General features: G+C 38.9%; 14 protein-coding genes, 1 long non-coding RNA gene and 1 pseudogene across 19 annotated transcripts; 9 read left to right on the top strand and 7 right to left on the bottom strand.

The window, feature by feature from the left end:
- Positions 1–19419: 19419 nt before the first annotated feature.
- LOC139934997 (uncharacterized) lies at positions 19420–39194 on the top strand. The gene is made up of 17 exons (XM_071929438.1): positions 19420–19555; positions 20487–20645; positions 21866–21912; positions 22235–23269; positions 24103–24182; positions 25114–25171; positions 26876–26896; positions 28981–29067; positions 30450–30570; positions 31057–31124; positions 31822–31914; positions 32343–32417; positions 33490–33517; positions 33945–34006; positions 35079–35188; positions 36608–36695; positions 37276–39194. Exons 2-17 carry the CDS (start codon positions 20495–20497, stop codon positions 37465–37467), a joined length of 2316 nt encoding a protein of 771 aa, XP_071785539.1. The 5' UTR covers positions 19420–19555; positions 20487–20494; the 3' UTR covers positions 37468–39194.
- Positions 39195–41710: 2516 nt separating this feature from the next.
- LOC139934747 (DENN domain-containing protein 11-like) lies at positions 41711–70217 on the top strand. The gene is made up of 8 exons (XM_071929139.1): positions 41711–42071; positions 52696–52795; positions 60726–60884; positions 61449–61629; positions 64294–64432; positions 67141–67266; positions 67942–68161; positions 69371–70217. The coding sequence occupies exons 1-8, from the start codon at positions 41810–41812 to the stop codon at positions 69567–69569; spliced, it is 1386 nt and encodes a 461-aa protein (XP_071785240.1). The 5' UTR covers positions 41711–41809; the 3' UTR covers positions 69570–70217.
- Positions 70218–73871: 3654 nt separating this feature from the next.
- Positions 73872–81834, bottom strand: LOC139934748 (large ribosomal subunit protein mL38-like). Its single transcript, XM_071929140.1, has 8 exons — positions 81696–81834; positions 80553–80690; positions 79569–79777; positions 78962–79034; positions 78452–78497; positions 77447–77605; positions 76474–76610; positions 73872–75906 (listed from the first exon to the last, which is right to left on the bottom strand). Exons 1-8 carry the CDS (start codon positions 81832–81834, stop codon positions 75734–75736), a joined length of 1074 nt encoding a protein of 357 aa, XP_071785241.1. The 3' UTR covers positions 73872–75733.
- Positions 81835–81903: 69 nt separating this feature from the next.
- LOC139934977 (uncharacterized) lies at positions 81904–86431 on the top strand. Its single transcript, XR_011785746.1, has 3 exons — positions 81904–82295; positions 84243–84296; positions 85461–86431. It is a non-coding gene; the product is annotated as an uncharacterized lncRNA (long non-coding RNA).
- Positions 86432–86720: 289 nt separating this feature from the next.
- LOC139934976 (centrosomal protein of 76 kDa-like) lies at positions 86721–102692 on the bottom strand. The gene is made up of 14 exons (XM_071929410.1): positions 102557–102692; positions 100838–101002; positions 100089–100371; positions 98496–98720; positions 97938–98123; positions 97239–97336; positions 96197–96325; positions 94860–95051; positions 93893–94056; positions 90898–91018; positions 90416–90520; positions 89858–89965; positions 88608–88825; positions 86721–88185 (listed from the first exon to the last, which is right to left on the bottom strand). The coding sequence occupies exons 2-14, from the start codon at positions 100910–100912 to the stop codon at positions 88047–88049; spliced, it is 2043 nt and encodes a 680-aa protein (XP_071785511.1). The 5' UTR covers positions 100913–101002; positions 102557–102692; the 3' UTR covers positions 86721–88046.
- Positions 102693–104356: 1664 nt separating this feature from the next.
- Positions 104357–151111, bottom strand: LOC139934497 (rifampicin phosphotransferase-like). Its single transcript, XM_071928751.1, has 41 exons — positions 150620–151111; positions 149403–149665; positions 148275–148343; positions 146670–146783; positions 145779–145888; positions 145228–145283; positions 144926–144978; positions 144064–144197; positions 142670–142817; positions 141718–141785; positions 140907–141043; positions 138960–139016; positions 137408–137496; positions 135887–136014; positions 135173–135243; positions 134109–134173; positions 133344–133414; positions 132208–132284; positions 131662–131779; positions 128521–128621; positions 128309–128380; positions 127573–127679; positions 126799–126868; positions 125441–125533; positions 123464–123530; positions 122905–122981; positions 121521–121649; positions 120443–120527; positions 116970–117052; positions 115624–115782; positions 114219–114278; positions 113343–113446; positions 112262–112328; positions 111945–112016; positions 111359–111450; positions 110259–110337; positions 109988–110033; positions 109288–109364; positions 108807–108909; positions 107753–107827; positions 104357–107058 (listed from the first exon to the last, which is right to left on the bottom strand). The coding sequence occupies exons 1-41, from the start codon at positions 150890–150892 to the stop codon at positions 106955–106957; spliced, it is 4023 nt and encodes a 1340-aa protein (XP_071784852.1). The 5' UTR covers positions 150893–151111; the 3' UTR covers positions 104357–106954.
- A 785-nt stretch (positions 151112–151896) lies between these two features.
- On the top strand, positions 151897–159472 carry LOC139935016 (histamine N-methyltransferase-like). Of its 4 annotated transcripts, none has more exons than XM_071929461.1 (4): positions 151897–152052; positions 156629–156859; positions 157590–157910; positions 158310–159472. In XM_071929461.1, exons 2-4 carry the CDS (start codon positions 156670–156672, stop codon positions 158672–158674), a joined length of 876 nt encoding a protein of 291 aa, XP_071785562.1. In that variant the 5' UTR covers positions 151897–152052; positions 156629–156669; the 3' UTR covers positions 158675–159472. The 4 variants fall into 4 exon arrangements, with proteins under 4 accessions (XP_071785562.1, XP_071785560.1, XP_071785559.1 ...); XM_071929459.1 differs by lacking the exon at positions 151897–152052 and adding an exon at positions 155071–155149; XM_071929458.1 differs by lacking the exon at positions 151897–152052 and adding an exon at positions 155078–155149 and having other exon boundaries at positions 156633–156859.
- A 4541-nt stretch (positions 159473–164013) lies between these two features.
- LOC139934968 (histamine N-methyltransferase-like) lies at positions 164014–167202 on the top strand. The gene is made up of 3 exons (XM_071929403.1): positions 164014–164239; positions 165110–165430; positions 165926–167202. The coding sequence occupies exons 1-3, from the start codon at positions 164050–164052 to the stop codon at positions 166282–166284; spliced, it is 870 nt and encodes a 289-aa protein (XP_071785504.1). The 5' UTR covers positions 164014–164049; the 3' UTR covers positions 166285–167202.
- Positions 167203–175759: 8557 nt separating this feature from the next.
- LOC139934757 (histamine N-methyltransferase B-like) lies at positions 175760–182024 on the top strand. Its single transcript, XM_071929158.1, has 4 exons — positions 175760–175941; positions 178085–178317; positions 179070–179390; positions 180704–182024. The coding sequence occupies exons 2-4, from the start codon at positions 178113–178115 to the stop codon at positions 181060–181062; spliced, it is 885 nt and encodes a 294-aa protein (XP_071785259.1). The 5' UTR covers positions 175760–175941; positions 178085–178112; the 3' UTR covers positions 181063–182024.
- A 4525-nt stretch (positions 182025–186549) lies between these two features.
- On the bottom strand, positions 186550–197563 carry LOC139935305 (histamine N-methyltransferase-like). The gene is made up of 4 exons (XM_071929830.1): positions 197342–197563; positions 192878–193115; positions 191800–192120; positions 186550–190761 (listed from the first exon to the last, which is right to left on the bottom strand). Exons 2-4 carry the CDS (start codon positions 193080–193082, stop codon positions 190400–190402), a joined length of 888 nt encoding a protein of 295 aa, XP_071785931.1. The 5' UTR covers positions 193083–193115; positions 197342–197563; the 3' UTR covers positions 186550–190399.
- Positions 197564–204244: 6681 nt separating this feature from the next.
- On the top strand, positions 204245–222083 carry LOC139934847 (histamine N-methyltransferase-like). Its single transcript, XM_071929255.1, has 4 exons — positions 204245–204309; positions 212000–212234; positions 214394–214714; positions 217090–222083. Exons 2-4 carry the CDS (start codon positions 212033–212035, stop codon positions 217431–217433), a joined length of 867 nt encoding a protein of 288 aa, XP_071785356.1. The 5' UTR covers positions 204245–204309; positions 212000–212032; the 3' UTR covers positions 217434–222083.
- Positions 222084–222134: 51 nt separating this feature from the next.
- Positions 222135–228351, bottom strand: LOC139934846 (alpha-(1,3)-fucosyltransferase 7-like). Its single transcript, XM_071929253.1, has 3 exons — positions 228261–228351; positions 226914–226983; positions 222135–223514 (listed from the first exon to the last, which is right to left on the bottom strand). The coding sequence occupies exons 2-3, from the start codon at positions 226923–226925 to the stop codon at positions 222135–222137; spliced, it is 1392 nt and encodes a 463-aa protein (XP_071785354.1). The 5' UTR covers positions 226926–226983; positions 228261–228351.
- Positions 228352–229701: 1350 nt separating this feature from the next.
- On the top strand, positions 229702–234647 carry LOC139934809 (histamine N-methyltransferase-like). 2 transcript variants are annotated; one of them, XM_071929211.1, is made up of 4 exons: positions 229702–229965; positions 230335–230770; positions 231750–232070; positions 233203–234647. In XM_071929211.1, the coding sequence occupies exons 2-4, from the start codon at positions 230566–230568 to the stop codon at positions 233559–233561; spliced, it is 885 nt and encodes a 294-aa protein (XP_071785312.1). In that variant the 5' UTR covers positions 229702–229965; positions 230335–230565; the 3' UTR covers positions 233562–234647. The 2 variants fall into 2 exon arrangements, with proteins under 2 accessions (XP_071785312.1, XP_071785311.1); XM_071929210.1 differs by having other exon boundaries at positions 229702–230770.
- A 2922-nt stretch (positions 234648–237569) lies between these two features.
- On the top strand, positions 237570–241774 carry LOC139935158 (histamine N-methyltransferase-like; annotated as a pseudogene).
- Positions 241775–253623: 11849 nt separating this feature from the next.
- LOC139934851 (acyl-coenzyme A thioesterase 8-like) lies at positions 253624–262326 on the bottom strand. Its single transcript, XM_071929258.1, has 6 exons — positions 262142–262326; positions 259157–259296; positions 257557–257785; positions 256244–256395; positions 254952–255143; positions 253624–254524 (listed from the first exon to the last, which is right to left on the bottom strand). The coding sequence occupies exons 1-6, from the start codon at positions 262231–262233 to the stop codon at positions 254406–254408; spliced, it is 924 nt and encodes a 307-aa protein (XP_071785359.1). The 5' UTR covers positions 262234–262326; the 3' UTR covers positions 253624–254405.
- Positions 262327–267528: 5202 nt separating this feature from the next.
- On the bottom strand, positions 267529–277293 carry LOC139934496 (monocarboxylate transporter 13-like). Its single transcript, XM_071928750.1, has 6 exons — positions 277107–277293; positions 276602–276670; positions 272686–273053; positions 271099–271327; positions 269448–269591; positions 267529–268062 (listed from the first exon to the last, which is right to left on the bottom strand). The coding sequence occupies exons 1-6, from the start codon at positions 277279–277281 to the stop codon at positions 267878–267880; spliced, it is 1170 nt and encodes a 389-aa protein (XP_071784851.1). The 5' UTR covers positions 277282–277293; the 3' UTR covers positions 267529–267877.
- Positions 277294–288358: the final 11065 nt, after the last annotated feature.

Raw genomic sequence — 288358 nt, 5'->3', positions numbered from 1 at the left:
TTATCAGCCATTATCACGTTGCCCCCCTCTGGTAAACCAGCTCTCTCTATAGGAAACAATTACCCCCTTCACTAAACACGCCTCTTATACCAAGATGACTGATGGAGCACACCGGGCGTCTATCATCGGAGCAAACCAACATGTTCAAGTTTCCTACTCACCCCCCCTTTGCGCCCTTCTTCTTGGCTCTTCCCCCCCCCCCACCCCCAGGATGGAAGTTGGCATTAGAGCCGTGAAATCCCTGCTCCGCCTAAAAAACTGACTCCCAATGCGTCTACAATTCCCAAAGTTGGGTATGCGAGTTGATAACTTTGCAGCCCTTTTGAAATGCGTTGTGCACCTCAGGATAAAGTGTTGCCAGATTTCAAAAGTATTCCGAACTATTTATAGAGAATAACTTTTTAAAGTTTGTTCATCATTTTTAAGAAATGCTTTTACATGAGTCTTGACGATGTGAGTAATGGCTGCTTATTTCAACTTAACTGGTGTCAGAAAAGATGCCCTTTTTTTCCTGAACTAAAGAAGTAGTTCCAATTATTAGTAACCAAATATTGGGAGAGAAAAGGGTTGGGGTTGTTGCTTAAGTAAAAGCAAACAGAAACAAACAAACACACAAACAAATTTGTACATAAACAACAAACACTGCACTTTACAGTTGATACATTTGAACTGCCAAATGCCTCATTTAAAAAAACTTGTCAAAGTACTTTAGGGTAGCCCATAATTCGAAAATGTCTCACATTGCAAGTTTGAGCTTGTCACTTCCCCCAATCTGCCAACGATCTCGATCCATTTAATTCAATAATATGCCAATGTATCATTTTGGAAATACAATCTACGCCAGCTCGACAGACTTCCATTCTAACTCAGATTGAATTTCCTCGTTGAGGTGTCGCTACCCCCTCTGTGTCCCCTCCTGGCCCCCCTTCTCACCCCTCTCTCCATGGCTTCAATCTACGGATCCCTTCCTGCGATGAGAGACGTCGAATGTTTGGCTCGCTGCTGGTTTTGATTGATTTACTTAGGGTTTTAATGTTGACTGACATATCCTTTAACAGCTCGCGGAGATAACGTCTCTCTGTGTTGTGGGTTTGCCTGAGCAATGAGGTAATCATGTTACGTGTTTACTGAGGTGTACATTGGTTGCAATTTATTACCCTCAAAAAAGTTCATAACACCCCACACATATTGTACTTGTTTTGGACATGTTTACAAGAATCAAATCCGCACTGACTTTACTCTTTAAATATTTTGTTGGTAAGCAAACATTTTTGTGCCTAAGAAACTAATGTGCTTACTGCTGCTCCATGAAATTTGGACCTGTTAGCCTTTTTGTTTTTAAGATGTATTTAGCATTTTTACCATTAGAAAAGTGTTGACACCTCGCAAATCTTGTACTTGTTTTGTACAAGTTTACAGGAATCAAATCTGCACTGACAAAACACAATGTCCACGTTGAAGGCTCAGGATTGTTTTCTGGGGCTTCGCGAGGGATCATTAACTTTCATTTAATGAGATGTATCGAAGATGATTGACTACTTTAAATATTTATTCATATATACAATTATTTATTTACTTATCTGTCAATTTCTATACAACTTAATTTAAAAGCAGCGGGCCCGCTATTTGACACAGGTGATCCTTTAGGGGGGCCGTAAATCCTTTGATTGCTCCTAAAGGGGTAGTTAAACAAACTTTACATCGTATGTCAGTACGGAGTATTGCAGCCCCCCTTTAAATCAGTAAGATTTAGCCCAAGTGTTGTACCCAGTGTTGTGAAAATATGTAGCCAAAAGAAATTTGGATGGGACTCAAAGTAAACTAGATTGCACGTTGAAGGCTTAGGATTATTTTCTGGTGCTTCGCTAGGGATCATGACAAGATTAGTTTGTGATGGTGGTTGCGGAAATTGCTATACAGGGTGCTCAAGATTGATTTGACTTTGAAGATGGGAGGATGGTATCTCTTATAGAATGTTTAGAGGAAGTGTTTAAAGGGTCTGGGTACTTTTTATAGGTCACAAATCACAAATTTCCACAGATTTACATTTAACTTACACAGTTTGAAGAAAATGATGGTAGAAAGTTTCCCTTTAAATAATACTAGCTGAGGTACTGTAGTTTTTGAGAAATGAGTAAAACAAGTCTCAAAAATAATTTTTGTTTCTAGATGAACATTATTTTAGCATGTAAAACATATTTTTGTGACACTGTTTTACTCATATCTCAAAAACTACAGCACCCCAGCAAGTAACATTTTAAGGTAAGCTTTCTATTATCATTATCTTCAAACGGTGTAAGTTTAACATAAATCTGTGGACATTGTGTTTTGTGTTACAAAAAGTACCCAATTCCTTTAAGGGATGGCATATCATTAGTAATGACCTCATTTTGAATCAATCAATTAAATCTTGCTTAAGCTGAGTTGATGGTTAACCTCCGTGCTGCATTCGTTGATCGTGCAAAGATGTTTCCCCTTGACAACAGAAGAGGGAATAACAGACCTTCAAGATATATTGGTTGATCATTGTACATTTCATTGCTGCAGTAGTTAGGGGGCCTCACCAAGTTTTAGCTTAGCAAAACTAAAAAAACAGGAAACCAGTTACAAGATGGTACGAGTGGGAGTGGGTTTTTGGCTTGGTAACCACATTCCGGTTAGCAAAATTATTTTTGCCTTAGCAACTTTTTTTTGCATTTACAGCTGCTCTATGAAAATGGGCCCTACCGAATATTTAAAAGATGTCTTTAACAGGAATGGTTAACCAAGTTTCTTTGCTAAGCAAAAACAAAAAACTTACATTGGGCTGGTAGCCTTTATAAAAACACGACATTTACCTGTAATCTAAATGAGGCTGGTAATACCTAAAAAGACAATTGGCTGGTATAACCTGAGTGAATTTTACTATTAGCCTGTTTCTGCTAAAACTTTTTTTTATGGTTTAAAAAGTGTTAAACCTAAACAGCTCCATGGTTAAACTAAGTTTTGAAAAAACAATCTATAACTTTAAGCCCAAGTACAAACATCACATCAAGAGAACATTGTGTGAGAAGTAAAAGAAGCTGACGTCATTAACATTTCAGTGATCCCCCCTCTGCCCTCCATGACAACCCGCGTTCCCCTTCCTCTACTGTAAACCCATACATCCCAAAACCATTAAGCAGTACCCCCCAAATAACTAGTGCGACTTGGGGCCTCAAATTGGGCCCAGGTGGGCTGGACTAACTCCCTGCAATGCCAACTCATGGTTTCTTGTTTGTTTTTTGTCAATCAGTTCGGTTGAATGGTGTTCACATGATGGAAACCACAATATATTTTAGTAGATGTCTTAAACGTTCATCAGAGAAGCGTTGCACATGTAAGATAACAATGATGAATCACGGTAAATGGAGTCTAATTTTCACATCTGAGGGTAATTTTCTGGTCTTTCATTGATCTCGTTTCCACATAGAAAGATGTGTCTTTTCAAATATCAAGGCAAAACAACATTGACAACAATTTGTAAAGTCATCATCATAATAATGCTACTAATAATGATAACATAATGATAGAGCGCCTTATGTGAGGGCTTCACATATAATAACAGAGGCAAAAACAAATAAACAGTGGAAGAAAAACTAAATACCATTTACAAGAGACAAGTCAGTAACATTCAAAGGTAAAAACACTCAAAGCCTAAAAATATAAGTACTTGATTTTTTTGTTTAACTCAGCCAAGAGACTACTACAGTAGCTACAAAAACAACAGTAAAGTTGTGTAAGCCAAAGTAGTTGACTGCAACACTAATACAACTTGCCTAGTTATGAACTTACGTCAAATAATAAGAAACACAAGTCAAAGTCAGCAACCTTGTATCATACGGGAAGAAGGCAATGACCAAGCACCATATTCCATGGTCGTTACCAGGGATGAAAGTACCCACAACTTCAACCCATGGTAGACAAAAGATTGGAAACACCAATGTAGCTTTAGATACTGGGCCCAACTTTTTAGAGCTGCTTATAAATAAGCACAAAAGAAGTAGCTAAGCACATCAATGTAATATGCTTACCAGATTAAGGTTCCCAGCCAAAATACCATTCACGTGTACAATTTGTGGTTGGTCCTGCTCATTTCTGCTTAGCAGGGAATTGTTCAGCAACATTTTCTGCATACGCCCAGGAGACTACCATACAAACACACCCACTTATGAGCATCAACGACTAAAAAACACAAGTTCAAAGTCAACAACCTTATACACCATGCCAGACATGTTACCCTCCAATCAGCCCTTGTGTATAGCACAGGAAAGGTATGTACCCAACTGTCCACCATATGTGCTACACCCATGTCTCCTGTTTTCATTTTGCGTCACTTGCTGATTCCACGGCCATCCATTTTCCCCTTTTTTTTTTATCTTGCCTCTGACAACTTTTTCACAGTTTCCGTTGTTGGGGGGCAATGTTTTGTCAGAATGTCACATCAGAGCCTAAACGTTCACCATACGCCTTACATGATGTTGTCCGCTGGGGATTCGCATTTATTATTTTTCTGATGTTTTCGTTATAGTACCCTCTAAGGTCGATCTATATTAATTTTACCAGCACATTTTTGTTTTTGTTTTTCTACAAGAAAGAAACCCCAGGCTAACACTTATCAAGACATGCTCTACTAAATCAACCTGTTTAAGGTTTCAACTCTTAATCTTTGTTTTCCCCCCTGAGTAAATCATAGGCGTACATCCCAGGGAGGCAGGGGGGCAACTGCCCTACTGTACTCGAGCAAAACATTGAGGGAAAAACTCATGAACAGCAAGATGAAAAACAAAATGGAATGAAAGGAAAGTACTGGTTTACCTAGTATTTCAAATTGTACCTCTGTTTTTGTCTGGTGTAATATTTTGGGCACATCAACCCCTCTGCACCTCTACCAAAAAGAGACCCAACACACCACCCATGTACACATATTCTATTCATTAATTTTGGTTTTTACCCATACACCGATGTGTGTTAGCACTGTATACTCAGTACTTTCCCGAGTCCTGTGAAAAAATATCACAGGCATGTTACTCGGGTGGGATTCGAACCCACGACCTTTGCAATTCTAGAGCAGTGTCTTACCAACTAGACTACTGAGGTTGCCTGGTAGCTAGAGGCAGTTCGAATCCTATGTTTTGGCAGCGGGTACCGCAACGATATAATAGATACTATTATATATTCTATTCTATTCCATATTCTATTTGTAACATCCCTCTGGAGACCTCTTATGTTCTCTATAGTTATAAGAACCTTACATAGACTTTGTATACAAAATTCCTTGTGGGGCACCCGGATCTTTATAATTCCCCTATGAAGACCATTTGTTTTCCCATTTCTGTTTTGTTCTCCGTCTCCAGAAGGAGGTGAATATGAAATAGTCTTTGAGAAATGTTTTTTTAATTTCACACAAAGGCTTTGTTAAAGGGTTTTTGTTTTTCAAAAGTAGACATGGAAAGACCTATACATTATACATGATCCACCCCTTTACAAAAGAACCCCCTACACCCATGTACATGGATAAATGGTTTTAGCACAAAAGAATTGTGGAAGGGTTTTTGTTTTTCAAAAATAGACATGGAAAGACCTAGAGGCATGTCGCTTGCCACCACCGCGAAGTTCAGAACGCTCTTAACTTAAAGTATAAACCGTACTGTAGATACACTATACATGATCCACCCCTTTACAAAAGAGTCCCCTACACCCATGTACATGGATAAAAGGTTTTAACACAAAAGCATTGTGGAAGGGTTTTTGTTTTTTCAAAAGTAGACATGGAAAGACCTAAAGGCATGCCGCTTGCCACTACCATGAAGTTCAAAAAAGCCTACCTTCAAGTATGCTGCTATAGATACATAATACATACATAAGGTAGGATCGTCCCAAGTTGACATGAGATAATTGTTCACCTTCCTGTGTGCAATGAGGTTTACAGTCAGAGGAAAAGGAGGGAGGGGAGGGGAGGGGATGGGAGGGGGAAATAAGGGAAATGGGAAGGGGACAACAACTGACCTAACATACAAGCTGAGGGTCATGCATCATGAGCCACTTTGTGAGATTGATACGATTATACACTCTTCTTCTTCTACCTCTTCTGCTGAAATCCTGTCTTGTGGTTCAAAGTGAATTAATTACTTGTGGTCTGGGGTTTCTTTGCGTGTCTATTGCGTGCGTGCTTGTGTGTGTATGTGAGCAGAGAACGATGTCTGATATGAACATCATGCTCTCTTTAATGCAAAACATTCACATTTTGTGAGTTGGGCAAAAGTTTCCCGCCAAAACATTCGTGCAGAAAATTGTCTAGCGTTGCATTATTTTTGCAACAACAATATGGCACAATTTTAAACAACTGTTATTCGTAATGTTTGATGGAAACACCAATTAGAGTGTTTTAATTTATGGGGGCACCGAATAAATATAGGGTTTATAACGAGGGTATTTCTGTGAAGCTGTAGAGATGTTTTTCTTTTTAACTTTTATCATTGTTGTATAATTCCCAAGATCTCATACTTTCTAAATCTGAGATTCAGATGAAATAATATCACAGGATGCTACCATAATGTGACCAATTTCATAAAGCCTGTAAGCACAAAACTTTGCTAAGCACAGAAAAGTGTTGTTTAACATAAACAAGTAACCAGCCAAAATTACATTAAGTTTACATTGTTTTGACTTGTGCCTGACTAAATTTTTGGTTATCAAAGACATTTGCCAAGCAGTATTTTCTGTCGAATAGCTTCACTGGTGAAATTGGGCCCAGTCTTCGAACCATATAAGCTTTCAGATAGAAATTACACAATTTGTTTTGTCTGGGGTTGTAAAAGATAAATGTTGGGTAGAGACAATAAATAACCATTATAAGAAACAGTCATGGAGATGAACAAATTTCACAGGACGAAATAATTTCTCAGGATACTTTGAACCAAGTAAGCTTTTGGATAGAAATTACACAACTAATTTTTTTCGGGGGTCATAAAAAGATAAATGTTGGGCAGGAGACAATAACCATAACAGTCGTGGAGATATTTTCTGTATAAATCACCATCAGTCGCTGCCACATTACATTTCACCTTGCCATGAGCTGATATCAACCAATTCAAGTGCACTGTCTGTCAGCGTGTGTCAATGCACTGCATTCAATGCAATGTTGAAGAGTTTAATGCCCTTTTAGGTCACTACTCGTACTCATGAAATGACTTTGGTGACATGAACATTGACAACATTGTGCACAAATGTTACTGGGGAGGCAACCTAATTAGTTTGGAAAGTTTGGTGAATCGGTTTCGTAGATTGCTGTTTCTGCCTGGGGGACTGGTATTTTCATCGGTTTGAAATCAATCATTTGTGATGGGTTTTTTTTCTTTTCTATATTCTGCAGACCGATGTGTGTAAAGCAGTATACTGGAACTCTCTCTACCACTTAATCTTAGATCTTGTCATTTTGCCACAAAGTTCAAATCCCTTCTCAAAACTTATTCTATGTCACAGGTTTTCAAGGACTAACTTTGTTGTTTCTGTTTTTGTGTCCGATTATGCTCGGTACTTTCCTAAGTCATGTGAAAGCAAATCCATAGGCATGTTACTCGGATGGGATTCGAACCCACAATCTTCTGCCATTTTTGACAAGCTCAGAAACTTGAGCTGAAAATATCACACGATCTGTCTTTCTTATATTTGAGGATCTTGCAAAAATATTAAACTTTCGGGAAACTTGTATCTTTTGTTTTTGAAGCAGTGGTTTCTCTTCTTTTCTTTTCTTCTCCTGTAAAAGCATGCAATCGCACAATTATAATTTGCGGAAGATTTACTTGGTTTGGGAGCTAATCTTCAACCAATATTGTTCTGGTAGGGGACTATTGATATTGTCGTTTGGTTGATGGGGTTCCAGTTACAGGTACTTTTTATTCAAGATTGTTCAGTGGTTTGTCTCGAGTTCCAGATTTGTGGTTTTCATTCAGATGCTAATGTGAAGATATTTTGTTTTCCTGTTATAGTCAAAAGTGTGTTGGACTCTTCAGGGGATTAAATGAAACTCTTCTTAACTTCGTCTTTCTTTCAAGGTTCACCTCTTCCTTGTCTTTCTTCTGTGGTTATTGACCCAGATTACCTGACGCCATCTTAATCTGGTACGCACAATGTTGCTGTGCTTAGCTACTTTTTGTACTTCAGCAGCTCTATAAAATCTGTGCCAGTGTGAATTGGGTCAAATCTATAACCTGTTCTTTTACCATTTCTACTAAACACTGGTAGCGTTTGACTACCCCTGGTTTCCTGTTGCCCCCCCCCCCCCATCTCTCTGTGCAATTGTGCTTGTCTTACCTGCTCACTCCTCTCAAACTCAACACATCTTAAATTTTGTCAAAAAACATTAACTCAAAAAAGGCTGACCCTGGTTCCTCAATAGATCCACGGTTCTTCTCAGAACCACCTGTTGTAGCTCCCAAAAGAGAGAATTTATCCATTGGTATCAAGAAAATTCGTTGTCAGGTTTAAATGTGTTGCATTATTTATTTATAAAGCAGCTGTAAAAACAGTAGAATACAAGTAATTATTATAATTAACCCATTCAATTGGCTACCTGAACCAACATCAGATGTATATTTAAGATAAGACTTATAGAGCCATTATACACTTTCGGTTAAAAAAAAAAACAGTTCACAGATTTACAAATAACTTACAGGGTTTACAGAAGGTAATGGTGAAAGGCTTCCCTTAAAATATTATTCCATGAAATGCTTCACTTTTTGAGAAAACATTAAAACAATATCAATTCTCGATAGCGAGAATTACAAATTTATTTTGAACACACGTCATGACACGGGGAAACGTGCGGAAACTTCCTGTTATTTTCTCCCGACTCCGATGACCGATTGAGCCTAAACTTTCACAGGTTTGTTATTTTATATAGAAGTTGTGTTACACGAAGTGTGGACCTTGGAAAATACTGTTTACCGAAAGTGTCCAATGGCTTTAAAGCTATGGATGGTGGAATGCTGTAATATTATATAAGTATGGTTTGTGGTGACACCATGTAAATATCTCTTTTGTGATAAGTGGTGGCTGAGCAGAACACACCAGCTCTTCTCAGAGCCACCACTACTCGCAAAAGAGATGTTTACATGGGCCAATTTCATAGAGCTGCTTAAGCAAAAAAATTGCTCAATAACGAAAATAGCTTGCTTATTTTACACATGTTCACTGGCCAAAGTGTCATGCCATATACATTGCTTGTGACCGGTATTTAGCTGTTGTTTACTTAGCATAACAATTGAGTGGAGTCTTGGCCGGTAATCTGATTTTACTAAGCAATGATCTTTTTTGCTTAAGCAAAGATTTGTGCTGAAGCAGCTCTATGAAATTGGGCCCAGGTGTCATCGCAAATCTTGGATGTTTATTTAGTTTTATTTATCAAAATCCAACATTTAATTGTGGAATGTTATCTTGCCTCCCATGCCAGCACTTTTTAAAAGTTTACTTGGGCTATCCTTCTCCACTTTCTCTTCAAAGTAACCTGTAGTGCTGTCCACACGACAGCAATTAATCTGGGATCCCTTGCTTAAATTTAGCATGGTTGTAAAATAGAGCAAGATTTTGACAAGATTTTGCAAGAGACCACTGGACAGTAAAATTGTCTTTTAACCTGAGGTACATTTTGTAAAAATTTAACAACCATGCTACAATTCAGCAAGGGACCCTTGCTAAAATTGCTCTCATGTGAAAAGGGCTAAAGAGAGCCGAATAAAAGTGCTTTCTTATCTTAAAGTAGGTCAAGCAGCTCACTCGGGAATCCCCTCCTTAAGGAGAACAAGGCCCTCCTCTACTGCACCCCCATAGGTACCGACAAGTATGATGACGCTGATTGATAATTCTCAAAATACCCTGCTATATTTTTGAAGGTCAATTCACTCGAGTCTCCCATAACCATTAAAGTGTTTATTCCTTTTGGCGCTTAAAAAACGCTTGTTTTCAGTTAAAAAGTTATCAAACATGCATGGCTGTTTCACCGTCCTGTTTGAGGGGGATGAGAAGAAAAATACATAGGGCTCCCGGTGCCCCGGTGCCCCAATGGACAGCCCCTCCAAACAACCCCTCCAAACTGATGATATTTTTCCTATACTTTGCAGAAGTCTGTTGAGGGTTGGTGGAAGTGATAGAGTCCGATCAAAAAGAAAGAAAAAAAAAACACTTCAATTGGATAAAGAAATAAGTGATGTATAGTATAAGGATGTTTGAGATTATTTTAGTGTGACTTGAAGGAATTGTTTTCATCCTTAAGGAGGAGTTTTAAATATTACACCTGACGTCTATTATTTGAGAGGAGTTTTTTTTGACTCTTTTTCTCAGTCAGCGGGGCAATTTCCAGGGGAGGTCAACTGATGGCCACTTTGGTAGCCTTTAGTTTTGATAGTGATCATACACCTTTTTCCAACCCTAGGTCTAGGCTCCTTCTTGGGGCTCTGTTTGATGTTTGAAACACTGTGGAAGATGTACACTGCTCCAAAACTGAAAGCTGGAGCCTAAAGCCTCGTTCTCTATTTCTGCGAATGCGATTGCGATACAAATGGCACTTTTCACTGCAAAGTTTTTGCAGAAATCAAGCACATTTCAACTGATAAGATTTATTTGTTGCAAATTTGTGTCGACAAAATGCGTAACGCATTCGCTGGAAGTTTGAGCCGAGCTAATGCCAAAGTTTAGAAAAAAAGGTCCGAGTCAAGCTTTACATTTACAAATGTATCACTCAGCCATGCGCAAACCATGGCTACATTCTTTTGAGCGGTGTGTACTGTCATGAGCAACATAATGAAAACCAATGATCGACTAATACTGAGCTTTCTGTAAATCCGGGCTCAATTTCATGGCTCTGCTTACCGCCTAATTCTGTACTTGTGATCACCATTCTGCACTGACTGTGCAAGTGTCAAGTTTCTGCGCTAGCTGTGTAAGCGAGAAATGGCTAGAAGCTTAGAGTGTGCATGCCCACAAGCAAAAGTTCCCTTTTCACTGGTGACTTACGCTGAGCATAAGCACAGAATTCCCTTCTTCTATAAGCACGGATTCTTTGTGTACAGTAAGCAGAGCCATAAAATTGGGCCCTGATCTAGTCGTAATGTAACAGTTCTCCATACAACTCTTTTTTCAGCAAAATTTCAAGCGTGCAGAAACCAGAAAATGATTAGCAAAGACTTGTTGTATCTCTGCTGTGTTTTTTTTATAACTGTGTTCTTGTATAGGTTGGATGGAGGTCCTTGCTCTGTGGTTGAACCATGAAGAGCCATGCACATCAACTACATACTACCTGTTTCTTTAGGTCAAAAAGAATGCAAAGAATTCTCAAATGTATAAAAACAAAGACTATTGTAATCATTATTACATGTATGTAATATAGTCCTACAGAAACTGAGTTCAATCCATAGAGTTATATATAAGAACTAGAGGGCGCACTGGTGATGCTTTTTGCACAAACGCGACAGAACCACGAGAAAACACGCGCACCATTCTGCACGCGCGTTGAATATGAAGCACACGTTGGAGTTTGTGTTTATTGAACACTGGCGCGATCCTGTTTTGTCAACTTACAAAGTGGCCGCACAAACACACGCTAAGCAATGCCTGTTTGTTCAACTTAGAAAATGGCCACCTGCGCGCATGCTGGGGCGCGTATATAAGCCAGTGCACCCTCTAGTTCTTATATATAACTCTATGGTTCAATCTTTCATACTGTGTCCCGAAATATTGTCACTATTCCCATCCTATTACTATTGTATAACAGTGTAATCTTGTATGAAAGTGATGACTGAAAGTTTGACATAGACAAAATTATTGTTAGTGGGTTTTAAATGTATTTTTGAGTTTAAACAATAGTCTTGGCCCAAGACGTCAGTGATCGATAGTGGATAGTTTACTACTATGCTCAGTTGTAAATTGCTATATAAGCGTGTCTCCTACATCTTAGGCCAAGACTACTGAATCAATAGAGTACAAATTATGTCAATGGGGGGGGGAAAAGACTTGAGTTTGTCTCATACAGCAATCTGTTGCTCAATTGGTGTCTACACAAAAGTGTACCTATTATTGCAAATGAGAAGTTATTGAAAAGCAGAGGAGTGGATTTAACCATCTTTTCCAAAATCGAGTGATGAAGTATTTTAAACTAGACTGATTCTGCTTGTGGTTTTAACTGCAACAAAACTGAAGAGAACGGTATACTACTAATTTGTTTTTTAACCCTACACAAATGGATTTGACTAGCAAAATCACATTTACAACTTGAGAGTAATTTTATGTCTTTTTCTTCAAATATCAAGTAATGGGTGACTTTTTGGATACTAGGTGGCAGCAAACTAACCAGATATTTTCATCATTTTTGCATGCTCAAAGCTATGCTAACAATAGAAACCTTTCTGGTAATGTACATCTGCTGCCATCTACCGTTCCAAAGACTCCCATCCAATAGTCTATGGGTGCGTTCATTTAGCTTCCCTGGGTCGACCCCGGTGTGTGGCGGTTTTTTTCACCAGGACGAACGTGGGTAATTATCTGCACACGTTCGTCCTGGAAAAACAAAAACGCCACACACCGGGGTCGACCCAGGGAAGCTAAACGAATGCACCCAATATAAACTATCGACCTAGTCTTAACCATAGGGAAATGATTGGGTAAATTTATATACACTTTTGGGTGAACACAGAAACAGTTACTAGTATAGGATTTGAACTGTCGACCTCCAGATTTACATGCAAGTGCTTAAAGGAACACGTTGCCTTGGATCGGACGAGTTGGTCTATAAAAAGCGCTTGTAACCGTTTGTTATAAAATGCATATGATTGGATAGATGTTTTAAAAGTAGAATACAATGATCCACACAAATTTGCCTCAAAAATGCACGGTTTTCATTTTACTTTGCGAACTAACATGGTCGGCCATTTATGGGAGTCAAAAATTTGACTCCCATAAATGGCCGACCGTGTTAGTCGCCGAGGTAAAAGGAAAACCGTGCAATTTCGAGGCATGTTTGTGTGGATCATTGTATTCTACTCTTAAAACATCTTTCTAACCATATGCATTTTATAACAAACGGTTACAAACGCTTTTCACAAGACCAACTCGACCAATCCAAGGCAACGTGTTCCTTTAACCTTCTGAGCTGTCTCTAGCTAAATAAAGAGATTATCAAACAGGAAGACTGCCATCATGGGACTAGTCAGCTCCCGTTGGTAGACCACCAGCTGGTGGTCGCAGTTTCAAATCCAGTTCCAGTCAATTTCTCTTTATTCACCTAAACTTGGTTAGGTACTGTATCTGTAAATCTTTTTAGTCTTTAAAGGGAAGGTACACGTTTGGTAAATACTCAAAACAAATATTAACTTAAAAACTGACTTGGTAAGAAGCATTGGAGAGCTGTTGATAGTATAAAACATTGTGGGAAACGACTCCCTCTGAAGTACCGTAGTTTTTGAGAAAGAAGTAATTTCTCACTCAAATATTAAAAGAGAAGTCTTTTATTCCTATATGAAAGCACACAAATTTGTCCAACAAGGGTGTTTTTTCTTTTAGCATTTTCTCGCAACTTTGATGGCTGATTGAGCCCAAACTTTCACAGGCTTGTTATTTTATGCTTATGAAGGGATACACCAAGTGAGAAGACTGGTCTTTGACAATTACCAAACGTGTGCCTTTAAAGCACTGTTTATCTGTAAATAAACCCAAATTGTGAAGAACAGTGCTTGTAATTAATTAAGTGCTTATACAAAACCAAACTGCTACCCACTAGACATTTTTTGTAACTCTTATTTCGTGTTTGTGCTTTTTGCACATTGAAATCAAAATTCATATTGGTAATAGTTGTTTATATTATTTATTAGGTGTTATAATACATTAATATCTGAAATCCAGTCCATCCAAAAGTGGAAGGCTTTAGAATTTGACATTAAAACCATGTGATTTTTAAAATTAAAGTTTGAACTGTTTTTGAACCGCGGATGTCTGGTTCGTATAGATGAATCAAGGTGTTTATGTTGCATTTGGCAAATTTTGGAAGCCATTTTGGATGTTTTTTCAGTCAGTTTGAGATTATTATACATATAAATATATATATATAGCCCTATAATATAATTATGAAATGGCAATAAAGTGAACTATCAGCTTATTGTGTTTTTTAAGAAACACTTAAAAATTACAAAAAAATAATACCTTTAAAAAAAATACACAGTATTGTTGTTTTGTGGTATAACATATTTATCATCAGATGTAAATAGATTGTGAATAATTACTGTTATTGGTTATTTGCAACAAACTCATACTGCATTGATGCAGCTTTGATAAGTTTGTGGGGGTTTTTAAAACAAAAAATCATACTTCAAATTATTAATACAAATATTGCTTTTTCCTTTTTGATCATCAGCTGTGCCCGTGTACGATGTAAAGTAATTAAACTGTGATGATTAAAACCCAAGTTGGTAAACTACATTAAACGCTTGTGATATGTCACATTGAAATAATGATGTCTAAGATGTTTTTATTTATTTATACGTATGTTGTCTGCAACATCAATAAAATGATAGTGGATGGTGGAGTGGGGGTAATGCTTGTTATGTATCCTAGGGAAATATTTCAGTGAAGCATTGTGCCAGGTGATAACACATTCACCATCCGCCCACATATAGTTATAAGCAGGACAGTTCTTTTCAGAACTGAGAAAGTCTCCCGATTACCCGAACAATCTACCTCGGCAGAAGCAAGACAGTTCTCTAAGAACAAACTCTACTTGGCAAGTAGAGCTTGGCAAAATAGGTTCGTGGTTTGTCTGATCAGTCATATAGGCCTACATGAAGCAAACCCGTGAACAATACCCCCCCCCCCCCCCCCAAAAAAAAAAAAAAATAAATAAATAAATAAATTGAATAACTTTCCGTATGGCGCCACCACTTTTTCACTCATTTTTACAAAAAGGGATATCTCATTGGAGGTAAATTAGATACTATACTATTTCATATCGATTGAAAAAGTGGTGGCGCCATACGGAAACCTTTCCATAATTTTGCTAGAAAAGCTACACATTTTGAGAGAATGAGTAAAAAAATGTTTTTGATTACAGTGAAATAAGTTTGGTATGGTTTTACCATGAAGATAGAAATACCTCCATGGTTTTACGATTCAAGCTTTAAAACAAAATGGCTGCCCACCATATACAATGGGGTGGCCTGTTGCAGTTTGCATAATAGAAACAGTATTAGTCTCGGCATTGTCAATCATTGTGTTCGAAAGTCTTTTAAGATTTGACCCTGACGACTCAACTCAGACGTTACATCACACCGCCTTGACGATTATTCATTTATCAACGTGGCTGGCATGATCTCGAGTGCTTGGAATTCTCCAGATTGAACTCCCGTGTCATTCGTGCATGTTTTCTTTATCATCATCAGCCGAAAGTTTGAGAGTGGGTAATGTTAACATTTTTTTCACAAAGCCTGCCGCTAACTGTCAATCTGATAAAAAAAATAATTGCGCGTGCAACGATGGGCAAAACCCGTAAGCGCATGATTTCCTCTCAGTTTTGGCTTATGGCTTTTCGCTTATTGCATAGAGAAGACACATCATGGAGTCTTCACCGCAGCTTTTACATCCATAGTGGACTTTGCTGAATACCAGTGTAGATGTGTTTTATGGAGGGTCCTCATGATGTAACAGAATTTACAGAGTGAAAACTAGAGTCGTACACAAGGTATCTCTATAGGGGTGGGAACAAAAGAAATAATGTTAAATCCGCACCATGAACTCACTGAGAAATAATTCTTATTGAATGAGGGGTCGGTGAACTGGTTTGACATTGATTGATCAAGTTGGACAGCCCGGGACAACCTGCCACTTCGGTGACACAATCCAGAAATCAAAAGCAATTCCTGTGTTGGACGGTTCCATTTATGGGAAGGTCCGATTACATAGTCGCCGAGGCTCTTAGACTTTATTTCAAGTCTGAGATAGCAGTTATTCTTCTGCATTAGCCACATGGATTAGCTATCACATGCACAACTGAGGTTAGTCTAACAAGAGGGCGCTATTTCAGGAACTAATTTATTTTGGTAGGAATGTATCGCAGACTTGGAACCGAGTCTAAGAATCTCTCTGTGCTGCGGCGGCTCGGCTATGAAACTGTCGCGGCTCGGCTTTGGCAATAATGATGGGGAAAGCTTTTCTTTTATTCAACTAGCTGATGTGTTGATCATTCTGTATGTGCTAATGCCATCAGTGGAGTGAGAAGTCTCTGATTACATTTGTTTCTCCTGCTCACGGTGGGATGAGAAGCCTTCACAAAGGCTTGAATTGAGACAAGAACACCTTGCAAGTGTTAACATTGTTTCGAATCACTTTAAAGGAACACGTTGCCTTGGATTGAACGAGTTGGTCTCTATAAAAAGCGTTTGAAACCGTTTGTTATGAAATGCATATGGTTAGAAAGATAAAAGTGGAATATAATGATCCACACAAGTATCACTCAAAATTGCACGGTTTTCATTTTACGTCGCGAACTAACACGGTCGGCCATTTATAGGAGTCAAAAATTTGACTCCCGTAAATGGCCGACCCTTAATCGACGTGGTAAAAAGAAAACCACGCAATTTGGAGGCATATTTGTGTAGATCATTGTATTCTACTTTTACAACATCTTTCTAACCATGTCGATTTTATAACAAACGGTTATAGAACGCTTTTCAAAGACCAACTCGACCGATCCAAGGCAACGTGCACTGGACACCTTTGGCATTTTGCCAAAGACCAGTATTCTCCCTTGGTTTATCCATAGAGGAAGGTCTCTGTCCTTCCTCTATGGTTTATCCATGCATATGTTGGGATTTCTTTATAACTATTATTACATTATGCAAAAAATAACGACCCTGTGAAAATGTTGACGTCGATTGGTCATTGAAAATGCAGATGATAACTTCATATGGAAGAAAGAACACCAATAAATGTGTGCTTTCAGATGCATAAGCCGCTTTAAGTCTTTAATTATTTGTGTGAGAAATTACCTCTTTCACAATAATTACGTTACTTCAAAGGGAGCCGTTTCTCACAAAACAGCTCATCCATTGTTTGTACCCTAAGTTTTTATGCTTATCATCAAAATAATGATTAATTATACCAATAGTGTCTAGTGCCTTTAAGAAAGCGAGTCCCAGTGGGCTATGATGATGTGGGTATGGTATTTGTTGGGAAATCAAGTGTGGATTGAAGTTGTCTCGTCAATTTTGTTTATGATGAGTGTCAGGTTTATCTTTAGGAGTTCATCGAACCTTATTGAACTTTCGGAAATAACATTCGTCTATTTATAGGGAGTTCGAATTGTTGTTCGGAACGTATGGCCGATCGTTGCGTTTTTGGTTGTTGTTTACTTGACTCTTGTTTTGTATTTTAACATGAATTTGGTTATTTTGGTTCTCTCGATAAAAGTTAAAGATGCTATGTCAGATTTTTGATCCCAAACAATAAAAAAAAAAGAAGATTTTTTGAGTGAATTTCAAAGAGTATCACCCACTATAACGAAAAAAAGTTTAACTTTAACTTTTAATTGTCAAGAACCATGACAAAAATTTAAAACGTTTCTTATAAAACACATAAGAATTGGTCACGTGATGTATTGTCGGGATCCCGACAAAAACTAATTTTGAGCACTCAATTACACTGCTACTAATAATTGGCGGACTTTTTCAAGCAATGGCTCAAATGAAAGCTTGTAATTTTTTCTCGACCCCCATCAAAATACCTATTGAATTTTAAATTAAAATTTTTGGGTCAAATCGGCCAAAAATCTGACATAGCATCTTTAATCGGTGCATGGAGCCAGAAATGAAACCTATAGCCACTTTTATTTATAGGCATATTTTATGAACTCAACCAAATTAAGTATTGTTTAATTTATTACCCTATTTCTGACTCACAGGTTTTAGATGGGTTGCTTTTTATATCACATCCTGTGCTTTGCTGTATTTTTCCACTCTTTCACTGTTTCGACCACGGGTTTTGAATGTGTGAATATTTTAAGGTTTTGTTCAGAGGATCGACCACACGATGGTAAACAATATTTACTTTTTGGCCCATCTCGGTAAAAACCTTTTCTTATGCCTGTTTCTACTTTTTCCCCTTTCCCCCTCGACTTTGTGGACATTAAATTGGGTGATGTTGAAAGTATTTTCTTTGCACTTCGTTTTCAAATAATCAAGTGGTATAAGAGTCATGTCGGCCAACTCTCCGAATTTTTTCAAGATATAAAAGTTTAACCCTTACGAAACCCCCTTAATTTTGCTACCTATACTTGAACTAGTGATTATCAATAATTGCCTTATTGTATTTTTTTAGTACATTATTTGTGTGGTATCTAGACAATAACCCCCCTCCCCCTCCCCCGCCCCCACAACCCCTCCATTCTGTAGTACAAAGTTTGTAAACTTTTGCACCACTCTCTGCTGCCTCCGCTTCTGGCTGGCTAACTGGGCCCCTGTCTTCATCCGCAAGGATCGAGTCTCAAAGTCAGGCTAGCTCCCCATCCGACAAGTGCCATAATGCTACTCTCAAACTTGGAAAAGTATGCTAGCGAATGTGCTTACGAACGAAAATATTGAACAATCGCTCAAACTTCGCAACATTCGCCACGAATTCACTACGTTCACAAGTCATTCTCCACCTCCTTACGAACATTAGTCACTTTACGCTGCTCTCACACGGCAAATATTATGCTATCGGAAGGAAATAATTGACAATTGCTCAAACTTCGCAACATTCGCCGTGTCTCCGTAAGCGTTGGTAACAATTTGAAAAGTTCATAAATTAAGTTCCCCACCTCCTTACGAAGATCGCTCAATTTACAAACCGGTTTTTAAATTTCAGCGATTGTTGTGAAGACGGTCATTCGGCGTGATTTTCGTAAGCATTGGTAACGTTGGTGAAGCGTGCGTAAGCGTTTACAACGTTCGTAAAGGCATTGGCAAGCGTTTGTAAGCATTCGTAATAATATTCGTAAGATATTGGTAAGGAGAGGGCCGACCGAGGACGATCGAGGGGTGAGACCAAGTGAAAATACTCACTATCCAACCGCCAGTTTGGACGAATTCAACGCGAAATTCAAATATTTATGTTCGCAAGAACATTCGCCACTCTGTGTGAGGGGTAATACGAAGTGCTTCCGTACATTCAGCGAATGTTGTGAAGACGGTAATTCGCCATCGTTTTGCGTAAGCATTTTTGGTAGCCATTGGTAAGCCATTGGTACTGTTGGTAAAGCGTGCGTATATGCGTAAGATATTGGTAAGGAGAGGTTTAAGGACGAACATATTCACTATCAAATCGCAACTTTTGGGCGAATTCATCGCGAATTTCAAACATTCATATTCGCAAAAGAGATGTGATCAGTGCCACAAATCGATGACAGAGATTAGACGTCACAAGAGGGCGCCATACTTGATGAGTGAAATAAAAGAGACTCGATGTTGCAGTTGGATCGTGTGCTGCATGCTGTATGGCCCAGTCAGCTAGAATAAGTCAGGTAAAACATGTTAATAATAATACAAGATTTATTATTCTGCTAATGGTAGGGTATCGATACATCTAGGCTGGGGTGGGGAGGTCATACAGATCATACAAATTGCGATACATTTAGGATAGAACACCATGGTGATGCTGGCCGGGTGATGGTTTGGGGAAGGGGGGGCGTGGCTACGCAGGTTTTCCGTTGATTTGAATAGGCCTGTCACTAATGCATCAAATTTAGAAATTCAGAGAGCTATCACGTTCTGTTTGGTACCTATACTTGATAAATAATGTAGTATCTAGGGATTGTATATCATGAAAAAAAGTATCGGGGCCCAGTTTAAAATAATAAAATTAAAATGGCGGAAAAAATGGGATAAATTCGCCAAAATCCCTGTCATTCTGTTCAAACAATAGCTGATCATGGCTACTTCATGCCTCGGCAGCCGATGAAAAGCATTTTAATCCCTCGACAGAACTATGACAACTTGCATTGAAGCTGAAAACTATGTTTTGGATTGGCCAATTTTCTAAATTAGATTCATTAGCGCGGCCCTAAATTTGCCTACCAAAATGCAATGGTAGTTTAAAACATCACTTTAGGGCCTACTTGTAATTCGTTTTTTTGTGAAAAAATGATGTATTGGCTAATTTCAAGCGGGAGTAACTCAGCAATGCAACATTCCCCAAAGCTTAGACATATGCCAAATTACTGCTGCTGGTTCTTTCCAGTCAATTCTTGAAATTGTCAACATCTGACTCATTTTCACGTAGCGGGTCACAAATGTGAAATGTGAACCATAAATGGTTTGATTTTCGCAATTGAAATAAAGATATGGTAAGTAACTTGGGAGATTTTAAAATCAAGGACACGTACTGTCTGAGACTGAAAGTTACTAATTAAATCCTGTATATTTTTTCCCCATAAATTTCTATTTAATTTTCAGTGTGAAGAATGGACAGGACCAGCAATAAAGTGTGCCACTTGAAATGTACAGATGCAGGGGCCACACATCAACCTGTTGTATTGACCAATCAGGAAGCAGTGATCCTTGGGCGATGTCCAATCACGGGGATTTCGGACAAGAAACTCTCACGCCAACAAGGTATTTCTTTGCATGTTATACACCTATCAATTGTAAGACGCACTACTTGACCCCCGGGGAGGGTGCGTCAAGTCTGCGTCTTTACTCTAAAAAAAGTGACAGTGGGTACGTCAAAATCTAATAGTCGTCAGTCAAAAAATCTTTAAGAGGTGCGTCGAGGTAAGTCATGTTCCGTCGATGTCCATTTCAACATGTATTTTAATTTTGTTTATTTGGTGGAGAATCAAATAATGAAGCCACCTTCCCCTCCCTGCCTTCATATGATGTTGGTCTTTGCAAACATTCCAACCTTTCAATGCCACAAACTGTGTGTTGCTCGATTTAATTAGCCGCGATCGTGATTGCGATCGTTTATTTTGCAGGAAAACACGCATCCGCTGTCGCTCATCTGTCGAGCGCAATCAACAAATTTGCGCAACAATTTTTTGCGCAATTTATAACTTGCGCCATGCAGAACAGGCAGTTCCAATTGTGTATCGGGCAATTTGAAGATTGCGCACCATCATGTACACACGTGCGTGCTGTGCTTTGAATTGTGGGTATTCGGGCCCCTCTCTGTTTTCTGTGCGTTTTAATAGCTAGTGCGCTGGGAACCACTCGTCTCGAAAATCAAGCGGTACAACCTCGAACACCTCAAATCGTGCATGCACTTGCAAAACCGCAAAACTCGCTCTCGTAGGTGTAAGGTTTAATTACTTGGTATTCACTGCGCCTGCGTAGTTTAAAAGAGATTTTATGTACGTAGGTAATGTCCGTCCGTGGTGCGTCGCTTTCCGCGATTGGTTAGTCAAAAAAATCGTTCGGAGAACCGTCCAAATCTGCAACAAGTGTGTCAATTTTTTGACTCAGGGTGGGTCTTTGGACACGCAAATCCGACTCACATGTGGACAGTGACGCACCCACCCCGGGGGTCAAGTAGTGCGTCTTATAATTGATAGGTGTATTAACCTTGTTAAAATTTTGTTAATCTACTTACGAAACACAATCAGACATCAAGGACACAACCCTTCAATCCTTTCAGTGTGAGTTTTACTATTTGCGCCTGCAGCAAGCAAGCCGCAATGCATCTTGAGAATTAAAAGTTAGTCGTGACTAGTGTCAAAGACTATTTGAGGCTTGACTAGTCGAGTAGTAAATTCCTCAAGTCACTCAGGCTTATCATGTCGGGTCATATTCTATTCAAGATTTAAAAACCAGATTTCATGTGTGATTTGTTGTAGTGGAAGTGATGGCAAATGTTGAGGAGGGTGTTTTACATCTTAAACAGGTAAGAAAACAGACACATTGACTTTATTAACCCAAATCAACTGACATTATTACAATAATTGGCCAAACGGAAAATATACCAATTAATTGCTCTGAGGAGGATGCTTACAAAAGAAGGGGATTCTTCGCTTTTGTCCAGCGAATCTCTGCTTGTACGCATGCTTTGTTACACCTAGTGCAGAAAATTAGTTCTAGCACAGTGAGAAGAGAATTGAAATTACTTGCGCACATCTTGGCGGTAAGACGAGCCATAAAAGGGGCCCAAAGTTCTCGAGCATCTGCACAAATTGTTACATTTTTTTTATATTTTTTCTTGGTGCCAGCTTAGTTCGAGTCCATCTGTAGTCGCTGGCAAGCCCCTGCAAAAGGGCGAAGAAGTGGTACTTACGCAAGGAGACAATTTCCAGCTGATGGGCAAAAAGTACGGGTACCAGGTCTCGTTCCCAGACTCCGCTCTTACAGATTCAGCGGCTGAATCTGCATCGGGTGGGAGTGGAGCCACTCTAAATGAGAGATCCAATCGCAAGCAGTCCAAGGGGAGAATTACAGATTTTCTCCAGAGGGCGACAAACAAAAGACCGCTATCGGGAGATGACCAGGACGATGAAGTGACCAGTCCTGCTAAAAAGCTTAAAGTTGATCATCCCCAAAAGGTAACAACAAAGAGAGAAAAACACACAGGAGTCAGTGACAGTGAAGATGATGAAGATGTGTCGACACCCAAAGGTAAAACAACGGCCGTCTCAACTAAAAGTGTCTTGAAGAAAAGAACGTATCAGGAGGCAATGAGTGACAGTGACGGGGAGGAAAGTACTCGCAAAACTACAAGTGAAACCTCCGTCGCCAATTCTACCATACCTTCAAAGACAAGAACACCTCAGAAGGATGATCAAAGAGCAGATAATGAAGGAAATAAGACGAAGAAGAAACCTGATAAAAAGATCCTGCAAACAGTGAACAGAACAAAAAATTACAACGGAGCAGTGAGTGATAGCGATGATGAGGGACAATCAAACGTTGTTGAGAAAGTTGGAGGAAGCTCTGGCGATGAAGCACAAACTAAAAAGACGGCATCAGGGAAGAACTATAAAGCAGCGATCAGCGATAGCGAAGATGATGATGATGATGATGATGATGAACATCTCTCGTCCGTCAAGTCCAGGCTCGCTGCTCTACAACAGAACTACAAGCAGAAGCAGATCAGCAAAGATCCACCGAGTGACAAAGCGACTAAGAAGGAAACGGGTGTGTCTGGCGAGGCAGGGAGCCAGCGAGGTAAGCCAGCGGCTGATTCAACGTGGGCGGAGCATGGCAAGTTAGTCTTGTATACCAGCAAAGGAGTGAGAGCAAGCAATAAGGTTGGTGCTTCTTTAACAGATGTCATTTCTCTGTGTTTTTCATTCCCCCCCCACAACCAAAAAAATCAATGAATACAAAATATTTGTTTCAATTTGTGTATAATGAAGACATGAAGATAGAACCAGCCGTCGATTTCACAAAGAGTTAGGACTCGTCTTATCTCGAGTTAGGACGAGTTACTTGTCCTAACTTAGGATTAATCTTAAGGTCTGCATGCTACAGTGCAGGGTTGGGACTCGTCCTAAGTCATAAGATTAATCCTAAGTTAGGAAGAGTTTTGTGAAATCGACGGCAGGGTGTTTAAAACTAATGACTCTGGACACTATTGGTAATTGTCAAAGACCAGTCTTCTCACTTGCTGTATCTCAACATATATGCATAAAATAACAAACCTGTGAAAATTTAAGCTCAATTGGTTGTCGGAGTTGCGAGATAATAATGAAAGAAAAAACACCCCTGTCACACGAAGTTGTGTGCTTTCGTATGCTTGATTTCTACTGAGACCTCAAATTCTAAATTTGAGGTCTCTAAATCAAATTCTTTGAAAACTACTTCTTTCTCGAAAACGACTTCACTTCAGAGGGAGCCATTTCTCACAATGTTTTATACTATCAACCTCTCCCCATTACTTGTTACCAAGTAAGGTTTTATGCAAATAAATATTTTGAGTAACTACCAAAAGTGTCCACTGCCTATAAAAGCAGGCTTCGGGGTCGCAAGCTTTCACGCCTTACACTCAACATTTTGTCAACAGCCTAACACATCCCTGTCTATTAATCAGTAACAGCGATGACATTCAAAAATGAAACGGACAAATTTATTTTGTTTTCAGATTGCTGGATTTGACCTGGATGGAACTATTATTACAACAAAATCTGGAAAGGTTTTTGCAAGAGATGCTGATGACTGGAGGTAGGGAACGTTTTAATTTTTGTAATGTGTACATTCTAGTTTTAAAGTAAAGGCTTGGTCACACAGGCCTCAATAATGAAAACGACAACGAGAATGATAACAATGATTGCCTCGATTGGTTGAATGAGCCTGGGCGTATTCTGAATGGAGGATTTCAACCAATAGAAAGCGTTCTCTTTGCGTCATGATCGTTATTTTTTTCGTTATCGCTACAGTGTGACTTGGCCTTAAGGTTTTTGTTGACATCATGTAAAAATCTGTGCGTATAAAGATGTACGTATTCACTTTTTTTTTTCACGCAACACTGAATGCCAAGGCAAGTTTATGACTTTATTACACATCCAACGTGTGTGCGACTAACGCCCAACACAGAACAGATCAACCACAGGACTAATTGTAATTTCCCTTATATTTGGATATTTTGGAGTTACACTTCCAGAGGTTACGATTGAGCAAGGCATGCTGGGAAAAGATGGCGCGGCGAGATGGATCAACCCTGGGAACGAGGTTGGCTCTGACGGTTTTCTGGAGCACACTGACTGAAACATTGAGCAGTACAAACAAGCTCTTCTCAGAGCCATTACTACTCACGCATAAGAGGTTTCTTACATGGTGTCACCGCAAACCTTACTTACATTTTCGTCCATTCACTGATGAGTCATTTTGTTTACATCTTTTTCGAAAGCCACCGGAAGGAATTCATTTTGACTTTCCACATTTTCTGAAAAGTGACAATATGTCGCCCCACTCCACCAGACAGAATAACCTCTACTGGTATTTTGTTGTGAAATAAATATCTTCTTTCAATATTTCTGTCAAGGAAGGTGTTTTTAAAAACTGAAAACATTTTATCTAGTCACCCGGGTCAGGTGATTTCCAGCTTTGTGCGATCTTTCTTACATAGTAAGATAAATTTACTTTAAATTTTCAGGATTATTTACCCTGAAGTACCAGGAAAGCTGAAGAAACTTCATTCTGAAGGATACAAAGTAAGTTCCATGAAAAATCAGTTTTCCTAATTTTCTGTCCATTGAAACGCAATGTCATATATGAGACAAAAATCCATGAGAAGTTATTTAAAGTTGCCTAGAAGTGGTATTTTGTCAAAATAATGCTTTTGTCACTAAAATATGTGTTTTGATGAGTGGAATATGAATAAACGATTAACTAAGGTTTTAAAGAATTAGTTTCCATGTTATTTACAAATTTGAAAATAAGCCCGACCTGAGGGGGTGTGTTCTCGACGTCAATCGAGGCGCAATGAATCGCATACAGTGCCGACACAACATAGTGTCGCTTGGCGCAAGCTAAAAACATGCCCTCAAAGTTGAAACAATACCTGATTTTTCACGTTAGGCAAATGCTCCAATAGGTTTGTTACGACTTCCCTCTAGCTGGAAAAATTGTTGGGATGGCGTCATGTTTTAGAAAAGAACTTTTCTCTTCATGTCAAAATGTGTAGTGTATTCCGGATTCTCGAAGCACGACGGCTCAAAGTGTTTGCTGCACAGCGCTGGAAAATACTTGCAAACTGACCCTATCTTTAGTTGTTTTGCGGCATCCAGCAGCAATACACCTGGTCGACATGGCCGGAAAAATGCAAGAAATAAACCTTTTTCAAAACCTACAAACTCACGACTAGGACTTGAATGTACTTGCATGTACGTGTGTTCGATGTTCGATCGAGTCAAAGTCTGTCTCAATTGACGTCACAAAAGGGGTAGGCGGAGTCACCCTCACACAATTTTTTTATATTTTATTATCATATAAATCGTGAAAAACAATTACTCAAACAATTATTTCATTGTTGTTCAGAAACATATACTTACATGTAGATACATATACTGTGTGAAGAAAACAAAATAATATTTCCAGGTGACTTTAAAGGCAGTGGACACTGTTGGTAATTGTCAAAGACTAGCCTTCACAGTTGGTGTATCTCAACATATGCATAAAATAACTAACCTGTGAAAATTTGATCTCAATCTGTCATCAAAGTTGTGAGATAATAATGAAAGAAGAAAACACCCTAGTAACACGAAGTTGTGCGTTTAGATGGTTGATTCGAGACCTCAAGTTCTAAATCTGAGGTCTCGAAATCAAATTCGTTGAAAATTACTTCTTTCTCAAAAACTACGGCACTCAGAGGGAGCCGTTTCTCACAAAGTTTTATACTACCAACCTCTCCCCATTACTCATCACCAAGAAAGGTTTTATGCTAATAATTGTTTTGAGTTATAACTACCAATAGTGTCCACTGCCTTTAAAGGTAGGGTCGTACATTGGTTTGTATACCCCAAATTAACAGCCATGACAACTTTCTTGCTTTTGAAGCACTACAGCTGTTGACAAAATTATTTTAAGAAAGGATTCCCTTTCAGTAATATGGTTTTGACAATTCCATCCTCCACCCCCAACCCCCCCCCCCTCCCCGAAAACAAAAAACACAAAAAACTTTCACCTCACTAAGGGTGGATTGATTCAATATTCATGAAAAAATCAACATGAAAATTCTGCGATCGTTTATTCTGCTGAAACTTACACATTTGACTTTGATTATCAAGTTTTGTGCTTGACCGTTCCCTAGCTCCTGTTTTAAAGCAACTGCAAAGTTGCCTATCTGCATGTAGCTCTGCAATAGAATTGGTTTATATTTAATTCTTTTTATCTTTATCTTTATTTATCCATTTCAGATAGTGCTTTTTACCAATCAGGTGAGTGAGAAATAAGTGTAAAAAAACTGGTATACTAATAAAAAAAGACTAATTTAATTATTTAAAATGCTCCAGATTGCACAGTAGAACTTTGGCAGCCAAACATAAACATCTAGTAAAAAACATTCAGAGAACCTCTTTTTAAAATTGTACGATCTTCAGCCAATCTTGGGTCTAGAATACCCCACAGTTTTTTAAAAAAACATGAGGAAAACTCCAGCATGTTACAAAACCAAAATTTTGTATTTACTTCTCATGCATAGGTTTTGAACAGCCATACCATTCAGGGCTCAAATTTAGGAGAAAAATCTACAAGACTGATTTACAAAATTCTCCATGCTCAAGCTCCCTTGTATCTTGTTAATTTGATTCACTTACAATATGGTATTTCTGATGCACACAGCCATCGACTCCGCTCCTCATCAGACTTGACCCGGCTCTCCATTCCTAGATCCAAAAGCAAAGCCGGGGACACAGCCTTCGCGGTTGCTGCTTGTGGAATGCGCTGCCAGCGAATCTGAGAGGGGCTGCATCGTTGGCTGTGTTGTAAGACATTTTTATTTCCAGAACCGTCCTAATTTGCTCCTCTTTTTGTTTCTCTTTTGTGCCTGTCGTTGGTCTGGTTTTGTTTTTGTTCTTATGTTGCCCTCCCTTTGTTAATGTTAGGCACTCTGTTCTTTGTATAGCGCCGTATAAATGCTTTGTATTATTATTATTATTATTACTACTAAGACCACAGGGCTTGTTGCTCAAAATATTTACTGGACGAGAATTGTTTGTACATGATTAGAATCAAAATCAGAAAGAAAAAAATCTGAGTCATGACAACATGCATTTAAACGCACTAAGACATCTGTATAGAAGATTTAATCTCAATCGTCTTTGTGGGTATTAAGTATAATACTTCATTCATAAATACCTCGGACAGTTTCGCTATTCCTATTGGTGGAGAGCGCGTCACGTGGGTGTGTATAAACCCTTGTTTATGACCGGTAAAAAATGTTGAAACATGGGCGTGACACGTGAGCCTTGCACCTGTGCTCTTAAGACAGTTTCTTCATTCCTATTGGTCGAGAGCAACAGCGGGGACAGCTGTGCCACATCACGCGATTCGCGCGACGTGCGCGACGCGCACAGCATTCACTTATAAGGAGTTGTTTACCCGAGGAAGGCGGAGGTCTCTGCCATTTCATAGCTGGAGGGGTGTTGTATTAAAAGAAATCATTGAACAATTATAATTTTTGCATTTATTTTACTCTTTGACCAAAAGTGTTGATGTTTTTTGACCGAAAAGGTATTTATGAATGGGAATCAAAGTGTGTTGAATCGGTTTTCAACTAGTGGTTTAAACCTGCCGAGGCCTGGTTCTTGATAATTTACCTCGGCTTCGTCTCCGTAAAGTTATAAAGAACCATGCCTCTACCCCACATTCCCTTATTACTCACGAGTTAAAATATATGTTCTCATTTTAACATGATTTGTTTCTTTTCAAGTAGGCCTATTACACAATTATCAGGTATTGTTACTTTATCGAAAAAAAACAAGACCATCGCACATGTTGTCTGGTCATTAGTTTACTGGCCTGACATTAAAACCACATGCCTTGGGCCTGTGGTCCAATTTAAACTGTTTTATTTGTTTGTAATAACTAAAACCATCCCGTTGTCGTGGCTGAGTGGTTAAGAGCACCGAATTCAAACTCTGCCGTTTCTGATCAGCAGAGTGTGGGTTCGAATCCCTAGCCGTGACACTTGTGTCCTTAAGCACCATTGGCTCATCCTTCGGATGGGACGTAAAGCCGTTGGTCCCATGTGTTGTGTAACGCATGTAAAAGAACCCAGTGCACTTATCGAAAAGAGAAGGGGCACGCCCCGGTGTTCCTGGCTGTGGCTGCTGTATGCGCAGTAGCACCTTGTAAACCCTTATAAGGTGCTAAATAATTGGGTCTCAGAATTCATCACTGTAATAACCTATCTTTCTGGAAGTTTGTATATACTCAGCGCCTTGAGTACCTTGTTTGGTAGATACGTGCGCTATATAAGACTTCGATATTATATTATTATTATTATTATTATTAAACACAGCTTGGAATCGGTAAAGGGAAGTTGAAACTGACTAACTTCAAACGGAAGGTTCTTGGAGTTCAGAGTAAGATTGGGGTCCCTCTCCAGGTAAGACTTGCTAGATTTCTGAGATAGATTCCTCTACTCGACCTCTACTCACACCCCCCCCAAAATACCTGCCAAAACCAGCCCCCATTGAACTCAATCAATACTGATTGAAATCGAGGTGTGGGTGCGAATCCTGGCTGTGACACTTGTTTCCTTGAGCAAGATGCTTCACTAAAGGTGTTTCTCTTCACCTAAGGGTTAAAGAGCCAATAAAGGATGATCTCAATATGTCAACTTTTACCCTTTTTATGACCAAATAGACATCGCAGATACCGGTTAATAACCATTTTACTCTCAAAATTTGCATTTAGTAATAAATAACTCGAGTAAAAAATGCACCCGGCTATGGGCTTTTTCAGCCGGGAGTCAAAAACGGCTTATCTATTATAATGACCCTGGACGCAAGTGACCATTTTCCCCTATTGGTTTTGAACACAGTTCTCCAGCTTTCGCATTTCCACACCAAATAGCTACCACTGACGTCACGATTCCTTTGTCGTGCGGGCTTGTTTGACCCCATGTTTTTCAGAAATTTGGCTTGGAGCGTTCTGGAGAAAAAAACATTTTTACCATGTTTAACGTGAGGTAAGAGACTCGTTATAATTTTTATGTTTCTTGGATGGACTGGATGCAGCTGTTAGAAAACTTTATTGGCTGTGTAAATAACGGGTACCTGTGTAGAGGTTGATATTTTGTTTTAAGAAGCCTCTGGAGCGCAATGGCAGGGCTGTATAGCACTCCCCAGGGAGCTGAGAAAGATTAAAGGATTATTCATAAATACCTCAGACAGTTTCGCTATTCCTATTGGTGGAGAGCGCATCACGTGGGTGTGTATAAACCTTTGTTTATGACTGGTAAAAAGTGTTAATTCATGAGCGTGACACGCGACCTTGCACCTGTTCTTAAAAGACAGTTTCTTCATTCCTATTGGTCGAGAGCAAAGGCTGAAACAGTTGTGCCGCATCACGCGATACTTGCGACGCGCACAGCATTCCCTTATAAGGAGTTGTTTCAGAAGGGCGGCAGAGGGCTTTACCATTTCATAGCTGGAGGGGTGTTGTGCTGAAAGAATCATTTGAAAATTATAATTTTTGCATTTATTTAACTCTTTGACCAAAAAGTGATTATGTTTTTGACTGAAAAGGTGTTTATGAATGGGAATCAAAGTGTGCTGAATCGGTTTTTAACTAGTGGTTTAAACCCGCCGAGGCCTGGTTCTGTATAATTTACCTCGACTTCATCTCGGTAAAATTATCAAGAACCAGGCCTTGTTGGGATTAAACCACTAGTTGAAAACCTCTTCACCACACATTGATTCCCTTACAATGACCAGCTATATGACATTGAGCCCTGAATTTGACTTTGGTCTCTTTCTTTAACAGGCTTTTATTGCCACCAGTGGAGGGATGTTTCGCAAACCAGTCACCGGCATGTGGACCCGACTCTGTGACCAAAGTAATGATGGAATCAAGATACACAAAGATTCTAGTTTTTATGTTGGAGGTAAACGTTGGATAAAATCTTATTTTAACAATAATAAATAATAAAACTGCATTTATATGGCGCTTAATTGAGAGTGTAGTGTTGTTTGCGTTATCGGTGCCCATGCAAAAACATTTGTAATATGTTTGCATGATGAACTGTGTTTTAGGTTGCACAATTAATGTCTGACGTCCAAAACCATACACCCAAAAATGTATACTGCCATGAAACTTTGGGTGCGTTCCAGTGAGCCCCTGACAAGAGCTAAACGAACGATCACTCACTGTTCTCGTAGTGACGTCATGTACCTGGGGCCAGCCCCCAAGTGACCAACTCCACAAGTAGGCACTTGGGGCTGTCCCGGGTGAGCCCCTGGAATGACGTCAAAGCTATTTGAACGCTCCATTATTCCAGTTTATATTTAGTAGCTTCTTACAGGTAAGATTTGAAACATGGAGCTCTGAATCTGTTTGATTCTTTGATTCTGATTGTGTGATTGATTTACAGATGCTGCGGGTCGACCTGTTGATTGGGTACCAGGGAAGAAGAAAGATTTTTCTTGCAGTGATCGATTGGTAAGGATAAGAGATTTCGGAGGGGTTTGGAAGATTGTAAAATTACTTCCATCTGCCTTTTGAATGCAATCAAAGATGCAGTCTTCACAATGGCTGGATAGCCAGTTAGGATCAAGTTATCGAATTGCGTTAAGGCCATTGGACACTTTTTGGTTTTCCCGTTATTTTCTACCGACTCGGATGGCGGGTTGAGCCTTAATTTTCACATGTTTGTTATTTTATATATAAGTTGTAATACACGAAGTGTGGGGCTTTGGACTGTTTACCTAAAGTGTCCAAAGCTTTAAGTGTAATTTGAATTCTGAGGGAACAGACACCTACATGTAATTCCATCATTTTTCTTTTCTGTTCAATCACAGCCAAATCATGTTGGTAAGTCATTGCGACGCATGCCAAAGCTATTTGTTCAAGCTAGACCAAACCCATTTTACAAAATATTTTTTTGTGGGACTAATTCAAACATTTTAGAACTATTGACCCAGCCTTTAGGAAAATTGCATCTTCTGTGTGGCTTTCTAACATTTCCCAGAATTCTCCCTGGTGCTTTGTTTCCTTGGAATTGGCTTGGACTCAAAAGTTTGAAAAATTCTCATGTAAAGAAAACAAATTTTTAATCTGTGTTTTAAATAAAAAAAAAAAAAGTTAAACTATATTTCTCTTCTTGTTTCCCCCTCTCTCTCTCACTTCTTTGTCACAGTTTGCATTGAATCTTGGTCTAACATTCCATACACCAGAGGAGTTCTTTATGGGACGGAAGAAAAACAAATTCAATCTGCCTGAATTTGACCCGGTATGTAATTGTTACAAAATTCTGCTCAAGGTGGACATTGTTACATTTTAAATATTTGTTTAGAGAGGGGCTCCTTTGAATACAGTCAACCCTCAATATCAATAACAATATTAATATTATGCAGTTCTTGTATAGTGCGTTATACAATAGAGTTTCAATATGCGCTTCCTTTATTAAAAAGATTTAAATTTAGATCTATATTGCTCTAGCGTGGTGCATGTACAGTCTGACATTGTTGGGAAGAGAGTTCTCTAGTTTTGGTGAAGCATATTGCAAGGAACATTGACCCTAGAACTTTGTGTGGACTAAATTCACTGTAAGAAGACCCTTCGAACTTGAACATACATAACAATTCAGGCATGCTATTTGAAATACCACGCCTGAAAGCTTGTGTATCTTTGCTATTCTAATGTTTTGTTGCGTTGTAGAGGAAGCTATCATCAACTGGTCCCCTGCTGACGCCATCTTCTGCTCAGATTCCAGCGCAGGGACATTCACAGGAGGTGAGGAACCAGTGACTTTTTCCAGGGCGATTGTAAAGGGGGAGCCAATCTTACATTAGAGGGCATTTGGGTGTTTTCCTTCACTTCTGTCCCCTTTGGTTTTCAAAGTCTTTTAGATTTTGTTTTAAAATCATTGCCAGAATTTCACATTAGTGTTGGTTGTTTTCAATATGTTATCAAAAAGTCTGGTTTTGACAGCTAACCAGGTCCTAATTTTATAATGGTGTAGCAGAAAATTACCAAAAGTGTCCAATGTCTTTAACAGCGTTATGAAATTAGCCACTTATTTATTCACTTGTGATAAATCTTGACCGTACCATTTTGGGAGTTGGGTAACCCTGGCGGCCTTACACTTTCGTATTCTACTATAGTGACATCCTGGATATCAGGGTCCATTTCTTGGGCAGAAAATTTTCAAAGCTTCATAACTCAAATCTTACCTGCAAGAAACAACTAATTCCAACAGATTCACATTCCATGGCAGCATATTTTTTTCTGCAGTCGGTTTTGATCGTCATATATTCTTCACAAATCCATCATTTTCATGAAATAATGCAGCTCCCAATGTTAAGAAATTCAAATTTTTGTTCGTACTCTCACAGTCTGCCGTGTGTACGCAAGACGCACGACACGCAAATCTTGCGTTGCGTTTGCGTGTTAAACGCTGTGCAGTCAAGATACGGTGACCCAGAATTCATGCGTCTTGCATCTTGCGTCTTGCACGCGAATGTATACGCGTACGCACGGCAGCAGACAATTTTGTTAGCGTTGGGAGCTGCATTATTTCACGAAAATGACGGATTTGTGAAGAATATATGACGACCAAAACCCACCGCAGAAAAATGTAAGCCGCCATGGAATGTGAACCTATTGAAATTAGTGGCTTGTTGCAGGTAAGATTTGAGTTATGAAGCTTTGAAAATTTTCCGCCCCAGAAACGGGTCTTAACAGTTAGGACTCTGTATCTACTGGTGTACAGAGAAAGAGTCATATATAGGGCTAGGAGTTGGGGTGCTATGTTTAAACGACTGATTGATCCTTTGCTTGGCATTTATTCTTTTCATTATTTCAGGTCATTGTACTGTCAGGATTTCCAGCTTGTAAGTATTCAACTTTGAATTATGGCACCAATAAAAATATCCTCATTCTTTTGGCTTCTATTTTTTATTTTGTGTTATTCTGAACGATTACAAAACTAATGTCTGGAAAGGTCTTGAAACAAGACCCCCACAATGAGTCTAGAAAGTTGAGGCCTGGAAACAGGCAAGACCTCCACAAGTTGGGTATTGAGACCTTCAAAACACAACGTCACATACTTGTGACTGGTCCCTGCTCATTTCTTCTAAGCAGAAAAGTGAAAATATAAAATTTTGCAATTTGCACAGATACTCGTCACAATCCAAGATATTTTTTATTTGAAGTAGAGAAACGTTATTAGTGAATCTAATTTTTTCTCGGCCATTATTTTAGAAACTTTTACAACGTGAAGTTTGCTACTGTATTTATTGTGACTTCCCTTTCATACAGCCGGCAAAAGTAGCTTCGTCAAGAAGCATCTACTGCCCCACAAATATGTCCACATCAACAGGGTGAGTACAAGCATTTGAGTGTAAGAGGGGAGAAGGGGAAATAATAATAACAAAGACATTTGTAAAGCGATTAATGCGCATAAATGAAGTTTGCAAGTAAGCAGATTACAAATAAGCACCCTCAAACAAGTTGGGTTTTGAACAAAGACTAAAAAACTGTGTAAAGAACTAGCCTGGGGAATATGCACAGGAAGACTATTCGGAAGAAAAGGTGCAGCCTATTGAGAAAGATGTTTGACCATAAAAAATGGAAGAAGCTCTTGTAGTTTTGGTGAGCAATGACTGTTGAGATGATCAAATAGTCTGAGTAGGGTAATAATCATGAACTAGTCCTAGGAGTTATTAAAAACTTAAAGCGTCAACAAAAAAACAGTCAGCGACTGATTTTTTAGGATCACACTGCGCCTGAGCTAAGGCAATCTGGAACTTTTCAGCCGGCAATTGTTTACAACCTTTTAAGACAATTTGAAACAGTAGTGCTCGAAAAAATTAAAAGTCGCAAGAGTAGAAGATTTTCAACTTGTACGACATGATCCCGATGGTCGGGATACAAGCGCAGGCGCACGATTTCTCAGTTGTTGTGACCTGAGCATATTTTGTCTTCGCGTTGCCTACGACTTGTTGCGGGCGCAAAGAAATCATAGGTCAACCTGAAGCCAGCTTAAGGCTTGTCCTAAGTTAGGATGAGAAACTCTGTATGTATCCAGGGCCCCCAAGGCAGAACAGTTTCATCGACAACTAACGGGGCTACCCTGTTTTTTTTTAATTTTTAATTTTTTTTTATGCAAGTCGCCTGACACACAAAGCCTGAAGGCCACTTCAAGGTGTGGGCTACATTTATATTTTCCAGAGGCCGATGCCACCTACTCCTAGGGCTGAAACAGGGTTACCCCTTTCACAGTCCGTACGAATGTAGGTTTGGGTATCATCAATTCGAAGCCTGGCCGGTAGAGCAGAAAGCACTAATTTTATGTGCTCTTAACCGCTCGGCCATGACACTGCCACTGGTAAATAAGACAAAATAAATAAATAAATAAATGACATACATTGAGGCCTTCTTGTTTCCCACCAGGACACCATGGGTACATGGCAGAAGTGTGTAGCAACAACAGAGTCGGCCTTGTCCAAAGGTCAGAGCGTTGTAGTGGACAACACCAACCCAGATCCTGAATCCAGACAGAGGTATGTCAACATTAGACTTGTGGACAAGTTGTTAATGGTCTGCCAGGGTGAGATAGTCGAGTTGTGGCGGTGCTCTCGCGGGAACTGCTGGTTGCGACTTCTACTCCCCATTAAATGTGACCGTAGTCGTGAGAGCAGTAGTCTCGTCTCGCGAGAATATGGCAGGAATAGAATAAAGATTCGGAACAAAGTTTGAATGCTATCACCTTGACAGACATTTAAAGACTTGTCCACAAGTCTACGACAACATTTGAATACATTTTGTATCCCAGAGGGTACAGCATTCCTTTAATAACAACAACTTCAAGGTACTGGACACTTATTGGTATATGTCAAAGACCAGTCTACTTGGTGTATCTCAACATATGCACAAAATAACAAACCTGTGAAAATTTGAGCTCAATCGGTCTTCGAAGTTGCAAAATAAAAATGGAAGAAAAAACACACCGTGTCACACGAAGTTGTGTGCTTTCAGATGCTTGATTTTGGGACCTAAAAATCTAATTATGAGGTCCCTAAATCAAATTCATGGGAAATTACTTCTTTCTCGAAATTTACTTCAAAGGGAGCTGTTTCTCACAATGTGTTATACTATTAACTGCTCCCTTAGTAACTTTTCATGCGTACAATTGTTTTGAGTAATTACCAATAGTGTTCAGTGCCTTTGATATACAAACACTGAAACAACAAGCAAACAGACGCACAAAATACACAACAAACAAACAAAACAACCAAGCCAATACAAAACAAACATACAGAAGACAACCAGCCAGGCAGACAAAAAGCAACCATTGCCTCTACAAAACAAACATACAGAAGACAACCAGCCAGGCAGACAAAAAGCAACCATTGCCTCTACAAAACAAACATACAGAAGACAACCAGCCAGGCAGACAAAAAGCAACCATTGCCTCTACAAAACAAACATACAGAAGACAACCAGCCAGGCAGACAAAAAGCAACCATTGCCTCTACAAAACAAACATACAGAAGACAACCAGCCAGGCAGACAAAAAGCAACCATTGCCTCTACAAAACAAACATACAGAAGACAACCAGCCAGGCAGACAAAAAGCAACCATTGCCTCTACAAAACAAACATACAGAAGACAACCAGCCAGGCAGACAAAAAGCAACCATTGCCTCTACAAAACAAACATACAGAAGACAACCAGCCAGGCAGACAAAAAGCAACCATTGCCTCTACAAAACAAACATACAGAAGACAACCAGCCAGGCAGACAAAAAGCAACCATTGCCTCTACAAAAATGAGAAACAACAAGTAACCTGAAATTGCTGAAACTTATTCAAAATATTTTCAGTTAATAAGGCAGTTGAGTATACATAAAAGTAAACGGGTTTCAAATGTAAAAATCCTCATCATTTTTTAATATTCTGATTGGTATTTTTGATATCAGATATACAGCGTGTGCAAAGAAAGCCGGTGTCCACTGCCGATGTTTCATTTTCGATGTAAGCTTTACGCATGCAAGACATAATGAAAAGGTAAGTCCGTCCATATATTTTTTTAATACATCCGACAAGCCCAGAATATAAAGTGTTGGCATGAAAAGTTACCTGAAAGGCGCTGGACACTATCGGTAATTGTCAAAGACCAGTCTTAATTCTCACTTGCTGTATCTCAACATATGCATAATATAACAAACCTGTGAAAATTTGAGCTTGTTTTGGTCGTTGGAGTTGCGAGATAACTATGATAGAAAAAAACACCCTTGTCACATGAAGTTGTGTGCTTTCAGATGCTTGATTTCGAGACCTCAAATTCTAAATCTGAGGTTTCGAGATCAAATTTGTGGAAAAATTACTTCTTTTTCGAAAATGACTTTACTTCAGAGGGAGCATTTGCATTTGAAATTTTTAATTTGTTTGTAGAAAATTTCAGTATATATATATATTTTTTTTTAATTGCAGATTTGTTATCAACATGCAACATTTTTTTTCCCTCTTAAACTAACTGTTAATTAGCTGCAATTTTAGGCTCAGTTGGGTTATGATTTACATATCAAGATTTTATTTTCGTTTTTCATTTGACAATTTCTTTGTTGTCTTGTGTCTGTTCGGGTAGTTTCGAGGGATGACAGCGGCAGGGAAGAACCATGCCATGGTCAGCGATATGGTGTTCCACTCCTACAAGAAGAAATACAAAGAGCCCACACCAGCCGAAGGATTCCATGCCATCGTTCATGTCAACTTTGTACCCTCATTCACAGACACCAAAGAAGAAAAACTATATAGAATGTTTCTGTTGGAGAAATAGGGCCCGTTTGATGTGGGACTGCTCTATATTTTGAAACCTATATGCTCCCACAACACTATATTGCAAGAAAAAAACCTGATGATATTGACACGATAGAGAATTAGGGTGAGGGTTAGGATTAGGGTTTCTGAATTCCTCGAACATTTCAAACGATACAGACGTAAACAACAATTTTTAAGAATTGATACAAGATAAAGTGCAAATTAGAGCCAACACCAGCCGAAGGATTTCATTCCACTGTTCATGTCAACTTCGTACCCTCATTCACAGACCCCACAGAAGAAGAGCTGTATAGAATGTTTCTGTTGGAGAAACAGGACCTGTTTGATAATGATTATAAGAAATAATAATACTGGCTTCTTGTATAGCTCACATATCCGTCACTCAGTGACACTTCATGCGCTTTAAAGCCATTATACACTTTCGGAACAGAAAAAAAAAAAAAAATCACAGATTTACAAATAACTTACAGGGTTTACAGAAGGTAATGGTAAAAGACTTCTCTTGAAATGTTATTCTATGAAATGCTTTACATTTTGAGAAAACATTAAAACAATTATCAACGTCTCGACTATGAGAATTACGGATTTATAGTAAACACATGTCATGACACTGCGAAACGTGTGTAAACAAGGTAGGGTTTTCCCGTGATTTTTTCCCGACTCCGATGACCGATTGAGCCTAAATTTCCACAGGTTTGTTATTGTTATTGTTAAGTGTGGGCCTTGGATATACTGTTTACTGAAAGTATCCAAAGGCTTCAATAGATGTTAAATTTTCATTAGGTAAAGATTTACAATTTTGGTTTTACACTTCCGCCGATGTGTGTAAGCACTGTATACTCCAAAGTAATTTCCAAAGTTTTGTGAAAAAAGGTCTTTATGCAAATTCAACATCTATGAAATCTATTTTATCGTTGCGGTACCCACTGCAAAAACATAGGATTCCAACTGCCTCTAGCTACTGAGCAATCGCACGGGTTCGAATCCCACCCGAGTAATAAACCTTGGGTAGGAATTTTTTCACAGTATACAGTGCTTACACAAATAACAGAAACAATCTCATCTGAAACGCCCTTTTGATTAGAAATCATTTTAAAAAATTGAAACGTTTCATGCATGAATTAGTATGGGGTAGTTTATTTGTTTGATTTTTGAAGAATATTTGGACATTTGATAAGGGCTGACCTTTCAACGTAACCTTGGGCATCTGTGTAAAAAAAAAAATAGTGGTATTATTTTTCATGTTATTGAGTAGCCATCAAACATGTACATGTGTAGTTGTGTTTGACAGCGAAATATAAAAAAAAATTCTTGTAAGAGAGAATTATAGTTATGCTGTACCGAGGTTAGGATAATTTCTCTACTGCCCTCTTGTGTTCAGTGACTGCCATGACTGATGGTTTTAACCTACAAGAAGTGTTTGTCTTTGTCTCCATTTACAAACTATAAATAACAAGATTTTGATAATTCTTTAGAACCTTTTTCAAATTTTGTAAAGGATGACCTTCCGTGCCTTCAGACACAACTAGCTAAGCACAACAAAATTATACTTACCATTTACCAACTAAGGTTACCAACAAAAAATACCTTTTCACAAGAATAATAATAATAATAATAAGACTTGTAATGCGCACATATCCACCCTGCTGGGTGTTCAAGGCGCAGTAAAACCAAAAACAAAACAAAAACAAAACACAACACAAAGAAAAAACAGACACAACAAAATTAGTCATTGAAAACCTGTGACATAAGATAAGTTTTGAGAAGAGACTTGAATTTTGCAGTACAAAGACAAGATCGAAGATTAAGTGGTAGAGAGTTCCAGATGCGTGGCGCGGCTGAAGAAAAAGACCTGTCACCCCATGAGTGTCGAGACTTGGGTTCAATGAGGAGAAGCATAGAACTTGATCGAAGATTCCTTGATGGAGTGTAAACTTGAAGCAGTTCAGAAATATAGTGGGGAGCCTTGCCATTAAGAGCTTTGTGGACAATGAGTATCAGCTTGAAGATGATTCGTTGAGAGATAGGGAGCCAGTGTAGTTGTTTCAGAATGGGGGTGATAGAACAGGATTTTCTAGACAGTGTCACAATGCGGGCAGCAGTATTTTGGAGCCGTTGAAGTCGGGAAATCTGGTTGTTAGGAAGACTGTAGAGAAGAGCATTGCCGTTGTCAAGACGAGAAGTAACAAATGCGTGAATGACCTTTTCAGTGGCACTTTTGTCCAAGTACTTGCGAATCTTACCTATATTCCTGATGTGATATGATGATAAACGAACAATGTTGTTGATGTGTGGCTGAAGTGTCATCGATGAATCAAAAATAACACCTAAGTTCCGAGCTTTCAGCGAGGGAGCTATCCGAGCATCACCGATGGAGATGTATGGCACTGAAACCTTAGTTAACTGTTGACGTGACCCAAATAGAAGGAACTCTGTCTTATCATCATTTAACTTCAGGAAGTTTTGTTGTGTCCAACGTCGAATCTCTTGGATGCATTTCTCAAGTCTTGCAATAGATGCATTGGCGTTTTCTTGAGAAGATTTAAACGTGATGTATAGCTGAAGCATTTATCCTGCTTATTGTTGCTTAGTAGAAATCTTTTCAGCGATATTTACTGCTAATGTAGATCTATGAAATTGATACTTCATGCATGTCATAAAAATTGACTTGGTGCCCCTAGTGTTACTCCAGTGGAAATTTGCATTCTAGATGGATTCATTTGTTTATCTGTAGTTTAAATCTTTCTGCTTTTGGAATAATGTGATCTTCAACAATGGTATAAATATATAAGGGGGTACTTGGGGGGGGGGGCACATTATCAAATTGATGTCCATATTCTAGTCATTGTGAAATCTGTGGTTACCTTGGTGGGAGTCGAACCCACAACCTGGTAATTGCAACTCCTGCAGTCTAACCACTGGTCCATGGTTGCCATTAAAGACAGTGTAGACACTTGGTGTATCTCATCATGCATAAAATAACCAACCTGTGTGGAAATTTGAGCTCAATCGGATGTCAAAGTTGCGAGACATTAATGAAAGAAAAAAACTCCCATTAGTCACACAAAGTTGTGTTCAGATGCTTGATTTCGAGACCTCAAATTCTAAACATGAGTTCTCGAAATCAAATTCTTTGAAAGTTACTTCTTTCTCGAAAACTATGTCACTTCTTCACTTTAGAGGGAGCTGTTTCTCATCAACCTCTCTCCGTTGCTCGTTACCAAGTAAGACTTTGTGCTAATAATTATTTTGAGTAATTACCAAGTGTCCACTGCCTTGAAATCAGAGTTCTAATATTGGACAAAAAGTAACAATGTTTTATGTTTGATATAAAAAAATTATTTTTTTGTATTTTCTGGTAATAAATTGATTTTACTTTGTGATCTTCCAGAATGAAAATGAATGTATACCTATAGAAATTTTTACTTTCTTACAACCTCCTTACCCCCCCTCCTGCCCCCCTAAAAAAAAACCACAAAAAACACCCAAAACCCCTACCTTTTATTTTGAAGCAAAAGATTACTGTTTCGAATCCTTCAGTTCTCATACTGAAAAACTTCTTGGCTGCCCCCATACTATAGCCCATCAATTAAAAAATAAATAAAGAATTATAAAATGTTTGGGTGCCTATTTGACTCTTGAATTGGGGGGTCAAAGTAAATACAAAATGTAGGCCTCACTGTTAGTGTTATGTAGAAGCCCACGAGTCGACACCATTTGTCACTAATGAAAATATTGCATAAAAAGTGCCTTTACGAAAAATTTCCCTTAAAATGTTTTTTTTTTACTCGTAAAATGCCCACAAAAGGCATCAGAGCCTGCTGGCGGCATTTAGTGGCTGGGAATTCGAATCGAGTTCTCAAGCTTCTAAAGGTCACGAACGATAATTATTTGGTTCCCCCTTGATCTTCGAATCACTATCAAATGAACTGTTTTTGTTTTTTTTGTTTTTTTACATGCTGCAGTCTTTTCATTTGCCAAATAAATACCAAAGATCTTCCCAGAGCCACATTGGTCCAAAGTTTTTTTTCAAAACAGACCGCTGCACGTGGCGGTCAACTTTGAAGTTGAAAGTTCAGTTGGGGTCACAGAAACACGTACACATGCGATTGTTTTCAAAACACTTCCGGATTGGAAATTCACTGCATTGCAATACACATACCGTATACATACATGTATTTCAGCCAACGTGTTCATCATGCACCTATATTACGTACAGCCACAGAACCAGTGTACGACGTGTGGAGTTTGGACGTTTCTTCCGCAGCTCGCTAAGTAGTGATGGCCGACTGTTGAATGCTTACAATTTTGCGTAATATTAAACAATTATCTGAAGGACCATGGCTTCACCAACGGACAGTGATAAAGCTCCACTTTTGGTGAATTACCAGGATGATATTACAGACATTCGTGATCCCAGGGAAACAGTGAGGAATCTTTATGCCAAGGAAGCGTCGCTTGGTTTTTTGAGGGACTGTCACCAGAGTAATGGTTTCGACCATGACAGGATTTCCATCAGCGCTAGCAACTCGGTGTGTGATTTAAGTCGATATCATGAGAACATTGTGGCGATATTTGTTGTGGCGTTCGATACAAGATCAGGTGAGTTATCACAACTTGGTATCATTTGACGTATGATCATCACAATTTATTTTAAAAACATTAAATATAGTTGTAAAAAATCATAGTAGGCCTAAATAAAAATACAAAAATTTAATTCGACTACAAAGTTTTATCTTTCACTGAGGCCCTACCAGAGTTCATTATTTGGAAAAGTTTCCCTATGGCGCCACCACTTTTTCATATGATATGAAATAATACAGTATCTAATTTACCTCAATGAGATATCCCGTTTTGTAAAAATGGAAAAGTTTCCGTATGGCGCCATCACTTTTTCATTGGATATGAAATAATATAGTATCTAATTTACCTCAACAAGATATCCCTTTTTGTAAAAATTAGTGAACAAGTGGTGGCGAGGTGCGGAAAGTTATCCGAAAAAATTTGTGAAAAAGTGGTAAGGCCATACGGAAAGTTATTCGAGTACTGTATTCTACAGATCTGTAAAACATTTGGGAAAATGGATTCAAGCACCCTAGACCCACTGGGGCTATTTCCTTTAATGGGAAATTTTATTTGACATTATCGGCTATTCCCTTTTCAAAATTTCGATGAAAGGAATAGCGCCCCAATAACTTGGTCTACAAGTACATTACACCATCGCCCTATTTAGTGGGTCTGATTTAGACCCAGTGACCATGGGCACTGTCATGACTGTACTCCTTTTTTTCTGGTAATTTTGTGAAATTTATATTTTGTTCTTGATCAACAACCTTGTTGGGTGTTTTTTTAACATTGAGTGTGAAGGTCTAAAACTGTTATCATGGAGGTTTCTGTCGTGGTCTTATCATAGTTGCGCCAAGACTGATGTTGAGCCAACAGCCCAGGCGTCGATTTCACCAAACTCTTCCGAACTTAGGATTAATCTTAGGACTTAAGACGGGTTCAGTTCCGTATCCAAATGCGTAGGACGCGTTGAACCCATTCTGAGTTAGGACGGGTGACTCGTCCTAACTCGAGTTAGGATTAATCCTAGCGTTTCGTGAAATCGGCTGCAGGCAAGGTTGGCTAGGTTCTCTCCACTCCTAGAACTATATGACGTTTGTTCTACTGTAGTCTCCACAAACAATTTTGGATGGAGGCGATAGCGGAACCAACCTCATGTTCTCCTTTGTCAGCTAAAACATACAAGAACCATGCGTCAAAATTAACAGCAACTGGTCTGGCTGGCTATTGCAGAGTTAAAAAGCGTCCATGTATTCATTTTATACAAATGTACTGGTGGTATGCTGGCGGACTAGTGAAATGACAAATTAATTTGTTGGTGGTACTTACATAGTCATCATTTTAAAACAAATCTAAGGGTACACCCAGGCTCAGCAGCTGTCGGATTAGGCATATTGTTCTTTATTGGCATGGATTAAGTCTACTTTATTCCAAGCTTATAGTTGTACATATTATAAATTTGTGTCATCAGTTTCTTCATTAGGTTTTGTTCCTGTCTTTCAATCTGAAAGTAATCTATGTTATTTTAAAAATATTTTTGTAGAGGGCCGCCTTTAATTTTTCTGAATATTGATTGTTTAGTACATGTATATCCTTTTTACAATAAATGTAGTTGGATAACTGCAGGTAGCCTTACTCCGTGGCCGAGCAGTTAAGAGCACCGAATTCAAACTCTGGTGTTTCTGATCAGCAGAGTGTGGGTTCGAATCCCCAGTGGGACACTTGTGTCCTTTTAAAGCAAGACACGTAACCATTGCTTCGTCCTTCGGATGGGACGTTAAGCCGTTGGTCCCATGTGTTGTGTAAACGTATAAAAGAACCCAGTGCACTTATCAAAAAGAGAAGGGGTTCGCCCCGGTGTTCCTGGCTGGATTGGTAGCATATTGCGCCACTAAGCTTGGGCGATATCATGATATTATCGAATATCGCGATATTAATTTGGAAACGATTTCGATATCGGATGGATTTGGTTTTAATTGAAATATCGATATATCGCGATATCAATTAAATATCGCGATGTATTTGCTAGCAGAGACATCTTGCACCCCATAGGTTTGGAGTAAAACCAGAAGAATAGGTCATTAGAACAACTCTCTTAAGCTATGACTGTCTCTTCTACAACTTTCACTTGGAGTTTGAAGACTGATGATGTCAAATTTAATTAATCGCGATTGTATCGAATATCGCGATATATTGTCGGCGATATATCGTGAATAAAATAAATCGATATCGCCCAAGCTTATGCGCCACAGCACCTTGTAAGCCATTACATGTTGCTAAGGATTAGGTCTTATATCTCAAAATTCGCCCCCCCCCCCCCCCTCCTTGCAGTAATAACACCTGGCGCTTTGTACCCTTTGGCAAAAGGCACGTTATAAATATGGTTATTATTATCATGATATTATACTCCTATTACTTCATTGGTAAAAACTATCAATGTTTTTGTTTTTGTGAGGATTGGTAAATCAAAACTATAAAAACTGTGAAATGACCCAAACAACAAAGTCTTTTCTAGCTGTCAAAACAAAAGTTTTCTTACACTTTTCCTTATATTTTTTTATAAACATTATGAAACGATGGTGAAACTATCAGTTTTCAAGTTGACACATTCCTTCATTGAAGGTTCTTCCTTTCCTGAAACTGTCCTGAACAGGGTATTCTTTGAATAAAAAATTAATATTTTAACTTACTTACATTCTTAAAAGCATGAAGATCAACAAATAGAATGCCTCAGACTGAATTTCAGGGCTTATAAAACCAAATTGTAGGCTTCGGGCTTGCAAGCTTTCCTGCTCGAAAAGATGATCGCGCTTTGTAGATTTTTACTGAGTGAAACTGGATGATAACCAAGTTTTAAAACCAACCCGACTAAAAAAATTCAGACAAAAAGTTCCTTTCGCTTCCTCATAAATATTGCAATTGTTATACACAAATTAGACTTCTTTCTGCCCCTCCTGTTTAACTTAGTTTTCTATAGATTCTTGAAGTCTACTACGTAGATCACTCTTGGGGGGGGGGGGGGTTACCAAAAAAAGGATGTTAACCCTGAATTTCTAAAAATTTGGATCCCACTTGTTTAGTACTGTATAGTTCCAGAGCATTTTGTCAACATTGAGTCTCTCCCAGTTGAATGCATTCTGAATGCTGGAGGAAAAAAATTCCCCCAAGCCGGTAAGAACCACACAGTTAATTCTAAATTCTAACTCCCACTCGTACTTGAAGAGCAGCTTCGAGGAATCCTACGTCGGCAGGCATTGATGCATACATTGCCTGCGTCGGAGGTAGTCTTGTGACGTCACTAAAGTGACACTGATTAACTTCAAGTTGGATGGAATAGCGTCTCTGCTCAATATCTCTGCTGTAATGACGCTCTACAGGAATCTTACACACATGACTGAGTAGTGCCAATAACAAGTAACGTTCACAGATTGTTATATTCACTAAAAATCTTAGCAAAAGGCTAGAATAAGGGAATTTATAAAACAAAAACGTGCACAACCATAAAATTTAACAACCATGAAAAGTGATCATTCAATTCCTGTTCTTGAACATAATTTAATTATCTGTAAATTAAAGACATTGGACACTATTGGTAATTTTCAAAGACCAGTGTTCTCACTTGGTGTATCTCAACATACATGTTATTATAAAATAACAAACCTGTGAAATTTTGAGCTCAAATTGGTCATTGAAGTTGCGAGATCATAATGAAAGATAAAAATGGCCTTGTTGCACAAAGTTGTTTGCTTTCAGATGCTTGATTTTGAGATCTCAAAATCTAATCATGGTCTCGAAATCAAATTCATAGAAACGAAAACTACGGTACTTCAGAAACAGCTGTTTCTCACAATGTTATTTAGTATCAGCCTCTCCCCATGACTCATTTATAACCAAATAAGGTTTTATGCTAATAATTATTTTGAGTAATTACCAATAGTGTCCACTGCCTTTAAAATCCTAGCAAAAGGCTGACTAGTGTAAAATGAGGGAATAAAAGATACACATGTACACGTGTAATAACTATAAAAGTCTATCGTTTTTTATGCCTGATGAAATATGAATAATGAAATTAACTTAACTTCAATAAACTCAGGTAATAAGCCACTGGAAATTGGTTGGGTAAATTATAAATAATTTGTGGCTAAACAAAGACAAAATGACTAGTGAGGGACTTAAACCACATCCATTGGATTTTGATGAGGTTCTTGATTTTTCAATTTTTCATCACTTTATGTAGGTCAAATGTAGATGGAGCCCACAAAATGACTTTTTTTTGTGAAACATTATTTATTATGAATTTTTTCTCTCAAAATACCTTCAATCCATCAAAATAATATTTAAGTTCCCTCAAAATATTAAATCATTCCCTCTAAAAAATAATATTTTGAGAGTGAGCAAAATATTATTTTAAAGGGAAAATTATTTAATTTCACGGGAACAAAATAAATAATATTTTGAGGCAAAATTTGAGGAGGCAAAAAATTTGAGGGAACAAATTACAAGAAAAACAAAACTTGTCCCTTTACAGAGCTACGTAATTTTATTATAATACAGTGCGCAATTGACAGTACTTTCACCATTTGAGGCTTCCCCCATCCAATGAGTTGTCGAAACCTTAATTGCAAATAAGTGAAAAGTGTTTCTAATCTGCCCGGATGATCAGAATTGCCCAGAAGGTGTTTCGCTTCGAAAAGAGAGAGAGAGAGAGAGAGAGGGAGATAGAAGGAATCGGATGCACTGCATTGCCGCTAAGGAGAGAAACAATATATACACAGTTAAACGCAGGACTCGCAGCATTGTTGTCATAGTGTGTGTATTTCCATGAACCATGATTAGAATTGAGCAACAATGCGAAAATGCATTTGACAGATATCCTGGGGCTGCCCTTGGCAGGCGTCTACGTCTCTACGCGAACCTGAGATGAGGATCAGTGTTTCTTTCTCGCCACTTCACTCCATCTCACACTTTCCTCTGCCTCTTTTTGTGTGCATAATTCAAGAAAATTATCCCCTGTTTTGTGTTCAAAGCAACGTTATGGTGAGATGATTTGTGTTTGCAAACCTGCCAGAGATATGCGGCGTAAAAGTTGGGCAGAATATTGTCTGTACAATGATTTGTTGTTTGTTGTGGATGACAATATTGCAGAAATCTGATTTCTGTATTCCAAACCTGCAAGAATTCTGTACCCTTATGATGTTGTTGTTGTAGATGACAATTGCAGGGTATCCTGTGAAACCATGTTTAATATTGTGCCAAGAGCAGTGGACTAGAACACTAGACATTATTTTGAAGAATTGCTCATTTGTTCGCATATTTTTGTGTGGTACGGTTCATGCAAATTGCAGTATCTTGCCTGCCAGGAAAAGCCCTGGAATCTACAAGAAACAAGGCGTACATGTATAAAGACCCCTTGTATTGACTTATTTGGGATAATGTTTTGTGTCAGTGTACAATGGTGTATGCTAATGCGATCATAACACGAACCTGTTGGTATTCCAGTCTAGCCAGTCACCATCTGGTGCAATCATTTCATATTCCATACTCTGCTTGCTTTTATTTACTGCGTAAATCAGACGCTTGAGTGATCACAGTCTTTAAAGGCCATTCCCATTACTCCTCAAAGCAAGATGAGCATAAAAAGAACACCTCGGCCTACTCTTTGGGACACTTCTCAGGGAATGGATCAGCCAGTTTAAGACCGTTTAACTGCACAGGTTACATGTATGGTGGTACAACTGTGCACAGAAACCAACTGTAGAGTATGATGTACACAGTCGGGTTGGGACATTAAAAATGTTTCAACTTCTACAAAAATTATAACAATGAAATTAATTTCCAAATTCTCTAAATGTTTATTATTATTGACAATAGACCAATCCGTTAGGCTCCGCCCATGACGCACGTGTGAGCAAGAACAAGTGGGGCTCTCCAATGCCTTTCTGCACAACTCTGCCGCGCGCGCTAAGATACGCGCACGCATGTCGGACCTTATTTGTCGGACCTTCGTTGCGTTGTGATTGGTCAATACGCAATGGGGCGAAACTTAGTTGATCGGTCTGTAGTGAGGTGCCTGTCAAGAATTATTTCTCTGACAGTTTGTAAAAATGATATTAGGCATAATACTTTAGGGTGTCCATCATCATTGAGAATATACAAAAGTCTATCACTACATGTTAAATTTATTTCTAATATTTAAATTTTGGGTTAATCTGAAGGTTGCAGGTATAAATCCAAATTTGTTGATTTTGAATTAGTTGAATTAACATAATTACCCCCACTCTGTTGCCATTTAGTAGTTTGATGTTTGAAATAAAAAGTAGAATCCCCAAACTTGGCTATACAGCAGTAACATGTTGTATGGCTTCTGACTTGTATCCCCTGAACAAAGTATAAAAGTTCACAGATTTACAAATAACTTACATGGTTTAAAAAAAAGGTACTTAATGGTGAAATAATAATAATGAGACTTGTAATGTGACATATCCACCCTGCTGGGTGTTCAAGGCGCAGGCTGGGTGTTCAAGGCGCAGAAAGACTTCTCTTGAAACATTATTCCATGAAATGTTTTACTTTTTGAGTAAACATTGAAACAAATATCAATTCTCGATACTGAGAATTATGGATTTATTATTTAAGCACATGTCATGACATGGCGAAACGTGCAGAAACAAGGGTGGGTTTTCTCGTTATTTTTTCCCGACTCCGATGACCAATTGAGCCTAAATTTTCACAGGTTTGTTATTTTATATAGAAGTTGTGATACACGAAGTGTGGGCCTTGGACATTACTGTTTACCGAAAGTGTCCACTGGCTTTAAATAGGGAGATTTCCAACACAAAGCTAGATGGCTCAAGTGGAGAGCACCAACCATATTAGTCCAGAGGTCATGGGTTCAGACCCCACTTGAGTAAATTTGTCTTTGTTCACACCCAAAAATTGAATTAAAATTTACCCAGTCAGTTTCCTTGTGGCTTATTACTTTTCAATTCTTGTTTGCTCAGACCCTTGATCTATGCTCAGGTTTGATGATGTTAACATACATGTGTGGTGTCTAATCTTAATCCCCTACAATTTGTGATACTTTGCTTTGTATGCCATACACTTAAATAGAACATAAGGATGCAAAGGATGTGCTGCCACACTGTAGGTTTGTGACTTTCCAGACTTAAAGGCAGTGGACACTATTGGTGATTACTCAAAATAAAATCAGCATAAAACATCACTTGGTAAAGAGTAATGGGCAGAGGTTGATGGTATAAAACATTGTGAGAAACGGCTCCCTCTGAAGTGACGTATTTTTGGAGAAAGAAGTAATTTTCCACGAATTTGATTTTAAGACCTCAAGTTTAGAATTTGAGGTCTCAAAATCAAGCATCTAAAAGCAAACAATTTCAATTGACAAGGGTGTTTATTCGCTCACAGTTATAATCTCGCAACTCCGACGACCAATTGAGCTCAAATTTTCACAGGTGTGTTATTTTATGCATATGTTGAGATACACCAACTGTGAAGACTAGTCTTTGACAATTACCAATAGTGTCTAGTGTCTTTAAGCCATCATCCGTCCAGCCATGAGCCATGTTCCCATTTAAAGCCATTGGACCCTTTCGGTAAACAGTATTGTCCAAGACCCACACTTCGTGTATCACAACTTCTATATCAAATAACAAACCTGTGAAAATTTGGGCTTAATCGGTTATCGGAGTCGGGAGAAAATAACGGGAAAATCCACCCTTGTATCCGCGCATTTCGCCGTGTCATGACATGTGTTTAAAATAAATCCGTAATTCTTGTTAACGAGAATTGATATTGTTTTACTGTTTTCTCAAAAAGTAAAGCATTTCATGGACTAATATTTCAAGAGAAGATTTTCACCATTACCTTCTGTAAACCCTGTAAGTTATTTGTAAATCTGTGAACTATTTTTTTTTTCTGTACCGAAAGGGTCCAATGGCTTTAACTGTTAAAGTACCATTTTTTTGAATGACCAAATTAAATCCAAGGGGGATGCATGTTAAAGTATCCTCCCTGTTAATTTACCTCGACCGTGATGTGAAACCATGATTCTACCTCCATGATGAAACTAATGGCTCGAAAGAGGTAGCAGAAGCCATTAATTTATAAATCATACTAGTTTATAAATTATTGTGGCTAAATGTTCACTGTATTGCATTACCAAATAATTGTAAAACTTAACCAAACTGAATTCTGCCTTTTAAAAGAAATTCAACTGCTGTAAATTTGACCACGAGCTGAAATCTTTCTCTCAAAAAGAAATTTAACTGCAAACCCTCAGAATGAAATATAAGTTAATTTATCCGTAATTTAACCAGGAATTTCATAACTGATGTCCTCGACCCTCTGTCCTAATTATTTAGTCTGATTTGTATGCCACTCACAGAAATGGGTTTCAATTACGATCTTTTTGGGCCATGTTTTCGTCTCCGCTTGTCAGTAGTACAGTTGCCAATGGTAACCAGTGTGTCAGTGGATAAAAGCTGCACTAAAAGAAGAAAGTCGATCTTCCTGGACTCGCGTTTAAATTTAGATTCTGTCAATAACCCTCAAGAAAAAGAAATCAAAAGAAAGGAAACTGGACTTTGTGAAATGCGTCATGAATAACGATTTGTTGGAATGTTTTTGTTTTTGTATTTTAATTCAAAGGTTGCCGGTTAATCTGGAGGCTCACATCACTTTCAAGTCCTGCTCCAGTAATTTTTTTGTACAACGCTAAAATTATTTTAAGTTTTCCTAGTCAGTTTTCCTTGCGGTTTATTACCTGATACAAAAAAATAACAATCCGTGTCTACATAATTTCTCCCCTTCTCTTTGTGATAATTGCAACTAGCTTGTCATATTGCATATATGCAGTTTCACAAAACATGGAACCTATGGTTATTTTTTTTATTTTTTTTTTTTTAATGCAATCGCAAGACACAGAAGGCCTGAAGGCCACTTCAAGCTGGGCTACAATGATTTTTTTCCAGAGGCCGTTGCCACCTACTCCTAGGGCTGAAACAGGGTTTCCCCTTTCACAGTCCATACCGATGTAGGCTTGGGTATCATCTGTACGAAGCCTGGCCGATAGAGAAGCAAGCACTACCTCCCCAATTGCATCCCATCTGAAAGAAATTGCTGCAAACGAGTTGCAATGAGTTGAAATGTAATAATTTCTTCTCAATTGAAAAAGAGAATTATTTCAAATCATAACACTGTTACATGTATGTCTTGATAATTATAGTCTGATCATGTTTGAAGAAGTGGTCACAGATGAAACTGTTCAGAACAAAATGATTGATTGATCCGATCGAAGGTGCAGTGGTACGTGTTCAAACTGTCTAATCAACGCTGGCTCCATACAAGTGTGACTAGAAGAGCTATAAAAATTGCTCTTGATAATATTCATGAAAGTCTGACGCTTGTTTAGTTTGAGGGCTCGCTATTAATGACAAAGATCAGTCGTGTGTAACATCATTTGGGATTAATTAAACCATGGAGTAAGGAGAGTACATTTAATATTAACTGTCAAGTGTAGACATTACTAATAACTAACCTTGTGTGTCCAGGAAATTATTTCCTTTTTTTCCTTTAAGTGATTTTTAATGACTTTTTTGTTGAACACAATTTTAAAGTACATTTCCCATATGTTTCTATTGTCACATCAAAATTACTAAGTAGAATGTAAACTAAATTGAAATCACTTGTGAAAAGTGACCTTTTTGTGTTAATTGCTTTCTGAGTCGTTCTAGGTGCCTTGATTTGTAGAGCATCTAGAATTTTGTATAATACTGGATGGCGTGCTTATTACACTAATTATTATTATAATGATTATCTACTTTGAGTCCAAATTAAACTATATTGAAATCTCTCGTGAAAAGTGACCTTTTTGTGTTAATTACTTTCTGAGTCGTTCTGGTTGCCTTGATTTGTAAAGAGCATCTAGAATTTTGTATACTGGATGGCGCGCTTTTTACACTAATTATTATTATAATGATTATCTAGTTTGAGTGTCCATCTGCAAGTTAAGTACGTGCTGTGTGCACATATGTTCTCATGCATTGAAGCGTATTTTTTAATTTTTTATAATTTTGCCGAGTCGTACTTCAAAAGCAGTGCTATGAAATTAAATTTGGCCCAAGAGGATTAGAACAAAAAAGGTCTTAAAGGCAGTGGACACTATTGGTAATTACTCAAAATAATTATTAGCGTAAAAACCTTTCTTGGTGACGAGTAATGGGGATAGGTTGATGGTATAAAACATTGTGAAAAACGGCTCCCTCTGAAGTGCCATAGTTTTCGAGAAAGAAGTAATTTTCAACGAATTTGATTTCGAGACCTCAGATTTAGAACTTGAGGTCTCGAATTCAACTATCTAAACGCACACAATTTCGTGTGACAATGGTGTTTTCTCCTTTCATTATAATCTCACAAGGTTGATGACCGATTGAGCTCAAATTTTCACAGGTTTGTTATTTTATGCATATATGTTGAGATACACCAACTATGAAGGCTAGTCTTTGACAATTACCAATAGTGTCCACTGCCTTTAAGAACAATTTCCCATCAAATTTATTAGCAATCTTTTTGAACAGGAAAACCAGTTAGCTTCCTCTTTTTCTCTGTTCACACCTGACCTTGTTTATATCTGTTTGTTTCCTAGGTAACATCGTAGAATGGGCACAACCAGACGACATAGACTTGGAGGGTGTAGAATTCAAAGCCATGGCCAGCGGCTCTCATACAGTGCTCTCCGATTTCATGTAAGAGAATTAATTAGACAGCCTGGGTGGTTTTCTTGGTCATTTTATCCAGATGCTTTTCTTGAAATTTGTTGTAAGATGTGAAAGTATTATACAGGGGTTAAGTTCCGCCTTAAAGGTATGATACAGGGGTTAAGTTCTCGCAAGGACTTTTGTCTCTGTAGTAAGGCTAAAGCCTGTTTCACTTTGAAATCTTTGCGCAAAGCTCTTTGAATGTTTCGCAGGAGTGCATGGTGGAAAATTCATGCAATATCTTCAGAATGTAAATACATGTAATGTCCTTGATTGCAACCATTGCAACAACCAAATAAGATGTATTTTTAAAAAGTTTTTTGGTTTTTTAGATCAAGCCAAGGAAAAAATGATTCTAGTAAGAACTTCATAATCAGTCAAAGTGTGTTTTATTTTGACAAATCCTGTACCCAAGCTTCTGCACTGTGATAATGTTGGAAGTCTGTACATGTTCCTTGGCTGTGCTGTCTGCCCATTTCTAAATAACAAGTATGCCTTATTTGGGGGAATTATGTCTTCTTCTTTGCTATTAATTTCACAGTACTGCTTTGTTCCTCTTGTCCTCATCATGTTAATTGTCACTGTTTAAAGGCAGTGGACACTATTGGTAATTACTCAAAATATTTATCATCATAAAACCTTTCTTGATTACAAGTAATGGGGAGAGATGGGTTGTACAAAACATTGTGAGAAACAGCTCCCTCTGAAGTGACGTAGTTTTTGAGAAAGAAGTAATTTTCCACGAATTTGATTTCATGACCTCAAGTTTAGAATTTGAGGTCTCGAAATCAAGCGTCAGAAAGCGCACAACTTTATGTGACAAGGGTGTTTTTTCTTTCATTATTATCTCGCAAATTCGACGACCGATTGAGCTCAAATTTTCACAGGTTGGTTACTTTATGCATATGTCGAGATACACCAACTGTGAAGGCTAGTCTTGACAATTACCAATAGTGTCCACTGTCTTTAACCTAGGCACGATTTATCAAAGCCAGCCAGGAAGCTATAAAAAAAAACTTCCAGCTGATCAAGATTATTACTTGGCTGAAGAAGCTAGAAACCCTTTCTACATGAACGTGATGTACATATTATTTGAAATTGTGGCTCTTGACCAGTGCCCAATTTCACTGTAAACAAAGAATCAGCGATTATAGAAGCAGGGAATTCCGTGCTTCATCAAGTGTACTATGTACATGTACTTCATATGTTTGCATGCAGTACGCTTTTGTTGCAGCACAAGGCATTCTTCGCTCACACGGCTAGCTCAGAAATTTGGCGCTTGCTCTGTTGTGTATCATTGAGGATAAATTAGGCTCATTCCTTATACATTGACAATACAAGTACCACACTGCCACGCTGTAAACTGAAGTACATCCTGCAATAAATGTGTTCAAAATTGTGTAAGAAATTTGATCTATTTTCTATAATTATGTTGGCAACAGTGTAATGGACCCTTTACAGTCAGGAACAATATATTGAAGTGCATTATTTTCCTATGAGTAATTCAGTTACTGGTTGGTAGATGTGATTTTACTACTCGTAGTTGTCGGGTACGTTTGCGTAGATTTGTCAGTGCCGAGGGGATTTCGGGGAGAGGGTATGGTGTTCATATGTATGAGACAATACATAAAGGGTATAATGTAGATAGCCCGAGTCTAAAATTGCACAATTAAGCTGTCAGGTATGTGTGTGTAGATTTGTCAGTGCCGAGGGGGGTGGGGGAGAGGGTGATGTTCACTTGAGACAATAAAGGGTAGCCCAGAGTTTAAAATTTCACAATTTAGCTGTGAGGTACATGTACTTGTGTGTAGATTTGTTTTTTTGGGGGGCTATGTAGGTATGGTGTTCCTTCGAGACAATAAAGGGTATAGCCCGAGTCTAATTGCACAATGCGTCACCGTGTAATGCAATCCAAAGGATGTGTATGACACAGCAAAGATGGGGTGGGGGTGGGGGGGGGGGACACCAGCAGATGAGTTCTGCGCATAGCGACAGGAATGCATCTGACACCTGTAACTAAAGAGTGGTTTTTGGACTGAGAGAGGCCAATAAAACGTCCATTGATATTGCCTTCTTGAGATTGGTTCAAGATTGCAGTGCTGGCTTATTGTCCTGCGATTCGTCTGACACCAAGACTAAGTGGCACCAAGGTGATTTCCCACTCGGGGGTTGATAACATGGAATTTTCACCAGGCTCCTCACCTTGTAGGCCTATACGCTACGCAAAGTGCGTGCCGAGAAAACTTGCAAATTGCGGCTGATACCTGGGTACTGGGATCTTTGAATGAATTATCGGGATGGAGGAGGATCGTATGGTTTAAGAAGGTCATCAACAGTACATAATGACATCAATTAATCGTAATATGTTTACTCAATGTTGTTGAAATAACAGTAATTAAAAATAAATAATAAAAAATGCTGTCAAATAGTTAAAATGATAATACATACATGTATGAGTGCTACAAAAATGAACTTTAAACAAACAGACAAATGGCAACATCTAAAATGAATATACAATTAAGAGAGGTTTAGGGTAACATCATGTTAATATCTCTTTTTGAGTAATGTTGGTTCTTAAAAATGAACTCTACAAAACACAACAGTGTGGAATCATTCATAGAGGTGCACTTTACCAAGGGTAAAACACTTTGCTTTTATAAGCTCAAAATATCAAGCCTGTATGTTACTGCTATTCCCTAAATTGGATAAAAGCGCTTAGCCTACCCTAAAGTAGGTTAGGGGATTTGGGTTCATGTACAATGTTCAATTTAATTGCCCCTCCAGACCAAAGTCCCCAGACGCGATTAAAACCATACCATATATTTTTAACCTCACACGTACTACTGAGGAGAGTGGTGTGACGTTAAAGGGCTTGGGTACTTTTTGTACTGACACAAAACACTATGTCCTAAGATTTACATTAACTTACATGATAACGGTAGTAGAAAGCTTCCCTTCAAATATTACTTGCTGAAGTGCTGATAGTTGCTGAGAAAAGAAATGTCACAAAAATAATTTTTGGCTCAGGAGACGAAAATGTATTTAGCATGTAAAAGGTAAGTGGTATTTACGCGTCTCTCCTGAAAACATTTAAAGATGCTTAGATGTCAGATTTTTGGCCGATTTGACCCAAAATTTTTGATTTGAAATTCAATAGGTATTTTGATGGGGGTCGAGAAAGTTACAACCTTTCATTTGAGCCATTGCTCGAAAAAAGTCTGCAAATTTTTAGTAGCAGTGAAATAAAGTGCTCAACATTAGTTTTTGTAGGGATCCCGACAATTTATCACGTGACCAATTCTTATGTGTTTTATAAGAAATGTTTTAAATTTTTGTCATGGTTCCTGACCATTAAAAGTAAAAGTTAAACTTGTTTTCGTAAGAGCGGGTGATACTCTTTGAAATACCATTCACTCAAAACAAGTTTTTATGTTTGGGGCCAATAATCTGACATAGCATCTTTAACAACACTATGGTATTTACGCAACCCAACTGTGAACCGATTTTCACCTTCTTTCTCAAGACCTTCACGACTAATGAAGCTGAAACTTCTACAGGTAACAAATATCTTCATTCACAAATAGGGCTTCATGTAATGGCCAAAAAAACTTGATCTAAAAAAAAACAAAAAAAACAAGGGTAGCAAAACCCTTTAATTTAAAGTGGAAGGACTCAACAATGGATGGAAGCATAATTTGTGGGGCCTGACATTTATGTATAATACAAACACTGTTGAGTCTACGTCAATACATTACGGACATGTAGGTCAGACTTTGCATTCAATGCATCTATGTACAATGTATGTACTCCCCAGTTCACAATCACTAGCCTACATACATGTACATCATTAGTCACATACATGTATAAATTGGTTCAATGAATTCTGCTTTTATTATCAAGGACCAATTTTTGCTACAATATAATATATTTTTTTAGAAGTCTTCATCTGATTCTGATCTTAATCCTAGTATATCTTAATCAATTTTTTAATTATTTTCTTCTAGCCCCTCAGAAAATTTAGTGAAATGATAGTATGGGGCAAATGAATTCAATTGAAATGTACATTGTGTAAGATTACATTTTTTTGCACCGACACATCCATACACACTTAAAAAGGATTCAGGTACCTTTTCAAAATGTCCACAGATTTACATTAAACTTACAGGGTTTGAAGATAATAATAGTGGGAAGCTTCCCTTCAAATAACTAAAGTTGTGTAGTTTTTGAGAAATGAGTAAAACAAGTCACAAAATAATTTTGGTCTCATGAGACCAAAATGATTTCAGCATGTAAAATCACCCTTTTAAAGCCATTGGACCCTTTTGGTACAGAAAAAATAAATCACAAATTTACAAATAATTTACAGGGTTTACAGAAGGTAATGGTAAAAGACTTCTCTTGAAATATTAGTCCATGAAATGCTTTACTTTGTGAGAAAACGGTAAAACAATATAAATTCTCGTTAGCGGGAATTACGGATTTGTTATAAACACATGTCATGACACGGCGAAACGCGCGAAAACAGGAGTGGGTTTTCCCGTTATTTTCTCCCGACTCCGATGTCCGATTGAGCCTAAATTTCCACAGGATTGTTATTTTTTATATAAGTTGTGCTACACAAAGTGTGGGACTTGGACAATACTGTTTACCAAAAGTGTGTAATGGCTTTAAACCAGTTATGATACCAAAACCATAGCATAACTGGTTAATACGTTTTTACATGCTAAAACTGAGACGAAAATTATTACTTTTACTCATTTCTCAAAAACTACAGCACCTCAGTAAGTAAAATTTAAAGGGAAGCTTTCTACTATCATAACCTTCAAACTGTGTAAGTTTAATGTAAATCTATGGACAGTGTGTTTTTTGTTAGGAAAAAGAACATATACCCTTTAAAAGCATCTCTAAAAATTCTGGTACTAATCAAGCAAACAAGTGGACAATCTACTTGTAGTAGCTAAAATGTCATTATTTCACAGACAAAATCAAACTATTTTCTTCACTCAGAACAAAAGATTTCAGTTTTAGAAAACACACAATCAGTTAAGAAATTCTCTCCATCTCGATGCGTCATACACAGATGTAACATAGCTTTTCTCTCCACTTATTTATTTTCTTTTGTCGTCTTCAGTTATCCAGGTTTAATATTCTTTGTATTTTGTCGTCAGTATTTTGTTTTGTCATTGTGTAATTGTCTTCTTGTTTCTTCTTCGATGTTTGTTTGTTTGTTTGTTTATTTGTTTGTGTGTTTACTTGTCTGTATAAAGACTGCTGTCTACAAGCCAGGGCTAATCTCTAACAGCCTCATGCTATCGCTCCTGTCTTGTACATAGTTAACTTCTAGTTATTCATTTATTATTTGCTTTTAGATTATACCTTTTTTTGGTATAATTTAATACACTTTAGATTTGTTAAATTTCTATGTACTGTATAATTCTCACAATTGTTTTTTTTTCAACAAGAGTATGGCATAAACGTTTTATTGAATTGAATGAACAGTCAAACTTTTGTTCATAGTATTGTGTCTCTGATTTGAGCGGTGTGCAGTTACCGTGTTCCTCTCCACCCAGTCCTCATCAACACATGAACCGAAACACGTCAGAAAGGATCTAATGACGTGGTACTACCATAATGCACGACCTGACACCTGACACAAGTTACTATAATAAACCCTGCGTTGCTATTGGCAACGTTTAGAATGACATCAAGGTGATGCTTTTCTCTTTCCTACCGTCTCTACTCTGTCTCAATTTATCCATGGTTGGCAGAAAATTGATCCTGTTTCTCAGGAAATGAAATTCAAAGGAGACGCGGATTGATCTTAAGATAGTGGTTGTTTTAAAAGTCTTAGATTGTCAAGATTTGAAAGATGGCTTTCCCATTATGTGTCTCATATTATACAGGCATTATATGAATATCGCAAAGAAATAAGGAAAAAAGTATTGTGTACTTGTATTGTGGGCCCAAGTCTGCTTTTACAGATTATGTACATAATGTTTAAGTGTGTGGATTAAAAGACACTGGACACTATTGGTAATTGTCAAAGACTGTATCTTGCTGTATCTCAACACATATGCATAAAATAACAAACCTGTGAAAATTTAAGCTCAACTGGTCATTGAAGTTGCGAGATAATAATGAAAGAAAAAACACCCTTGTCACACCAAGTTGTGTGCTTTCAGCATTGTTCAGATGCTTGATTTCGAGACCTCAAATTCTAAATCTGAGGTCTCGAAAATTACTTCTTTCTCGAAAATTACCACTTCAGAAACTACCACTTCAGAGGGAGCAGTTTCTCACATCGTTTTATACTATTAACCTCTACCCATTACTCGGTACCAAGTAAGGATTTAGGCCAATAATTATTTTGAGTAATTACCAATAGTGTCCACTGCCTTTAAAAGACATGCCAAAAGTAAAAAAACATTTTGAATATAAAATTTTGAGTATAAAAATACCCCCCTCCTTAGTTGCACTAACGTGTAGCCGTAGTTTTGTTTCAGGCGTGCAACCTTTGCCTGACATTATGCTCTTCAGCCTTGATGTACAGTCAGATCAATTGTCCCCCCCCCCCCTTGTGTTGAATCCAAATTACACTCAATATTCTGCATCCCTGGCTCTTGATTGACTCAGTCGGCATTGATCAACATTCATCATGTTCACGCACAGTCTTTTATTTCACACTCGTGTGGTAACATGGATCCATAATTAATTTTGATGTGAACAAAGGATCGAGGGACGTGTGTACAGTGTAAATTGCTTAGAGACACATTGAGAGTTCAGGATGTTTTTTTTTGGTATAGAGTATTGTCCGGAGTACATGTAGGTCCTGAATATGTGTTCTGCAGGCCACAGGGTGTCAGTGTCCTGAAGGCACTAGGCACTTAGTGTTCTGTGTATCCTATAGACTCCCATGTTTTCTGTAGGCCCCAGGCGCCAGTGTTCTGTAGGTGCCAATCACTAGTGTTCCAAAGGTCCCACATGTATGTGCACACAGGCCCTAGCCAACAGTTTTCCATAGGCCCCAGGTACCAGAGTTCTGCTGGCCCTAGGGACTTGTGTTCCATTAGACCCTAGGCCCTAGTGTTCCACAGGCCCTAGGCACCAGTGTTGCATTAGTCCATCGTCCTAGGCACTAGGTACTAGTGTACGGCAGGCACTAAGCACAAGTGTTCCATAGGCCCCAGGTACCAGAGTTCTGCAGGCCCTAGGGACTTGTGTTCCATTAGACCCTAGGCACCAGTGTTGCATTAGTCCATCGTCCTAGGCCCTAGGTACTAGTGTACGGCAGGCACTAAGCACAAGTGTTCCATATGCCCCAGGCACCAGAGTTCTGCAGGCCCTAGGGACTTGTGTTCCATTAGACCCTAGGCCCTAGTGTTCTATAGGCCTAGGCACCAGTGTTGTATTCGTCTTAGGCCTTAGGTACTAGTGTTCTGCATACACTAAGCACAAGTGTTCCATAGGCCCCAGGCACCAGAGTTCTGCAGGCCCTAGGGACTTGTGTTCCATTAACCCTAGGCCCTAGTGTTCTATAGGCCTAGGCACCAGTGTTGTGTTCGTCTTAGGCCTTACATTGTAGGTACTAGTGTTCTGCAGGCACTTAGCACAAGTGTTCCATAGGCCCCAGGCACCAGAGTTCTACTGGCCCTAGGGACTATGTTCCATTAGACCCTAGGCCCTAGTGTTCCACAGGCCCTAGGCACCAGTGTTGCATTCGTCTTAGGCTCTAGGTACTAGTGTTCTGCAGACACTAAGCACAAGTGTTTCATAGGCCATAGAGGCTCCAGTTTTCCTTGACTTGCACACCACTAGCCTGTCCCATGGTCCTAGGCAGTGTTGATAACTATTTCTCAAAATTACATGCTCTTTAGAGAAGTTACCAGTGGACTCCATCTTTGTTTCTTTTCTTCACCAGATATTTCAGGAAAGACAACTACTTTGGCCTGAGCTGTTTTCAGAATATGCACGTTGACAGCGAGGCTGAGCGGGGGGCCAGAATGAAATCTGTAGGCATCTTGTCCACTTCGTACACCGCCCTCTACAAACACATGCAGTTTCTGGAAAACCAAGTCAGGTAAAATTTATGATCGTGTAATTTAACTGAAAGTACATCAGGGAATCTACAAACACCCTTACGAATTTGGTTTGCGGGGTCCTGCTATTGTTGTTCTATTATTCCATTTTCTAAAGACTTCCCTTGTAGGGTCCAGGTATGTTTCTTGAACTTAAAGACACTGGACACTATTAGTAATTGTCAAAGATTAGTCTTCTAACTGGTTGTATCTCAACATATGCATAAATTAATAAACCTGTGAAAATTTGAGCTCAATTGGATATAATAATGAAGTTGTGTGCGTTCAGATGGTTGATTTCGAGACCTCAAATTCTGAATCTGAGGTCTCGAAATCAAATTCGTGGAAAGTTACTTCTTTCTTCAAAACTGCTCCACTTCAGAGGAAGCCATTTCTCACAATGTTTTATACTACCAACCTCTCCCCATAACTCGTTACCAAGTATGATTTTATGCGAATAACTATTTTGAGTAACTACAAATAGTGTCCACTGCCTTTAATGCAGAAACATAATTTTTGAAAAGTCTCCCATTCATTATTTGTAAATTTATCTGTTTCATTTTTAGACACCAATTAGAGATCCCAGGTCGCTACGGTCAGCTGTTAGCGTTCTATAACGATCGCAAGGGGTCGCTACCCTCCATCGAGTCATCGAGGGACACGTTGTCAGTGTCGTCACCCATGACAGGATCCTCGGGGCCGACGCCCATAACCACACCCAGTTCAGAGTACCTACCCTCCATGAAGGTTTGTAAATACTGACACCTTGAGAACTCTGGTTGAAATTGGCTGAGAAAACCTGTAATAAAAGAAATTTTATTTTTATCATTTAGGAATCTTGTCAATAGTTGTGATGCCGTCAAGCAAAATGAATCTTTTGTCGACCCAGGTCACTTACAAAACAAAATCATTTCAAAAGAACATTATTTTGTACTTTTATACTGTTATTTAAATCCCAATGCTAATACCACCTTGTGGTTGTGAAAGAAGAAACACTTAGAGATGCGAGATAATAAAGTTGAGTTGTTTATGGAAAATACATCGGCATTATTAAAGTTCTTATCTTATGTTATATTTGCTTACAAGGCTAGTTTTAACCAGCTTTTGTTGTTTTTTATCAGGAAGGAAGGATGTTGCCCAAAATATATATATATATACTTTGATATGCAAATTCCCAAACAAAACTTTTGAAAATGTTGCCCCTCTGTACCTGTATTGCCTGTTTAGGCTTGTTTCTCCATACTGATGTTTCCAAAATTGACCCGTTTGCAGCTTGATCGCATCACATTTCAATGTTTTTTTTCTAATTAAACCATAGAATCATGAGGGAAAACCATAAATTGGTGAAAACAACAAACAAACACAGTAGAAAAAGAAACAGAAAATATATTTTACTGAAAAGTCAAAGTACATCAAAACAGGACACTGTCCTAAATATTCCTATCTTATATCCTCATGGATTGAATCTGTGATCCACTGTAAGTAGATTGAGAGAGACTCACCCACGCTGGGGTAAATGTCAGCCCAGATTACTGTGTTTTTTCCCCCTTTCCTGGGATAAACAGAATTATGCAAAGCACTCAACCACGCATTGACGTGCATTCTATGAACCACCACCTGCGCACACCGCGCATTAACCTCTGGCCTACATGTATATTACAGTAGAGCACCATTAGTAATTACTTCATACCCAATTGAGTCGTGTGTACTTGGGTATTAAAGGCTGGCAGGCCTTCAGTGGCGAGTGGAAACTTGCTCTACTGTAACTATTTATTAAAAAACTAAAATATTTTTGCTCAAAATGAAACCAAGAAATCGTCAAATAGTATCTTCATGATGTACAATGTAGCATGTGACCTGTATGCCTGAATATATTTGTGTTTGGAAGATCATGAAGGAAAAGAATTAACTATAACTAAATGATTTACTTGTTATATGTAGCTAATTCTTAACGTCTTTACCCTCATCAGACAGTGTCATGAAATTAACCACTTGATGTTTACAGCAAAACTATTCCAACGGAGAGATTTGATTTCTTTAATGGAATGAAACATTTCTCCTGCGGCATGACAAGATGTTACACCATGTTTCGGACATTTCCCCAGCGAGCATGTATCTTACATACAATTGTACATGTGTTCCCCTTACCTTTAGGCTACACTTAACTACATTGGAAGTACCTTTCTTGCAGCTGCCTCTCTGGTGGATTTCTATTCCTTGTTCCACGTTTTACCTCTGAATTTACTACAAATCTTTTACAAATGGGATTTTCTGTTGCGAGCTGCTTTCCTAGACCAAAGGACATATTGTATAAATGCAAATGACATGGCGTTTTTAACCCCAGCAGAGTTTGTCTCAAAGACTAAAGCCCTCTGAAAACCTCAAAGAAAGACCATCAGGCTATTTAACATTTTGTGCAAAATAATTTTATCTTTAATAATAATTTGTTCTAAATATCAGAATTGTTTTGTTATTTCCTCAATTTTGTTTGATTTTGTCTTTTATCCCCCCTTGGAAATAAATAAATAAATAAATAAATAAAGAAAGAAAAAATAACAATTCAGACACATTTTTAGCCTCTGAATTATCAAGGTTCTTCCCCATCTGTAAAGAGGATTTTATTTGTCCGAATTCTTTTATAGATTACTCTGAACTTGGAGGCTTAGATGGACTTAAATATTCCAGTCATTTAATATATTTTGGCTTCGGGGGGGGGGGGGGGGGGGGGGCAGCTAATATACAGAGCCTGTTTTTGCTTTGGTTAAAGGCATTTAACATATTTGGCTTCGGGGGGGGGGGGGGGGGGCCAGCTAATATACAGAGCCTGTTTTTGCTTTGGTTCAAGGCATTTAACATGTTTGGCTTTGGGGGTCCAGCACATAAACAGAGCCTGTTTTTGCTTCAAGAATGTTTGTCTTAAGTAATTTTGTAGATGCTCCCTCGGGCATTCAGAGGTATTTTTATTTAGTCGGCACAATTGATCCTAAGCTTTTATCACGTCAGAAATAGTTTTTGTTTTGATTGCGCTCGGGTGGGAGAGTCATAATGCGTAGAGCTGTGTCGGTTGTTTAAAAGGCACTTTGGTGATTACTCAAACAAATTCTTAGCATAAAAACTTACTTGGTAACGAGCCGCGGAGAGCTGTTGATAGTATAAAACATTGCCAGAAACCTTTCCCTCTGAAGTAACGTATCGTTTTTTGAGAAAGAGGTAATTTCTCACTCAAAAATTAAAAGACATCAGGCCTTAAGCCTTTTATCAGGCATCTGAAAACATAGACATTTCCGCAGTAAGGGTGTTTTTGTTTCATTATTTTCTTGCAATTTTGGTGACCAAGTGATCCCAAATTTTCACAGATTTGTTGAATAAGACTCTGGTTTGATTGTTATTTTAAATTTTGTGTGTTTTCAGATCACCCATCCTGCCGGCTGTTTTGCACAATTTATTAACTTCTTCGGGGAGCAGATCTTTGTTTTATGGAAGTACATCCTTCTCAGGAAGAGAATCTTATTCTTCTCTCCACCACCAATTGGGGTTGTCTGCTACAGAGGTAAGGACCACACTGGGATTCTTATTTATCTCCGATGACATTTTGAAACAGGATTTCCCAAAAGTTTCCTGTAATGCCAATGGCATGGTATTAATTTTTAGGAACACCAGCCTTAAAGGGAAGGTACACGTTTGGTAGTTACTCAAAACAAATATTAACTTAAAAAAAATGACTTGGTAACGAGCATTGGAGAGATGTTGATAGTATAAAACATTGTGGGAAACAACTCCCTCTGAAGTAACGTAGTTTTTGAGAAATAGGTAATTTCTCACTATAATAATAAAATACTTCTAGCTAGAAGTCTTTTATTCCTATCTGAAAGCACACAAATTCGCCCAACAAGGGTGTTTTTCCTTAATCATTTTCTCGCAACTTTGATGACCGATTGAGGCCATTCTCACAGGCTTGTTATTTTATGCCTATGATGGGATACATCAAGTACATGTATGAAGACAGGGCCCAATTTCATAGAGCTGCTTAAGCAAAAAATTTTGCTTAAGCAAAAAGAATCTTCGTATAATCATATTACTGGCTAAGACTCCACTCAATTGAATTTGTTATGCTAAGTAAACAACAGCTTAATACCAGTCACAAGCAATGTATATGGCATGAAATTTTTGCCAGTAACATGTGTAAAATAAGCGACCTATTTTCATGCTTATGCGAATTTTTTGCTTAAGCAGCTCCATGAAATTGGCCCCTGGTCTTTGACAGTTCCCAAACGTGTACCTTTCCTTTAAATTGGTTGTGTGTGTACTGTGTGTGTGTGGAATGTTGTTGTCAAAATGTAATGATAGTACATGTATGAAGTAAAGAAATTCAAAGTATACATTTGAGTTTATTGATACACGTTTAGTTTTCTGTGATGTAAGGTACTAAGGATTGAACAATAAGGATTGAGTGACATTGTTCTCCTAAAAGCGAGCTGGTGCGGTGGAATTACCCCCCAGTATTAGTGCAAAGTAGGTACGGTGTATGTAAATGTTGTTGTAATTGTGGGCCCTAATTAGGTGCTTTTGTCTCGGGACTTAAGTTTCAGCATTTGTATAAAGACTAATTGAAACGCTAATTGTTTAAAAGGGACGATGTACATGAAGGTCTTTTTAATTGGTTGAGTACCAGGTAATTGTTCTTGCCCATTGTGTAAATTAAAACTAAGAACATTATGCTGCTCTGGGTAATATACAAAATGGTTCATTAGTGCCCAACAGACATGATTTGTTTACTAAACAAGCAACCTTGTATTATTCCGAGACAATTCCTGGCTGGCTAGATACTACACAAGGCCCCAAAACATCTTAGCAGAAACATATTTCTGCTTAGCAGAAACATATTTCTGCTTAGCAGAAACATATTTCTGCTTAGCAGGAATGAGCAGGATACCAGTCACATATTGCATGAGTGGTATGGTATTTTGGCTGGTAACCCTGTTCTGGTGAGTAGGTACTGGTGAGCAGTGCTTAGCTACTTTTTGTGCTTAAGCAGCTATATGAAATTGAGCCCTTCCGGTCATAATTATGAGCAAAACATTTATTACTTAATAAAAAACACTTAATAACTGCTGGATACATGTTGTAAGTCTTGATAACATCTGGCAGTTTTGTTTTGTTTTCTAATATAAAAAAGTAAAAATTTCCATCAAATGTAACAGTTGAGCTGTGTATAAATTGTGCCTGTAGGGAGTCTAGGCTCTGTGGCTCTTTTGTAAAGCATATAATGTCAAAGGTCAAATGCTCTTAATATCAGCTTCATGTAAGATGTCCTTTTCTAAATTACAACCTCATAAAACCCTTAATTATCTCTCATTGATTGCATTTCGTGTCTCTATAAACGTTCCTTTGTCCGTCTGATGTCGTGGCTCGGTGTAAGAGCAACCCCCCCCCCCCCCAAGGAGCCCAAGGAGCAGGCACACAAATTAAGCGCAGATCTAATAGACTCTGGCAGAGGACAAGACTTAAGTTGATGAGTTGGTTTCAATAGATGATGGAACGATGACAAGGGGGTAGCATGTCCTTGTGACTCTAGGGCCGATCTCTACAGCCTGGTTTGAAGCCATGTCTTGCAGATGGAGGGATATCTGGAACAATGAGATTGAGCGTCTCCCTTGAGAGGATGAGACGGGGAGAGACGAAGAGGGGGATTAGAGGGGGATTAGTGGGGATGTGATTTCTCCGTTTTAACTAGATAAAAACGATATGAAATTCCCTCTTTGCAGAGTAGGGCCTTCAAAACCACAGATAAATGTACATGTATGTAAGTAGGCCTCACGCTTGCAAGCTTTTGCGCTCGCAAGCTTCACGCTTTGCGCTCTCAGTTCATTATTTTTGTATAGCCTATCACCTCCTAGGACAATGTAGGATTAGAGAGGGATGGATTATCCAATAGGCACTGCTTGGAGTGTAATCCCTGGTTACCAAGAATTTGTTTTTGCTACAAGATTGATTGCTGAGGTTGTATTACATTGGTTACCATGGGTAGGGCCTATAAAACATTGATATTATGTAAACACAGAATTCATGGACATCTTTCATTTTTCAACAACACTTAGGAAACAATAGGTTGTATTGGTAAAATGTTTTACCTTACAATGTTATGACGAACTGTTGAAGGGGGGGGGGGACTTACTTTTGTTGATGTTTTTTTTACATTGGTTGCTACACATGTATGGGCTTATCAGTTTATCACCTTTTTATCTTTAATTTTTGCAGTATACTGTGCATCATTACTTGGTCAATACGACGTGTTTATATCCTCGGCCATGGACCATAAACCATTCTTCTACATCAATGTAGCTGACATTGACACGTTAGAAACAGAAGTCTCATATGTTGCTTGTAAGTATCAGCCATTTTTGAATCAATATTTTGTTTTGGGATATCCTCACCATGGAGATTTCAAGAAAGAAGTAACTTCTCACACAAATGTTTGAAATAATAAAAGACTTCAGGTCTGAAACCTTTAATGCATCTGAGGGCACACAAATTTGTTCAAGGGTGCTTTTTTTTTCATTATTCTCTTGCAACTTTGATGACCAATTGAGTCAAAAATTCAACAAATTTGTTATTTTATTCATATTTTAGGTACACCAAGTGATAATACAAGTCTTTGACAATTTAACCAAGCGTGCCCAGTGCATTTAATCAAAACTAGAGTGTTTTAAGTAGGATTTGAAACTTTGCATGATGGAAATACAATATGGAAGGTTTGTGGTTACACCTGGTTACACCATGTGATGACCCTAAATGAGTTGGGGTTGTTCTGAAAAGAATTGTTTGTTTCAACTCGACGTTTCGATCAGTATGCTCTGATCATCTTCTTGGAGAAAGCTGGACTCTGATGCTGCATGCTGTGTTTTATTAAGTTCTGAATACTAATAACTGTACTCTTTCTTTTTTTTACAAAAAATTATTAAAAAAACACCAAAATCAGTTCTGAAATGTACAAGGTAAACACACCCACAAACTTGTCTCAAACTCTCTTCGGACATCTTTAATTTTCATCCTGGGAAGGTACAACTGAGAAAATCTTTCAAGAAAAGAAGTCGCTGTACGACGTTTACGTGGACAACCAGAACGTGACGACAAACTCTGCCAATCTGACAGCCATGGGTAAGATCAATGCAATGGACAAGCAGAAGTTCAACAGGTTGAACAATCAGAGATGCGCTTCGTTATTCAAATCCCAGGAGCACAGCGAAGATGACATGGATGACGATCAAATCTTTGCATCGTAAGTTTACTAAGAAACACTTTCAGTTTGCTATATTTTTTAACCATGTATAGGGTGTCATAGCTGAGTGGTTTATAGAGCATCAAATTTAAGATTGAATGCCGGTCGTGACACTTGTATCCTTAAATAAATAAATAAATAAATAAAAAGGTATTTATATTGCCCATCCTGGGGTATATTGTCTTGTATTTTGTTTTGTACTGTTATGGCAAATAAAGTAATAATAATAAAAAATAAAAATAATAATAAAATCAAACATTTTAAAGCATCTTACCAGGTTTGAATACTCGCACAGTCTGTTTGAATAAATGATCACATTTAGGGGAACTCTAAACCTTGTCTCCTTTACCATGACATTTCATAAGACACCATAATTTTTTCTTCTGTCGATTTTTCTCTTTGGGTTTCCTCCAATATCTAAGACTGAACATTCCTTCCTGTCTTCTCTCCATGGAGGTTCTTGGCTGGTGTAGTGATTATAAGCTACCTTTTCTGAGAATCCTTGGCATCACAGCCAGAATTAATCAAATAAATAAAGCCGTGGGTCTCTTGCGTGTGCAATGCGTGTAATAAGTAGAAAACATTCATAAATACCTAAGACAGTTTCGCTATTCCTATTGGTGGAGAGCGCGTCACTTGGGGGTGTTTAAACCTTTGATAATGACCAGTAAGTGTTGAAACATGGGCGTGACATGCGAGCTTGCACCTGTGCTTATAAGACAGTTTCTTCCTTCCTATTGGTCGAGAGCAACGGCCGGGACAGTTGTGCCACATCACGCGGTATGCGACGCGCACAGCAATCTCCTTATAAGGAGTTATTTACCCGAGGGCCTTACCATTTTATAGCTGGAGGGGTGTTGTGTTGAAAGAAAACATTGAACAATTATAATTTTTTCCATTTATTTTACTTTTTGACCAAAAAGGTATTTATGAATGGGAACCAAAGTGTGTTGATCGGTTTTCAACTAGTGGTTTAAACCCGCCGAGGCCTGGTTCTTGATAATTTACCTCGACTTCGTCTCGGTAAAATTATCAAGGCCTCGGCGGGTTTAAACCACTAGTTGAAAACCTCTTCACCACACATTGATTGCCTTATTAAAGTACGTGTAAAACACAGCCAGTGAGAGGCTTGTTAAACAACAAAATGACAAACTCTAAGTCAATAAGTACATGTATTCACCAAAATGCTCGTCTGTTTCCCATCCCCAGATTCTTCTTGGAGCAGAACAACCACATCTTCCAGACCCTCATGGACGTATCGGAGAGCCAGGACAAAGCCTTGACAACTGACCACATGAAAGCCATGGGGCTGGACCCCATCGCTGACCGCCAGTTCATTATGGACCTTGTGGAACTCTATGGTATTGATGTCATCCTCATGGTGGATAACCCGTGCTGTCCGGTGTGAACTGGTTTAAATTGACTCAGACCAGTTTGAACTGCTTGGAACCGGATCAAACCACTGATTTTAAATCAGATGTGAACCCGTTTAAACTGACTCAAACCAGTTTGAACTGCTTAGAACTGGAATGGACCACTGATCAGGTTAGAACTGGTTTGAACTGACTCAACTGCTTGGAACCGGATCAGACCACTAATTTTAAATCATGGTTCCTTTTTTTATTAAAGTCTTTCTAGAAAATAATCTTTATTGTTAATAACAAAACAAGGAAGGAATATTGGTGTAACCCATTTGGAAATAACAAATTATATTTACTTGATGAAGCGTAACAGGAAAGTAATGAAATAAGGAACAGGGATTTTTTAACCAGTCATGGAGGTGGCTGCTCAAAATGAAATATGTATTTTTAGTAAATAATTTCTAACAAATATATTTATTGGTGGTAAAAAAGGAGGAATTTGTTGTTTTGGTGTAGTCCATACAACAAAAATGGCTTTAACAAATATTTTTAAGAAAACATGAGAGAGAAGACACGGCCAAGAGGAAAGCAAAGTAAACAAATACAGGAAAGAGTGATCCATTTAATTTTTAAGTAAAATTTAAACAAAGTTTTTAGAATGACAGAGCAGTTCCCCCCCCCCCATTGCGACCTCAAGATGTACAAATAAAACCTCTCACCAATGTGACCCCGGTTCGATTCCCGGCCAGGGCCATATATGTGAGTTGAGTTGTGCAGTGGTTTTCTGCTGTTCCACGAGGGTTTTCCAGACCATCTGGTTTTCCTCCCTCAGGAAAAAAATCAAACTCTTTCGATCTTGGCTGTGCTCCGTGGTCATAATGGGTTGATGTGGCTGGCAGCCAGAGGCGCCCTTGCATGCCTGCTTCTTCGAACACGTCGTAGCCGCGTCTTTAGCACTTCAGCTCTTAGCTGCGAGTAAGGATGATTAGCCCCCCCAAATTAATGATTTATTTTAATAATTGAGTACAATTCAATAACAAATTGTTACATGATGTAAAACAAACAAATTCTGATCAGTGTTTCTTGGGCTTACCATCTTAGAAGTTAATTTTATTCATTAAAAAACAGGCCTTGAAACTTCGCTCTTGAAGGAGCAGACAAATTTCCCTCTGGTAAGGGGCAACTCTAAAAGGAAAATTTTAAATTTGTATTGCAACTTTGCAAAGGGCACCACAGCAAAAATAAACAGCATGGCAATTGCTGTAGGTGCCGTGGGATAGGTCGAGGCCTGATTAAAGGGTAATTAATTTTGTGGTTATTAAAGGAATATCATTGGAAGTGGAAATTATATCAATTTTATAGATCAAAGATAAGAAATATTATACCTTGAAATTGATTTTAACTTACAAATGAGTGACTTAAGTGTAACACTTTATTCAGCTGATTTGTTTGTTGCAAATATTCTGCAAATAAATTAGTTATTTAACATTATGTTGCCTCATTTAATACATCTTGTTTAATACTCACTGTGCATTATTAACAAAGAACTATTTATTTATTTTGTTTGAATTTGAAAGTAATATCTTAACAAAACAAAGTTTTGTTTAGTGTTTTTATATATTCAATGTCTACTTTTTGTGGTTAATTTCCGCCCAGCAAATATTGTTTGCGATTGTTTAAAACAATTTTCTAACTCTTAAGTCCCCACCCCTTCAATACTTAACCAAAGAAATGTTGACATTATGTAGTCAATGCATGAGTTGTGGCGATTTTAATGTGTGGACTAAAGGTCGAGTCACACTGCAGCAACAAACATAACGGTCACGATCACTTAGTTGAACTGCTCCATGCAGAATACGCACACGCTCATTCAACCAATAGTATGCGTTCTCTTTGCGCATTTTCGTTATCGCTGCAGTGTGACTCGGCATTTAGGGTCAGTCAATATAAACTAACTTAATTATACTGCATAACCTCATTAATGTATCTGATTTCACTGTCCAACTCATTAACAGCCAACAAGGCCTACAAATAAAATTATTTCTTAGATACTTGTAGAAATACAGTTGTTCCTTCTAACAAAAACCTTTTTATGACCTTCCTAGTACCTGTACTCCTCTTTGCTTAGTCTGTTGCCATTGATGTCCACAGTATCTTATTTCAAGCCAGGAGGTAGAAAACGAGGGATTCATCATTGGTGCGTTCGATTAGCTTCCCTGTGCAACCTCGCGGTGCTCATTCAGGTGAGCCCCTGACAAGAGCTAATCAAATGATCACCCACCCTCTTGTGATGATGTCTCGGGCCAGCCCTAAGTGACCTGTTCCACAAGCAGGGCACTGGGGGCTGACCCGGGTGAGCCCCTGGAATGACGTCAAAGCTATTCCGACGTAAGATCGGGGTCAACCCGGGGAAGCTAATCGAACGCACCCATTGATGCAGCTAATAGTGTGGTTCAAGAGTGGATAAAAGGTTACATCTTGGTGCACTAATTTGTCATGTTTGTAGGGGGAATGTGCAACAAAAACTGAAAAAAATGTATTTTATGAAAAAAATAGAATGTATGAATACAAGTGTAGATAAATCAAACAACAATTCTGCCAGTATTTTTTAACTAGATTCAAGTCTTCCCTCTTGATGGATAAGTGATCTTTTGAGTCACAAATCAAACTACTTTTTCTCAGAGTTTTTGTCGTAGAGAGTTGCATGTCCATGTTGGAAATAAACACAAAGATGAGCAATTAGAATCACTGGTAGTTAGATTTATAAATTAAATATATGCATATTTATGTATGTAAGGAATCCGAATTTTGTAAACTTCAGTGTATATGATATTTTTGTGAAACAAATCTTCAAGAACCATGTAAATACTTTAAAACTATGTATAAAATGGGTATGTAAATTGAATAGAAATTTGATGTATAGAGAAAAGAAATTCATCTAGACTTTTTAACACCACGGCCTAATTTCATGAAGCTGTTTAGCAGAAACTAATGCTCAGCAAATTTCTTGGTTCATTGAAAAAATTAGCGGGGTAGCAGTTGTTATAAAGGTTAAAGGCAGTGGACACTATTGGTCATTGTCAAAGACGAGCCTTCACAGTTGGTGTATCTCATCATATGCATAAAATAACAAACCTGTGAAAATTTGAGCTCAGTCCGTCATCAAACTTACAAGATAAAATTGAAAGAACAAAACACCCTTGTTACGCGAAGTTGTGTACGTTTAGATGGTTGATTTCGAGACCTTAAGTTCTTAACCTGAGGTCTCAAAATCAAAGTCATGGAAAAATACTTCTTTCTCGAAAACTCCGGCACTTCAGAGGGAGCCGTTTTTTACAACGTTTTATACCATCAACCTCTCCCCATTACTCGTCACCAAGAAAGGTTTTGTGCTAATATTTATGTTGAGTAATTACCAATAGTGTCCACTGCCTTTAACGTAATGGTTGTCTGGTAATTTGTTTGTGCTGAGCAAGATTTTGTTGTAACTGGCAAGTCTTCGTGCTGACAGGCTTTATGAAATTGGGGTCCTGTTTGTAGCGACATTGAGGCCATTGTTATTGAAAGGTGGTACCTGGGTATTTGGCTATAAAGTCTATTTTTAGTATTGTATCCTATTCATCGAATGGGGATGTTGTGTAAGTATAGATTTCATTACGGGAACCTTACTAATTTGACCAAATGTCATTAGTCAATTTATGTCAAGATTTCTTCATCCAATTTGTGGGGAATAAATTATGATTGTTTTCTTTTCTTAATAGAGGTGGTTAAAGGGGAGGTTGTATACAACTGCATGCATCACATTTTGCATTGAACAATTTAAATGTTCATCTAAAATAAAAATCAGCGCCGGGATCAAATTTCATAAATCTAGTCGTGCTAGCAGCAAGTAATATTTTCTGCCCGAAAAACAAAACAAAAAACAGACCCTGTCTAAATCATGTTAACCTTAACCCGAACTCAAGTAACCAACACAAGCGCCAACACCTTAACCCTAAAAACCAACCCACCCTAATCTCGCTAACCAACTCCAAACCCAAATACAACCTGTACCTCAATGAGGTTAAGACATGTCTGTTTAACTGGATTTTGTTTTCTTCTGCTGCGTACTTAATGTTTTAAGTAACAATTTGAGCTTTACTCCGCGATTAACAAATTATGTACCCTATTCCTGAAAAACCACATTAACGGGGCGTAACAATTAGCACATATTATTACAACTCATGACGTTAAATTACATCTTGTGTTCAATTTGTACATAATGACTAAAAACTGTATAAAGTACTTTAAGAAATAAACAATTAAATCTTGCAATGACAGAGAGGTAGAGATGGACAAACTGTTTTGTGATCTTTATTTGATTTGTTTGCACCTCCATTCTTCATTATTACCATGGTTACACTCTAGTCCAAGTTGTAAAATAACTCATTAATTGCAAAGGGTTATATAGGCCTGACATAAGGTGGGTGGGTGCGCAAGCACAAAGATTATCCCCTTGTGATTTTGGAGGGAAAGACTGCAAGGCTTACCCCTTGTGGTTTTATTAAATTTCAGCAAAATTGCAAGGCTTACTGCTTGTGATTTTAGCAAAATTTAAACAAAATTGCAAGGTTTACCCCTACCCCTTGAGATTTTATTAATTGTTTGCAAATTTTCAGCAAAAATGCAATGCTTATCACTTGTGATTTTCAAGAAATTTCAGCCAAATTTCAACAAAAATGAAAGGATTTACCCCTTGTAAATTTTATCAAATTTCAACAAAACATGCAATGCAATGCTTGTTGTACCCCTTGCGTTTTTATCAGAACTTATCAAAATTTCAACAAAATGTAAGGCTTATCGCTAGTGATTTTATAAATATTCAGCAAAATTTCAACAAAAATGCAAGGCTTACCCCTTGTTTAAATTTGTTGTTATTTTATCAGATTTTAGCAAAATTTCAACAATAATGCAAAGCTTACCCCTTGTGATTTGATCAGATTTTAGCCAAATGTCAACAATACTGTAAGGCTTACCCCTTGTGATTTTATCAGTTTTTAGCAATATGTCAACAACAATGCAATATTGAATATAATGAATATAAACCCCATTTACCAGGAGCTAAAAAATATGAAAAGGCAATTGTATGATATCCATACAATTTCCACTCATGACCTTTTATACCTGAGCAGACGACGTTATCATTTAGATGCTTAGACATATCCTTACCATGTTCAAGTCCAAATCTAGCAATCATGGCTATGGCTAATGGCTGCAGAGCCAGTGTTGTAGAAATATGATAAGATTGAAGCCGCTGTTGAAGCACTTAGTTCAAACATGGTTATAGCTCCACCATGATCATTTCCTAACTAAAGCCAAGTCTGAGTCAAGCAACCACTACCATGGCTAAAGGCTGTAGGGCCAGTGTTGTAGAAATATGATAATACAGAAGCCGCTGTAGACAGAAGCCGCTGTTGAAGCACTTGGTTCAAACATTGCTTTTAGGTTCCACAATGATCATTTCCTAACTATGGTCAAGCCCGAATCCTGCAACCACTGGCATTGGTACATGTATAGCTGATGGCTGCGGGGCCAGTGTTGTAGAAATACAAGTTTTTGTTGAAGCCCTAAGTTCAAACATGGCTTTTAAGTTCCACCGAGGTCATTTCCTAACTAAAGCCAAGTCCGAATCAAGCAACCACTACCATGGCTAAAGGCTGTAGGGCCAGTGTTGTAGAAATATGATAAGATAGAAGCCACTGTTGAAGCACTTAGTTCAAACGTGCCTCTTAAAGCTATTGGACACTTTCGGTAAACATTATTGTCCAAGTCCCACACTTCGTGTATCACAACTTATATATAAAATAACAATCCTGTGGAAATTTAGGCTCAATCGGACATCGGAGTCAGGAGAAAATAACGGGAAAGCCCACTCCTATTTTCGCGCGTTTCGCCGTGTCATGACATGTGTTTATAACAAATCCATAATTCTCGTTAACGAGAATTTATATTGTTTTACCGTTTTCTCAAAAAGTAAAGCATTTCATGGACTAATATTTCAAGAGAAGTCTTTCGCCATTACCTTCTGTAAACCCTGTAAATTATTTGTAAATCTGTGAACTTTTTTTTTTTTTTCTGTACCGAAAGGGTCCAATGGCTTTAAGTTCCACCGAGGTCAGGATTCCAACTTGCAAATGGCTCCAACAGTTGATAAAAGTCCAAACTTTGGTATTTACTTCTCGAACCTCCGATCAGGGAAAAACGGATTGAAATCTTTGATCTTATCCCGCTGTTCCTGTGGCATGTACTTCAGCAGATACTGCAGAGGTTTCTTGTGTGGGAATTTCTTTTGCTCTGCGATGTAAATCTTGGGGTGGTTGTAGTCGAACACCGGCTCCCGCATCTCTGAGAAAATGCCAAAAGGAAAACAAATGTCACAAATATTATGTGATGTTACAAAGTTATTAGTGTCGAAAAGTTATCAGTGTCGAAAAGTACGAGTGTAGGCCTACACATCCTGAGTATTGGTAAAACACAAATGAAAGGAAACCTTTTAAGATATGGACCAGTGAAAAAACTAACAGACCAATAAAGGATATGGACCAGTGAAAAAAACTAACAGACCAATATAGTAAAGGATATGGACCAGTGAAAAAACTAACAGACTAACAAACGATACGACCAGTGAAAAAACTAACAGACCAAAACAGGATATGAACCAGTGAAAAAACTAACAGACCAAAAAAGGATACAGACCAATAAAAAAAATTAACAGACCAATATAGTAAAGGATATGGACCAGTGAAAAAGCTAACAGACCGTTGAAAGGATATGGACCAGTGAAAAAAATAAAGACCCATAAAGGATATGGACCATTGAAAATAATAAAAAACGATAAAGGATATGGACCAGTGAAAAATATCACACCCGTAAAACGACAAACTGAAAAAAGTTAAGATGAACCAAATCTACCTAACGTATGATGGAAGGTTTCTGTAACGGATTGATCCCAGCGACATTGGAAGAATGCCAGCCCGGCTGGTGTGATCACATCTTGGTACTGTCGGTAGAATTCCAACGTCTCAAAGGTCCTCTCTTTCAGGTTCCGACTGCATATAAAAAGTTTGACAAGTAAAATAGTAACAATTAACATTCATGCTTCGCAAAAAAACTTACATCGGCTTTCAATTTTTAAATCCCACTTTCTTTCCACCCTTTTGTAGCCCTCACCTCAAGTGGCCTACTTTATGGCCAGTTGATTGGCAACTTCCCATAACAAAAAGAAAAGAACAACCCCACACTACCCTTCAACCCTACATTTCATTTAAATAATCAGAGTCAACTTTAGGAATCTTTAAAAGGTTTTTCCTCTGGAGGATTAGTTTCTATGCAAAAAAAAGAACTTTATGATCAAACTAAATTAAAAAGTTGATCAATCCAGTACTAATTATTTTGATAAAGTACTGAGTATAAAGTGCTAACACACATTGGTGAACCAAAATAAATATTCTTAATACCCGATGCATATTTAGCATTTAATTAAAGCCATTGGACACTTTCGGTACAGACAAAAATAAAATAAAAGTTCACAGATTTACAAATAACTTACAGGGTTAACAGAAGGTAATGGTGAAAGAATTCACTTGAAATATTATTCCATGAAATGCTTTACTTTTTGAGAAAACAGTAAAACAATATCAATTCTCGATATTGAGAATTACAGATTTATTTTAAACACATGTCATGACACGGCGAAATGTGCGGAAACAAGAGAGGGTTTTCCCGTTATTTTCTCCCGACTCCGATGACCGATTGAGCCTAAATTTTCACAGGTTTGTTATTTTATATATAAGTTGTGATACACGAAGTGTGGGCCTTGCACAATACTGTTTACAGAAAGTATCCAATGGCTTTAAAGGTAAGATTGTTGCCAGAGGTTACATACCAAGGGAGGGGAGCCCCCTCTGCACTGTAGTCCACCCTGCCGTCCTGCTGGAATAGTACGAAGGCAAAGCGGTGATAACCGGTACCCCGTGCTGGGAATGGTGGCAGGTAATCAAAGATCTCATCTCCTTGACTCAGCTGATTACCAGGGATGTTTCCTCTGAAATTACCACAAACGTAAAGAAAGATGTTCAAAGTAAAAGAATTTGACAGTTACAGGTCGCACCCCTAGCAATTCACATTTCTGTAGTGCCCTTTGCAAAGTTCCAATACAAATTAACAATTTCCTCATAGTGCCCCTTACAAACAACAAAAAAGGCTGTGCCCCTTCAAGAGCGAAGTTTAAAGGGAAGGTAGACGTTTGGTAATTACTCAAAACAAATATTAATTTAAAAACTGACTTGGTAACAAGCAGTGGAGAGCTGGTGATAGTATAAAACATTTTTTTAGCCTTCGAGAAAGACTCTGCTAGGGTCAAAACGTCAGGCCATTAACTATTTTTTGCGGTATAAAACATTGTGAGAAACGGCTCCCTCTGAAGTAGCATAGATTTTGAAATAGAGGTAAATTCTCGCTAAAATAATAAAAGACTTCTAGCTAGAAGTCTCTTATTCCCATCTGAAAGCACACAAGTTCGTCAAACAAGGGGTGTTTTTTCTTTCATCATTTTCTCCCAACTCTGATGACCAATTGAGCTGAAATACTCACAGATTCGTTATTTTATGCATATGTTGAGATACACCAAGTGAGAACACTGGTCTTTGACAATTACCAATAGTGTACCTTCCCTTTAAGGCCTGTTGTTAGAATTTGGCAGTGGTGTGTCGAGTCCGAGCGGTTTAAGGCACTGGTCTGAAGCTCTAGTGTTTCTGATCACCAGAGTGTGGGTTCGAACCCCGGTCTTGACACTTGTGTCCTTCAGCAAGATCCCAATAACTCCCAAGAACATTTGCAATTATGAGGAAGGATCTATAAACGTTGTGGTTGCTAAGGTTACATGACTTACATCATCCAATGAACATACTCCTTGGAGTTATCTTGTAAATGACCATCTGTAGGACAATAAAATAAGTTTCCGTCAATAACAAACTCTCTTGAACTTAAACTAGTTGTGAATAATGTGTGTACATAATGTGCTATGCAAGCACCACATGATATCATATTGCATGCTTGCATAATGCGTATATCATACAAAACTACAGTGGACGACATTGACTGGTCAGACAGTAGGAGGGTTGACTGTGCACTGTAAAGATGCATTCACCACATAGTGCATCATATTGCAGGCTGGCATAGTGCATCTATCACACAGCCACAGTGGATGATACTGAATAAATAGAGGGTGGATTGTGTACTGCATTGATGCAAGCTTAGGTCAGCTTCAACTAGTGGCATCAATCTGGTGCCACACAGGTCATTTTTCCAAACTGTGTTTATCCTCCCAGTATTTTTGTATAAAATACTTTTTGTGCAAAATTTGTATACAATGTTTTTGCACACATGCAGCGAATCATACCTGGATTTGTTAGTAGAAGAGTCCAGAGCTTATCATTTGTGGACGTGTAGTTGATGTCTGGTGGCTGTGAAGCCTGGGTTTGGGGAAGAAACAGACAAAACAATGCTAGGTATGAATACAGTCTGATATTCAGAATGCAGTTGATGTACATTGAAAGAAATACCAATCAGGAAATTGTGATTCAGTAACTAGACGACAATAATTATCCTGGGGTCGATTTCACAAAGAGTTAGGACTAGGCCTAACTTAGGACTAGTCCTAGGAGATATACAAATTGCATGGATAGTCCTAAGTTAGGACAAGTAACTGGTCCTAACTCGAATAAGACTAGTCCGAACTCTTTGTGAAATCCACCCCTGGTCATTGTGAAATCAATGGTAAAGCTTTGGGGGGATTCAAACCTACAACCTTGTGATTGCATATTATATATATATATATATGTGGTGATACACGATGTGTGGGACTTGGACAATACTGTTTACCAAAAGTGTATAATGGCTTTAATGAGGATGACCAATCCAGCACAGCTGATCATTTGGGGCCCTTATATATATATAAAAACACATCAAGTAATGACTTGTGTACAATTCAACTTTCAATTAATCACCTCTGTTGGGGTGACAACGTTTCCGGTAAAGACAGGCATCGTGTGCTCAGCGTCAACACGATAGTCAATCTTCATCATTACTTGAGGTAGGAAATCCGCACTATCAAACAGGTCCTTGAAGATGCCATAGTGATGAGCGATGCGACGGATGTGATATGGCGCACTAGTCTGCTCCCATTCTGCTTTGACCTCATCCAGTGATACTTGTACTGTCAGAGTCCGGGCGCAAGATTGAAAGAAGAAAAGGGGAAGAATTATACAAAATATCTTACAGTGTCTCAGAAAAGAGTATAGCAAAAAAAATATAAAAAATATATGTGTTTAAGGAAAGGTGTACAATTTTCAGCAATATATCTCAAAAAACGCTACCTGTTTTTAAAATGAAATTTTCACAGGTTAGCTTTGATATAACTTCATGTACACCGTATATAGATTGAAACAAACAGCGGCCATTCCAATATATAACCAAATGTATACAATCCATTTAAATAGGGTTTCTATGACAAGTATCAAAGACCTTTTGTGCAAAATAATAAATGGAGGTGCGATCAGGTAAACTAAAACAAAATTGTGAAAATAAATGGTTTGTCATAACCCTCCAGTCTATGAAAGGCTGGAGGATTTAAGGTTAATGATTACAGCAACTAGGAGCAAGTTTCAAGTGAGTGTGCACCATGGTTAACTTAAGGTTGACTATTTTGACTTGAACCAAAGCTGGTCGACCATTGGATGACTTCTGTGGTCGACTATTTGGTACCATCCTCAAGACCATGGTTTCTTCCATGGTCCCAAAAGCATGTTCAATGCTACTACAAAGCATGTGTAAAACGCACAGGGAAAACCATTCCCAGTGACACTACCCATGGTTGACTAGACTTCTAAACCAGTCTTTCAAGTGAGTGTGTCACTGCGCACGTTTGTTGCTGGTCAGTAGTCTACTAAAGTGTGCGCCATCGAACTTGCTCTAGGTGGACCTCAACTCACATGTTCTTCGTCTGGCTGCTCTCTCTAGGTCAGGATCGTTTTTGTTTTTTGAGAGAGTCATTAGCCTCTCCTTAGGCGGTTTCTTCCCGGGTTGAAATGTTGGTTTGATCGGAAGACCGATATCAATGCCTGTCGATGCTGAAACGAAACAATACAGCACGGTAGAAGGATGGTATTAGTACTCTGACCTAGCCCACCTTGTTAGGCTGTTAAAGCTTATTTTTAAAGGAACAATACAGTATTGCTTTCGCTGTAATCTTTTCAAAAAGTTTGACATCTGCGATAGTGGTCCAAGTGGAATGACAAGATAAAACAAAAATAGAACAGGCTACCTACATAGCCTTTAGAGGCAAAACCCAGTAAATAGGGCGCTGTACTCATTTTTTTTGTCATTATTTTGTCATTATTAGTTATGACCAATAATGACAAAATTTTGAAAAAAGGTGTATAGCACCCAAGTTACTGGGTCTAACTTTGCCCCATAAATTGGTACAATCCACTCTGTATCTTTGGCCCAGCACCATTCCCTATCAAAAATTTTCGAGGGGTCAGGTTCCCTTAAGTTTAACCACATCTCAAAAAATCATATGGTATGATCAATTGCTGCAATTGACTATGAAGGAACCCGTCTAATTATAAGAACACATGTGTGTGCTTCGAAAAAGAACAAGTTGAAGTTGTCAAGCTTGTTGAGAAAGTTCACACTCAAAATTCATTCAGGCGTAGGGCTATCTTATTCTAATTCTAATTATATACACACAAAAAATCACAAGTAATGACAGGCCAGAATATAGATCGGATAACTTTCCGTATGGCGCCACTACTTTTTCACTAATTTCTACAAAAAGGGATATCTCATTGAGGTAAATTAGATACTATAGTATATTATTTCTTATCGAATGAAAAAGTGGTGGCGCCGTACTGAAACTTTTTCCCGCTTTTTTCCCGTTTTTCGTTAAAAAAAATTAAGAAAGATTTTGATATCAATAGTTCTGGGGCCAAGGATACGGAGTGGATTTCAGCGCGCGCAACCAACCACATTCACTTCTCAGATAGAATGCGATGCACGCAGTTCGAAATATGAGAGTACAATTTCAATTATATCTGTGAATTTAGACAATATGAGATCATGAAATCGATTACCTCCAGCATATTGACGTCCTACATTACACTTTAGATCACTTTTTGTATTCAGCTGTCTCTTAATACAACCAAGTATTGCAAAATTGTGATTATTATTTCTCGAAATCTGTCGAAAGGCACGTCCTAAGGGCGCAGCCATCTTGAACATGTGCTCAAGCGAGACACTTGGTGGCGCTGTTCAATTTCATACAGAGACGACGTACGCGACGAAGCTAAAACAACGACGAAAGATCATCGCTGAGGAAGGGAGACCGCTGAGTTTTGAGTGATACAAAAAAATGAACAAATAAGTCAAGAAAAAGTTCGGATGTAAAAAATAGTTCAACATCTTAGAATTACATATATATTGTGTTTGTCGGTCATCAAAGTGAAATACGTGGGACACCTGGATTGCAGTAGCTTTATCCTTCCCAGCAGGCAGGTCAACAAGTGAAGTTGATAATAAAAAAGTCAGGTGGCTTTTCACGTTTTTGTTCTTTTTGCAAAAGACCAGCAGAACAAATCAACGCAGCTAACACTAGCAGTAACACTCCTCACTTGTTTGTATAGCATTAATTAGCAAGGGAGAGTTGAACAGCAAACAATATGTTTTCCTTTGTGGTAAGTTGCCTGCCCTTTAGATAGATTCTGTAGAAATACAGACTGTTTCGTTTGTGCAAACCACCATAAAAGCATAAGGTTTATCGCGAATTTCGGAATAGCAAAATATCAAGAGAGGGCACTGTTGAACCCACACAAAGGTATAGGCATTGCGTGAGCGAGTCGCAGAAACTGCATAGAAACCGCCCCATATTCCTTTCCACAATGCATTGCCTTTCTGAATCGCGATGAACCTTATGACCATTGCATGCATGGGTAAAAATGTTGAGGGCCTACCATTTTATGCAACCAATTCATTATTAAAGCCATTATACACTTTCGGTAAACAGTATTGTCCAAGTCCCACACTTCGTGTATCACAACTTATATATAAAATAGCAATCCTGTGGAAATTTAGGCTCAATCGGACATCGGAGTCGGGAGAAAATAACGGGAAAACCCACTCCTGTTTTCGCGCGTTTCGCCGTGTCATGACATGTGTTTATAACAACTCCATAATTCTCGTTAACGAGAATTTATATTGTTTTACCGTTTTCTCAAAAAGTAAAGCATTTCATGAACTAATATTTCAAGAGAAGTCTTTCATTATTACCTTCTGTAAACCCTGTAAATTATTTGTAAATCTGTGAACTTTTTATTTTTTTCTGTACCGAAAGGGTCCAATGGCTTTAAACTTAATTAAAGAAATAAAACATTTTATTTAACCTTTGACACCTAGAACTATGAGGTTCGTTCTTATTCCTCCATGGTTCTTTTAGTTTTAATATTGTCTCCTCGTGGTGACGATAGTGGAGCGAATGTCATAAGTTCTATGACTTAGGAGTAGTTAGTCAAACAGAATCTGCTGCCACAACGATGAACTGCAGTTAACTGTGTACTGAATCCTCCATTCTGTACTCCTACTTGAGTAGGACAGTGCATTAGGGAGTAAAGGAGGAGGATTCAGTATCTAACTTCTAGGACTATGAGGTTTGTTGTTCCGCTATCGTCTGCCAAGGAGATGTTCCGCGACGATAACGGAACAAACCTCACAGTTCTACAGAGGGGATTATTCCCCCTTCAGTCCAGATGTTATTTTGGCCAGGGCAGAGGGGTGCTACTACTTGCCGTCAACTCGCCGTCAACTCACTTGCGCCGTCAACTCGCCGTCAACTCCTCCAATATACAAAGAAGCATATAGAACTGTAAAGTATCAGCTCAAAGAGAATTCGCGCAAGTTTAAGGTCATATTTTGGAATAAAAATTGAGTTTTTTTCTCACGAAAAAATTATCTCGAAGCAGCAAAACCGTCGGCCGCCATCTTGCTTTTTCACATTGATTAGTCTTGGCCCAAGATGTCAATGATTGGTACTTTTTTTTAATCAACACAAAGTCGTTTTTGTGAATGAATTTTTACCAAAAACCATGAGAAATATGTAATTTAGCCCAGACTTAACACTTCCGTGCCCCTTTTATAGATTTTTCATGTGAATTTAATGAGTTGACGGCACGAAAATGAGTTGACGGCAAGTCGGCGAGTTGACGACAAGTAGTAGGACCGGGGCAGAGGGCCAGGCCAAGGGACATCATCTCCAGGAAAGTGTTGTGGACGTGCAGTTAAGAGCACCGAACTCAAGCTCTGCTTTTTGTGTGATCAGCAGAGTGTGGGTTCGAGTCCCTGTCGTGACACTTGTGTCCTTTTGCAAGTAGTCGGCAAGAGGGTTGTAACAATATTACAACTTTTTTGCAAAAAGCTGTAGGTCCCGTGTGTTGTTGCAAAAAAAACCATGTATGCACGTAAAAGACCAAAGAACACACTTGCCCCAAAAAGAAGGGGTTCGCCCCGATGTGGCAGTGCGACTTTCTACAACCAAGAAGGCTGCACTAGAAAGGGGTCAGCAGGAACAACAGACTGCCTGCCTTATGCTGGTTAAATTTGATATTCAGTCTCTGTTTAATCTTTTTCAGTTTGGATTTCTCTCTGGGACGGCAGTAGGCATTTACCTCTCACAGAACTATGATGTAAGTATTTGAATAAATAAAACACAGTTCTTATTATACATGTACATGTTGTCACTCACACTCACTCATACAATGCCTTTAACTTCGCTCTTGAAGGGGTTCGGCAATTTTCCTCTGCTAAGGGGCACTCCTATGGGGAACATGTAGGTTTGAATCTTCTGAAATTGAGAAATTATGCTGCATGAAACTGGCTTGAAAGGCTTTTTAGACACACAGCATTGGAACCTTGCAGGGAAAGCACAGAGCACCACAGCAGTTGCTGTTGTGGGTTATTTTGAGGCCCTATTATCCCGTAACCAAGAGTTGTTGGGGTGCCATGGCAGATGCTTGGATAGCAGGGTTCTCCACATGCGGTTTTGTCCAGGTGCTGCGCCCTAACAAAATTCTCAAAATACCAAATGCGCCTGGACAAAATTTAACCCTGTGGAGAACCCTGAGATAGCCGATATTCTCAACTTTCTCAGTCTTGTGATGTGTGTTTAGTGATGTGGCCCGGTGGCATGGTTGACTTGTGCGTAAAGCGCTCGCCTCTCACCAATGTGACACCGGTTGGATTCCCGGCCAGGGCCATATGTGAGTTGAGCATTGGTTCTTTGCTGTGCCACAAGGGTTTTCCAAACTATCCGAGTTTCCTCCCTCGGGAAAAATCAAACACTTTCGAGCTTGGCTGTGGTCTGTGGTCATAATGGAATGATGTGGCTGGCAGCTAAATGCGCCCTTGCATGCGTGCTTCTCGAACACGTTGTAGCCGCGTCCTTCTCAGCTGCGAGTAAGGATGATAAGCCCCCCAAATTGTTATTATAATTATATCTTTGGCATTGGACCTGGTGCCAACTTCATAGAGCTGCTTTTAAAAGCACAAATAGCTCACACAACAATACTTAATGCTTACCAGATCAAGATTACTGGTCAGCAAAAGTCAAATCACATGTACAATCTTTGACTGGTATCCTGTTTTTTGGCTTTGCAGGAAATTGTTAAGCAATTTTCTGCTTGAACAACTTAATCGTTTGTCACTCAGGACTTCTGACAACCTCTGACCTCTACATCTTAAGCTGCCTCTTTGGAGTGTTGTCTTAAGGCATAGAGTAGTGCCTGCCTGGAGACATGTCTGAACTTAATTTGTATTATAAAAAGAACATTTGTTTTTCTTGATACCATCAGGTACCAGACATGAACAAACTATTGGACACTCTGAAGGACTCGGCAAAGAAGCTCGAGAAGAAAAATGGTGGCTCTAAGAGCGAATCATGATGACCCACCGGACAGGAGAGATGAAGCAAGACAAGACGTTACCTGTAGAGCTGAGTGTGTGATTGGAACGGATCGTTATGATATGATACAGAGTGTGCATCCAGGGTCCAGGATGATGGAAAAGCGACTGACAGAGAAGAATGCATAAATTATAAATAATGTACATTGTACAAAGAGTAGACCTAGATAATTCCATGGGACCAAAAGCCCATCTTAAAGACAGCACAAGTGAATGCAAAGCAATTTTAATATCAGAACTTTAATAATACAAATAAATAAGTATCTGTAATGTGCCAAATCAATCTTAAAATATGTTAATTTCGAGGCACAGCTGAGAGGTTTTGCTGCATCAACTGTGGTTTTGAATGATGGTGATAAACTGTGGTTTTGAATGATGGTGATAAACTGTGGTTTTGAATGATGGTGATGAACCATGCCTGCCTGCATCTCTTTCTCTTTTTGTGCTTGGATAGTTACTCACATGCCTGGTCTTGATGTCAAAGTTGCTTTGCATTCACATTTAATTTCATATGGTCTGGATTTTACTCTTTCATGCAAAGACAGAAAAATAGTTGTATAAAAAAAAGTGGTAAAGGACTCTTGATGGCGCTATTTTGTGGGGCTCACCATTTTCCATAAAAATTGTTCCATTATGATTAAATTTTCACTAGAAGTAAATGGTGCATAAGGGTTCAGGTATTTGATGTACGCATCAAAGTCCATTTCAAAGTGAACCGAATAAGAAATTTCAAAACAGTACATTTTGCAAAATCAACATTCAGATATTTTAATGCAATGACCCATATGGGTAGATTGGCTTATATAATAATATCTCTTCATGTTTGCATAATTGTGTGTGAAATGTAACTCAGTCTCTTGAAGATCAGTACTGTCATTCTCACTTCACCCACCCCCGATGAATGGATAAAATAAGGGATAATGCAGGCCTGGTCTTTCATCTATGAGAGAGAGAGGGCTAGGCCATTTTCCCAAGTCTATGGGAAACTGAAGGGGCACCAAGGCCAACAGGGGTTATTCCAGACTATCCAAAGTACCGTTTCACACACATCTGTGATTGGTTTTTATGTCTATTTCTGCTGAGCAAAATTTATTCCGCACAAATTTTCTGCTCAAAGTACCTCTGTGAAAAAGCACTTTGATCTGTACAGACTGTTGCTAAAATTAAAAGCCAATTAAATATACATAGATCTCAGACAAAAGTGTACAATTTTATTAACATGCGCACTGAACATGTTTTATATTCACTTGCCTACATTATATTGACAATACTACTAGTGCAGTTTTGTGTGTTGATGATCAATGCAGTGAATAAGTTGTAGTGTTTGTCTGACAGCGGTATATTTTGAACTAAGTGGTCTTATTAGGCCCCAGTTGTTTCTTGGTATGTCAAAAGCCCAACAAATTAATGGGGGAAGAAATTTCTATTCCAGTTTGATTTGGATGCAAAGTAAATACAAAACACGCCAGGAAATATTTTTCTTTTCTTCCTCAAATTTAATCCAACTTTAAACTTTTCATTTACATTATTTACAAAATCTTACATCTTTAGTTCACTCTGTGACAACATTTTTGTATTTTATTTACATAATATATTATTTTGTTTTCAAACATATCTCTGTCCACATACCATCGCTTAATTTTATGGTGTTAATTATTTACTTGGTACGCTGTTGCAACATACATTTATCCCTCCTTTGGAAAGCATATAATTTCAAGACTAACACAACCTTCAATGTGTATTTATACTTGTTTTTATTCCACAATTTGTGGTTGTTTACTCAGAAGAATAAAAAAGAAAATCAAAAGTAAAGTTAAGAGTGCATCTCTGTACATGTTTGTTATGTAATAAATTATGAGAACATTTGATACATTCAGTCGAATTTATGGACATTCAGTTTATCTCCCTTTTAAACATTAGAATCACAAGCCAGACAAGTCCTTCTTTTAGGGGCAGGGGAGTTTCTCCTTGGGAAAGGGCACCTCCGGAACACTTCAATGGGCACCAAACAATGACATGGGGCATGGAGGCAATGAACTGGTACACTACAGCACCGACCAGGGGCATGTCAAATTGATGAATTGAAAAGTGTCAGACTCGAGGTCTACCTTTGAACATTTTATATGTTTTTGTTTAAGATTAGAGTTAAGTTTTAGTAGTCAATTGAAAAAACACAAGGCTGCTTGCCTTGTCCAGTCATTAGTTCACAGGGCTGACACTAAAACAACTGGGTTAATACAGGAGCTCCGGTGTAAAATCCGAGCTCTAGACAAATAAAACTAAAGATTTGGTGTTGGACAGAATGTTGACTATTTCTTTCTCACTCTGGTGATTTTTTTCACTCCTTGAAAATTTGAATTCTCAAGGAGATTTTGAGCAAATCCTAAAATCAGGACAAATTCTGAGAAATCACACACCTGCAGTGTTTTGGAAGGCCAGGCCTCGAACCATCATCCTAATAATCGAACTAAGCATGTTTAAAGCACTGACTTGTATTTACAGGCAAACATGATCCAAACGGCGCACGCTGACTCTGGGTACGTGAACACTCGTACACGCACGGCAAGCTTCACACAGTCACCACGACAACTGATTATTTCTTCACACACTTGTGATCTGAAAAAAAAAAAAATAATTATCATCAAAATACAAATATACAGCAATTTGAAAAACATAAAAAACAAATTGTTTATCGAAAGCCCTACTACTTGTTTTCCTAAAGGTCAGTGACAGTGCTACATGGGACCCCCCCCCTAAAAAAACCAAAACATAAACGAACAAACAAACACCTAGACAAACAAAAAATACACTGGCATTGAGTTTTAATAGATTGTTCATGTATAACAAAATCGAAGTGATTATAATTTTCTTCCAACTCGTGCAGTTTTGAGATCAGAATTTCAATTGACCCACCCCCCTAACTAATTCTTTGCCTTCCCACATTTTTAGAGACTGGCATCAGCTTAAAAGAGCCTACGCAGGAGCTTTAACCCAAGCCCTGGTCTTTTAAAGGCAGTGGTCTACTTTAGCCATCCTACCTCAGACAGGCAGTGAACGCCCTGCGTGCATTCCGATGTACAAACTGTATGGGGAATCCTTTGAAGGTGTGTCCGTCCGGGACGGCTCGGCGTATTGCCTGCTGGAATTCCTCGTTGCCGGCGGTCATGCCGGCAGAGCGCTCCAACTCGTAGGCAGCCAGGGCTGGGGTCAAGAGATACGAGAGTTCGGGGTCCCAGACACAAGTTAAGCCAAGATCCTGTACAGAGGAAAGACCGGATATCTTATTAGAAAGATCAAGGAGCCATTTGTGATATTAAGATTATGAATATCATCTGGTACAATGACTTGATTTTTCACAAAATATTATTATTTGTTTTAATTTGTTTTTTAAGCAAGTCACCAGACACAAAGCTTGAAGAACACTTCAAGGTGTGGGCTACAATCAACTTTTTTTTCCAGGAGCCGTTTGCACCTATACTCCTAGGGCTGAAACAGGGTTACCCCCCTTACAGTCCATACAGATGTAGGCTTGGGTATTATCCATAATACTTTATAATTATATCGCGCTTTCGTTTTTAAGCGTTAGGTATGCATTGCTACTTATTTGAAGTATGAAACCTACTCATTTACATGTAATGGTTTACAAGGTTCTATGGCACAATATGCAGCCAAACAAACCAGGAGCAAAGAGGCGAACCCCTTCTTTTAATTGATAAGTGCACTGGGTTCTTTTATGTGCATTACACAAAAATCAAAGGACGCAGCAATTGTAGCTAAGTGTCTTGCTCAAGGACACAAGTGTTACGACCGGGACTGGAACCCACACTCTGCTGATCATAAACACCAGAGCTCGAGTTAAAGGAACACATTGTCTTGGATCGGCCAAGTTGGCCCTTTGAAAAGCATTTGTAACCGTTTGTTATAAAATGCATATAATCAACACAAATTTTCCTCAAAGTTGCGTGGTTTTCCTTTAACTTTGCGAACTAACACGGTCGGCCATTTATCAATGGGAGTCAAAAATTTGACTCCCATAAATGACTGACCGTGTTAGTCGACGACGTAAAAGGAAAACCATGCAATTTCGAGTCATGCATTTTTGTGTGGATCATTATATTCTACTTTTAAAATATCTTTCTAATCATACATGCATTTTACATGTATAACAAACGGTTACAAATGCTTTTCAAAGACCAACTCGTCCGATCCAAAGCAACGTGTTCCTTTAAATTAATACAAAGACAAAACACCAAACACCAAAAAGGAATAAAAAGGGGCGACTACTCACCTTCCGATGGTCTGAGACCAGACTCCTGAGTGCTAGCTCAATCTCATTACTCAGTAAAGCTGCATCGAAGGGGGAGGGAACTAAGGGAGGCTGACTGGGCCAAGATGCCTGCAGAGGGAATAGGAAATTACTACAAAGGTCTCAAGAGTGTTTCAACTAGTAATAATACTCTGCTCTTACATGGCGCAAATGTCCTAGTGGCTAGGGTGTGTTTTTTGATGATCGTAACCGGAAACAAGTTTCTGAAGTAAAGTTCACTGACCAAAACAATTTCCGAGAGCTACACAGAAACGGGTGGAACAGAAACAGCTCATGACGTACATGTACGTACATCTCTGGAAAATTTATGTTCTTACAATATACAAACTTAATTTTATTTTCAAGTAATGGGAGTCGTTTGTCACAATGTACTATCCTTAGCTCTTCATTGCTCGTTACCAAGTAAGCTTTTATGCTAAAATATATTTTGAGTATCAGCAAAATGTGCCCAGTGCCTTTAAACAGAGCACGGGATATGGTAGTGGTACTAGAGCAAAGAGCATTAGGAACTATACCAACCTGACTACCAGCTGCACATATTGACTGAATGGCATCAACACTCATTGATTTCCATAGAGACTCATCATGGAAATCAAAACGACAGACCTCCACGTTATCGGATGGCTGCAATCAAAACAAAAAGACCACTGCTTGTTCAAAACGAAATATATAGGCTCTTTCCGAAACCACGGCTTTGACTTTTGACTCGGCTTCAGTTATCGGCTTCGTTATCTCGTCTGAAGCCCTGAGCAGGTACACAAAGCACGTGCAATTAGAAAAACAACCGCGGAGCCAAACTAGCCTAAGAAAAGGGCCTTCGAATGGTTCATTACAGAATTGTCATAAGCAGCCACATTCTGAATTGCAACAGTTCACAATAAAAAGGGAAAACAATACAGAATTTGTGAGTTAAGTTTTCGAAAATTTCATATAACTTTTTTACATTAAAATCTTAAAAACAAACAAAAAACAGGTCCAAATATTGAGCCGTTTTTTTTTACCTGACTGTTTGCAAAGAACCGCTGATGATTAAAGACACAACCAATGGTCCGATATGGATACTGTGGTCTTGGTTGTTCAACTATTGGTGGATCGTTAGGATTAATTGGCTGGTGGATGTATCTGTGGTAATAATGAGAATAATAAAACTTGCTTTGATAATGTGCATTGTACATAAATACATTGGTATCCTGATTGATGGGTCAATATTTCCACAGGCCTTGAATTAACCCACTGCACCCACAGGAATTTGCAACGGTGCCCTGTGATTTTGCTGCAGTGCCCTTTGCAAAGTTCCAAAACAATTTTACATTTTCTTCATAAGAGTACCCCTTACCATGCTCACCAGAGGAAAATTGCTGTGCCCCTTCAAGAGCCTAGTTCAAGTTCTGGTTCATGTAATATTTCTCAGCTCCAAGGGGAGTACACAAGCCTGGGCTGTCGTAACACCCAAAAGGATTTTTGAAACGAAATACCCACCTCTACTCTAGCAGGTAAATAATAATATTTTTTTATATAGCGCTTTACCACAGACCGAAGGGCGTCTGAAAGTGCTTCAAACATTATAACCCCTGGTCTCTGGGCCTTAAGTCGTTCCTTAAACCATCTCAGCTCCCTGGGGAGTATACAGCCAGTGCTGCGAGTTACCGCATTCACACAAACCATCTCTGCCCTCACAGGTACACATTTTACCCCTTGGTGGAGAAAACCAATGGTGAAGTGTCTTGCTCAAGGTCACAAGTGTCGTGACCGGGATTCGAACCCACATCCCAAGGACCCACCAGAACATGAGTCCAATGCTCTTATCCGATCGGCCTCGACACCCCCAGGTAGACATTTACACCCCTGGGTGAAGAGCAATTATAGTATAGGATCATGTTCAAGGACATAAGTGTTGTGACCCGGATTTGAACCTACACCTTGATGACTTAAAGACACTGGACACTATTGGTAATTGTCAAAGACCAATCTTCTCACTTGTATCTAAACATGCATAAAATAACAAACCTGTGAAAATTTGAGCTCGATTGGTCGTCGGAGTTGCGAGATAGCTATGAAAGAAAAAACACCATTGTCACACGAAGTTGTGTGCATTCAGATGCTGGATTTCAAAACCTCAAATTCTAAAATTTGTGGAAAATTACTTTTTCTCGAAAGCTACGTCACTTCAGAAGGAGCCATTTCTCACAATGTTTCATACTATCAACCTCTCCCCATTAATCGTTACCATGTGAGGTTTTATGCTGATAATTACTTTGAGTAATTACCAATAGAGTCCACTGCCCTAAATTACAGGGGTTGCCCTTAACTTTTTTTTCAACTGGCCAGCAGGACCAGTTGGCTTGATTTTTCACTGGTCCGCCAGGTTTTTGACTGGTCCGTCAATTTTTTATGCTATTTTTTTTTTAAACTAATAGTATTCTGTTGTATACCAACTGCTCGATTTTCGATCGTCGCTATTTCACTATTTCAAAATTCAACATGATTTGCAACGTCAACTTAACTGCACTGGAAGCCATACTTTATTTATGTGTACCAAGTTATTGTGTTCGTAAAGGATAATTAATTTGAGAGTATTTTTTCTTTAAAAATGTAATAACAATAGCGTTATTAAAGTTAATTTAAAAACAGGTCAAATTATTTGTCAGAGCAAAATGGTCTTTATTTAGGTAGTTTTTTTTTAGTCCACGGTTTATTGTAAGCACTCAACATAAAAGTATTCCTAAGTAAGAAGAACTTTTTTATGAAGAAAAAAAAATAGTGTTTTTACTATAAAAACACCCCAAAAAACACTTTAAAACCGACTGTTAAAATATCATTAACTTTTTATGTACTGCCTTCAAATCTACTGTGGGGGAGGGTTACGTGCGATCGCTCAAGTTATTTTATCATGTATAAACATTGCCTATTATTGTAGTTTTAATAAGTATTCATAAACATAATACATCGTACCCATTCCTCCATGTCGTACCAAAGTTCCAAAATCTTCCCACTTTCGTCCAGAAAAAACCCCAACAAAAAGTAGACATCAAAAAAGTCCATGAAGAAGCATACGAGTTTGACGGTATTTTTTTCAATTATGTGTATGGAATGGTCGGTGCCGGTGTCTGTTTTGTGAACAAAATTTTCATTTAAAAACGTTTTTAAAAGCAGCAAAAACAACTGCGCCTTTGTTTAACACATGATTGCTTTCTAGAACCCAAGTCTTTCTTGAAATCAACTCGCAAAAAACCCCAAACAACCGCGCATTATATGTGACCAATAAAACCATAGATAAACTAGATCGCCCACCAATCGCCCGCAAAAAAAAAACAGCCCCAAATAACAACAAAATTACCCAAAATCAGGACGGAAGAACTTTACTAAACACAATTAAATACTCCTTTTTGCTCATCCAGAGTATCCTAGCTTGGTAATTTTTGTTGAATGAAGCCTCACCGTCTCGCTCGTTTTTCGTAAACACGCTAGACTCTTATTCCCACACGGAAATCTGCTCCGTTGACCGACCATGCTGCTGACAGAATGTGTTTTGCTTTGTGGTCTTCTGTCAAGGCGATTGAAGCTCGTTTTGTAAGCTATTGCGTACTTTCACCAATAGAGGGCGTCTATTCCCACGCTATCGAATATTCTGAAACGCCCTCTAGCGTTCAGTATTTCTTACACTTTCTGCCACACGTGAACTAATACAAAGACTATAAGCCTTTGCGTTACATGATGGGATTTTGCGCTGTGTACGCGTGATCATCGGAAGTTTGCCAGCGTTCAGCGGCACTTCGAGTGATTTTTATTACGTTTTATCCAAACCTTGAGTGAATGTTTTTACATTTTATTCGAGCCTGAAAATAGTTTAAAATTTTCATAGTTCTGTAGTACCGCTGCCGATATTTTTGACTGGTCAGCCGGACCAGTTGGCAAGGTGTTTCAGCTGGTCCGCCGCGATTTCTACTGGCATTTGGCCAACGGACCTGCGTTAAGGTCGAACCCTGCAAAGCTTACCTGTGGCCAGTGAGGCTTTCCCAGAAGGTGACCAGTCCATCGACCCCGACAGTCACTACCCAGGTATGGGCTGCCCCTTTGGCCTTGGTTCCTACACACACATAAGCATCTAGGCCATATCCCAATAGTAAACTGCACAGTAACACAGCATGGTCCTCACAATCCTGAGAAAAAAACCCATAAAATAAAAATGTTCTTACACTCCAATCATGACCCAACCTAACTACTGAATAATGCATATAGAGACCATCACCCTATGCAATGATTGTATCCTTGAAACAGTAGCCTATTGACAATAATAACAATTTGGGGGCTAATCGTCCTTACTCGCAGCTAAGAGCTGAATTGCTAAGGACGCGGCTACAATGTGTTTGAGAAGCTGGCATGCAAGGGCTGCCAGCCACATCAACCCATTATGACCACGGTGCACAGCCACAGATCAAAAGTGTTTGACTTTTTACCCGAGGGAGGAAAACCGAAAGGTCTGGAAAACCCACATGGCACAGCAGAGAACCAACGCACCACCCAACTCACATATGGCCCTGATTGGGAATCGAACCAGGGTCACCTTGCTTGGTGAGAGGCGAGCGCTTTACGCTCAAGCCAACCATGCCACCCCTACTAATATGCACATTAAACCTAAATTCAATTAAATTAAATTCAATTAAATTCAATCAACATTTATTTCCATATTGGTGAAAAAAAAGGAGAATAATAAACAAATTAAGTACTATTAAGTACAAATTAACTATTAAGGTCAAAGACAGTCAAGAACAGGTCAAGAAAATAATTATAAAAACAAAATGAAAAATGTAATGTAATGAATACGGAAGCAAACAAATATGAGGGCATTCACAGAAGCCAGAAGGGCTTGTTTTGAAACACCTGACAAACACAATGCGGATGAAATTACAGAAAAAACAACAGCAAAAAAAAAAATAAAAATAAAAAATTCATTCAAGCCTACCCCTTTATTTTTGCAGAGGAAAGCGTGCATGCTGCTCCACTGTTCTCGGGGTTGGCCCCCGCCCACCGCCGAGGCTTGTTCATACCCCATCACACTGACAAATCTAGCAGCTTGGCGCGGGGTGTCAAGAAGGCGACCGGCTCTCAGGGGATTGATGAAGGCACACACTGGACGGTTTGTAGCATTCTCATCCTGGATATTGGGAGAGGGGAAAAAACAGGGATTTAAGATTAAAAAAAAAACCTGTTCACATAATAAAATTCCAGGGAAAAAGTTTGGATGACCTTTCGGTCACACTTGAACATTTAGTTCTGGCAAACTTTAAAAAGATTTTAAACTATAAAAACAACCTGGGGCCATTTTCATAACAGTATAAGCAAGTTTAAGTGCTTACTGTAACAAATAAATTTGCTTAGGAGTAAGCATATAGGATTTGAGGCATTGCATGGTGAGGTATCAATATATATTTGGTGTACCATCCTGACGATGACTAGAGCAAGCTAGTCGAAACGTTGAAACCGATTTTACGAACTGACTCCGCGGCAGTACAGTTAATCACGATCCTATAAGCTAAAATAGTAATCCCAGCCTATTTCTATACTATCCGCCCTGGTAATAGTTAAAAAGCAGGACAGTTCTTTTCAGAACTGAGAAGTCTCCCGAACCCCCTAACATCTGCTCCGTGGTAGTAGAACAAAGCAAGACAGTTCACTAAAGAACAAACTCTACCTGGCAAGTTGATACACACACGGTGTTACCGCAAATCAAATATATGTAGGAGTTAGCAGTTAAGCAAGAAATGAGACGGCCAATTTGCGTGTTCACCATGGATTTGCATTGTGCTGTCATTCATTTCCCTGCAGTAAGCACCAGAAGGTTGGCATGCCTTTTCGTGTGCTTATGGTTAGCAGCGCTATGAATGTTTAACTCAAACAATAAGCACATAATTGACCGAAATAAGCAGCTCTATGAAATTGTGCCGTGGAATTGTGCTGAGTTCATCCTAAAATGAACTGCATACAACAAAATACATCTGGGAAAAATGATTATGTACAATTTCAGAAAGCCTGTAAGCACAAAATCTACTTAGCACCGACAAATGCTGCTTAGCAGAAACATGCTACCAGCCAACATTTCATAAGGTTTAAACTAGTTGCCACCAGTGCCCACTCATTTCTAGCTCAGCAAAGAAATTGTTGAGCAGAATAATCTGCCAAGCAGCTTTTGAAACTTGGTCCAGATGAGAGGATGCTCGCTCCTTTACAAAAATTATTTCTTTATTGTTCAAATTGTTCAGAGACAGCTTTCGTCATGTATGGATCTAATGGCACGCCTACCTGCGCAAATATCTTGACCAGTCTGTTTTGGTGGGACGGCCTGATCTGAAGAAACTCCCTCCACCACTGCTTAGCGTAGACGAGAAACAGCCGCTCACGCTCTGATATGCGACTTCTCTCTAGGTTGATCTGAGACAGGAAGAAATGATCCATTTCAGCTACTGGAAAAATTAAAGTTACTCCTTGGAAAGCATGTGATCTGTGCCCAATTTCATAAAGCCTGTAAGCACAAAAACTTGCTAAGCAAAGAAAAGTATTGCTTAAAGGCAGTGGACTCTATTGGTAATTACTCAAAATAACAATTACCATTAAACCAATATTTGGTGACGAGTAATGGGGAGAGGTTGATGGTATAAAACATTGTGAGAAACGGCTCCCTCTGAAGTGCCATAGTTTTTGAGAAAGAAGTAATTTTCTAAGAATTTGATTTTGAGACCTCAGATTTAGAACTTGAGGTCTCGAAATCAACCATCTAAACGCACACAACTTGGTGTGACAAGGGTGTTTTTTCTCTCATTGTTATCTCGCAACTTCAACGACCAATTGAAATACACCAAGTGAGAAGACTGGTCTTTGACAATTACCAATAATGTCCAGAGTCTTTAAATGAAACAGGTTACCAATCAAAACTACATTAAGTTAACATTGTTTTGACTGGTTCCCCACTTAATTTTTGCTTTAGCAAAGAAATTTGCCAAACAGCTTTTTTCTGCTTCTAAACAGCTTTATGAAATTGGGCCCTGTTGACTCTGGCTTATATGCAATAATATGAGAAATTGCCAACAATAATACTGGGTTCTGTAGGGCTTTATCACAACCCTAGGGATGTATCAAAGCACTCAGTATCAAAATTAAAGCTACTCCTCCTTTAGGACGCAACAATAATGGTTAAGAGTCTTAACGACTGGGACACGAACCCACACTCTGCTGATAAGACACACCAGAGCTCATACCCGTTCAGACGACACCCAGGGTTTTCTGTCAGAAACGAAGGAAACTTACAATCATGGCCAGAAACAAATCCTTTAAAGGTCAACTATACCTGCGTACTAATGACCTCTTCTGTGATTTGTTGCCCTGGTGCTGGAAGGAGTTCTAGCTTAACCTCAAGCATACCCACTGGAACCTTACTCTCTGCCCCTGGAAGTGTAAACAAAGCAGTGATTTTAATGTTTTTAGCCATCAACTTAAAGGCAGTGGACACTATTGGTAATTACTCAAAATAATTATTATCATAAAACCTTTCTTAATTACGAGTAATGGGGAGAGGTTGACAGTATAAAACATTGTGAGAAACAGCTCCCTCTGAAGTGACGTAGTTTTCGAGAAAGAAGTTATTTTCCACAAATTTGATTTCGAGACCTCAGACCTCAAGTGTAAAAATAAAATTTACAATAATTTTTTAGAGGAACGTATAATTTTATTACGAAAATGATGGTCAAGAAGCTGGGTAGATTGTGTTTTTTTAGAGAAGTTATCAATCTTTATAAATTTATATTCTACTACTGCAAAGTAGATTTCCCGAATTTGGGAGACTTCTCAGTTCTGAAAAGAACTACATTATTAACTACTACCTAGGCGGTAGGTATGAAAATCAACCTGGACGAATACTTTCACTTTAAGTAGATCGACGGTACTTAAATTTTAACTTCACTATGGCACAGTGAGTTCTTAATTGGTCTCAACGATTCAACTAGCTTGCTCTAGTGATTTTCAGGAGAAGTTATTTTAGCTACTGTACCTAGGCCAAGGAGTTCAACCGGGATAGTCTGTCTGGCATCCTGTGAGCTCAGCACTGTACGCCATTGCAGCAAGTGGGAGGACACCAGACTTGTGTCCCCCGAAGTGTCTGTTTTAACCAGTACCAGATGGACTGGGTCACAGATGGACAACATGGATGTGCTGTCCAGCATTCTGGCAGCATCACCTAGTCATGAGGGGAAAAATATTATCAGTTTATCAAGTTAAAGGTGGATCGGACCAGATTTACTTTTACTGCAACAAATTGCCAAAACACATGCGACTCCATAATGTTGGCCTAATTTCATTGAGCTGCTAAAGCAGCAAAATATTGCGTAACAATTTTTCTGCTTGGCAAAAAAAAAGCAGGAATACCAGTTACAAATAGTACATGTGACATGGTCCTTAGGCTTGTGACTTTATTCTGGCAAGCGAAATTGTTTTGTGCTTAACTACTTTTTTCATTAGAGCCCTCACTTTGAGTGGCCGTTTGGCCATGTGTTTGGTGATTAATCAGAAAAAAAAACCCAAACAAATCGACAAACCAGCAGTTACCTACCTCCACTTTCCTTATGAAGTTCTAACAAGAACCCCTCTCGGAAATCTGGATCACATGCACAAGGCACGGGTCTGGATCGGAAGCGTTGGCCACGGAAGTTGATGTGTAACACAAAGGTAGAGGTGGTCTGGCCAGGAAGTGGCTCAGGCTCTTGGAGATGCTCCAAGAAGGCTTTGCCGCTGAGAATCTGAAGGTACAGGTAGCGTCTTGTAGGGTCGATATTGGCTGGATACAAACAAGAACAAAATGTATGGGTAAACCATAGAGTTATATATAAGAACTAGAGGGCGCACTGGTGATGCTGCTTGCACAAATGCTACGGGATCGCAAGATGACAAGCGCGTCATTCTGCACGCGCGTTGAATATGAAATACACGTGAGGTTTTTTTTATTGAACGCTCATGCGATGCTGTTTGTTCAACTTACAAAATGGTCGCACAAACACACGCTGTGGGATGCTAGTTTTGTCAACTAGTTGTTATATATAACTCTATGGGGTAAACAACCAAAAATGAATAAGAACAAATTGATATGATCGGTTAAGGAGGAGAGATGCTGGGGCAGAGACCACAACAGAGTTGGCTGACTGCATTAAGGACAGGGCAGATTGGAGACGCCGGCTGGGGATCCGACCTGCGGGCGCACATGATTGCTTAGTTGGTTGCAACTGTAGAACTATTTCTTGAGCCATCAGGGTCCAATTTCATGACTCCAAAAGCAAACAATTGGCGCTTACTGAAGCTGGGAATTTTGGGCTTATGTCAAGCGTATTTCACAGGTTAGGGCATTCTTCACTTACACAGCTAGCACAGAAATCTGGCACCTGCACAGTAAGTGGAGAATGGTAACTTTGGTTTACCCATAAATAATGATAATAATAATTTTTTTTGGGGGGGGGCTAATCATCCTTACTCGCAGCTAAGAGCTGAATTGCGAAGGACGCGGCTACAACGTGTTCGAGAAGCTGGCATGCAAGGGCGCCTTTAGCTGCCAGCCACATCAACTCATTATGACCACGGAGCACAGCCAAAGATCAAAAGTGTTTGATTTTTTTTCCCCGAGGGAGGAAAACCTGATGGTATGGAAAACCCTTGTGGCACAGCAGAGAACCAACGCACAACTCAACTCACATATGGCCCCGGCCTGGAATCGAACCGGGGTCACCTTGGTGAGAGGCGAGCGCTTTACGCACACGCCAACCATGCCACCCATAAATATTCATGATTATTGTAAGCGCAGAGTTCGGTGGTAAGCAGAGCCATGAAATTGGGCCCTCAAAGCTTGGCTGGCTTGGCTGGCTCTGGATCTGGATTTAAAAAAATATTCTCAACGCTCAATTTGAGCCACATGAGAAGAGATAATGATGATGAAATTTTAGTTTTAGATGTGGGAGGAAAACCCCAGAGAATTATTCCAGGGGAAAACCGAAGCAGTCACGTAGGACGTAGGGACTGAAAACCCAATCCAAATAGTGCCCCTCGTGGGATTCGATGCAAGACCACCAACCTAACCGCAGCGCCCATGGACTCCTCCACAATATTTCAGAGAAAAAGGGATAACATTTTTGGACTGTAGTCATAGTTGTTGTATTACCCTTCTTTAGAGGGACGCCCACAACGCGATCCTGCTTGTCAGCAAAATGTGTGGCAGGTCTGCTGTGTTTCGGAGCCACCCTAGACTGGGGTGCCGGCTGCATTCCCGCTGCCCCGCTGAATTGAAGTTGACTCATGACATCCTCAATGATGCCCTGATCACGGAGGACTTGGACTAACTCTTGCTCCCCGAATCCTTGGTTGGGAGGATGGGGCCTTCCTCCGCGGCTCTCGTCCAGGACTGATGAGGAAAGGACATCACGGATGCGAGTCTGGACATCCATCTTTCAAAGAAAGGGAACAAACAATTTTTATTTTAGAGGTTATTTTTTTGGCATCAAGGGATAAAGAATATAATTTGACTTTACTCTTACACTGATTAATATAGCACTGAATGAATAGGCCTACTCATTGCTTTCCCGATTTCTGCAAAAACAAATCCACAGACAAATCATTCAGGTGGGATTTGAACCAACAGACACCCACAGTAGGGGGTACCTGGGTGTCTTTTGGACACCCAGTCTTCATAAATTGGAAGCGCTGTTTTATCTGTCATTTTTTACATACATTTTTGTAATAGCGTAAAAAAAAAAAATTTGGATTTGGACACCCACTTGAAAAATTTCCAGCAAATTTTAACACCCCTTTACCAAATCATGGCTAAAAGTTAAACCTTTGGAGTCACACAAGTTTATGTAGATATTGAGGATTTGGGACTGGAAGTGTTAATTGACAAAATTTCGAACTCACTTGATTCAGCTGGATGTGGATGATCTGCTTGAGCTCGGTGATTTTTTCTGGTGGAAGTGACATTGTGTCAAACATGAACCAGACCGAAGACCAAGAAGAAGATGAAGTATGCAAATTAGATCAGACGAGTTTATCCATGTAGTCTAGGCCTAACACTCTGGAACACTGCATCAGAAAAAAACAGTAAGTAAAGGACTAATTAATAGTTACAATAATTGTAATGCTCTATGTAGCAAAGCTTGGTCGAAACCTGAGTTCTTCGACCCAAGCCGGAGCGTTACAATTATTAAGGCATGCAATGATGCAATTGTAACTTCACCAAACAAGAGGAAATTACAAAATTTCTATAATTTTGTATAGTATTTTTCAATTTTGAACGGTAAAACTGAGAAGAAAAAAAAGAGGAAATCAGCTGATCCGTGGCAAAAAATTTCACGCCTGAATTATTGTAAAGACAAGAGCATGAAGAGGAGTAACTATTACAAGGAAGACTACAACAAAGAAAGTCCAGGTCGAGTGGTTAATTATTATAACTAAATAAGTCAAGACCACCGGACTCAAGCTCTGGTGTTTCTGTTCAGCAGAGTGTGGGTTCGTCGTCTTTGTTGTGACACTTGTGTCCTTAATAAAAAAGCAAGACACTTAATGATTATTCCTGTGCCTTCGGATGGGACATAAAGCAGTTGGTCCCGTGTGTTGATGAACATAACATTTAACACAAAACAAACATGATTCAAAACTACACCCACCCAGTGCACACTGACACCGAAAAAAAAAGGAGTTCGCTCCGGCCAGTGTTGCTGGTTTGATCGGTGTTCAGACAACTCGTCCGTCGGACAACTCGACCGTTCGGACAACTCGACGGTTGAGACAGCTGGACCATTCAGACAACTCGACGGATGGTTTTTTCAACTGTCAGACAACTCGACTTAGGATCAAGACAAGTTGACGGATAGCCGTGACGGGGGCCTCAACACAGGGCACAGCCCAGGGCAGGGGGGGGGGGGGTTAGGGTAGGGTTAGGGTAAGATTAGGGGTAATATTTACATTTACAGGAAATTTGTGAAAACATGTCAGTAATGGAGGTCCGTTCAACCGCCAACTGCTTGTCTTGGCCATCCGTCGAGTTGTCTCAAAGTCGAGTTGTCTGAACTATCGGCATCGAGTTGTCCTAAACGGTCGAGCTGTCTCAACCGTTGAGTAATCCGAACCGTTCATTTCAATTGTCCGACGGACAGGTTGTCTGACATCAAGTTGATTGGCAGCATGTTTCACCAGAAAAGGCCCAAAGCACCAGTGTAGTAAAGGAATAGGTCTCATACTTCAAAAACAAAGCTCCACATCGACAACAGGACAATAATACCTTGCAATCCACACTGACTGTCAATTACTAAATTAATAGTGTCATCTATCTCAGCCAGTGCAGTAGTGTAGTGGAAGTGCAGTAGTGGCATTGCACTGTGGCTTGGCCCCCTAATAAAAATAGTAATATATCGATGATGATATTTAGGATGGGGCTACTGAATTTATTTAACTGAAACGGTAGGGAATAGCCCCACTTGTGTGGCCAAGTTCAAGGCTAGCTGAATCAAATATCCAAGGATTCAGCTAACATGGCCACAAACAAAAGTGGGGCTACTGACTGAGCAGCTGAGTGAAATGAGACGGCAAAGTTTGACAAAACTAGCATCAATTGGAAATTGAATTTACAAAACTTACTTGGCTTTAGTCACCCACCGTGGCGATTACACGGTCGTCTTTTTATACAAATACACCGCTGTGGTTCGATGTAGTTGTCAATAGTTTTGTTTAGAGACGAAAAAGCCCCACAAATCGTATTGCGCGCTCTGTCATATCTCTGTTGAAATGGCGAATGGATACGATTTATTTACAAATTGGCCCTTAACAAACGAACGGTGGCGCTATTTCTGTTGCGACCCCCCCCCCCATAAAAAAAACTCATCCAAAGGGGCGGGCAGCAATATTAAGATGCAATGAAACACATTAATTTTGTACTAAAATCTCAATAATCTCAAAAAAAAGAAAGATTAATAATGATAATGATAGAACAAATGAAAGAAACAAACTTACCTCCGTATCCCACCATGGGCGTCAACAGGGGACCAATTCCAGTCTCCCAACTTCTGAAGGGTGGGGGACACACAATATCAAATATCCCCCCCCCCCGTATTGTACTGCGGTGTAAAACCATCCAAACCCTTTGGCCCACCATGTACATCAATACTGGGGGAAATGGATGACACCACTTTTGGGGGTGGGGGACAACAATTTTACGTCCTGCCCCCCCCCCCCCTATGTTGGCCTAATTTATTTTTAAACAATAATTGCATCGTCGTAAAATCAAATGACTTATACGGTAAATTGTAAATTTTAGTCACTTTTGCGCAATTGTAAAGCCAATAGCGTTTCATCAGGTCACCCCCAAAGAAGTCAACATTAATTTACCACAAGTCGAGTTAAGTCGCAAGACAGTGAAATTGGTGGCTCGAGTAGGCGTACTTTTAAATATTACAACTTGGTTACTGTAACTTATGTGTGTTGTAAAGCAACAGCGGCCAATTTCATAGAGCTGCTTAAAGGAACACGTTGCCTTGGATCGGACGAGTTGGTCTATAAAAAAGCGTTTGTAACCGTTTGTTATAAAATGCATATGGTTGGAGAGATAATTTAAAAGTAGAATACAATGATCCACACAAGTTTGCCTCGAAATTGCGTGGTTGTGTTTTTACTGTGCGAACTAACACGGTCGGCCATTTATGGGAGTCAAAGATTTGACTCCCATAAATGGCCGACCGTGTTAGTTGACGAGGTAAAAGGAAAACCGTGCAATTTCGAGGCATGTTTGTGCGGATCATTGTATTCTACTTTTACAACATCTTTCTACCCATATGCATATTATAACAAACGCTTTTCAAAGACCAACTCGACCGATCCAAGGCAACGTGTTCCTTTAAGCAAAAAATTTGCTTAAGCACGAAAATAGCTCGCTTGTTTTACACACGTTACTGGCCAAAATTTCATGCCATATACATTGCTTGTGACTAGTATTTAGCTGTTGTTAACTAAAAATGTCTTACAAAGTGAAGAAACAAATTGGGCGCAAATCCACAGCCCGCGGCCGGGGGGGGGGGGGGGGGGGCACACATTTTAACCATGGATGTAGAATCTATGTTTTAACAAAGAAGCTAATGACATCGTCACATTCGCTCTGGATGTCATATTGATTTTATACAAAACCCAAGTAGTTGCAAGTTATCCTGGAAAACGAACAAGAGTGCAGGACCCGCTCGCTTCTATGAGAAAACACCACTAACGCATTTTGAGGGTACCTTTTGTATTAGTTATTAAATATTAGTTGCTGAGGGGCTGTAGTTTTTGAGAAATGAGTAAAACAACGGTAATGAAAAAACACTTTTTACATGCTAAATTCGTCTCATGACCACTGCTGAGACGAACATTATTTTCATGACATTGTTTTACTCATTAACTCTCAAAAACTACAGCACCTCAGCAAGTAATATTTTCAGGGAAGCTTTCTACTATGAGTATCTTTAAACTGTGTAAATTTAATGCAAATCTGTGGACATTACGTTTTTTTTCTTACAAAAAGTTCAAACAAAGTATAATAATACATGTATATACTTTTGGTTTCTGAAACCGTTTGATTGATTTAAAGACAGTGGACACTATTGGTAATTGTCAAAGACCAGTCTTCTCACTTGGTGTAGCTCATTATATACATAAAATAACCAACCTGTGAAAATTTGAGCTCAATCGGTCGTCGAAGTTGCGAGATAATAATGAAAGAAAAAACACCCTTGCACACGAAGTTGTGTGCTTTCAGATGCTTGATTTTGAGACCTCAAATTCTAAACTTGAGGTCTCAAAATCAAATTCGTGGAAAATTACTTCTTACTCGAAAACTATGTCACTTCAGAGGGAGCCGTTTCTCACAATGTTTTATACCATCAACCTCTCCCCATTACTCGTTACCTAAGTTTTTTTGCTAATAATTATTTGAGTAATTACCAAGAGCGTCCACTGCCTTTAATATATGGATTTACACTAAAAAAAACTTGTGAAAATTTAATTTTTTCTTTTCAAAAGGTACATGCCTATAGCGTTTTTGATATCAGCGAAAATTTTGAGGGATTATCATGTCAACATTTTGACGGTAATTACCAAAGGTATATATCCAGGGCGGCGGAATGAGTTTGAGTTCTGGGAGTTTTTTGTTCAACAATAAAAGCCCTCTAATCAACAGAAACCGAAGTTATAACAAATATTATTATTATTTTTTATAAACTATTGTTTTCCATTGCGTAAACTCAGTACAGTGTATACCGATTAATTGATGATTTAAACGGAAGAAAGCGACAATTTCAGAACTACAAAACATCAACAGAAACCCAAAAGTTATAAAAACAAATAAATGATTTTTCTATTGTACATATTTGATTAATGAAAATGATTTTAAAAAGAAGCAAGATAATACTATTTAAGAACTAAAAAATATCAACAGAAACCCCAAAGTTATAAAAACAAATCAACTATTCTTTTACGTATCTTAGTTCATTGATTTTAAATGAGAACGATTTAAATTACAAGAAACAAATTTTTCAGAACTTTAAACAATTCAAATACCCCAAAACTATATAACAAAAATACTGCAAAATATTGACTGTACATATAATAATCAATATAGATTATGTACATTTTATGCAAAAAGTGAAACTTCTGATTTTTTTTGATTTTTTGATTTTATTTTTTATATGCAAGTCGCCTGACACACAAGGCTAAGGTGTGGGCTACAATTATATTTTCCAGAGGCCGTTGCCACCTACTCCTTGGTCTGAAACAGGTTTACCCCTTTCACAGTCCATACGGATGATAATAGTAAAGAGACCCGCAATAAGACTAGCACACCGATCGAAAAGTTGAGGATTCAACCACCCATTCTTTTCACCTCCAATTTTAAACATGTGCTGCCGCAAACCTCACCTAATTATACTTCAACCATACAAAGTTTCATCTTCCAACTAACTAAATTAAAGACAGTGGACACTATTGGTAATTGTCAAAGACCAGTCTTCTCACTTGGTGTATCTCAACATATGCATAAAATAACTAACCTGTGAAAATTTGAGCTCAATCGTTCATCGAAGTTGCGAGATAATAATAAAAGAAAAAACCACGCTTGTCACACAAAGTTGTATGCGTTTAGATTGTTGATTTTGAGAACTCAAGTTCTAAATCTGAGGTCTCGAAATCAAATTCGTGGAAAATTAGTTCTGTCTCGAAAACTATGGCACTTCAGGGGGAGCTGTTTCTCACAATGTTTTATACCATCAACCTCTCCCCATTAATCGTCACCAACAAAGGTTTTAAGCTTATAATTATTTTGAGTAATTACTAATAGTGTCCACTGCCTTTAATGCAGGCATGTTTAAAAACATCAATGCCTTTTGTTAATGTCCTGTATTACAACCCTTATAAAAACTGTAACAACATATTCTATCGCCAACATAATTATTCTAATTTGAAAACAACTTTATAAAAATACACATTAATATTAATAAACATGGGAATTATCAAGGTTTTCATAAGATTTTCCCAAAAAGATACGATAAAAATCTTCCAACACTAGGGAAACATAAAACTGGCTTGATTCAAACAGTACTGACAAAAACACTAATAATTTTAGAACAATAAACAGACAGATTGATTTAAAAAGAAACAATTTTATATACAAAATATAAAGCTATCAATTTAAACCACAAGGGAAACTGACAGTCGCTTCCCAGGTTGTATCGTAATTTGGGTGTGATCCCTGGCTACACGGCAGTTTGCGGTTGAATGCTTCTAACACTGTAACAGGCACCCCTCGAACAAAGATATTGACAAAATTGGGAGACCACCAACACAGGGCTAAATAGCTCAGTTGGTAGAGCGCCGGCACGTTAAACCGGAGGTCGTTGGTCCAAATCCCGCTCTAGTCAATTTTCTTTGTTCAACCCAAAATCATTTAAAAATGTACCCAGTCAGTTTCCCTTGTGGTTTATTATTTGATACAAAATATAAAGCAATATAATATATCTATATCATTGTTGGCAACGGCGTCTCTTGAGTAGGTGGCGTCATTATTTGTGGCGTGATTTTCTCCACCGTACCTCGGCTCCCGTTCAGAACGATAACATCACCTGAAACAAACAGTAGTGAACATATCTTAGGCTGAGTTGGAATTATAAAAACTTCGCCTTCAGCTTTGGCCATTGGATGCAACAGTGGCAGTGTGAATAGCATGTACAGCCTCAACTATAAACACCTATGTTCTGACTCCCCTTGTGTGTTTTTCTATCCCACCCTAACCCTGATATTATTAGACTTGAAATAAGTCGTTATATGAGATATAAGTCATAATCATTATATCAGATGTATGGCAAGTCATAATGGCGACTTTCTTTCTTTTTCAATTATGTCCCTTTGCGGGTCCTTTCTCTTTAATGCGTCCCATGTAAACCCCGCCAATGTAAAGTTAACAAGCATGATATTTGGTCCTTTGAAAAAAAGTAGGATCATTTTGTTGAGTACAATGGGCTGATTTTACAAAAAAAGGAGCTCGTTTTCTGAGAAAAAAAGAAAAGAAAATTGACTTTGTTGCCATTGATTTTAAGCCAAACATTGTAACTGTTTTTTCAAGGGAGAGGTTTTCACTCATCCTGTTTAATCAGTGAATAACTGTTTCCAATTTCTGTGATTTTCTTTTTAAAATCAGAGAAAATTCCTTTGTGAGCATCTCAATTTTCCTGCAATAAAACTATATGTATGCGACAGTGGAATGCAAGTTATGAGAAACAAATTGTTGCTACTATAGAAAAAAAAAGCCATCATTACCAGATTTGAAGACGGAGGTTGCATGCTGCACATCAACCACGCATGGGATACCGAACTCACGCGCCACAACAGCACCTAAACAGAAGAATAAATCAGTATTGATAGCTTGCAAGATAAAAACACTCAAGCTAATCCTGATAAAACACCATGCAAACACTGAAAAAACACCAAGCTACCATCGATAAAACATCAATGCTACACTGATAAACTACCAAGCTTAACCCAATAAAACACCGAGGTAACACCATGAGTAAAACATGTCCCACAGAAGATATAAAATTAACACCATTGATAAAACACAAAGGTAATTACCACTATAACACCAAGCTAACACTGAAAAAACACTAGGCTAGCATTGATAAAACATCAATGCTACACTGATAAACTACAAAGTTAACACCAATTGAACACCGATAAAACACAGTTATATCATAATATTTTATGAAGATATGGAATGAGTAGTCTCTTGGCTGTCTATTAAGACAATCGATAGTGTTCATAGAAATAAACATTTAGTATAGCAGTGCTTATCGAAAAAGTGGAATTCAACAGTAAACTGCTAAGCAAAAAATATAGCTAAGCATAACAAGAATACCCAAGGGTTTTACTTCAAACAAATGGGTATGTCCATTTGCCAGGGTAAACTGGGTGAAGACCAGGGGTAAAGTGATAATTTTAGTGTGAAAAGGACGGTCGTTATTTCCCGAGGAAAACCCTGGGTAATAGAGTATATTGAATACTATCTTCAAGTACGCGCTAATCCTCCAATCAGATTGGCAGAATGGAGTGGTGATAAAAACCTATATTGCACGGCTAATATCACTACCATGCGTATTGTGTGTTCTATGTCACGCGCCAAGTTTGCTTGAAGATAAATACGTTATCACACGCGCGCTCGTGGAAATACGGAAAATATAGCGCGTCTGCGTCCCATGTATCCAACTCGGCCTGCGGCCTCGTTGTCTATGGGACGCAGAAGCGCTATATTTTTCCGTATTCCACTCGTGCTTGTGTGATAACTTATAATAGAGTGAATAGTGCTTAGATTACATACCATGAGACAGTATGCCTCCAATCTCAGTCACTAGTCCTTTGATGAGGGGGAAATACGGAGACCAACCAATATCGGTAACCCTGGTCACAAGGATATCATCTTTCTGTGAAAAAAATAAGAAAACAAAATAGGAGTCAACAAGAGCTTAAAGGGTTTGGGTACCTTTTGTACTATACGAAACACAAAAGTCCTCAGATTTACATCAAACGTATAGTTTCTAAAAAAAAAGATGGTAGAAAGCTTCCCTTTAAATATTACTTGCTGAGGTGCTGTAGTTTTTGAGATACATGATCCAGTGCCACAAGAGGGCGCACTCTCAGCATAGACTACTATCATGAGAGAGTGGTAGCTATTCGCAGGGTGATAGCGGTTCATGGTTGATAGCGCCGCCCTCTATTGGTGACCCTAGTAGCAATGGATATAAACCGTAAGAGTAGGATAATTAACAATGCAAGCACCTTGAACCAAGACTAGTTCATACCTTGATGTTGGCTGCATCTTGCAGCTTCGTGACGACCCTGGCTGTTCCCTTGATGACCCCTTGACTGATTGGAGTTCCTTTAACAAAGAGGGCGGTAAAAAGTCAGTCATCAGAAATTAACAGTTAACAGCCCACTTTAGTATGTATTATGTAATACTTTGACAAACAAATTGGACTAAGACTGATTTTTCAGACCTGCTTTTAACAACTTATAACGAAAGTTTTTTTATGGGTATAGTAGAGACATAACACTGTTGCAAACATTTTCCCTTATAATCATCAACATGTGCAAACTTACATACCAAATTATTTAAAGACAGTGGACACTATTGGTAAATGTCATAGACCAGTCTTCTCACTTGGTGTATCTCAACATATGCGTAAAATAACAAACCTGTGAAAATTTGAGCTCGATTGGTCATCGGAGTTGCAAGATAACTATGAAAGAAAAAAAAAAAACCCTGTCACACGAAGTTGTGTGCTTTCAGATGCTTGATTTCGAGACCTCGAAGGTCTCAAAATCAAATTCGTGGTCAATTACTTTTTTCTCGAAAACCACTTCACTTTAGAGGGAGCCGTTTCTCACAATGTTTGATACTATCAACTTCTCCCCATTACTCGTTACCATGTGAGGTTTTATGCTGATAATTATTTTGAGTAATGACCAATAGTGTCCACTGCCTTTAAAATTGATATTTACCTTTCAATTCCATTTCTGTGATATCGCTATCAATCTCCTCAACAATCTAGTTTTGAAAACAAAATTAAAATACACTTATTAGTACGCCATTCAAGGATTCAATTACATTTTATTGTAGCGTCATAATTATTTCTTAATCATTGCATTTGATGATTTCATTCATTCATTTTATTAAAAAACCCACTGGCGGCCCGAAGCTGAAATATGTGGCATCACAGGATAAAAGATTTGTTAAAAATTACACAGATGGCAAACTGGTGGTCTTTATTACCGGCTGTGGTAGACCTGGAAACATCAGCGGGTATGTTTGGGCATCCTGCAGTGGTAGATTACGACGTCTCTTCATCGCCCTGAATGACAATCCAGACCATTGGTTAAAACTTAAAGGAACACGTTGCCTTGGATCGGACGAGTTTGGTCTTTGAAAAGCGTTTGAAACCGTTTGTTATGAAATGTATATGGTTAGAAAGATGTTTTAAAAGTATAATATAATGATCCACACAAGTATCACTCAAAATTGCACGGTTTCCATTGTATGTCGCGAACTAACACGGTCGGCCATTTATGGGAGTCAAATTTTTGACTCCCATAAATGGCCGACCATGTTTGTCAACGAGGTAAAACGAAAACCACGCAATTTCGAGGCATATTTGTGTAGATCATTGTATTCTACTTTTACATCTTTCTAACCATACCAATTTTATAAGAAACGGTTACAGAACGCTCGACCGATCCAAGGCAACGTGTTCCTTTAACACTATGCTCATAAAGGACATAACACTAAAATATAATGGTGGTCTGAAAAAAAAATAAAAAATTTTACAATAGTGAGACTTAACCTGCTACCTCCAGTTTCTTCGTGGGGTGACTTTGTAGGGGGCAACTTGCTTGGGGTGGTTTTGTGGTGGTGACTTCTCATATCGGGGGCGGGGGGGGGGGGGGGGGGACACACTTTGTAGTGGGCGACTTTGTAGTGTGACTTTGTATGGGAAAGGGAGTGACTTTGTAGGGCGACTTTGTAGAGGTAGGGGTGATTTTACTGGAAGTGACTTCGTCGGGGGGGGGGGGGGGGGATTTGTAGTGGGTGACTTTGTAGGGTGACTTTGTAGGGGAAAGGGATCGAGTGACTTTGTAGGGGTCACTTTGTAGGGGGTAGGGGTGACTTTGTAGGGTGTGACTTTGGTGGGGTGCGACTTTGCAGGGGCGACTTTGTTGAGGGTGACTTTGCAGGGGCGACTTTGTAGGATGTGACTTTGCAGGGGCGACTTTGTTGGGGTGACTTTGGTGGGGCGACTTTGTAGAGGGCAACTTGCTGGGGGGATGGGGGGAGGGGGTGATGTGACTGGTTTACGCAATTTAATACTACTATACCTGGATATTAGAGCAGGAGATCCATTCCTTAGAAGGCGATCTATCTCGCTTGGCAGGAAGAAAAACAGCAAATCTTCATCAGGTATACGACCCTGTGGCAAGAGAAATCGATAAGTTCAGAAGATTTGATTTTGTTTGTTTTCAGGCAACAGTTGTCCATTGCGAGGATGAAAACGCAATTCAAAATGAGTCTAAGCTCAAATGTGTCTGATGAGTCATATTAAATAAAATGACGTTTTACACCATTTTTTTTAACTTAAGGTTAGACACTATAGTAATTTTGTTTCCAACTACCATGAGGACTCGGTCTCTGTCAACAAAATGTTTTTCCCTTCAAATATTACTTCCCGAGGTGCTGTAGCTTTTGTAAATGTTAAAATAATTTTTGTCTCCTGAGACAAACAATATTTTTGAGTCGATGATTTATTATTTTCTCAAAAACTACAGCACCTCAGCAAGTAATATTTTAAGGAAAGCGTCTTACCATCATTATCTTTAAACCTGTGTAAGTTTAATGTAAATCTTTGGACAATGTGTTTTGTGTCCTACAAAAAATACCTAATTATATATAAATGATTCAGTTTACCTCTCGGACCATCAGATTGGCTAACCTCCAGTACGCCTCCTTCAGGTTGTGATTGACCTTAATGTACATTGACTGAAAACAAAAGGTTGTGGACAATTATTTTTTCAATATATATTTGGTTTGGGGTAAACACCATGTGTATATCTACTTGCCAGGTAAATTATGTTAAGAGACCTGTCGTGCTATATATTCTACTACCGCGGAGTACATTTTCAGATTTTCGGGAGACTTCTCAGTTGTGGAAAGAACTGTCCTGCTTTTAAATTACTACCAGGGCGGAAGGTAAAAAATCGGCATGGACTGGAAAATAAACTGACCTTGCTTGATTCCCTGCTTGCCACACCTGCTCTGGCCTTAGGAACGAGGAAACTCACCAAGATCTTTCTGTTAAAGGAACATTACAGAATTGTTAAGGACAAAATTTGTCTAAGATCTCAGATTTACATCAAACTTATATAAAACTAATGGTGATGAAACTTGTCTTTAAAGGCACTGGACACTATTGGTAATTACTCAAAATAATTATTAGCATAAAAACGTACCTGGTAATGAGTAACAGAGAGCTGTTGATAGTACGAAACATTGTGAGAAAAGGCTCCCTCTGAAGTAACATAGTTTTTGAGAAAGAGATAATTTCTCACTCAAATAATAATAAGCACACAAAGTTGTGCAACAATTGGGTGCTTTTTCTTTCATAATTCTCTTGTAACTTCGATGACCAATTGGGCCAAAATTTGCACCGGTTTGTTATTGTATTTATTTATTTATTTATTGATATCCAACAGCGGAAAGCCGCCACTTACAGGAATCGTTAAAATCTATGTAAAAAAATATAAATTTAAATATAAATATAAATATAACAATATATAACATTAAAAATTACACAATATTGATAAAAACATTATTATAAGCATATGCATATGTTTGGACATGTGAGAACACTGGTTTTTACAATTACCAAACGTGTCCAATGCTTTAAAGGCAGGGGACACTATTGGTAATTGTCAAACACAAGTCTTCTCTCTTGATGTATCTCAACATATGCATAAAATAACAAACCTGTGAAAATTTGAGCTCAATCGGTCGTCGAAGTTCCGAGATATTAATGAAAGAAAAAACACCCTTGTCACACGAAGATGTGTGTGTTTAGATGCTTGATTTCGAGACCTCAAATTCTAAACTTGAGGTCTCGAAATCAAATTTGTGGAAAATTACTTCTTTCTCGAAAACTACGTCACTTCAGAGGAAGCCGTTTCTCACAATGTTTTATACTAAAAACCTCTCCCCACTATCTCGTAATCAAGAAAGGTTTTATGATGATAATTATTTTGAGTAATTACCAAACGTGTCCAATGCTTTAAAGAGGGCAAGGCCATGTTATATTCATCTTAAGATTACCTTGCAAGAGCAGGTAGGGCCAGCCCAAGCTGGTCCACTGCCTCAGCAGCACTCAGTACACGTTTTCTCTCGGATGAGTTGTGAGAATCCGTCGCTAGAATTGCCTGCAAATATGATTGATATTACGAATTAGTCAATTTCTAAATGAATTAATTTAATAACTACGTATTTTCAATAAACAACATGACTTTAAAAACATCTAAGTTTAATTCTGTCGCATTCCTTGGTGTTTTTACTTTTGAGCCAAAAGTGGTTTCAACATCGGTTTTGAATAGTAAAAAGCATAGATTATGTTTATCTATTTAATAAAGTTGCTTGAAATGTTAGCACATCAATTAGTTTACATCTCGTTGGTCCCAAACCCGATTCTTTCCTTCTTGATTTGACTCTTGTGACACAGACGAGCGATGGAGCTTAAACTTTCATAGATTTGTTAATTCATGTATACATACATGTGTTCCGTCAACAAAGTGCAGATACTGGGGTGGATTTCACAAAAAGTTAAGACTAGTCTTACCTCAAGTCGGAACAAGTTACTCGCCCTAACTTAGGACTACAGCCTTAATTTCTTAATATCTTTTAGAGAAGTCCCAAGTTAGGACTTGTCCTAACTCTTTGTGAAATTCACCCCCTGGTCTTTGACAATTACCACATGACATGAAAGCTCCATTATAAAGAAAGTGGCTAAAATAAAATAAATCCTTTTCGTCTGGCAACTTAAAACCTATTATCAAAAGGATGAATATTGTTCAGGTTTCGGCCAAACTCAGAAATTCTTTAACATTTTTTCCATAATAATTCATGTAGGGATTATAAACCGAAAACCTGCCACACCAACTTAATTGCTTGATTTGGCCGCCGATATTTCCCCTTTACCTGAAGAGATGGCATCAGTTGCACCGGATCCATACCCCAAGACTTGTCCCGAAGCTCAATCTAATACAAAGAAAAGGACGGAACTATCATTACAAAACTTCAAAATTGAGACAATGTTTTGAAACAGAGGTCTAGTGGATAAGAGCACCAGACTCAAGCTCTGGTGATTTGATCAGCAGAGTGCGGGTTCGAGTCACGATTGTGGCACTTGTGTCCTAAAGCAAGACACTTATCCACTATTGATGTGGTCTTCGGATGGGATGTAAAGCATCTTGCTCAATGACAAAAGTGTCATGGCCGGGATTCGAAACCACACACTGACTAAACCAACAGCACTTAGGCCAAGTAAAAAAAGAAACATGTTTAGAGTCCCCGCCCGCTTCCTTTTTACAGGCCGCCTCCTTTTTTATTTTATTGTTTATTTTATTTTTTTATGCACATTTTTAATTTTTTTTTAAATTTATTTTTTATTAGGGTTATTTTAAATGATCTCAGCAAAAACAATCTGAATGTCTTGTCTGAATGCCTCACCCAAAGTGTTTCATTTATGTTTTGTGTATTTCAGCAGTAGAAAAAAACAATGGATATTTGACATTTTAACAAAGAATGGCGGCCATCTTGAAATAAAAAAAAATAAAAAAACCACTCTTCCTCCTTTTTTTTGAAAAACCCGGACGTGAAACATGTTTTTTTTTTACTCCGCCTTAAACTCAATGTTATAAACCACTTGGCAATGATACCCTATCAGTCATGACGCCCTATCAAGAATAAATGTAGAGAATAAAGCCGTGTTCCCATTTGGGGCTTTTTCTCCCGCTGCCACGCGGAAAGTTACCTTGTCTGGCTTTGGTGTAATTCTACAATGCGTTCCTGCCTAGACTTACATTCCACGACATTTGCGTAGTGTTTTACAGTGTGGCCGCGGTAGGTCTACAGTGCGGAGCTGTTCCCATTGGACTTTTAAGCGGCCCTGTTAAGTTAACGTGGCTGCGCAGAAATCTTCCGCGACCTCCTTCGCCTGTTAGTTTTACATCACTGTCAGAGAGGTCAGTTTACCAATCCTCACTATTGGATTTAATTGTTGTCATTCTACAGAAAAGTTGCGGTCATTAAAAAAAAAGTCAAATTATTATTAGCCTTTTCGAGGTATGGTGGACACTAAAGGAGTGCACTGTTTGGTTTGGGTGCATACGGGAAAATTTACCAAAACCTAATAGCGTAATGTAGCATTGTGTTAGCCATATCTCGAAAAGGATTGTAGGAACACAGCTCAAGTCCATTATCCATGAGATATGGTTGACACTGTTCAGTTTGGGTGCCTACAGACAAATTTACCCAAACCTAATAGTGTCATGAGTGTGTCCACCATCTCAAAATGGCTCATGGAGTTCATGGCTCTTATTACCTCACGGACACACCTGTGACCATGGCATCGAAGGAAATCAGCAAACACTATCCCTGCTTCACCGCTGGATGCTCCCTGCAGCCAGTCCAGGGCGTCGTCAGGAGTCATCACCTGAAACTGTTCACTTTTCTCTTCTTTCAGAATGGCTTTTGCAACTTTCTTTAATCGAAAGAGACGGAAAGGAAAAGAGACAATATAAGTCTAGTAATATCATACGATAATATCTACTTAGCAATGTAGATAATTCTTGTACAAACTGGTCTTGCGTTTTCATTATTCTTATTGTTGTACCTCCTCGGAATAGATTTTTATTAATTCTGAACAGAACTATCCTGCAATGGCTTGGGGGGGGGGGGGGGCGGGGGAGTAGGCTAGTTAAAACGTCTTATTTATTACTCACTCTGCAGCTGTAAAGTAAATAACAAGAAGTTCCTCTCATCAATTAGCCTTGCTCAAGGCAGTCGCATTATTCGCTCCGAAAAGACGCAGCTGTAAACCCACCCGCCGTATACCCTGTGCATGGTGTGTGCGATCACACCGAATGACCCACCCGTATACACACTGTCACATCGCACGAATACTGTTCACACAAGTCATCGCACTCCTACACCACTAACCGCATGCGGAGGCCGTCAGGCCGACAGACTTGTCGGGTCTGTATCTTCCTGTTTTAATGTGTTGTATTGAAAAAATTCCAATAGTGGACGAAATTAGGGGGGCTCTAGGATATGCTAGTATGCAGCTCATGAATATGTATATCGTTCGTCAGACCTATCAGACAACACAGGATGTGAGGCAAATGAATTATTCATTTTGACGTCCAATCACACACGCCTATCATGCTCGCTGAGCGTCCGTGGTGGTGGTGTGTGATGATGTAGACATGTCTCATCTTTCGCGGGCTTATTGTAATGAGCTGACCGTGGGAACTCTTCGCTTATTATAGTAATGAGGTCAGTGGCTTCAACACAGACCCTACAAGGCTGTCGGCCTGACGGCCTCCGCATGCGGATAGTGTATGGGGGCATCGTGTCGTGCGATGTTACGCACAGTGAATACGGGTGGGTTTTACGCACAGTGAATACGGGTGGGTTTTTATACAGCGGCGGTCTTTTTTCGGAGTGAATAATTCGACTGCCTTGAGCAAGGCTACTCATCAATCCATATTGACATAGTAAGACCAAAACACAATCCCCCCCCAAAAAAAAAAACAAAAACAAAAAACATTCAAAAAACAAAACACTGCAAAAACCAAAGACAAGTTCTTAGTGTGCTTTAGTGAAAGGCCTTGGACAAAGCTTAGTCTATGTCAGGGTTGAAAGCAAAGATACTGCTATTTATTATACCTCCATTGCTAAGGGCACCTGGGCACTCTCCATGTTCGGACAGGAGGACAACAACAGGGCATGGTGGCCTGGAAGCAGTTCCTCTGAAATACAAACACAAAATTTAATAATAATTACAGTAAAAATAGTAATACCAAGACCGGTGCTCAAGTTCACATAGCACTAAGATTCATCATAAAGATGAGTTGTCAGTAGTGCCGTAGTGATTTGTATTGTGACATTCCACTTTGCTTGGCAATTAAGATTACCTTGTTCCTCCTGTCAGGGTGTTTGGGCGTGTGACCAGGCTTTCTGCTTGTCATCCGTATACTGTGGCTGTGCCGAGATGTAGAACGAAGAGCTACTCCAGTAGCTTTTTCCCTAGTATTGCATCTCTTTGGAACTCCTTGCCTCGTGCATATTTCCCTTCATCCTACGATCTTCCATCCTTCAAGAGGAATGTCAATTCCTACCTTCAGCTCCACTGAGTTACTACATTTCTATGTTTCTTCCTTAATGCCCTTAACCTAGAGTGCCTTTATACTTGTTATGGGCGATCTTGCAAAAGAAAATCAAAAATCAAAATAAACCTTAGCTCTTTGTGAAAGTAATCCCTGACCAGGGAACTCCATAAGGTTTGGCAAGTGAAAGTCAAGGTTAGCCACCAAAGGTATCCCCTGTTGGTGGTAGAACAAAGGCTAAATCTGTTTATTCCCTTGTTACATATATAAATAGAAGAATTACCCTAACCCTAACCCTAACCCTAACCCTAACCAACACTTACTGCTCTAGAATTGCAAGGGTCGAGGGTTCGAATCCCACCTGAGTAACATGCCTGTGATATTTTTTCACAGGACTCGGGGAAAGTAACGAGTATACATGAGTGCTAACACACATAGGTGTATGGGTAAAAAAAAATATATATATATATATATATATATATAATGAATAGGGTAGATGGCCTTAGCTTTCGATCCAATCCGGACCTTCTTCAGAGGCATAAAACAAGTACAAACAAATACATATCCATTTATAGAAAGAGAGAGGGGGAAAGGGATTAAGGGAAGGATCCAGAAAGAAGCGGGAAAATAACAGCCAATCAAAGTTTCTATTTCAGAGACAATGTTGGTGGCTATGAACCAATAGGAGTGAAGTGGCGAGGACAAAGGATGTTTAGAATGAAAGGATGGGTTACTGGACCATAAGAGTGGTAAATGTATTGTTCGACAACAATGCAGGGAGACATGAAAGGGTAGGATTAGAGAGCAAGTTGCACCATGATGCAACTAACAATGGTCAATTAATAAGAATAGCAAGATCAAAGGTATGATGATTTGAAAAATAGGTATGAGGGACCTGTGGAAAAAAAGGGGGGGGGGGGTTACTTACATCAGATAGTTACAGTGATGAATTTATAAAAACAACTTTAAACAAGATTAATTTATACTTTATGTACAGAATATATACAACATATAAGTACTTAGGCCGAATTGAAGTGGAGGTTAATGAGAAGTTATTTAACACCAGTGTTTATGTTAAGTCCAAAGGGTTTGACTGTCTTGAGTTGGTGAATCCAGTGTGATTCTCTACTCTTGCGGTGTGTGTCATCACCATTGCAAGCTTCAATCACCAGAAGTTCAACATCACTGACACTATGATTGGGGCTGTTGAAGTGGATAGAGACTGGGTACAGTTTCTTAGTCTTTATGGAAGAGACATGATTCGCAAAGCGAAGACTAAGTTTGGTCTTAGTCTCTCCCACATATTGTAGCCCACATCTCTTACATGATATGACATAGACTACATTAGATGTGCTACATTCAGAGTCGGTCTTGATGTTGTATGAAGAGCCAGTGGTATGACTCTTCACCTTAAATGAGGGCTTAATGTGCAGACACGTTCTGCATTTGGAACGGGTACATTTATGACAGCCCAGTATATCTGTCGGGGGTTGTGTTTGGACTGTACCTGGGGGAAGTTTGGCCCTGACTAGTATGTCACCAAGGTTCTTAGGGCGGCGGAATGCAACCATGGGAACCTTAGGGATTGCTGAGTGTAACCTGCTGGAGGAGTGAAGTATAGGCATGTTATTATTGAGAATTGAGGGAAGTTTGGGTAGTTTGGGGTGGAAGGTGGTGACCAAAGCAACTCTATTGGTCGGAGCTTTTTTAGCTCCCGTGTTAGCCAACAGAGTATGACGAGGTACGTTGAGAGCCCTGTTGATAGCAAGTTGGACCCTACGTTCGCTGTGTCCCCTAGATACAAGGTGTTTCCTTAGCTCTGATGAGCGCCTCTTGTACAGGGTATCTGTGGAACAGATACGCCTGATACGTAAGGCCTGACTGTAAGCAATGGCCTTCTTACAGTGACTAGGGTGACAGCTATTGGAGAGAAGGTACTGGTGGGTGTCGGTGGGTTTACTGTAAACATCTGTGACAAGGCCATTAAGAGACTTGGTTATTGTCACATCTAGAAAGTTCACACTGGTGAGAGATTGTTCGGTAGTGAACTTTATGGTGGGGTGAAATGAGTTGATATGGTTAATAAACTCATCCAAGCTGTCTTGGTCCCCACCCCAGATGGAGAAAATATCATCAATAAATCTCCACCAAACTAGTGGTCGGTTGGGGGCGGAGGAAAGGAGTCTGTCCTCCAACTCAGACATGAATAGGTTGGCATATGAGGGTGCCATCTTGGTACCCATGGCAGTACCCTGTACCTGTAGAAAATGCCTGTCAGAAAATGTGAAATTATTCTTCATTAGAATGTGGCTCATGAGTTCCTTAATATGACTCACTGAGGGGCGGGACTGATTACTAGCATTGAGGGCAGAGACACATGCACTCATGCCTTCATGATGGGGTATGTTAGTATACAGTGATGAAACATCAAAAGTAACCAAAATGGCAGAGTCAGGTATTTGGTGCTTGACCTCATCTAGTTTGTGGAGAAAGTCTTTGGTATCCTTGATGAAGGAAGGAATACGGCAGACTAAGGGTTTGAGGAAGCTATCGACAAACTCAGAAATGCGCTCTGTGGGGCTACCATTCCCAGATACAATAGGTCTCCCCGGGTTATTGGGCTTATGTATCTTAGGTAGAAGGTAGAACCTTGCTGTACGGGGGTCATGTGGGAGAAGATAGTTAAATGTATCTTTCTCAATACCATTGGCGTTATAAATCCTAACCAGGGTGTCACTGATATCTTGGGAGAAAGATTCAGTGGGGTCAGAAGCACATTCAATGTAATGATCAGTGTTACTGAGCTGTCTAAGGCCTTCGGCAATGTAGTCATGTGTGTTCATGACTACAACTGCGGACCCCTTGTCAGCCCGTTTAATCACTATGTCTGGTGATTGGCGGAGCTGTGTAAGGGCGTGCCGCTCATCTTGGGGGAGGTTATTGGGAGTAGGGGTACTGGGGGCCTTAATATAAATATAAATATATATATAAATTTATCCCCGATACAAGTTTAACATCTCTTACAACACTTACTGGTTGTGTATTTGCTGATTATGCCTGTAACCATCTGCTGCCAGATACCTGCCCTGTGCGTTTCTATACCGTGATGAAGAAAAACCTACGATAACAAAACAAACCACATTTTTAATACTAAAATTTTCTTTTTTATTATTTCTTGTTTGATGATACCTGTTAGTGGCAGTTAACCGCTTTTGGTTAATAAATAAATATGTTACCCTCCATCCTTTAAAGGAACACATTGCTTTGGATTGGACGAGTTGGTCAATAAAAAGCGTTTGTAACCCTTTTTTATAAAATGCATATGGTTGGAAAGATGTTTTAAAAGTAAAATACAACGATCCACACAAGTTTGCCTCGAAATTGCATGGTTTTCCTTTACTGTGCGAACTACCATGGTCGACCACAATGTATGGGAGTCAAAAATTTGACTCCCGTAAATGGCCGACCGTGTTAGTCGACGAGGTAAAAGGAAAATCATGCAATTTCGAGGCATGTTTGTGTGGATCATTGTATTCTACTTTTACAAAATCTTTCTACCCATATGCATTTTATAAAAAACGGTTACAAACTCTTTTCAAAGACCAACTCTATTTACTAGACAGACTTTAAAGGCAGTGAACACTTTTGGTACAGAAAAAAAGTAAAAGTTCACAGATTTACAAATAACTTACAGGGTTTACAGAAGGTAATGGTGAAAGACTTCTCTTGAAATATTATTCCATGAAATGCTGTACTTTTTGAGAAAACATTGAAACAATATAAATTCTTGATATCGAGAATTACTGATTATTTTAAACACATGTCATGACACGGCCAAACGTGCACAAACAAGGGTGGGTTTTCCCGTTATTTTCTCCCGACCCTGATGACCGATTGAGCCTAAATTTTCACAGGTTTGTTATTTTATATAAAAGTTGTTATACACGAAGTGTGGGCCTTGGACAATACTGTTTACCGAAAGTGTCCAATGGCTTTAAAAATCTGAAGTCAGACAAAAGTCTGAAATGTTTTATCTCTGCAAGGAACCCACTGAGTTACCCCATCCCACTCGGACAAGTAAACAGAACTACTAAAAAAGATAAACACATACCCTAGCTCGACCGTCCGGGTACTTGTTTATGTCTTCCAACTGCTCCTGCGCAGTGTCCCAGTGGCTCTTCATATGTTGGACTTCTTTAGCAAACTCTCTCTCTAACCTCCCGCGATTGAATATGATCGACTAACATATGAAAAATAAGAAATAATGTTTTTAATAAATAGTGTGAAGTAATAATAATGTACAATAACAACAATGAACACCTTTTAGGTGCCGGTTTCCTGGGGAATTCTGTCCACCGGAGATTCAGTCCCCCAATGGCAAATTAACAAGGGCAGCGGAGGATGATTCAAACGAGGGCACTATCAGAAAAAGTTTGTACACAGTTCGCCATGTGGAGGGACAGAATCTCCTACCACACCGGTATCCATCCAGCATAACGCTGATCATGGCACATTCAAAAACAAAATCAGTTTTTGGGGATGAAACAGGCCCCTCACAGTCTGTAAGAATTTAATAATAATAATAATAATGGCTTCTTATACAGCGCTCAGGTCCGTCACACAGCGACACTCATGGCGCTTCAACATTATTACCCCTGCATCCGATTTCACAAAACGCTCTCGAGTTAGGAGGAGTAACTCGTCCCTAGTTTGGTGAAATCGACGGCTGGTCACTGGGCCTTAAATCATTCCTTAAACCATCTCAGCTCCCTGAGGGAGTATACAGCCTGTGCTGCCAAATATGTAGCGCAATCAAAGCTAATCAATCAAAAGAACCAACTCTGCCCTGGGTGGAGAGAAGCAATTATAGTGAAGTGTCTTGCTCAGGGACACAAGTGTCACGACTTTCAAGTGTCACGGGATTCGAACCCACACTCTGCTGAACAGGATCACCAGAGCTTGAATTCGGTGCTCTTATCCGCTCGGCCCCACAAGGATATCATTTGCTAGAGGCCTGGTTGGTTGAGCAGAATGATACTTCCTTCCAAACTTAATACAAAGATTGCCTTGCTCCTAGGGCACGAGATGTCATGACCAGGATTTGAATCCCACACTCTGCTTCTGATAACACCAGGGCCCAATTTCATAGAGCTGCTAAGCAAAAAAATTTGCTAAGCATGCAATTTCTTCCTTGGTAAAAACAGGATTACCAACCAAATTTAAATTTGTTGCATACTCCTTGCTACTGGTATTCAGCTGTTGTTTGCTTATCCTGAAAATCACGCTGAAATTTGGTTGGTAATCATGTTTTTATCAAGGAAGAAATTTCATGCTTAGCAAATTTTTGTGCTTAGCAGCTCTATGAAGTTGGGCCCAGAACTAGACTTCTTGGCCATGTTACACTACACGCATTGAAAGAGTTGCATATGTCCTCGATAACAAACTTTTTTTCAGCATAGTTCACTGATTCTTTCCCTTTTCGATTTTTTCCTTACCACCAGAAATTGAAGTGTATTCCATGTCATGCGCCATCCGGACACCAAAGAATACATCGACGTTAAGTAAAGAGTAGCTGTAGCAAAAGAAATAACTTGCAGTAGGAAGATTAAGTGGTTCAGTGGTTAGACTGCAGGATTTGCAAATGGAAAGGTGTGCAGTTGGTTTGAATCCAACTAGTATTGTCAAAAGTGAATCTGAACGAAAAACAGAGGTGTTTCCGGCTGATGACCGAAAGCCCTTATTATCAGTAATCTTCATCAAAACTTAACATCAACTTTCTCATCCACCCAAGATAGTCCGCTGGAAATACACAAAGGCCACAAGAGCATGGCCTCCGTTGCCCCTGGTCTTGGCCCTGGTGCCCTTGCAGAAGTTTCTCATAGACTTTATGATTTTCCCAATGGAAGTGCCCTTCGGAAAATGCTAACAGCCTTACCCTTTCAAAAATTAAATGACGAGCCTGTAATGACTTTTCAATACAGGGATTTTAAGTGGATAGAGGACAGGATAACCCCCTCCCCCTTCCTGCAATTTTGAAAAAAATATTCACCTTGCCAAAGAGAACTCCATCCACTTTGTTTTCGGATATTCTCTTCATCTTCATAATGGTTGTCACGATGCACTGTCGGTTGGATGAATCAGATCATTTATTTGGCATTACAAATAGTAATTGAAGATGGACAGTGGAATGTTTCATTCAACTCGGCCTCACCATCTCAAGAAAATATTCTCACCTGGGACAATGAAGTGATGCACCTGTATATTTTCCATTTAAAGACCGTGGACACTATTGGTAATTGTCAAAGACCAGTCATCTCACTTGGTGTATATCAACATATGCATAAAATAACAAACCTGTGAAAATTTGAGCTCGATTGTTGGTCGTCGGATTTACGAGATAACTATGACAGAAAAAACACCCTTGAAACACGAAGTTGTGTGCTTTTAGATGCTTGATTTCGAGACCTCAAATTCTAAACTTGAGGTCTCGAAATCAAATTCGTGGAAAATTTGTTCGTTCTCGAAAACTATGTCACTTCAGAGGGAGCCGTTATTTACAAGATTTTATACTATCAACCTCTCCCCATTACTCATTACCAAGTAAGGTTTTATGCTAATAATCATTTTGACTAATTACCAATAGTGTCCACTGCCTTTAAAGGGAAGCAGAAGGGAAGGTATATGCTCAATGATCCCTCTTAAAATTAATGACAATATTTTAGAAGCCTAAAGCAGTAATAGTATAAACCATTTTGAGAAACATTTTACTCCGAAGTAATGTGGTTATGGAAGTGTCTTGGCCGAGCGGTTAAGATCATCAAATTCAAACTCTGGTGATTCTGATCAGCAGAGTGTTGGTTCAAATCCCAAGCCGTGACACTTGTGTCCTTACCATTGCTTCGTCCTTCGGATGGGACGTAAAGCCCTTGGTCCCATGTGTTGTGTAACACATGTAAAAGAACCCAGTGCACTTATCGAAAATAGAAGGGGTTCACCCCGGTGTTCCTGGCTGTGGCTGCTTAATGCGCCGTATATCACCTTGTAAACCCTTATCAGATGCTAACTAATTGGGTCTCAAAATTCATCACTGCAATAAACCTATCTTTCTGAAAGTTTGTATATACTCAGCGCCTTGAGTACCTTGTTTGGTAGATATGTGGGCTATATAAGACTATGATATTATTATTATTATTATGTAAAAAGATAAAAAGTTTTTATGCCTACAAATTTGAATCTGAGAAGCAGTATACTGTCATAAGTGGACATAATTATCTCCGGGTTTTGGTTAATACCTAAAAAACGCGACCAACTTTTGAAAAAAAAATTTCAGGTGTTAGTTTTATTGTACATACATCTACATTTATAAAGGATTAAAACTATTGTTAAATCTTGGATGAAGCATGGAGGAAGGAAGAGAAGGAGCTCGCAGAGTAACAAAAGAATACCCTGACAATGCCCCTGTCTGACCAATGGAAAAAGATAGGAGACCTCCAGCTGGACAGAAGGGGTACAGTGGGGTGTGGTACCGCCAGACTGCGCCGTTGCCTTCATGTAAAGTTGAATCATTGGAGACAAGAATTGTGAATGTACACGTTTTTATATACCGTTTGTGGTGTTTCACAGTGTTTTACATTTTTTGTGACTTTCCGGTCACTAGTGGTGGTTCCAAATTTGGGTATTAGCACACGAGGGTGGTTGGTATTCAATTGTGTTTTTCGATTTGGTGGGCACAAGTGTACACAATTTTTATCAGGTCTCAAAAAAAGTTGTTTTTTCTGTATTATATCCATACGACATACGACATACGACACCATAGTTGAGTGAAGAACCAAGTGCCAATGCGCAAACTCACATACGCCAGGTCGCCCATTGTTGGTATAAGGTATGTGGGTGATTACGAAGTGTCGTTAAACGACCGCGGTAACACAGGTTCGACTTTTGAAGTCCCTTCATTCGAGCTCCTTCTCTTCCTTCCTCCACGGATGAAGTAAGACACATTTAATCCCTTCAAACCACACAGGTACTACTTACCGTTAGACTCATAAATGGGTGGTTGCAGGACACAAAGATTTGTCGAACTGCTGGGAAAGATATGGCCTTATTAAGTATCTCACTGCCGTGCATCTATAGACAAAAAAGGAGAAGAAACAAAATGGAAAACAAAGTTACTTAAAACCCTTTCTACACTTGAATCTTGAAGTCTTGAATTGTTCTACTCTCCTAAAAAGCATCTCTGCTGTCCTTGAGAGGGTGGGCTGCAAAATCCATTTGTGCTCTGTGCTTATGCTGTCAATATTGTGCTTATCAGATGTGGTATTGTCAGTTTGTCCTGATCATGCATTTTATGCACCGTGGTTGTGGGGTGTCGTGGCCGAGCGGTTAAGAGCTCCAAATTCAAGCTCTGCTGATTCTGTTCAGCAGAGTGTGAGTTCGAATCCCTGTCGTGACACTTGTGTCCCTGAGCAAGACACTTAACTATTATTGCTCCTCTCCACCCAGGGGTAAATGGGTACCTGTGAGGGCAGAGATGGTTCTTGTGATTGATTTAGCCGAGTAGCGCATTTGTTGCACGAGGCTGTATACTCCCAAGGGAGCTGAGATGGTTTAAGGAGTGAATTAAGGCCCAGTGACCAGGGGTAATATCTTGAAGCGCTTTGAGACACCCGTAGGGAGTGAAAAAGCGCTATATAAAAACTCAATATTATTATTATTATTATTATTATTATTATTATTATTATTACAAGAGCAGGTGACAAGGTATGACGCGAAACACAATTAATGTCCACAGATTTACATTAAACTTACATGATTAAAAGATATAATGATAGTAGAATGCTTCCCTGAAGATATTGCTTGCTGAGGTGCTGTAGTGTTTTTGAGAAATTAGTAAAACAATTTCAAATAAATAATTTTCATCTCAGTGAGACGGAAATTATTATAAGTTATCACACAAGTGCGAGTGGAATATGGAAAAATAATGCGCTTCTGCGTCCCATATCCAACTCGGCCGAAAACGAATTGATCTTCCAGTCTCACTTGCAACGCGCAAAATTTGAAATTTCAGAGCTTTATTTCACACGCACAAAGTTTAGAATGTAATTTTTGCACTGTCCGTATACGGTGCGTGACAAAATGACATTTCACAATACGCACTGTGTAATAAAAACAGAGGAAGTAGGATATAAAACAGAGGTCGTAGCATATGTTTTTATCCCCCTAGTGGTTCGAGCTTCTGATTGGAGAATTAGCGCGTACTGGAAAATAAAATAAAATGTACAATGGAGGCTCAGTCACGACACCCCAAAACTGAAAACTCATGCATCCTAATATTTCAAATGGTTGTTCATCACAGGAAAATGTTTTGTAAATAAAACCGAAAAGAGAAATACCTGCTCTATGAGGTCACAGTCGACAACGAATGATGTGGTGAGTGGGGAAACCGCACCAGGGCACATCTCTCTAAAAAAAATAATGGAGACGAACAAAAGTGTTAATGTTCCGAGTTTTGACCCTTGCAGAGTCTTTCTTAGAGTTTGAACAGTTATTTAAAGAAGTGTGCAGCACCTCCGGGCAACCTTGCTATTTGAAATGTGACCTGGCAAAAACAAAACCACCGCAAAAAAATAAAGCATGGCATGGTAAAAGAAGTAGAGAGAAGGAGAGATGGGAAAGACAACATTGAACTTCAAAGAGTGGGCAGCACTAGAGTTTGCCAAACGGTTTGCCAACTTACAGAGCAGGCATTATACTTCATGGAGGCGACTACCTTCATGCTCCCTGGGCATTGCCTTGGTGCCCTTGAAATGCTGCAGTGGAAGTTTATAATTTCCTCATAGGGTGCCCTATACCAAGGAGAAAATGCATTGGTGCCCTCTTTCAAAAACGAAGCATACAGGCCTGAGAAAATGGTGGACAGAGCGCAGTGGAAGGCATGGAGAAGGCAGTTAGTTGGAAGGGCAGTAGGACAGAGAGTCACAGAGACGCATGGAGGGCAGTGGCAGACAGAGGGAAAGACAGTTGTGAAGACAGTTGTGAAGTTATCGCTGATGCATGCCCCAAATGACCTCACCGGTTATGAGATAGACCAGAAGAGATAAGAATATACATTTCAACCAGCCAAAAAAAAAAAGGCGCAATTCGAGAGAGGTAATAGTTTTTTTTACTGGACATTAGCAGTGGTCAACCAGATGTTTTCGGATGCTACACCAGAATCAAATTCATGAAGAAGCTCGTATTGAGATGGAACATCCAACGTTGTGATGGCACGAGCCTGGAAGTACAATTAATCAAATCAAATGAAACAAAAATGTTCTCTCCGCAACTGTGCTAAAAGGAACAGAACTAGAACTAGCGCAACAAATTACACCTTTTTTTTTTCCTGTCTCGATCATATTTACAACGGGTTAAAGGCACTGGACACTGTTGGTAATTACTCTAAATTATTCTTAGCATAAAAACTTACTCTGTAACAAGCAATGAAGAGCTGTTGATAATATAAAACATTGTGAGAAACGGCTCCCTCTGAAGTAATGTGGAGGTAATATCTCACTTAATATAAAAAGACTTCAGGCCTGGAACCCTTTTTTTAAGGCATCGTAAAGCACTCAAATTTGTGCAACAAGTGTTCTTTTTCTTTCACTATTCTCTTGCAATTTTGATGACCAATTGAGTAAAAATGGGGACAGATTTGATATGTTATATGCATGTTTGGATACACAAAGTAAGAATACTGGTCTTTGACAACGACCAAAAGTGCCTTTAAGCCCAAACTTACACAGGTTTCTTATTTCATGAACAAACTACGAACACTTTCTGCTTCTTTTTTTTGTCAGTCCTACTAATCCTGTCTAATACCTTTGAGTTTGAATTGAATATTTCTTAATATTTAAGTTATATTACCTGGAGTAGATAAATGGTATCCCCAATAGCGGCCCATTCAATGTCCCTGGCATCAGAAAAACACTCATCCAACTGTCAAGATGAACACAATCAAACTGTCACTATTGTGTCCATAATCATTGTACGTGTATACAATAAAATTCTTTATTCTAGTTGGTAAGACACAACTCATTTTGCCTGATCGCATCACTTTTGACAGGGTGCTATCTTACCATAAGTGCAATTCGTCCAAGTTTGAGACACAGCTCATCGGATATCGAGCTCTCTGCTGATTTACTGTCAGTCTGGTGCTGGGTCTGGGTCCCGCCCTCCTCTAATAAAGCAGGAAAAGACATAGGAAGAACACTTTCAACAGATGCATTTCCATAAACTTAGCACAACAAATAATAGATTGATCTTGTGAATAACATCTTATTTCACTCAGTGCAAAAAGGTTGTTTGCAAATCCCATATAAACTGCGCCAATAAAGTATCTAAACACTTACAAATAGTCAGATTTATCGGAACCTGAATTAGTATGCCAAAGAATAATTATTCATTTCTATTCACCGTTAATTTCTGCACATTTTGACACATCTTATGTTGCGCTACGATGTTGTTGGGTGGATTTATGGGCACTTGAGTGGCTTAAGGTCGAATTTCAAAAGTTGCAAAAGCCCCTATTCACCCCAATTCCAGAAGGGAACTCTCACAAGCCTCACACACAGACAAAATCAAGACAAAAGACACAAACTCTTTAACTCTAAAACTGCTGATATCCTGTCCTCAATACTTGGTGTGTCCTCCATCACTGTTAACGGCAATGCGTCGTCTTCTCATACTCCAAACGAGACATCTGATCTGTCCCTGGTCAATCTCCTGCCATTTCCTGATCAGGATGCGTCGCAATCCCTCGAGAGTGGTGTCAGGCTTGATGGACTTGTTCACTTTCTTCTGCTGCAGAAGTCACACTCGGGCGGCCACTCCTTGGCAGGTTGTCCACATTTCCCTGAGCTTGGTAGCCATTCCACCATTTTACTGACCGTCGCTGGTGACGTTCCAACTTGATGAGCTGCAGCTCGAATCGACATACCGGCTTCGATCAAACCAACGATCCGTCCTCTTTCCTGTTTGGTCAGTTGAGCCATCTTTCCTGTTATCTTGAAACACCTTTCCCTGTCTTACCATAATCAGGGATTCTGGCTCTTAACCCATTTTGTTGTATGCCTCCCATCTTTGACCCCTTTGCTTGGTTACTGACAATTATTGCTGATGTTCATCGCAACCGATTTATCCAAACCGCGACAAACAAATCATTTATTAAGGGCGGGCAAAAGAAACGCTGATCTTACTCGTCACAATACAACGATTTAGCTTGAATAGGGGCTTTTGCAACTTTTGAAATTCGACCTTAAGCCACTCAAGTGTCCATAAATCCACTAAACAACATCGTAGCGCAACACAAGATGTGTCAAAATGTGCAGAAATTAACGGTGAATAGAAATGAATAATTATTTTTTGGCATACTATTTCAGGTTCCGATATATCTGACCATTTGTAAGTGTTTAGATACTTTATTGGCGCAGTTTATTTTAAAGACACTAACACTATTGGTACTTGCGAGATATTTAAAAATATCAATATAAACCACAAGGGAAACTGACTGGGTAAATTTGTGAATGATTTTTGGGGTTGAACAAAGAATTGACTAGAGTGGGATTCGAACCAACGACCTCCGGATTAACGTGCTGGTGCTCTACCAACTGAGCTATCTAGCCCTATATTGACAGTGTCCCTATTTTGTCAATGTCTTTGTTCGGGGGTGCCAGTCAGAAGCCATACAACCGTTAACTGCCGTGTAGCCAGGGATCACACCCAAATTACGATACAACCTGGGAAGCGGCAGCTAGGGGATCACCTTTCAGATGCTTTATTTTGAGACCTCAAAATTCTAAATCTGGGGTCTCAAAATCAAATTCGTGGAAAATTACTCCCCCCCAAAAATAATACGTTACTTCAGAGGGAGCCATTTCTCACAATGTTTTATACTATCAACGGCTCTCCATTACTTGTAACCAAGTAAGTTTTTATGCTAAAAATTATTTTTAGTAATTACTACCAATAGTGTCCACTGCCTTTAAGTAAGACATACAATTTTCTCTCTCAGTCAAACACTGGCTAAACATCTACAATCATATATTTCATAAAATAAAGAAATTGTGTTTCAGTAAATGGACGACAATACTTTGTCTAGTCATTGTGAAATCGGCGGTTAGCTTGGTAGGATTCAAACCCACAACCTTGTGGTTGCAAGTCCTGCATTTTCTATGTACTGTTTAATTCTCACATTTTTTTTTTTTCAACAAGAATATGGAATAAACATTTTTTTTTTATTGAATTGAAACAAAAAAGTCCTCCACTGGAACATAGGTGAAGAGCACAGGGGTCAATTTAACAAAGAGTTAAAGGCAGTGGACACTATTGGTACATGTAATTACTCAAAATAATTATTAGCATAAAACCTTACTTTGTAACAAGTAATGGGGAGAAGTTGGTGGTACAAAACATTGTGAGAAACAGCTCCCTCTGAAGTAAAGTAGTTTTCGAGAACGAAGTAATTTTCCACGAAATTGATATCGAGACCTCAAGTTTAGAATTTGAGATCTCGAAATCAAGCATCTGAAAGCACACAACTTCGTGTGACAAGGGTGATTTTTTCTTTCATAGTTATCTTGCAACTCCGACGACCAATCGAGCTCAAATTTTCACAGGTTTGTTATTTTATGCATATGTTGAGATACAGCAAGTAAGAACACTGGTCTTTGACAATTACCAATAGTGTCCACTGGCTTTAAGACTAGTCCTAACTTAGGACTAGTCCTAGGAGATAATAAAAACTGTATGGCTAGTCCTAAGTTAGGACGAGTAACTCGTCTTAACTCGAGATAAGACTAGTCTTAACTCTTTGTGAAATCCACCCCAGGACTATGAAGTGTAGGTGAACGGCAAGGAAACATTGGGAAAGGTATGCTGCACAGCCATAAATATCTTTAGTACTGATTTGGGCAAGCTAGGTTTCAGATGGGTGCAGGTAGTGAGGGCAGATATGGTTTTGTGATTGATTTAGCTTTAGTACGCTGCAAATTTGGCAGCACAGGCTGTATAATCCCCAGGGAGCTGAGACGGTTTAAGGAATAAATATGGCCCAGTGACCAGGGGTATATATTGGAAGTGCTTCGAGACGCCCTTCGGCTGTATAAAAAGCACTATATAAAAACTGATTATTATTATAAATATAACTCATCTTTAATACTTTCAATGGGTAAGGTTTCAGATGGGAGTTCAGATTGCATTGACTTTCCAAAACAACTTACCTGCGACGTAAATGGCCTCTTCCTTGCGACCAATCACCTTGCTTTCTACAGTCAATGACTTGTTGAGGTCAACCCGTAGTATTACCGTGTCTGCTTCTACCACTCCAGAAACTACAGACTTTCGAAATCACAACATAGTAAAACATTCAATTCAATAGGCCATTTATTTCACATTACATCCTCAATAACAGTAAATACACAAAGCAGGACAAATTTAAACGGTAATTTGCAGCCGAATCAATATAAAATGTTTACAGAAGTACGCTTATATAATTTTACTTGAATGGTAAAGTTAACTGTAAACCTAAAACATTTTACGTTGTCATTACGCAGGAAAAAGTATAAGCATAGATTTTGTACCTTTCAGTAGAAAACTAGACAACACATCAAAACAACAACCAACGAACAAATACAGAACAATACAATGAGGAGTGAGACTCGATACATATAGTTTCATTCACAGTGAGTATGGATTCTTGTCATGGCCAAAAGCTCGTTCTACAAACTTGGTATCAAGACCCTTTAAGAAAATGTTCAACTCCTTACCTCTCCCAGTCCATAGTTGGAATTGATGACAATCTTGGTTGGGTTACCAGTCAGTGGATCGCGGCTGAACACAACACCTAAAAATAAGATACATGTATACTGAATTTTTAATTTTTTGCAGTTCATTCGTGGTAAGATAAAAGGAACCGGGTTGGTCTTTGGAAAGCATTTGTAACCGTTTGTTATAAAATGCATACGATTAGAAAGATATTTTAAAAGTAGAATATAATGATCCACACAAGTATCACTCGAAACTTTGTGGTTTTCCTTTTCGTCGACAAACACGGTTGGCCATTTATGGGAGTCAAATGGCCGACCGTGTCAGTTCGCAAAGTTAAAGGAAAACCACACAATTTCGAGGCAAATGTGTGTGGATCATTGTATTCTACTTTTAAAACATCTTTCTAACCATATGCATTTTAAAACAAATTGTTACAAGTGCATTTCAAAGACAGACTCGTCCGATCCAAGGCAGTGTTCCTTTAACCCCTGCCGATTGAAACTTTACTGAAAAATGCACCCCACTAATTAGGAGAAGACAAGAGCACTAACCTTTCTGGCTTTTGATTTTGTTACATGTACCTTTCTATGTACTGAAAATTTCTCAAATTGAATTATTTTCCAAAAAGAGTATGGAATAAACTTCATATTGAATTGAACCTCATTAACACTTTGTAGGCCCTCAAAATATTATATTCTGGACAGATTTAAGAGCCTGATGGGAAGGGGAATACAGTGTACATGTTTTGCCCAATTGTGTGACCTGGGGGTTGTTGACTTCCGTCTTGAGATATTTCAGATAACATACATGTACGCCTTGTACTAAATGCTCCCATTTGTTGAGAGGTGTAGGGACATTTTGTTCAAGACTGATGTTCGAGCATTTTGAAAATGACACCAGCTTGGTTTAGGAAGAATAAATTTACAGGCCCTGGGACTCCCCATATTAGCATACATGTAAGCAGAAGATAAAGTAAAGTCAATAAATAATTTTCACGTAAGCTGTGAATACTGCAAGTATTTTGCGGGTATTTTTGAATAATTATTTGTTTGCACTGTAAGCTATGGGAGTTTTCTATGTGTTGTAACGCGTGGAGTACATCTTTAAAAAGCAATCTGTAACAACAAGGTCTTACCGGCACTCTCTCCTGGGACTATTTCTTGTACGACTATTGCCATAGCGGAGTCCACTGGTTGACCGTACTGCCTGTAGGGGAAAACAATTTGCCAAAAAAATAAATTTGAAAAAAAAAAAAAAACATGAAAAAAACACAAAAAAACTCACATAGAAAGGAAATCTTTTGGGCACCAAGGTCGTTTTTGATTCAGTCTTATCTAGTCTTTCTCTGTCCATGTGGATTGGATTTTTAGTCCCTACCCGATTGAGTTTTTACCCTTTAGGGTTTTCCTCCCACATCTAAAACTGAAGGTTTCATCTTATTTCATATTCATCCTATTATCACAACAAAATAATATAAATAAAATAATCTAGTCCTCCTTTATCCAAATCTAGTTTGATACTTGTGTAGTAAATTATTTCAATGACCCCAACCACTGTGATACTCAAGCAACTTTTGCCTGCCACTTTAACAGTTCAAGAATTTGAGATTTTTATGTATGATATATGTACAGCTTGTCTTGTTTTTTTTCAGTCCTATGAAAACAATTCACAGAGATCTATTAATTTTGTTTTCTTTGTTTACACTGTTGAGATGTCATCAGGACTATATACTCAGTGACCCCCCCCCCCCAACTAAAAAAACCCCAAAAATAAACACCCTCCAGGATAGAAATTTACTGGACCCTTACAAAATAATTTCAATCTTCTCATTGAAAAAGTATGTTGACAATTTAAAATTGTACTTTGGGAGCCTTTACTAGTACTGAAATAGTGCCCTTACCTTCGATACTGTACAGCTTGAAATGAGAACTGGGAAGCCCAACAATCTTGTGCTGCCTGAAATATCTACAACCAGGTGAAAGTTTATAGAAAATTAGATTTGTTGTATTATCAAATAAACCACACAGCAAATAATAATAATTATATGCAAGTCTTAAAGGATTTGTGTACTTTTTGTAACACAAAACCAATTTTCCACAGATTTACATTAAACTTTACACCGTTTGAAGATATTATTAGTAGAAAGCGTACCTTAAAATATCACTTGCTGAGGTGCTGTAGTTTTTGAGAAATGAGTAAAACAATGTCATGAAAATACGTTTTTATATGCTAAAGTAATTTTTGTCTCATGATCACTGAGACGAAAATTATTTTCATGACATTGTTTTACTCATTTCTCAAAAACTACAGCACAGCAAGTAATATTTTAAGGGAAGCTTTCTACTATCATTATCTTCAAACTGTGTAAGTTTAATGTAAATCTATGGACATTGTGTTTTTTGTCCTACAAAAAGTACATAGAGCCTTTAAAGGCACTGGACACATTTGGTAATTGTAAAAGACCAGTATAATCTCACTTGGTGTATCTCAATGTTATGCACAAAGATGTAGTTACTTCAAAGGGAATAATTTCTTATATTGTAATATACTATCAACAGCTCCCCATTGCTGGTTAGCAAGTAAGTTTTTATGCTTTAAAGTTTTTATGTTCTCAAGTTTTAATTAGGAGACTAATTTATTTTGCAGAAACTACTGTGTAGGTCCTGAAACTTGCTGAAAATATTTAAAAATATGGTGAGTATAATTATCAGTATTTTATACCAAACCCGATTTGCAAAATTGTATAATTTGGTGATAGTGGAGTTGAAATGTATGACATGTAGTATTGAAATTATTATTATTTATTATGCATTTGCTATTCATAGTAAAAGCATATCACAGTGTTTACAATAGAAAGATAAATGTATTTCCAGTATGTTGAATCTTTGGTTTCAACACCAAAAATACATACTTATAATAATGAAAGGAGTTTCTGGTAAATTACAAAACTGCAATACTCCTTACCTTATCCAAGCTCTTCACACCAAGGAACGTTTGCATCTGGCCAGCGGAGGAGGTCAATGAACTATCTTCACCTGGAAAAGAGAACGAAACAAATGTCAACACAGTGTTATTACTCTTGGTTGTAACAACCGAACTCAGCTGTTGCGTTTTTTCTTTTAGGTTTCCAGCCGTCGATTTCACCAAACTCTTCATAACTTAGGATTAATCTCCGGACTTAGGACGAGTTAAGTGTCGCATCCAAATATGTAGGACGCATTGAACCCATCCTAAGTTAGGACAGCCCAGGTAAAAATTCCAGTTGAACCTAGTTAACTGGGGTCAACTGGTTCAACTGGATAGTGACCAAACTCGTCCATTTTCCATATTAACCAACTGGTTTGGACTAGGTTTAACTGTGTTCAACTAGGTTGAAATTATAAACCAGTTGGTCTCTGTCCATTTTCCATATTAAACCAACTGGTTTTAACTGTGTTTAACTAGTTTATCAACTGGTTTCAACTAGTTCCAGTTAAACCCAGTTTAACTAGGTTCAACTGGAATTTTGACCTGGGAGGTTACTCGTGTTAACTCGAGTTAGGATCAGTCCAAGCGTTTCGTGAAATCAGCGGCAGATACAGTTTAGAATTCAGTTAGTCTTGGAACAATTGTTTTATCTGTTGGATGACCACCGAGTCTCTAGCAATTTATTCTAGCTATACATGTACATGTGCATACCAACTGCCGAAGAGCGAACTGCAAATGTTTTTGAGTTTTCAGAATCTCCAAAAATCTTCGTGAAGATCTTAGTGATGTCATCCTTCAAAGCCTTTGAGAGATCAGTCTTGGATACCAAGTCAACCACTCTGCAATAAAAAAGAGGAAGATGTTGAGGATAGTTATAATACTCGGGTCTTATAAGGCGCTTTATCACACCCCTTAGGGTTGTCTCAAAGTGCTTGGTATTATTATTTCAGCAAGGTATGTGGAGCTACAGATTCAAGTATAAGACCTATTCCTTTAATAGCACCACGAAATGGTTTACAAGTGGCTGTAAGGCTATATGACCAGGAACACCATGGCGAGCATTATGACCAGGAACACCAGGGCGAGCATTACGTCCAGGAACACCAGGGCGAGCATTATGACCAGGAACACTGGGGCGAGCATTATGACCAGGAGCACTGGGGCGAACATTATGACCAGGAACACCGGGGCGAGCATTATGACCAGGAACACCAGGGCGAGCATTATGACCAGGAACACCGGGGCGAGCATTATGACCAGGAACACCGGGGCGAGCATTATGACCAGGAACACTGGGGCGAGCATTATGACCAGGAACACCGGGGCGAGCATTATGACCAGGAACACTGGGGCGAGCATTATGACCAGGAGCACTGGGGCGAACATTATGACCAGGAACAACGGGGCAAGCATTATGACCAGGAACCCCTTCTTTTTGCGATTAAGTGCACTGGGTTCTTTTATGTGCATTACACAGCACATGACAACAATGGCTTTATGTCCCATCCGAAGGACGAAGGACGCAGCAATGGTTAAGTTTCTTGCTAACGGACACAAGTGTTGGGACACGACTCTCAAACCCACACTCTGCTGAACAGTAACACAAGAGCTTGAGTACGGTGCTCTTATATGCCAGACCCCGACTTGAGACTTCATTATGAGCTTTGACTCCAGATACATTTGTGATGAGATCAAGCAATATGAGGAATTTTTTAACCCAGGTAATTTTTACACTTTTTTTACACTTTAAAAGCTGTTAAAGCCCCATGTTTAAGGTTTAAAGGCACTGGACACCATTGGTAATTACTCAAAATAATTGTAAGCATAAGAACTTACTTGGTAAAAGCAATGGAGAAATGTTGATAGTATAAAATACTGTGAGAAACAGCTCCCTCTGAAGTACCGTAGTTTTTGACAAAGAAGTAATTTTCCACTAAAATATTTGAATTTGATTTTGAGACCCCAGAATTAGATTGTGAGGTCCTCCGAAATCAAGCATCTGAAAGCACACAACTTCGTGTGACAAGGGTGTTTTTCTTCCATTATAATCTCACAAATTCAACGACCAATTGAGTTAAATTTTTTACAGGTTTGTTATTTTGTGCGTATGTTCAGATACACTAAGTGATCGAGAAGACATGGTCTTTGACAATTATTTGCCATAATGAAATACATGTCAACTGAATTGAATTGAATTGAATATTGAAATGAAATGCACCCAGTTATAGTCACCTTTCACATTCTTCTTTAAGATTCCCCTCCCTGATGGTACAAGAAACTTCACTCAGTTCTGTCACAGCCTTCTTTATATTTGGGTTGTTCTGTTTACATCAGATGAAAGAAAAAAGGTTGTCTTCAATAAGCAATTAGCGAGTTTGATTTGAATAATGTCTGGTACAATGACTTGCTTAGTCTCAATGTACGGCTTACATTTGAATTCCTCAGACTATAGAGACAGTTTCTATAAATGTCAAATGGTTCAAGGCAAGCTTTGGTATAGACCTTTATCACGCTGTCACCACCTTGGTCATGTTCCCTGTTTCCAAAAACAGTAATGAGTGCTAACATTCATTGCGCATGGCACCAGACTATTTTTTCGGCCAGCCTCAGTTTGGTTACCATGAGTTAGAATGGAGTAAATCAAGATGACCACACCGTGATAAAGGTCTATAGCGACCTCCAGATGAGCTAACCCTGGTACCATTGTGCCATACACATCCATTTAAAAATTGTGTATGGGTGTTCACCGTCTCTTAAGTACCTTCGCAAAAGCTTGCTCCTAACCATGACATAGCAACTATACATACATACATGTACATACAACTAAATATTTATAAAGCGCCTTTACATCAAGATCAAAGCCCTGGAAAGAGCAAGACCAATGGAACCACAAAATACAACAAATTACATCTGATACAAGTGGGTTTTGAGAGATTTTATTGAACAATGGCAAAGAGTTACAATTTCTGATGCACAGGGAGCTTGTTCCATATTCGCGGAGCAATAAAGGAGAAAGTCCGGTTGTGAGCAGATGAGAGTGTTCTGATGGTTGGGTGTTTGGTCAGGCAAACAATGTCTGGATAGTCTGAGGAATTCAAATTGAAGAGGTAACTTGCGATCACTCACATCGTTGTACCATCATGCAACATGCAAATGGATAGTATTTAAACTGAAGCTACAGTGTTTGGATGGTCAGGTTGGCGTAGTGGTACCATTCCTCGTCTTCTTCCACCAGGACCCTGGTTCGAATCACACCGGTGACACATTGGTGTATAAGGCAAAACAAAAACTAAAATAAAATATTCCTTATCCCGATGCAAAATTATTAACTGTTAATAATGATGCAAAATTATTAACTGTTAAAAAAACAAAATGTATACATTTCCCGTGTGACAAACAAACCCTGGCGATGTCAGTCTCCTGACGATGACTAGAGCAAGCTAGTCGAAACATTAAGACCAATTCAGAACTGACTCCGCGGCAGTACAGTTAAATACGATCCTATAAGCTAAAGTAGTAGTCCAGTCTATTTTCTATACCATCCGCCCTGGTAATAGTTAAAAAGCAGGACAGTTCTTTTCAGAGCTGAGAAGTCTCCCGAACCTCCGATTATCTACTCCGCGGCAGTAGAATAAAGCAAGACAGTTCTCTAAGAACAACTCTACCTGGCAAGTAGAGAAACACATGGTGTTACCGCAAACCAAATACACATTGATACCTCACCATGCAATGCCTCAAATCCTATAAACCCTGGCTTGATAGATATTCTATAATTCCAGCCTACCTTTAAATGTTTGTCGAATGCAGCCGTCGTTATGCAGAAACCAGGTGGAACTGTGTACTACATGTAGATTTAGGAAGATAAATTTAAAGATGCTATGTCAGATTTTTGGCTGATTTGACCCAAAAATTTTGATTTAAAATTCAATAGGTATTTTGATGGTGGTCGAGAAAGTTACAAGCTTTCATTTGAGCCATTGCTCGAAAAAGTCCGCCAATTATTAGTAGCAGTGAAATAAAGTGCTCAAAATTAGTTTTTGTCGGGATCCCGACAATATATCACGTGACCAATTCTTGAGTGTTTTATAAGAAACGTTTTAAACTTTTGTCATGGTTCATGACCATTAAAAGTAAAATGTTAAACTTTTTTTCATTAGAGCGGGTGATACTCTTTGAAATACCATTCACTCAAAAAAATCTATTTTTTAATGTTTGGGGCCAATAGATCTAAATGAACACAATTATGACAAAAACTTCTGAGATGATGAGTGAAGTGATATGGGTCTAGGAAGTAATTAAGGCGATTACGATGGTTGATTTCCTAGCTCCTGACTTTATTCTTTCATACCACTTAATAGAAGGTAGATAACACAGTAATGTACGATATACATGTACATGAGCAGGATAAAGTAGTCCCATATCACAACAATGAGATTTCACAAAATTTAAAACTCTGGGTGGGAAGCTGAAAAGGTGGTCTGTTCCCTGAAAAATCTGTTTACTAGACCATGATTCTAAAGATAATGAAAATCAGTGATAATGATGAACACTATCGAAGCTTCATTATCCATACGCCTTTCTTAATATTTATGCATGATGTACGTCACAATGCCAACTCAAAACGAGGCGGTGGGTGCAGCCACTGCAAGTGATGGGGGACGTGCGCCCATAGCCTCATTTTGGGTAAGGATTATGACGTCATGCATAAGTATTAAAGACAGTGGACGCTATTGGTAATTGTCAAAGACTAGCCTTCACAGTTGGTGTATCTCAACATATGCATAAAATAACAAACCTGTGAAAATTTGAGCTCAATCGGTCGTCGAAGTTGCGAGATAATGATGAAAGAAAAAAACACCCTTGTCACACGGAGTTGTGTGCTTTCAGATGCTTGATTTCGTGACCTCAAGTTCTAAACCTGAGGTCTCGAAATCAAACTAATGGAAAATTACTTCTTTTTCGAAAACTACTCCACTTCAGAGGGAGCCGTTTCTCACAATATTTTATACTACCAACCTCTACCCATTACTCGTAACCAAGTAAGGTTTTATGCTAAGAAATATTTTGAGTAATTACCAATAGTGTCCACTGCCTTTAAGAGAGGCGTATTGAGACTGATTGGCAATCAAGGCTGATGTTCACATATTAGTTTTATGATAGGTTTGCAGAGTCGCTCTTAATCTATTGGATCGGCGCGACTCTGGCATGACTCTGATGCGCCTGTCTGAAGCAGTTGTTGTTTCATGCTTTATGCAGGTTTTAACAAGGTGCTGTATGTGCAATCTGCTGCCGACATGAAACAAAAACACTGGATATAACCATTCTCAGACTGTGGACATTAATGGTAATTGTCAAAGACTAGTCTTCTCACTTGGTGTATCTCAACATATGCATAAAATAACAAACCTGAAAATTTGAGCTCATTTGGTTGTCAAAGTTGCGAGATAATAACGAAAAAAAAAACACCCTTGTCACACGAAGTTGTGTGCTTTGAGGTGGTTGATTTTGAGACCTAAAGTTCTAAATCTGAGGTCTCAAAATCAAATTTGTGATAAAATTACTTCTTTCTCGAAAACTATGGCACTTCAGAGGGAGCCGTTTCTCACAGTGTTTTATACTACCAACCTCTCCCTATTACTTACTACCAAGTAAGGTTTTATGCTAATAATTATTTTGAGTCCACTGCCTTCAGCGATAAGTGTACTTTTTTGGTATACTCTGCAAACTTTACCTCGACAGGCATTTGGCTCTGCAACTCCACTAGTTTTGCAAGTTGTGATCCTTTCCCGCCAGTCAAATCTGACACTTGGCAGGCCCTCTCCAACAGTGACACAACAAGCAGCGTCAAATCTTCAGGAGGCACTGCGTCTGTTTAATAATAAGAACAACAATAAAAATATTTATGAGTTCTTGTTAAAGGCACTGGACACTATTGGTAATTACTCAAAAGAATCGTTGGCATAAAACTTACTTGGTAACAAGCAAAGGAGAGCTGTTGATACATAGTATAAAACATTCTGAGAAACGGCTCCCTCTGAAGTAATGTAGTTTTTGAGAAAGAGGTACTTTCTCAAGAAAATAATAAAAGGCTTCAACTGTGAGGCCTTTTATTATGCATCTGAAAACACACACAAAGTTGTTCATTATTCTCTTGCAACTTTGATGACCGATTGAGTTCAAATTTTCAAAGGTTTGTTATTTTATGCATATTTTGGGATACACTAAGTGAGAATACTGGTCTTTGACAGTTACCAAATGTGTCCAGTGTCTTTAAGAGCAGTTTACCATAACCGTATCAGTGCGCTTCACATTAGTGCCATGTTTAACAGGCCAATAAAATAACATTCCTTTCTAAGCAGAGTAAACAGCCCGGGCTACTCGTAGGTACACATTAATGCTCATGGGGAGAAGCAATTATGGGGAGGAACAATTACATTAAAGCATCTTGCTCAGTTAGGGCAAAAAATTAAAAAAACATTATCCAAAATGCAAAAATCAACATCTAGTAAATTTTGTGATGAGCGACACCACACTGTGTTTACCTGGTTCTCTGTACAACATCGGCATCGATTCCTTTGCTGGGACTAACTCGTTTCTTACTCCATCATATCTATTCATGGACGACAGAAATTCCTTATTATAAAGTTGGATTTGAAACCTTGTATGGTGGACATACAATCGAGTACAAGGTTCGCAGTAACATCTATGCAAGTAGAATTTGAAACTTTTGAAAGGATTTGTGCGGACTGGGTAAATCAGCCTTAGTTTGATATATAGTGAGAATTTTGTGAGTTTGAGTAATTTGGTCAAAAATGAACAAAAAACACCCCGGTCACAACATTTATAATTTGGGTCGACAATTGACGGTTTGAAATAATACAGAATTAATGGACTACTGAAGACATTTTATTTCTGTTGCCTGGGTAAATTAGCCATAGTTTGAAATAGTTATATCAAGCTTTTTGTGAGTTTTAGTTTGAGAAGCTTTTAGCTTCATTAGTCGTAAATGTTTGAGAAAAAAAAAGTGAAAATCACAAAGCAATGTTTTTAGGAGAGTTGCGAAAACATGAGAGTTTCGTGACATTGTTTACTAATATTTCTCAAAAAATATACAGTACCTCAGCAAGTAATATTTTAAAGGAAGCTTTCTATCATCATTATCTTCAAACTCTGTAAGTTTAAAGTAAATCTGTGGACATTGTTCCAACAAAAAGTAGGTACCCAAACCCTTTAAAACTAAGAGGAAACACTGCGTGTACAACAATGTCAAATTCTCTTTGGTGGGAATGTTGGCTCTGAAAAGAGCCATTGTGGTCTTGACGTTTCGAAGAGTATACTCTGTCGAGACCACACCGGCTCTTTTCGAAGCCAACACTCCCACAAAAGAGATTTTCACATGGTTGTACCCTCAAGTTAACTATTCATTTATAGTTTCCTCTCAGTTATCCACACCATGCAAAGCTTCAAACAATACTTCCTTTAAAACTATTGTACCTTCTTAGCGTCTGACACACGCCCCATCCTTCTATACCGTTTACAGTGAAGCGGCTCATTCCCTCGCCTATCTGCACACACCAGTCGCTGCCCATATTAAAGTGCATAGTCTCATCCGTAGTTACCCTAATGTCCATTCTTAATCCATCTGTACCAAGTATACCACGACAGGTAAGGAGAAAAATCATGTAGCAAGATAGTATAAATAATAACAAGAGCAGAGAATTGTGCTTTTCTAGTAAGAATAAATAAAATAAAACAACCTGTGACATACATGTCACATCACAAGATGCTTCGTAAAGCATGAGCCTGGTTCGGATTCTACAAGTTCTTATGTTAGTCAGTGTTATAATAATTAAAGGAACACATTGCCTTGGATCGGTCGAGTTGGTCTTTGAAAAGCGTTCTGTAGCCGTTTGTTATAAAATGCATATGGGTAGAAAGATGTTGAAAAAGTAGAATATAATGATCTACACAAACATGCCTCGAAATTGCGCGGTTTTCTTTTCACCTCGTTGACAAACACAGTTGGTCATTTATGGGAGTCAAATTTTTGACTCCCATAAATGGCTGACCGTGTTAGTTTGCGACGTAGAAGGAAAACCGTGCAATTTTGAGTTATACTTGTGTGGATCATTATATTCTACTTCTAAAACATCTTTCTAACTACATGCATTTCATAACAAACGGTTTAAAACGCTTTTTATAGACCAACTCGTCCGATCAAAGGCAACGTGTTCCTTTAAATTTGCATCGGGATAAAGAATATTAATTTTAAAATTTTTTTTTTTTTTTACCCATACACCGATGTGTGTTAGCACTGTATACTCAGTACTTTCTCGAGTCCTGTGAAAAAAATATCACAGGCATGTTACTCGGGTGGGATTCGAACCCATGACCCTTGCAATTCTAGAGCAGTGTCTTACCAACTAGACCACCGAGGTTGCCCGGTAGCTAGAGGCAGTTCGAATCCTATGTTTCGGCAGCGGGTACCGCAACGATATAATAGATGTTAAATTTGCATCGGGATAAAGAATATTAATTTTTTTTTTTTTACCCATACACCGATGTGTGAATAGCACTGTAGTTAGTTCGTTGATGTGTTTGTTTGTTTGTTTGTTGAAATGTCTGTCCATGGGTACGGGGACAAAGCTCTTGCTTCACCCTGGCTCTGGTGATTATTTTTACCAGCCCCGTGTAAATCGCAAGTATGTATATATTTGTAGGTACCTCAATTTTCACGCCTTACATATACATTTAATCATGGCAACATTTAAACAAGCGTAACTATCTTTATCCCAAGGCCACAACCCTGCCAGTTTTAAACAAACGTTCAAGTCCTCAGCCCACTCTTCTATTTCCTCACTAACAAAACCAAAATAAAAAAGTGTTACCCTCAAGAAGGACGTCAAAGGTAAAGTTCTTGGGTATTTCTTCAGAATTCTCCATCAGAACGGGTAATGGGAGGTTGACAGAGGATGCATTGACGACCTCGCCCATCACTTTCATCAAGAAGCCTTTTTGTTCGCTTGAAGAAAAAGAAAAAGTAAACAAATATAAACTCTTGGTAATTTGATTAAAACTGCGTAAACATGAGCACAGCAACTTGTACAGCCTGGTTCCTCCTTCATGCAAATTAGGAAAAGCAAAGCAAAGCACATTCTTGCAATTGCAATTGTAAAGCAGTGAGAATGCCGTCTTGAAAGGAGGGATAGAGACCTGTAATTTGTGACCCGCTCTGTGAAAATGAGTCAGATGTAGGCAATTTCAATAATTTAGTTATATGCATGGCTGGAAAGAACACATCAGCAGCAGTAATTTGGTATGTGTCTAAGCTTTGGGGTGTATCGCGTAACTGAGTTACTCCCGTTTGAAATTAGCCACTACACCATTTTTTGTGAAAAACGAATTACAAGTAAAATGATATTTTAAACTAACATTGTGTGCAAAAGGATACAAATTAGACTTAAGTATGATCACAAAATTGTTGTATTCATAGCTTTATTGCCTAAAAGTAAGTGTTCAAAATGCTAACCATGCAACTAAAGATTTTAAAAAAGATTTTTTTTTGTCTTTTTTTTTCTTTTCTTTTTTTTACATTTTCCACATTAAACTGTGCATAACTTAAGATTGCATTGGGCGGCATCTGACTCATTTTCACAGAGTGGGTCACATTTATGTTTAAATCGTCACAAGAAGAAAAAGAGTTCATCACAAAATTAAATTTGTCTTTTGCCTTCCTCTTTAACTACTTACTTTGACTTGTATCCAGGTGCACATGAGGCCTCAATGTATAAACAGTTACCGTTCTGTGAAAAAAATAGAAAAACAAGTAAATGTTGACCAGCAAATACTACGCATTGCATGTACTTTTATAAAGACAGAAATTTAACGACTTGTCTACAAGACTACAGCAAATGATGAGGTACCTAGCCCTTACATTGACAGTCTCGCTATTTGTCAACAGCTTTGGGTTTTTTTTTTTTGGGGGGGGGGAAGGGAATATTTAAAAAAGTTTCGTTGTGAATTAGTTTAAATGAGTAAAGTAAACTTCTCACCTCCAACACAATGTAGTTTGAGATACGGGTATGAAAGTCACCAAACTGTTGAGGACCTTTGGCGAAAAAACAAAAAGAAATAATGTCACAAAATATTACAACTGTGAATGAGTCCTAATAATTACAGGGCCTAATTTCATAGAGCTGCTCAAACACAAAAAGTAGTTTAGCACAACAAAATTATGCTTACCCAAGTAGAGTCTAGTTCTCACCTTTGAGAAAGGCTCCACAGGGAAATCACTCTGGTTGGACTAGAAACCATTACCATGATTTCTTACAACTAGACCACCGAGATTGCCCAGTAAATATAAAGGCAGCTCGAACCCTATATTTTAGAAGCGGGTACCAATACTCCAATTCAATTCCAAATTGGTTTATTTTCATATAAAAATACAAGACCAAATAAAAAGTCATAGACTAATGGCATTTGGTCAACAACAAAATTACATCAAAAATATAATATTTACAAGTTTACATGATAAAACAATAATATTGAAAATATTACGAGAGTTAAACAGACATCGCATTTTCGTTTCTAATAATAGACTTACCTATGAGACGTTCTTTGACACCACGCATGACCACTTTAGTCTCGTCTCCATCGTCAACTTGAACAACTCCATGGATCATACCAAACTGGGTATAGTGATCCTGCTGCATGCTGGAAGAGATCAAAGTATTTAATAGACCCTTCCCATGAAATATGTAAATTGCACATAGTGCGTGCGCACTAACATTTTGGTTGGCAAAATGAGGAAACATCGCGCTGTTTTGTACCCGGCTCATGGATGCATGACGCAGACGCGATTGCGCGTCTGCTTAGTGCACAACTCTATGGTGTTTGCCAACCAACAGGGTCTGTACGCATGCGTGAATGTAATTAGCATATTTCATGGGAAGGGTCCATTACCGTACAAGTCATGTCAACAACGATAAGTTACATCAACCAGTCCAGTCAAGCTCAGGATTCTTAAAACCAGGCATTTTATCTGACAAAACTTAGCAATGTCCGTGTCTAAATTGGGTTATAAGCCAAATAAAAATAAAAACGTTTTAAGCATGCCCGTCTGTTCCTTTTTTCTCCAGTTTTCTTTTATAAATTAAAACAAAAAATGCATTATAAAGGTCTCAGCAACAACAACAAAATCATTTTGAAAAATAGTCCATCCATTTGTATTAAAAAATGTGTCGGCGCCCCTTTTAGAAATAGACCTCCTCCTTCCTTTTAACAACATTTTTTGCTAAGTACAAGTTTTCTGTGCTAAGCAAGTTTTTGTGTTAACATGCTTACATGACTTACCACTGGTAAATCCACCGTTCTTGGAAATGTGCACATGCTCAAAATGAAGTTAAAACAATGGAAATTTACCGCATAAGTTTGCTGCCTATGTTCAAAAGTCTCCCATTGCCTTCTTGATAGATGGAATGCTTCTCAAACTTACGTTTTGAGCTTGGCGAACCATTCTTGAGTCCATTGTTCTTTTGCTAGACCCTCCGCTTCAAGACTGGGATTGAAGTCTGAAGCGAAATCATAAAATGTTGTGAAAGTACTCCACCTGAAAAAAACAAATCCACATCTTATCTTAGTACATCCATTTTGATCCTTTAAAGGAGTTTGATACATTATGTAGATCAAGTTTTTGGCCATGACATGATTCCATATACTCACTGTGAATGAAGAGGTATGAAACATTTACCTGTAGAAGTTTCAGCTTTATTACACTTCAATTTTGTGAGAACAAAAATCAAATCACAGAGCAATGGTTTTCAGTTGAGCAGCATAAGTCTGAAATATTTTTCAACTCATCGAGCTGAAAATTTATTTCATGACATTGTTTTACTCATTTCTCACACACAGCGTCTCAGTAAGTAATATTTTCAGGGAAGCTTTCGAGTCATGCACTCATTTACATATAGATAGAGTCCTCATGGATTTTTTGGAAAATGACTAGTCTGTAACATCAAGTTGAAAAATGGTGTAAAGCATCATTTATTTGATACTCTTTCAGATCAAAATTTTAAATGCGATATGATTGGACAATATAAAAAACCGATGGGTCTATACAAGAGGAATGTCAGTCAAAATAATAATAATTTGGGGGGATAATCGTCCTTACTCGCAGCTAGAGCTGAATTGCCAAGGACGCGGCTACAACGTGTTCGAGAAGCAGGCATACAAGGGCGCATTCAGCTGCCAGCCACATCAACCCATTATGACCACAGAGCACAGCCAAGATCGAATTCGAAAGTGTTTGATTTTTTCCTGAGGGCGGAAAACCAGATAGTCTGGAAAACCCTTGTGGCACAGCAGAGAACCAACTCACAACTCAACTCACATATGACCCTGATAGATAGAGTTTCCAATAGATAGAGTCCTCATGAAGTTTTACAACAAATGACAAGTCTTTAAGATCAATTCATAAATACCTTAGACAGTTTCGCTATTCCTAATGGTAGAGGGCGCGTCATGTGGGGGTGTTTAAACCTTTGATAATGAACAGTGTTTATACCGGTTGTGAGCGGATACTCCGCGCTAGTCTTGGTGCAAGACGTTTCTTGTTACGGGGGATGCGAGCGCTGTTGGTAAGTTTGCCGCACTGTGTGTGAAAGGAAAACAAGAACATGATGTTGCACCAAGACTATACGCGCATACGCACAAACGGAGCCGGAAACTGTCGGAAATAGGCGTCTCAGTCATAACAATGCAACACACAGCGTCGAGCATGTATGTACTACAGAGCTCAAGTACGTCGGAAACGGATAAGTTTTACAGAGTTTCTTACTTTATTACGCCTTTTAACCAAAAAGGCATTTATGAATGGGAATAAAAGAGTATTGACTCCTTTCACAGCCGTTTAAAACCTTGCAGGGTTGTTGCCGTGTGATAAAGGCCCTCGCCTTTGGCTCTGCAGGCCTTTATCGCACGGCAACGACCTTGCCGGTTCTAAACGGCCATGAAAGACTGAGTCAGTGCACTTTTATTCCCTTAGTTAAAATGGTGTATTAAGCATAATTTTATTTTGTTGGAGTCAAAACAATCTACTTACAACAGGCTGCAGCGAACATGAACTGAGGGTCTCTCATCCTTGGTATGCCATTCTTGACGTATGCCGACCCTTTGAAGAAAACAACATTTACAATAATAATATTGAACATTTCTAGTGTGCCATGTCCGTCAATGACGACACTCCTGGGGTCGATTTCACAAAGAGTTAGGACTCCTCTTATCTCGAGAGTAACTCGTCCTTACTTAGAATTAATCTTAAGGTCTGCATGCTACAGTGCAGGGTTGGGACTCGTCCTAAGTCCTAAGATTAGTCTTAAGTTAGGAAGAGTTTTGTGAAATCGACGGCTGGCGCTAAAAACAAGAACTCTGCTACATGTATGTGCTTATGTACGCGACTGCCCATTCGCATCTGTCCGGGCTACGAAAACCTTAAGTTCGACTTGATTGACGTACCTAAAAAAGTCTACGCGCATTTTAAATATGACACTTGCAGTTTGTACGCACATCAGCAGATTGTGCGTTCACATTTGCTGCATTTTTTGGTTCGATGACACATAGAAAAGAACAAACGCACTATCATGCAAATAGCCGCACAATTGCCGTACAAAATTTCAAGCTTTTGTATTGGTTTGTACATAAACATGGATGCGCCCACACGGCTTCAAAACTTTAGTGCGTATTATAACGGGGTGTTAGCGCTCTAGTCAATATAGCTCTATGGTGTACACAAACACATACCTATAAAAGCCTATTGTGTAACTAAACATCTGAAATAGTGAAAGACTTTTTCTAAGAAACTCTCAACCCCCATTCCACTCAGACATGTCTTTCAATTTTAGGTGGGTTCTGAGTTCAGGCTGCAGGACCTGCAATCACAAGATTGAGGGTTTGAATAAATACCACTAACCGCTGAATCACAATGACTACAACTTACAAGTATTGTCGTCTAGTTACTGAATCACAATTACATGTACTTGAATTGAGAAACTAAATCATCTGTTAGACCAAAGTTTGTATGAGAGAGATTGGCGGTTGCCAGCTTGGTGTTTATATCCTCTTTTTGGAGTTTGCCGAGTAATTTCCTTGACGGAAAGATCATATTTAAGACAGACAGACAGAAAGACAGAGCCTGCACAACTTAAAATTGTTGTATGACTGTCTGACATACCTACAAAGCCCATTGTAGGAGATTCTCCATGTTTTTAAAGGATCGATGGCAGTACAGGTCAGTCCTGCTCCGTTGAATCCGTCCCCAGGGCGGACGTTGTCTACAATGCAGTCCGGATGGCTTGGTAGAACCAGGTCTCCAACACCAGGCACTCTCAACAGGAACCACGCCTCCCTCCTGTCATCTGGATGGATTGTCACCCGGACTGTCAGACGAGTTGTGCCGCCTTTGTTGCTTCCGTTGATGTACAAACAATTCTGGCCCTGGGAATAAAAACAAAGGATCTCAGCTGTAACTTATAAACTGATTTAAAACAGAACCAAAAGTGTAATAACAATAAAAGATTACCCAATGCAGTGCTACTCCTAGAACTATAAGGTTTCATTCGGCTATGGAGACGATAGCCGAGTGAAACCTCATAGTTCTAGGAGTATTAAACCCCAATGCCAAAACAACCTCAGCCTGAACCCCTCTACAAGAAAAAGATAAATATTAAATAACATGATGCCAGTGTGACTGCCAGTGTGACTGCCAGTGTGACTGCCAGTGTGACTGCCAGTGTGACTGCCAGTGTGACTGCCAGTGTGACTGCCAGTGTGACTGCCAGTGTGACTGCCAGTGTGACTGCCAGTGTGACTTAAGATTCTGTGCCCCCCACCCCCCCCCCCCCCCCCATAATTATGGCAACTAATGGTAATGTACAAACTTCAAAGGGGGGCCTCGATCCTTCTCGTCAAATTGCGTGAAACAGTTTGTAAACAATGGTCAAAATTTGACCTTAATTTGAAGCTTGAAGCGACATATAACAAGAAACGAGGTTGGCAAGGTCTTAAAGTTGTTCGATGAGATCATGACAAAAGGTAAACTATAGGTTCTGGATAGAAGTGGTAAACATGCAATGTGTGGATGCATGGAGGCCCTCTTATTATAGCCAACTGCTTGTCTGTTGAGAACCCCCAGGAAAGTACAAGACAAGTTGTATTGCACTTGATTTTTTGTTAACCATCCATACGACAGAAACAATGGTCCGATGGTCATCCGACCATGGGGAATAGCCTTCACTACTTCTAGAAACTATCAGGCTCCCTGTGCGTGAGCCCATGAGCCTAACCCCTAAGTAAGCATTTTTACATAACCCAATCCAACCATGGAGGTTAACTTTTAGTCAAACGAACATTAGTTCCCAAAAGTGCACGTTTACTTTGATAAAAACCCACCTTTTCATAACCACTGAAGAGCTCCATCTCTGTCACTTCTTTTGCTTTCATCCGCATCGTAGGCCAATCGAAAGCCCTTTTACGGATGTTGTATTTCCTGTCGCTAGTCCACGCAAGGAAACACCTCATGACCAAGAACTTGAGCGTGAACCACCGGCCGGGCACAGCGTACAGCCCATGGAGTGTGCCCCGGTCTGTTACGGCGAGGTTTACCGCTATGTACGCTAGCAAACTCAAGACCACCAAACAGAACATTATCGTTAAGAACTCCATACTGTCATCAAATACTGCAACAATTTGCAGACGACCACCATCAGCCACAAACTCTCTAAATTAATGCTCCCATTCCTTGCATGATCTATGCTCTTATAGGATCAGTCAAAGTGTAGAGTTGCACTTCCTGTCAGCTGAGTGTTCCAGAACCAGTGTGCACGAGGTCAGCGCAGCAGAGTGAATGAATTGAATTAGAAGCAGGCAAGTTGTTTACTTGTGCTGCTATAGCTCCCCCCGCCCCGCCCCCGGCGTAAATCACTGCCATGTCCAAATTTGGCACGAACTTCGGATCCTAGGGATACTTACAAAGCCATTGAATATGCATGATCCATTAAACTTGCCTATTCATATCTCGATATTTGTTTCATTTCTTCCCTGATCCGTACTAATTGCTGGCACTGGCCGGCGCAGCAAATAGTGTCATGTCCAAATTTGGCGTGAACTTCTGATCATTTTCAAAGCCACACTGTGACTATGCATTACTCATTCAAACTTGCTGTCTACCCATTATACCATACTGAAGAGTAGATAGGTCGTCGATTGTATTGCAGTCGTCAAGATCAAATGCTTGTTGCAGAGATGCCAAGTTCAGAGATCAGCTAGGAGTGAGATTTCTTCGAGCGAGCGGAGTGATTGAGCGCCGAACCCTCGTGAGGACCCAAGCTAGCCTCTGCTGATGAGCCGATTCTGGAGCCGATCCGAAGCCGCGGTTTCAAAAAAGGGCCTTAGGCTACACTGTGATGATAACCGTCTACAATAAATAAAATGGTCTTCATCCTAGAATAGAGAAAATCGGTTCCTCAAAGAAACCATCATAAATCATAACAATATTGATCATGCACACTATAAACACTATCTAGTCCAAAAAATGTGAACATGCGAAAAATGGCTAAATGCCTGCACCAAACAAAGTATTTCCCCAAATAGCAGGTTCAACTATCGGTTAGATGACCGCATAATATTATTCAGCAGTGTGGTCAAAAGTAGTTTTCGAGAAAGAAGTAATTTTCCACGAATTTGATTTCGAGACCACAGATTTAGAACTTGAGGTCGACTCGAAATCAAGCACCAGAAAGCTCACAACTTCGTGTGACGAGGGTGTTTTTTCTTCCATTATTATCTCGCAACTTCGACGACCGATTGAGCTGAAATTTTCACAGGTTTGTTATTTCTATGCATTATGTTGAGATACACCAAGTGAGAAGACTGGTCTTTGACAATTACCAATATTGTCCAGTGTCTTTAACCAAAAAGGTACTCATAAATACCCCAGACAGTTTCGCCATTCCTATTGTTTAAACATAGGAATGACAAGCGAGCTTGCACCTGTGCTTATAAGATAGTTTCTTCATTCCTATTGGTCGAGAGCAACGGCCGGGACAGTTCTGCACATCACGCGATACGCGCGACGCGCACAGCATTCTCTTATAAGGAGTTGTTTACCCGAAGGGCGGCGGCGGAGGGCCTTACCGTTTCATAGCTGGAGGGGTGTTGTGTTGAAAGAAATCATTGAACAATTATAATTGTTGCATTTATTTTACTTTTTGACCAAAAGTGTTGATGTTTTTTGACCGAAAAGGTATTTATGAATGGTAATCAAAGTGTGTTGAATCGGTTTTCAACTATGTGGTTTAAACCCTCCGAGGCCTGGGCCCAATTTCATAGAGCTGCTTAACGGTCGATTTTGTGCTTAACGGGTGCACCTAGCAAGTTTTTCATTTCATAGCCTTGCTTAAGCAAGGTTTTTTGCTGAAAACGGCGAGGCAAGCAAGCAAAAAGGGTCCTTAAAGCCCCATTGCTTGAGCACCCTGTTTAAGCGCCGGGCCCAGTTTCAAAGAGCTGCATCCCGTAACGGTCGATTTTGTGCTTAACGGGCGCACCTAGCAAAATTTTCATTTCATACCCTTGCTTAAGCAAGGTTTTTTGCTTACATAGGTAAGCAAACAAAAAGGGTCCTTAAAGCCTCTATTTTGCTTTAAGCACCCTATTCACACAGCGCATAGTGCAACACTCATTGCAAACGATGTTATTGTGCCGGCACAGCGGTGACTGTACGTGCGTTTGTATGGTAGGTGTAGCGAATAAACTATTGTCTAAAATGCTTCAGAATCATGCTGTACAATGTATTATCTTCTTGTTTACTTTGAAGTTAGTGTGTAAACCTTTTTGAGGGGCACTTTGAACCATTACAAATAATACATATCAGACACAGAAGGTGATGAATTTTTTTATCGCCACTCGAGTGCACTCCGCATTTATTTCTGCCGCCATTTTGTCAGCACCTTCTTCTTTTTCGCTTAAGCAAACGATCTAAAATGTTGCGCGCGCAGTTTGTTTACGTGCTTAAGCTAGCAACCGCTGGTGAAATAGGTTTACGCTTAAGCAATTTTTGTTGCTACGTTAAGCCAACATATTTGCTTACCGTTGAGCAGCGCCCTAGGTCATGCACACAGTGCAAAATACACTGCCTTCTTCTGTTTTGCTTAAAGGCACCTGGAAATAGGATTTGTTTTTCTTTTAAACATAAGAGTATATGTTTATTAACAATAAAACAATTTTTTTAGTAATTGTTTGTCACGATTTATATGTTAAAAAAATTTATTAAGTGCTTGGGGGTTGACTCCGCCTACCCCTTTTGTGACGTAGGAAAAGGAAGACTTTGCCTCGATGCGTAGATAAACACACGAGCAAAAGTACATGTAATTCTAAGACGTGAGTTTGTACGCTGCGAAAAAGGTTTTTTTTCTGGCATTTTTCCGGCAATGCCGACCAGGTGTATTGCAGCTGGATGCAGCAAAACAACTAAAGATGGGGTCAGTCTTCATCTATTTCCTGCAGATCCCAAGTATAGGCGGTTGTGGGCTGCGAAAGTCAGATTAACCAGAGCAAAGTGGTCCGGACCGACGTCTTTTTCAGCGCTATGCAGCGAACACTTCGAGCCGTCGTGCTTCGAGTCCGGGATACACCACTCATTTGACATGACGAGAAGAGACATTTTTAAACACGACGCCGTCCCAACAATTTTTCCAGCTAGTGGGAAATAGAAGAAGGTATCTGAAAGACGTGACGAACCCAGAGGAGCATTTGCTAAACGTGAAAAAATTCGGGTAAATTTGAACTTTGAGGGTATGTTTTTAGCTTTTGCCAAGTGACACGATTTTTTTTGGGTACCGCATGCGATTCACCGTGCGTGCAGGGATGTGACCGTCCGCACATTATACAGCAGCCATAGTGCGTGCGTGCAGTCTGCTCCGTGGCCGTATTTCTATAATACATGTAATACCCACATCTTACAACCCATTTGGTCACTAAAAAGTCGCATAGTTAAATAAAAATAGCAGCAATAGCTTTTGTAAAAACCACTAGGCGTTCAACATGTTCAAGTTTCAATGTACGTATGTGTGTAAAATCGTGTCTAAATTTGTTTTGATGTGCCATGTTCCCAGACGTAATGTACGGGGGCCTGACTACAAATTTTCTCTTCAAATATCGCGCCTTGAACTACCTCACGAACAGCGCCCTCTCGGGTCGGGGCCTACTCGTAAATTTGTAAATACAATCAAAACTAATATTTGTAAACCTTAGTTAACTTTTTATTCACATTCCTCTCGTAAAAACACATATTTTAGTGACAAAAGCTTTATTTAAAAAAAATACCACTTCCAGGTGACTTTAAGCAAACGATCTAAAATCTCCGCGCGCAGATTGTTTACGTGCTTATGCTCGTGTACGTTAGCATGGAATCCGAATGGTTTTAAGCAATTATTTTTGCTACGTTAAGCGAAAACAATTGCTTACCGTTAAGCAGTTCTATAAAAAAGGGCCCTGGTTCTTAATTTACCTCGACTTCGTCTCGGTAAAATTATCAAGAACAGTCTCGTTGGGATTAAACCACTAGTTGAAAACCTCTTCACCACACATTGATTCCCTTATTTATGAATGGGAATAAAAGGGTAGATACTAGTTCTACGGCCGTTTAAAACCTTGCAGGGTCGAATTGCCGTGTGATAAAGAACAAAGAATGACCGGAAACGTGCCGGCGCTCTACCAACTGAGCTATCTAGCCCTATACATTGGCGGCGTACCTATTACTTTGTCAATAGTGTTCGGGGTGTCAGTCCGAAGCCATACAACCGTTAACTGCCGTGTAGGTTTTTATTAACAGTCAACAATAGAGGGCACGACCTTGCTCTGAGTTCATGGGCACTCCGTGGGAAGGACTGAATCTGAGTATTTTATGCAGTTGACCTCCAGACCGTGAGTTTTACACGATTTTGCCTATGCCTAGTCTTTGAAGGTAAATACTGGTCACTGTGCAATTTGTTTGAGTGGAGTATAATAGAGACAATTGTGTACATTCCAAGGTATTTCTTTGCTTCATTTGTTGTCGTCAGGATCGTTTCAGCCGACCCTTAAATGAAATTCAGCAAAACACTGCCAGTCGATCTATTTTGACCATATTTTAATATAAGGTGAGTATGTTCATGATCTAGTTACTGTACAAGATTTGACTTCGGGGTGAAGAAGTCTCTATGTCGTTGCGGTGGCACTGTTGTAGCGGTGTCAGTCGACTTTTGCATATGCAATCGTGTCCGGGGCTATGCAAAAACAATCCGGTGGACGTTGACATGTATGTGCGCGCGTAAGCGAGTGTGCATGCACTGGACCTACGTACATTATGCAGCATGAATATTCACGTATTTTATGATTGCAGCGAATTCCCAACGGCCGAACATTTCATGACATGCATTTATAGCTTGTAAAAAAAGGCGAGCGTGTTCCGTCGACCAATGGCGTTTAAAGGAACACGTTGCCTTGGATCGGTCGAGTTAGTCTTTGAAAAGCGTTTGTAACCGCTTTTTATAAAATGCATATGGGTAGAAAGATGTTGTAAAAGTAGAATACAATGATCCACACAAACATGCCTCGAAATTGCGTAGTTTTCCTTTTACCTCGTCGACTAACACGTCGGCCATTTATGGGGGTCAAAATTTTGACTCCCATAAATGGCCGACCATGTTAGTTCGCACAGTAGAAGGAAAACCACGCAATTCGAGGCAAACTTGTGTGGGTCATTGTATTCTACTTTTAAAACATCTTTCCAACCATATGCATTTTATAAAAAACGGTTACAAACGCTTTTGTTTTGACCAACTCGTCCGATCCAAGGCAACGTGTTCCTTTAATTTACTGCAAGGACGGTTTTACACGGGGGCGGACACAAGTGCATATGCAAATGTGTCACCGCGGACACATTGCGATATGCAGCAGCGTCCGGGCGGACGATTGCATATGCAAAACCGTCCGGCGGACATGATTGCATATGCAATAGTGTCCTCCGGATAGTATTGCATAGAGAACATATCCGCATGCGACACCGGCGGCTGGCTGTACCTATGAATATGGAACATATTCAAGCAATGTAAAATAGTTGTCCAATCAGGATCCAAGTATAGGAGTTTACCCAGGGTTTACTATTGTAAACATGGTTGAAAATAAAGTAAACCATGGGGACGAGGTTGCGGTTGGGTGTGTTTTGGTGGTCGTAAAGCACCGTTTCGGTCACGTTTCGGATACCGAACCGAAGATAGCAGTAACTAAACCACATGAAACTATAATGAGAAAACTGAAATATGAATATAAATATTGAGCAATGGAGTTTGCCTGCGGACCTGCCTGCACGTTATTGTCTCGTGTGAGACTACTTTTATTCATCGGGTGTTTTTGTGTTGGCAGGCAGTGCTTCTTCAGACGGCGAGAGAAAACGACAGATCATAATGGCTGAATCTAAGTTACATTACGAAGATCGCTATATGAAGTCGTATGAGGCTTTCATTGCATCTTCAAACAAGTATGAACGTCAGGACACTTGGACCAAGACAGTGCTACTCGACAAGATCGTCCCTCATCTCCCAAACTTGGACCAAGACAATGAGCTCCGTGTCTTAGGAGTAGGCAGTGGATCTGGTAAGGCAGTATTTCAAATATACATATTGCTGGAATACAGAAATATGATTTACAATTCTGAGCATATGAATTTTCAAATCCAATAACTTAATAAAACAACAAAATGAAGACATGTGTAAAGCGCCTAATGCAAAAAAGGCCAACAATTGTGCGTATAAAGAGAACAATAAATTATAACACAACGAGTGAAAGATACAAAATTAAAAGCATAATTACGAATTTATAAGCAGCTTAAAAAAAGAGAGTTTTTAACAGCGACTTAAAACAGTGTAAAATACTAGTCTGGCGATTATGCACATGGAATACTGTAAAAAAAAAAACATATAGTAATGTTGGCGGCGTAAGAAAATGATTTGTGGCCATGTGAAAAAGGGAAAGAAAGCTCTTATAGAAACAATGACTTTTGAGTTTAACGTATTAAGTCCGAGTAGGGGAATAATGGTAAACAAGTTCAGATAAATAAGCAGGAGATTGACATGTTTGAGCTTTGAAAACGGTGAAAACTGGGCAGGGCGGGAACGAGCAAGGCAATGCTAGCAATTTATTTGTTGACAACACACCAGTAAAAAGTATATTAATAAGAACAAAGGCTTTAAAGTTGAGCTGTTTTAAGCTTGAACTTAATTAGAGCACACTTTCATTAACAGCCTGAAGTTAATTACCAGTATATTGTATATCAATCCCCTCATTAATTATTCTTAACTTCAACTAATTGAACTGTTCTCTAAAGGGGAGATAGAGTATCCATTCCTGACCGCACTACTGAAGAAATATCCGATCATCACTAACCGTGTAGTTGAACCTGCCGAAGATCAAATCATCAAGTACAAGGCACTGGTCCAATCCAAGGGACACGAACTACAAGGTGTGAAGTTTGACTGGCGACAGCAAACCCTTGAACAATACAGAGATACTGACGGAGTTGGAACCAAGTTTCATTTCATCAGCGCTATTCACTCCCTGTACCACGTTGGTGACGTAGAGAGCTCCTTGTTGTATATGTACGACCTCCTTGAACCTGGTGGCAAATTGCTTGTCATTATCATGTCAGGTAAAATAGACTTATGGACAAGTCGTTACAAAATAATGTCTGTCGTGGGTGATAGCGATCCGACTCAAAATCTCATTCTGAAGTTTTGAAATCAAGTTCAAAATATTTTAGTGGAAAACCACTTCTTTCCCGAAAACGACGTTACTTTGGGAGCCGTTTCTTTTACAATGTTTTATACTATCAACATCTCTCTATTGATCGCTAACAAGTAAGGTTTTATGGCAACAAGTATTTAGAGCAATTTAATTTACCAATAGTATCCATAGTGCCTTTTAAACAAATTGCAGACAATGAATTGACTAAACGATCCTACACTCTAGCAATGTCTTGTATTGTTATATTGTTGTTGTACATGTTGTGATGAACTCTCTTGGTATAATTTGATATTTTCTTTTTCAGACGAGTGTGGTTGGTTCAAGCTCTGGAGAAGTGTTCCTGATTCCTTGAAACAGGATGTGCGGTACTTTAGCCTTGCTTCATTGCAGAGCCCGTTCAACCAACGTATTATTCCATACACCCACAGTTACCAAAACTGTGAAGTGGATATCACCCAGTGCTTCGACAAGACGTCTGAAGACGGGGAACTCTTGCTTGAATTCATCCTCCAAGTGACGGAGTTTAAAAAGAAGGCAACCGCCTCACAGTATCAAGACGTGATTGAGCTTCTAGCCAGCAGTGAGTGCTCAAAGAAAGACGGGAGTAGAGTCATCATCAATGTTGAATGGGATGCAGTCATCGTTACTAAAAAGCTGTCTGATAACTGAGAGTCCAAAGCCGAATGAATGGCCCGTGACCGCACGAGGACGCTCTCACGTTATTGTTATCACTTCCGGGTTAATTTGTATACACATAATTATTACTGGCAATGAGGTAAATAGTGTACGTCTATTCCCCGAGGAACTTTGAGTGACGTGACTAGCGGAGGTCCCTCTTCTGCAGTCAAATGCCCGAGGGGGAATAGACGTGCACTAGGTACCGACTTATGCCAGGTCATACAACACACCTCGGTCAATGTGAAATAAAATATAATAAATTGAAAAGAAAGGAAGTTTTGTAGAGTTGCTATTCACGGTTCAGGTCTATAGAGGGCCCCGTAACCAGTCAAAAACAAAAATACTAGTGCCCGATCGGGCACTATCATGCGCACGCAATCACTGGACTATATGACACCTCTTGCTTGTTCTGTATTCTGGCTGGCTAAACACGGTCATGTGGGATGAACTATAGTCTTGTGATCGCGCGCATGTGTTTTTCAAGAACTAGTACCCGAGCGGGCACTAGTCTTTGAAAATAGTGCCCGGTTACAGCGCCCTCTCTTGACTTGAACCGTGAATTGCAACTACAAAACTTCCTTTCTTTTCCAGATTTCTGTTGACTGGCATATTTCGGTAACTAGTGTACGTCTTTCCCCCTCGGGTCTGAGTGACCAGACGAGGGGCCTATATAGGTCCTTCTTCTGGTCACTCAAAGTCCCTTGGGGGAATAGACGTACACTATACCCCATTGCCAGTCAATGTGTATAATAGTTCACCCACGTGACCATGTTTCAGCCAACCAGAAAAAAAAACACAGAGGTGTGTTATAATCATTCATAGTTTAGTATAAAGAATAACATGTATAATTTTTCACCAGAAAGGTAAATTAAATATTTGTGGTTGTAAAGTAAAAGTATGGTGTTAATAATTTTTATTACCGCCCATGATACCAAACGTCAACTGTTATTTGTTGGTGTGTTACTTATCTCCAACAAGAGCAGCGCGGGTTGAGTTTACGATTGCACTTTGTTCAGTTCTGGATTAAAGTACAACGGCCGGTGCAAGTAGTTTTCAGTCGATTAACGAATACTGCCAACCTTGGCTAGCTAAGTTTTAGTCAAGTAACAGTGACTTGGCCACTGAGTACAATTGGCGACTTTGGATCGCTAGGTGGCAGCAGACTTACCAGGTAAATTTCCAAAATTACGTAGTTCTGAGCCTGCGTACATTACCGAGAACAATGGATTTTACCTGGTAAGTCTGCTGCCACCAAGCGTCCCAAAAGTCGCCTATTACAAATGCTCGAATACAGTATCCCAATGTCCGAAAAGGCCTGCAAGTGTGCTCAAAAAAGTGTGCTCAACATTTGTGTTTAATCTCTAAAAATAATAGACTTCACGTAGCCTTGTAACTCTCTAAATTAATGCTCCCATTCCTTGCATGATCTATGCTCTTAAAGGACCGGTCAAAGTGTAGATTTGCACTTCCTGTCAGCTGAGTGTTCCAGCACATTAAACCTGTACCACCACCACCACCAGCATAAAAACTAAAACAACAAAACACTTCTCCAGTTACACAACATTTCTCCAGGTAGCCTTGCTCAAGGCAGTCGAATTATTCACTCCGAAAAAGACCGCCGCTGTACAAAAACCCACCCGTATTCACTGTGCGTACAACCCACCCGTATTAACTGTGCGTAACATCGCACGACACGATGCCCCCGTACACTATCCGCATGCGGAGGCCGTCAGGCCGACAGCCTTGTAGGGTCTGTGTTGAAGCCACTGACCTCATTACTATAATAAGCGAAGAGTTCCCACGGTCAGCTCATTACCATAATGCCCGCGAAAGACGAGACATGTTTACATCACACACGAGCATGATAGGGTCCAAAGGTCGTGATAAGGGAAGTGCGTGATTGGACGTCAAAATGAATAATTCATTTGCCTCACATCCTGTGTTGTCTGATAGGTCTGACGAACGATATACTCATTCATGAGCTGCATACTAGCATATCCTAGAGCCCCCCTATTTCGTCCACTATTGGAATTTTTTCAATACAACACATCAAAACGGGAAGATACAGACCCGACAAGGCTGTCGGCCTGACGGCCTCCGCATGCGGTTAGTGGTGTACGAGTGCGATGACTTGTGTGAACAGTATTCGTGCGATGTGACAGTGTGTATACGGGTGGGTCATTCGGTGTGATCGCACACACCATGCACAGGGTATACGGCGGGTGGGTTTACAGCTGCGTCTTTTCGGAGCGAATAATGCGACTGCCTTGAGCAAGGCTATTCTCCAGGTGCCTTTAACCCATATTTGGGCACAGTGTGCACGAGGTCAGCGCAGCAGAGCATGAGAGTGAATGAACTGAATTAGAAGCAGGCAAGTTGTTTACTTGTGCTGCTAGCTCCCCCCGCCCCCGGCGTAAATCACTGTCATGTCCAAATTTGGCACGAACTTCGGATCCTAGGGATACTTACAAAGCCATTGAATATGCATGATCCATTAAACTTGCCTATTCATATCTCGATATTTGTTTCATTTCTTCCCTGATCCGTACTAATTGCTGGCACTGGCCGGCGCAGCAAATAGTGTCATGTCCAAATTTGGCGTGAACTTCTGATCATTTTCAAAGCCACACTGAACTATGCATTACTCATTCAAACTTGTTGGTTCTGTCTACCCATTCTCAGTACCATACTGAAGAGTAGATAGGTCGTCGATTGTATTGCAGTCGTCAAGATCAAATTATGCTTGTGTAAGAACCCTCGTGAGGACTCAAGCTAGCCGCTGCTGATGAGCCGATTCTGGAGCCGAAGCCGCAGTTTCAAAAGGGCCTTATAGGCTACACTGTGATAAACCGTCTACAATAAAAATGGTCTTCATCCAAGAATGGAGAAAATCGGATCCTCAAAAAAATCATCATAAATCATAACGATATTGATCATGCACACTATAAACACTATCTAGTCCAAAAAATGTGAACATGCGAAAAATGGCTAAATGCCTGCACCAAACAAAGTATTTCCCCAAATAGCAGGTTCAACTATCGGTTAGATGACCGCATATTATTATTCAGCAGTGTGGTCAAAAGTAGTTTTCGAGAAAAAAGTAATTTTCCACGAATTTGATTTCGAGACCTCAGATTTAGAACTTGAGGTCTCGAAATCAAGCACCAGAAAGCACGTGTGACAAGGGTGTTTTTTTTCCCATTATTATCTCGCAACTTCGACGACCGATTGAGCTGAAATTTTCCTAGTTTGTTATTTCTATGCATTATGTTGAGATACACCAAGTGAGAAGACTGGTCTTTGACAATTACCAATATTGTCCAGTGTCTTTAACCAAAAAGGTACTCATAAATACCTCAGACAGTTTCGCCATTCCTATTGATGGAGAGCGCGTCACGTGGGTGTGTATAAAAAGCTTTGTTTATGACCAGTAAAAAGTGTTTAAACATGGGAGTGACACGCGAGCTTGCACCTGTGCTTATAAGACAGTTTCTTAATTCCTATTGGTCGAGAGCAACGGCCGGGACAGTTGTGCCACATCACGCGATACGCGCGACGCGCACAGCATTCCCTTATAAGGAGTTTTTTACCCGAAGGGCGGCGGCGGAGGGCCTTACCGTTTCATAGCTGGAGGGGTGCTGTGTTGAAAGAAATCATTGAACAATTATAATTTTTGCATTTGTTTTACTTTTTGACCAAAAGTGTTGATGTTTTTTGACCGAAAAGGTATTTATGAATGGGAATCAAAGTGTGTTGAATCGGTTTTCAACTATGTGGTTTAAACCCGCCGAGGCCTGGTTCTTAATTTACCTCGACTTCGTCTCGGTAAAAATTATCAAGAACCAGTCTCGTTTGGATTAAACCACTATAGTTGAAAACTTCTTCACCAAACATTGATTCCCTTATTTATGAATGGGAATAAAAGGGTAGATACTAGTTCTACGGCCGTTTAAAACCTTGCAGGGTCGAATTGCCGTGTGATAAAGAACAAAGAATGACCGGAAACGTGCCGGCGCTCTACCAACTGAGCTATCTAGCCCTATTCATTGGCGGTGTACCTATTACTTTGTCAATAGTGTTCGGGGTGCCAGTCAGAAGCCATACAACCGTTAACTGCCGTGTAGGTTTTTATTAACAGTCAACAATAGAGGACACGACCTTGCTCTGAGTTCATGGGCACTACGTGGGAAGGACTGAATCTGAGTATTTTATGCAGTTGACCTCCAGACCGTGAGTTTTACACTATTTTGCCTATGCCTAGTCATTGAAGGTAAATACTGGTCATTGTGCAATTTGTTTGAGTGGAGTATAATAGAGACAATTATGCACATTCCAAGTTATTGCTTTGCTTCATTTGTTGTCGTCAGGATCGTTTCAGCCGACCCTTAAATGAAATTCAGCAAAACACTGCCAGTCGATCTATTTTGACCATATTTTAATATAAGGTGAGTATGTTCATGATCTAGTTACTGTACAAGATTTGACTTCGGGGTGAAGAAGTCTCTATGTCGTTGCGGTGGCACTGTTGTAGCGGTGTCAGTCGACTTTTGCATATGCAATCGTGTCCGGGGCTATGCAAAAACAATCCGGTGGACGTTGACATGTATGTGCGCGCGTAAGCGAGTGTGCATGCACTGGACCTACGTACATTATGCAGCATGAATATTCACGTATTTTATGATTGCAGCGAATTCCCAACGGCCGAACATTTCATGACATGCATTTATAGCTTGTAAAAAAAAGCGAGCGTGTTCCGTCGACCAATGGCGTTTAATTTACTGCAAGGACGGATTTACACGGGGGCGGACACAAGTGCATATGCAAATGTGTCACCGCGGACACATTGCATTATGCAGCAGCGTCCGGGCGGACGATTGCATATGCAAAACCGTCCGGCGGGCATGATTGCATATGCAATAGTGTCCTCCGGATAGTATTGCATAGAGAACATGTTCGCATGCGACACCGGCGGCTGGCTGTACCTATGAATATGGAACATATTCAAGCAATGTAAAATAGTTGTCCAATCAGGATCCAAGTATAGGAGTTTCCATCCCAGGGTTTACTATTGTAAATATGGTTGAAAATAAAGTAAACCATGGGGACGAGGTTGCGGTTGGGTGTGTTTTGGTGGTCGTAAAGCACCGTTTCGGTCACGTTTCGGATACCGAACCGAAGATAGCAGTAACTAAACCACATGAAACTATAATGAGAAAACTGAAATATGAATAAATATTGAGCAATGGAGTTTGCCTGCGGACCTGCCTGTACGTTATTGTCTCGTGTGAGACTACTTTTATTCATCGGGTGTTTTTGTGTTGGCAGGCAGTGCTTCTTCAGACGGCGAGAGAAAACGACAGATCATAATGGCTGAATCTAAGTTACATTACGAAGATCGCTATATGAAGTCGTATGAGGCTTTCATTGCATCTTCAAACAAGTATGAACGTCAGGACACTTGGACCAAGACAGTGCTACTCGACAAGATCGTCCCTCATCTCCCAAACTTGGACCAAGACAATGAGCTCCGTGTCTTAGGAGTAGGCAGTGGATCGGGTAAGGCAGTGTTTCAAATCATTCGCTACAATAACAGTCTTCATAACAAATTGAACTTATGAATATCAAAACCTAGATAAATTAAAACTGGACAGTTTATTTTTCATTTTTAATATGATAGCAGTGGATCTGGTAAGGCAGTGTTTCAAATAATCATTTTGCTGGAATACAGAAATATGATTTACAGTTCTGAGCATATGAATTTTCAAATCCAATAACTTAATAATAACAACAAAATGAAGACATGTATAAAGCGCCTAATGCAAAAAAAAAAAACCCTTATGCGCACAAAGAGAACAATAAATAATAAATAATAACACAGCGAGTGAAAGATACAAAATTAAAATCATAATAACAAAATAAGCAGCTTAAAAAAAAAAGAGTTTTCAACAGCGACTTAAAACAGTGTAAATTACTAGTCTGGCGATTATGCACATGGAATACTGTAAAAAAAATATATATAGTAATGGTGGCGGCGTAAGAAAATGATCTGTGGCCATGTGAAAAAGGGAAAGAAAGCTCTTATAGAAACAATGACTTTTGAGTTTAACCTATTAGGTCCGAGTTAGGGAATAATGGTAAACAAGTTCAGATAAATAAGCAGGAGATTGACATGTTTGAGCTTTGAAAACGGTGAAAACTGGGCAGGGCGGGAACGAGCAAGGCAATGCTAGCAATTTATTTGTTGACAACACACCAGTAAAAAGTATATTAATTTAATTAGGAAAAAAGGCTTTAAAGTTGAGCTGTTTTAAGCTTGAACTTAATTAGAGCACACTTTCATTAACAGCCTGAAGTTACGTACCAGTATACTTATCAATACCCTCAATAATTATTCTTAACTTCAACTAATTGAACTGTTCTCTAAAGGGGAGACAGAGTATCCATTCCTGACCGCACTACTGAAGAAATATCCGATCATCACTAACCGTGTAGTTGAACCTGCCGAAGATCAAATCATCAAGTACAAGGCACTGGTCCAATCCAAGGGACACGAACTACAAGGTGTGAAGTTTGACTGGCGACAGCAAACCCTTGAACAATACAGAGATACTGACGGAGTTGGAACCAAATTTCATTTCATCAGCGCTATTCACTCCCTGTACCACGTTGGTGACGTAGAGAGCTCCTTGATGTATATGTACGACCTCCTTGAACCTGGTGGCAAATTGCTTGTCATTATCATGTCAGGTAAAATAGACTTATGGACAGGTCGTTACAAAATAATGTCTGTCGTGGGTGATAGCGATCCGACTCAAAATCTCATTCTGAAGTTTTGAAATCAAGTTCAAAATATTTTAGTGGAAAACCACTTCTTTCCCGAAAACGACGTTACTTTGGGAGCCGTTTCTTCTACAATGTTTTATACTATCAACCTCTCTCTATTGATAGCTAACAAGTAAGGTTTTATGGCAACAATTATTTAGAGCAATTTAATTTGCCAATAGTATCCAGTGCCTTTTAAACAAATTACAGACAATGAATTGACGAAACGATCCTACACTCTCAGCTAGCAATGTCTTGTATTATTGTATTGTTGTTTTACCTGTTTACCTGTAGATTCGGGCTCTGCATAATGAAGGCTAAATGAAGCCTTATTAAACGCCCATCCATATTCACACAAAACTTACTGTTGTACATGTTGTGATGAACTCTCTTGGTATAATTTGATATTTTCTTTTTCAGACGAGTGTGGTTGGTTCAAGCTCTGGAGAAGTGTTCCTGATTCCTTGAAACAGGATGTGCGGTACTTTAGCCTTGCTTCATTGCAGAGCCCGTTCAACCAACGTAACATTCCATACACCCACAGTTACCAAAACTGTGAAGTGGATATCACCCAGTGCTTCGACAAGACGTCTGAAGACGGGGAACTCTTGCTTGAATTCATCCTCCACGTGACGGAGTTTAAAAAGAAGGCAACCGCCTCACAGTATCAAGACGTGATTGAGCTTCTTGCCAGCAGTGAGTGCTCAAAGAAAGACGGGAGTAGAGTCATCATCAATGTTGAATGGGATGCAGTCATCGTTACTAAAAAGGCTGTCTGATAACTGAGAGCCCAAAGCCGAATGAATGGCCCGTGACCGCACGAGGACGCTCTCACATTATTGTTATCACTTCCGGGTTAATTTGTATACACATAATTATTGACTGGCAACGAGGTAAATAGTGTACGTCTATTCCCCGAGGAACTTTGAGTGACGTGACTAGCGGAGGTCCCTCTTCTGGTCAGTCAAATGCCCGAGGGGGAATAGACGTGCACTAGGTACCGACTTATGCCAGGTCATACAACACACCTCAATGTGAAATAAAATATAATAAATTGAAAAGAAAGGAAGTTTTGTAGAGTTGCTATTCACGGTTCAAGTCTATAGAGGGCCCTGTAACCAGTCAAAAACAAAGATACTAGTGCCCGATCGGGCACTATCATGCGCGCGCGATCACTGGACTATATGACATTTCTAGCTTGTTCTGTATTCTGGTTGGCTAAACACGGTCATGTGGGATGAACTATAGTCTTGTGATCGCGCGCATGTGTTTTTCAGGAACTAGTACCCGAGCGGGCACTAGTCTTTGAAAATAGTGCCCGGTTACAGCGCCCTCTCTTGACTTGAACCGTGAATTGCAACTACAAAACTTCCTTTCTTTTCCAGATTTCTGTTGACTGGCATATTTCGGTAACTAGTGTACGTCTTTCCCCCTCGGGTCTGAGTGACCAGACGAGGGGCCTATTTAGGTCCTTCTTCTGGTCACTCAAAGTCCCTTGGGGGAATAGACGTACACTATACCCCATTGCCAGTCAATGTGTATAACAGTTCACCCACGTGAGCGTGTTTCAGCCAACCAGAAAAAAACAAAAAACAGAGGTGTGTTATAATCATTCATAGTTTAGTATAAAGAATAACATGTATAATTTTTCACCAGAAAGGTAAATTAAATATTTGGGGGTGTAAAGTAAAAGTATGGTGTTAGTAATTTTTATTACCGCCCATGATACCAAACGTCAACTGTTATTTGTTAGTGTGTTACTTATCTCCAACACGAGCAGCGCGGGTTGAGTTTACGATTGCACTTTGTTCAGTTCTGGATTAAAGTACAGCGGTGCAAGTAGTTTTCAGTCGATTAACGAATACTGCCAACCTTGGCTAGCTAAGTTTTAGTCAAGTAACAGTGACTTGGCCACTGAGTACAATTGGCGACTTTGGATAGCTAGGTGGCAGCAGACTTACCAGGTAAATTTCCAAAATTACGTAGTTCTGAGCCTGCGTACATTACCGAGAACAATGGATTTTACCTGGTAAGTCTGCTGCCACCAAGCGTCCCAAAAGTCTCCCATTAAGGCCAACTTTTAATGAAAGAGGAAAAAACTTTTCTTTTTAAAGTAACAAAATCCACATGATGACGTTTGAAGTTAAAATATTTCGGTGCAAGGATGTGTTCCTCATCACAGAGTGCTGATCATGTGCGCACGCTCAGAACTACGTAAACAGTGGAAATTTACCTGGTAAGTCTGCTGCCACCTAGCGTCCCAAAGTCTCCTATTCCTCCCACCCCGGAAGAAGTATCGACACACCTGTTGTTATTTATGGTGTATATCGCCTGTTACGATAACTATAAACGAATACAACAACTTCAGTTTGACCTTTCAAGTACAGTGTTTCACTCCTGTACCCTTTTGAATAGCTGTGGCACAAAGAAGACTTAGAATCGAGACTAAGGCATACATGACTTCGTTGGCCTACGTTTTTTTTATTTACTGTTGATAGTATAATGGTCTAAGCACGCGCACACAATGTTTTACACTATCAACATCTCTTCATTGCCCGTTACCAGGTTTCTAGCTAACAATTATTTTGAGTAATCACCAACAGTGTCAAAACCAACGGTTCATCCGACTACAGAATACTTATAGCTAAAAAAAAAACACACATCTGACACTTTCGCAGCACAGATAGATATGTATTGGTTAGAAGATCTTAGTTTTTGTTTAAGTACTCACGGTTTAACCTGCGAGAGGGCGCTATAGCATGAACCACTCTTAACACTACCAACAATTGCTCTTTACCAGGTTTTAATGCTTACAATTATTTTAAGTAATCACCAATTGTGTCCAAACCAACGGTTCATCCGACTTCAGAATACTCAAAGCTACAAAACACATCTGACACTTTCGCAGCACAGATAGATATGTATTGGTTAGAAGACTTTAGTTTTTGTTTAAGTACACACGGTTTTCCCCGCGAGAGGGCGCTTGCGACATGGGGGGACCAGTTATTTTGCTCACGTGGTTGCTGGACGCCATTTTGTGTCAAAAAAACCTCGGCGTAATCACACATCATCACAACATCACCACACAACGCGACGTCAAAACCGCACACACTATAGATTTTTGTGCTTTTGTGAGGGCGCTCGTGTATCGTAGGAGGTCTTGTTTTCGAGGTGTCCCTAAAATCGTGGCAAATCTTTTACCTCTCTGTGCGCGATGTAAACAGTCCCTAGATAAAAATTGTGTGGTTTTATTTGCCAAGCAAAAAGTCTCCTCTCCCTTGACCAAATTTTAGAAACACGTAAGGCTCCACTGGTTATGCAATAAGTTTTGTATTTTAGGCATTTCTACAAGGTTAAAAAATATGTCATAATGTTGAGGCCATATACAAATATTTGCCCACCGAAAAAGTTTCATCAAACACTATTTCAATTCACAATTCATGATGATCAAATCGTGTGACTGAATATTTTGCTGAGCATTCTGGAAAAAAATACAGAGGCTTAAAGAAGCCATGTGCCTTATATCATTTTCTAATTTTTTTGAGATTTTTATTTATTTGTTTAATAACCCTCATATCAACATTATTATTGATATTAAAATTTAAACATCAGCTTGTTGATTCAATTATCACTGTTTTTATTTATACGCTTTATTATAAATATTAAGAGAAAAAAACAGAAAAAAAAAACCAAACAAAAATCAGATTTGAAAGCCAGTAATTATTCACACTTTTTATTCATTTCTTTATTTTTTTTATTTTTTGCAAGATACCATGGTATTTTTTAAAATTTAATAATTTTTTTTTGAATAAAATGAAGACAACTGCTGGCTATAGAGTCATACACAAAGTGTCAAAAAACACTTGTAGTCACTGCAGATGTTTCTTCCATGTATGGCTTCACCGGAAAACCATACTTTCTCGTTTGCCGAAAACAAATGGGGCCAGTTGAAGTCATCCAAGATCGGTGTGTGGTGTGAACATTTCAATGTCCATCAAGTTTTAATACATGTTTGCATACTTCGTATTAACAAATGAAGATAATTAGGGCATCGGTTGATATATTATGGCATCATTATTTGTCTCCCAATTCAATGAAAAAGGCATAATACCGTGAAAACTGGTAAGAGGAGGATATGTCAAACCATATGGGAATTCGTAGATTCGTAATCTCACAGGCAAAAATACGGGATGTAGTGCTTGGGGTTGCACGAATAGCTAATAATGGCTTGACATTTTATCGATTTCCACGAGAAAAAAATTAGGAAATTATGATTAACGATAGTTTCTGAGAGAATTGGACCGATGGGAACATCAACATGAGGGAACGTCGACAGGGCCTGTTATAAAAAAATTTATTGGACTAGAAACATTTTTTTTTAAATAACACACTTTATCACAATCTGGCCCCGGGCAAAAAAAAGGGTAGGGCTTCCGCTTAGTGTAGGACTAAGGTAATAACCTACTTCTACCCTAGAAATTTACTCCCCCGGGAGCCTTATAATAGTTTCTAGTACTAGTAGAAGTAATAACCCTCCTCACGTCATCACAAGGGCTTAGAGTTTAGACATGATTGTTAGACTATAGTTAGAGGTTTTTTTTTCGTGACAGTCATGACAGTTAATGTCGAGTCCCCACACAAAGTAAAATACCCCAAAATGAGGAAGTCTCCGAAAAATAGAGTTCACATGCCCACCATGACTTGCATGACAAAGGAAGGTAGCAAAGCAACATCAGCTAAGCATTCCTACTCTGCTGCACCACAATGCATTCTCATCCACTAGAAATTGTAAGTCTTAACTACACTCCACTGCATAATACACAATAATAACTCTTCCCATACACAGTTGTGGCGTTAGCGAAGCACAAGGAGCGACGCCTACTCTTTTATTATATAAGAAAACGTAAGAAAACATAAGTATGTACATATTATATTATATTAACTTTACGTCATACCATTAAGCTGACATTGTACCTTCTTTGCACTTTGCACTTTGCACCCTGCACTTTGCACTATGCACATTTTGCACATTTTGCACATGTTGCACTCTGCACCTTGCACTTTGCACTTTGCACTTTGCACTTTGCACTAAAACACATCATTGGGGGAACACGACTTCCAGGAAAAACCAGAGAAGTTACTCTGGAAACCTGTGCCCAAAGACATTCGGAGTCCCCCTCCGTGAAGGTGTTGGACCTCACCTTGGCTGCCAAAATTAAAATTTAAATAAATTACCTTACTAATTCCATAATAATTAAACTTAACGAGAAGTACGCTGTGAAAGTGCTTGCTAGACTGACTACAATACCCTTTGTAATCTCCTTTTAATCCTCCCCCTTCACCCCTATTACATAATGCCCACCTGATATGCACAATGCATTACTCGAATTCCTATAAGACAATTATTTCCCGCTTTACTACGAACCGCGGGAAATGTGTAATAATAATTATAGGCTATAGTATTAGACCCAGTAACTGTACTCCTTTTTTCGAAGTTTTGAAATTATCGGTCGTACGACCGATAGCAGGTTTTAAACAATATCATGCTCATAAAAATGTCATTTTCAAATAATTTGTTCCGTTGTTACTCACTGTTTTGTAACATACAAAGCACCTCAGATTGACACACAGTTCTCTTGGTATAGCAGCAATTTTCTTGTATTAGGGGACGTACTACCATGAGAGCAGATGTGAGTGGTTTGATTCCACTGGTGCTTAGTTCAGAATTTGCGAGTTACAAACTGGCATCATGATAAAAGAAAGGAAATTGGTGCATGACGAATGAAGAGTTCAGTTTAAGTTGGGTGACTTATGTTCTACTTTCAAGATCTTTTTTTTTTGCTCTTTGTTAGTATTAAGGTTTGCTTGTATTTTCTATTGTTATTAACATTTTGCAGTTTTTTTTAATTATTTATATTTGGCTGTCTTTGATCTTTACACCTTCAAGCTACTGGCAAGTTATTTCAGTATTTTTGTAAATTGGGCTTCTTCTGATTGTAATATGTGTTGTGTGCCGAATGTATACTTATTTACAGATTCTAGCAATACAATTTCAAACAAATTTCCCCTAAAGATTTACCTGTAAGCATTTTACCAATACACAAAGGCAAAGCAGCTACAGATTGGTTTGAAACCTTAGTCATGAAAACCCTTCTTGATACTTGCTAGATTCGTAACATCCTGTTCCTAGTGCTGATGCCTGCTACTTGTTTATATATTGTAACACGCTGTCGTGGTCAAGAACTTGTGTTGTTTGTTGATTGACAAGAATTAAATGCTGTAGACATAGACAGGAATAGGATAACCATAACGAATAAATAATTGTGACACAAAAACAGTTTTCCTTGAGTCTCTGATTCTCTTCGAGTCTCTTCTTCTTTTTATAATCACAGGGACTTACGTTTTCTTTGATCTTAACACAAAATGGGGGAGTCGGCCTGGAGCAATCGCAAAGTGGTCTATTTGCATTGGCTGTTGACACCATAGAGACCCAGATCAGCACTGACTGCCCTCTCCAGATCACGTGGGAACCCAAACCCTGTGCCTGGATTCCCAGGTGCTCCGGATGTCTGCGGTCAGCACTGCCTGCGAACTCAGAGACCTTATAGTGACCCCTGCTCGTTAAAGGGACACATTGCCTTGGATCGGTCGAGTTGGTCTTTGAAAAGCGTTTGTAACCGTTTTTTTATAAAATGCATATGGGTAGAAAGATGTTGTAAAAGTAGAATACAATGATCCACACAAACATGCCTCGAAATTACGTGGTTTTCCTTTTACCTCGTCGACTAACACGTCGGCCATTTATGGGGGTCAAAATGTTGACTCCCATAAATGGCTGACCGTGTTAGTTCGCACAGTAGAAGAAAAACCACGCAATTTCGAGGCAAACTTGTGTGGATCATTGTATTCTACTTTTAAAACATCTTTCCAACCATATGCATTATATAAAAAACGGTTACAAACGCTTTTGTTTTGACCAACTCGTCCGATCCAAGGCAACGTGTTCCTTTAAAATATTGTTCATATCTTCCCCAAATTCGGTTGATATGTAAGCATGGTTGGTGTTGTTACTCAATTTTTTTTAAACTATTCACAGAAAGCATCTCAGGTTGACACACTGTTCTTTTGATTTATACAGCAATTTTGCTTGTACAATCCAGAGTAATGTTGTGGGTGGTTCAATTCCACCGGTACTTGGTTTAAGATTTTGAGGCACACTGACACCATGTCACTATGGTGGATACTGACCGTGTTGTTATCCCTGTCCTTTGAACTGTTCTGGTCCCAAATAAGGTGCATTTCTAGGTCTGGAAGTATGACAAAGTGCCTTGACCTAAAGTCTGGTACAGTGACTTACTACAATTGGAATTTATTAGTCTGAAGTCAGTGCTGTGTTTGTCAGATAATTTGGGACAAGCTCTTTCAAGAAACAGTGAACACCAACCTTTACATGACTTTCAATGTAGAATAATAGAAGGCTTTGGTGGTCTAGTGGCTGCTATACAAAAGCTTAGCATTTATATAATAAATAAATACAAAAATAAATAAATAAATAAATACAAAAATAGCATTTACAATCCCTTGTGACCAAGCAAGTCATTCTACCAGCTGACCTTAATAGACCCTTCCCATGAAATATGTAAATTGCACATAGCGCGTGCGCACTAACGTTTTGGTTGGCAAAATGAGGGAACATCGCGCTGTTTTGTACACGGCTAATGGGTGCGTGACGCAGACGCGATTGCGCGTCTGCTTAGTGCACAACTCTATAGACCTTTTCGCAAATACTGGGGCGCGCGCGTAAAGCTTGGAATTAGGTGCATTGTGGTCTAGCTGGCAGCAAAATTTGATTCATATCTATCCCACAATGCACCTCATTCAACAGTCTGCGCTTGCGCATTGGTATTTGCGATAAGGTCTATGGCGTTTGCCAACCAACAGGGTCTGTACGCATGCGTGAATGTGATTAGCATATTTCATGGGAAGGGTCCATTAGTACCAGCTACCAGACATTATGCAAATCTGATTTGCAAATGGCTTTTAGTGTTGACTGATCACCCCATGTAACATATAAACTAATGGTAAAGCAAAAATGTACTGGATTGTAACTGGTTATACCAGACATGTATTGGTCATTATCTTCAAGTAGACTTAAACTGTTGATTCTGATTGGTCGTTCCATAGCAACAAGAGTGTGATATAAACCTAAATTGCACAGCCCATACATTATCACACGCGCGCTCGTGAAATACGAGGAAATTTAACGCTTCTGCGACTCAGCCTTCGGCCTTGTTGGATATGGGACACAGAAGGCAATATTTTTCCGTATTCCACTTCTGCTCGTGTGATTAATACTTATATTGGAGGTAACATCTATAATTTCCTAATGCAAACGTGTACATTACAAAAACATGGGGCTAACTGCACACTGTCACAAAGTAGTCCAAATGACACAGACTTCTATGTAATTGTAGTGGCAGGTGATGATGAGCTTTGCAGTTCATAATCAGAAGAAGAAATATATTGTACGCCTTCGTGATACTTCTTGGCTCTTGCAGAAGTCCCACAAATAGTACATCAATGCATTCGTGTGGTCCCATTCACAATGGCCTTTAAAGCACAGGAGTCTCATCCATTCAGTTCTGCGGGATTAAAGAATGCTGTACAAAATAAACAAGCAGCAGTAACAATACATAATTGCTTAGATTCCCTTTTCTGAAATATTATGGAAAAAAGATTAGGATGTGTCAGCCAAATGGCCTACTAATGACACATCAACTTTCCTCATTAATATTACATTAGTAACTAGTCAAATTCATCAATCATGTCACCCCAATTCCAAAGAGATGATCACAGTCATGAGGAACACAAACCATAGTTAAATTTGTATTTGTTATGTGGAAGAACCAGAGAATAACCAGAGAATTAGTGTGAACTTATTTAAACTTTCTTCAAAATCAAACTAAATGCTCCCTGGTTGACTGTCCTAATTTTTATGAGCAATTTCAGTGGTTCCATTTGTGCATTGCTTTGCTGTATTTCTACGTTTGTCTTTGTGTTAAAAAGTAAACATTTACTTGCAATTCATCAGATGCAGCAATTTGAAAATAAGTAATTTGTAAATGATAAACATTAGAATTATGAATTGAACTGATCAATGATCATTTACTTCCGATCCGAGTCCATATTGGATTGACTCTTCCACAAACTAACTAAGCCCAGCTTATTGAGCTGATGTATAATGAAATGGCTCTCTGTTAAAAACAGGAAACTACTTCTTTCCTCCATCCATGTAAACAATATTGATGGGCTATGATCGGTATACTATTAGTCTTGGTTCCAAGACCATTGGTGTTGCGCGGTCACACACGTACACAACCAACGTTCCGATTTAACGCACGGCAAAAACTGTACACGCTTGTAATGAACGAACGTTGTTTACCGTCACTTTGGATACAAAATGGCTTCTAATCGCAAGTTGTCGCAACTCTCCAAATATACGGTTCTGAACCATTCTTAAAACACAATAAGCCAAGCCCCCGACCCACTTTGACGTCCAAAAAATAATATGTCATACTCATAGGGCAGCACAATAATAATATATCATCATAAAAAATAACCAATATAATCAGATCTGAATGTACACGTCACCACGGCTCATGGGTATGGGGCGCCGTCTGTCAATTAATTGTTTTCATGTAAATTTTCATGGTTTATAAACCATGGTTTTTAAGAATTCTCGATTTTCATGGTTTATAAACCATGTTTTTTTAAGATGTCTCGATTTTCATGGTTTATAAACCATGATCACAAACCATGATTTTATGGTTCAGTTTTTATGGTTTATTAACCATGATTTGTAAACCACGATTTTTATTCTTCAATTTTCATGGTTTATAAACCATGTGTTTTAGATGTCTCAATTTTCATGGTTTATAAACCATGATTTGTAAACCATGAATTTGATGCTTCAGTTTTTATGGTTTATTAACCATGTTTTTTGAGATGCGTAAATTTTCTTGGTTTATGAACCACGATTTGTAAATGTTTTTGTAGGTTCATGGTTTGTAAACCATAAACTTATACAGGACAAATACTTTACTGGTATGTAAACCATAACAGGATTTGGCAACAGTTTCTATGGTTTACATCTAATTGCTGTAAACCATGGTAAAAACATGCCTTAAAAGTGTCAAACAATTAATTGACAAACGGCGCCCCATACATGGGGGGCATCTGAAAGTCACCACGTATACCGGGGTAGACATGTTTGAAGAGTCGGTGGTCTGTTTGGTCGAGACGATCGATCCTCCAATCAGTTTAATCTACGACATGTATTTTGCTTTTTAAGCCTTGTTTGGACCGTCCGCCCTGCTGTTGGCCGTAATAAGTTTGAGTACAACAAACAACAGTCTGTATCATTTTTTGACATCAAGGTGAGACGCAAGTATTTTTTATGTTCGCATGAACAAAATATCGAGTGGCAATAGTGCCAACACTCGGAAATCCCTCAGCCATTCCCTGTTGAGTGTGGGCCCTATGCGTAACACGTTCAAGGTTTAAAGTCACCTGGAAGTGGTATTTTGTCATAATAAAGCTTTTGTCACTAAAAATATGTGTTTTGATGAGTGGAATATGAATTAACAATTAACTAAGGTTTCCATGTTATTTACAAATTTAAAAATAAGCCCGAGCCGAGAGGGCGCTGTTCGTGACGTCAATCGAGACGTCAATTCGACTTCCCCACTAGCTGGAAAAAATTATGGGATGGCGTCATGTTATGGAAAAGAACTTTTCTCTTCATGTCAAAATGTGTCGTGTATGTCGGATATCGAAGCACGACGGCTCGAAGTGTTTGCTGCCCAGCACCGGAAAAGACTTGCAAACTGACCCCTTCGTTTTGCTGCATCCAGCAGTAATACACGTGGTCGACATTGCCGGAAAAATGCAAGAAAAGACTAGGACTAGAGACTAGGACTTGAATTGTAAAATGCACGTACGTGTGTTCGATGTTCGATCGAGGCACAGTCTGCCTCGATTGACGTCACAAAAGGGGTAGGCGGAGTCACCTTCCCACACAACTTTATTTATTTTTTTAAACATATAATCGTTAAAACCAATTACTCAAAAAATTATTTTATTGTTCAGAAACATTTACTCAAATGTAAAAAAGAAAAGAAAAATTATCTTTCCAAGTGAATTTAACGACTCACTTGGTTATAGTGTTACAGAACAGGGAGGTAGTGCTCTGCTCTACCAGCCAGGCTTTTGATTGATGGTACCCAAAGCCTACATCCGTACGACTGCCAAAGGGGGTCACCCTGTTTTATTCCCAGGGATGAGTAGGTGGCAACGGCCCCTGGAAAAATAGTTGATTTGAAGCCCAGGCCTTGTGTCTGGCAACTTGCATAAAAAAAACAGTACTGTAGTGTAATGTTTAAAGAGTCGCCCGGTGCGGAGACGTACCTTCTAAGCGGTTGGCCCCAAGACCTGTGTATTTGGATTTTAAACGTTTGGTAATTGTCAAAGACCAGTGTTCTCACTTTGTGTATCCTAACGTTGGTGTATCCTAACGTATGCATTAAACAACAAACCTGTTAAAATGTTTACTCAATTGGTCATTGAATTTGCAAAAGAATAATGAAAGAAAAAAGAAAAAACCTTTTGCTTTACTTTGTGTGCTTTCGGATGCATAATAAAATGCTCTGGCTGAAGTTTTTTGTTATTTGAGTGACAAACTACCTCTTTCTCAAAAACTACGTTACTTCAGAGGGAGCCGTTTCTCACAATGTTTTAATATACTGTCAACAGCTCCCCATTACTCGTTACCAAGTAAGGATTTATGCTAATAATGATTTTGAGTAATTACCAAACTTGTCCCATGCCTTTAAGCCTTGTTTGGATTGGCCGAAGTTACATCAAACAACGATACCGTATTAAAGACCAGACTTCTCACTTGGTGTGTCTCAATATATGCATAAAATAACAAACCTATGAAAACTTGAGCTCAATTGGTCGTCGAAGTTCCGAGATAATAATGAAAGAAAAACACCCTTGTCACACGAAGTTGTGTGATGCTTGATTTCAAGACCTCAAAATATAATTCTGAGGTCTCGAAATCAAATTCGTGAAAAATTAATTCTTTCTCGAAAACTACGTTCCTTCAGAGGGAGCCGTTTCTCACAATGTGTTATACTATCAACCTCTCCCACTTACACACATGGTAACCGCAGACCAATTTTGATACCTCACCATGCAATGGCTAAAATCCAATAATGATGGTAGTACTCGTATGTGTAATCATTTCGGTTCATTGATTAAGAAACTATATTTTGAAACGCAATAGACAAATATTTTTTCTTGAACGGTCATCAGGAACAAAACATTTTTGTTATTAGTCATCCTTGATGATATTTGAATGATGAAGTTCCTCTGTCTAAACTCATCATCAAAGGAACGTTTAAGTTATAAAAATATGTTTAATTTCCGATTTTTCAGTTCACAGTGTGGATTGATTTGTGCTGCTTTGCCTTTCTTTCAACTTCAAGTATTTTTTTTTTATTTTCTTTTGACGGCAAGTTGCATCGGGGAGTATAAGTGTGACATCATGGCGGATTCGAAACCCATGATGATTTTGTTTAACAACCGGGACCGCTGCTTCAAGGCATATGAGATTTACCTTGTGTATTCTGCCAAGTACGAACATCAGGACACTTGGACCAAGACAGTGCTACTCGACAAGATCGTCCCTCATCTCCCTACTATAAACCAAGACAATGAGCTCCGTGTCTTAGGAGTAGGCAGTGGATCTGGTGAGGCAGTGTTTCAAATCATTCGCTGCAATAACAATCTTCTTTGATAACGAATTAAACTTTTGAATCTCAAAACCTAGATAAATTTAAACTGGACATTTTTTATTATTTTTTTTTAAAAGTATGTTTAGGATCCTTCTTGAATTAATGCCCGTGGGTTTGATTGCATCAAAAAACTCGAAATTAGTCAAACTTGGCCATTGACCTTCAAAGTGTTGATGTCGTGTACACGTACTATACATTTTAACATAGAAATCCCCTGACGATGACTAGAGCAAGCTAGTCGAAACGATAAGACCAAGAACTCACTCCGCGCAGTGAAAGTTTCAGAAATCCCCTCGATCCAAATCTAACGTAAATTCCCAGCCGTTTTTCTGCCTTCCGCCTATTAAAGTATAGGCCCTAGTAGGAAAGTTGTTCTCAGAATTGAGAAGTCCCCCCGAATTCCGAAAATCTACTCCGTGGTGGTACAATTATAAAAGCATGCAAGACAAGTTCTCAAAAACATAATCTACCTGGAAAGAGGATATACACATGGTGTTTTATACCGCAAAACAAATAATATATTGATACCTGAACATACAGTGCCTCAAAATCCATATAGAATACTATCAGTCACACAAGGTGGTTCTCTTATCATAACCAATCCATCATTAATGTTGAATTTAATGGTAAATGTAATAAAATTGCAAGAAATAATAAGTGTCCTTATATTTGACCGGCGCAATATATGCTATTTTGTGTATTCAAAGGGGAAGTGGACTTTCCATTTTTGACGGCACTACTGAAGAAATATCCTATCATCACTAATCGTGTAGTTGAACCAGATGAAAGTCAAATCATCAAGTACAAGGCATTGGTTCAAACCAAGGGACACGAACTACAAGGTGTGAAGTTTGACTGGCGACAGCAAACCCTCGAACAATACAGAGATACTGACGGAGTTGGAACCAAGTTTCATTTCATCAGCGCTATTCACTCCCTGTACCACGTGGATGATATAGACAGTTTCTTGATGTATCTGTACGATCTCCTGGAACCTGGTGGCATAATGATTTCGATTCTCCTATCAGGTAAACACACAAGAATTCATGCAGTTACATTGGCACCAGACTTGATTTCAAGTCTGAGATCTCGGTTGTACCACTGCATCAGCCAAGAAAAACGCCCCACTGATTAGCTCAGGCTGGTGACTGAGGTAAATCTAACAAGAGGGCGCTTCTTCGGGCAATAATGTACTAGATATGGGGTAATAACAATAATAATAACAATAGTTTATTGATCTTATATTGCGCTCTCTCCAGGACCAGCTTGTTCGAGGGCGCATGACAGTAACAATTGCAAAAGATTAAGAAAATGACATACAATAAGTGAACAGTTTAAAAAGTAGACTAAAGGCCGCTATTGCAGACTTGAAACCGGTAGAATTACTTTTTTGGGGGGCAAACATTGAACAACAGCAACGGTCAGCTTCAGACGCAATGGGGCTTCCTTTGAGACAGCTGCGGACCAGCCTATGTTGTAAAAAAAAATAAAATCAGTGGGCACACGACCTTGCCATGACCACTCAAACTTCAATTGTGTTTCTTAAGCGTATTCTCTTGTAGAAGTCATGGGAAATAGTATTTTAACTAAATTCGTACTCACAGTAATAACAAAGAAGAAGCACTATCCAAAGACCAGTCTTCTCACTTGGTGTATCCAACATATGCATAAAATGACAAACCTGTGAAAATTTGAGCTTGATCGGTCGTCGCAGTTGCGAGATAATAATGAAAGAAAAAAAAACACCCTTGTCACACGAAGTTGTGTGCGTTTAGATGGTTGATTTCGAGACCTCAAGTTCTTAATCTGATGTCTCGAAATCAAATTCGTGGAAAATTACTCCTTTCTCGAAAACTGTGTCACTTCAGAGGGAGGCGTTTCTCACAATGTTTTATACTATCAATAGCTCCCCATTACTCATTACCATGTGAGGTTTTATGCTAACAATTATTTTGAGAAATTACCAATAGTGTCCACTGCCTTTAATAGCCAGTTGCTTACTTGCAGTGCAACATACATGTATAGGGTTTTATGTAAGCTCCCAGCTCTCTGACACAGCCGTCGATTTCACCAAACTCTTCCCAACTTAGGAATTAATAATAGATGTTAAATTTGCACTGGGGATAAAGAGTTTTTTTTTTTTTTTTTACACACACACCCCCACCCACTTCACGCAAGTGTGTAAACACCTGCAATCGGGGACCCTCCTTTGTCCAACCTATTGAGGTAGGACGAGTTTACTCATCCTAACTCAAGATTGGTGTTATATCTGCTGGAGGTTAATTTACGATTTTTCAGAATACAAAATCTCGTACTCGGGATGTATTGTTTTCTCTTTCAGACCAAGCTGGCTTGAGGAAGTTCAGGGCTCGTATGCCCGACATGTTGAAACATGGTCTGCGTGAGTCTAGCTCAGCTGACATGCTCAGCTCGTTCGATCGCCATGACATCCCTTATGTCCTGAGTCGACACACTTCTGAAATGGAGATCACCAAATGCTTTGACGAGACATCTGAGGATGGGGATCTCTTGCTTGATTTCTGTCTTCAAGTGAGCGAGTTCAAGAAGACGGCATCAGCGACCAAGTATAAGGAGGTGATAGAGCACATGGCCAGCAGTGAGTGCTCTAAGAAAGACGGGAGTAAAATCCTCATGAGTAATGATTGGGAGGCAGTTATCGTTACGAAGCCGTCTAATTAAAGGCCCTGTACACGTTTGGTAATTGTCAAAGACTAGTCTTCTCACTTGGTGTATCCCACCGTAAGCATAAAATAACAAGCCTGTGGAAATTTGGGCTCAATTGGTCATCGACGTTGCGAGAATTATGAAAGAAAAAATACCCTTGTTGGACGAATTTGTGTGCTTTCAGATAGAAATCTATAGAAATCTTCTAGCTAGAAGTCTGAAAAATTACCTCTTTCTCAAAAACTACGTTACTTAAAGCCAGTGGACACTATTGGTAATTGTCGAAGACTAGCCTTCACAGTTGGTGTATCTCAACATATGCATAAAATGACAAACCTGTGAAAAATTGAGCTCAATCGGTCATCGAACTTGCGAGATAATAATGAAAGAAAGAAAACACCCTTGTCACACGAAGTTGTGTGCGTAGGGTTGATTTTGAGACCTCAAGTTCACCAATCAAGGTTTTATGTTAATAATTATATTGAGTAATGTAGGAATCCAAAGTGCGCCCTCATTGTTGGATTTGTTCAAAGTTAACTTTTGGTGTTGTCACGTGACAATCACTCTCTTTTTCTATAGCTTCGACGTGGAAGAGCAACTAATTTATTTGGGTCTGTGATTCTCTCTATTTTTATAGGGAGCACGGCTCTGGCCATGCTCCAAAATCTATTTATATGGGATCAATAGAGTTGTAGAGATATTTGTGAGTATTATTTTGTGTTCTTACCCTCATTAATGCCCAAATCATTGTGATTTTGTAGCTCTCTATTTGGATCGTTTTATTTGTAAAACCACTATGTATGCCAGGCAGCACTGTCACACACGTGCGTCCATTAGCCTCTGGGTGTGCTGACCTTTTGGTGAACTTCGTGCACTGCATTATGTAGGCTACATGTAGTGTATACTGTAGTGTTATAACTTTTTGTATGTTTTCTATGGGTTGGAAGTATTAAAACCTGTATAGTAGAGATTTTCATAAAACGTCATTGGCTTACTGACTGTTCCATTTATTGACATGTATTTTGGCGAATGCTCGTCCTTTATTAAGTAGAGGACCGTCTCTCACCTTCCCGTCTCTCTCTCTTTACAGTAATTACCAAAAGTGTCCCCTGCCTTTAAACTCTAAGAGTTTACGACGCCTTGTCCAAAGCTACGTCCACGTCCAGCGTCCACGTAGCGTTTGACGACGAACTGCATATTTAGTACATAACTGTACTTGATACATATAACGGTATTTTTAAAATTATTTTGTTATGCGCTTGCGTACATTTTTTTTTTTTTTTGGGGGGGGGGGGAATTGGCGCAATATAAATAAATAAATAAATGATGTACTGTGGGTCGAAGCATAGTTTTTCGAGGTTTTCTCAACCTCGTTCAAAACAAAGCCGCTTCGTTGTACTGATTTTCGGAGTCCCTCAAGGATCTGTCCTCTGACCTTTGTTTTTCATCATATTATATTCTTCTCCTCTCGCAAACATTGCACGAAGGCATGACGTAATGATTCATCTAATGCAGACGACACTCAACTGTATGTACCATTCGATCCATACGACACAGCAAGTGAACTGTCTGCAAAACATCGCTTGGAAAACCGCATCACAGATATGAGATCCTGGATGCTTGTGAACAAGTTTAAGTTAAATGAATCTAAATCAGAATTGCTCATTGTTTCATCTAAGTATCAGCAGCGTTTGATAAAAACCCATCATGTAAATATTGGTAGTGCTCAGATTACCCCCGCTACATCTGTACGTAATCTTGGTGTTATTTTTGATATGAATATGTCTATGGATACACATGTAAAGAAAGTTTGTAAGTCTGTGTATTATAATATCCATAACTTGAACAGTTTTCGTAGAACTCTTGATGACAAATCAGCTTCTATCCTGGTACATGCCTTTGTTTTATCTCGTTTAGATATTGGAAATGGTCTTTTGTTCAATATTTCTAAACAAAATCTAAATAAACTCCAACCTGCCCTGAATGCAGCAGCTAGGGTCCTCTCTAAGACCTCTAAATTTGATAATATTTCACCGGTTTTACAGAAACTTCATTGGTTGCCAGTACAAGAGCGTATTCAGTTCAAAATTTTACTTTTAACATGGAAAGTACTCCATGGAATAGCACCAGGCTATCTCAATGAACTTATTTCACATTACATTCCTCAACGCAGCCTCAGATCATCAAACAAGTGTCTTCTTGTGACACCGAGGACACACACCAACCCTCTGGAATACTCTACTAATAGCCATTCGCACAGCTTCTTCATTAGACACATTTAAGTTGCAACTAAAAACCTATTTGTTTCCTAAGTCACGGTAATTAGGCACTCTTTTGATCCTTTTCTTTGTATAAACTTCTTTGTTTCGGTTTCTTTTCCTCTCCAGCGCCTCGGATTAGTTTTCTAGATAGATGGCGCTATGTAGATGCTTATTATTATTATTATTTTTATTGTTGTACGAGGTAGACAAATCTCGAAAAATCATGCTTTGACCCCACGGGTGTCAAATAAGCCTACCGTGCAGCTCGTCGTCCAACATCAGAGCGGGCCGGTGCTTGCCGGTGCTTGCGTATAAGAGTATAAGGCTAATAAATATGGGGATACAACGTGCGCCCTCAGTGTTGGACCTGATAGAACTTTCTTGTTTGCTATAATGGACTCGAGAGCACAGAACTTTAGTTTTGTCTATACATTATCTGTAATTTGTAGAGAGCATGGCTCTTACCGCCATTCAAAAGCCATGCTCCTAAAGTTTGCCATCTGGGAGTATGATAACTGTAATGCGCCCCAAAAATGAGGATCACTTGTGTTTGTATCAAACATTTTTTGTTTGAAATGTTTTAGTTTTCAAAGTTGTTTATGGTAATAGAATCATCGTATGTGTTGACCTGTGATGTTCACGTTGGATGTATGCGTATCTGCAACTGCACGTACTCTGTGATGAAGAACACGTCATTGCAGCGAAATATTTTAACTTGAAACGTCATCGTGTGGATTTTCTTATATATTTTTTATTTTTATTTTGTTTTTATGTTTGTCCTCTTTCATTAAAAGTTGGCCTTAATTCCTCCCACCCCTGCAGAAGTATCAACACATATGTTGTTGTTTATGGTGTATATCGCCTGTTATGATAACTATCCCTATATAATGAATACAAAGTACAACTTCAGTTTGACCTTTTCAAGTGCCGTGTTTTCACTCCTGTGCCATTTTGAATAGCTGTGGCACACTTAGAATCGAGACTAAGGCATATGACTTCGTTGGCCTAAGGGTTATTTTTTTGCTGATAGCATAATGGTCTAAGCATGTGCACAATGTTTTGCACTATCATCATCTCTTCATTGCTCTCTACCAGCTTTTTATGCTTAAAATTATTTTAAGTAATCACCAATAGTTTTCAAACCAACGGTTCATCCAACTACAGAATACTTACAGCTACAACAAAATACATCTGACACTTTCGCACTTCAGTAAGTACACACGGTTTTCCCCGCGAGAGGGCGCTATAGCATGAACCACTCTTCAAACACAATAAGCCAAGCCCCCCCCCCCCGATCCACTTTGACGTCCGTAAATAATATGTCAGACTCATAGGGCAGCACAATAATAATTTACCGTCGGATACAAATAAGACGTAGGCCCAATCAGACAACCAGATCTTGATGCACACGTCCACGGCTCATGGATATCTGATGAAGGTCACCACGTAGTGTTTGAAGAGTCGAACGCTCGGTGGTCTTTTTTGTCGAGACGATCCTCCAATCAGTTGAATCCAAGACCTGTATTTTGCTTTAAAGCCACGTTTGGACTTGGACCGTCCGCCCTGCTGGCCGTTATACAAATAAGTGCAACAAATAACAGTTTCATATTTGACATCAAGGTGAGACGCAAGTATTTTGTATGTTTACATGAACAAAATGTCGAGTGCCAATGGTGAATATTATGGGACAACCTACCAGTATGCATCAGAAATTACAACTCTTTGCCTTTGTTAAAAAAATATCACAAAACTCACGTGTATCAGATGTAATTTGTTGTATTTATAGTTCCATTGGTTTTGCTCTTTACAGCGCTTTGATCTTAATGCAAAGGCGCTTTATAAATATTTAGTTGTATTATAGTGCCAAAAGTCTGGAATCCATCAGCCTTTTACCCTCTGCCTGTTGTGTATGTGCCCTATGCGTACCTTGACATTTCACGTCCAAGGTTACGGCTCACTGGGTTGGTGTTACAAAAAAACAGTACGTAGTGTAATGTTTGCCTGGTGCAGAGACGTACCTTCTAAGCGGTTGGACCGACGACTTGTGTATTTGGATTTTAAAAAAGTCACTGAACACGTTTGGTAACTGTCAAGGACCATTATTCTAACTTGGTGTATCCTAAAACGTTTTGGTGCCACTCTCAACTATAGGGTCTGGTGATGGGGGTCCCAAAACGCCACTGCGCACGCGCACACTGCCAGGTGAACGGTTGTGTCAACCTCGCCACAGGGTGTGTCGAGCAGTTACAAGGTTGATCGCTCTCTCACCATTGAATTGGATCATTTGCATATCCACAAATTTTGGATACGTTTGCAAATAAAATAGTCTGGTTACTTTTCGAAATTCACATCTTCGTCATAATCTCGTAGTACGTTACCAGATTTAATCGCTTGTTTGTACATTGTTGATCGCCGGTGCAATCGTGTCCGGGGCTATGCAAAAACAATCCGGTGGACATGTACATGTATGTGCGCGCGTAAGCGAGTGTGCATGCACTGGACCTACGTACATATGCAGCATGAATACTCACGTATTTTATGATTGCAGCGAATACCCAGCAGCCCAACATTTTATTACATGCATTTATAGCTTGTAAAAAAGAGGGGAACGTGTTCCGTCGACTAAGGGCGTTTTATTTACTGCAAGGATGATTTTACACGGGGCGGACACAACTGCACATGCAAATGTGTCCGGGCGGACACATTGCAATATGCAGCAGCGTCCGGGCGGACACGATTGCATATGCAAAACTGTCCGGCGGACATTATTGCATATGCAATAATGTCCTCCGGATAGTATTGCATAAAGGACATATCCGCATGCGACACCGGCGGCTGGCTGTACTTAGTGTGTCCTTTCATAAAATATACACAAGCGCGTAACAAAATATAGACAATGCTTACAAAGCAAACAACTGGACCCAATTTCATAGACTGAGCTGCTTAAGCAAAAAAATTTGCTTAAGCAAAAAATTCATTGCTTAGTAAAATCAGATTACCGGCCAAGACTCCACTTAATTGTAATGCTAAGTAAACAATAGCTTAATACTAGTCATAAGCAATGTATATGGCAGGAAATTTTGGCCAGTAACATGTGTAAAATAAGCGAGCTATTTTCGTGCTTAAGCAAATTTTTTGCTTAAGCAGCTCTATGAAATTGGCCCCTGGTAAAGGCAAGGAAATACGAAAATCCACCCTAAATAAAAGACAACATTATTCACAGGGCAGGGAAAAGCGGCCATCTTGGATTTATTGAAAACAAGAGTTTAAAAAGCAGTTAGCTAAACAGAATAATACTTATAATGATATTCAAAAAATAAAATAGTTAATGGCCTGACGGTTCGACCATAGCAGAGTCTTAATAATATTAGTAACGTTTATTATTTCATTGTGATGAGTCTTCGTTTTTTTGTTTTTGTTTTCAATTCAGAAAAAAATCTTTCCGAAGAAGGTTTTAGGCGGCCAAACCCCCAGAGTTTACAAGTAACAGAACGCACATTAAAGGAACACGTTGCCTTGGATCGGACGAGTTGGTCCATAAAAGCGTTTATAACCATTTGTTATAAAATGCATATGGTTGGAAAGATGTTTTAAAGGTAGAATTCAATGATCCACACAAATTTGCGAACTAACACGGTCGGCCATTTATGGGAGTCAAACATTTGACTCCCATAAATGGCCGACCGTGTTAGTCGACGAGGTAAAAGGAAAACCGTGCAATTTCAAGGCGTGTTTGTGTGAATCATTATATTCTACTTTTACAACATCTTTCTACCCATAATATTTGTATGCATTTTATAACCAACAGTTACAAACGCTTTTCAAAGACCAACTCGACCGATCCAAGGCAACGTGTTCCTTTAAAGGCACATGACACTATTGGTAATTGTTAGCATAAAAACTTACTTGTTAAACATTCAATGGAGAGCTGTTGATAGTATAAAACATTGTGAGAAACCGCTCCCTCTGAAGTAACGTAGTTTTCGAGAAAGAAGTAATTTTCCATCTAAAATACTTGATTTTGATTTCGAGACCTCAGAATTAGATTTTGAGGTCTCGAAATCAAGCATCTAAAAGCGCACAACTTCGTACGACAAGGGTGTTTTTCTTCCATAATTATCTCGACGACCAATTGAGCTCAATAACAGGTTTGTTATTTTATGCATATAAATGAGATACACCAAGTGCGATGACAATACCAATAGTGTCCAGTGTCTTTAAGAATACACTGAAAAATAAAACCAAAGTAAATTACATAATTCGTTTAGATATTATGATAAAGAACAGCAAAGCATTACAAAATGTTCAACTATTAACAGCTGAGCGACAGGCAGGATGACTCTAGGCAATATCAGTTTGTTTGTTTTTTTAGCCAGAAATGTTCTATAAAGTTAGGTGCAGGTACCACGCAAGGCAAGTCACAACTTTATTAAAAACCTAAATTATCATATAAAGTTGTTGTTGTTTTAGTTCAGGGCCCAATTTCATAGAGCTACCCAAGCACAAAACTTTGCTAAAGCAAAACAATCCTTGGTTAGTAAAATCAGATTACCGGCCAAGACTCCACTCAATTTGTTATGCTAAGTTAACAACGGCTAAATACCAGTCACAAGCAATGTGTAGGCATGACATTTTGCTAGGAACATGTGAACAATATTGAGCAAGCTATTTTCGTGCTTAAGCAAATTGTTTGCTTAAGCAGCTCTATGAAATTGGGCCCTGACAACATCAACAAACGCCAAGAATAACGGTGCTACAAATATTCATGGCATTATGTAACAATTAAAAGTTTACAAAAGTGAGTTTTACCTGCGATGTTATTTCTTGATTTGTGCTGTCTGTAAGCATAAGTTGCAAATTTGGAAAATCGTTATATTGTAAAAAAAAAAAAAATCTTTTTTTTTAAGACAGTGGACACTATTGGTAATTGTCAAAGACTAGCCTTCACAGTTGGTGTATCTCAACATATGTATAAAATAACAAACCTGTGAAAATTTGAGCTCAATCGGTCATCGAACTTGCGAGATAATAATGAACGAAAAAAAAAAAACTTGTCGCATGAAGTTGTGTGCGTTTACATGGTTGATTTCGTGACCTCAAGTTCTAAACCTGAGGTCTCGAAATCAAATTCGTGGAAAATTACTTCTTTCTCGAAAACTATGGCACTTCACAGGGAGCCGTTTCTCACAATGTTTTATACCATCAACCTCTCCCCATCATTACTTGTCACAAAGAAAGGTTTATGTTAATAATTATTTTGTGAAATTACAAATAGTGTCCACTGCCTTTAAATGGTTAATGACCGTCAACGAAGTCGAACACTATCGACCAGTGATGAACCTGTCACATACTAAGGAATTTGTCGTAGATATAAGATATGTATCAAATGCAGTTATTGGAGATTAACTTGAAAATTAGTGAGAATAAATTTTACTGAGGTGGCAATATGGTTGTACTAAGTTTAGAGGGAATTTCTCACTCAATATTATGAAAAGAGTTCAGACTTGAAGCCTTTTATTGGCCATAATTTGTTTTATGAAAGCACAACAAATTGTTCAAAAAGGGTCGTTTTTTTCTTGAATTGTTCTCTTGCAGCTTCGATGACTATTGAGTCGATATTTTCACAGGTTTGTTACTATGCATAATGTTGAGATACACTAAGTGGGAATCTGGGTCCAATTTCATGGAGCTGCTAAGCACAAAAATTTGCTTAGCATGAAATATTTGCCTTGATAGAAAACAGGGTTACCACCCAAATTTCCACGTGATGTTTAGGATAAGCAAACAACAGCTGATTACCAGTAACAAGCAATATGCAACAAATGGAAATTTTGTTGGTAATCCTAGCTGTTTTTATCAAGGAAGTACAGTTAATTACGACCCTATAAGCTAAAGTAGTAGTCCAAGTCTATTTTCTACATCATCCGCCCTGGTAATAGTTAAAAGCAGGACAGTTCTTTTGCCGAACTTAGAAGTCTCCCGAACCCCTGAATATCTACTCTGCGGCAGTAGAATAAAGCAAGACAATTCTCTAAGAACAAACTCTACCTGGCAAGTAGATACACACATGGTGTTATCGCAAACCAAATATACAAGAAATCTCGTGCTAAGCAATTTTGTTTGCTTAGCAGCTCTATGAAATTGTGCCCAGGTCTTTGACAATTACCAAAGGTGATAGGTCTTTGTTGAGTGTATTCGTTTATGTGGACATGTCGGGGTACCGTATGCACATGAAGGCAACTTCGGTAGTGTGTACAGAGCCCAATTGCATGGCTCTGCTTACCGTAAGCACAGAATCGGCGCTTATGGAAGCAGGGAATTCTGTGCTTACGGCAAGCGTATCTCACGGGTTAGCGGCGAATTTTGGCTTCTGCGCGTGCGTACTTCACATTAGGTATTCTACGCTTACAAGGCCAGCGCAGAAATTCGGCGCTTGCACGTAAGCGGGGAATCGTGTTCGTAAGCGCAGAATTCGGTGGTAAGCAGAGCCATGAAATCGGGCCCAGTACATATACATTGTACAGTACACTGAAAATTCCAAAGGTATACATGTTAAACATGGTCTTCTCATTCCGTTCCGACCCCCGTGGATCTGTCATTGCTGGAGCTAATGACTCCGAAAATTCTCCACAAAAACGCCAGTCAAAATTGAGTAAATTTATTACAAAACACTACACTGTTGGATGGGCACATGGCCATTTTAAAATGTGCGCGGTGCGGTTTTTTTTTTTTTTTTTTTTTGCCAGTGCCTTTAAAGGGAAGGTATACGTTTGGTAATTATTCAAAGCAAATATTAACTTAAAAACTGACTTGGTATTACAAGCATTGGAGAGCTGTTTATAATATAAAACATCGTTGGAAACGACTCCCTCTTAAGTAACGTAGTTTTTGAGAAAGGGGTAATCTTTCACTAAAATAATAAAAGACTTCTGGCTAGAAGGGTGTTTTTTCTTTCATAATTTTCTCGCAACTTTGATGACCAAAATGAGCCCAAGTTTTCACAGGTTTGTTATTTTATGCTTATCGGTGCACGTGGGATACACCAAGTGAGAACACTGGTCTTTGACAATTACCAAACGTGTACAGGACCTTTAATTAGACGGCTTCGTAACGATAACTGCCTCCCAATCATTACTCATGAGGATTTTACTCCCGTCTTTCTTAGAGCACTCACTGCTGGCCATGTGCTCTATCACTTCCTTATACTTGGTCGCTGATTCCGTCTTCTTGAATTCACTCACTTGAAGACAGAAATCAAGCAAGAGATCCCCGTCCTCGGATGTCTCGTCAAAGCATTTGGTGATCTCCATTTCAGAAGTGTGTCTACTCAGGACATAAGGGATGTCATGGCGATCAAACGAGCTAAGCATGTCATGTGAGCTAATGCAACGCAGCAGACCACGCTTACACAAGTCGGATGTACGACTCCAAAACTTCCACATACCACATAGGTCTGAAAGAGAAAACAATACATACCGAGTCTTAGATTTTTTTTATTTGAAAAAGGGTTACGGGGCTTTATACACAACAAATTAAAGATGCTATGTCAGATTTTTGGCCCCAAACATTAAAAAATAGAATTTTTTGAGTGAATGGTATTTCAAAGAGTATCACCCGCTCTAACGAAAAAAGTTTAACTTTTACTTTAATGTTCAGGAACCATGACAAAAATTAATTATATCTATGCCCCAACCTCGCTACCATGGGCAGCGCGCCGTATCACACTAGCTCTGCGTACGTCTATGAGCGAGCAAGGCATGCTGGGGAAAAATGGCTTGGCGAGATCGATCACTCCTAGGAACGAGGTTGAATTTTCTCTTATTATGCATCAAAGATGGCGGCCGATGACCTTTCTTTTGCAACGTCACAGACCGAGTTTTTGCCAACCCTGGTTGGAAAACAGAACTATGGAAAGCAATGAATGCAAATCAAAAACAGATCGCTACTGTTGGTTACAATGTACAAAAATATTCAAACATTGTGTTGATTTGGTTGAAAACAAATACATTAAGGGAGGTACTTCATTGGTAGCAATGCAGGCGGCGTTATCACTCTAAGTCGTGGCACTTCAGTTGGTTTCTCCGGTTCCCCGTCGCAGATAGAGGACTCCTTGTGTTAGTACTTTTTATTAACGGAACGTTTGCAGATATTGTGAACTTGATTAAAACAACTGTTTATGCGATTGAGTGTTTTACAAACATTCGGCCGTCCATGCCAACCAAGGCGGTTTGTTTAATCAATAAAAGAAAGGTCTATCCATCTATTATAGGACGAGTAACTCGTCCTAAGGTCGTCTACGGAAACCGAACTTAACTCGTCCTTAAAGTCCTAAGGTTAATCCTAAGTTAATAGACATAAGCATAAATTAAGTCTTGAGTGGCCATGCACAGGGCTATATGTCGCTTATCCGCTGATTTTTTTTACAACATAGGCTGGTCTGCTGTCTTCTCAAAGGAATTCCACATTCGCTCGCACATTCTTGTGTGTTTACCTGATAGGAGAATCGAAATCATTATGCCACCAGGTTCCAGGAGATCGTACAGATACATCAAGGAACTGTCTACGTCCTCAACGTGGTACAGGGAGTGAATAGCGCTTATGAGATGAAACTTGGTTCCAACTCCGTCGGTATCACTGTATTGTTCAAGGGTTTGCTGTCGCCAGTCAAACTTCACACCTTGTAGTTCGTGTCCCTTGGATTGGACCAATGCCTTGTACTTGATGATTTGATCTTTATCTGGTTCAACTACACGGTTAGTGATGATAGGATATTTCTTCAGTAGTGCGGTCAAAAATGGAAACTCCACTTCCCCTGTGAATAGTTACAAAAAATAGCATATAATTATTGCGCGGGTCATTAAAATGATACTTATTATTTCTTGCAATTTTATTACATTTACCATTAAATTCAACATTAATGATGGATTTGTTATGATAAGAAAACCAACTTGTGTGACTGACAGTATTCGATATGGATTTTGAGGCACTGTATGGTGAGGTATCAATGTTTTGCGGTAACACCATGTGTATATTTTATTATCTACTTGCCGGAATGCCGGTTAGAATATGTTTTTTAAGAGAGACAACTTGTCTTGTATAATTCTACCACCACGGAGTAGATTTTCGGAATTCGGGGGACTTCTCAATTCTGAAAAGAACTATCCTGTTACCTAACTTAACTAGGGCCTACTTTAATAGGCGGAAGGCAGAAACGCGGCTGGAAATTTACGTTAGATTTGGATCGAGGGTATGTCTTCTTCTTATTATTATTATAGGTTGTGATCATCATAGATTAATCGAAAATTATCCTGTCAAGGCTGGTTTTTTGTTTTGTTTTTTGTTTTTTTAAATAGCGGCCTATTTCTTTTTAACTCAACACTTAATGGCCAAGTTTGACTAATTTCGAGTTTTTAGTGCAATTGAACTCACGGGCATTAATTCGTGGAGGATGCTAATATAAAATATAAAAAAACTGTCCGGATTTAAATTTATATCTGGGTTTCGAGATTCATATGTTTTTTTTAAATCCAGGTTGTTATTGCAGCGAATGATTTGAAACACTGCCTTACCAGATCCACTGCCTACTCCTAAGACACGGAGCTCATTGTCTTGGTCCAAGTTTGGGAGATGAGGGACGATCTTGTCGAGTAGCACTGTCTTGGTCCAAGTGTCCTGATGTTCGTACTTGGCAGAGTACACAATGAAAGTCTCATACGCCTTTAAGTAGCGGTCCCGGTTGGCAAACAAACGCATCATTGGCTTAGAAGCTGCCATAATGTATACCCTTGTACTCCCCGATGCAACTTGCTGTCAAAAGAAAATACTCCTCAATAGTTCGTTATAACTATAGTTCATGACTTTAATAGTGCAAGTCAAATCAACAATGGTTCCCTTTTTGGTATGTTATTAGTAGTATGAGAGGCGTATATGACCTCCTTATTATGAGAAGGGTCATGACCCTCAATCATGAGGGTCTTCGAGCCACTCTAGCAGACTTTGGACTGGGTTTCTCGATTGCTGTGTAAGGGGTGTACTTGTCTATAAAAATGGTTGTTTGTTTGTTTGTTTGTTTGTTTGTTTATTTGGTTTTGTTTGTTTGTTCTTGATGTGTTTTTAATTTGTATCAACTAGCATGGTGAGATAAAGGAAATTAAAAAGATATTTCTCGATGCAAACAACCGTCGTTAGTAACTCATCCCTTCAAGAGTGTGCGAGGCCAGTAATGTTGATGTCGTCTACCAAGTTTTGATCGTATCGTGTCTGAACCTGCTCTAAATGTTCCTTTGTTGTTGTTTGTATTGTTCTCAGCTAACAATGGTTAAAAGAAGTACATGGGTCTTTCTCGATGCAGATAACTCGTTTAAGAATCACCCCTCGGTCAGGAGTGACGTGTCCGCCAGTTGTTTTGAACGTGTTCGAACTTGCTCTCAGTTGCCGGACCGACAACCGAGCGGAAGGCCCAATTATATGGACGTGTCCTACGTTTCTGTATTGCGGTGGATTAATTGTTTTTTTTTTTTTTTAAAAATAAAACGGTTCTGTTGGAATGCCGCCATCAAACCATTATTTGAGTCAGAAATTCGGCTTTTTGACAACCACGTTTGCATTTTTAATAAACCAATAATAATAACAATAACAATAACAATAACAATAACAATAACAATAACAATAACAATAACAATAACAATAACAATAACAATAACAATAACAATAACAATAACAATAACAATAACAATAACAATAACAATAACAATAACAATAACAATAACAATAACAATAACAATAACAATAACAATAACAATAACAATAACAATAACAATAACAATAACAATAACAATAACAATAACAATAACAATAACAATAACAATAACAATAACAATAACAATAACAATAACAATAACAATAACAATAACAATAACAATAACAATAACAATAACAATAACAATAACAATAACAATAACAATAACAATAACAATAACAATAACAATAACAATAACAATAACAATAACAATAACAATAACAATAACAATAACAATAACAATAACAATAACAATAACAATAACAATAACAATAACAATAACAATAACAATAACAATAACAATAACAATAACAATAACAATAACAATAACAATAACAATAACAATAACAATAACAATAACAATAACAATAACAATAACAATAACAATAACAATAACAATAACAATAACAATAACAATAACAATAACAATAACAATAACAATAACAATAACAATAACAATAACAATAACAATAACAATAACAATAACAATAACAATAACAATAACAATAACAATAACAATAACAATAACAATAACAATAACAATAACAATAACAATAACAATAACAATAACAATAACAATAACAATAACAATAACAATAACAATAACAATAACAATAACAATAACAATAACAATAACAATAACAATAACAATAACAATAACAATAACAATAACAATAACAATAACAATAACAATAACAATAACAATAACAATAACAATAACAATAACAATAACAATAACAATAACAATAACAATAACAATAACAATAACAATAACAATAACAATAACAATAACAATAACAATAACAATAACAATAACAATAACAATAACAATAACAATAACAATAACAATAACAATAACAATAACAATAACAATAACAATAACAATAACAATAACAATAACAATAACAATAACAATAACAATAACAATAACAATAACAATAACAATAACAATAACAATAACAATAACAATAACAATAACAATAACAATAACAATAACAATAACAATAACAATAACAATAACAATAACAATAACAATAACAATAACAATAACAATAACAATAACAATAACAATAACAATAACAATAACAATAACAATAACAATAATAATAATAATAATAATAATAATAATAATAATAATAATAATAATAATAAATAGTATCATAATTGAATATAATTAAATACTTTATTGGAAAATACGAAGAGAGGGTAACGATTTTACAGAAGCAATTTAGCGTTGCAACCAAAGACCGACGATATATAAACAAGGTCGTGTTTTATTTTATTTTATATATATATTACACATACAATGATTTAAACTTTTGACGACAACACCGGTGATCTACACTACTTTTCATAAATAAGAGCCCCAAAGTGTGGGTACAACCGAGTTAGCCACCGAGAAAAAGGATTAAATGCTTAGTTTGTTTTGCATTTACACCCCCCCTTTTTTGGTAGGCCTAGGCAGTATGCACATATTACGTGCTGAGGTGCTATAGTTTTGGGGAAATGAGTAAAACAATGTAATGAAAATAATTTTCGTCTCAGGATACGAAAATTATTTTAATCATTTCAGTGATTATTTTCATGACATTGTTTTACTAATACCTCACAAACTACAGCACCTCAGTCAAGTAACATTTGAAGGGAAGCTTTCCACTATCATTATCTTCAAACCCCTGTAAGTTAAATGTAAATCTATGAACATTTTGAAAAGGTACCAAATGGTAGGGACTTGGTGTAAAATAATCAAAACGACATTTAAAATCATAATATTTCACATTGAACGTGTATTTGGGTAGCCGTTTTCTAACTTTTCACATCTTTATAGGACACAAACATGGAAAATCCACTTCACCTGTGGTGTGGATGATTAAAGGCAGTGGACACTACTGGTAATTGTCAAAGACTAGCTTTCACAGTTGGTGTATCTCAACATATGCATAAAATAACAAACCTGTGGAAATTTGAGCTCAATCGGTCATCAAATTTGCGAGATAATAATGAAAGAAAAAACACCCTTGTCACAAGAAGTTGTGTGCATTTAGATGGTTGATTTCGAGACCTCAAGTTCTAAATCTGAGGTCTCGAAATCAAATTCATGGAAAATTACTTCTTTCTCGAAAACTATGGCACTTCAGAGGGAGCCATTTCTCACAATGTTTTATACCATCAACCTCTCCCCATTACTTGTCTTCAAGAAAGGTTTGATGCTAATAATTATTTTGAGTATTAACCAATAGTGTCCACTGCCTTTAACTGACAGTAATTGTGACGAATTGGGCTCAATTAGACGGAATCCAGAGTATTGGTACCATTATAATAATATGGACACAAACAAATACTGAAATTAACTCACCTTGATGTCAAAATATAAACAACGTTGTTTGTTGTAACTTCAGACAATCCAAACAAAGGCTTAAAGACACTATGGACATGTTTGGTACTTACTCAAAGTAATTGTTAGCATTAAAATGTACCTGGGAACCATCATTGGATAGCTGTTGATAGTATGAAACATTGTGAGAAACAGCTCCTTCTATTGAGTAACGTAGTTTTTTAAAAAGAAGTAATTTCTCACTTAAAATGAAGACTTCAGCTGAAGCATTTTATTATGCATCCGAAAGCAAAGTCACAAAGGATGCAAAACAGTTTTTTCTTTCATTATTCTTTTGCAAATTCGATGACTAATTGAGCCCACATTGTCACAAGTTTGTTATTTGCATTAGGATACACCAAGTGAGAATAATGGTCCTTGAGAATAATGGTCCAGTTACCAGACGTGTTCAGTGGCTTTTTAAAATCCAAATTCACAAGTCGTCGGTCCAACCGCTTAGAAGGTACGTCTCTGCACCAGGCAAACATTACACTACTTACTGTTTTTTTGTAACACCAACCCAGTGAGCCGTAACCTTGGACGTGAAATGTCAAGGTACGCATAGGGCACATACACAACAGGCAGAGGGTAAAAGGCCAATGGATTCCAGAGTTTTGGCACTATAATACAACTAAATATTTATAAAGCGCCTTTGCATTAAGATCAAAGCGCTGTAAAGAGCAAAACCAATGGAACTATAAATACAACAAATTACATCTGATACAAGTGAGTTTTGTGATATTTTTTGAACAAAGGCAAAGAGTTGTAATTTCTGATGCGTACTGGTAGGTTGTCCCATAATATTCACTATTGGTACTCGACATTTTGTTCATGTGAACATACAAAATACTTGCGTCTCACCTTGTTGTCATAAATGAAACAGTTGTTTGCTGTACTTAATCTTATTACGGCCAGCAGGGCGGACGGTCCAAGTCCAAACGTGGCTTTAAAGCAACATACAGGTCTTGGATTCAACTGACTGGAGGATCGTCTTGACAAAAAAGACCACCGACTCTTCTAACTACGTGGTGACCTTCATCAGATGTCCATGGGCCGTGGTGACGTGTATACATTAAGATCTGGTTGTCTTATTTGTATCCGATGGTGTATTATTATTGTGCTGCCCTATGAGTCTGACATATTATTTTTTGGACGTCAAAGTGGATCGGGGGGGGGGGGGCTTGGCTTCGGCTTATTGTGTTTTAAGAGTGGTTCATGCTATAGCGCCCTCTCGCGGGGAAACCATGTGTACTTAAACAAAAACTAAGGTCTTCTAACCAACACTTATCTATCTGTGCTGCGAGAGTGCCAGATGTGTTTTTTGTAGCTATAAGTATTCTGTAGTCGGATGAACCGTTGGTTTGGACACTGTTGGTGATTACTCAAAATAACTGTTAGCTAGAAACCTGGTAACGGGCAATGAAGAGATGTTGATAGTGTAAAACATTGTGCGCGCGTGCTTAGACCATTATACTATCAACAGTAAAAAATAACCCGTAGGCCAACAAAGTCATGTATGCCTTATAGTCTTGATTCTACGGTGGCTGATCTCCGCCAACAAATAAACACCTTTTCTGTAGGGCGTTATAACGCCCTAAACGGCGTTATAACGCCCCAAATTAGGGCGTTATAACGCCGTAATTTAGGGCGTTATAACGCCCTAATTAGGGCGTAATAACGCCCTATACGGCGTTATAACGCCCTAATGGTAAAATAGGGCGTAATAACGCCCTATACGGCGTTATAACGCCCTAATTAGGGCGTTATAACGCCCTATACGGCGTTAACGCCCTAATGGTAAAATAGGGCGTAATAACGCCCTAATAGGGCATTATAAATAATGCCCTAAATTACGGCGTTATAGCGCCTTATTTCTCAATTAGGGCGTTATAACGCCGTAATTTAGGGCGTTATAACGCCCAATTAGGGCGTAATAACGCCCTAAATTACGGCCGTAATTTAGGGCGTTATAACACCCTATAACGCCCTAAATTAGGGCGTTATAACGCCCTAATTGAGAAATAGGGCGTTATAACGCCGTAATTTAGGGCGTTATAACGCCCTACTGAAACAGTGTTTATTTGTTGGCGGAGATCAGCCACCGTACGAACCTTTCGTGGTGACGAGTAATGGGGAGAGGTTGATGGTATAAAACATTGTGAGAAACGGCTCCCTCTAAAGTGCCATAGTTTTTGAGAAAGAAGTAATTTTCCACGAATTTGATTTCGAGACCTCAGATTTAGAACTTGAGGTCTCGAAATCAACCATCTAAACGCAGGGGGCAGGGGGGGGGCGGCGCCCCCCCCCGCTCAGAACCTTTGCCCCCCCTCTTGCCCCCCCCATATGAAATCAGAGAAAAGTATATTCTTACAGGCCTAATATATAAATCGTTTAAGGCTGCATAAAATGCTGCCGCAAAAAGGAAAACTTTTATTCTAGTAAGCCCTATGCAGCATGGAATGCATGGAAACGCGCGCGCGCGATCGTATTGGCGGTAAATGTTTGTTGTGGTTTTGCGGTTACAGAGAGTGCAGGGTGTGACAAAGTTCTGTTAAATAAGTGGTGGTCTGAACGCAGACCAATAGCTCCGAACTTAGTCAGACCATGGAGGTAGAAATTTCTACCTCCATGGTCAGATGCACTACAGAGACATTTACTACAGCAATTTCCAGACTAGGCTGCGCTCTTCAGGCGCGTTGGCATCATTTAAATGAATAATTGGCATACAGCGAGAAGAATGTTATTTTGAGTACTTTACGAACTACACAGGTGTTGAGTCGAGATAACATGATTTTGTTTGAGAACACAGAATCAACAAAGGGTGTCCATAGAGCAATAAAAAAAAGAAAAAAGTTTAGATGCTATTTAAGTTTATACTAAGCATACAGTTATAATAAATATTTATCTTGTTCATAAAGCGTGGTAACACATTTCGTGATGTTTACGGTGGAAATAAATCCGGTGGTGAGGCCACCGCGTAAGGAGGACACTGTTTAAAAAGAGCACCAGGTTTTTTGTGTGTTTCGCCGTATCACATACTCACCATGGTTTTAAAGGTTGTTCATTGTCCCTTCCTTTAGGAGGATCCTTACCGACGGTATTTGGGAGCTCTGGGCAGTCATTCTTGGGAGAAGTCTCAAAACTCCACCTTTGACCCTTTTAACGCACAAGCAGCCAGGCGCACGCCTGGAATTTTTCGATGGCTCAACGTCGATAGCAACCCGAGCCACCACCCGGTACCTAATTCACCGAGCCCAGACGATGTTATAGCGGGTCGAGCAGCCCCAAATATGCATTCTCTTAGATTTCGAGACCCAAACTTTTTTGTAGCCGGCTCCTTGAACCATAACTTAAATGCCTGGGACGATGTTTTATCGGAATCCGTGAATAAAGAAGAGGTCCGCGGCTGGCTTCATCACGGAGTCAACCTGTTTGATTTCTTCCAGCCTTTTAAGGGCGAGTACCGGGGGAGACATTTCAATTCGGCCTGTCCGTCAGAGATGTATTTTCTAAACGCTCCGATTTGTCAGGAGTATGTACAGTTTATCAACGATACAATCACCAAGCGCTTGATAGAAGGTTCAGTTTCGGTTTTGGGTCGAATTCACGAAGTAACACCCCCTAGATGTGTAAACGCACTCACAGTCGAACCCAAAAAGCCGCGTTTAATTTTATCCATGAAGGGCCCAAACCTCTGGTGCAAGGACACGCCCTTCAAGTTGGACGGACGATAGCCAAGGCTACAAGCAAGTTTCTCTGTCAGAAGAGTCAGCTACTCTCTGCGGTTTTGAATGGGCGGGTTACTTTTTCACAGATACCACACTGCCTTTTGGCTTAAAAAACAGTGCCTATATATACACTTCCATAGGCTCATGCCTTTCAACATGGCTTAGAAATAGAGGCATACATACGGAACTCTGGATCGATGATAGATTCATCGGGGAATGCTACTCGAACAAAAGTTAGAAGGATTGGTCACACTCCTAATTTTGAAGTTACTTTTTTTTTTATAGTTGCCGTTGGGCGCAACCGGGGAGACATCCTACATGAGGGCTTTGCGGGCCCTTTATGTGGTTGCCTACATGCAGATACACCTTGGATATTTCGTCAATCTGAAGAAAAGTCATCTCGTCCCTTCCACCAGTATGGTTCATCTGGGCTTCGGCATTTGTTCTAGCTCGCTGTCTTTCTGGATACCAGAAAAGAAAAAAGTATCCTTTGCTGAGGTAAGAGAAACCATCCTAACCCAGGGCCAGGTGGTTCTGAAGCAGTTACAGCTTTGTCGGCAAAGCTCGAAGTTTTGCCCTGGTATTTCCGGCAGCGTCCCTGTTTCTGAGGGAATGCTGTATTTTTATGGCAGCTCTCGATGACCTGAATCCGGCGCCTCTATCTGCGGAAGAACGGGACGAAGTCCTATTTTGGCGTTTCGTCGACTCCTTTTCACAGCCAATTCCTTGGAAACAAGAACGCCACCTAGCTATTGCTCTATCAGCAGATGCATCCGGCCATAGATGGGGCGGTACTTTGGTTTCACCAGAGGAAGGTGTCGCCTTTGGAGACTACTGGGAAGCAGATATTGTACAACTTAACGACATCTGCTTCAAAGAAGCCCTAGCTCTGTATTTTGTTTTGCTTTCGGTTCTAGACTCGCTCTGGAATCGTCGGGTTGACGTCATCGGCGATTCCAGGAGCTTGGTAGACGCCTGGTCAGGCCTTAGAGCGAAATCGGCCGCACTGGCAAGGGTTCTAAGGCTAATTTTTGTACTCTCACTGGAAGCAAATTTCTCCCTCCATCTAACCTGGGTCCCATCAAAGTCAAATCCAGCCGACGCTCCGTCGAGGGAAACTTCGAGAGCTGACGCTCGTCTGTCCCCCCGCGTGTGGGACCACCTGCAAATGCAATTAGGGGGTCGAAGGGGTTTCACCATGGATTTAATGGCCCTACCTTCAAATGTACAGGTTGGCGTGGATGGAGCTCCACTAAAGTTTTTTTCAAGGTTCCCGGTCCCAGGGTCCGCAGGCGTAAATGCCTTTGCTCAGCAGTGTCCACGTGGTGAAGTGGTTTATGTTTTCCCACCTTTCGTTCTGGTAGCATCTCCCATCAGGCTTTTCCTGGAATGGGGAGATTTCTCGGTCACGATCGTTGTCCCGAAACACAGGCCTCCCAAGGTTTGGTGGCCTCATCTGAAATCCTTTGCGCGCCGGGCAATTTGTTTGGCAGAGTCCACTCATACAGGGGTCCTTGAATACCCGTCTTCGGCTGGATATATCCCCAACAAAAAGGAACTGGGTTTCGAGCTGTGGGCCTTCAAGTGCTACTTCCAACCGAGCAATATACCTCAGGTAGAATTTTCCCAGCCTAAGCAGCACAAAGTTCTCTTGGTGTCTGACTCAATGTTCAAGGGACTAAAGGGTTTCGGCTGGCCCGGTAAGCTAGACGTAAAGTTGTCAGTCACCAGAGGAGGGGATATCAGCACTCTGTTTCGCATCCTTGCTTGGTCCTGCCGAGCTCGTCTTCCTGAGGTTGCAGTCCTGCACGGAGGCAATAATGACTTCAGTCGTTCAGCAAATCCATCAGTCGATGTGCTAGAAGTTGTAAGGGTTTTCCGGACAGCAGCGAAACAACTTAAAGAAGAGTTCCCGGCTTGCACTTTTGTTGTCTCATCGGTGTGCCAAACAAAGTTAGTTGACACAAACCGCTCAGTGGCCGCTGTCAACTCTGCATTAAGGAAGGCAGCTTGCGAAGTCGGTTGGCTCTATTTTTCAAATGATCATATCACCCAGCTCGATCTAACCGACCAGGTTCATTTGTCCTTATTGGGATACCTCAAGCTCCACCGAAAGCTGCAGTTTTTTCTAAGATCAATTCTGGGTGTGGCCACAGGTATCCAAATAGAATGTTGAGGTTCCTTGATCCAAATATCTGTGCATTTATGGAATCCTTTCTCTTTGTTGAAGGTGGAAAAGGTAGCAGCCAGGCTCAGAGAGTTGGAAAACAAACTGGACAGCCGTTCATACGATTTACAGAAGAGCAGACTCGTAAAGGCGTTGGATGTCTTCTTGCAAGCACACCACGGAAAGGGATACCACACTCAAGGGCAAGGTTTGGACTCGGCAACGCCACTAGACATAGTGACCTTTCTTATTGATCGGGACTCAAGGGGCCGCACTCAAGTTCACGCCTTAGGATGTACTCATCTCGGCAAGCACGGTTTCTTTCCTTGTGGATGTCAGGCTAAACTGGCCGCAGGCACCGTGGACTCATACATTGGACAACTGAGAGCCTATTTCAATTCCATCGGCAAAACGGAGGTCTGGCGGTTGGGAGCCCAATTCGGAAATCCATGTTTTTCACATCAAGTCCACAGATACGCAAAAGCAGTTCAGCTGGAGCAGGCAGAGTCCCACGTCACCCCCAAACAGGCTGTTCCCCTGTTTTCTGACAAGTTGCGATCACTTGTAAAGGAAATCGTCAGACGCATCGAAATCTCCGAAAAAGATCAACAGCCCTTTTTGCATAAGTACGTGTTTCAGCGAGATTTGGCTTTCTTCCTTTGCCTGTGGTGGGCGGGCGACCGTGCTGGCGACTTGGGAAGAGCCAGAACCTGTGAGATAACCAAGATCGAAGGGGGCGATTTTATCTTCAATCATACAATCGGCAAGACAGTAAGAGAAGGCGATTCTGCCTTAATCATAGTCCCGCAACTGAAGGACCAAGGAGACATGAACCCAGCCGGTGCAGTACAGGTTTTATTTGAGTTGGCAAAATCGCACAAGTTTGACCTAACTGATGGGTATTTCTTTCGCCCCCTGGCACCGAATAAGAAGAGCCTGGCAAGCAAGCCCTTCGTAGGTAATGGGCCTAACTCTCGTTTGAAAGTGTACTTTTCTGCATCGAGCAACCCCGAAGATCTACTCCTGAGAGCCCACGGTGGACGGTCGGGAGTCGCAATCACCTAGCGGTTCCTCGGCGCAACAGAAGAAGAAGTGATGGACCACTGCAGATGGGCTTCACGTAAGACTTTCAAGCACTATACAGAGGTTGAAAGGGTAATGAGGCGGCAGCGAACTGTACGACTTCTGTCAAATGCTGTTGCTTCTCCCGATGAGCAATCCACCGCTGCTGATGCGGCGGCCCATTTCTACAGGCTACTGAACTCTGGTTTTGGGGCCCAGAGAGCTTTCCCACCGCCCACAGTATAAGCAAATTTTCGGAATTGAAAAATAATTGGGGTTATGCGGGCTCACATTCCCCCCTTAAATCCCCAGCCGAGTTGTTTAAAATATATAAACTCCCTCCGATGCCATGTTGTGGTCTTGCAAGACCCGGGTGGCAAGGATTTCCCGCATCCATGGTTAGGTTTTGCTCCTCCTGGCCTTTCATCCTGCAGCAGTTGGGCCGGTGGCACATAGTTATCTGTTGGTTGGGGTTCTCACTTTGTTCAAAATAATAAACGCAAAGTTTTGCTTCCTTTTCAAATGTTTGCCTGACCTGTTTCTTTTCATCGAGTCCAGCGCGCTCCTTTTGAGAATTGGGTGAGATTTGGGGTAGGCGGGTTGGAGCTCTCAAAAGTCGCCCAAGAAGGGGCAAACGTTGGAGGAACAGCTTCAACTCCCATATCTAAACCTTGTAGATACCGCAGCCGCCAGAGACAATGCCAGTGGTGCAAATAGTTCACTATTTGCACCACTGTCATCGTTGAGGGCGGAGTAGGATACTTCGCAGTCTCGGTTATAGCAAGACAGAGAGTGAGGAGTTTCATGGACCAGGACGACCCAGTCAAGGCAGTCAAAGGAAAGGTACACAAATCGTTTACAACTGGCCGGCGGTAAGTTTCCTTTGATTTTACCCACACCCACCCACCCCCTTTCAACCGTGTGACCCTTTTCCGGGCTGCGGTGTCTACAGAACAGCTTCAACTCCCATATCTAAACCTTGTAGATACCGCAGCCGCCAGAGACAATGCCAGTGGTGCAAATAGTTTACTATTGAACCACTTGGAGTGTTCAAGGAGTCCAACACGTCAGTCTAGAGTCCAACTCTGATTGTAAAAATCAATTCAGGCATCATCTTCAATTTAATTTTATGCAACAAGCAAACTTATAAATTTTCTGATTTTATTTCAAAGGGTAACATAAATGGCTGTTAGCAAACGGTTTCCAACAAAAACTACATGGTGTACGTGCACAATATTTTTACTGGCCTCAAGCACTGACCTCTACATAATAAATCAAGCCTTCAGTTCAAAATTATAACATACACAGCTACTATTCACAAGAAAATCTATGTGTGGAGGGTAACAGACAGCACACAATGGAACCGGAGTTTAACAATGACAATACCAAAAGTGCAATCGTCAGCCGTTGAAGTTTATTATACAGTCATTTGACCAGTTCGGGATCATTGACCAGTTCGGGATCACTTCAACTTTGCAATAACCAAATAATTATATCATTTCTCATTATTACCAATTTCTGTTGATAAATGTGAAGATTAACATCCATTAAACCAACAAACCCAAAATAAGGTGCCAAACATCATCGGCAAATAAATTATGGCCGTTTTCCTGAAGGTTGTCTGCAAAATTTGTCATTTTTTTGTTGAAAAATGTTGGTTGAAAAACACTGTTAAAACTTCTTACCTTTAGAATTGGAGTGCCGGGGCAAAAAATATTTATGTAAAATGATAAGAATGTGTAAAAAACATTCCTGTAATTACTGTGCAGTCATCTTGTTTCTTTGAGGAGACAAAGTTATCAAAATCTTCTTTGAGGGGGCAACTTACCCTTGACCAGTTCGGGATCACTCAACATCTCATTGCGTCAAATGGTGCCGCACTAACTTACTAAGTCTGGTAAAATCATACTACTGCAGTAGAAAGTTTATTTAGTTGATTTTGAGAAACATTACTTCAACAAATTCTTGTAGATTTTTTATTTTGTGAGAAAATTAAGCTTGGAGGGGTCAATAATGCTTTTTAGGTTCGCTTCACTTTTTCATTTGCCTTTGCTGTTGTTTTGTGGTTTTGTCGCTGGGTTTTTGCGCTGCTATTGAAGACACTTGCATGACATTCACTAAACAAATGAAGTCCAAGTCCATGCCAACACACCTCTGATGTGTCGTGTCCTTGAGAGACAGTTTTATGAATGGGAGTATGGGTTTGCAATAAAGGGCACTCTACTGATTCAGAATAGATTCAACTGATCCTGAACTGGTCAAACAGGTGACGATACTTTTCTCAAAGCCTCTTCAAAAGAACTAATCTTTTTTTGTCAGTGAATACTTGGTGAGTTTTATGACATGTTTAGGTAAACTGATAAACTTTTTTGTTTAAGATATCAAAGAGATTGCAACAAAAAACCATGTGAATTCAAGAAGTGATCCAGAACTGGTCAAACGACTGTACATGGGGCTGATGGTGATCAAAAGGATACAAGTCTGTTGTCGATACACAACCGCCGACTTATATTCAACGGACCATGAATCACGGACCATATGCAGAAAATAAAATATTCAAAAGAATATCCATATAATAGATTTGTCTGGTGTATAAACTGATGTCCCAGCCATGGGATTTTCGTTTTTTTTTGCTAGATTCCTCGCTCCCCAACCAAAGTGACTACAAAACGTCTCTAATGGATAACAATGGTATATTTCGTCATGGTTTTTTTCCCAGCAAGAGTTGTGGAGCCCATTTTCTCTAGTATTTATTTTTATCACACAACTAGTGTTCCCTTTTATGTTTTATAATTATGTTGGGTATTTTGTTTATCTGTTTCATTTAAATATATGGTTAAGTTTTATTTTACGCTAACTGTTTTTGTGTTTGTTCTTCCTGTAATTTTGAATTGTTTTGCCGCTACATAAGATTACACCCACTAAATAAAATTGCTTACATTGCTTTCTTCGTTAGAAAAAAAAGGGGGGGGGGGTCCGTACTCGTTAAGGTTTGCTTTTGATGGGCCCCTCCATCCCCTACATGTGTTTTGCATTGATTGTTAGTTTTTGTTTTCTATTATTGTACGATTGCATTTGCTTGTACATGTAATAAATTATTTATTACCTTCTGTGTAGACTAAGCAAGTCTCGCGCATATTTGAACTTACGGGACCATTATGTTCCAAACCTTATGGAGTTTTACGTGGGACATTTTGTTTCGTCCAATATTTTAGTTTAACGTAGTTTATTACCATGAATATTAGAAATATTGTTGGAAATGTAATACTAGTTAACAAAACGTATACAAGTAAAATCATTTCAACAAAAAAATCCTACTTTCGGGATGTCGACTTCCCGAGATAAATTATCACAGGAAGACGACATCCTAATTTTAGGATGTCGACTTCCCGAGATAAATTATCACAGCAAGACGACATCCTACTTTTGGGATATCGACATTCCGAGATAAATTATCACAGGAAAACGACATTCTTCTTTTAGAATGTCGACTTCCCGAGATAAATTATCACAGGAAGATGACAACTGACGTTTAGGATGTCGACATACCGAGATAAATTATCACAGCAAGACGACATCCTACTTTTATGATGTCGACATCCCGAGATAAATTATCACAGGAAGGCGACATCCTACTTTTAGGATGTCGACATTCCGAGATAAATTATCGCAGGAAGACGACATTCTTCTTTAAGAATGTCGACTGTTTGTAGTTATAAGACTCCGAGGGGATAGGAGAAAAATTTGGAAAAACCGTGACCTCAATTTGGCCTCTACTTCCGGGTCAACCGGAAGTGGGACCATATCTCAAGAACTACTCAACCGATTTTCAATTTGTTTTCACTTACAGACTCCTTGACATTAATATTGACTGTGAAAACCCGTGACCCCATGTTGGCCTCTACGTCCGGGTGAACTGGAAGTGGGACCATACGCCAAGTACTATACAACCGATTTTCAATCCTTTTTGTTCAGTTTTGTCCTCCTAAGGCATTAAAAATAAACTTTGAAAATCCATGACCCCAAGTTGACCTCTACTTCCGGGTCAACCAGAAGTGGCACCATATCTCAAGAACTACACAACCGATTTTCTAACTTTTTTCAGTTACAGACTCCTTGGGCGTTAGAGATTAGCCTTAGGTTACCGTGACCCCATGAAGAGGCACCGTAACTCAAGACACTGTACAGTATTTTTCAAACTTTTTTTTCAGTTATAGACTCCTTGGTAATTTTAACACATAATCAAAGCAAAAGAACACGGAACAGCTTTGTGTTTGTTCACAAACACCTAACGTCTAGTTTCTTTTTGATTGTATAAGTTGGATGATGTAGCGTGTATTGTGTAACTAATTAAACTATTACACAAGTCATTTTGATGAAAACAAAGACGTGTTAAGCAAGAACACCCCGGTCAAAAATGTAGGAGTCCAACGATGGTATAGTGTCGTCTGCTGCGTTTTCTGATCATGTTCGAACTTGCTCTCAGTTTGCGGACCAGACACTACAAAGACCCCGAGCGGAAGGCCCAATAATACCATACGTAGCGTACGTTTCTGTACTGACTAATAAACTTACAGTGCATCCTAGGTTTCAGCAAACGGTCATATTATTTCCCTCGTTCTCTACCAAGATTAAACATAGAATTATGGTGTCATAATATAATCTAATAATTATTATCCTAATCTGTAATTGCCAGTGGCCTTTACTTCGTATACAAACAAAAAGACCGGTGCATGGTTTACATGAAAACCTCAATGACCCTTGATCACTTAGCCTTATCTGGTAGTCAATAGATGACGTCACAACTGATTGGTCTACCAGCCAAGCGTGTAAGTTCTTGTTCCCCATGCCGTGGAGCTATCTTTGTTTTCTATAAATCCAGACCTACATCATGTACCACAATTACTCGGACGGGTATTATGTTTGCGTTTACCTTTGCGAAAAGGGGCTGCAGAGAAAACGAGTATACACGGAAAAACCAGTCGATATACGTAAAAAAACAACAACAACTCTTTGTTCAGTATATAACATTCCATTAATAATAACGTCGGCTTCAAACCGCCACAATACTTCACAAATAGTTATACATGATGAAGACACCCCCCCCCCCCATTATGACAAAAATTTTGAAATATGTCGACTGAACTGCGTTCGCATGCAGGTGATTGATTGGACCCCGGAAACTAAAGCAAAGACATTCATAGTATATATATATTTTTATTTATTATTATTTTTTTTTTGGTTGCATATTTTAGTTATTAATTTATTTAATTATAGATACTTAATGAATTAATTATGTATTTACTCATTCCGTTATTAGTATTATTATTATTATTATTATTATTTTTTTTTTTAATGTGTGGTGAGTTCACTTATTAAAGGCAGTGGACACCATTGGTAATTGTCAAAGACTAGCCTTCACAGTTGGTGTATCTCAACATATTGTAACGAAATGGTATCGCGCGGTGGCGCTCCAGGCTTAGCGCGAGCAGAGCCGTATATTGGGAGAGTTGCGACATGGGGGGACCAGTTCTTTTGGTCACGTGGTTGCTGGGCGCCATTTTCGGGTCTAAGAAAAGTGTTCAAACGCTTCGACTCCATTTTATTTATATCAGTGAGACGATCCAAGACGAATGATATAGGCTTCAAAGTGTACACCGACCACCAGAAAACTTTAAATAAGTCGAACCTGTATGGATCTTACAACTGAAGATTATAAGGTAGCATGGGGCTCAGGTCGTTTTCAAGTTCGTTGGACGATTGTTTCAATTGTGGACATTTGGTACAGTGAATCAGCTTGACAACGACCTGGGCCCTTACCTTTTAATCTAGGTTTGAAAGACCCATACAGGTTCGACTTATTTAAAGTTTGAAGCCTTTATCATTCGTCTTGGATCGTCTGACTGATATAAAAATGAAGTCGAAGCGTCTAAACCCTTTGCTAAGACCCGTACAGGTAAGGTCTCGTGTCCGATTTGTGAGAAGAGCTTTTCGCGTAGCGACAATATGAAACGACACCGACAGACACACAAGAACCCCAGTATCGGAAGCCAACCGAAAGCTTGTCCTATTTGTGATAAGGTGTTTTCCACTTCAAACAATTTGAAGAAACACCTTCAAAATCATAAGGAGGAGGAGGAGGAGGGGGACCTCCTCGAAGGTGATAGTGGCGAATCCACTGAAGGGGAGGATTTTGAAGACGAGGCGGTGGAGTGGGAGGCGCTTCATGAAGACGATAGTGATGAATCAACAGATGATGATGATTTTGAAAATGAAGACGTGATGGAAGAAGGGGACTACCGTGAAGATGATGATAGTGATGGACTAATAGATGATGATGGCCATGAAAATGAGGAGGAGGAGGAGTTCCTTGAAGACGATAGTGGTGAATCGGCACATGATAAGATTTATGAAAGCGAAGAAGTGGAGGAGGAGGAGGAGGGATTCTGTGAAAACTATAGTGATGAATCAACTGATGATGACGATTTTGCAATTTATGACGTCATTAATACTGTTTTTGAATTGCCCACCCTTGCTAGACACTTTTATCGCGGAGAAAAAAATTTCGTAACTTTTACCACTTTTGAGTTACAGGGCACTTTCGTTTTTGGCCCGTTTCGACCGGAAGTAGAGGTCATGTGAGGTCACGCACACAAAATAAAATGAAGACCTAATTTATCCCAACCCAATCCCGTTAACAGAAATCTACGGTCTCTTGTGGTTCATTTGATATAGATTTTCAAAGATTTAAATAAAACACCTTTAAGATGACGTCACGTGACTGGTGATGACGTCATCATGGCGAATTTTGTTTAGGACCCTCCTTGCACCAATGCCCTTCATCACTGAAAGTTTCATTGCAATTGCTCTTAAGGCACCATGCAAAAGAATGCGAGTACTGAATAATCCTGAAACAACCAAATAAAAAAACGAACAAAAACAATAGCTGTTTCGCTGCGCTTCGCTACGAAACAGCTAATAATAATAAGATGAGTAAATACATAATTAATTAATTAAGTATCTATAATTAAATAAACACAAACATAATACCGTATCCGAGTGATTGTGGTACATGATTATAGCTTGGAGTTATAGAAAACAAAGATAGCTCCACTGTATGGGGAACAAGAACTGGCACGTTTGGCTGGTAGACCATTTCAGTTGTGACGTCATCTATTAACTACCAGATGAGGCTAAGTGATCAAGGGTCATTGAGGTTTTCATGTAAACCATGCACCGGTCTTTTTGTTTGTATACGAAGTAAAGGCCACTGGCAATTACAGATTAGGACAGTAATTATTAGATTCTATTATGGTACCATAACTATTTAACGTTTAATCTTTGTAGAGAACGATGGAAATTTGATCGTTTGCAGAGACCTATATCCTGGATATGCACCGTACAGAAACGTACGCATAGAACATTATCTGTTGTATTGCAAAATGCTTAGGCCTACCCCCCCCCCAAAAAAGGGGGGGTGTAAATGCAAAACAAACTAACATTTAATCATTTTTCTCGATGGCTAACTCGGTTGTACCCACACTTTGGGGCTCTTATTTATGAAAAGTAGTGTAGATCACCGGTGTTGTCGTCAAAAGTTTAAATCATTGTATGTGTAATATATATATAAAATAAAATAAAACACGACCTTGTTTATATATCGTCGGTCTTTGGTTGCAACGCTAAATTGCTTCTGTAAAATCGTTACCCTCTCTTCGTATTTTCCAATAAAGTATTTAATTATATTCAATTATGATACTATTACTGTAATGTACACAATATTTAAACCTAAAAAAAAAAAAAAAAAAAAAAAACCAAGGGTGTATTATTATTATTATTATTATTATTATTTGGTTTATTAAAAATGCAAACATGTTTGTCAAAAAGCCGATTTGGGGATGCATATTATACAAAGAGTAAACATAAATAACAATTATTAGACTCAAATAATGGTTTGTGGCGGCATTCCAACAGAACCGTTTTATTTTTGAGAAAAGAAAAAGGAAACACTTAATCGAACCGCAACACAGAAACGTAGGCCACGTCCATATAATTGGGCCTTCCGCTCGGTTGTCGGTCCGGCAACTGAGAGCAAGTTCGAACACGTTCAAAACAACTGGCAGACACGTCACTCCTGACCGAGGGGTGATTCTGAAACGAGTTATCTGCATCGAGAAAGACCCATGTACTTCTTTTAACCATTGTTAGCTGAGAACAATACAAACAAACAAACAAACAAACAAACGAACGAACGAACGAACGAACGAACGAACGAACAAACAAACAAACAAACAAACAAACAAACAAACAAACAAACAACCATTTTTCTAGACAAGTACACCCCTTACACAGCAATCGAGAAACCCAGTCCAAAGTCTGCTAGAGTGGCTCGAAGACCCTAATGACTGAGGGTCATGACCCTCCTCATAAAAAGGAGGTCATATACGCCACTCATACTACTAATAACATACCAAAAAGGGAACCATTGTTGATTTGACTTGCACTATTAAAGTCATGAACTATAGTTATAACGAACTATTGAGGAGTATTTTCTTTTGACAGCAAGTTGCATCGGGGAGTACAAGGGTAGACATTATGGCAGCTTCTAAGCCCATGATGCGTTTGTTTACCAACCGGGACCGCTACTTCAAGGCGTATGAGACTTTCGTTGTGTACTCTGCCAAGTACGAACATCAGGACACTTGTACCAAGACGGTGCTAGACAAGATCGTCCCTCATCTCCCAAACTTGGACCAAGACAATGAGCTCCGTGTCTTAGGAGTAGGCAGTGGATCTGGTAAGGCAGTATTTCAAATCATTCGCTGCAATAACAACCTGGATTTAAAAAAAACCAAAAACATATGAATCTCGAAACCCAGATATAAATTTTAATCCGCACAGTTTTTTATATTTTATATTAGCATCCTCCACGAATTAATGCCCGTGAGTTCAATTGCACTAAAAACTCGAAATTAGTCAAACTTGGCCATTAAGTGTTGAGTAAAAAAGAAATAGGCCGCTATTTAAAAAAGAAAAAACAAAAAAAACAACCCAGCCTTGACAGGATAATTTCGATTAAACTATGATGATCACAACCTAATAATTACCTTGCATAAAACAACCGGAGAGTTTGTGTATACGTTCAGGTGGTGAAAAACGAACACAGCATTCTTGCGAGCAGATTATTGGGTAACAATCTCTGCTTAGAAGCAAGCTAGACGAGACGTTGAGACCGAAATATTAACAACAACGACGACGACGACGACGACGGCGACGGCGACGGGGACGGCGACGGCGACGGCGACGGGGACGGGGACTGCGACGACGACGACGACGACAATAATAATAATAGTAATAATATAATAATAATAATAATAATAAAAATAATAATAACAATTACAGTAACAGTAGCAGTAGCAGTAGCAGTAGCAGTAGCAGTAGCAGTAGCAGTAGCAGTAGCAGTAGCAGTAGCAGTAGTAATAATAATAATAATAATATGCTGTGATAAAATGAAATAATAACAATAACAATAATAATAACAATAGCAATAGCAATAGCAATAGCAATAGCAATAGCAATAGCAATAGCAATAGCAATAGCAATAGCAATAGCAATAGCAATAGCAATAGCAATAGCAATAGCAATAGCAATAGCAATAGCAATAGCAATAGCAATAGCAATAGCAATAGCAATAGCAATAGCAATAGCAATAGCAATAGCAATAGCAATAGCAATAGCAATAGCAATAGCAATAGCAATAGCAATAGCAATAGCAATAGCAATAGCAATAGCAATAGCAATAGCAATAGCAATAGCAATAGCAATAGCAATAGCAATAGCAATAGCAATAGCAATAGCAATAGCAATAGCAATTGCAATTGCAATTGCAATTGCAATTAATAACAACAACAACAACAACAACAACAACAACAGCAACAGCAACAGCAACAGCAACAGCAACAGCAACAGCATCAGCAACAGCAACAGCAACAGCAACAGCAACAGCAACAGCCACAGCCACAGCCACAGCCACAGCCACAGCCACAGCCACAGCCACAGCCACAGCCACAGCCACAGCCACAGCCACAGCCACAGCCACAGCCACAGCCACAGCCACAGCCACAGCCACAGCCACAGCCACAGCCACAGCCACAGCCACAGCCACAGCCACAGCCACAGCCACAGCCACAGCCACAGCCACAGCCACAGCCACAGCCACAGCCACAGCCACAGCCACAGCCACAGCCACAGCCACAGCCACAGCCACAGCCACAGCCACAGCCACAGCCACAGCCACAGCCACAGCCACAGCCACAGCCACAGCCACAGCCACAGCCACAGCCACAGTCACAGTCACAGTCACAGTCACAGTCACAGTCACAGTCACAGTCACAGTCACAGTCACAGTCACAGTAACAGTAACAGTAACAATGATAATAATAATAATAATAATAATAATAATAATAATAATAATAATAATAATAATAATAATAATAATAATAATAATAATAACAAATCCCCTCGATCCAAATCTAATGTAAATTCCCAGCCGTTTTTCTGCCTTCCGCCTATTAAAGTAGGCCCTAGTTAAGTTAGATAACATGATAGTTTTTTTTCAGAATTGAGAAGTCCCCCGAATTCCGAAAATCTACTCCGTGGTAGTAGAGTTGTACAAGACAAGTTGTCTCTCTTAAAAAAAAACATATTCTAACCGGCATTCCGGCAAGTAGATAATAAATATACACATGGTGTTACCACAAAACATTGATACCTCACCATACAGTGCCTCAAAATCCATATCGAATACTGTCAGTCGAACAAGGTGGTTTTCTCATCATAACAAATCCATCATTAATGTTGAATTTAATGGTAAATGTAATAAATTGCAAGAAATAATAAGTATCATTTTAATGACCCGCGCAATAATTATATGCTATTTTTTGTAACTATTCACAGGAAAAACGGAGTTTCCATTTTTGACCGCACTACTGAAGAAATATCCGATCATCACTAATCGTGTAGTTGAACCAGATGAAGATCAAATCATCAAGTACAAGGCACTGGTTCAAACCAAGGGACACGAACTACAAGGTGTGAAGTTTGACTGGCGACAGCAAACCCTTGAACAATACAGAGATACTGACGGAGTTGGAACCAAGTTTCATTTCATCAGCGCTATTCACTCCCTGTACGACGTTGAGGACATAGACAGTTCCTTGATGTATCTGTACGATCTCCTGGAACCTGGTGGCATATTGATTTCGATGCTCATATCAGGTAAACACACAAGAATGTGCGAGCGAATATGGAATTCCTTTGAGGAGACAGCAGACCAGCCTATGTTGTAAAAAAATCAGCGGATAAACGACCTATAGCCCTGTGGCCACTCAAGACTTAATTTATGCTTATGTCTATTAAATTAGGATTAACCTTAGGACTTTAAGGACGAGTTAAGTTTGGTTTCCGTAGACGACCTTAGGACGAGTTACTCGTCCTATAATAGATGGATAGACCTTTCTTTTATTGATTAAACAAACCGCCTTGGTTGGCATGGACAGCCGAATGTTTGTAAAACACTCAATCGCATAAACAGTTGTTTTAATCAAGTTCACAATATCTGCAAACTTTCCGTTAATATAAAGTACTAACACAAGGAGACCGCTATCTGCGATGGGAACCGGAGAAACCAACTGAAGTGCCACGACTTAGAGTGATAACGCCGCCTGCATTGCTACCAATGGAGTACCTCCCTTAATTTATTTGTTTTCAACAAAGTCAGCACAATGTTTGAACTTTTTTGTACATTGTAACCAACAGTAGCGATCTTTTTTTGATTTGCATTCATTGCTTTCCATAGTTTTTCAACCAGGGTTGGCAAAAACTCGGGCTGAGACGTTGCAAAAGAAAGGTCTACACACGTCATCGGCCGCCATCTTTCCTTCAACCTCGTTCCCAGGGGTGATCGATCTCGCCACGCCATTTTTCCCCAGCATGCCTTGCTCGATCATAGACGTACGCAGAGCTAGCGTGATACGGCGCGCTGACCATTGTAGCGAGGTTGGGCATAGGTATATACATGTAGAATAGAACAACTAGATCGGCCACGCGTACAAACGCGGGATCTTGCATGTGGGCCGCCATTGCTTATCTCCCGTGTACATTCGCTGTGCGTTGCCGTCAGCACGTGACTTTTTGCCGTCAGCACGTGACATTTAGCGTGTCAAATGCCTATCTCCCGTGTTCATTTTCGCGCGCAACCTTTCGAACGTAAATTTTTACCGCGTCCATGGCGAACCAAAAACTTGTTATACACAGGCAATGGCGCGTATGTACGCGCGGCCGATCTAGTTATTATAATTCTATAATGGGTTGGGGAAAATTGCACGCGTGTACGCACTGCTGAGCATGCACTTGTCCTTTGTTAATACTTCAAAGATGGCGGTCGTGGACGCGTATTGCACTCCATCTATTCGGACTCTTTCTCTGTACACAGGAACAGAGTCCTAACTATTGAGGCCCGTCTCTGGGGCGGAAAAATTTCACAGCTTCAGAACTTAAATCTTACCTGCAAGAAAGCACCAATTTCAACAGATTCACATTCCATGGCAGCATATGTTTTTCTGCGGTGGGTTTTGATCGTAAGTTATTTTTCACAAATCCGTCAATTTCATGAAATAATGCAGCTCCCAACGTTAAGGAATTCCCATTTTTGTTCGTACTCCTCTCACAGTCTGCCGTGTGTACGCAAGACGCACGCACGACGCGCAAATTTTGAATTGTGTTGCGTGTTAAAGCTGTGCAGTCAAGATACGGTGACCGAGAACTCATGCGTCTAAGCTTGCATCATGCGTCTTGCACGCGAATGTATACTCGTACGCACGACAACAGACAACACTGTGAGAAAACGATCGAAACAGGAATTTTTTAACGTTGGAGCTGCATTATTTCACGAAAATGACGGATTTGTGAGGAATATATGAGGACCAAAACCCACCGCAGAAAAATGTATGCCGCCATAGAATGTGAATCTGTTGAAATTTGTGGCTTGTTGCAGGTAAGATTTGAGTTATGAAGCTGTGAAAATTTTCCGCCCCAGAAATGTACCCTGATGTCCAGGACGTCACTGTAGTACAAAACGAAAGTGTAAGGCCGCCAGGGCTAGGATTAATCCTAGCATTTCGTGAAAACGGATGTAGGTTAACGAGGCTGTGTCAGATTTTTGGCTGATTTGACCCTTAAATTTTGATTTAAAATTAAATAGGTATTTTGATGGTGGTCGAGAAAGTTACAAGCTTTCATTTGAGCCATTGCTAAAAAAAGTCTGCCAATTATTAGTAGCAGTGAAAAAAAGTGCTCAAAATGAGTTTTTGTCGGGATCCCGACAATATATCACGTGACCAATTCTTATGTGTTTTATAAGAAACGTTTTCAATTTTTTTCATGGTTCCTGAACATTAAAAGTAAAAGTTAAACTTTTTTTCGTTAGAGCGGGTGATACTCTTTGAAATACCATTCACTCAAAAAATTCTATTTTTTAATGTTTGGGGCCAAAAATCTGACATAGCATCTTTAATTTGTTGTGTATAAAGCCCCGTAACACTTTTTCAAATAAAAACAATATAAGACTCGGTATGTATTGTTTTCTCTTTCAGACCTATGTGGTATGTGGAAGTTTTGGAGTCGTACATCCGACTTGTGTAAGCGTTGCTCACATGACATGCTTAGCTCGTTTGATCGCCATGACATCCCCTATGTCCAGAGTCGATACCCTTGTGAAATGGAGATCACTAAATGCTTTGACGAGACATCCGAGGACGGGGATCTCTTGCTTGATTTCTGTCTTCAAGTGAGTGAATTCAAGAAGACGGCATCAGCGTCCAAATATAAGGAGGTGATAGAGTACATGGCCAGCAGTGAGTGCTCTAAGAAAGACGGGAGTAAAATCCTCATGAGTATTGATTGGGAGACAGTTATCGTTACGAAGCCGTCTAATTAAAGGTCCTGTACACGTTTGGTAATTGTCAAAGACCAGTGTTCTCACTTGGTGTATCCCACCGTAAGCATAAAACAACAAACCTGTGAAAACTTGGGCTCATTTTGGTGATCAAAGTTGCGAGAAAATTATGAAAGAAAAAACACCCTTGTTGGACGAATTTGAATGTGTGCTTTCAGCCAGATAGTAATAGAAGAGTTCTAGGCAGAAGTCTTTTATTATTTTAGTGAAAAATTGCCCCTTTCTCAAAAACTACGTTACTTAGAGGGAGTCGTTTCCAACGATGTTTTATATTATCAACAGCTCTCCAATGCTTGTAATACCGAGTCAGTTTTTAAGTTAATACTTGTTTTGAAACATTACCAAACGTATACCTTCCCTTTAAAGGCATTGGCATAAAAAAAAAAAAAAACGCACCGCGCACATTTTAAAATGGCCATGCGCCCATACAACAGTGTAGTGTTTTGTAATAAATTTACTCAATTTTGACTGGCGTTTTTGTGGAAAATTTCGGAGTCATTAGCTCCAGCAATGACAGATCCACGGGGTCGGAACGGGATGAGAAGACCATGTTTAACATGTATGGCCTACCTTTGGAATTTTCAGTGTACTGTACAATGTATATGTACTGGGCCCGATTTCATGGCTCTGCTTACCGCCGAATTCTGCGCTTACGAACACGATTCCCCGCTTACGTGAAGCGCCGAATTTCTGCGCTGGCCTTGTAAGCGTAGAATACCTAATGTGAAGTACGCACGCGCAGAAGCCAAAATTCGCCGCTAACCCGTGAAATACGCTTGCCGTAAGCACAGAATTTCCTGCTTCCGTAAGCGCCGATTCTATGCTTACGGTAAGCAGAGCCATGCAATTGGGCTCTGTACACACACTACCGAAGTTGCCTTCATGTGCATACGGTACCCCGACATGTCCACATAAACGAATACACTCAACAAAGACCTATCACCTTTGGTAATTGTCAAAGACCTGGGCACAATTTCATAGAGCTGCTAAGCACAAAAAAATTGCTTAGCACGAAATTTCTTGTATATTTGGTTTGCGATAACACCATGTGTGTATCTACTTGCCAGGTAGAGTTTGTTCTTAGAGAACTGTCTTGCTTTATTCTACTACCGCAGAGTAGATATTCGGGGGTTCGGGAGACTTCTAAGTTCGGAAAAGAACTGTCCTGCTTTTAACTATTACCAGGGCGGATGATGTAGAAAATAGACTTGGACTACTACTTTAGCTTATAGGATCGTAGTTAATTGTACTTCCTTGATAAAAACAGCTAGGATTACCAACAAAATTTCCATTTGTTGCATATTGCTTGTTACTGGTAATCAGCTGTTGTTTGCTTATCCTAAAAATCACGTGGAAATTTGGGTGGTAATCCTGTTTCTATCAAGGCAAATATTTCATGCTAAGGAAATTTTTGTGAAATTGGACCCAGATTCCCACTTAGTGTATCTCAACATTATGCATAGTAACAAACCTGTGAAAATATCGACTCAATGGTCATCGAAGCTGCAAGAGAATAATTCAAGAAAAAACGACCCTTTTTGAACAATTTGTTGTGCTTTCATAAAACAAATTATGGCCAATAAAAGGCTTTAAGTCTGAACTCTTTTCATAATATTGAGTGAGAAATTCCCTCTAAACTTAGTACAACCATATTGCCACCGCAGTAAAATTTATTCTCACTAATTTTCAAGTTAATATACACATAATGAATGTTTATGAGTGCAATGGTGCGAATATGTTCATGAGTTGAAAGATGGAATGTTCTATTCAACGAGGCGGAGCCGAGTTGAATGGAACATTCCAGCTTTCAACGAATGAACATATTCGCACCATTGCACGAATGAAAAACATTCATTATTTGTTTTATATAACATTCAAGTAGATCTTTGTCATTTTGATTGAAAGATACAACTTTCAAAACAAACAAAGCGTAGGCCTACAATTTTTAATTGTAGAAGCCGAATGCTAGTAATTTATTTAATATGCCTTGCAGTAACACTGCTGCGTTACCAAAGATGCGCACGCAGTGATGTTTTTACTCAGCTTTTTCGTTCCATCTGAAAAGTACCATTGCACGCTGGCAGCGTGCAATGGTACATTTCGGATGGAACGAAAAAGCACGGTGAGTGACTCAGCGTGCAATGGTAATTTTATTTGCTATCACGTGACGGACAATCCTCCAATCAAATGGCAAGGATCTGCTTGGGTGTAATATAATCTCAAATAACTGCATTTGATACATATCTTATATCTACGACAAATTCCTTAGTATGTGACAGGTTCATCACTGGTCGATAGTGTTCGACTTCGTTGACGGTCATTAACCATTTAAAGGCAGTGGACACTATTGGTAATTTCACAAAATAATTTTAAGCATAAAACCTTTCTTTGTGACAAGTAATGATGGGGAGAGGTTGATGGTATAAAACATTGTGAGAAACGGCTACCTGTGAAGTGCCATAGTTTTCGAGAAAGCAGTAATTTTCCACGAATTTGATTTCGAGACCTCAGGTTTAGAACTTGAGGTCCCGAAATCAACCATCTAAACGCACACAACTTCATGTGACAAGTGTTTTTTCTGCTTTCATTATTATCTCGCAAGTTCGATGACCGATTGAGCTCAAATTTTCACAGGTTTGTTATTTTATACATATGTTGAGATACACCAACTGTGAAGGCTAGTCACCAATAGTGTCCACTGTCTTAAAAAAAAATTACAATATAACGATTTTCCAAATTTGCAACTTTTGCTTATAGACAGCACAAATCAAGAAATAACGTTGCAGGTAAAACTCACTTTTGTAAACTTTTAATTGTTACATAATGCTATGAATATTTGTAGCACCCTTATTCTTGGCGTTTGTTGATGTTGTCAGGGCCCAATTTCATAGACCTGCTTAAGCAAAAAATTTGCTTAAGCACGAAAATAGCTTGCTCAATATTTTTCACATGTTCATGGCAAAAATTTCATGCCATATACATTGCTTGTGACTTGTATTTAGCTGTTGTTAACTTAGCATAACAATGGGAGACTTTGGAACGCTAGGTGGCAGTAGACTTACCCGGTAAATTTCCGTTGTTTACGTAGTTCTGAGCATGCGCGCATTACCGAGAACAATGGTTTTTACCTGGTAAGTCTGCTGCCACCAAGCGTTTTAAAAGTCCCCCATTGAGTGGAGTCTTGGCCGGTAATCTGATTTTACTAACCAAGGATTTTTTTGCTTTAGCAAAGTTTTGTGTTTGGGCAGCTCTATGAAATTGGGCCCTGAACTAAAACAACAACTTTATATGATATTTAGGCTTCCGCTTTTAATAAAGTTGTGACTTGCCTTGCGTGGTGCCTGTACCTAACTTTACCGAACATTTCTGGCTAAAATAAAAACCAAACTGATATTGCCTAGAGTCAACCTGCCTGTCGCTCAGCTGTTAATAGTTGAACATGTTTGTAATGCTTTGCTCTTCTTTATCATAATATCAAAACGAATAATGTAAATTTACTTTGGGTTTATTTTTCAGTGTATTCTTAAAGACACTGGACACTATTGGTATTGTCATCGCACTTGGTGTATCTCATTTATTATATGCATAAAATAACAAACCTGTTATTGAACTCAATTGGTCGTCGAGATAATAATGGAAGAAAAACACCCTTGTCGCACGAAGTTGTGTGCTTTTAGATGCTTGATTTCGAGAACTCAAAATCTAATTCTGAGGTCTCGAAATCAAAAAAAAATATTTTAGTGGAAAATTGCTTCTTTCTCGAAAACTACGTTACTTCAGAGGGAGCCGTTTCTCACAATGTGTTGTACTATCAACAGCTCTCCATTGATCGTTTAACAAGTAAGTTTTTTATGCTAACAATTACCAATAGTGTCATGTGCCTTTAAAGGAACACGTTGCCTTGGATCGGTCGAGTTGGTCTCTGAAAAGCGTCTGTAACCGTTTGTTATAAAATGCATATCAAGATGGGTAGAAAGATGTTTTAAAAGTAGAATATAATGATTCACACAAACACGCCTTGAAATTGCGCGGTTTTCCTTGTACCTCGTCGACTAACACGGTCGGCCATTTATGGGAGTAAAAAAATAAAATGTTTGACTACCATAATGGCCGACCGTGTTAGTTCGCAAATTTGTGTGGATCATTGAATTCTACCTTTAAAACATCTTTCCAACCGTATGCATTTTATAACAAATGGTTATAAACGCTTTTATGGACCAACTCGTCCGATCTAAGGCAACGTGTTCCTTTAATGTGCGTTCTGTTACTGGTAAACTCTGGTTTTTTTGCCGCCTAAAACCTTCCTCGGAAAGATTTATTTTCCGAATTGGAAAAAAAAACAAAAAAAAAAACGAAGACTAATCACAATGAAATAATAAACGTTACTTATATTCATAAGACTCTGCTATGTTCGAACCGTCAGGTAACTATTTTTTTGAATATAATTATTAGTTTTATTCTGTTTAGCTAATTGCTTTTTAAACTCTTGTTTTTAATAAATCCAAGATGGCCGCTTTCCCTTGCCCTGTGAATAATGTCTTTCTTATTTAGGGTGGATTTTCGTATTTCCTTGCCTTTACCAGTTGGTTGCTTTGTAAGCATTGTCTATATTTTGTTACGCGCTTGTGTATATTTTAATGGAAGGTACACACTATAAATCAATAAATTTTTATAAATATTATTTTACCAAGGGTCCCATTTCCGTACGCCGTAAGTTGAGACCGATCGACCTTTATTTGGAACCCTACACGCTCTTGCAAATTTGCTTTGTCCGACCGGCACTCTCTTCAACTCCCCCCGTTTAACTTTATCTATCGTCGGTATAAGATTGCAGAAGATGGTAGGTTCATGTGACTCGTGCATCGGTTTAGGAAGTCCAATGCTACCCTTATACTGCCACGCTAAATATTGGGCATACAGCTCGGGTTTGGAGTCCAACAGTTTCAGGTAATCCGCTAGTTCTTTCACGTTCTTGTAATCACCGACGTATATGAATGAGTTTGGAGGTGTGAGATCCTCGTAGACTTTTCTGTTGGGACCGTAGACGATTGGAACCACTCCTTGCATCAGCGGTTTCTGCCATAGTTTCTCCGTGATGTAGTCACCGCATTCCGCATTCTCCAGAGACAGGTAGAACTTATACTGTCGCAGTAAGTCCACCGTGCATTTCGTCGACCAGCTCGGTGTGCATTTCAACGATCCGCACGCTCCATAAGTATCCACGGGAACCAATTTCTTCAATTCGCTCACAAAGGCACTCCTTGGCCAGAAGGTGTTAACACAATTACTGGCCATCCACGCAACCAATTTCCTCTTTCCTTTAACCCATTCCTGGGGTGATTTCGTCTGGTTTGTCATGGGGACCCCTGGCCGGTAGAATCCGTACGGAGTGACGATCTCAGAGCCCCGGTGGTATGTCCACGTGGCGTGGACAGGTAGACGGTTGATCTTTAAACCTTCGCCGTTGTTTGAACGCGGGGACTCCCACGAGTGATATATCCACGTCTGGTTGGGATGTGCCGGCTCTGGAAGGGGTTTTGGAATAAGGAGTTTCATGAAATGAAAGACAACTGCATCCATTCCTTCAAACTTGTTCTTTTCATCAGCGAGAGTGAGCTCAATAGTGCACTGATTGTCGCAGGGTATGGTGGTTCGTACAACTACTCCGCCTGTAGATCGTTTAACAACGTTTTTAAGCACTGGTTTGTGTACAGAAAGTTTTCCATTTTTGTCGTACACTTGGACCCTGTAATGGCAGCGGCCCTCTGTGGACGAGTTTGGAGGCGTCTTCTTGACAGTCGCTTGATCAATGGTCAACAACTTGGTCGAGGCAACCCTTAATTGCTGCGGAATTTGTTTATCTACATCGTTCGCAATTAATGGTTCACTCTCGTTATTTGACCGCTGGTGGCGCTCTATTGCAAGATGGTTGATGTCGTTTGTGATGGCCCGAATTTTCGTCATGTTTACAATGTTCTTACGTTTGTGAACGCTTGAAACCATCAATAAGAAACATCCTTGAAGAATCAGACCGACGATTACCACGCACATGAAGATTTCTTTCTAAAGAGAAAAAATCAAGAACAATGACGGGAGTCAATTGGAGTCTACACTTTCTCGGCCATAGACCTTTTCGCAAATACTGGGGCGCGCTCGTAAAGCTTGGAATTCGGTGCATTCCATAGATATAGAATTATAATAACTGTTCTATTATATATCTATGGTGCATTCTAGCAAATATTATTACATGAAATGCTTTACTTTTTGAGAAAACGTTAAAACGATTATAAAATTCTCGGTATCGAGAATCACTGATTTATTTTAAACACATGTCATGACACGGCGAAACGTGCGGAATCAAGGGTGGGTTTTCCTATTGATTTCTCCTGACTCCGTTGACCGATTGAGCCTACATTTTCACAGGTTTGTTATTTGATACAGAAGTTGTGATACACGAAGTGTGGACTTTGGGCAATACTGTTTACCGAAAGGGTCCAATGGCTTTAAGTTTGCACCACCTTATAGGGATATGGAGGTAGAACACCATAGCATTTACCTCATTATTACTGTGCAAAGGCCCTCAAAAAATATTGACTCTATATTACAGATTTGAGAGCCAATAAATCCCATATCAAATTGAGCAAAGGATAAAAGTTTATGAGTCAATCTGTAATTTCCTCGCTACTGTAAAAAGTTTGCTTTAATTATGTTGATATTAGCATTTTGCACTGTTTGTCAGTTGATTTAGTGAGGTGCTTGAGTGAGGTGCGCCATAAGCTTTAATGTCAATGCCGAAATGTCATGTAGAGGGAGTCCATTTTCTTTATTTTCTAAATATTTCCTTGTAAAATACTTGTAAAAAGTGTCTTAAATTTGAAGCCCTGCCTTAATTCCTCTTATCTTTAATATAATGGTTATTGCTACTCTGGTTTTCATTATCTTGTGTGAAACTGGAAAGGTATTTTAGATCAACTTTCTACGTGGTACGTGCATGATATACACTAGCGGGATGCCGCGCTTCGCGCGGCACCCCGCTAGATGATGAAAATCCTTTACACAAATATTACGAAATATAATGTGGGTGAGGGTGCTATACGCCTCTCTGAATGGGTGCGTTCGTTTAGCTTCCCTGGGTCGACCCCGTCTTGTGGCATTTTTTCACTACCAACACTTTCCACACACACTTAATATACATTCATAATGCTTGCATTTCCTTTTTGTTGAGTGAAATTAAAAAACCCCGCCGTTCACGCATAAAGCTTGCACGCACTGTGGCGGCCATATTGGATTTGGGATTTTGAGGCATTATGGGACAATTTTGAGCTTGGCATACAGCAAATTCGAGCTCAGCACCCCTCAATACCTCTTAAAAACTTGTGTGCCATAAATTAACACAATTTGCCTTCAGGGTTGATTTTTTTTTAAAGTTTACCCAGTCTATCTTGGGCCCTTTACTTATTCATCACGATTTATGGAGTGTCACGTCCCACGATACAAAGCGTTGTTACATCACTAAATAAACGAGTTTTCGGAACATGCTGTGTGCCAAAAATCTAATCTATTTACTGTTTTTTTTTACCACCGCTGTTTTGGGGGATTTTTTCGGGGGGGGGGCGGTAAGAGCGTAGGCCTCTTTTTAGTTTATTCTCATGTGAAATTGTCCTGTAAACTTTCTGGTCAATAGGCTGCGCGTTACGGGAGCACTAAACGTGAACGTGAACGTCAATAAGTGTATTGTTTATTGTCACTTTGGGCTTTTTGCATCCCGCGAAATTGTAACGACACAATTTCTGACCGTTCATGTTCACGCTGCTCAAGGAACAAACCTCATCCCATATCTCTGGAACCCTATATCGTACAAACTAAATAAAAACGGTAAATTCGTCCTCACTCCTTAATTTTCTCTGACGTATTGCACTTTCAGAAAGCATTTCAAGTTAATTTTAGGGTTTGTTTTGTCCAGTTTGGGTCAATTTTGTAATAGACAAACTCCTAAAAATGTACCCCATTCAGCCGCATCGGAGGGAACCAATGATGGGGTAAACTCTGAAACTGCAACACTAACCTCCATGAACAAACCGTATTCTAAAACGGTATTCATGTACTCATTTGAGTTTACTGGCAAAAAAAATCAGAATGTATAAACTCTCTTCTTGTAAATAATTTGTTTTATAAAAATAGTGTCCATAGTTTAAAAACAGCAAGATACGTGTTGCATCAATAGTGCAATTTCTGTATGGAGATTTTTTGTAAGTCCGAGGTCGCCACCCACTTTCAACCTAAAGTGGTCCCACGGCGACCTCCTTCACCAATCAACAGGTGGCCTGTCTCAAAACCAGACAACACACCACTCACAATACACTGACCAGAATGGAAGGAGGTTGGGCTTGATTTCACATGCTTACTTTATTTGTGTAAGCCCCCGCCCCCCCCCCCAAAAAAAAAATAGACACATTTCAGGCTCCTTCCAACCTATAGCCATACTCAATATGTCCAAATTATAAAGCTTCCGTTTGATCTCATCCGCCTTGTCCATAATTCTCATGCCGTTTGGAAGTAACTGCTTTTTTATAAATATTTTCCATTTAAATTTAATCTTTTCAACAAATGAGTCACCTGTCAGAAGGATTTCTAGGAAGTCTGGTAACAACATCGACCAGTGGTTGACACATGGTCGCCTGCGAAACATCAATCTGTGAGTTACTTCATTCATTCAATGCAAATTCGTGAGATTTGTTTGGGTTTTGTCCTGGCACCCAGCCTCTTCGACCCTGCGCGGCAATGAATGAACCAATCCGGAGAACCATGCTTAGTACAACACGAAAGTAACCCGACCAAAAAGGGCGGATCGAATGGCAGGTGGGCGGGCAAGGGGCAATGAGTAAACCAATCCGGAGAACCATCTGCGAAACACTGTCCAATGAGTCACCTGTCAGAAAGATTTCTAGGAAGTCTGGTAACAACATCGACCAGTGGTTGACACACTGTCGCCGCCCAAACTACCTCCAATCAGATGACTCGTAAGTGGGAGTTTGGATCAGGGTTTTGTAGACTTGCAACCCGACGTCTGAAAAGACACAAACGTGTTGAATTCCACACACACAACCGTGTTGATTTCCGCAAGGATGCCATGCCACTGGACATTCTAATTTCAATCCAAGATGGCGCGGGTTACGCTTTTAATAGTATAGATTGTCTATAGGTGCTAGTTTGTACTAGGAAGCAACTTGTGGAGGCGTGTTGACTGGCATTTCTGACAACCGAGCACCAAATGATGCCGGACTGGTCACAAACGTTTCGTGCTTGAAATATAGTAAGATATTGCTTATTGACTCTTGAAATAAAACCATTGACTATGGACTTAAAAAAACCAAAAAAAACAAACACCAAATTATAAATTTCGTATGGAAAAAAATATACAATTTCGAGTAAAGTGTTTTATCAAAATAATACTTCACTTACCGCTCCCGCCATTTTGAGCTCACATGCCACCGGCTGACCCTTGGAGGCTTACTTCCTAAAAATTCCGACTCTGAAATGAATATAACATTGTGTTTTCATATTAAAAAAAAAAACGGACACCGTTGTGTAATGTTGTCAAAGACCGGTATTCTCAATTGGTGTATTGCAGCCTTATGCATAAACTAACCAAATATGTGAAAATTTCAACCCAATTGGTCATCGAAATTGCAAGAGAATAAAAATGAAGAACACACAAATTTTCCACAAAAATGTGTGTGCTTTGCAGATAGTAGATACAATCATTGTATCATTATGCATCATGCCTGAAGTCTTCTAAAATTAGAGTGAAAATTACCTCTTTCTCAAAAACTACGCTATTCAGAAAGAGCCGTTTCTCAATTTTTTGTTTATACCAACAGCTCTCCATTGATTAAATTTTCACAACATTTCTAAGTACATGTATGAGTTTGTTCGACATGCACATGTATAAACCATGGAGGTAGAAATAATTCTACCTCCATGGTATAACCTTAAAGGCAGAACTATTGGTAATTACTAAAAATAATTATTAGCATTTTAAACCTTACTTGGTAACGAGTAATAGGGAGAGGTTAATGGTATAAAATGTGAGAAACAGCTCCCTCTGAAGTGACGTAGTTTTCGAGAATGAAGTAATTTTCCACGAATTTGATTTCAAGACCTCAAGTTTAGAGTTTGAGGTCTCTAAATCAAGCATCAGTGAAAGCACACAACTTCGTGTGACAAGATTGTTTTTTCTTTCATTATTATCTCGCAACTTCGACGACCGATTGAGCTCAAATTTTCTGTTTTTTGTTTGTTTATATGTTGAGATACATCAAGTGAGAAGACTGGTCTTTGACAATTACCAATAGTGTCTTTAAACAATAAGTTTTTTGTGTGTGTTTGAATCCTATAAACCATGTGAGTTGTCAAAATGTATACAACATAATTGGGATAACTTTACGTATGGCCCCACTACTATATCACAATTTGTTTTTTACAAAGAGGGATATCTCATTGAGGTAAATTAGATACTAAAAATTTGTTTACGTGTCGAATGGAAAAGTGCTGGCGCCAAACGGAAACTTTTCCAGTATAGAAGTGGTCCGACTGAATAGCGCCATGTTCTGTTCTGCGACAGCCAAGACAGCCACTGATGAACATCTAACACGTATGACTGGTCATGGATTTCACTAGATAGTTTCCTTCCAATAAAATAGTTACTTAAATACTTGCCTAATTTAAAATGCAACCAATAATCAAACAAATTGTACGAATGTACTGTTCAACTCTCTGATATTAAAGAAAAACACATACTTAATTTACCTGGTGTAAAGTTGATGTGTTGAAGTGAAAACACAGCTTCGAAGTCTCTCGAGAAAGATCCAAGGTTGCTCGCTGAAATTTCAGTGTAGTATACCGTATGCACAATGTCTCCAGCCAGTACACGGAATTCCCATCTTGGCATAACACCTCCCAGAGATCCGCGTAAACACCGGTGAATGAGCTCTCAAAGATATACGCCCAACAAAGACTCATATAATCGCTTAATATTGTTGATTCTGAACAAAGGCTGAGGAGCATGGATGAATAAGGAAACCCCTCCATTGAGCCAAGTCACCCACCGTTGGTTTAGCCCTTTGTAAAGATCATTCTTGGCTTGGACATCTTCTTTTAAAGGCAGTGGACACTATTGGTAATTAGTCAACAAAAAAATAGCAGCATAAAACCTTTCTTGGTGACGAGTAATGGGGAGAGGTTGATGGTATAAAACCTTGTGAGAAACGGCTCCCTCTGAAGTGCCATAGTTTTCGAGAAAGAAGTAATTTTCCATGAATTTGATTTCGAGACCTCAGATTTAGAACTTGAGGTCTCGAAATCAACCATCTAAACGCACACAACTTTGTATGACAAGGGTGTTTTTGCTTACATTATTATCTCGCAACTTCGATGACCGATTGAACTCAAATTTTCACAGGTTTGTAATTATTGATGCATATGTTGAGATACAGCAAGTGAGAAGACTGGTCTTTGACAATTACCAAAAGTGTCCACTGTCTTTAAGGTCGCATTTCAAAATTGCAAAAGCCCACATAGTCTATATAGTCAATCTAAAAGTTGTAAAAGCTTCTGTGTGGGTGTGAGACGTTATATTTTGAACCAACAACCTTTTAAACAAACGCCAGGAAAAAGTTGTTGCGATTACAATTGTTGATAAACTAGTTTGCTTGACAGAATTGTTTCTTGTCATGTGTAATGTATGTAAATTATGGTGATTAAAAGTACGGATAACATGTTGTACCTTAATTAAACTGTTAACTTGCTTCCGATTAAATTCTGTATTTAAAGGGAATGACTGATTTTAGAAATGTAAAAGTATTACATTTTTCAATTTTTTTTAGCTTTCGGATAGGCTGTAATCGAAAATGTTTTGAGGCGTTACACTTTTGACCTAGGCCGTCATTTGCACCAGTAACCCAGGCCCTGTCCCAGACCCTAAACCCAGCCTGCCCCTCGGCCGTGCTTTCGGGACCCCGTCCTCCGTGTAGATTCATGGGGACGTATGGAGCGTTGCGAAATCGGCTGTGTCACCGCCTAGGGGCGATACGAGCACACGGCGGGAACATGCAGTCACTCGTGTGAAGAAAAGAAAGTCTATAATCGATTTCTGGTCCCTTCCATTGTACGATCTGCCCAAACACCTGATGTGTTAACATTGAGCCTTAGAATTTGCAGAGTGTATAATAATATAGGATAAACTGTCAGGGTGTATCATAAAGGTGTGATAGTTAGTAATAAATACGGGTCCACGTCTGTCGGTTGGCCCGTTTGCCCTCCCAATGTTGTCAACAAGCAGCTTCTACAATAAGTGGGAATCCGCCCTCATAGTTCGTCGAGGAGATTTTAGGTTTTCCAGGTGTAGCAGGTGAAAGGGTCATCAGCTAAATGTTTCTGTCTGGGGAACGGCATGCAGAAAAACACGAACACTCACGAAGTGCTGAGCTTTCATTAAAGGCAGTGGACACTATTGGTAATTACTCCAAATAATTATTGCCGTAAAACCTTACTTGGTAACGAGTAATGGGGAGAGGTTGATAGAATAAAACATTGAGAGAAACGGCTCCCTCTGGATTGACGTAGTTTTTGAGAAAGAAGTTATTTTCCACGAATTTGATTTCGAGACCTCAAGTTTAGAACTTGAGGTCTCGAAATCAAGCATCTGAAAGCACACAACTTCGTGTGACAAGGGTGTTTTTTTCTTTCATTGTTATCTCGCAACTCCGACGACCGGTCAAGCTCAAATTTTCACAGGTTTGTTATTTTATGCATATGTTGAGATACACCAAGGGAGAAGACTGGTCTTTGACAATTACCAATAGTGTACACTGTCTTTTTAAAGCTTCTTCAAAGTTTTGATCAGCCTTCACCGTTCCTGCACGAATGAATGCTGGTGTGGCCCTCCACTGTGTAACGTTCGTCGCTGTAGTAACTATCCGTATAGGCTGCAGTGATAGTAATACAAGCGTCGCTGCGGTACTGTGAGTTTTCTATAGCACAGTGCGAGTTTACCGGAGCTCGGGGTCGCTCAACTGTCAAGGCCTGAAAAACACGATCCGATTTTTGGTTAGCAATGGCGGAATTAAAGTTACGGAGTTTGTTCCACGACCCGGAACATTACGTGAAGGCGTTTCAAGTCTACGCTTCTCTTTCGGCTAAGTTCAGAGTACTGGCCAACTGGGGATATAACAATTTCCCTAAGGAGGTTGTTGAGCAACTTCCCTTCAAGCTGAAGGGGAATGAGGAACTCCGTGTGTTGGGTGTAGGAAGTGGATCAGGTAGGAATTAAATAAACAATTAAAAACCCACGATGAACACGTTCAGCTTTGGACACGTTTGGTAATTATTCAACATAATTATTAGCATAAAACCTTACTTGGTAACGAGTAATAGGGAGAGGTTGATAGTATAAAACATTGTGAGAAATGGCTCCCTCTGAAGTAACGTAGTTTTTTAGAATGAGGTAATTTCTCACTCAAATGATAAACAAACATGAGCTGAAGCCTTATTTTTTGTATGCGTCTGGAAGGACACAAAGTGATGCAATCTGGTGTTTTTCTGGCGTTATTCTCTTGCAAATTCGATGACCGATTGAACCCATGCCCATAGGGTTGTTATTATTTGTATGCATGCATTCGGTTTGAACCTGACCTTCAATGCGATTTAACGCAGTGTTTGAACCGTATACACTTTGAACAGTCAATTGCGTTTGTGCGGTCATAAATAACCCACTGTTTCGGTAAATCTCATGGGCAGTGGAATTTCTTTTTCTGTACTACGAAATTGGCACTGTCGCAAGTGGGGAAATTTTCATTCGGATTGGACGTATAGCTGTAGGTCCCGTGTGTTGTTATACAAACTACCATCGCATATACCTTATTGCGAAGAGAAAGGATTTTTCTTTGCTGTGTGTGACCTGCAGGGCCCAATTTCATAGAGCTGCTTAAGCACAAATTTTTGCTTAAGCAAAAAAATCCTTGCTTAGTAAAATCACATTACCGGCCAAGACTCCACTCAGTTGTTATGCTAAGTAAACAACAGCTAAATACACGTTACAAGCAATGTCAATGGCATGAAATTTTGGCCAGTAACATGTGTAAAACAAGCGAGCTATTTTCGTGCTTATAAGCACATTTTTTGCTTAAGCAGCTCTATGAAATTGGCCCCTGGCAGTGATCTCCAATTATCGTGAAGGCTGCATTAGAAAAGAAGAACTAAGTAACTTTACTTTCGTTCAATCTGATTCTCCTATTAAAGGTGAGATGGACAGCAAGATGTTATCTATGCTTTTGCAGAAATACCCTCGCATCACCAACCGTGTAGTTGAGCCTGCAGTGGATCAGATAGTCCAGTACAAGGCATTGGTTCAATCCAAGGGACACGAACTACAGGGAGTTAATTTTGACTGGCGACAGCAAACCCTGGATCAATACAGGGAGGCTGACAGGGATGGAGCCAAATTTCATTTCATCAACGCTGTTCACTCCATGTACTATGCTGAGGACGTAGACAGTTCATTGATGTATCTGTACGACCTTCTAGAACCTGGTGGCAAATTGCTTATTATTACCATTTCAGGTAGGCAATAAATGTACCTTGCCCAAAATATGCTAATAAAATTCACGCATGCGTATACAAACGCGATAGAGAAATACACTAAACAGATGCACAATCATTCCAGGTAGGTCTTCAGCAAAACATCGACCAATTCTGGTATTGAAACTTAAAGGCAGTGGACACTATTGGTAATTACTTAAAAAAAGTATTAGCATAAAACCTTTCTTGGTGACAAGTAATGGGGAGAGGTTGGTGGTATAAAACATTGTGAGAAACAGCTCCCTCTGAAGTGCCATAGTTTTGGAGAAAGAAGTATTATTCCACGAATTTGATTTCGAGACCTCAAGTTTAGAACTTGAGGTCTCGAAATCAACCATCTAAACGCACACAACTTCGTGTGACAAGGGTGTTTTCTTCTTTCATTATTATCTCGCAACTTTGATGACCGATTGAGCTCAAATTTTCACAGGTTTGTTATTTTATGCATATGTTGAGATTCACCAACTGTGAAGGCTATAGTCTTTGACAATTACCAGTAGTGTCCACTGCCTTAAACCCGGTTCATTCTTCCTGCGAATAATCATATGAATACGATACAAATTTTGACGTCATAAATTCGCAACGTATATTGTTTTTAATTTTTTTGATATATATATATTTGATTGATTATGAAGTTTGCCTAGAGCGTCACAGAAAGCTGCTTTATTACATCATTCTCTTTTGGGACAAAACAAGTCAGACAGTTGCAGCTATTTAAAGGGACTGGTACAACACGAATCCCAAACGTCCCCGGGTTAACGATCAACGTAAACGGTTTAACGATAATGATGTAGAGAACTTTCCTTCAAGTACAGGGGTGACCTGCTGATGTGCGGTAGTTTTTGAGAAATGAGTAAAAAAAATTCACGAAAATTATTAAGAGCACGCGACTCTCCTGAAACGTTGTTCTGTGATTTTTCACCCTTAAAAAAGAAGAAAATTGACGGCTAATGAAGCTAAAATCTATACAGGTAAATTATAAAACAGAAATTTTTATTCAGTGAGTTGCGAATTGCGATTCATGTCAAGGCAAAGAAATTGATCTTCAAAAGGCGCAAAATCCCTTTTACGGATGTGCTATTTTCATTGACTGCCTTTTGTTAATCCCCACCAGACGATAGCGGCTTCTGGCGGCTGTGGAACCATTTCCCCGGATACCAGGATCACCTCATGCACTTCATCAGCTCAGCCGATGTTCGTAGCTCATTAGATCGCCGTAACATCTCCTACACCCAGAGTCACCAGAAGTCCAGGGTGGAAATCACCAAGTGTCTTGATGAGACATCAGAAGACGGGAATCTCTTGGTGGATTTCCTTATCCATATTGTGAAGTTTAAGGAGACGGCTTCGGATGCCCAGTATAAGGAAGTGATGGAGTACATGCTAAGCGGTGAGTGCTCGGAAAAGGACGGGGATGAAGTCCTCTTCATTAACGACTGGGATGCCGTGATGATCGAGAAGAGAGTAACTTGAGGTCGTTCTAAAAATGTCACATACAATAACACTCGGGCCTGGAATAACACGCACGGCACGGAAGCCATGGTCTTTAATGGTTGCCCCTGGTCAAAAGTTTTCCATTGACTTTGAGAGTTTCCTATGGAAGTGTCCTTTGTAACATAAAGATGTATGGCCTTGTCCTTTTATAGGTGAAATTCTGGGACTGAACACTACGTTGATAACCCTAAATTAATTGGTATTTAACAGGGTTTGAGTACTTTTTGTACGGACAAAACACACATTAAACTTATACACATGCCCACATTAAGCTTATACACGGTTTGAAGATAACGACGATAGGGAGCTTCCCTTACAGGCACTGGACACTATTGGTAATTACTCAAAATAATCGTTAGCATAAAAACTTACTTGGTTACAAGCAATGTAGAGCTGCTGATGGAGAGCTGTAATGGAGAGCTGTTGATAGTATAAAACGTTGTGAGAAACGGCTCCCTCTGAAGTGACCTTGTTTGTTTTAGTTTTTTTTAAAGAAGAAGTCATTCCTCAGCTGCGCTCTCATATTCAAGCATCTGAAAGCACACGACATGTGCGACTTGCAACTTCGACGACCAATTGATCGAGTCCAATTTATTATTTTATGCATTTGTTGAGATACATTCAGTGAGAAGACTAATCATCGACAATTACTAAAGGTGTCCAGCCGTCGGTTTCACAACGAGTTAGGACTTGTCTTATCTCGAGTTAGGACGAGTTACTCGTCCTAACTTAGGATTAATCTTAAGGTCTGCATGCTACAGTGCAGGGTTGGGACTCGTCCTAAGTCATAAGATTAATCCTAAGTTAGGAAGAGTTTTGTGAAATCGACGGCAATGCCTTTAAAATATTACTTGCTAAAGTCGGTTTTAGGTGATGTAGTTTTTGAGAAATGTGTTATAAACAGTGTCACAAATTTTGTTTCGTTTCCGTTGAATATTTTGTGACATTGCAAAATTAGTTATAAAGGCTTTATGCCTGTGTTCAGGGCAAGATGGTTCTCCGGCGCGATGCCGTCGACATTTCCTACATCGTCCACATTTATTTTCATTGTGTGACTCCTTCATGCACAACATGTGGTTTGTTAATAAAACCTCTGGATTCATAATTATTGATTGGTCAACTTGTTTTCTTTATTTCGTCCATCCCCGTACCTCCCCTGGTAATACCATATGGTTATATAAACAGTTGACAAGAATAACACAAATTAAAATAATAACAGTAATACATTTTATTCATAATCTATGGGTTTGACAGATCAACAACTGACAATAACTTAAAGAGATACTAGATGAAATCATCATCGAATTGTATGTATTTTTCACTGGTGACCACAGTACCGTTCATGTTCTATCAACTTGGTACGGGGACAGCGTTCTGTTATGATATTTACGTAAATATTCACGTGAATAATATTCACGATTTGTGCCAAATTCGCAAATATTGCATAAATGTTGACGTCAATATTTGCGATTTAGGGCAAAATCCATTAAAGGAACACGTTGCCTTGGATCGGTCGAGTTGGTCTTTGAAAAGCGTTTGTAACCGTTTGTTATAAAATGCATATGGGTAGAAAGATGTTGTAAAAGTAGAATACAATGATCCACACAAACATGCCTCAAAATTGCGTGGTTTTCCTTTTACCTCGTCGACTAACACGTCGGCCAATTATGGGGGTCAAAATTTTGACTCCCATAAATGGCCGACCATGTTAGTTCGCACAGAAGAAGGAAAACCACGCAATTTCGAGGCAAACTTGTGTGGATCATTGTATTCTACTTTTAAAACATCTTTCCAACCATATGCATTTTATAAAAAACGGTTACAAACGCTTTTGTTTTGACCAACTCGTCCGATCCAAGGCAACGTGTTCCTTTAATATTGACGTCAATATTTAGGTAAATATTTTATGTTCAATGTCCCTTCAGGGCCACCTTATATAGGAGGGGTATTTTACACAGACGATGGAACGATGGACACTACAGTTCAACCTGTACCTCACAAGAGAATTCTTTAGAAAAGGGAATATTTAGGACAACTAAATTTATAACAGACCCCGCTTATCAGATCTGTTGCATGTGTGCAAGCTGACCGAAGAATTTCCCTGTGGGGTCCATTATTCCATTGCGTAAAAGTAAACAATGCCTTCTTTGTAAACTGTATTGAAGGGAAGGTCTGATTTTGTAAAATAGTTCAATATCGTATACTCTCATAGACCTTTTCGCAAATACCATTGCGCTAGCGCAAACTGTCGAATGAGGTGCATGCTGGTCTAGGTAGTACCCAAATTTGATAGCTAGCTAGACCAGCATGCACCTCATTCCACGTATTTTGTGCGCGTACCGAGTATTTGCGATGAGGTCTAAGGGTGCGTTCATTTAGCTTCCCCAGGTCGACCCCGGTGTGTGGCGGTTTTTTTTTCCAGGACGACCGTGTGCAGATAATAACCCACATTAGTCCTAGACAAAAACCCCGCCACACACCGGGGTCGGCCCAGGAAGCTAAACGAACGCACCCTTGGACCTTATCGCATACTCGTTACGTGCACAAAAGACGTGGAATGAGGTGCATGCTGGTCTAGCTAGCTAGTAAATTTGGTTAACTTGTTTTTCCATACGAATGTTTAAGGCATGTTGTTCATTATTTTGGCACTCTTGAACATAATATGCCAAGATGTCTGGCACGCCAACAGATTGATGGTTGGCGAAAATTTACCCCCCCCCCCAAAAAAAAAAAAAAAAAAAAAAAATCAAAACAAAAATCATTCAAACACATTCAAATCGGGTCTTGCTCAGTTAACCATTAAATCTCTCCCGAAAAAAAAATAAAGAAGGAAAAAAAAAACCTGATGGGGCCAGTCCCAGGTAAAGTCTACTGGAAACATAAAAACAAACAAATAAGGTTCGCTTGATTTAAAAGGGAAGGTACGAAACAGTTGCCTTTAAAATTACAGTTTATCTGTTTATTCGTATTTCTTTAGTCGTATTATACTTAATATTTGAATCCCCGTTTAGTGAAATTGATTGCCTCTTTACGAAATTGAAAATGATAAAATCAGCAAATTCTCTAGTCGAACCAGCTTTGCTAAATTGAATGATGATTGTGTGTCATAAAAAAAGAAAGAGTGTGCTAGGAATTTGAATGCCTCAAAACGAAATTGAATGACCGAATTCTGAATTTGAAACGCAGTAAAAACCGGAGAGGCAAATTGAAAGTAGCTTTAATTCGAACGCCTGAAAATTAAATTGGCTGCTCATTTTCAGAAATTGACCGAGAAAACCTATACTAAAGAAAACAACTTGAATTTGAAGCCTGTATAACAAACAAATTTGCAGTTGATCTGAAATATCGGAAATTAAAATCAGTGACTACGGTACGTGTGGGTTTATGGATTTGGGGAGGGAAGTATACGTGTCAGCATTTTATGCAGTTCGTCGTCCAACGTGTAATGATCATGCAATAAATATACCAGGGCCCAATTTCATGGCTCTGCTTACCGTAAGCACATAATAGGCGCTCACGGAAGCAGGGAATTCCATGCTTACGAAGCGTATTTAACGGGTTAGCAGCGAAGTTTGGCTTTTGCGCGTGCGTACCCCACGTTACTAGGCATTCTACGCTTACGGCTAGCGCAGAAATTCGGCGCTTGCACGTAAGCGGGGAATCGTGATCGTAAGCGCAGAATTCGGCGGTAAGCAGAGCCATAAAATTGGGCCCATGGTGAATTCAAAGTGGACTGCTTGCACAAGTATGTTTGAACAATGTGGGTCGTGTGAGAGGGGCTATATTGTTATTGACTTTTATTGATTGGTTTATTTCACAAATAAAAACTTCACAGCCTTAAGGAGGCTATAGCATTGGTCAAGGAGTCAATAGTAAGCGTCGCTTGTTGGACTGTGGGTTTGCTATCGCACTGTGGGATTTTACCGGACTTCGGGGGGTCGCTCAATATTTTGCCAAGGCCTCAAAGACCTGATCCGGTTTTTAGTAATGGCGGAATTGAAGTTACGGAGTTTGTTCCACGACCGGGAACATTATGTGAAGGCGTTTCAAGTCTTTGCTACTCTTTCGGCTAAGTACAAAGTACTGGCCAACTGGGGAGATAACCATTTCTCCAACGAGGTTGTAAAGCAACTTCCCTTCAAGCTGAAGGAGAATGAGGAACTCCGTGTGTTGGGTATAGGAAGTGGATCAGGTAGGAATGATGTTCAGTTTGGGACACGTTTGGTAATTATTCACAGGATGGTTAGCACAAAAACTTACTTGGTATCGAGCAAGTGAGAGCCGTTGATAGCATAAAACTATGGGTACGTTCGTTTAGCTTCACTTGGTCGAACCCGGTGTGTGGCGGTTTTTTCTTCCAGGACGAACGTGGGTAATTATCTGCACACGTTTGTCCTGGAAAACGAAAACGCCACACACCTGGGTCGAACCGGGGAAGCTAGTCGAACGCACCCATTGTGAGAAACGGCTGCCTCTGGAGAGACTTAGGGTGCGTTCGTTTAGCTCCCCTGGGTCGACCCCGGTGTGTGGCGTATTTTTTTCCAGGACAAACGTGTGCAGATAATTACCCTAGTTCGTCCTGGAAAAAAAAAAACGCCACACACCGGGGTTGACCCAGGGAAGCTAAACGAACGCACCCTTAGTTTTCGAAAAAAGAGGTCGTTTCTCACACAATACATCGGGGCCCAGTTTCATGGCTCTGCTTACGGCAAGCACAGAATCGGCGCTTACGGAAACAGGGAATTCTGTGCTAACGGCAAGCGTATTTCACGGGTTAGCGGCGAGTTTTGGCTTCTGCGCGTGCGTACTCCACGTTACTAGACATTCTACGCTCACAAGGCTAGCGCAGAAATTCGGCGCTTGCACGTAATAGGGGGACCATGATCGTAAGCGCAGAATTCGGCGGTAAGCAGAGCCATAAAATTGGGCCCAGCTGAAGCCTGTAATATGCATCTGACTATTAAGCACAGAAAGTGGGTGTTTTTTTCTTTCATTAATCTCTTGCTCGATGACAAACTCTCAGCACAATAAATGTTCACAGTTTTTTTTATTGTATGCATGTATGCATGTATATTTACTGGTCTTTGACAAACCAATGTGTCAAGTGCATTTAAAAAGCGGCAAAATTAATCTTTCAGTTTCAACTTGACCTTCCATGCGAATAACACCATTGAACCTAATTATGCACTTATACAGTCTGGGGTACGTTGTTGCGGTCGTAGATCGCAGTGCTTTTTAATGGGAATTTTTTTCAAAATTGCGGCCAGTGATTATGGCCAGTTGAATAAAAACAGTTATTGTTATAACTGCAAAAACGCACCCCTGAAGTTCTGCGTCATTGCTTGTACATATACATGTATGTTTAATAATGAAATAATCGAATCTGTCAGACTGATGCATAGTGGGCCAGATTATATTTTAACATATTTTTGATGAAATCTATATTTCAACATATTTATGATGTAAAGTTGGTTGTATGGGGTTTCGGATACTTAAATTCGATGGTTTTAAATGTCTATGACGTTATCATAGTCCTAAGTCGTGATTGGTCGGCAGTAGGTTTGTTATAACTACTAATTTGCATATAAGGAGTGAATATAACCTTTTTCAATTTCCTGTTGGTCTAACCTATAGGCATATAAGTGTGTTTTCATATGGTGGTGGTCTTTCTTAGATGCCGTGTGCTTTCAGATGCTTTATTTCGAGACCTCAAAATCTAATTATGAGGTCTCGAATCAACTTAAAATATTTTAGTGGAAAACTCTTTTTATTTCTCGAAAACTACGTTCCCTTCAGAGGGAGCCGTTTCTCACAATGTTTCATACTATTATAAGCCCTGCCGTCGATTTCACAAAACTCTTCCTAACTTAAGACTAATCTTAGGACTTAGGATGAGTCCCAACCCTGCACTGATGTTGCATGCAGACCTTAAAGGCAGTGGACACTATTGGTAATTGTCAAAGACTAGCCTTCACAGTTGGTGTATCTCAACATAAGCATTAAATATAAACCTGTGAAAATTTGAGCTCAATCGGTCATCGAACTTACGAGATAATAATGAAAGAAAAAAACACCCTTGTCACACGAAGTTGTGTTCGTTTAGATGGTTGATTTCGAGACCTCAAGTTCTAAATCTGAGGTCTCGAAATCAAATTCGTGGAAAATTACGTCTCTAAAACTATGGCACTTCAGAGGGAGCCGTTTCTCACAGTGTTTTATACCATCAACCTCTCCCCACTACTCGTCACCAAGTAAGGTTTTATGCCAATAATTATTTTGAGTAATTACCAAGTGTCCACTGCCTTTAAGATGAATCCAAGTTGGGACGGGTAACTCGTCCTAACTCGAGATAAGACGAGTCCTAACTCTTAGTGAAATCGACCCCCTGAATCCAGCTGTTGTTACCAGTATTTATGTATTTACTTATTGTTCTCTTAAACACAGCCTCCATCCGACCTTAACCCTGGTAAACCCAATTATACCAAAGTAGTTTATTAAGCTTCCAGTCCAAATCCTTGTGGGATACACCCATGTCCATAAATCAACCTGTGGTATGCTCCGTCCTTCGGATGGGACGTAAAGCTGTAGATCCTGGGTGTTGTCATACAAACTAGCAACGCACGTAAAATACCTTTATCGCAAAGAGAAGACACTTAACCATTGCTTCGTCCTTCGGATGGGACGTTTGTAGGTCCCGTGTGTTTTCATACAAACTATCAACGCATGTAAAATACCTTATCGCAAAGAGAAGGGATTCACCCCCAGTGTGTGTGTGGCCTAGCAGTTATCTTCAATCATCAAGGGTGCACTAGAAAGGAATTAATAACTGTTACTTTCACATTCATTCAATCTGTTTCTATCAAAAAAAGGTGAGGTGGAGAGCAGGATGTTATCTATGCTTTTGTCGAAATACCCTCGCATTACCAACCGTGTAGTTGAGCCTGCATCGGATCAGATAGTCCAGTACAAGGCATTGGTTCAATCCAAGGGACACGAACTACAGGGAGTTAACTTTGACTGGCGGCAGCAAACCATGGAGCAATACAGAGAGGCTGCAAGGGATGGCGCCAAATTTCATTTCATCAATGCTGTACACTCCCTGTACTTTGTTGAGTTAGACAGTTCATTGATGTATCTGTACGACCTTCTAGAACCTGGTGGCAAATTGCTTATTATTACCATTTCAGGTAGGCCTTAAACTGATTTAATTCACGCATGCGTACAGATCGTATTGGTTGGCAAACGCGATAGAGAAATGCACTAAGCAGATGCACAATCGCGTCTGCGTCAGTCACACAGCCATTAGCTGCCATATAGAATATATCTATGGCAGCTGCATACATAAGCTACAACAGAGGGCGGTTTGAATGTAAACATGGGTCACATCGTCTATAAGAAGCCACTGTTATGTTTATTAGAAGTCCTTGGGCCTCTCGATTGAAAAGTTAATTTGTTCTCTGAGTCATGGTACTTGATACTCGACTTAAAACTTATTTGGACCTCGATTTTAAGTACTCTTTGTCAAAAACCACTTCCGCTTTTCTGAACAACCAAGATGAGGAAGTAAAATTGAAGTGGAAATATTTATGTTGGGGGTGGGCGGGGATTGGGCGGGGGTATTCTGGCGATATAGGCGATGGGACTAAAAATAAAAGGACTCTCACAGGGATTGGGACTTGAATCAAGTCTAGGATTAATCCTATCTCGAGTTAGGAAGGGTAACTCGTCCTAACTTAGGATGAGTTAAAAGCGTATTAACGTCTAATGGACACGAAACTTAACTCGTCCTAAGATCAATCCTAAGTGAGGAAGAGTTTTAAAGAAGTCGACGGCAGTGCCTTTAATGTAGATTTTTGTTTCCTGCCTTAATCCCCACCAGACGACAGCGGTTCCTGGCGGCTATGGAACCGTTTCCCCGGATACCAGGATCACCTCACGCAGTTCATCACGGGAATCTCTTGGTGGATTTCCTTATCCATATTGTGAAGTTTAAGGAGACGGCTTCGGATGCCCAGTATAAGGAAGTGATGGAGTACATGCTAAGCGGTGAGTGCTCGGAAAAGGACGGGGATGAAGTCCTCTTCATAAACGACTGGGATGCCGTGATGATCGAGAAGAGAGTAACTTGAGGTTGTCTAAAAATGTCACATACATTAAAGGCACACGTTGCCTTGGATCGGACGAGTTGGTCTATAAAAAGCGTTTGTAACCTTTTTTTATAAAATGCATATGGTTGGAAAGATGTTTTAAAAGTAGCATACAATGATCCACACAGGTTTGCCTGGAAATTGCATGGTTTTCCTTTTACTGTACGGTCGGCCATTTATGGGAGTCAAAAATTTGACTTTCGTAAATGGCCGACCGTGTTAGTCGACGAGGTAAAAGGAGACCCGTGCAATTTCGAGGCATGTTTGTGTGGATCATTGTATTATACTTTTACAACATCTTTTAGTCAGGCAGCTTATGACCATATTTGAGATGGATGTGGACGTTCCGGACAAAAGCACCAAATTTTGTCCACGTGTTCCTTAATACCTAAGCTTTGCATTTTTGATAGGAACCACCTCACCAAGACGTATTATGGCGGCCATCTTGGATTTCCAAGATGGCCGCCATTTAAAAACCTGTTTTTGCCAGTATCGCACCTCCTGAGTCACCTAGGATCACAATTATGGTGTCTAGATATACATTTCCATGGTCAAGGAATACATCTTCACCACTTAGCAAAGCAACAGTGCTTTATTTCCTTTGTATGGCGGCCATCTTGGATTTTTAAGATGGTAACCATATGAAAAACCCATATTTGCCGGTATCTCGCCTCCAAAGTCACATCGAATCACAAATAGTGTGTCCAAATATATATTTCCATGGTCAATGGATCCAACTGTACCACTCAGAAGAGCAGCAGTGCCTTCTTTCTTTTATATAGCGGTCATCTTGGGTTTTCAAGATGGCCGCCATATGAAGAAAACACATATTTTATCAATATCTCACCTTCTAAATCACTTATAATCACAATTATGGTGACCAAATATACATTTTCATGGTCAAGGAATCTAACTGTACCACTCAGAAGAGCAGCAGTGCCTTCTTTGTTTTGGATGGTGGCCATCTTGGGTTTTCAAGATTAACGTCATGTGAAGAAAACCCATATTTTTTATCAATATCACACCTAAATCACTTATAATCACAATTACAATTATGGTGACCAAATAATATACATTTTCATGGTCAAGGAATCCAACTGTACCATTTAGAAGAGCAGTGCTTTCTTTCTTTTATGTAGTGGCCATCTTGGGTTTTCAAGATGGCCGTCATAAGAAGACAAAAACGTATTTGCCAATATATCACCTTTAAGCCACTTAGAGTCACAATAATGGCTTCTTAATATATATTGTTATGGTCAAGGAGTGCAACTGTACCACTTGGCAAAGCAGGCCATCGATCACTTTCAATATTGCTGCCAAGTATAAACCCATTCAATATCTCACCTCCTTCGTTCGTTGATCTGGATCACAAATTTGATATTTGACAACTTGGGTCATACCCCACCTAGTACAACTGCAAAAGGTTAAATTTCATAGCACACTGGTCCAGACGTGGCAGGTGATTTGATGGCATTGTCTTGGCCAGATAATAGTAGATCTGGGCCAGGTATGATGTTAGATCTGAGCTAGGTCTGGCAACACAAGGTGAGATGTTGTTAGATCTGAGCCAGGTCTGGTTACACCAGGTGAGCATCTAGTGCGCATTCTTGATTGGCTGTCGAGAGTCCATGTCTCGGCTCCTTACAGAAGTACAGACTCAACTGTGGCAACTGTTGATGTCACCGTGGAGACCTCACTCGCCTCATGCCATGAAGTGCCTTCCATGCCAAGACTCTCCTTACTCTTAAACTACTTATTGTACAGTATGATACGGCTAGTGACCTTAAACATGTAAATGAAACAAAAGAGGGGTTGAGCCAGAAGAGAGGCAATGGAGATCCCCAGATTATAAGTTATTACGAGTTGCCTAAAAGATTGGAGTGACAGCAGAGTGAAAAAACCCACACATTCCAGTGACTGAGGATGGACTCTCGTTCGAAATATTGGCTGGAGTTCTGCAAGGCGACACGCTGGCTCCATTTCATTGCACTTGACTACGCCCTGAGACGAGCCCTCAAAGAACACGAGGATCTAGGCTTCACCATCACCCAAGAAAGTTTAGAAGAATCGACCCAGTGATCCTCTCCGACCTAGACTTCGCAGATGATATAGTCCTACTGTCTGACAACATCATAGAGGCGCAAGAGCTACTCAGCAGAGTTTAGTCGAAGTGTGAGAAGGTTGGTCTCCATCTCAATGCCAAGAAGACGGAGTATATGGTATACAACATTGGGGATCATGCTCCGCTAAAAGACCTTAGGAGGTTCATCACTAAAGGAGGTGGACGACTTCAAGTACCTCGGCTCCACGATGCAGAGAACAGAGAAAGACATCAAAGTCCATAAGGCGCTTGCATGGAAAGTCCTCCATGCCATGAAGAAGATCTGGACATCTCAGCTCCCAAATGGTTTAAAGCTGAGATTCTTTCATGCGGTAATAGAAACCATCCTGCTGTACGTGTGTGAGTCTTGGACTCTCAACAAGGCGATGACCAAATCTATCAGTGGTTGCTACACCAGGATGCTACACCAGGATGCTACAGATGGCACAGAATGTCTCCTGGAGGGATCACATCACCAACCTTGAGCTGGTCACTGTCTACGGCACCGAGAGCTACCAGCCAATAAAGTCATCATGTGGGAGCCCACTCACGGCAGGTGCGGCCCTAGAAGACCCACCAAGACTATGCTAAAGACCCTGTTTGAAGACGCAGAAGTAATCAACAAGGAGGAGCTAATCAGCTGTATGCAGGATAGAGTTGTGTGGCGTGTCAGACATAGAGCCTGACTCAAACATGCTGCAACGCGACAACTTGGGTCGACTGAGTGAGTGAGTGAGTGAGTCTCGATGATGACAGCCAATTATTGGTTCCTAGGGGACTTTTTTACCTGGTGCTTTCAAGGCCTTCATTAAAACTTAAAACTCCCAGATAGCCACCATAAAAAAGAAAACATTGCTGCTGTTCTATTTGTATGCATTAGCCATGCAAATGTATGTATTTGACGTGACTTATAAGTTACATGTAGATCTTGAAAACCCAAGATAGCCACTATATATAACAAAGAAGGTACTGCTGCTCTTCTGAGTGGTACAATTAGATTCATTGACCATGATAATGTATATGTGGTCACCATAATTGTGGTTATAGGTGATTTAGAAGGTGAGATATTGATAAAATATGTGTTTTCTTCGTATGGCGGCCATCTTGAAAACCCAAGATGGCCGCTATATAAAAGAAAGAAGGCACTGCTGCTCTTCTGAGTGGTACAGTTGGATCCATTGACCATGGAAATATATATTTGGACACACTATTTGTGATTCCATGTGACTTTGTAGGCGAGATACCGGCAAATATGGGTTTTTCATATGGTTACCATCTTAAAAATCCAAGATGGCCGCCATACAAAGGAAATAAAGCACTGTTGCTTTTCTAAGTGGTGAAGATGTATTCCTTGACCATGGAAATGTATATCTAGACACCATAATTGTGATCCTAGGTGACTCAGGAGGTGAGATACTGGCAAAAACAGGTTTTTAAATGGCGGCCATCTTGGAAATCCAAGATGGCCGCCATAATACGTCTTGGTGAGGTGGTTCCTATCAAAAATGCAAAGCTTAGGTAATAAGGACCACGTGGACAAAATTTGGTGCTTTTGTCCGGAATGTCCACATCCATTCGCTAAGCTGCCTGACTATTTCTACCCATATGCATTTTATAAAAAACTGTTACAAACGCTTTTCAAAGACCAACTCGACCGATCCAAGGCAACGTGTTCCTTTAACACTCGGGCCTGGAATAACACGCACGACACGGAGGCTATGACCTTGTAATGGTTGCCCCTGGTCAAAAGTTTCCCATTGACTTTGAGATTTTCCCATTGACTTTGAGATTGTCCTATGTTCAGGGCAAGATGGTTCTCCGGCGTGATGCCGTCAACATGAAAATGGCCTTGTCCTTTTAAATGTGAAATTCTCCGAATGAACACTACGTTGATAACCCTTAAATTAATTAAGGGAATCAATGTTTGGTGAAGAGGTTTTCAACTAGTGGTTCAAACCCAACGAGCCTGGTTCTTGATAGTTCCGAGACGAAAGAGAGGTAAATTATCAAGAACCAGGCCTCGGCGGGTTTAAACCATTAGTTGAAAAACGATTCAACACACTTTAATTCCCGTTCATAAACACCTTTTCGGTCAAAAAACATCAACACTTTTTGGTCAACAAGTAACATTAATGCATAAATTATAATTGTTCAATGATTTCTTTCAACACAACAACACTCCAGCTATGAAATGGTCAGGCCCTCGGGTAAACATCTCATTAGGATGATGTGGGCGCGTCGCGCATATCGCGTGATGTGGCACAACTGTCCCGGCCGTTGCTCTCGACCAGATAATATGAAGCACAGGTGCAAGCTCGCGTGTCACGCCCATGTATCAACACTTGTTACTGGTCATAAACAAAGGCTCATACACACCCACGTGACGTGCTCTCCACCAATATGAATAACGAAGCTGTCTGAGGTATTTAAGAATGGGTACTTTTTGTAGCACACAAAACACAATGCCCACATTAAACTTATATACACGGTTTGAAGATAACAACGATATAACTAGAACAGCGAAGCTGCCATGGCGAGCAGCTGATCACCAGATAGAACCAATGACTAATAGAAAAACCAATCATTTGATGAACTGAAGGTCAAAGGGGTGGGGATGTTGACAAGTACGAAGTTATGACATTTAAGGTTTTCATTGATTTAGCTCATTCAACTGGAACCAGTGATCTTTGAGTTTTATCTTTGTATATTATTTGATTAAAACTTTGCACTCTTCAGTGAGGCACTCGTTGAGTTTTATCCTTTCATATGCACCTTTGTATATGCATCTTTATATGCATCATGTAAAAAGTAATATTTGATTTAGGTTTCAAGTGAGTACATCATGAAATTAATATTAAGGAGTTATGCCTATTCGTTTGTTTTCATTGTTTAAGCTCATTCAACTGAAACCAGTGATTAATTCTTTAATTTTTATCTCTTCATATTAGTATACATGTAAGAAGCAACATTTGACTTAAGTTTCAAGTCAGAACATCATTGCAATCAGGAGTTATGACCATTTAAGGTTGTCATTGTTTCAGCTCATTCAACTGGAACCAGTGATGCACAAAGGGAGGTTTATCTTTTCTAATGAATAATAAAAAGCAATAGTTTGAAGTCAGTTCATCATTGAAATAAGGAGTTAAGTCTATTTAATGTTTCATTGTTTTAGATCTTTCAACTGAAACCAGTGATTAGGTCTTTGAGTTTTATCTTTTCATATGAATCTACTTGTTAGAAGCAATGTTTGACTTAAGTTTCAAGTCAGTACATCATTGCAATCAGGAGTTATGATCATTTATGTTCTTCATTGTTTCAGCTCATTCAACTGGAAGCACTGACAGAGAGTTTGATTTTTGTTGGAGTTTGTTTCTTTTAAATCCAGATGTCAATGTTTGAGCCTGAAAACAAAACTTTAACATTTTTGTTATTCCAAAAACCTTTAACATTTTTTGTTATTCCAAAAAACTTTAACATTTTTTTATTCCAAAAACTTCAACATTATTTGAAAAAAACCCTGAAAATTACTGAAATGACTGGCAATTGTATACAATCTCACTTTGGCTTGTATATATACCCAAAACAACTCAACTCAAAGACTTAAACTTAAACCAAAAAACTTTAACATTTTCAAAAACTTTAACGCGGACGGCCGGACGGACGGACGGACGGACAGACGGACGGACGGACGGACAGACGGACGCCGGACGGAAATTGGTATTACATAAGCTCGCACTACTTTGCAGCTCGCCAAAAATAGCTAAATGACTAGTAAAAATTACAAGCTACATGTAATTGGTTCGCAGGTCAGTCACTACAAAACTTGAGGGCTAACCCCCTGAGACGCATACCCTTAAACTACATGAGCAGGCTGGATGGCCACAATACGTCACACAATACACCAGGGGTAGATTTTACAAAGTTAAGACTAGTGACTAGTCCCTAGTGTAGTGAGATGTTAAACACTTAAGGCTATAGTCCTTAGTTAGGACGAGTAACTCTTCCCAACTCGAGATAAGACTACTTGGCTTTAAACTCTCTTTGGAATCCACCCCTGGCCTTATTCTTTGTTTAGCACGTCAACATCTCCTGATATACCAAGATCTTATCGCTCCTGGGGAGACAGATCTTTCCGCACTGCTTCCCCCAATCTATGGAGCAGCCTTCATCACAACATTCACTAAATGTCAACCCTCCACTCCTCCAAAACTTCTCTTAAAACAAACTTCATGTTAATTGCCTACAACGGCACAGTTTAATTAATATGTCTCGTTCCAATTCAATTCAATTCAATTCAATTCAATTCAATTCAATTCAATTCAATTCAATTCAATTCAATTCAATTCAATTCAATTCAATTCAATTCAATTCAATTCAATTCAATTCAATTCAATTCAATTCAATTCAATTCAATTCAATTCAATTCAATTCAATTCAATTCAATTCAATTCAATTCAATTCAATTCAATTCAATTCAATTCAATTCAATTCAATTCAATTCAATTCAATTCAATTCAATTCAATTCAATTCAATTCAATTCAATTCAATTCAATTCAATTCAATTCAATTCAATTCAATTCAATTCAATTCAATTCAATTCAATTCAATTCAATTCAATTCAATTCAATTCAATTCAATTCAATTCAATTCAATTCAATTCAATTCAATTCAATTCAATTCAATTCAATTCAATTCAATTCAATTCAATTCAATTCAATTCAATTCAATTCAATTCAATTCAATTCAATTCAATTCAATTCAATTCAATTCAATTCAATTCAATTCAATTCAATTCAATTCAATTCAATTCAATTCAATTCAATTCAATTCAATTCAATTCAATTCAATTCAATTCAATTCAATTCAATTCAATTCAATTCAATTCAATTCAATTCAATTCAATTCAATTCAATTCAATTCAATTCAATTCAATTCAATTCAATTCAATTCAATTCAATTCAATTCAATTCAATTCAATTCAATTCAATTCAATTCAATTCAATTCAATTCAATTCAATTCAATTCAATTCAATTCAATTCAATTCAATTCAATTCAATTCAATTCAATTCAATTCAATTCAATTCAATTCAATTCAATTCAATTCAATTCAATTCAATTCAATTCAATTCAATTCAATTCAATTCAATTCAATTCAATTCAATTCAATTCAATTCAATTCAATTCAATTCAATTCAATTCAATTCAATTCAATTCAATTCAATTCAATTCAATTCAATTCAATTCAATTCAATTCAATTCAATTCAATTCAATTCAATTCAATTCAATTCAATTCAATTCAATTCAATTCAATTCAATTCAATTCAATTCAATTCAATTCAATTCAATTCAATTCAATTCAATTCAATTCAATTCAATTCAATTCAATTCAATTCAATTCAATTCAATTCAATTCAATTCAATTCAATTCAATTCAATTCAATTCAATTCAATTCAATTCAATTCAATTCAATTCAATTCAATTCAATTCAATTCAATTCAATTCAATTCAATTCAATTCAATTCAATTCAATTCAATTCAATTCAATTCAATTCAATTCAATTCAATTCAATTCAATTCAATTCAATTCAATTCAATTCAATTCAATTCAATTCAATTCAATTCAATTCAATTCAATTCAATTCAATTCAATTCAATTCAATTCAATTCAATTCAATTCAATTCAATTCAATTCAATTCAATTCAATTCAATTCAATTCAATTCAATTCAATTCAATTCAATTCAATTCAATTCAATTCAATTCAATTCAATTCAATTCAATTCAATTCAATTCAATTCAATTCAATTCAATTCAATTCAATTCAATTCAATTCAATTCAATTCAATTCAATTCAATTCAATTCAATTCAATTCAATTCAATTCAATTCAATTCAATTCAATTCAATTCAATTCAATTCAATTCAATTCAATTCAATTCAATTCAATTCAATTCAATTCAATTCAATTCAATTCAATTCAATTCAATTCAATTCAATTCAATTCAATTCAATTCAATTCAATTCAATTCAATTCAATTCAATTCAATTCAATTCAATTCAATTCAATTCAATTCAATTCAATTCAATTCAATTCAATTCAATTCAATTCAATTCAATTCAATTCAATTCAATTCAATTCAATTCAATTCAATTCAATTCAATTCAATTCAATTCAATTCAATTCAATTCAATTCAATTCAATTCAATTCAATTCAATTCAATTCAATTCAATTCAATTCAATTCAATTCAATTCAATTCAATTCAATTCAATTCAATTCAATTCAATTCAATTCAATTCAATTCAATTCAATTCAATTCAATTCAATTCAATTCAATTCAATTCAATTCAATTCAATTCAATTCAATTCAATTCAATTCAATTCAATTCAATTCAATTCAATTCAATTCAATTCAATTCAATTCAATTCAATTCAATTCAATTCAATTCAATTCAATTCAATTCAATTCAATTCAATTCAATTCAATTCAATTCAATTCAATTCAATTCAATTCAATTCAATTCAATTCAATTCAATTCAATTCAATTCAATTCAATTCAATTCAATTCAATTCAATTCAATTCAATTCAATTCAATTCAATTCAATTCAATTCAATTCAATTCAATTCAATTCAATTCAATTCAATTCAATTCAATTCAATTCAATTCAATTCAATTCAATTCAATTCAATTCAATTCAATTCAATTCAATTCAATTCAATTCAATTCAATTCAATTCAATTCAATTCAATTCAATTCAATTCAATTCAATTCAATTCAATTCAATTCAATTCAATTCAATTCAATTCAATTCAATTCAATTCAATTCAATTCAATTCAATTCAATTCAATTCAATTCAATTCAATTCAATTCAATTCAATTCAATTCAATTCAATTCAATTCAATTCAATTCAATTCAATTCAATTCAATTCAATTCAATTCAATTCAATTCAATTCAATTCAATTCAATTCAATTCAATTCAATTCAATTCAATTCAATTCAATTCAATTCAATTCAATTCAATTCAATTCAATTCAATTCAATTCAATTCAATTCAATTCAATTCAATTCAATTCAATTCAATTCAATTCAATTCAATTCAATTCAATTCAATTCAATTCAATTCAATTCAATTCAATTCAATTCAATTCAATTCAATTCAATTCAATTCAATTCAATTCAATTCAATTCAATTCAATTCAATTCAATTCAATTCAATTCAATTCAATTCAATTCAATTCAATTCAATTCAATTCAATTCAATTCAATTCAATTCAATTCAATTCAATTCAATTCAATTCAATTCAATTCAATTCAATTCAATTCAATTCAATTCAATTCAATTCAATTCAATTCAATTCAATTCAATTCAATTCAATTCAATTCAATTCAATTCAATTCAATTCAATTCAATTCAATTCAATTCAATTCAATTCAATTCAATTCAATTCAATTCAATTCAATTCAATTCAATTCAATTCAATTCAATTCAATTCAATTCAATTCAATTCAATTCAATTCAATTCAATTCAATTCAATTCAATTCAATTCAATTCAATTCAATTCAATTCAATTCAATTCAATTCAATTCAATTCAATTCAATTCAATTCAATTCAATTCAATTCAATTCAATTCAATTCAATTCAATTCAATTCAATTCAATTCAATTCAATTCAATTCAATTCAATTCAATTCAATTCAATTCAATTCAATTCAATTCAATTCAATTCAATTCAATTCAATTCAATTCAATTCAATTCAATTCAATTCAATTCAATTCAATTCAATTCAATTCAATTCAATTCAATTCAATTCAATTCAATTCAATTCAATTCAATTCAATTCAATTCAATTCAATTCAATTCAATTCAATTCAATTCAATTCAATTCAATTCAATTCAATTCAATTCAATTCAATTCAATTCAATTCAATTCAATTCAATTCAATTCAATTCAATTCAATTCAATTCAATTCAATTCAATTCAATTCAATTCAATTCAATTCAATTCAATTCAATTCAATTCAATTCAATTCAATTCAATTCAATTCAATTCAATTCAATTCAATTCAATTCAATTCAATTCAATTCAATTCAATTCAATTCAATTCAATTCAATTCAATTCAATTCAATTCAATTCAATTCAATTCAATTCAATTCAATTCAATTCAATTCAATTCAATTCAATTCAATTCAATTCAATTCAATTCAATTCAATTCAATTCAATTCAATTCAATTCAATTCAATTCAATTCAATTCAATTCAATTCAATTCAATTCAATTCAATTCAATTCAATTCAATTCAATTCAATTCAATTCAATTCAATTCAATTCAATTCAATTCAATTCAATTCAATTCAATTCAATTCAATTCAATTCAATTCAATTCAATTCAATTCAATTCAATTCAATTCAATTCAATTCAATTCAATTCAATTCAATTCAATTCAATTCAATTCAATTCAATTCAATTCAATTCAATTCAATTCAATTCAATTCAATTCAATTCAATTCAATTCAATTCAATTCAATTCAATTCAATTCAATTCAATTCAATTCAATTCAATTCAATTCAATTCAATTCAATTCAATTCAATTCAATTCAATTCAATTCAATTCAATTCAATTCAATTCAATTCAATTCAATTCAATTCAATTCAATTCAATTCAATTCAATTCAATTCAATTCAATTCAATTCAATTCAATTCAATTCAATTCAATTCAATTCAATTCAATTCAATTCAATTCAATTCAATTCAATTCAATTCAATTCAATTCAATTCAATTCAATTCAATTCAATTCAATTCAATTCAATTCAATTCAATTCAATTCAATTCAATTCAATTCAATTCAATTCAATTCAATTCAATTCAATTCAATTCAATTCAATTCAATTCAATTCAATTCAATTCAATTCAATTCAATTCAATTCAATTCAATTCAATTCAATTCAATTCAATTCAATTCAATTCAATTCAATTCAATTCAATTCAATTCAATTCAATTCAATTCAATTCAATTCAATTCAATTCAATTCAATTCAATTCAATTCAATTCAATTCAATTCAATTCAATTCAATTCAATTCAATTCAATTCAATTCAATTCAATTCAATTCAATTCAATTTATATTCAATTCAATTCAATTCAATTCAATTCAATTCAATTCAATTCAATTCAATTCAATTCAATTCAATTCAATTCAATTCAATTCAATTCAATTCAATTCAATTCAATTCAATTCAATTTATATTCAATTCAATTCAATTCAATTCAATTCAATTCAATTCAATTCAATTCAATTCAATTCAATTCAATTCAATTCAATTCAATTCAATTCAATTCAATTCAATTCAATTCAATTCAATTCAATTCAATTCAATTCAATTCAATTCAATTCAATTCAATTCAATTCAATTCAATTCAATTCAATTCAATTCAATTCAATTCAATTCAATTCAATTCAATTCAATTCAATTCAATTCAATTCAATTCAATTCAATTCAATTCAATTCAATTCAATTCAATTCAATTCAATTCAATTCAATTCAATTCAATTCAATTCAATTCAATTCAATTCAATTCAATTCAATTCAATTCAATTCAATTCAATTCAATTCAATTCAATTCAATTCAATTCAATTCAATTCAATTCAATTCAATTCAATTCAATTCAATTCAATTCAATTCAATTCAATTCAATTCAATTCAATTCAATTCAATTCAATTTCAATTCAATTCAATTCAATTTCCAATTCAATTCAATTCAATTCAATTCAATTCAATTCAATTCAATTCAATTCAATTCAATTCAATTCAATTCAATTCAATTCAATTCAATTCAATTCAATTCAATTCAATTCAATTCAATTCAATTCAATTCAATTCAATTCAATTCAATTCAATTCAATTCAATATTATTTTGGTATTGCCTTCACATGATAAAAATACATAATTGGTGTTTCATAAATATTAAAAGTGACAGTTATAAAAAGTACCCAACATTATTAACAAGTCAAAAGGGCAAATGCTATGTCAGATTTTTGGCCCCAAACGTAAGAAAAAATATTTTTTTGAGTGAATGGTATTTCAAAGAGTATCACTCGCTCTAACGAAAAAAAAAATTAACTTTTACTTTAAAACGTTTCTTATAAAACACATAAGAATTGGTCATGTGATATATTGTTGGGATCCAGACAAAAACTAATTTCGAGCACTTTATTTCACTTCTACTAACATTTGGCGGACTTTTTCGAGCACTGGCTCGAACGAAAGCTTGTAACTTTCTCGACCCCATCAACACAACTAAAATTTTTGGGTCAAATTGGCAAAAAATCTGACATAGCATCTATAAGACACAGACAAGGGACAACAAGGACTTAAGAACACATGCAGGTATACTTACAATTATACCAAAATGTTTCTTCTGTTGGCGTTGTTCCTTTTTGTCGTGCCATATGTCGCCTACTTGTTAGAAGGATACAGTGCGCTTACACGTATCATATATTTCATTTTGTTTTTATAAGTATACATGTATATATTACTATTATTATTTGATTAGCCTTGTTTAGAGTTGACTCTTTGGTTTCTGGAGTTGAGGTCTTAAGAGGATTTCCTGAGCAATGGTCGCTGCTAGGACACCATCCCTCCGCCAAATTCGACCCAAAGCCATTCCCCGCCCAGCACCTGTAAAAAACACAATGCAAAATATATTTTTTGTAAGTATACAGTGGAATAGGTTTCAAGTTTAAAGTCACTGGACACTATTTGTAATTGTCAAAGACCAGTCTTCCCACTTGTGTATCTCAACATACACATAAAATAACAAACCTGTGCACACTTGAGCTCAATTGGTCATCATAGTTGCGACATAATAATGAAGAAAAAAAGACACCCTTGTCACACAAAGTTGTGTGCTTTCAGATGCTTGATTTAAAGACCTTTGATTTGAAGAATGGTGGCAGTAGACTTACCAGGTAACTTTCCGTTGTTTGGCAATTATAAACGTGCGCATATTATAAGTGTTGGTTGGGGGTGGTATAAACAAGCCCAAGTTTTTGGTTAAAAATGAAGAAAGCACATCGCTAGTGATGATGAAAGCAACTGGACTAACCTGTTTTGGGACTTTCTAGCTCGTACAACATCCATTCATCTGCTTTGAACGGTGCATGGAACCAAATATTATGATCCAACGAAGCAATCTGACCAAGTCGAATGTTTTTGTGAGGAATATAGGCCGTCCAGGCAATGAAGGAATCGGAGATAAAAGCAGCGGAACAGCGATGGATGTTCTCATGAGAGTCATCTGTAATGAAAAGTGTTACTTAATAACCAAATCATTGAGATAAATAAATATTTTCTGAAAGTTTGTATATACTTTGAGACTTCCATATCAATATGATAATATATTTAACCCCATAACACACTTCTATAAATAATGGAGAACCCCAAAACACATTTCATAAATCATGGAGAACCCCAAAACACATTTCAATAAATCATGGAGAACCCAAAAACACGATTCAATAAATCATGGAGAACTCAAAAACACATTTCAATAAATCATGGAGAACCCAAAAACACATTTCAATAAATCATATGGAGAACTCAAAAACACATTTCAATAAATCAAAAAGAACCCAAAACACATTTCAAGATATCATGGAGAACTCAAAAACACATCTTAATAAATCATGGAGAACTCAAAAACACATTTCAATAAATTGTGGAGAACCCCAAAACACATTTCAATAAATCATGGAGAACTCAAAAACACATTTCGATAAATCATGGAGAACTCAAACACACATTTTAATAAATCAAAAAGTACCCCAAACACATTTCAATAAATTGGGGAGAACTCAAAAACACATTTCAATAAATCATTGAGAACCCCAGAACATAAAATTATATCAGTAAACATGGAGAACTCAACAAAAAAAAAAATAAAAAAACAAATGAATAAAATAAATAGTTTTTCACCAGAATTTATGGACATGCTCATTATAATAGCCTGAACCTTAAATTCCATCATCTGTGATTACGAAAAAAAGAAGATGATCCCATATTGTGTATTTATCTACACAGTACACACTCAACCCTCCTACTGCCTGACCAATCAATACATCTTCTGGGGTTTGATTGATTCATGAAAATGCACTATGCTGGCCTACGTATTGATAAAATCTTGGTGAATGCATACATGTTAAACCATGGCAGTTGCCTGGGGTATGCTTATTTTCCAGGATGGATCAGGGGTACGGGTAGAGGAAAATGGTAGAAGTATGAAAGGGCTTGCCAGTTTTACTTGGGTTTACCCCCTGGGGAATAGAGCAGTGTGAAAAAGGCTCAACCAAGAAAGTGGCCGCTGACTTGCTTGGTCTACTTTAATAAACAGTGACTTACCTAAATGACCTAGCACGCGTGCCCAAATGAACCGGTGCGCCTTCGCCGATTTGTTCCCTAAGATGTTTGCTACATCGATGTGTCTGTACTCTAACAACTGGCCTGAGCCTTCCACCTCCTGAATTTTGGCTTTCCATTTTTCAGAAGCATGACTGATAAAAAGAAATAAAAAAAAATAAAAAAATAAAAATCTCAGGTGATACCAAACCTATCAAAACATATTGTTTGTTCAAGAGGTATGGACAGATGATAGTAATATTCAGACATAGTATTTTGTTCCTAAGTTAGAAAGTAGGAGTATTTTATCAGTGTATAAAATTGCCTTTCTTTCACTTTTGTTTCACTGTTAGTTATAAGTTGCTTAAAGGCACTGGACATGGACACTATTGGTAATTGTCAAAGACTAGCCTTCACAGTTGGTGTATCTCAACATATGCATAAAATAACAAACCAGTGAAAATTTGAGCTCAATCGGTCATCGAACTTGCGAGATAATAATAAAAGAAAAACAACACCCTTGTCACACGAAGTTGTGTGCGTTTAGATGGTTGATTTCGAGACCCCAAGTTCTAAATCTAAGGTATCGAAATCAAATTCGTGGAAAATAACTTCTTTCTCAAAAACTGTGGCACTTCAGAGGGAGCCGATTCTCACAATGTCAGGAATGTTGTATACCATCAACCTCTCCCCATTACTCGTTACCAAGAAAGGTTTTATGCTATTAATTATTTTGAGTAATTACCAATAGTGTCCATTGCCTTTAAGAGGTGGATTGTAATGGCTCCTTTAAGGGTCTTATTGTCCATGGTGAGTGGTAATAAGTTCTAGTCTTAAAGACACTGGACACTATTGGTAAATGTCGAAGACCAGTCTTCTCAATTGGTGTATCTAAACATATGCATAAAATAACAAACCTGTGAAAATTTGAGCTCATTTGGGTGTCGAAGTTGCGAGATAATAATAAAAGAAAAAAACCCCATGTCACATGAAGTTGTGTGCTTTCAGATGCTTGATTTCAAGACCTCAAATCTAGTTCTGAGGTCTAGAAATCAAATTTGTGAATAATTACTTCTTTCTTGAAAACTACGTCACTACAGAGGGAGCAGTTTCTTACAAAGTTTTATACTACCAACAACTCTCCATTGCTTGAAAACAAGTAAGTTTTTATTCTAACGATTATTTTAAGTAATTACCAAACGTGTCCAGTGCCTTTAAGAAACTGTTTTGGGTACGATACGGTGATACAAACTTGTTTGAGAGCGCCCTCACGCAGTCAAAAATACTGCGCATTTAATTGACTGTCAGGACTGTACCTGAAATTGTACTGGTTCATCAGCTCAATCAAAGTTGGAAGTTCTTCAGGGAACGGTACCTTGGGCATTTCAATCTGGTGATGAAACGGGGACTCTTCCCTGACATGAAACGATAAGACCATGATGAGGATGGTCTTCCCTTCTTGTATGGCGTGTACCAATCGAGTGGCGTAACTTTTCCCATCTCTTAGATTCTCGACTTGGTACAACACAGGAATATCAGTGTTACCTGCATATGGGGAATGATAAAAGTCATAACATCAATAATATTATTAATAGTGGCTTCTTATATAGCGCATAATAATAGCCGTCACTTAGTGACGCACAAGGCACTTTAACATCAAGTACTTTGCAGCAAGGTATACGTAGAAAAAAGTGGAATTATGAGGTTTGCAAGGTTCTGTGGTGCAATATGCTGCCAATCAAACCAGGAGCGCCGTGTAGAGTTCTAGTACTTATAGAACAAATGTTAGCTCAATTATTTAAATTTTTGTTTACATTAATTTTGTTCCTGATATTAGTGATAACTTACAATTTCAATTTTAAATTCCCCTTTTTTTGTTACATAACTAAGTGCTTCTTGTTGTTGTACAGTGCTTGTGCTTTTAGTTTCTTCATTATGAGTTACTCGTCCTAACTTAGGACTAGCCTCAAGTTTTTAATAACTCCTATTAAAGCCATTATACACTTTCGGTAAACAGTATTGTCCAAGTCCAACACTTTATGTTCACAACTTATATATAAAATAACAAACCTGTGAAAATTTAGGCTCAATCGGTCATCGGAGTCAGGAGAAAGTAACGGGAAAACCCACTCTTGTTTCCGCGGGTTTCGCCGTGTCATGACATGTGTTTAAAATAAATCTGTAATTCTCGCTATCGAGAATTGATATTGTTTTAATGTTTTCTCAAAAAGTTAAGCATTTCATAGAACACTATTTCAAGAGAAGCCTTTCACCATTACCTCCTGTAAACCCTGTAAATTATTTGTAAATCTGTGAATTATTTTTTTTTTTTCTGTACCGAAAGTGTATTTGGCTTTAAGACTAGTCCTATACAATGTAAGTTACATGAACTGTCTTTGCGAAATGGACCGTTGCAGCCGATTTCACGCTAGGAGTAACCCGTCCTAACTTAGGATGGGTTCAATGCGTCATCTACATGTACGTATTTTGATACGGGACTGAACCCGTCCTGAAGATTAATCCTAAGATAGGAAGAGTTTGGTGAAATCGACGGCTCGACAAAGTAAGTATTGTAGGCATCCATTGATACTCAACATGTCAACTGACCAGCCTCGCTACCATGCGCAACACGCCGTATCGCTGTACCTCTCGTCACTAATCCCTGGAAGGGATTAACTGAGAATAATCGCTGATTGGCTCATGGAATTGGTTGAATGCATTAGATAAAAAAATAAAATAAAAACATTCTTCAAGATGAAAGACATGTGTGCATGCGTAGAAACCATTGATTACAGGCGTGCTAGATTCTAGCACATTTTAATATTTTTGAACAAATTCCAGGGGCTACAATTGAGCAAGACAAGCTGGCAAAAAAATGGCGCAGGGAGGCCGATTACCCCTGGGTTGTCAACTGACCTTTGCGTGTGAAGTAACAATGGAGTGAGTGTATGTGGAACTGTGGCTGGACAGTCTTGCTGGCGGCTACCATTGCTTGACTCACAACCTGGCCTCCATACAGCTGTTTAGACCTGAATTCCTTCCAGTGATCGTTGGCTCTGGTTCAGTTTACAGGGAAAATAATCAGGCAAAATTGTAATCATTCATAAAAAAATAATACCCACGGACAGTTTTGCTTCTTTTCCTATTTTGGTAGAGTATGGTGGGGAAATGAATGATAAGCCATTTGAACCTGTATGCTGTATAAAACAAAATGTTGCCATGGAAAAACTGGAAATTGTCATTCTTGTTGGCTTCGCCCTAGCGCATTGGTTGGTCTACTACCACCTAGCCCTGGTAGCACGTCAGTCAGTGCCACTGCAAAGGAGGAGTCCAACCAGGGGCTTTTCTCAAACCTCGGCTTAGGCTCTGGCTCAGGCTCCGCATGCTGGTACAATCAGCAATACGCGCTGAAAATGTAGGTTAAAGGCCGAGCTGTGTACACAGCGTGCGGAGCCTAAGCCTGAGCCAGAGCCCAAGCCGTGGTTTGAGAAAGGCCCCTGGCCTAGCCTACCACAAGGCATGGTCCATCCCTAGTGCGGTCTGGTGGAGATGCCAGTATTTTCTTACAAGGCTTGGTGTTAAAACACCCAAGCAGATCCTTGCCATATGATTGGAGGATCTTCCGTCACGTGTTAGCAAATAAAAGTACTATTGCACGCTGAGCAAAAAAACTTCACTATGGCGTGTCTTTGGTAACACAGCAATTGTTACTACAACTTGTACAAGGCACTACTTAACTTAGGCCATGAGAATGAAAATGGTAGATTTGCGTCCACCGCCAGCATGCTCTGAAAGCTACCGCTGAAAAATTTCATTATTTTCACAAAAAAGACTCTGCATCGCCATCACAAATGTTCAAGTTCAAATCATCGAACAAGGGTAAAAGGTTATAATTTATGCATTTTAGTAGTAGTACTATACAAGGCAGACATTCCGCCACGATCGTGATTGCGATCGTTTTATTTGCAGTAAAACACGCATCTGCTGTCGTTCGTCTGTCGAGCGCAATCAACAAATTTGCGCAAAAATATTTTGCTAAATTTTCAATTTGCGCTATGCAGAATAGGCAAATTTGTGTATCGAGCTTCAGATTGCGCATCTTTGTGTGCAAAATAATGAATAATGAAAAATGAAAAAAAGCCTCACATCATTTCAAAAATGCCCACACGCAAATCTAAAACTTTCATTTTCATGGCCTTATACTACATGTACTAGCATTCCGCAACTGCATGTCTCAAAATAGCTGTACAGAACGCACGTTGTCAAACAGGCCGACCCAAAAGAAACGGGTGTAATTTCACAGTTTGAAATTTTACTTTTGTAGGCCTACCCCTGCCTACACTTTGTTTATTTTGAAAGTTGTATTGTATGTACCATGTCTACTTGGAGGAAAGATCTACTTGGATGTTATAAAACAAATAGGCCCCCCTACCCTTAGGAATGTTTTTCATTCGTGAAATTTAGTGCAAATATGTTCATGAGTTGATTGAAAGATGGAATGTTCCATTCAACTCGGCTCCGCCTCGTTGAATAGAACATTCCACCTTTCAACTCATCATGAACATAATTATTCGCACCAGTGACCGTAGCACTCATAAACATTCATTTATGTACCATTGTGTACTGGTACTAGTTGGTGCTGCAGAACCACTCCAAAGATAGCACCATGGTTTAAAAGGTGTTTCTATATCATTATGGCATAAAAATATGCGGGTTGAATTCCTCCGTTATAAAACAATACACCGCGATGGACTAGGCCTACTAATTACTACAATGATGTAGTACGTATCTGAATCTTTGGATATGATACAGTCGTTTGACCAGTTCTGGATCACTTTTTGAATTCACATTGTTTTTTGTTGCAATCTCTTTGATATCTTAAACAAAAAAGTTTATCAGTTTACCTAAACATGTCATAAAACTCACCTAAAAAGTATTCACTGACAAAAAAAGATTAGTTCTTTTGAAGAGGCTTTGAGAAAAGTATCGTCACCGGTTTGACCAGTTCAGGATCAGTTGAATCTATTCTGAATCAGAAGAGTGCCCTTTATTGCAAACCCATACTCCCATTCATAAAACTGCCTCTCAAGGACACGAAACCTCAGGGGTGTGTTGGCATGGACTTGGACTTCCTTTTCTTTAGCGAATGTCATGCAAGTGTCTTCAATAGCAGCGCAAAATCCCAGCGACAAAACCACAAAACAACAGCAAAGGCAAATGAAAAAGTGAAGCGAACCTAAAAAGCATTATTGACCCCTCCAAGTTTAATTTTCTAAAAAAAAGAATTCTACAAGAATTTGTTGAAGTAATGTTTCTCAAAAGCAGCTAAATAAACTTTCTACTGCAGTAGTATGATTTTACCTTACTTAGTAAGTTATTGCGGCACCATTTGACGCAATGAGGTGTTGAGTGATCCCGAACTGGTCAAGGGTAAATTGCCCCCACAAAGAAGATTTTGGTAACTTCGTCTCCTCAAAAAAACAAAATGACTGCACAGTATTAACAGGAATGTTTTTGTACACATTCTTATCATTTTACATAAATATTTGTTGCCCCGGCACTCCAATTCTAAAGGTAAGAAGTTGAAACAGTGTTTTTCAACCAACATTTTTAAACGAAAAAATGATCAATTTCGCAGATAACCTTCTGGAAAACGGTCATAATTTATTTGCTGATGATATTTGGCACCTTTTTTTTAGGTTTGTTGGTTTAATGGGTGTTAATCTTCACCTTTATCAACAGAAATTGGTAATAATGAGAAGTGATATAATTATTTGGTTATTGCAAAGTTGAAGTGATCCCGAACCGGTCAATGATCCCGAACTGGTCAAATGACTGTAGTGTTAAACTTAAAGAAAAAAGAAAAAAGAAAAAACGTTTTATAGTTAAATCGTTACTCACCTGTACAAATTGAGGTCAATTCGTTCAAGATCCAAAACGGCCTCGATTAACTTACTAGGCTGAGTGCCTTCTATCTCCACGGAAGTCTCCATGTTCGAGATAACAAGATAATCATACAAAATTGAACTCGAATCTCCACACAGAACCGTGCACAAGACACGGTCACATCAATGTTGACGTAATGTGAAGTTTTTCTCCCTTATTTTTAATACCCAACTCTTGAGGGCAGCAAACATCATAAAAGGAAACAAATCGTACAATGAAGCTATTCAAAAACATACTCAACAAAATATATTTATACATGGAGTATCCCTCGGCTTTTTAAAAACCAAATCAAACATATTTTCGGACAACTAAGCTTTAAAATTCTTCTAAACTTTTGGCAGGTTAACCGTTCGGAATTTTTGCTATTAATTTGCCTACCCAAAACCCATTTTGCAAAATTAATGTGTGTGTTTTTTTCAAAATCGATTTGATAGCGCGTGACTGAGAAATTATTATGCAGTTGGTAAAATTACTGAAAATAATAAATTATAAGCGAAAAGCTTTAGGTTATGGGGGTATAAAGCATTGTGAGAAACGGCTCCCTCTGTTTAAGCCAATATGTAATGTTTGTCCAGTCTTCTAAAAAGTTGGAGCTCAGAGCCCCCACCTTGTCATGTCATCTTGTCATAATTACATAATGCTACATGCCCCCCCCCCTCCCCCACACACAATACTCAACGTTATTTACAAACGTTTTAGACTGTAGTTTTTTTAAATTATTATGATCCACCTGTGGGCCACAGGTGCATGCATTTGTGACAAATTCAACTGTGCCAGTAGCCTTGCTCAAGGCAGTCGCATTATTCGCTCCGAAAAGACGCAGCTGTAAACCCACCCGCCGTATACCCTGTGCATGGTGTGTGCGATCACACCGAATGACCAACCCGTCACATCGTGACCACTGTCACATCGCACGAATACTGTTCACACAAGTCATCGCACTCGTACACCACTAACCGCATGCGGAGGCCGTGAGGCCGACAGCCTTGTCGGATCTGTATCTTCCCGTTTTAATGTGTTGTATTGAAAAAATTCCAATAGTGGACGAAATTGGGGGGGCTCGAGGATATGCTAGTATGCAGCTCATGAATATGTATATCGTTCGTCAGACCTATCAGACAACACAGGATGTGAGGCAAATGAATTATTCATTTTGACGTCCAATCACGCACTTCCCTTATCACGACCTTTGGACCCTATCATGCGTCCGTGGTAGTGGTGTGTGAGGTAAACATGTCTCGTCTTTCGCGGGCATTATGGTAATGAGCTGACCGTGGGAACTCTTCGCTTATTATAGTAATGAGGTCAGTGGTCTTCAACACAGATCCTACAAGGCTGTCGGCCTGACGGCCTCCGCATGCGGATAGTGTACGGGGGCATCGTGTCGTGCGATGTTACGCACAGTGAATACGGGTGGGTTTTACGCACAGTGAATACGGGTGGGTTTTTATACAGCGGCGGTCTTTTTTCGGAGTGAATAATTCGACTGCCTTGAGCAAGGCTACTGTGCCAGCAAAAAAACATAGTGTGTTGTATCCACACTCTGAATTATTGTTTCTAGGCCTGCATTAAAGTTACCTAGGAGTGGTACTTTTCAAAATAAAGCTTTTGCCACTAATTTATGTGTTTTTTTGATGAGTGGAATGTGAATAAACAGTTAACTAAGGTTTTTAAAATATCAGTTATTATGTTATTTACAAATTTAAGAGTAGACACCGACCCGAGAGGGCACTGTTCGTGACGTCAATCGAGGCAGACTTTGCCTGTAATGAGTAGAGTAAACACAACGGCAAAGTACATGTACGGACCAATTCGTGAGTTTGTACGTTTCAAAAAAAGATTATTATTATTTTTTTTCCGGCAATGCCGATCAGGTGTATTGCTGCTGAATGCAGAAAAACACTTTTTGAAACGTACCAACTCACGACTTGGACGTACATGTACTTTGCACGTGTGTTTACTATACGCATTGCAGGCAAAGTCTGCCTCGATTGACGTCACAAAAGGGGTAGGCGGAGTCAGCCCCCCAAACATATAATTCGTGACAAACAATTACTAAAAAAATTGTTTTATTGTTCGTAAGCATATACTCTTATGTTTGAAAGAAAAAACAAATATATTTCCAGGTGACTTTAAAGACACTGGACCCTAACTGAACAATGTGTCCAAAAGCCCACACTTCGTGTATCACAACTTATATATAAAAATAACAAACCTGTTAAAATTAGGGCTCAATCGGTCATCGGAGTCGGGAGAAAATAACGGGAAAACGTTTCCGCACGTTTCGCCGTGTCATGATTTTTAGAACAATATTTAACTGTTATTCACATTCTACTCATCAAAACACATATATTAATGACAAAAGTTTTATTTTGACAAAATACCACATTCAGGTGACTTTATAATTGCCTACATGCATCATATAAAACCGAACGAAAATATTCGAAGACTGAACCACATAATAATTTTAGGAAAGCTGTATATAGGGCATTAGATAGCTTGAACCATTACTTTTTTATTATTTGCGGCTCCACAATTTCGGAACAGTCTCCTGACCTATCTGCTCTCAGCAACATCACTTCAAATGTTCAAGATAAGGCCTCAAATAATAGACCCTTCCCATGAAATATGCAAATTGCACATAGCGCGTGCGCACTAACGTTTTGGTTGGCAAAATGAGAGAACATCGCACTGTTTTGTACACGGCTAATGGGTGCGTGACGCAGACGCGATGGCGCGTCTGCTTAGGACACAACTCTGTAGCGTTTGCCAACCAACAGGGTCTGTATGCATGCGTGAATGTAATTAGCATATTTCATGGGAAGGGTTCATCATCACTTTTTCACCAAATTAAATATCTTGTGCCGTGTTTGTCCCTTTTCCTCAATTTCTTACTTTGTTTTCTAGTGAGTCATGTGCTCCAACTACCACTGTGACCTTAAAGGAACACGTTGCCTTGGATCGGTTGAGTTGGTCTATTAAAAGCGCTTGTAACCGTTTGTTATGAAATGCATATGGTTAGCAACATGTTTTAAAAGTAGATTGAATAAAATGATCCACACAAGTATCACTCGAAATTGCACGGTTTTCCTTTTACGTCGCGAACTATCACGGTCGACCATTTATGGGAGTCGAAATGTTGACTCCCTTAAATGGCCGACCGTGTTATAGTCGAAAGGGTAAAAAGAAAACCATGCAATTTCGAGGCATATTTGTGTAGATCATTGTATTCTACGTTTACAATATATTTCTAACCATATCATAGTATACAAATATTGACTGCTTCGAGTGCTATGGTTAAAACTATGACTCCCGAGGTGATCCCCGGAGCGTCCTATTTTCCCGAGGCGAAGCCGAGGGAAAATAGAACGCTACGGGGATCACCGAGGGAGTCATAGTTTTTAACCAATGCACGAGTAAAAGCAGTCAATATTTGTTTTATAACACCCCAAACATTTCTAAATACTGTACTGTTATTATTAAGTTACAGACCTGAATGCTACAATCCACGGACGACGCGAATACAGATTGCATACACTTTTACTTACTGTGTTGCATGTAGTGTCGTGCAATTCGAAGTGGTTACAGACTATTAATTTATCATCCTCGTACACGCAACGGACGTCTGGGTACTGCACGCCATGTGCTAGTCTGTCGGACTAGCGCATGGCAAACCGACGCTCTATCACACGGCCGTCGTCTGGCAAAACTAAGACATGTCATGTGACGCGCTCTAAACCAATGAGCAGGCAGAATACTTGCAAGGGGTGTTATAAAGCTATATATATATTGACTAGAGCGCTAACTTGCTCTGCGTTTTGAAGCCACCCTGGGCGCAGACATGTTTGATGTGTTGCGTGAGTTCGGAATTTTAAGAGAACACACATTGCCGCGATTATTTTACATTCGGCGTGTGCGTATACGTACGCAACTGTCCACTCGCGTACGTCCGCGCTACGAAAACCGTAACTTGGACTTGGTTGCCGTACTAAAAGAAAGTAAACGCGCGTTTTAATAAAGACGCACATGACGCTCGCAGTTTGTGCGCCGATCAGCAGATTGTGCGTTCACATTTACTGCATTTTTTGCTTCGATGGCACATAAAAAAGAACAGACGCACGATCATGCAAATAGCCGTACAATTGCCGTACAAAATTTCAAGCTTTTGTATTGGTTTGTGCATAAACATGGATGCGCCCACACGGTTTCAAAACCTTAGTGCGTGTATAACGGGGAGTTAGCGCTCTAGTCAATATATATAGCTCTATGAACCATATACATTTTACAACAAACGGTTTTCAAAGACCAACTCGACCGATCCAAGGCAACGTGTCCCTTTAATAAAACAGCGGCATATAATTGCCTTTTTGTATTGTGTTGTATTGTATTGTATTGTATTGTATTGTACTTGACATACCGGTAAGATAATGACATAGACCATGTTACCTTTGTTTACAATAAGTTTGACCTTGCTATTCTTTCGATTTTCTGGCAGGCAAGATACTTCACTGATCATATGAGAAAGTTGACATTTTGTGTCTTAATTTCCACATAAATCCAAGAGTTATGAAAGTAAAAACTGGGACAAGTTTTGAGATGTGCACCCTTTCATCATATCAAAGGTTACAAAGAATTAGACAGTGCAATCTCCATGAAATAAAGGATTGTATATTTACTTCCGTTGAGCTGTGTAAAATCCTGCCTGCAGGAAGTTCAGGCTCTGTGTCTCTTTTGTAAACATGTGACGTCACAGGTCACGTCGTCTATAGGGTGCGTTCGTTTAGCTTCCCTGGTTCTACCCCGCGGTGCTCACTCGGGTGAGCCCCTGACAAGAGCTAAACGAACGACCATTTACCGCTCTCGTAGTGACGTCGTTTACCTGGGGCCAGCCCCCAAGTGACCCACTCCACAAGCAGGGCACTGGGGGCTGACCTGGGTGAGCCCCTGGATTGACGTTAAAGCTATTCGAACGCACAAGGGGCAGACCGGGGATGACACAGGGAAGCTATTAAACGAACGCACCCATAGTTACGGAATATAAATTGGGCCTATCCAGCGTTAGTTCCCCGTTCACTTTATCACATTCTTCTTCTCTTTTAAAATAAATTATACAGATACTTTTTCTACACTATACACATACTTATTCATCAGTAAAAGAGCCCCAGCATAAAAAATGACAAATTGTTGTTTCGACAGAGGGATTTGAGTTTTTGTTTAAACGCGGCTTTCCTCCAGAGTTACCTGGACCCACTGGATTTTGTCAAACAGTTTTAATAGACTTGTCACCAAGGTTTTATTTTTTTACCCCCCCCCCATAAAAACGATCGGCTGAGCCGCGCGACTGGGGCCAAAGTACGTATCAATGCAGCTAGTCATGGCCTAGCGGTTAACATACCCGGAACCAAGCTGGGGCGTTTCTGATCAGCAGAGTGAGGGTTCGAGTCCCGGTCATGACCACTTAATCATGATTGCTTTGCAAAAGTTGTGAAGGCAGTGCTTTCTGCTCTACGATCTAGGCTTCTGATGGATGCATCTTCAAGCATACTTCCGTATGGACTATAATATATAAAGGGGACAAAAAAAGTTTGTTTGTAGCGCACACACATAGAGTGACTCTCAGGCCTCGTGTGTCTGGCGACTTGCATAAAACAAAATTGCTACGATATTTGGTTGATCAAGACTTGTTCAAGTCTATGCATTGGCAAGTTCAAGGCACTTTTCGGTTGTTTCTTCTTCGGGTATCCTTGTTTTTTTCCACCTCAATTTAATCCGTCTACGGACTGGTATTGCCAACATCAAACCAACAGAACATGCGAATGTTGCCAGTACGATAAGCAAGCTCAGTGTATAGTCTCCGGTCAAGTCGTAAAGAACTCCTGAAAAAAAAAAATTCAAACAAGTACGTTATAAAGCACTGTGAAAAAATGAAGCTGGCTATTGCAAACACCTTTCAACAAAACAAAGTACTGTACAGACATTCTGATGCTTTAAAAAGCAGCTTATCAAGTTATAAAACACTAATGGTCAAGAGTATGTGATCTTTGTTAAAAAAAGCAAATCGTAAAACTTGGAATATGTTATCTTCAGACATTTGAACGGAACTTTTTTTTTCTATTCAGCACGTTGTGTGGGACTATGTCTGACAAATGTGTTTTTTTTTCTCCAGACGACGATCAGAGCATACTGATCGAAACATCGAGTTGAAACCAACAGTTCTTTTCGGAACCATCCAAACTCATGTAGAGATAATCATTACATGGTGTAAACGCAAACCTAATCCCTTTTTTTTACCATGCAAATTTCCTTCTTAAGAAGACAATTGTCATCTTTTCGTCTATTTTGGGTCCTTTTTGTTTTAATGTTTCCATGTACCCCCAACAGGTTCATAATTAACAACGATTTTTTATTTTTTGCCTTTTTCGGTAATATATAGCAAATTTTCTTGAAGATGTTTTCAAAGTGTTGAAATTATGCTGTTTTTCTCCATAAAATATTTTTGGGAGAACAAATTTAGTATCGGGTGCACAAACTTAGCAAGGAGGGTTAGATTTGTTTATCCTTTGGTGCTCAAATCAAACTGAAAATTCAAGGGATAGATTTGTTTATCCTTTGCTGCTCAAAACCAACCATAAAGAAGAAAGGGGTAGATTTGTTATCCCTTGAAACTCAGATACGTCAAAATGTGCGATATATTGTAACAAATATGTGGATTTATTTTTTAAACGTTAGCATAGCAACATAAGACTGATACGTAAAATCTACAGCATGTTTTTCACGATTTGGAGGATAAAATGGTAACCCAAAAACTTATTGCTTTAAAATCCTGTTTCGAGAGCAATTCTCAGACCATAATGAAATTTGAAAAATAACCAAAACTAAAAAAAAATACAGTTGAATATGAACCTGTTCCCCACAGTGGTGAAACTTTTGTATCTTTTTTTATGTGCATTTTTTCAATACTTTTACCTTGTAATGCTACATCACTCAGCGTTGTGCTGTCAGTTTTTTATTTTTATTTATAAAAATGAATTAATGAATGAATCAAACTCTTTTCGTCTTTCTAATTCTAAACATCGAGCGTCGGTTAGACTGTGTTTAACCACCGACCCATATTGATTGGCCATCTGTTATTAAGCTAGGCTACACTTAGGGCTCTGGCTATTTTTTAGGAGCCACACAAACGTACCACAGTGATGGCAATCTGCAGGGTCTATGTCCGTCACGGAAATGACTAAACAATTATTCATAACAATAATAATACCTGAAATCGGTGCACCAATAAGAACCCCGAAGGCATAAGGTGCGTGCGCAAACATAACAACGATGTCTGCACCATATTCCCCAAAGAGCTCTTGAACAGTTGTGTAGGCCATCGTGAAGCATGCAGAACGGAACAGGCCCATTACTACAACAAACGAATAAAAGAAACATTAAAGGCAGTGGACACTATTGGTAGTTACTCAAAATAATTATCATCATAAAACCTTTCTTGATTACGAGTGATAGGGGGAGGTTGATGGTATAAAACATTGTGAGAAATAGCTCCCTCTGAAGTGACGTAGTTTTTGAGAAAGAAGTAATTTTCCACGAGTTTGATTTCGATACCTTAAATTCTAAAATTGAGGTCTCAAAATCAAGCATCAGAAAGCACACAACTTCGTGTGACAAGGATGTTTTTCTTTCATTATTATCTCGCAACTTCGTCGACCGATTTACCTCAAATTTTTACAGGTTTGTCATTATTTTAATGCATATGCTGAGATACACCCACTGGTGAAGACTAGTCTTAGACAATTATTACCAATTTTTCCACTTTCTTTACACATAAAATTCCTGGTCAGAAATGACACTGATTTCGGGTACCGTGTACCGTGGGACCTGACCCATTTTCTCGGTCAGTATTAGCCGGTGTCCAAGTGAATTATGTCCGCAGGAGATTCGGTTACCCATAACGGGAAATTAATGTAAGCTTGAGGAGGATTATTCAAAAGAGGGCGGTAATACCGGGAGAAGTTTTAACACAGTTTGCTATAATGGGGGCGGGGGGGGGGGGGCACAGAATCTCCGGGGTGGGGTGGGGGGGGGGGGGCACAGAGAATGATCTTCTGCCACACCGGAATCTGTGTCGAAATTACTCGTGACATTAATTTGACAAACGGAGGCAAAATTTAAGTTGCAAGCAAACATTATATGCTTGCTTCCCGGTCAAGCTCACCCTAAAATGACTGCAATGGGTCGGATTCCAGTGCGGAATAAAATTATGTCCCCGTCAAAATTTCGTGGATATAGCGCCGTCTGTAGAATCAACCCCATTCAGCCCGTGTAAAGCGATCAAACTTTCACACTAAATTTCTTAAAGCCATTGTACACTTTCGGTAAACAGTATTGTCCAAGTCCCATACTTCGTGTATCACAACATAATAATAAACCTGTGAAAATTTAGGCTCAACCGGTCGGAGTCAGGAGAAAATAACGGGAAAACCCACCCTTGTTTCCGCACGTTTCGCCGTGTCATGACATGTGTTTAAGATAAATCCGTAATTCTCGCTATCGAGAATTGATATTTTTTTAATGTTTTCTCAAAAAGTAAAGCATTCCATGGAATAATATTTCAAGAGAAGTCTTTCACCATTACCTGTTGTAAACCCTGTAAGTTATTTGTAAATCTGTGAACTTTTTTTCTTCTTTTCTGTACCGAAAGTGTATAATGGCTTTAAAAACAAGTGCCAACCTATTTATTGCGGACCTTTCTTCATAAGCATAAACACGCTGAATAACAGCCACAGATGATTGTACATTGTGACATGGTAGTTTGGATAGTATTATACTCTGGTAAGCAAAATTATACTATGCTTATCTGCGTTTTGTGCTTGATCAGCCCTAAGAATGTTTTTACTTTATGAACTACTCACATGCTGCGACTGTATACATGAGGGGAACTGTCCGCAGGAGTATCATGACACCAGAGGCAGCTCCACCGAGTAAGCTACCGGCAGCTACACAGTACAGTTTCAGGAAAGGAAGACGGCCTCCGAAGGCAGAGAAGCAACATTTCCCAATAATTTCACCGACAGCAAAGAGAACAAAAGTAATTGAAATCTGATTAGCCGTGAAGTGCAGGTCGTACTCCATAAAGCTCGCCTGTCAAGGGGAGATGAAACATAATTTGAAAGGTTAATAATATTCGTTATAAGCATAGAGACAGGACCACACCCTTGGAGAAAGGACCACGCCCTTCGTTAAAAGCATAGAGACATGACCACACCCTTTCTTGTTTCTATAAGTGTCAGTCTTGCAAAGGTTCAATTCTGCTTGGGACTGTCACAGTCAAGTTGAGACACTAAATAGACCTTTGGTGCAGCCATCTTGAAATTATCCAATCCTTTGATATCAATGTTACCAAACCGAGGCCGGAAGAGTAAAGCAGTCTGGTTCCAGTTTGCAAAATGATTATCAGCATTTATTATATTGCTATTTGACACGATGAACATGACTGAACAAGATGGAGGCAGCATGGTAATGGTCTATTGTTTGAAACCCTTGAAAGTACATTGGCTAGTCCATAAGCGGAGCGAGCAAGGCATGCTGTGACAAAAATAGCACGACGAGACCAATAACCCATGGGAACGAGGTTGTAGAAACCCAATTGGCAATCGCGTTCGTCTGTTAGTGCGAAAAATAGATTTATTAACGATAGCGTCAACGTCATCTACGCAAAATTCTGAATTTTTTACAAAGAAACCGAAAACGGAGCTTTTTAAGCTAGGGTAAACATAATGTTTATAGCCATATCACACGAAGAAAAACACCGTGTGCACTTAAAACGCAATGCAGTTGGGACAAAAATGGTCACGAAAGTACGGATTTGCGTAGACTTTACTCAAGTCCCAATCCCGTTACATCCCTTTTTTCACTTTCATTCGCATCGCCTGACATCAGAAAACTCCCTAACCTGTGCCGCGGGACCACAGAGCTACATTTTGACGGTGGATACAGGGACCTCTCGCATGAGAACGGGACTTGAATCAAGTCTAGGGTTTAAGCAGAGCACTTCGTGGAGTTTTGCAACATGTATTTATAATTGTTTTACTTTTTATCTTAAAGGCATTGGACACTATTGGTACTTGTCAAAGTCTAGCCTTTACAATTGGTGTATCTCAACATATGCATAAAATAACAAGCATGTGAAAATTTGAGCTCAATCGGTCATCGAACTTGCGCCATAATAATAAAAGAATAAAACACCCTTGTCACACGAAGTTGTGTGCGTTAAGATGGTTGATTTCGAGACCTCAAGTTCTAAACCTGAGGTCTCGAAATCAAATTCGTGGAAAATTACTCCTTTCTCGAAAACTATGGCACTTCAGAGGAAGCCGTTTCTCACAATGGTTTATACCATCAACCTCTCCCCATTACTCGTCACCAAGAAAGGTTGTATGCTAATAATTATTTTGAGTAATTACCAATAGTGTCCACTGCATTTAACCTCTGTCTCTTACGAAATTAATTGTGACAAAAGTCCATCCAATGTTGTAGAGAACACCAGCTGTGAGCCACAGCCAAGCTTCAGATTGATGGAAAAGTTTATAAATTCTCTTCCCTACAGTCTCTGTGACGTCACGCGGCTGATCACCGTCGTCCTTCTCCCCAATGTTGGTCTCTACCATTTTGTAGCTCCCTCCTTCTTCGGTAATGATCTTCGAAGTTTCAACTTGTGCCGGTTCAACAATGAAACAGCCATGAACTAAAGTTATCACCAAACTCCCACCACTGACAATGCGTAGAGCGTTTCGCCAGCCGTATGCTGATGTTAGAGTGTTGAACAAAGGCGCAAATGTGAGTACGCCTGTCATGGTGAAAAGTAAAGTAAAAAAAGAGACGGAAATAAATTATTGTGAGAAAATAAGAAACAACGTTTAATCTGTGATTTCTGGTCACCATTTTCATAGGAATTGTATGTTGTAGTACCACATTTTGCTGAGTAGGTAAATGATTGAATATTTTGGCCCAATCTTCTTAAAGGGGCATTTCGCGTTCAAATCGCTATCATTAATTGGCTGTTTGGGGATTGATACAAATAGGTACATCCCTCGGTGTAGTATAATAACATAAGCATTGCTATTTTTTCCCCCAATTACTCTGGTTTTAAACCTACTAGGTAAAATACAATTTCCCCCTATTTCCGAGAGAATGCGTCTGTGACTTTTAAAGCAGAAGTGGTCGTTCATCCGCTGGAGTGATTACAACATTGACCGGTCCACTGTCTCAAGGGAATTGACTCCTACACAAATGAGCCTTGTCCGTCGTGTAGTAATAATACAATATTGAACAAATATTGTATGGGTCCACCCCTGGAAAAATGAAACATAATCTCTAAGACCATCTACAATAATAATAATAATAATAAGACATTTGTAAAGCGCCTAATGCAAAAGCCTCTAAGCGCAAGACTGAGTTATTGTTCTTAGTTATATCTCTCGTTACATGACTAGTACATGAGATACGCAGTGCAAGTTATCGAATGGCAGGGTTCTGCTACAAAGTCACAAAATGGACTCTTGTGCACTTTACATAAATGCATACATTAACTAATTAACCATTCTCAAACAGCACATTATCACCGTAAGATCCCTACGTGTTTTCAGTATTTTCTGACAATATGTACTGGAGCATCGTGTTGACTATTTTACTACAAGGTGCTATAGCGCAATATGCAGCCAATCAAACCAGGAACAACAGGGCGAACCCCTTCTCTTAACGGGCACTGTGTTATTTTACGTGCATTTTCAAACACACAGAACCAACGGCTTTACGTCCCATCCGAAGGACGCAGCTATGGCTAAGTGTATTCTGCTTAAGGACACAAGTGTCACGGGGACTCAAACCCGCACCCTGCTTATCAGAAACACCAGAACTTGAGTTGGGCGCTCTTAACCACTTGGCCACGACACGCCAATTTGTTTAACGTTTGGTTTATGGATACTTACAGAAAACTTACTGGAAACGATTGTAATTTGGAGCGCTGCAAACGAAGCCAGAATGCACAAAACTCCGGACCGAAAACATAGGAGAGAAGGTGGATATTTTTTCAGATGTGGCAGGAAGGCTTTGTGGATGTGCTGGCCGTCGATTTCACAAAGAGTTAGGACTCGTCTTATCTCGAGTTAGGACGAGTAACTCGTCCTAACTTGGATTAATCTTAAGGTCTGCATGCTACAGTGCAGGGTTGGGACTCGTCCTAAGTCCTAAGATTAGTCTTAAGTTAGGAAGAGTTTTGTGAAATCGACGGCTGGTCACCTATTCCTCCTTGTCACTCAATGGCTTAGTATTATTTTTTCTGTTTTGCTTCTTTGTATGTTTATGTATCGATTTGTAATTTATTTTCGTATGCCAGTGTAAAGTGTAATCAAACTAAAACTAATCGTGATGAATGGCAAAGTGTCATCTGCGTGCACATGGCAATTCACAGAGTTCTCAAATATGCATCCATGTGGAGATTTCTTTTGTTCTTTCCATTGTCCCTGCACTTATGATTTTCCATTAGACTTTGTACACCGAACTTCTTGTGGAGCACCCCTGTCTTCAGAATTTCCCTATGGAGTTCTAAGGTACCGAATAAAAGAGAAGGATGATGTCACGAACCGGTTAAGTGTACAGCGCAAACCACTGTCAGCCCTAGTACCGACCCCTGTGGGCACGGAGTAGTTCAAAATAACAGGGTCTGATACCACCGTGCTGATATACACACATGTTGAGTTTTATAACACCCCTTACAAGTATTCTGCCTGCTCATTGGTTTAGAGCGCGCCATATGACATGTCTTAGTTTTGCTAGACGATGGCCGTGTAATAGTGCGTCGGTTTGCCATGCGCTAGTCCGAAGACTAGCACACGGTGTGCAGTACCCAGACGTCCGTTGCGTGTACGAGGATGATAAATTAATAGTCTGTAACCATGGATTGCACGACACTACATGCAGCACAGTGAAAGTGTTTGCAATCTGTATTCGCGTTGTCCGTGGATTGTAGCATTCAGGTATGTAACTTAATAATAATATTACAGTATTTAGAAATGTTTGGGGTGTTTTAAAACAAATATTGACTGCTTTTACTCGTGCAATGGTTAAAAACTATGACTCCCTCGGTGATCCCCGTAGCGTTCTATTTCCCTCGGCTTCGCCTCGGGAAAATAGAACGCTCCAGGGATCACCTCGGGAGTCATAGTTTTAACCATAGCACTCAAAGCAGTCAATATTTGTATAATATTGAATAAATTTGATGAAGAAGCGGGAAAATAAAGTTTTTATTGTACACTGTATTCACCTATAGACAATTGCTTATTGCACTCGAGGAAGAAGTGCTATCTGAATTAGTTAGGTTTTGTATAGGTGAGATGAGATCCGTGTCTTGAATGTTGTAATGGATGGGGGCGAAGAGTTGATGGGCAGCGGGCAATGCACGTAGTTGCATGGCCATAATTTAAGCCGACACACACATTGTGTTCTGGTGAAGTTTTTCTTTGAATGAAATTTGCCAAACGATGCTGCTTTAAAACAAAAAAAAAAAGACGAATTTTTACGCTCACTCAATGCATACAACTGTTTGTACATGGCTGATGGACGTGAGATAAGGTCTGGATTCTGTTACTTTACTTCTATTACATTTTTACTTAAAACTACCACAAATGAGGCCGGTTTTGTGTGTGCCAATCTTTTCTGGAAACTTTAATTATTTTAGGTCAAAAGAAAACATTCCTGTAAGGTATGTTGGAGTAAGTTTGCATTATGAAATCACCGACTCTCTGTATCACCATGGGTGGTTTACAAGGTTCTATGGAGCAATATGCTGCAAATCGAACCAGCGAACATCGGGGCGAACCCCTTCTTTTTTTCGAAAGTGCACTTTAACGTCGTAGACAAAACACGGTACCGACGGCTTTACGTCCCACCCGAAGGTTAAGTGTCTTTAGTGTCACGACTGGGATCGAGCCAACACTCTGCTGATTAGAAACACAACGGTTTTTGGTGCTCATGAAAACACTATAGACACGTTTGGTAATTGTCTAAGAGCAGTCTTCTCACTTTGTGTACCTCAACGTAATGCACAAGATAACAAACCTGTGAAAATTTGAACTCACTTGGTCGTCGAAGATGTAGATAATAATGAAGGAAAAACACCCTTGTCACACGAAGTTGTTTGCTTTCAGAAGCTTGATTTTGGGACCACAACATCTAATTTTGAGGTCTCGAAAACAAATTCGTGGACAATTACTTTTTCATCGAAAACTACGTTACTAGCCGTTTCTCAAAATGTTTCGTACAACCAACAGCTCCCCATTGCTTTTACAAGTAAGTTTTTATGCCAACAATTATTTTGAGTAAATTAACAAGAGTATCCACAGTGCCTTTAACCACTACGGCATGGCACACCACACGTGGAGATTATGTAGAATTGTACCATGCCTATCACTTGAGCGAGAGCACGAGCTGCAGTGTTCAGTAAATAATAGATGTTAAATTTGCATCGGGGATAAAAAATATTAATTTTGGTTTTTACCCATACACCGGTGTGTGTTAGCACTGTATACTCAGTACTTTCCCGAGTCCTGTGAAAAAATATCACAGGCATGTTACTCGGGTGGGATTCGAACCCACGACCTTTGCAATTTTAGAGCAGTGTCTTACCAACTAGACTTCCGAGGTTGCCCGGCAGCTAGAGGCAGTTCGAATCATATGTTTTGGCAGCGGTTACCGCAATGATAATAGATGTTAAATTTGCATCGGGGATAAAGAATATTAATTTTGGTTTTTACCCATACACCGATGTGTGTTAGCACTGTATACTCAGTACTTTCCCGAGTCCTGTGAAAAAAATATCACAGGCATGTTACTCGGGTGGGTTCAGTAAAATATAACGACTTACCCGTTAGAGCAGCACTGGTGTGAAATTCTTTCTGGAAACTCAAAAACAGAATGCTGTAGTTGTAAAGAGGTCCGCATACGATGAACAACTCCACAAAGGCAATGTACACCATCAAATACCGCTGGTACTTCCTCAGGACATTGCGAATAGTGCTCGACTCACCGGAGTCGGCCATTTTCAAGCACAATATTTGCAGTAAAAAGTTGTTTCTATATCCACTGTTCCTCAGTCTGCAATTAAAGGCAGCAACACTATTGGTAATTACTCAAAATAATTGTTAGCGTTAAGAATCACTTGGCAACAAGCAATATAGAGCTATCGATGTTAGGGAGGACCTCGTATTCTAACACGCAATAATACCTTGATGTACCGCGGTGTACACGAGGCACAACAAGGTATTGCCATCGGGTCCTACTGCCATCGTATAGGGCGTTATTACGCTCTAATTAGGGCGTTATAACGCCCTAAATTAGGGCATTATAACGCCGTAATTTAAGGCGTTATAACGCCCTGTTATTACGCCCTAATAGGGCGTTATAGGGCGTTATAATGCCCTACTGAAAAGGTGTTTATTTGTTGGCGGAGATCAGCCACCGTAAATTTGTACTTTTTTTATCAACACAAAGTCGTTTTTGTGAAAGAAATTTTACCGAAAACCATGAGAAATATGTAGTTTAGCCCAGACTTAACACTTCCGTGCCCCATTTATAAATTTTTCATGTAAATTTAATGAGTTGACGGCACGAAAATGAGTTGACGGCGAGTTGACGGCAAGTCGGCGAGTTGACGGCAAGTGAACATGACAAAGTTTTATGAATGGACATCTTGTGGTTCATATACTCCGTATTCAAGAGGTCAAACAGGAGGAGAGTGAGGCTCATTAAAAATGGATGTGCCGTCACAATAGACGTCTCGATGAAAGGACTTGAGGGGGAGAGAATCCTTAAAGTCACCTGGAAATAGAATTTGTTTTTCTTTCAAACATAAGAGTATATGCTAACGAACAATAACACAATTTTTTTAGTAATTGTTTGTCACGATTTATATGTTTACAAAATAAATAAAGTTGTTTGGGGGCTGACTCCGCCTACCCCTTTTGTGACGTCAATAGAGGCAGACTTTGCCTGCGATGCGTATAGTAAACACACGTGCAAAGTACATGTACGTCCAAGTCGTGAGTTGGTACATTTCAAAAAGTGTTTTTCTGCATTCAGCAGCAATAAGCCGGGTCGGCATTGCCGGAAAAAAACATTTTGTTTTTTTGAAACGTACAAACTCACGACTTGGTCCGTACATGTACTTTGCAATTGTGTTTACTCTACGCATTACAGGCAAAGTCTGCCTCGATTGACGTCACGAACAGCGCCCTCTCGGGTCGGGGTCTACTCTTAAATTTGTAAATAACATAAGAACTGATTTTAGTTAACTTAGTTAACTGTTTATTCACATTCCACTCATCAAAACACATTATATTAGTGACAAAAGCTTTATTTTGAAAAAATACCACTTCCAGGTGACTTTAAACCAGTCCACCTTCGAGTTAAAAGAACACGTTGCCTTGGATAGGTCGAGTTGGTCTTTGACAAAGTGCTTGTAACCGTTTGTTAGAAAATACATATGGTTGGGAAGATGTTTTAATGAACCACACACATTTGCCTCGAAATTGCGTGGTTTTACCTTTGCTTTGCGAACTAACACGATCGACCAGTTTTGAGAGGTCACGTTTTGACTCCCATAAATGGCCGACCGTGTTTGTCGACGAGGTAAAAGGAAAACCACGCAGTTTCGAGTGATACTTGTGTGGATCATTATATTCTACTTTTACAATATCTTTCTAATCATATGCATTTTACAACAAACGGATACAAACGCTTTTCAAAGACCAACTCGACCGATCCAAGGCAACGTGTTCCGTATGATAGACGTCGGGACGTATTGAACTTGTCCTAAGTTTGAACTCGAGATAGGATTTATCTATAATAGTGCCTCTTGAAATCGTCCGCTGTTCTTTCATGGACTTTGTTCATAAATCAAGTCACCTTTCTCAATTGTTCGAGAGATGCTTACTAATATAGTCGTCATTGTCGACACACAATTTTATGTGATTAAAATTCATGTCACAACTTTAATAAAAATAAAAGGAATAAGTAACTGTATAGTTTTTTTCGGTCAAATTCGGCAAAACTGTTTTGCCTCTCCAGTTGTTACTACGTTTCAAATTTAGAATTCGGCCATTCAATTCCGTTTTGAGTCGAGTCAAATCCCTTTAGCACTATATGTTCAGTTTAGCGTAGCGTCATTCTTTTTCGTGCCACACTCCCCAAGAAGCGTCTGCGAATTGGAATGCTGCTTCGATGAATTGTTAAATTGGATGCTTATTTTGTTCAGTCGCATGACGCAACATTAAATTTGACTAATCATAAAACGAAATCGAATGACCATTTTCAGTAGCATTCGATCTCGCGCGAAATAAAATAGCTTGGTGGTTAAATTGGCTGGTCATTTACCGAAATTGCCCGAGAAAACCTATACTATAGGTTTTCTCGGTCAAATTCGGCAAATGAGCAGTCCATTTCATTTTCATACGTTCGAATTTAAGCTGTTTTGCCTCTCCAGTTGTTACTGCGTTTCAAATTCAGAATTCGGCCATTCAATTTCGTTTTGGGTCGAGTCAAATTTCTTTAGCACTCTGTTCAATTTAGCGTAGCGTCATTCTTTTTCGTGACACACACGCCTCAAGAAGCGTCTACGAATTTGAATGCTGCTTTGATGAATTGTTAAATTGAATGATTATTTTGTTCAGTCGCATGACGCAACATTGCATTTGACTAATCATAAAACGAAATCGAATGACCATTTTCAGTAGCATTCGATCTCGCGCGAAATAAAATAGCTTGGTGGTTAAATTGGCTGGTCATTTACCGAAATTGCCCGAGAAAACCTATACTATTTTACCAAAACTATTGCCGATAGTCGGTGTACTCACTTTGTCCATTGCTAGCTCTGTCACAGCATAGAATTCGCATGTCATAGTGCCTTCAGCTGAGTTAAAAACAATCCACTGAACTGTAGTAAAGTCACGTTTTGGCACGTTGCGTAATCGGTCTATTATCAGTTTCATTCGCCGGGTCTTATCGCTACCTCCACGGTCTAATGTCCAGTTTATTTCCTTTTGGAATTGTCAAAGACCAGTATTCCCAATTAGTCATCGAAGTTGCAACAGAACAATGGAAGGAAAAACAATAACATTGTTGCACATATTTGTTCAGTCAATGTTCAGCAGTTCTCTTATTTTAAACACCTTTGGTAATTTTTGTATACCTATCAATAGCTCCCATTGCTTGTTACCATGTGCGTTTTAATAAAGGATGATCTCAAGTTATAGATAATACAGTTTTCCTACAGCTGCAGTCCATCCAGGAAACATAAAAAATATAACGAGTCTCTTACCTCACGTTAAAACATGGTAAAATGGGTTTTCTTCAGAACGCTCCAAGCCAAATTTCTGAAAAACGTGGGGTCAAACAAACCCGCGCGACAAAGAAATCGTGACGTCAGTGGCGGCTATTTGGTGTGGAAATGCAAAAGCTGGAGAACTGTGTTCTAAACCAATAGGGGAAATTCGTCACTGGCGTCCAGGTTCATTATAATAGATAGGCCGTTTTTGACTCTTGACTGAAAAAGCCGCGCGGCCGGGTGCATTTTTGACTCGCGATATGTATTACTAAATGCAAATTTTGAGAGTAAAATGGTTATTAACCGGTATCTGCGATGTCTATTTGGCCATAAAAAGGTAATAGTTGACATATTGAGATCATCCTTTATTGGCTCTTTAAGGTATGATGTGGGCCTGTACTGTCATGTGAGTGGCCCTCAAACCATTCCTTGCTGGATTCGGTCGGTTCCTTGCGGGAAACGACCACATGATTACAGATGGAGTGAACTTATTTTATGGGGGCTGAATCTGATACTTATTGGCCATTTGTTGAAAGAGATTGTGTACAATCCTTTATGTTACACAACGATACTTTTCGATAGATGCTAACAATCCGTTATGTTATCATCTCACGTACACAATGATTGTATGCAAATAATATTTAACTGCGAGGAGTGTTTCGGGCATGGACACTTCCGCAACTTGACGAGGCCAGGGAAAAAATCTTGCCAAATGTTGAAGGCAGAGAGTGGACCTACCCCTCAATATTCCCAATTATTTTGGGTTGATCAAAGAAACATTGTCTATAGAACTGTGGGAATCGAACAACAACCTACAGATTAACGTCCCGGCGCTCCACCAGTCAGTTTCCATGGTAGTTTATAAATATAAATATCTGAAATAAAAAAGCCGCATCCTTACTTAAAGGCAGTGGACACTATTGGTAACTACTCAAAATAATTATTAGCGTAAAACCTTACTTGGTGATGAGTAATGGGGAGAGGTTGGTGGTATAACACGTTGTGAGAAACGGCTTCCTCTGAAGTGCCATAGTTTTCGAGAAAGAAGTAATTTTCCATGAATTTGATTTCGAGACCTCAGATTTAGAACTTGAGGTCTCGAAATCAACCATCTAAACGCACACAACTTCGTGTTTCAAGGGTGTTTTTTCTGTCATTATTATCTCGCAGCTTCGATGACCGATTGAGCTCAAATTTTCACAGGTTAGTTATTTTATGCATATGTTGAGATACAACAACCGTGAAGGCTAATCTTTGACAATTACCAATAGTGTCCACTGTCTTTAAGATGGTCCCAAGGCTGACGTTTCCCAGGATGCATCATCGTAATTTGTGGTGCGATTCAAAATGGCACCCGAACAATACAAAATAGGGAGACCGCCTTCATTGGGGGCTATCTATTAGATAGATTAGTTAGTAGAGCGCCGGCACATTAATCCGGAGGTCGTTCGGGTTCGAATCACACTCTAGTCAATATTAATCTTTGTTCATATAACACCAATACATTATTTTAACACACTCTTGGTACAATTACAAAGTGTGTCGAACAGTTCCGCTGATTTTTTTTTATAAAGTCGAGACCTCAGATTTAGAATCAAAAATCTGAAAGCACGCAACTTCGTGTGACCAAAGTGTTTTTTCTTGCATTATTATCTCACAACTTCGACGACCGATTGAGTCTGACCAGCCATGCAGACTGACCCCATCTTTCGTTGTTTTGCTGCATCCAGCAGCAATACATTTGGTCGGCATTGCCGGAAAATGCAAGAAAAAACTTTTTTTCGAAACGTACAAACTCACGACTTGGATTTGCATGTACTTTGCACGCGTGTGTACGCTACGCATCAAGGCAAAGTCTGCCTCGATTGGCGTCACAAAAGGGGTAGGCGGAGTCAACCCCCAAACAACTTTATATATTATTTTTTTTAAACATATAAATCGTTACAAAAAATTACTAAAACATAATACATAATACTCATGTTTAAATTTTTTTTATATGATTTTCCGGGTGACTTTTAACATTACTCTTTCATAAAACTGTAATGATTTCTGGTTGACAACCACTGAGTTTACCCGTCCATCCGTACTTGTAAAATCCGAGGATTACATTAATGGTGTGGGACGTCAGATTGGTATGTGTGGACCAATTATAATGTGCACACAAACGAAAACATTCCACTTTGTGCACGCAAACTTAATCCTTTGAACTTAGGGGACCAGTAATCTTCAGACTGCTTCAGTCTGTAGTGTGTGGGGGTCCAGGGAAGATAATTCATCTTTTCTCTGTTCAGAACATTAGAACAAGAACTGTGCCCACACAATACAGTAATATGCACCCGTAATACAATTTTGCTTTCCGATAGCGCCCATGGGTCCAACCGGTACATCTTTTTCCCCTGGGGGTTGCTCGAAGGATTAAGCAAAGTTTATTTGAGAGGTCACCAAAAGGTCAACCTGGAATTTGACAGTCATTCAGACAAAAATAATCCCTTAAAATATTTGTATTGATATCATTAGCTTTTACATTCGGTGACCATTCGACTTAAAAACCCATCAACGTTTTCCACAATTGACTACCAAATAGCATATATTTCCTGCGAATGCGAAAACGAAGCGAATGTTGACGTCACAAAAACGCAACGAATATTCGCAGCAGTTCAGCTCTGGGCAACTCACTTGCGAATATCGCTGCTAAAGGATAGTTGTGAGGGCAAATTCACGTCAAATTCGCTTCGCACTCACCTTCGCAGGAAGTATGAACATGGCTTTACTTGACACACTACTCGGGCAATCCGCTTGGTACAAAGTGCATGCAAACATCAGAATTGTCCTAACAATCACCCATAACGGCTAGTATTGGGAAATAAAATCACTTACGATGCACACATGCTCAAAAATGCATCTTTGTGGAGCATCTTTGTGGAGCATCCGTTTGTCTCTGCACCAGTTTGCCATAGACTTACTTCCTGCGAATGCGAATGCGCAACGAATTTGACCTCACAATTCTCCTTTCGCAGCAATAATTATTCGCAAGTGGGCAACTCGTATCGCACATTTTACACACATTTCCACGTGGAGGACCCCAGTCTTAAAAATTATGAATGGAGTCCATTGTTTTTGTCATTTTATGTTTTGTCCTCGGTCTCCACATCGAGGTACAGAGGGTGCTGATGTAAATGTAATTTTGACGATAGTTTGACAGAGGGCGCTACAGCTTGTTTTCATAATATTAAGTTTTTACATCAAATTTTGCACAGTTTAATGATTATCGCACTACCCCGCAACTAAGAACGTTTTTCTTTTGAAAGTAAGCCCACACTTAACCAACAAATCACTGAGACAGAAAATACAGCAGTCAAAAGATCATCGATCGAGAAGGCTTGGAAATAATAATTGTGTGCTAGTAATAAATAATAATAATACGACTTGTAATGCGCACATAACCTCGAAACTTCCTGATTTTGAATTCCATGTTCCGGTTGGTGCGTTGATGGATAACAGTGCATTAGTGTATGACTGGTAACAAAAAAAAAAAAAAAAAAAAAAAAAAAAAAACACAAAATGCCATGGAGATCAAAGAACACGAGACATTTATTCTGATTTATAAATTCCATGTTCCGGTTGGTGCGTTCCACATGGATAACAGTGCATTAGTGTATGACTGGTAAACAAAATAAAAACAATAATAAAAAAATCCACACAAACAAAACCAAACACAAATGCCATGGAGGTCAACGAACACGAGGGAACCATTAAGTGAATATAAAATTATCTATAGGCAGTGGACACTATTGGTAAATGTCAAAGACTAGACTTCACAGTTGGTGTATCTCAACGTATACATAAAATAACCAACCTGTGAAAATTTGAGCTCATCGGTCATCGAACTTGCGAGATAATAATGAAAGAAAAACACTCTTGTTACACGAAGTTGTGTGCGTTTAGATGGTTGATTTCGAGACCTCAAGGTCTAAATCTGAGGTCTCGAAATCAAATTCGTGGAAAATTACTTCATTCACAAAAACTGTGGCACTTCAGAGGGAGCCGGTTCTCACAATGTTTTATACCATCATCCTCTCCCCATTATTCGTCACCAAGAAAGGTTTTATGCTAATCATTATTTTGAGTAATTACCAATAGTGTCCACTGCCTTTAACGATGGGGGGTTTATACAGGGTGAGTAAAAAAACAGTTGACCGAGATTTATGATTTACAAAACACCTATAACTGCACTCAAAACCCAAGGAAAGCACTCATAAACAAGCATTAATGGCCAGTTATCTGACAAAAAAATATGAAACTAGTTCTTATACGGAGTCCCTCAGGGGACAATCCAAAAAAATTGTTGAATTATCTCGCGCGCACGAGATGATATATTGTGCGCACGACATTATTATCCCGTGCGCACGACTTATTGTCTCGTGCGCACGACATATTCTCGTTCGCACGACATATTATCTCGTGCGCACGACATTTTATCTCGTGTGAACGAGATAATATTAATAAATATAAAAACATTGGGGGTGGGAATGTCCCTTTAGGGGCTCCGTATTCTCTCTAGTTTTTAAGCGAAGTTATCAACAATCGCGGTAAACTTTTGTTTGACTAACCATGTAGAGTTGAACCGAGTGTGATGGGAATTCTGGTGATACAGATTATTAGGATGGAATGTTTACCAGGGTAAAGGGTGTTGACGATTCGATTGTTGTGGCTTATCAATTATCTCATATGATGATTACAACGGTCCAACTCTTGGGGAGGGGGGGGGGGGGGGCACGTCTCTGTGGGTGTTAATATACCCGTGCCGTATTAGACACCGTTTTGCACATTTTATGTGGCACTTGTATGATATTTATATTTCCTTATTGCTAATTTCAATTTGATGTGTTTTTTAACATATTATTTGATGTTTACATGTACAATTCAGTTTTTAACTGCGATACATATTTTAATAAACCATTTACGTTTGAATTGAATAGAATACACACACACCTGACATTAAGTTTGCAATTTTACTCCCACAGTGGCGCAAGTTAGTGTCAACCAGAGTAGCTGCGTCGATTCGATGGCACAACGGGGCAGTACGTGACAGTAAATTTAAACCTGTGTAAAAGGAAATCTGTCCAACGGTATCTCCGCCCCACATTATTATCGGAAACCACGGGCTTAAGGAAAATGTTTCAAAAGAAGGCGCTATTATAAGTAGGTGGAGGAGCGACTGAATCCCCTGCCACACAACCGGCGTCCAATTGTATAATGTTTTTATTTTCAGCAGTTCCTGCTCTTGCTTGCCTGGGCAAAACTTTCATGGGAAATGTTAACGGTTTATAACATGATTTTTACTAGTGAGTAACCTACCTCTCACTAGACTTGATTCAAGTCCCATTCTCGTGTGAGAGATCCCTAAGCATATCACGCCATTTACAGTACAGTGCGCTCGCCGTCAAAATGTGGTCCCGAGAATCACGAATCACGCAGCATTGTTACAAATTCATAACTGAAAACATTTACATACCAGGGCCCAATTTCATGGCTCTGCTTACCGTAAGCACAGAATCGGCGCTTACGGAAGCAGGGAATTATGTGCTTACGGCAAGCGAATTTGGGCTTCTGCGCGTGCGTACTCCACTTTATTAGGCATTCTACGCTTACAAGGCTAGCGCAGAAATTCGGCGCTTGCACGTAAGCGGAGAATCGTGTTCGTAAGCGCAGAATTCGGCGGTAAGCAGAGCCATGAAATTGGGCCCTGGTGACTGCGACATCGTCAAGTCCCTGTCCCGCATGCGGAACAGGTTTTGGAATGCAGAGCATCACGGAACAGTATTTTCCTAGAGATGGCACGGGGTTGGGAATTGAGTCAAGTCTACCTCTCACGAGAGAATAAGTCCATCACCCAGAGAGAGAGAAAACAAAATCTGATAACGCCCATGTGATCTATATTATGACAAGTCTTCAGACTCGAACGAAGACTATTGACATGTAAAGAGCCTTTACATTTAGTACGTCCCCGGGCAGAAGAAATATATATATGATCTGGAAACAAAGAAACGCAAAAAAGCTCGCCGTCAACTCGAGTTAATGTAATTTTTTATTTATACGTTTAACGAATAATTGTTACTGACAGTTTATATTATTGTAGGCACGTTTCTGTATGTCGTAACGGAGCTAGTTCTGAAAGGCACTGGACATCGGTAACAGTCAAAGACCAGTATTCTCACTTGGTGTATCCCAACATTTGCATAATATAGCAAGATAATAGCGAAAGAAAACAAACTCTTGTTGCGCAACTTTGTATAATGTTATATACTTTCAGATGCATAAAAACAAACTTCAGTCGAAGTCATTCAATGTTTCAATGAGACATTACCTCGTTGACAAAAACTACGTTAATTCAGAGGAAGCCGTTGCTCACAATGTTTACAGCTCTCCATTTCTCATTAGCTCAACAGCTCTCCGTTTCTCATTACCAGGTAAGTTTTTATGCGACCAACTATTTAAATCACCAATAGTGTCCACTGCCTTTAATTGGTCTCCTGCTATAAATTCACATGACGTACTAGCTGCATATATTAAATCGTTACCAACAAAAAAATCACAACTTGTGTAAACAGGTGATTTACTTAAAAATACAAGTGATTTTTTTAAAAATTGTATTTAAAGGCAGTGGACTCTATTGGTAATTGTCAAAGACTAGCCTTCACAGTTGGTGTATCTCAACATAAGCAAAAAATAAAAAACCTTTTAAAAAATTGACCTCAATCGGTCATCGAACTTGCGAGATAATAATGAAAGAAAAAACACCACCCATTACACACGAAGTTGTGTGCGTGTAGATGGTTTATTTCGAGACCTCAAGTTCTAAATCTGAGGTGTCGAAATTAAATTCGTGGAAAATTACGTCATTCTCTAAAACTATGGCACTTCAGAGGGAGCCGTTTGTTACAATGTTTTATACCATCATCCTCTCCCCATTACTCGTCACCAAGTAAGGTTTTATGCCAATAATTATTTTGAGTAGTTACCAATAGTGTCCACTGCCTTTAATATATGAATGTGTGCTGAAAAATATAAGAATGTATTACAGTTTTTTTTTTTTTTAAATTGTTACTTATTCACTGATTAATATTCCATTCTCTCCCTCTTCACTAACAAGAACATGACACTAAATAGAAAATGTGTGCGTACATGTATCTTTAAAGGACGTAATGCACTAAACCGTACCTGACATAATATTGCTGTTTAAAGTTGCTCCCTCATCATTTTTAAAAATTGTTCTTACACAAAAGCACCGACAGTGCTTCGTCACCAGTGTGTAGTAATTCAACGGTGAAACACATTGTCGACAGATCTATATGGTTTAAAGATAATGGCGGTAGAAATTGTCCCTGAAACAATACTTGCTGAGGTGCTTTTGTTTTTAAGAAATGAGTAAAACAATGTCGAGAATATATTGGGATTGGAAAACAATGTCGAGTTAATCCAACGGTTCTTTTCAGAACCACCCCCAACTCATTTAGAGATTGTTTTTACATGGTGTTACCGCAAACTCTTCTATATTTTGGAGATCTCATCTTCTCGGAGGGTGCGCGATTGCAGTGAGCTATAGACGCAGCATTCTTCAAAAGACGATCAGAGACTGATCGAAACGTCGAGTTAATCCAACGGTTCTTTTCAGAACCACCCCAACTCATTTAGAAAACAATGCCAGTATATACTGAGATTCATACCAAAACGTTGTACATACTTAAATTATTTTCGTGACATGTTTTCACTCATTTCTCAAAAACTACAACACC

This window comes from Asterias amurensis, chromosome 3 (assembly GCF_032118995.1).
Source record: "Asterias amurensis chromosome 3, ASM3211899v1".
NCBI classification, from domain to species: Eukaryota; Metazoa; Echinodermata; class Asteroidea; order Forcipulatida; family Asteriidae; genus Asterias; species Asterias amurensis.
Note: the sequence above shows the minus strand (reverse complement) of the source record. Positions and strands in the feature narration are given on the sequence as shown.

Excerpts from the sequence above, each read along its gene's own strand:
- LOC139934997 (XM_071929438.1), top strand. The coding sequence starts at position 20,495 with ATGGACAGGACCAGCAATAAAGTGTGCCACTTGAAATGTACAGATGCA. Across the intron at positions 29,068-30,449 it reads AGATTGGGGTCCCTCTCCAG|GCTTTTATTGCCACCAGTGG; the intron begins GTAAGACTTGCT and ends TTTCTTTAACAG. Across the intron at positions 31,125-31,821 it reads TTTCTTGCAGTGATCGATTG|TTTGCATTGAATCTTGGTCT; the intron begins GTAAGGATAAGA and ends TCTTTGTCACAG.
- LOC139934747 (XM_071929139.1), top strand. The coding sequence starts at position 41,810 with ATGGCTTCACCAACGGACAGTGATAAAGCTCCACTTTTGGTGAATTAC. Across the intron at positions 52,796-60,725 it reads ACAGTGCTCTCCGATTTCAT|ATATTTCAGGAAAGACAACT; the intron begins GTAAGAGAATTA and ends TTTCTTCACCAG. Across the intron at positions 68,162-69,370 it reads GACGATCAAATCTTTGCATC|ATTCTTCTTGGAGCAGAACA; the intron begins GTAAGTTTACTA and ends TCCCATCCCCAG.
- LOC139934748 (XM_071929140.1), bottom strand. The coding sequence starts at position 81,834 with ATGGCTGCGCCCTTAGGACGTGCCTTTCGACAGATTTCGAGAAATAAT. Across the intron at positions 79,778-80,552 it reads AGCAGCCAGACGAAGAACAT|TACAAGTATCACTGGATGAG; the intron begins GTGAGTTGAGGT and ends GGACTCTGACAG. Across the intron at positions 79,035-79,568 it reads ACGTTGTCACCCCAACAGAG|GCTTCACAGCCACCAGACAT; the intron begins GTGATTAATTGA and ends CCCCAAACCCAG.
- LOC139934976 (XM_071929410.1), bottom strand. The coding sequence starts at position 100,912 with ATGTTTGACACAATGTCACTTCCACCAGAAAAAATCACCGAGCTCAAG. Across the intron at positions 97,337-97,937 it reads GGTTGAACTCCTTGGCCTAG|GGGCAGAGAGTAAGGTTCCA; the intron begins GTACAGTAGCTA and ends TTACACTTCCAG. Across the intron at positions 88,826-89,857 it reads TGGTCTCAGACCATCGGAAG|GATCTTGGCTTAACTTGTGT; the intron begins GTGAGTAGTCGC and ends TCCTCTGTACAG.
- LOC139934497 (XM_071928751.1), bottom strand. The coding sequence starts at position 150,892 with ATGGAGTTCTTAACGATAATGTTCTGTTTGGTGGTCTTGAGTTTGCTA. Across the intron at positions 123,531-125,440 it reads ACCCATTTATGAGTCTAACG|TGCATCGTGACAACCATTAT; the intron begins GTAAGTAGTACC and ends TCCAACCGACAG. Across the intron at positions 110,034-110,258 it reads TTCCAGGTCTACCACAGCCG|ATTGTTGAGGAGATTGATAG; the intron begins GTAATAAAGACC and ends TTTCAAAACTAG.
- LOC139935016 (XM_071929458.1), top strand. The coding sequence starts at position 155,130 with ATGCAGTTGACCTCCAGACC. Across the intron at positions 155,150-156,632 it reads ATGCAGTTGACCTCCAGACC|TGCTTCTTCAGACGGCGAGA; the intron begins GTGAGTTTTACA and ends GTTGGCAGGCAG. Across the intron at positions 156,860-157,589 it reads AGGAGTAGGCAGTGGATCTG|GGGAGATAGAGTATCCATTC; the intron begins GTAAGGCAGTAT and ends TGTTCTCTAAAG.
- LOC139934968 (XM_071929403.1), top strand. The coding sequence starts at position 164,050 with ATGGCTGAATCTAAGTTACATTACGAAGATCGCTATATGAAGTCGTAT. Across the intron at positions 164,240-165,109 it reads AGGAGTAGGCAGTGGATCGG|GGGAGACAGAGTATCCATTC; the intron begins GTAAGGCAGTGT and ends TGTTCTCTAAAG. Across the intron at positions 165,431-165,925 it reads GCTTGTCATTATCATGTCAG|ACGAGTGTGGTTGGTTCAAG; the intron begins GTAAAATAGACT and ends TTTCTTTTTCAG.
- LOC139934757 (XM_071929158.1), top strand. The coding sequence starts at position 178,113 with ATGGCGGATTCGAAACCCATGATGATTTTGTTTAACAACCGGGACCGC. Across the intron at positions 178,318-179,069 it reads AGGAGTAGGCAGTGGATCTG|GGGAAGTGGACTTTCCATTT; the intron begins GTGAGGCAGTGT and ends GTGTATTCAAAG. Across the intron at positions 179,391-180,703 it reads GATTTCGATTCTCCTATCAG|ACCAAGCTGGCTTGAGGAAG; the intron begins GTAAACACACAA and ends TTTCTCTTTCAG.
- LOC139935305 (XM_071929830.1), bottom strand. The coding sequence starts at position 193,082 with ATGGCAGCTTCTAAGCCAATGATGCGTTTGTTTGCCAACCGGGACCGC. Across the intron at positions 192,121-192,877 it reads AGGAGTAGGCAGTGGATCTG|GGGAAGTGGAGTTTCCATTT; the intron begins GTAAGGCAGTGT and ends AACTATTCACAG. Across the intron at positions 190,762-191,799 it reads GATTTCGATTCTCCTATCAG|ACCTATGTGGTATGTGGAAG; the intron begins GTAAACACACAA and ends TTTCTCTTTCAG.
- LOC139934847 (XM_071929255.1), top strand. The coding sequence starts at position 212,033 with ATGGCAGCTTCTAAGCCCATGATGCGTTTGTTTACCAACCGGGACCGC. Across the intron at positions 212,235-214,393 it reads AGGAGTAGGCAGTGGATCTG|GAAAAACGGAGTTTCCATTT; the intron begins GTAAGGCAGTAT and ends AACTATTCACAG. Across the intron at positions 214,715-217,089 it reads GATTTCGATGCTCATATCAG|ACCTATGTGGTATGTGGAAG; the intron begins GTAAACACACAA and ends TTTCTCTTTCAG.
- LOC139934809 (XM_071929211.1), top strand. The coding sequence starts at position 230,566 with ATGGCGGAATTAAAGTTACGGAGTTTGTTCCACGACCCGGAACATTAC. Across the intron at positions 230,771-231,749 it reads GGGTGTAGGAAGTGGATCAG|GTGAGATGGACAGCAAGATG; the intron begins GTAGGAATTAAA and ends CTCCTATTAAAG. Across the intron at positions 232,071-233,202 it reads GCTTATTATTACCATTTCAG|ACGATAGCGGCTTCTGGCGG; the intron begins GTAGGCAATAAA and ends AATCCCCACCAG.
- LOC139934851 (XM_071929258.1), bottom strand. The coding sequence starts at position 262,233 with ATGGAGACTTCCGTGGAGATAGAAGGCACTCAGCCTAGTAAGTTAATC. Across the intron at positions 259,297-262,141 it reads ATTGACCTCAATTTGTACAG|AGCCAACGATCACTGGAAGG; the intron begins GTGAGTAACGAT and ends AAACTGAACCAG. Across the intron at positions 255,144-256,243 it reads ACGCGTGCTAGGTCATTTAG|ATGACTCTCATGAGAACATC; the intron begins GTAAGTCACTGT and ends TTTTCATTACAG.
- LOC139934496 (XM_071928750.1), bottom strand. The coding sequence starts at position 277,281 with ATGGCCGACTCCGGTGAGTCGAGCACTATTCGCAATGTCCTGAGGAAG. Across the intron at positions 273,054-276,601 it reads CACGTGTGGTGTGCCATGCC|CTTTACTTTTCACCATGACA; the intron begins GTAGTGGTTAAA and ends TCTCTTTTTTTA. Across the intron at positions 271,328-272,685 it reads CTTTTGTCACAATTAATTTC|GCGAGCTTTATGGAGTACGA; the intron begins GTAAGAGACAGA and ends TCCCCTTGACAG.